General features: G+C 37.7%; 12 protein-coding genes and 1 non-coding gene across 19 annotated transcripts; 5 read left to right on the forward strand and 8 right to left on the reverse strand.

Annotated features, from left to right (window-relative positions):
- Positions 1 to 5,656: 5,656 nt before the first annotated feature.
- On the reverse strand, positions 5,657 to 13,386 carry LOC145779919 (uncharacterized). The gene is made up of 8 exons (XM_082591591.1): positions 13,293 to 13,386; positions 12,395 to 12,521; positions 10,914 to 11,082; positions 9,977 to 10,087; positions 9,299 to 9,391; positions 8,901 to 9,015; positions 8,382 to 8,465; positions 5,657 to 6,599 (listed from the first exon to the last, which is right to left on the reverse strand). The coding sequence occupies exons 1-8, from the start codon at positions 13,345 to 13,347 to the stop codon at positions 6,331 to 6,333; spliced, it is 1,023 nt and encodes a 340-aa protein (XP_082447717.1). The 5' UTR covers positions 13,348 to 13,386; the 3' UTR covers positions 5,657 to 6,330.
- On the forward strand, positions 11,911 to 11,993 carry Trnal-uaa (transfer RNA leucine (anticodon UAA)). The gene has a single exon. It is a non-coding gene; the product is annotated as a tRNA-Leu (tRNA).
- Positions 13,387 to 24,040: 10,654 nt separating the features above from the next.
- On the reverse strand, positions 24,041 to 38,247 carry LOC145779957 (uncharacterized). The gene is made up of 4 exons (XM_082591651.1): positions 36,569 to 38,247; positions 28,571 to 28,857; positions 28,356 to 28,487; positions 24,041 to 28,244 (listed from the first exon to the last, which is right to left on the reverse strand). The coding sequence occupies exons 1-4, from the start codon at positions 38,223 to 38,225 to the stop codon at positions 26,979 to 26,981; spliced, it is 3,342 nt and encodes a 1,113-aa protein (XP_082447777.1). The 5' UTR covers positions 38,226 to 38,247; the 3' UTR covers positions 24,041 to 26,978.
- Positions 38,248 to 74,982: 36,735 nt separating this feature from the next.
- On the reverse strand, positions 74,983 to 96,145 carry LOC145779920 (protein transport protein Sec31A-like). 4 transcript variants are annotated; one of them, XM_082591593.1, is made up of 28 exons: positions 95,922 to 96,145; positions 95,078 to 95,273; positions 94,267 to 94,401; positions 93,989 to 94,099; positions 93,286 to 93,408; positions 92,752 to 92,877; positions 92,316 to 92,489; positions 92,044 to 92,172; positions 91,854 to 91,943; positions 91,311 to 91,454; positions 90,653 to 90,727; positions 90,398 to 90,475; positions 89,853 to 90,006; positions 88,799 to 88,885; positions 86,431 to 86,609; positions 86,148 to 86,274; positions 83,130 to 83,269; positions 82,720 to 82,878; positions 82,160 to 82,310; positions 81,891 to 81,982; positions 81,712 to 81,796; positions 81,480 to 81,556; positions 81,147 to 81,344; positions 80,677 to 80,772; positions 78,934 to 79,167; positions 77,564 to 77,704; positions 77,310 to 77,381; positions 74,983 to 77,189 (listed from the first exon to the last, which is right to left on the reverse strand). In XM_082591593.1, exons 1-28 carry the CDS (start codon positions 96,125 to 96,127, stop codon positions 77,010 to 77,012), a joined length of 3,759 nt encoding a protein of 1,252 aa, XP_082447719.1. In that variant the 5' UTR covers positions 96,128 to 96,145; the 3' UTR covers positions 74,983 to 77,009. The 4 variants fall into 4 exon arrangements, with proteins under 4 accessions (XP_082447719.1, XP_082447718.1, XP_082447720.1 ...); XM_082591592.1 differs by having other exon boundaries at positions 81,712 to 81,799; XM_082591594.1 differs by lacking the exon at positions 88,799 to 88,885 and having other exon boundaries at positions 81,712 to 81,799.
- A 6,677-nt stretch (positions 96,146 to 102,822) lies between these two features.
- Positions 102,823 to 120,137, forward strand: LOC145779271 (uncharacterized). Of its 3 annotated transcripts, none has more exons than XM_082590810.1 (7): positions 102,823 to 103,034; positions 103,746 to 103,964; positions 105,085 to 105,249; positions 108,137 to 108,262; positions 108,872 to 108,959; positions 109,290 to 109,503; positions 120,005 to 120,137. In XM_082590810.1, exons 1-7 carry the CDS (start codon positions 102,945 to 102,947, stop codon positions 120,099 to 120,101), a joined length of 999 nt encoding a protein of 332 aa, XP_082446936.1. In that variant the 5' UTR covers positions 102,823 to 102,944; the 3' UTR covers positions 120,102 to 120,137. The 3 variants fall into 3 exon arrangements, with proteins under 3 accessions (XP_082446936.1, XP_082446937.1, XP_082446938.1); XM_082590811.1 differs by lacking the exon at positions 120,005 to 120,137 and adding an exon at positions 111,228 to 113,209; XM_082590812.1 differs by lacking the exon at positions 103,746 to 103,964.
- LOC145779270 (cyclin-I-like) lies at positions 112,000 to 125,079 on the reverse strand. Its single transcript, XM_082590809.1, has 9 exons — positions 124,894 to 125,079; positions 123,467 to 123,621; positions 120,765 to 120,896; positions 120,538 to 120,612; positions 119,610 to 119,750; positions 118,697 to 118,927; positions 116,965 to 117,108; positions 116,058 to 116,349; positions 112,000 to 115,658 (listed from the first exon to the last, which is right to left on the reverse strand). The coding sequence occupies exons 2-9, from the start codon at positions 123,587 to 123,589 to the stop codon at positions 115,528 to 115,530; spliced, it is 1,269 nt and encodes a 422-aa protein (XP_082446935.1). The 5' UTR covers positions 123,590 to 123,621; positions 124,894 to 125,079; the 3' UTR covers positions 112,000 to 115,527.
- A 7,361-nt stretch (positions 125,080 to 132,440) lies between these two features.
- On the reverse strand, positions 132,441 to 165,132 carry LOC145780148 (uncharacterized). Its single transcript, XM_082591859.1, has 30 exons — positions 164,880 to 165,132; positions 164,214 to 164,345; positions 162,369 to 162,517; positions 161,826 to 161,978; positions 160,297 to 160,471; positions 159,672 to 159,860; positions 158,983 to 159,116; positions 158,302 to 158,382; positions 157,785 to 157,944; positions 157,117 to 157,270; positions 156,397 to 156,626; positions 155,781 to 155,920; positions 155,327 to 155,432; positions 154,596 to 154,793; positions 152,245 to 152,334; positions 147,938 to 148,085; positions 147,110 to 147,427; positions 146,453 to 146,812; positions 145,889 to 146,008; positions 145,388 to 145,593; positions 144,881 to 144,988; positions 143,519 to 143,703; positions 142,958 to 143,151; positions 142,114 to 142,280; positions 141,518 to 141,944; positions 140,972 to 141,137; positions 140,531 to 140,753; positions 140,075 to 140,259; positions 139,591 to 139,742; positions 132,441 to 132,738 (listed from the first exon to the last, which is right to left on the reverse strand). Exons 1-30 carry the CDS (start codon positions 165,130 to 165,132, stop codon positions 132,441 to 132,443), a joined length of 5,601 nt encoding a protein of 1,866 aa, XP_082447985.1.
- Positions 165,133 to 170,988: 5,856 nt separating this feature from the next.
- On the reverse strand, positions 170,989 to 184,778 carry LOC145779831 (kelch-like protein 6). 2 transcript variants are annotated; one of them, XM_082591482.1, is made up of 12 exons: positions 184,012 to 184,778; positions 182,122 to 182,219; positions 181,660 to 181,775; positions 181,021 to 181,186; positions 180,306 to 180,464; positions 179,560 to 179,721; positions 179,238 to 179,414; positions 178,365 to 178,601; positions 176,433 to 176,596; positions 175,072 to 175,201; positions 173,746 to 173,964; positions 170,989 to 172,735 (listed from the first exon to the last, which is right to left on the reverse strand). In XM_082591482.1, the coding sequence occupies exons 1-12, from the start codon at positions 184,730 to 184,732 to the stop codon at positions 172,565 to 172,567; spliced, it is 2,520 nt and encodes an 839-aa protein (XP_082447608.1). In that variant the 5' UTR covers positions 184,733 to 184,778; the 3' UTR covers positions 170,989 to 172,564. The 2 variants fall into 2 exon arrangements, with proteins under 2 accessions (XP_082447608.1, XP_082447609.1); XM_082591483.1 differs by lacking the exon at positions 173,746 to 173,964.
- A 2,511-nt stretch (positions 184,779 to 187,289) lies between these two features.
- Positions 187,290 to 197,539, reverse strand: LOC145779262 (electron transfer flavoprotein-ubiquinone oxidoreductase, mitochondrial-like). Its single transcript, XM_082590801.1, has 12 exons — positions 197,404 to 197,539; positions 196,549 to 196,701; positions 195,875 to 196,033; positions 195,663 to 195,754; positions 195,246 to 195,350; positions 194,865 to 195,014; positions 193,734 to 193,877; positions 193,452 to 193,635; positions 192,957 to 193,085; positions 192,141 to 192,323; positions 188,961 to 189,182; positions 187,290 to 188,031 (listed from the first exon to the last, which is right to left on the reverse strand). The coding sequence occupies exons 2-12, from the start codon at positions 196,691 to 196,693 to the stop codon at positions 187,862 to 187,864; spliced, it is 1,683 nt and encodes a 560-aa protein (XP_082446927.1). The 5' UTR covers positions 196,694 to 196,701; positions 197,404 to 197,539; the 3' UTR covers positions 187,290 to 187,861.
- A 3,792-nt stretch (positions 197,540 to 201,331) lies between these two features.
- On the forward strand, positions 201,332 to 207,456 carry LOC145779293 (recQ-mediated genome instability protein 1-like). Its single transcript, XM_082590835.1, has 11 exons — positions 201,332 to 201,463; positions 201,545 to 201,678; positions 202,179 to 202,302; positions 202,695 to 202,817; positions 203,109 to 203,252; positions 203,725 to 203,788; positions 203,923 to 204,146; positions 204,720 to 204,858; positions 204,991 to 205,565; positions 206,014 to 206,190; positions 206,534 to 207,456. The coding sequence occupies exons 1-11, from the start codon at positions 201,350 to 201,352 to the stop codon at positions 206,741 to 206,743; spliced, it is 2,028 nt and encodes a 675-aa protein (XP_082446961.1). The 5' UTR covers positions 201,332 to 201,349; the 3' UTR covers positions 206,744 to 207,456.
- Positions 207,456 to 223,672, reverse strand: LOC145779292 (serine/threonine-protein kinase PLK4-like). The gene is made up of 14 exons (XM_082590834.1): positions 223,532 to 223,672; positions 218,541 to 218,966; positions 217,936 to 218,137; positions 213,829 to 213,925; positions 212,880 to 213,038; positions 211,065 to 212,618; positions 210,490 to 210,621; positions 210,151 to 210,261; positions 209,412 to 209,551; positions 209,015 to 209,130; positions 208,562 to 208,829; positions 208,050 to 208,348; positions 207,690 to 207,882; positions 207,456 to 207,596 (listed from the first exon to the last, which is right to left on the reverse strand). The coding sequence occupies exons 2-14, from the start codon at positions 218,887 to 218,889 to the stop codon at positions 207,485 to 207,487; spliced, it is 3,732 nt and encodes a 1,243-aa protein (XP_082446960.1). The 5' UTR covers positions 218,890 to 218,966; positions 223,532 to 223,672; the 3' UTR covers positions 207,456 to 207,484.
- Positions 223,673 to 245,954: 22,282 nt separating this feature from the next.
- Positions 245,955 to 264,819, forward strand: LOC145779277 (N-alpha-acetyltransferase 16, NatA auxiliary subunit-like). Its single transcript, XM_082590819.1, has 19 exons — positions 245,955 to 246,086; positions 247,831 to 247,915; positions 248,356 to 248,549; positions 248,689 to 248,757; positions 248,964 to 249,098; positions 249,423 to 249,570; positions 249,825 to 249,909; positions 250,308 to 250,438; positions 251,154 to 251,333; positions 252,124 to 252,290; positions 252,572 to 252,724; positions 253,039 to 253,167; positions 253,383 to 253,532; positions 259,754 to 259,932; positions 260,058 to 260,139; positions 260,394 to 260,607; positions 261,508 to 261,651; positions 261,949 to 262,046; positions 262,127 to 264,819. Exons 1-19 carry the CDS (start codon positions 246,030 to 246,032, stop codon positions 262,478 to 262,480), a joined length of 2,754 nt encoding a protein of 917 aa, XP_082446945.1. The 5' UTR covers positions 245,955 to 246,029; the 3' UTR covers positions 262,481 to 264,819.
- A 16,801-nt stretch (positions 264,820 to 281,620) lies between these two features.
- Positions 281,621 to 283,808, forward strand: LOC145780149 (uncharacterized). The gene has a single exon (XM_082591860.1). It carries the CDS (start codon positions 281,621 to 281,623, stop codon positions 283,175 to 283,177), a length of 1,557 nt encoding a protein of 518 aa, XP_082447986.1. The 3' UTR covers positions 283,178 to 283,808.
- Positions 283,809 to 288,358: the final 4,550 nt, after the last annotated feature.

Consider the following 288,358-nt stretch of genomic DNA (forward strand, 5'->3'; position numbering starts at 1 on the left):
AAAAGTTTAGTCTAGGTATAATATGCCTTTTTACCCACAATTTTCCTGAGAAATCTACATTTTTAAGCTTACATGTTTTACGCTCGGGAAAAAAATGCCCTTTTTCCCATCATTTACGCGCGAAAAGTGCCCTTTTTAACATAACTCTCGCGCTAAAAGTGCCCTTTTTTGAAAATTTGCCCACCTAGTCCCAATTTGTGAAAAGATGCTATGATATAGAGTATTACGTAGCCTTCACTGCGATCACAAATGCAACACAATAAGAAGCAACGAGAGAGCCTAGTTGTCGAGTCAGCTGCTATACTTATTTTAACATGCCATTAAGTGTCTTTTCCGAGACACAGCCGCAAACTCTGGAACGGTGTGGAACCGACGTCCTTTGCGAACATCGTGCAAACGTTTTCACCACTCAACCATGCAGTCGCTATACGGTACGTTACTATAAATTGTTTGTAGTTAATCAGAGTTTTATGATGTTATAAAGTTTACTAAAATTTTAGACAACAGTTAGTAGGCTAATAATTTAATTAAATAGTATTTGCCTAACCAAAATGTAGCCTATGGTATTGGGAATTCCACTTGCGCTGTAGCCCAATTTAAAATGAATGCGTGTGTGTTGCAAACTTGTGATGTGATTATTCCTATTTCGACAGAAAGTAATAATTGCCAAAAATGCATAGGCCTATGCTGTCTCATTCTGTATCAATATATTAGCTCCATAAGAATAAAAAAAGCCGAACCAAACACAAACATTAAGTGGCTAGAAACTTGGAGTGACCAAAAGCATAGGGTAAGCTAGGACAAAAACATCAAGTAGCTTAGGCCTAATAAAGGGAAATGCTGCACAAAATGAATATAAGTGTAGATTCTAAATGAAATGATAACATGTTTAGGCTACCTACTTTAGTTGTTAACTCAAATATTTTTGAAATACAATTTATCAATGCGAGGTTGTTTCGTTCAGTGGTCCCGAGCAGTAGGCTATAGTGCTGTGCCGGCGGTAGTTAGGACCATGGGCTAAGACTCTGTAGTAAATTCAATTTTTTTCTGAAAATAAATAACTGAATTGTAATACTCAGTCAAAAAAGTACTTTTAGTAGAAAATATGCGTCTAAAATGAGTGATTGTTCGATCAAAACGTTCAAAAACTGTACTTCACTACTACGATTCCAGTTCTTGAAATGGTTTGTTTTCAACGTCACGCTTCATTGGTTGGCTGCGGGAAAGGTCTATTGATCCTCAAAACGCTTCACAAGTGTTTTTACTATGTTTTTACCTTGGTTGACAGAACAAGTAGTGTTGCCAGATAAACCATAAAAATTGTGAAAAACAATAATGTTACCAGATGACCAAATCTGAACGAAAATTAATAATTTCTACAGTTTTGGTTTTATCTGGGTGGTACCATGCGGCAAAGTTCAAACAGTCAAAATTCTCCGCGCGGCACGGTGGTATTACCGCGTCGTGACCATACGGTAGGCTACTCTATTGCCAGTATTTTTTTTATTAGAAGTTGCTAACACTTTGGCTTTCATTCCGAGCAAAGGTGTAGCTAAGAAATGATAGACCTGTTTTTGTGTTTACTTACATTTGTGTTGCTTTCTAAACTGGTGAGAAAGTCTATTGAAGTGAACCACATTTCCATATCGGTGCAGTAAAAATATACACAATAGGCCTACTATAGGTCTGCTTGACGATAGAGGCCCAAAATTATTTCGGCCTCGGGGCCCACAAAGGGCTTAACACAGCACTGACCTTAGGGCTTAGGCTATGGTACGCTTAGTTGCTTACATTTCGGTTGTGGATTATAATGGTAAAGGACGAAGGGCCATTTTATTTTGCTCCTGCAACCTCTCCACTCGGGCTTTGAAGGTAAATCACAAGGGGCCTTATCCAAACAGGTTATTTGTGCGGATTAAATTGCCATGAATTTATTTGCTACACTTGTTTATTACAGTAATAGCCTAACTAACGTACAAAGAGCTTGATCAAAGATGTTATAGACAAAGCTCCGCACAAAAGATGCAATACCTCAACAATGTAAAACAAAGGAGCGATTCACATGGCATTCCTTATGACTCCATTACAGACACAACAAACGTCTGAAATTTGTATCAACTTCAGAGCTCTCTCACTTTCAAGGAAATTTCCTTATTTTAAGGAAATTCAGATCTATTTTGAACTTTTAAGGACTTTTAACACTCACTAACGCCATTGGCTGTTATTTTTGTACATTTTGCATGTAAATGATCGTGTATTATCATACTAGTGTTTTTTGTGAATCTAGTGTTTTTTTTTCAGTCAAATCTAGTACTTTTCGATAACAAGAGATTGGCAACATTGGCTGCACGAAACTAGCTCAATGTGACCATGTAAATTGAGAAAGAAATCAAATAAAAGGTAAATGAGAAATAATTGAGTAAAAAAAATTAAAAAAAAAGTCTTCAAAAACAAATTAAGAAGAAAAGTTATTAGGCCTACTGTAACAGTTTGCACAAAAAATGATAGCCACAAAAAGCAGTTTTGATGATATACTTTCAGTACAATATAACTAAAGATTTAAATTCAAACCAAACAATATAAAATTCAAAAAAAGCAGTAGCCACCCTCCCTACTAACCACCCTCCCTATACTAACAAGGCGGTCCATGGTTTATTGGACATCATCCTGATTCCTGCAACATTTACATTTCATGCGTAGGCTACTTCTGAACATTACAATAATACATGATATTGCTTTATCGTCTCGTTTTGTTCGTTAGTGCAATGAGAGAAGACGCACGTGCAAAGATATTCGGCTTGGTAAAACAAGCACGCACAATGCAGCTTTATTTTGCGATTTGTCTACCTGCAGCGATAAAGTTTTTCAGCCTGCAGAAGCCGTCGCAAGACAGCTCCAAAGCAAGAAGATCTCTGCTTCTTCAGCTTTGGAATCCACCATTCTCCGCAAACGGATGAACAATCTCAGAAAAGATGAATCCTTTTCCAAGCATATGAAAGCAGCGAACGTCTTTGCGTCTGCCAATAACCTAAAGACGCCAAAGGATCCTCGAGTGAGCAAAACTCCAACAAGATTTCGAAACACAGAGGAATCGGATGCTTTGTCGTCTGCGGGAGAAGGAGCGTGGAAACGGCATACATCGAAGCCCTTGATTTGGTTCAAGCTGAGCTTGATTGAATATTCAACCAGGCAGATCTGCTTATAGTAGCCAACAGAGAGAAGGTACGGTACTTTTGAGCTGTGCAAACGGTGAGAAAAGATGTGATACTGAGATCAGCTTACCCCATGCCATCAGAAAAGATCGCATAAAAACGGAACTTACCTTGCTCAGCGATGTTGTAAGTGGCAAAACCGCAAACTCCGTTCAAAAAGTTGCTGGGATACTATCGCAACTAAACCTTCAAACACTACATCTTTTCAAAGAAATGCAAAAATTCGTGGAGCTCTGCCTTTGCCTACCGGCTTCAGCTCCATCACCAGAACGCTCTTTTTCTGCTCTAAGATGCCTAAAAACGTGGTTGAGAAGATCAATGACACAAAAAGACTTATTCATCTTACGTTGATGCATGTCCACCAAAACATTTTGGACACTGTCGATGTCAAAGAACTCATGACACAGTTCATAGAGAAAACACCTGAGCGAAAAGCAATCTTCGGAAGTGTGTGAGAACTCATTTCCACTAACTGTCGTTTTCATATTACTTTCTAATTTGTTCGTTTTCATTTTAATTTCCTGAACAACTGCTGTTTTGCTGCTGTTCTTCATTTGTTACAATTTACAATGTGTGTGCTATGGCGTAAATGTTTACACAGGAGGGGGACTGAATGCTTTCTACCAGTCTTAAATGTTCGCCCATAAAAGGGGGGTCTGGGGGGCTTCGCCCCCCCAGAAGCTGATAACACTACGGCAGCTTCAGCCCCCCCCCCCTAGAGAAAAATAGTTCCTAGTTCCCGCGCCACTGTTAATGCTTATCGTGTTGAAGAAGGATGCTGCGTGTTCGTTGGACACCAAAAGCAACAAATAAACAGATTTTGGGCTAAATTAAACGGGTCATATCCATAAAAGCGAGAATAGTCAAGCAAAAACTTTCATATTTTGGCCACATAATTTTTCTGGTAAATCACTAGAAAAACTATGCTTTGTTTGGTCAGTGGAGAAAGAGGAAACAGCGTCCCCAAAAGTGGATTTAGGCTTGGAGGGACCCGATCCCGAGACAAAGTTCATAAGGGGACCCATTTCGGAATATGATGATCACATATTATTGTCAAATTCTGTTTTAGTGTTTGGTCGCTTGGTTGATGGCCATAGTCATAGGAGAATAGACCATTTTCGTTGTACGAACAAAGTTTTCCCAAACTTTTTCTTTGCAAATAGGCTACACTTTTTAATACAACTAATAATTTTCCAAAATAACTGGACATTTCCCCCCAAATTTGAGATGTTTACCAGGGGGTGTGACAAGGGCCATGTTAACCGCCCCCACACTCCCGACCGGGGGAGAGGCCATGGCTGAATCTAATTTAAATCCGGCCCTACCTAGTCAATTCTTTTTGCATCGTTTCAACGCTTAAAGACTGGTGTGAATAGGGACGGTACATTACGGGATGCGCAACTCCGTTGTTCCTTCAACATTAGAAGGGTCAATAGCAAATTTGACATTTTTTTTACGCTTTACTGCAGGCTTGCTTTCAACTAAAAACCTTAAATTACTTTAAAACCAACTTAACTCTTCTTATATAACCCATAAAAAGTAAAATATTTTGTAAATTAGAAAAAAACGTAACCCTTCTAGTGTTGCGGATAAGCCAAAAGCGGATGAAGTTTCGCATCCCTATGATTTACAATCCCTAGGTGTGAAACGGTCTGTTTCAGCCTGATGCTGCGGGTTCTCACAAGCTTTCGAAAGTCCAGGGCTTGTGGAGCCGGAATCGGTGGGATTTTGGGGTGTCCGGAGTCGGAGTTGTTGAAAAAAGGCCGACCCCAGCTGCATACAAAACGATAAATAAAATTTTTGTTTACATTTTTTTTTCAGAATATTGTCTCTTGTTTTCCGTATTGCACGCAAAAACTTGCCTGAAAATAGAAATGTTTGTTTTTGTCAGTTTTTGTGAAAGTCACCATTTCAATTTCGGTCACGACTTACTGTGGGTGAGACTAAATTTTAAAAAATCAAAAAAAAATCTTGCAACTCTCAAACATCTGGCAACACTGAAGGCGGAGTTTGCCATTTATAAATCGAAAAGTCGGAATCGTATATTTTTCGCCCAACTCCACAGTTCTGTATCGGAACACAATTCCCCTAGTTATGTGCTATGACGTCATGTGAATATAATTGAACATGGGATTCCATACCAAGCGCTTTCAAATGACGGCCGAACATCCAAGGTTTGATTTCTAGTCATGCTCATAAATTGTATTAATCGTTCTGCCGCTTTTATTTTTATTCCAAACTGTGCGTATTTGGCTGCCGACCAGAAGGGCAAGGTTTCATCACCTTTCTGTCTCCACAATCATCACAGGGATTCATCATACGTTAGTTGCGGTTTTATCTTCTGCAAATTTTTCCTACCTGTTTAGATTTGCATGAGTTTAGACCTGATAAACAACTCCAATATCAACACAAAAAGAAAAAAGAAAATTTTTTATGTCACTTACAATAAGAAATCACAAAGACGTAAATCTAAATTACACAGAAAAACTTCTTTTACAAATTCTTATACTGTAGAATTTTAGCACATTTTCTAAAAACAATTGAGACCAGGGGTGTGAAGACTTTGTGATAGCCGCCAAATACAGTTAGCAAAAATAAACCCCGCAAACTGGAACGTGTAGGGCAGGATCATTGTGAAGTTATTTTGGCCTGTAACCAATAAAATCACCGGGCCCATGGTAGCTTGACTAGTCGCTTCTAAAAACACAAAATAAAAAAGAAAAGAAGACACGTATCAAGGAAAGGAAAATTATCAACGCACTAGTAAATTCAATGGAAAAAGGGGTAGTTTTCCGCCAAAAAGCAGGCCGGGTTTGCTTTCGAAGAATGAATTGGACGCACAAACTGTAGCAAAAAGTGCGCAGTATTTTTTTTGAGTTCTTTGGCCCCTTAGAAAGGTTCCGAGCCTCTAAAATCATCTTGGGCTTGGAGTACCCAAAAAAATATTTCCTGAACCCTTGTCAAAGCTGTTGTTGAAGGAAGTGGACTGCATCAGTTTGTAGGCTGCACTTTGTAAGATTTGCAGCCCTGTTCTAGTCGCATTATCCTTGTTTGCAGGCCATAAGTTGCACACCCCTGGTTTAGAAAATAAAAACATTTCTGGCAATAAACTAATGCTTTAATGCACGTATGGTCTCAGGACATTTTTTCTTGTTTTTCCGCTATAATAATCTTGGATCATTTGCGGAGCGTATTTAGGAAATTGCGCGTACTCTTTAAACATTAAACTTTTTGATGTTGGTGTTGGAAGTTCTGGAACAACGGTTTGAGCTGCTTTTTCGACTTTTGTTTGATCTGCTCGTTTTCTTCCAAACACTTGTGACGTGGTCCGGGCGCTTGCGACAGGAGCCCCATCCCACGACAATGCCTTCAGCGAGTCGGGATATCCTACACAATCAAAACAAGACGTTTGAATCAATCAACAAAAAAATCTTGGTTGTCTGTTAAAAATGGAACTCAAGTAACTTTTTTGCTCAAAATGCTTGGTCCAAACCAAGGTTGACAACTAAAATTAATAAAAGATCCACTTTGAACAGTTCCAACATTTTTCAAATGTAGAGCAACCGGTGTCACAATGCCTGGGGATTAAATAACTACCTTGGTGGCCAACAATTTTCCGATGTCAAAACTATGTAATCACTTTTTGATAGTAGGCTAGCTAACTATTTCCAATATGATGAGTTTTAATGAGTTAGACCAGTGGTTTTCAACCAGGGTTCCGCGGAACCCTAAGGTTCCGCTAGTAAGCCTAGAGGTTCCGCAAGTTTACATTCAAATCGGAGAGTCTATTTTATTACAATATGCATATTGTTAAAATATAATCAAATATTGATCAGGTATGCCACTATTTATAAATTTGCTACACTTTAACACGTTCGCTGCAATTTTATCGAACAGTTTATCGAACGACAATTAATCGAACGACAGTTTATCGAAACGACAGTTTATCGAAACGACAGTTAATCGAACGACAGTTTATCGAACGGCAATTTATCGAACGACTGTTAATCGAAAACCTAACCCCGAACGTAAAACCTAACCCTAACCACTAACCCCCTAATCCCTAACTCCTAATCCCTAACCCCTAACCCCTAACCACTAACCCTAACCCCTAACCCTAACCTCAACCCCAACCCCTAGCCCCTAACCCCTAACCATTATCCCCTAGCCCCTAACCCTTAACCCCTAACCCCTGAGTATTCCATTGCATAAGTGCTTCGTCGTTCGATAAACTGTCGTTTCGATAAACTGTCGTTCGATGAACTGTCGTTTCGATAAACAGTCGTTTCGATGAACTGTCGTTTCGATGAATTGTCGTTCGATGAACTGTCTTTTGATAAACTGTCGTTCGATGAACTGTCGTTCGATAAATTGTCTTTCGATAAATTGTCGCGTCACGGGCAGAGTCCATGTTCAGGGCTGCAAGGTCACGTTTTACAAGTTCTTCCCAAGAAAGTTTTGGCCTACCTTGACCCGCTGTGCTGCGATGTTGACACATCTGACCTGTGAGATCCAGCTTGAGCTGCGCTCAACGTGACCAAGCTATCTCAGTCTGCTTAATTGGAGGACTTCATTGATGTCTTTTAATTTGAGCTTTGATAGAAGAGTCTCAAACTGGATGTTGTCTTCAGGCTTGACTAGGCAGGTCCATCTTACCATCGCTCTGTCATTTCATTACGTGGTAGGCGCTTGACGGTGCTTGCTAAAGTAGCCCACGTTTCAGAGCCATAGAGCATGACACTCCTCACACAACTGGAGTAAACTTGTCTTCTGGTTGCAGCAGGAAGTTGCTTGCTTGTGAGAACATGAGTATTTTAATTTAATTTTATTAATCAAATTATGTTTTTTGCATAAGGCAATTAAATTATTGAACAGGGGTTCCTCGAGCTTTTGAAATGCTTCATTGGGTTCCGTTCCACCAAAACGGTTGAAAACCACTGAGTTGAGATTATTATCGTTTTGAAAAAATTGGCGCAGCGGATAAGGCGTTGACTTTCCAATAATGCAAACCTGGTTCGACTCCCGGCTAAGCTGGTTGTTGAAAACACCGCACCACCCTATTCTAAGTGCCGATGGCTTAGTACAATGAGAGCTTTATCTTCTCATACCCGACACTTGAATCAAGTATAGAACCAACTTTACCTTTTATTCAGAATTTTATAAGTTTACCTCCGCAAGACTTCAATCCAGGCTTATTCAAATCTTTGATCGGAAGATATGGAAATGTCTCTTCCGATACAGATGACTTGGCACCTACACGAATAAACATTGTTTTTTCTTTGCTTTTTTGCATCAATTTTCCTCATTCAGATAAATAATTTTATGCTATCTAATAAAAAACAAATCTATACACATTTCCACTCTTAACAAGGCCATATGCTATCTGCAGGTGGCTTATGCCATGGGGTGCAAACGCCGGTGAAATGCACCTATTTTTGCGACATACTGAACATGTCCTTTTGTTCTCTCTCGCTCTCTCTTATGGTACTATTCGAAGCCAATCAACTGATTTGACTTTTTTTAGCCTAGGTTTTGATTTCACTTCTCAAGATATTTTACCACTCACAACAGGACGGACAGTCACTAATATGACGTGTAAACGTTAACACAAGATTTAGAAAAGTAGTAAAGAGCCATAAAAATTGATGCAAAGTAGCTAGCCTACTATAAAGAGAAATCAGTTTTTACCGGATAAATGTGGCTGATACTTGTTCTTTTTTGGTTTTATCACTGCATTGCTGAGTTCTTGTGCTCTATCAGCAGTCAATCGAGTGTTCCAGGGAATCACAGGAAACAACTTTGTCTAAAACCAACCATAGAAAATAAAGTAGAAAATCTTTCTAATCTAATAGCTTGCATTGAATACACTTGCTGTCAAAGTAAATTTGATAAATGATAATTAATATATGCAGTTTTTTATCCATAGTTTCTTTGAAGCAGACTAATTTTGCTTTTAAGCTTAATTGTAGCTAAAACGAGGATTTACTGCAACTAATTGCTAATGTCAACGTAGAAAACCATGCACTCTGCCTAACTTAGCTTGCAGATATTTTGTTTCTCGTTCCTAGTTTAGAAAATTTTTATACTTCTGTTTCATTTGTTTCTGGTTTGTTGAGTTCTGGTACTATCCCAGTGGCAGTCTCCACGGATTGTTGAAGAGGCTTGGCTCGATCAATTTCCTGAAACAGGAATAGCTACAAATCATTCAAAATCTTAAAACAGGAATAGTGTAGCTACATCACCAGCTCAGTGGCCGAGTGATTATCGCCTTCGGCTCCGGAGCTAGTAGATGTGAGATCGATTCCAGGTCGGGTTAAACCGAGGCTTTAAAAACGGCACTGATTGTATTCGTTCTTGCATAGCGCAGTGAGAATAAGTCGAGTAGCCTAATAATGCGATGACATCTTAAACCAGATATAAAAATTAAAAAGGATTCCTGTCGCTAAAAGACCATAGCAGTTGTAAAGCAACAACAAAAGAAACCATAACATTATTAGTATAGCCATAAAATCTTTATGGCTGGATTGAGTTCATAATAAACTGCAGGCATCAATATGAAAGGTGCCTGTTAACGTAAAATCAAACTCAGCTAATCAAAAACTCACAAAAACATTCCGTAATATTTCATGTAGAGATACAGTAAGTACAGTGATTGGAATAATGTAAATTCATTACTTTTGTTTATAATGGCAACTTACAAGTTTAATCAGGGAAAAAAGGAAACTTTATACTTAACTTAATTTCAAAAATTTGAAACTACATACGGATGATTCGTATCTTCTGTACACTCGATGTGTGTTGGATACGTATGGAGAATCCAAGGGTTTCCTATTAAACTCTTCCAATGTCATTCGAGTCCGAACCACCGGTACGCGCTGAAAAGAAGGAGCAATGTTTAAATAGTGTGCATCATGCTGACGGAGTAAATTCTTAAGAACAGTTACATCAATCGATTTGCTACCTATGCAGTTATGCACATATAGAAGGTCTCAACTTTTTCTAATGTAATATATAAAAATTAATTTACTCCCGTCGAGCATTTATCATGCAGTCGATTTTTTTAATTAATTTACCCCATTAAAGGTGGACTTTACTACTATACAATGTGGGAATAGCATTCAGCATTCTAAACCATATATAAAGTAAAAATATTTTTGTCGGTTACCGGTACTTGTATTGGTTTATGTCAAAGCCTTAGAACTTGTCGATCACGATCAGTGAAAGCCGGCCAATAAGACAATAAACTAGAGTTTTTTTTTTTATGAAGTGAAAATACCACGCTTAGGTTCAAATGGCACAAACCCAATTTTCTTACAGCTGCAACCAATGTATCCACAAAATATATGCAGATAACAGACTAATAATAACTATACTACATTACACTAAGCTTTTGTTGCATGCAATCAATAGTTTTTGGCTTACAGTATTTAACTTACTAACTGCTAAAATAGTTCCACAATCGCACCAGTATCAGAATAAAGTGCTTCAAACTAACTCAGACGCGCCTACAGCAAGCACGTACATAAACAGGACTTAATCCTGTAATAAATCAAATTATTCGTCAAAGTAAATTAAGTCAAAGCCAATAAACTAGATTGACTTGTTGGTTACTCGTTTTCAGATCTTCCTGAATGTGTGCCATAAGTTACGAGTCGTTTTTAATTTTAGATGAGCCTATTTATAATTTCATATATCTACCACCTGATTGAGCATGTGCTTGACATGAAATGCAACATTCGGATGGGGATTGTTTCTTCTGTTTATTGATGATGGTCGATATTTGCGAGAGGACAACGGCTTCAGCACAAATTCGGATTCGTACATGCTGAGGACTTTCTCGCCGTTTTTCGCCTTCGGACTGAAATGTTTCCTGAAATAAAACAGTGAAAACTTCGTATATTTGGAAAAAAAAGATGATACAAACCTTTGTGATCTCACAAGACTGACACTGGTCACAGTGTTCGATCACAACGACTATACATGTCCAGCAATAAAAAATAAGTTTAATTGGTAGTGCGTCTTGCAGTCATTAATTAATTTTTGCCATAACTATCCAGATCAATAACGTAATTATAAAAAAGATTTTAAGGGGGGGGGGAGCAACTGTTGGAGAGGGCAAATAGAGATGGGGAGGGAGAGAGAAACCTTTTATTTTGTCTGTTGCAAGAATAGAAAATATTTCAATGTTTGAAATAAAGAGTTTGTTCACAATATAGCAACGGAGTGCAGCCAAACATTTGTGAAACTTCGTTCAACATATCATACAATTGTCATTAACATTGTAATTAATACAGTACTGCAATAATATTAAAAAACCTTTTTTGAGGGGTAAGATAAAATTTTGGGGGAGCAATTGCTCCTCCACAATGTGTATGATGAATGATGTAATGTGTATGATGTACTATGGAAAAACTGTTATCTAAGAGGACATTTTTTGGAAAAAAAAAATAAAACATCAACTTTGCCGCTCAAATCTTGTCAGATGGCGCTGTGATTACACTGAGTGCCTTATTATTGACTTTATTTTCTACAATTCAGCATTCACAAGTTGTTAAACGGATATATTTTTTAGGATGACACCATGTGTCGTTTGTTCACGTGACACAGATGTATGTGACAATCTGGTGGATATCTTTCAAAACATAGGTCTTTTTGTAGTTTGAAAATCATTTGAGTTTCATCCCGTCATCATTCTGCAACTGGGTTGGCCGAGTGGTTAAGGCGTTGGACTTAAGTTCCAATGGACAGATGTCCGCGTGGGTTCGAACCCCACATCCAGTATTTTTTATTTTAACCGCAAATTTGTAAAGCTCTAATGCACTCCCCACAAATTCCTCTCAACTGTCATCAAACGAGCTAAGATCAATTAAAAAAAAGTTCAGAAAAGGCTGCATTATGAACGGAATACTGCACAATAGTCTGCCAGTGGAGCAGAGAAAACAAGATTTATAAGAAGGAAAAGACAAAAAAAACAACGACTCCATGATATTAACTCGAATGCCGGGTCAAAGTTACTCCTTTTGCTTTAAAGCCAAGAGAAGAGAAACTCCAGGCTCAAAAACTCGAACGTCAATTCAAAAGTAAAACAAATAAACGTGAAATCTACTATTATACAATGTTACAAACACAAAATCTAATACTTTACAATTTTAGCAATTGGTTTTGATAAAATAAAATCTTACCCAGATTGATTTCTGAAAGGATAGACTCTGGGAGGATATTGAGTATGAAGAACCCCATCAGTGATTCTGCGATGATTAGCAGACTCATCCACACTTCTGAACGGGTTAACATAGCCTGCCGCAGCAACTGGAAATTAAAACAATGACGCACATTATAGTAGATTACAAAAATAATTGAAGAAGTTGATAAGCTTTGTGACGATTTAATCAGAGAAGTTGATAAGTTTTGTGACGATTTAATCATAGAAGGTGATAAGTTTTGTGACGATTTAATCAGAGACTGATCGTTTTCAGACAAGGGTAGTGGCTTTGTTAAATATTTTTTCATTAATAATTCTTTTATTATATTTTATACCAGGCAGGCTCAACCGTTTTGCCATTGTGAGTCACATCTGTTCGCTGAATAGTTCTCTGCGCCTCAATGGCTAAAGACAAATAGCAGCGTTTAAAAATCGAACGATGTTCCGTTTGGTCGAAACAAAATGGTTGAAAATTTGTTCCCGAAAAAATAAATTGAAACAAAATCCTTCTTATCTTGCACAATCTTAAACTTGAATATTTGACCAAGGTCAGTGACTATCTCCACTTGCAGCAGATTGGATCAATGTATAAACGACCAATTGACTACCTAAGATAGAAACTCCACGATCGTACTACAAACTGTTAGATTCGTTACATCAGTCCAGGAGACGTCTATTCTACTCAACTTTTCAAATAAGAAACGGAAGCGAAAACAAGGCAGGAACAGGCATGCGCTGCCTTTAAAAGCCATTACAACGTGTTTCTAACATTTATTCAAGAGCCATTTTGGGGGGCCTATTTAGACGTATGTTAGCCAGAATCTGTGATCTATATTTTATACCTTTTCTGTCTTTAAAGTTTAAGAAATCCCTTTTACCTTGGTCAGCTGGTATGAGATGGTCTTCCTTTGTTACGCCGTCTGCTTCTGGCATTGTAATATAGTTTAGAAATCTATAGTTATCATCAGCCTTACACCTAAACAATAAACAACTTTTACAATTAATGAAATATGAACTGTGAGTGCATCCCTGTCTCAATTCTTAATCTTGAGAGCATTGATAGAAACTTCGTTATTATTTGCTTTTCAAAGCATTTGTGTTTAAATTTAAGCAGAAAATTTGTTGTATTCTTACCTGTAGTCTGTACCTATTTTATTTGGACGCATATGGATGGTGCCTTCTCGGTAAAATAACGTAATTCTACATTTTCTTGTTACTTATTGGTCCGATGCAATTCATCTAGCCGGCATTCGTTTCTCTTTCCTTGCACTCGCAATCTAGCATACGAATTACATTTTACATCATCTCATTTCTCTAATCATCCACAGTAGCCAACCAACATGCCACGCAAAACGGTGGCCACTTAAATATTGATTTGTTTGCTTTGAACTTACTTTTAGGCGTCATGTGATTGACGCTTGTATCACTATCAGCAACTACTGTAACTTTCTTTCATAGCAGTGAAACCCTTACCAAGAATTATATCTTTGAAAGATGTAGACAAGGTTTTAAATTCGCTTGGACTTGATTTCGAAAATCTACTGCACGCAAAGCTGAATTTATATTTTTTATTGCTTCAATAACTATATTTTCTTATCACTAATTCTTTTCAAAAACGGTGAGATAATTATGCAGAACGCGTAGATTCCTTGGTATGCATGCTTGCATCTTTTCTAAAACAAAATTAAACAATACTTCCGCAAAAAACTTACGATATCAACATTGATCTTCAATAAAACCAGTTAGATAAATTTTTCTTGTAGGCTACATACAGTTTTCAAAAAATTCAAATCTACTTCTCTAGTCTTATTTGAGGTCAGGTGAAAGACTCCGCATTCAGTTGTAAAAACCTCATTGTAATCACCGTCACGGCAAAATGCACCTCAATTCACAGAAGACAGTTATTTAAAAGGACTTTAAATCGCTTTTCTTTGTTGTCAGTTGATTTAAAGTAGAAAACTAGCGCGACGGGTGGCGAAAGCAACTTGTACCAGTCAATGTGAAGAATGTACCAGTCAACGTCGAAATATTGTTTGTCGACGTGAAACCGATGCAGAGTAGATATTTAGACTTTGATTATGCTTTAACATGACGCGAAGATACAATTAGACAAATTTTAATTGACTGACAAAGTTTTCGATTTGTCTTGTTGTTACCCACGCTTTTCTTTAATTTAATCAGGATGCCTTCTTGATAAAAACTTTAAGCACCAAATAGCTTTACTATTTAATACATTTTATGAAATCGATGAAACTCTATGACCTAGACAACGCGTGCGTGGGCAAAGTTTTAGCGCAGAAGTTCTCAGTCTTTTTATTTTCGTTTACCCACGGCGAACTAGAGAATACGGCCAGATATGCCACATTAAACAGGCCAGTTCTAACAGGCCGACTGCATTCAAATTGCATTTTAAGTTACAGTGGCCAAATGCACTGTTGGAACGTAACTATCGCTCAACAAATCACTGGGATGGTCAAAATGTTTGTTTTGGAACCATAACACTTCATATATAATACAATATATTAGATATAATAACTTGAATATAGTTTAAAACAAGATAAAAGTTCAGCAATACTGGATGACAAATGTTCTAGTTCGCCGTGTGTTGATGCAGATACAATTTGAAAATAAAACACCTTGCAAAATACACTACTATGTGAAAACTTTTTAACACTAAAAATTGTTGCAAAATTTATTTCCCCGACTAATGCGGCAGTTAGTCACTTTGTCCTACAAATCGCAATCACGTGATTGTCTGAGCAAACAATGCAGGAGCGCGCAGGCGCAGTTCTTTTGTTTTCGCAATTCAGTAGCATGTGTCATTGTCAGGGATGCCAGGGTGGAATTTTGAATTCCAAATTTCACAAATTTGGCATTTTTTTATGTTGTTTAGCATGAAAAAATCTTGTTTGGCATTTTTTCAAAATTATTTTTTCTGAAGAATACGGTACTCTCAGGAATGAAGATAGCTAGGTTGTGCAATAGCAGCAAGTGTAGGCTGAGCTTTGTTGCAGTTTTACCCATTTTTTACCGAATCCATTGCTTATTAATGAAGAAACCTTCGATTTTGCAGCGTTTTGCTAATTTGGCATTTTTTTAGGTCATTTGCCATTTTTTGACCAGTTGTTTGGCATTTTTTTCCATAGTGGACCTGGCAACTCTGGTCATTGTGACAAGAGGTGCACTCGTACAACAGTAGTGAGTAGCAAGGATGCCAGACCTTGGTTTTTCCACCTAGATCTGGGTTTTTTTGACCACATCTGGGTTTTAATTTTTTTTATTTCAAATTTAGGTAAATCTAGGTTTTTTTGGTTTTTAACTTTGTACAGAGCTTGCACGGTATTAAGGCACTGGGATCTTCGATAAATGGTCCACACTGCAACACAAGAATGATAAGGTAGCCTACTGGTAATGTTTTTTTGCTCAGCTACTGCAGTCAGTGAGGTAGCCTACAGGATGCTAAAGAAATGATTCAACTTTATGAAAATGTGGATGACTAAAAATTGGAGTAGTACAACTATTTGTGTTACTGAACATTTACTTATTGTGAATTTGAGTTATTCTTTTCAACATTATGTTCAAATGAAAAAGGCTAAGCAGGGTTTATTGCTAAGTACCAAGTTATCGTAGTTGTACACCAAGCAGTAAGCAGGCATGATGATTCTCCTCAGCCGCAGTCTACAACTCACACAGCAAAAAGTTTAGTTCAAAAGTCAAAACTAACCTTATTGGTTTTGTCTAGTCAGTTTTAGAAATTTTGGTTAAACACGCACTGAACCTTGCTAGCTAGACGCTTTACCATAAAGGTAATTTTGAACCAAAATCTTTGCTGTGAGCCCATATAGGCCTACCAAGCTCTTGTTTTTGTATATAGTTATATTACATATATATTAACTACCATACCAACATAAGCATGTATATTGTATAATTAAATCAAATATAGTTATTAATTACTATATTTGATTTAATTTGCTCTGCTTTGCTTTTTTGCTTAGCATTGAGCACTTTTTTGTAGTATTGATAGTTTTCATTGTTTTTTTTATTGTATAATTATATATATATAGGCTACGTGTTACTATTTGTAGCTTTCTGAGGCTTCTGTGTAATGATTTAAAAATGGTGCTGAAAGCGCACGCAGGTTTTTTTAACCGCTTTACTACATATTTTCTGGACCTGGGTTTTTTTTGCCTCATCTGGGTTTTTTTTAGCACACAATCTAAGTTTATTGGAAATTTGTCGCTGGCATCCTTGGTGAGTAGAAGCTAGTTAGCAGTTAAAAACTGAAGTTTTGCAAGTTTTGCTAGAAGTTTTAAAATTATGAATATGTACTGAAACTGGACTCGTTGAAAGCTAAGGCCTAATTGCTTTGATAGTTCAAAGTGCCTAGTTACTGGTGTGCATAAGTACAATACAATTTAGTGCAATTATCTTGCACTTAAAAAAACTGAAAATGTGCAAATTCAAAAATGGTGTCCATTCTCAGGAATGGATTGGGTAACATTGCAAAATCAAAACATAAAAAGGGTAGGCTAGTGTTAACAGTATGCAGTGGTGTCACTGAAATTTACAAAATACTTGTTTAGGATTAAGCCAATGAAAATGTGCAGTGTGATTCAGTCCGACCAGAACTCTGAGCTGACAGTACGCTACGGTACCTAGACAAATCAAGTAGTGAAATGATAGGGTGCTGGGATAAGCTTGAGATTGAGGAGTTTTCACTGGCAGTTGTACGGTTAGGCCTACCTAGTCTGACTGGGTCATAAAATTAAAAGCTTCTACTCTAGGTTTTCATAAAATCATCTTATGTTGTTAAGAAAATCCACAAAAAGTTTGGCTGTACTGTTTGTCATCTGCTGTTACAAGAATGCTCAACTGACTCCACATACTTCAATAATCTTTCCAGAGGAAATTTAACGATACCTTCCCCACAGTTATCAGATTTTGTCTGCAAAGCTTTTGGATTACTGGACCATTTTGAAGATTTCATACAAAGCCAACACTGTAAGTCAGTACGCCTGATTAGTTCTGCTATTTTACACCACATATTAAGTGTTAATTTTGCATGTGATTTGCATAATAAGAAAGTGTGCTTCTTCTTCTCTCGTATTGTCGCTATATGTCAGGGCATCCGTTGGTTAGCCACTGCCTGGTGTCGTCATCGATTTGGGGACGAAAGCAAGTACCTCCACGTGGTCGTCCCCGCAAGTACCTACTTTGGGAAACTAAACTTGTTACAACTGTCGCTATAAAAGTCATCATGCGAAAGAACAGAAAGTGTGCGATGTGATAATAAGCATCATTGTGAACGTATTTTTTAATAACAAGCACCGCCTTGTGGATGACAGTATTGTCAAAGATTCAATTGTAGGATTTAAGAAAAGGCAATGAACCAAAATGTAAAGGAGACCACTTCCAAAGTAATAATTTATTTGCTATTTGCTTTTTCATTAATGATTAAAAGTGTTTTTACCTTAGTGCAATTAGTGAAATATTAGTTGTTTTTTTATCTCACAAGTTGACTACATAATTTCAGGATAACAGTTTTTAGAATTTTACTCAAGTCCATGATTTGCGAGTTCTGTCAACGTAATTTTAAATCATACCAGCTTTTTACCAATCTTACTGATAGCTTTACTTTCTTGCATAGCTCATTGCAAATAGTATACTTATTATCTTTCCAACACTGTTGGAAAAGCACGTTGTTTTGTTTATTTCCATGATAACACTGTGTAGGAGCACTGTTGTTGAAACATTTTTGTAATTGCTAGGCCTTGCCATTGTACAGGTCAATATAGCTGTGATAGTTGAAACCACGTCGATTTGAAACCAGTATTAATATTTGAATAATTTCTTAACCAGAACCAAAATGTCACTCAACATTGCATTGCTAGAAAGTTATTGTTTTTTAATATGTATTTCTTGCCACTGTACAGGTCAATGTAACTGTGAAGTCGAAACCACACCGACTTGACTAATTTCTTGACCAGAATGCAAGTTATTCTGGTAAAACTCATGGTACAAATTCATACCAACCTCATAAAAGCATATGAGTTTTTTGCTATTAACCATTATATTTGTTGCCAGGAAAACACAGCGTCGGCCATGATTCATCTTTGTGTTTGTGTGATGATATGTCCAAATGGATTTTTTATTGTCATATTAAGTCACTTCGAAATTTCAGTTTAGCAATTAGAATGAACAATGAACATTGCTTTCAATCTTGTACTTAATACCAATTTTTCTTGTTAACTTCCTAAATAAATTTGATCTTGATGGTTATCAACGTACTAGCAATGTAGCTTTTGAGCATTGCATATAATTTGCATGTACTTTCATCGTAGGTACCTGGTACCAAATTTGGAATTGTATTGTAATGATATGTGAACCAGTATTAGATTAATCAGTATCTAACTAGATTTGGACACTACTGCCATGAGATTGCAACAATTTTTAGTGTTAAAAAGTTTTCACATAGTAGTGTATTTTGCAAGGTGTTTTATTTTCAAATTGTATCTGCATCAACATTAATGTAAATTTAAGATTTGGACGATGCTCCCGGCAGCTGCTGCCATACTCTAATTAGTGCATTAAGTATTATTATTGTGTTACAACGCCGTGGTTAAAATATGTGTTTATGTAATGCTATCTAAGTTTTGTTGTAAGTGATATAAAAAAAACAACCTGATAATACTACCATTAAGCAGTTAGCTTACCAAATTACCCAATTTGCAAACTCTAGTAGTTAGGAGTGCAGCATTAATACAGTTCTTTGCTAATAAGTGTTTTTGTTTTTCAGAAACATAGGATTGAGTACTGATTCGGCCTTTACCTGTTCAATGTTACTGTAAGTGTAAATGGATAAATATAATCAAGACTGGTTCAACAATCCCCAGTGAAGAGAAATTTGTCTGCGCAAGCTGAGAAACTTTAAAGAAATCGCAAATTTATGTTTGTTACTGCTTAGTGCTGTATTCTGCTATCATGACTGGACCTGAGTTTTCAAACTGTATGATGTCTTGAAAAAACTGATCTATGGAAGCAAACTATCACAGTGACAGAGGATGCCAATGCAAAAGTATTCAATGTCTATCTCAGACTCTGCATTCAGCACCCAATTTGGTATCTTGAACTCAAGATAATGCATCGTCAATATCATAATAAAATTAATACGGAAAACTGGCTTTCCCAGCAAGGGCTTTCGATAAACTGGAACAAATACTGTATATTACTTTAAAAGCGGTGTAATTTTGACTCTGTTATGACAAAGTAAAGGGAATAAAAGACTGGTCTCAACTTACGATATTTGAACATTTGTCATCCAGTATTGCTGAACTTTTATCTTGTTTTAAACTATATTCAAGTTATTATATCTAATATATTGTATTATATATGAAGTGTTATGGTTCCAAAACAAACATTTTGACCATCCCAGTGATTTGTTGAGCGATAGTTACGTTCCAACAGTGCATTTGGCCACTGTAACTTAAAATGCAATTTGAATGCAGTCGGCCTGTTAGAACTGGCCTGTTTAATGTGGCATATCTGGCCGTATTCTCTAGTTCGCCGTGGTTTACCCCTACGGTTTTTGTAAAGAAAATTAACTTCACCACTTATTTTCTGTCCAGAATTTACCATGTAGTATATTTTTCGTGATCTATTAAATTCATAGGAGTGGAAGGTCTGCGCGTCATGGATGATAAAACCAAAAACTGGTAGCTTTCCAGTGTAATCCGGGAACATCGTGAGTCTGGAGTGGTAAAATGGTAGACCCTCGGCCCCAGAGGCTCACACGACGACGACGACGAAATTCGTAGCCTAGATACATCAAATTTATCTGCAGAAGATAATTTTACCCCGGTTGAAACCATCGGTACAGCTCAAAATTGTTTGCTCCATTACTCTCTTATCATTTTGAAAACATTATTTTTGCTCCCTTTTTAAAAATGGTTAGGCTATTCCACGAAATCAATATAAGATTATATGGTTTGCAATTCAATGTGATGAATGAGCTTTGTGGCCATCACAAAGGTAACGAATATAGCATCAAATATACTTGGGTAGTAATTTAGTATTTTATCCCAGCAATCGCCTCTTTCGACTTTCAATTTTTGCCTCTTTAATCAATTTTTAATATATATCTATATCGACTGTCTATTTTTTGCCCCTATCAATCTAAAAATCGCCTTGTTTGAGAATCACTGTTCCATAGCATGTTATTTTATGACACTTTTGTAGAAACTACAACACGACAACTATCCCTTCAGTACTAGAAAAACCTACATGGAATAAGATATGCCATGGCGTGGTCTAAAGTTTTGTATTGTTTTTATTTGTTACTTTATTGATATAAAAACTTGACATTAGGTTTACAGTTGAGCTTTAACTCTTGCGTCTATCTTCAAAATCTAAATTGTAGCAGAGGCGTGATTGAAAACTGTTGTTCTAAACTTCACACAGCAATTCAAACAATTATTGTGAAACCTTAGAAATCAAGCAGCCACCGAACTTAGGCCTATTTCTATTCGTAATAAGTTCAGCCTGAGCGCTTCTAGCGGATTGACAACTTGAAAAAAAAATAGTAGAGGTGACACAACAGAGTTATTGAAAAATATTGGCTCTGTATCAGGAGCGTTAGAACAGGAAAGTTAGTCGACACATTAGCCTATTTGTATCAATTTGAAAAAAAAACTTCACAAAACAATTTCCGCTCCACATAACATGAGCCCTTCTTCGATAAAACATTGTTTCGAAAATATTTGAAATATTTTTTTTGTTCTTCTATGAACTGTCTTAATGAATTGTGTAAATTTTGCATTAAATTACCAACTTTGTTTATTTTTACCGTTTTTCTTTTCGTTTATTTATTTTGCTTTGTAAAATTTGTTAAATCGCAAGTGGGTAAATTTACCCATGCTAGATATCACGTCTTAAAAATGTTCAATCAAACATTTTTTCCACAGTAGCCTGAGCTATTAATATAAATTCTAGAACTTTTGATTTAATTTTTTTATTATTTAAATTGCCAACTAGTCAGAAACAAACGATGACATGGAAGCCAAAATATATTTGCATTCTTCATCTTATAGTTGCGTTTGAAGTGATTCCTATTTTACACATGATTTTATGCCTTTAGCTAAAAGCACATCATTGTAAATTTAAAAGATTTCTGAAGGTAACCTACTTTACTGAATTAAATAATATGAGGCGTTGTAGGCTACTGGTGCAAATTAAGCTAAACTATCACTAGATGTATACAGTGACAATCTTCTTTTATTCCGATTTCACTATTTTTTATTTTCCTGACTCAACTTCAACGGTCTTAGAGAAGTTATGCAAGATAGTTTCTGTTTATGTTTTGATCTTATTAGAAATGCGCGTGGGAAAACGGAAAGCGTTTGTCACCGTGTTATTTTCTGTAAGGTATTGGCAGAAAACACCTTAAGACAATCATTTTTGAATTTTCTCCCAACCACATTATGTCCTCACACGACTGCAAACCACAGCGTTCATAATAACAAAATTATTCATGGTAGTTTAGTTGTTGACCTCGTAAAATGCACTGATGAAAACTATACCATTTCAATCATTACCAGATCTCAATTGATATTCGTAGATCTGGGTTCAACTTTACATAGAGGTTTTGTCTACGAGCTAGTGGTTTACAGATAAGAATTAAGTAACCTAGTGAGGGCATCATTTTCTGTATAGGCTACAATTATATGTTTGAATCATAGAGAAATAAAACATAGTAACTTTAGCGGGTTTAGCATACTTTATTTCACACAAAATATAACATAAAATAAACTCAAACGTTTTCGACACGTACGTGTGTCCTCATCAGGAATTATATGTTTCACTCACTGAACTACGCTAGCCTTATGAGAAGATACTGCATTTTAATGAAGGTTCCTCGTGCGTTATACCCAGAGCTGTGGAGTCTAAGTCAGAAGAATTTTGGCGTGTCCGGAGTCGAAGTCGGAGTCGTTAAAAAAGGCCGACTCCAGCTCGATACAAAACGATAAACAATAAAATTTTTGTTTGCAATCTTTTTCCAAATATTGTTTTCTATTCTCCGTATTGAGCTATATAACTTCACCATAAAATAGAAGTGTTTTTTTGTTAATGTTTATGAAAGTTGCCGCTTCAATTTTATTTTGATTATAACCTAAAGTTAAAATAAATTGAAAGAAATTAAAAGGCCAAAAGTTTAAAACAATCTGGCAACCCTCTAAAATCTGGCAACACTGAAGCCGGAGTCGGCCAGTTATAAACTGAGAAGTCGGAGTTGTATGTTTTTTGCCCGACTCCACAGCCCTGGTGAGAGGGGAGTCCAGGGAGTACTTTTAGACCAGGGCCGAGATGATTTTAGGGGTTCAAACCTTTCCAAGGAGCCCGCAAACTTAAAAAAACACCGCTTAGTCTGGCTATGGTGCGTTTTTCTCAGAAGTGTCTTGATTTCTGGCCTGAGGATCTCGTTGGTACCAGTCCCAAGTTATCTCCTCAACGGCCCGGGTTTTGCGTACATGAAACCACTTATGCATGCTTTGTAAGTTTTTTGTCATTTGGTGTAGGCAAAGTATCACATGGTTGCTTCGTATTTATGAGTAAGCATAAACTACAAAAGAAAGGCTATTTTATTCTTCTAAAATGATTATGTTAGAATCATACACAGTTTTTCTCAAAACCTTTCTCAGGTTACAAGTCAAGAATTAACGACTTTGATGTCGTTTCGCATATGATTTTGTGAAGTTATTAACTGAGCTTTCTTTTGCGTCGTCATGTGAACTAGGTTACAGTCAACAACAGGTATGGGTATGGTATGCTAATATTGGTGTAAAATTCTTTTTATTTATGAGTTTTCAGAAAAAGTTTTAAATTGAAATAACATTTTAAAGCACGACGTCCATAGACAATCTCCCGGTTTTATTCATACCGGGCTGGATATTTCTATCCCTTATCCATGTTTTCATCACGAATTTTTATTTGTAGTCAATTTTTTGTAAATTAAAACCGGTAATCAGCTGATGCATAGTAGCATTTTGAAATTACTGAATGGCTGTGAGTTTACTGAAGCGAGCCAGTTAAGGAATCGGCAATTTTTATTAGAATGAAAGCTTTTGGTAGAGCAGAGGTGTTGCATCTCTACAAACAAACTGTTAGTTATTTGATACTTCTCTCAAGCAGTTAGAGGAAGAGCATAATGGAGGCTGTTAGATCAATTATTAGTTTTTACTTTTGTTAAAAGTCTTCTGTCTGCCAGTATTATTCGCTTCACAGTGGGTGCCGATATACACAACATAAGACTTTTCAAAGAATCTGAAAGGTTGAGAGAAAACACAAAATGGGTCACAAATCCCTCATTCTTGTCTCTGCAATTTGCTCAATGAAGTTGACCGTTTGTATTTAAATTCAAATACGAACATGGAACGTTAACAAACCCATTTTTGAACGTTTTTTTTATTACAGGTTTTGGATAGGTATAATAATGATACAGATTAACCGAGTTAGCAAATCAGTCTTTTACATTGATTCTGGAGACATTGTCAACGTGAAAAAATGATTTGCTGACTGGGAATCTTATTCTTTGTTGAACCCTTTCGAAACCAACTGATAAAGTAAACGGGTCATTCTTTGGCATCACGAATATAATCATCATATCCACTGCTAATATCCGTTCAATTAAAGCAAAGGGAAATCCGTTGAAAATACTGTATTATGAAAGCTATCACTATTTCAAAACACCAAACAACAGCGGTTTCTATTCTTCTTTTGTCATGTTTTATTCAGTTGATCTTTGCTAACGATACAGCACAACATAAAAGCAAAAAATCTGAACCATAGTGGATATGAAATGCCATCTCGGCATACCACCAATGATAAGCCTAGAAAACAACAGTAAGATCTGCATGACTTAATCTGGAACCTGTTCAAGTTTGCACGCCTTATAAGGAAATATGTGACGTGTTGTACTTGACAGCTCACAGCTCGACAAAACAATATTAAAAGCAATAAAGCTTCGTACCATTGAAAAGTACTGCAGTCTTTTGTGCAATGAAAAATTGAACAGACTCTCAACTTTGCTGTTAGGGCAACGTCGATTTTGCGAAGCGTATGCTTGCACACATACATAGTGTTGAATGCATTATAGGAAAGTGTAAAAGGGTCAACTTAAATGAAACAACAACAATGGTCGCAGGTTAAAACAATCCAGTACAGAATTGACGCCATTTCATCAAATTTGCGCTTTGAGATGTTGAACCTACATAACAGAACGTTAGTTTCTCGCACAGTGTATATGGTGTGTACAAAAAGGGTTTGGTATCGCAAGCAGAGACCTTCATAATTCTGTAATGTAGTGTTCTTTCTCACAGTGAATGTTTATGTCAGAAACCCAAGGGATGTTGACGTAACGAAGAATCTAAATCCATCTGTAAATAGTTGAAGGAGGAAGAATGGGTGTCTGCGTCAACCTAGCAGTGGTCGCACCCACCTCGTAGACTTGTGAGGCATAGGCAATTCACTAGAATATGTCTGACGTTATAGAATAAACAAGAAACGCAAAATGGATTTGAGTAACTATTTTCAGAACATAATTTATGAGCTGGAGATTTTAAATAAATAATGCACAATTATTTGTACAACAGCAATGGGTATTATTGAGTTGTAAGTATACAATAATCAAAATTCAGAGTTCATTTTCCAAAATAAATAAAAATGAAAAAAAGTACATTAGCGAAGGTTGCACTTTGATTAACTAAATTAGAACAGTTTATTAGTTGATCTCTTTCAAGTCGTGATAACCCAGACAGTAAATCAACCGCTTTTTACATTGATTCAACGTCTGCAGACGTTGAATCAATATAAAAAACGATTGAATTGCTGTCTGAGAACTAGCCAATTGAAGGAGTAAGCGCGTGAGGTGGGACCCAACTAGTAAGTTAATTTTTTCTGGCTCACTAACTGGGGACAGTGATGACAGACTACAGAAGAAAGTCAAAATGACGTCATGAATCAACAAGGTGCAATTGTGCACAAGCCAGTCATGACCCAGACAGCAAATCAATCACTTTTTTAAATTACTTACGTCTGCAGATGTTGAATCAATGTAAAAAAATGATTAATTAGCTGTGTGTAGACGAGAACCAGGTAGCAAACTTGGTGTTTTTGTTACCAAATCGACACGATGACACTGATTTTTGCGACAAGCAAGCGCGTCAAGGTACAGAAACAAAACCTCGGAAGAAATTAGAAGTGGCTTCTTTGAACAGCCACACGTGAAACAAAAGACCACAAAGCTAAACTGTTGACAGGAAAGAAAATTACAGTGCTGACTATGGTGGTGGTTGTGAGCTCATGGCAATGGCATGCAGCTTTCAAAAGCAGCCATTTCAACGGCTTGTTCTCAACTCCGTAGGTTGTATTTAACCGCTCAACGACTTTACATTAATTTGCTCTATATAAAAACCAAGAGTTAACGGTTGGTTAACCAAAAAGAGGAAAACCGCCCTTGAAAAACTGATCATAATACCTGAGCCTCACTTTTACCTGTGGTCAGAAACAACAAATTAACATCGGAAAAGATGGACGATAACTCTTCTTTCAGTTACCCTTGTATCGTCGACACAATTCTTTTGCAGCATTGCTGAAATTATTTACTGCCGATCCAACACACGTGTCGAAAAAATTGTCAAAAGTTATTAAAAATAATACAGAAAAGATTTCGATAACATAAGTGAGATGCACATAGAACAATTGATTTGAAGTTCGACATAATTTATATAAATATTAAGTATAGCGGCCATTGTATTATTTAAGGTTAAAGCATAAGAAAACATTCAGACTGTATTCATTTATACCTTCGCCAACACTTTATGCATGTGAATTTGATAGACGATGATGAGAGTTTTGCAATACCTAATGAGCTTACGAAGCAACTAATAGCACAAAACGTATATATCGTTATTAAATAAATATGATAATTCTTGCAGTAGCATTACTGTGAAGTCTTGCTGCCACAATAGCAAAGCAGAAATAAATAAAAGCAAATTTTATTGAGTCTTTCATGTGCAAGCTTGGCAAAATCGAATCCTTTTCCAAAGGATGCAATAGAACACTGGTATGACTTGAAATCACAATAGAACTGAAAAGCTTTCGAGGCAGTTTCGCATGATGAGTTTCTCATTCGCATGATGAGAAACGTAAGTTAAAGAACTCAAACTCTAGTCTCTCAAAAATTCTAATCGGTTAACCTTCAGCCTTGAGGAAGAGGCTTACCTTGAGCACAAACAGTTTTTTTTTGCTGCACAGTGCAGCATTAGCAGCTGATAAATATATAAGATTCACTCAAAGTCTAATTAAACGGCTGTATAGTACACATTCTTTTTCTTCCTACAAATTGTTAGGGGTTTTCATATCACATGTCAATATCAAAGCATGTGCAAAAGGCATCACTTCAGTGGCTCGCTACAGCTTGTGTTCACTCAAATAACTTAGACGGGCCAAGGGCAATATTCCACAAGCTGTTAAGTTGACACTGTTCTTGTTTCTTGTTAGGTTTCGTAAATTCAAGAACTGAGAGGAAAACACTGGCTTCTATTCCGTGACCCTTGAAACACAACAGATGGACGAGACTCGTGGCACAAGTCCGGTGCAGCAGGAAATTGGTAGCCACAAAATCTTGGCGGTGTAATGTTGCCGTATGGATGGAGTAACGCGCCATGAAGAAACCAGTAATTTGAAGGAAAGGAGGCTGCGGAACACTCAGAGTAAGATAAATTGTACGATTCCCTGTGCTGTACAAAAGCTGGACTTCTTGGCATTGAAGAAGCGAATTCACTTTGAGAAACAGAAGAGGCTGAACCTGCAGAAGAAATATATTGATATTGAGGTGAAGATTGAAGGAAATGCTGCTGCATTGGTGGCACATGCGACCGTGAGTCGACTTGCATATTCTGCGAATGCATCATATAAGAGTCTGGTAAAGAAACTGTAAGTTGAGAATTGTCGGTTAAACTGGCTTGGAAAAGTTCAGGCTCACAAGTAGTCAGTTCACGGCACAATTTTGATGGAACTGAAGAGTTGTTGCAATTGCATGGTTTGGAATAGGGTGGTAAGGGCACGCATTTCGCAGATGGAGTTGAATAACTCAAATGGGAATGATCTGCAAATAAAATTGGCTGAGACGACCTATCACACAATATGTTGCTTGAACATTGCGAAGTTATTGGAGAGAAACCGGCAAAACTACTGAGAGTAGGATCGTTGGACGGAGAAGTAACTGGTAAAGGAATGCACTGTCTTGGAATAAAAGTTTCCAAGTTCATATCTTTCACAGGAGACTTGGGGCTAACAAGCACAGTGGATGTTGAAGTATTAGAAACTGAGTCTTCAGACGATATGTATATGACAGATTTATCGGTCGGCGGCTCTGAAACGAAACTTTTACTACCTGTACTGAGATTAATAACGTCTGATTGGGTACTACTTTTGTTCTCAAAAGAAGGTGAAGAGCTATCAATAAGATCTTTTTCTTGCAACCACGGATGTTGTAGAATTTCTTCTAGGGTTGGTCTTTTATACTGGTCCTTCTGCAACATAGATTCGACCAGATTTCGGCATAATGGGCTTAAAACTCCTTCAGTACGGTTGAATTTCCATTGACATTTTACAATGTCTGCTTCTTTTGGAAAAGGCACTTCTGATTCCAGCATCGTGTAGAGAAGAACGCCTATAGACCACGCATCTACTCTTTTACCATAATACTTTTTCTCTTCAAACCACTCCGGAGGGTAGAATTCAGGTGTCCCAGCAAATTCGGAATAAACGTCTTCCTGAAACAAATATTAAAAATATGTAGAAAACGTTTACAAGAACGTGTAGCCAGTAGCTAAAATGACGTCACAACACTGCTCCAAACGTGAATGAAACATCGCACAACATACCTTCAGGTAAGTGCCGCAACCGAAGTCTATGACTTTCGTTTCGTGACTGTGCAAGTTCAGAAGGACGTTTTCATCTTTTATGTCTCTGTGCACTACACCATTGGCGTGGAAGTTATGGACAGCTTTGACAATCTGTAGAAAATGTTAACTGTGGTTACAAGCTTCCCGTACATCAAAGAGCACTCATCCAAGAAGATGAAGAAATTGTTGGTTACCTGCCGGAAGACTTTTTTTGCTAGATCTTCTTTCATTGCTCCATAATTGCTCAAATAGTCGAACAGATCAATGACAGGCTGTGGTCGCTCCATAACCAAGATGAAATATTTGCTGCGTTCGAACCAGTCGTACATTCGGATGACACCTTCATTGCCCCCACGAACAGCTCTCTGAAGAAGCTCAAACTCCAAAGGCACATTTCTTCCGTCCAGCGTCCCCCACCGACGCACTTTCTCCTTTGGGACCCGCTTGATGGCAACTTCGGCTAAATCAGATTTTCTCGTTCCTAGAACAAAAAGAAACTTTAAACTTAAGAAATCAAAGTGAGATGCAACATTGTGTAGATTTAATGAAGTAAATTGCACTCTGGATCACTTCTAAAAGTATTGGTATAATCCCGTTAAGTCATGGCACTTTGTACATAGGGCATAAAGCAAATAAGGTCATTCGCAATGGTTTATACATAGACTGCTATGGTTTATAACTCAGTAAGTCAGTCATGCGCTAGGTGGTGATTAGGAAAATGCCGTACGAGTGCAGTTTCTATATCGATCACTTTCTCATTGATTTAAGTCGTTCACAAGTGCGTCGCAGATCAATGAAGAGAATATCAGGCCATTTGCGGTTTGCGCAACCGTGCCCCGACGGTCACAGAACCAAACAACAATGAGTGCAGCTGCAAAAATCACCAAAACTTCAACGTGCGGGTTATGCATGCAGCACAGTAAAAGGTTTACTCCTACCGCTCGATTGCCATGAAGGGCAGCATGAATATTTTATGAGCTGAATATGCTTAGATTAAACACATCGTTAACAACAAAATCTTGAAAACAAGTCTTGCTGTTGATGTTATTTATTGAGAAGGAGCTAAACAACCACAGCATTTGTCATTACCTTGACCCAACAGCTTGCAATACTATCTCAAAATAATTAAAAAACCGTAACCTTGATAGATTCGGAAATGCACGCTTGGAGCATTTCAGCCGGTCTAGTATTTTTCCTCTTAATTTCAATATATTTATCTCGAGTGAATTTCAAAACACATCAATGCATTTCAAACACAAAACAAGACTACAAAAGTGTCATTGCAGTTTGAATACGGCCAGATTTGCGTCAGTGTCTGACAAAACTAAAATGTCCACTGCTAGTATGCCCTCCTGAATAAGAAACGTAAAATCATTGAAGTCATGCGCTTCGACACTACAATTTCATGCTATTTTTACGACGTCAATGTAAAAATAGAGGAAAACTGTAACACGATCTCTTGCTAGATTGCGCAAAAGTTGTATTTTTGTACGTTCCACTCAGCACGAGTCATTCTATTCTTGAACGTGAAAGGCAGACACAAATATGCAAAACCGAGTGAAATTAAAATTAAACCAAACAGCGATGTTCAAAGCTGTTTCTACGACGTCCTAGACGTCGTACCAAACATGGAAAGCTGGTCGCTCCCAAGCTATATCCTAACTAGTCATCATTGCCTTTTTCTGCATCATTTCAACGTTGTTAAATGTTGAATCAATTGCTAAGATCTACCTTCTACAACAGACAAAGATGTGAGTCAGTTTGGTGTCACAGATGTCACATGTAGAACTGGACTTATTTTACCATGCAATCGTAAGAAAAAAAAATCAGTTTCACAAAAACATGGTTTGGCGAAAATCTTACACTGTGAACTTTTCCTATCGTGGCGTTGATATAATTAATGTACATCAACCGCCATGATGTCAAAGCGTTTTACTTCTTTCCAAGTTTATATACAGTACCGGTATCAACATTGTGCTGTTCAGCACGTAGTCACAGCTTAAACTAAAACGGATGGATAGAGAATCTTGGTGCCCAGATGGTTGCTGTCATCGACGAAATGTGTTATTTTGTACGACAGCTTTTACAAAGCGATTTGTTTTGTCAAATGCAGACGTTGCCTGGCAGTTGAATATTTAGTTTTTTAACTGAACGAAAAGGCAGTAAGGTCAGTCTTCATGTCTACTTTAAGCATGCTGAAGTATTTTGTCAAAAGTGTTTTCGTTGGACGTCCGACACAACCTTTTCAACGTCAGAAAAACGCTCTCAAATTCGACCACACTGCCCTAAGCGATCAAATGTGCGAAGAATTGCATTGCTTGTGACTAAGATTTGAAATTTTGCAAATGTGGAAAGTTCAAATTATCGCCATAAAACGCCGTCAGTCGATGAATTGAAATTTACACAGTGCACAAAATCAATTTATGTTTTGGCGAGTATATCGTGGGAAACGAAATTTGTAGGCTAACTTTCACTACAATTCGTATTCCCTGAATATGATAAATATAAAGACAAAGAAGTATCATCAAAGCCACAGAGCTTAAATGTCAATTGCCTTCATGATATATGATGCTAATTCACATACCTACAACTTCTTGTTTACATTGGAAAGTAATTTACAATTCCATCTATGGATTCAAATCACTATCCATATTAAACAAACAACACTGGATAAAGTAGAAGCCCCATTTCGAATACTGGTCAGAGATCGTAAACTGTCTATATACACAACGGGTTAATCATGCACTTAGCATCTCGCTTTGCGGGCAAAGACACAGCGTACACCTGCTGATAGTTCTGAACGCCAAGAGACATTAGATAAGATTTATGAATAGATAAGGAATTTCTTTTTGATCAGCTGTCGCGGCAGTGGAGACAAAAGCGCGTCTTTCAAATTGTGGAAATACTTTCCTCAATCGTCCTAGCTGGTATAATGTCGCCAGACGTAACATAAATGTAAAATCTTCGAATGCGCTGTGTGAGTGTCAACTGGTATTGGGTCCATTTATTTGAAGTTGTAACGTAATTACAGCTACTCAAACTTAGCTATTTCGTCGCCTTTGTGCCAGCCCACCAAGAATGCGAGTTAAAAGATACTAGTCCTTGAGCCACTTTTTCACGTACATGAAACAAAATTTAGCAAGTCAAGCTATTGAGGTGGTGAGTCAGCCACGTCACACAACGCACGCAAAGGAACTAAACACAAAATTATCTGTTTCAAATGGAACTCAGCAAACAGAAATGTCTGAGCAGCAGATATCAGCAACTCGACTTCAGACAGAGGAAATGGTTGCTTTTCGTCTTTGCGGTGAAGGAAGTATTTTTTAAAAGTTTCAAAATTTCAAAAACAGGTCAATGAAGCCACAAATTCAGCGGCACTCTGTTGCAAAACATAGCAGCAAATATCTTTGCAGCAGTAGGTGTAATACAAAATAAACCTCTACAGTATAATAATACTCCTTAAAAACGCTTTAATTGCCCAACACATTGTAAGAAATTTCTCTTACATCATATAAAAATCTCAAGTAACTTATTCAAGCTTCACAGACGAAGGTTTTGAGCAGCTATTGAAAATTTGCTTCGATTAATAGGCAAACGTTTCTGCGTTGTATTAAGCTGCAGAATTGTCTAAATGGGATTCTGCGAGCGGTCTTGGCGAACACACTTGACCCTCTATAGTGGTCTAGTTCAACTCGGTTCGGAACGTACTTTGCTCCAAGCAAACTGCACGCAATGCATTCTAATTGCAACTGAAACTTGATTTAGGGTTTTGCTACTGAGGCGGCGTAAGAGAAAGGCCTTTTTTACAAACATTTGTCTTGCAGTGCAGCATTCAAACTTGCGATTCACTGAGGTAAATATCCGAACAGACCGATCTGACCTATTGATCTTGAAGGAACATTGTGCATTGCTGACCCCAAATGAGTGAAAGAAGTTTACTTCAAAGTCGAAGTTGAAAACTTTTTTTTTAAAGAAATGTGCTTTTGTGAGGCTTGGCGTCAAATCTTAGCTGCTGTGTATGCCTAAAAGTCTGTTTTAATCCCTCCAGTAACGTTTTTTTTTTTAGCTAGGACAGCTTGCAGGAAACCTGCAGACCTTTAATCAATGTAGGAAGGTCTAATTTTGCAAGCATGAAATAAAAAAATGCTATATTACTCTTCAAAATTTGCTTAAAAAGCTGTTACCTCTTGTTGTTCAAGTGCGTATTTTGTTAGACATTTATCATCATTTTATAATTATTATAATTTGAAATTAAATTCCACAATATGTTCAAAATCACAGCAACATTGGCATTATTCTAAACCCAATCTGTTGTAAATACTTACTTGTTGAATAAACTGTAGAAACAAAATTGAGTGTGTGTCTAGTTTTGTGAAGAGTGAGGAAATGTTTAAACTAAAATACACTTAAACACACATTATTTGCAGCGCCATAGCCCATACAAACCAGCTGCAAATAACCTTAACAGAAGTTTGTATGTGTTTAACCAGTCTAATAGCTGTCTGCTGCCGGGTTGAAAATTGCTGGGAGTTTAAACAAAAATAAATTCTTTTTGTTGTGAGGAGCTGCAAAACCGGCTGCTGTGTGACGAAAAGCAATCCAGTAAAACTGTGAAAAGGTTTCGATGATTTCACATTGATGCTACGTTCAGAGACTAAGAACTGTTGTAAAAAAATGAGAAATATTTAACCGAAAACGGGAATCGATTTGAAGCCCAGACTTCACCTGTCTTTGTTCGATGCGAACAATCCGGTCAACAAGAGCGCAAAAAATAATAAAGAAACATATGAGTGGAATTGTGGAGTGGCGTCCGGAGTTCGTTTATCAAGCGGTTGCCAGGCCCCGAAATCCATACAAAAATAAACCATTTTCAAAGTACTCGATATTCGTCTCAAACCGCAAAAAGAGTGCTGTATTTTAAGAAATTAATTAGTGACAAAGACATTCGTGCGCAATATCTTTTGTGTTTTGGTTTGCCAACCCAATCAGCATTACAAATTACTAATTGCCTTTGCAGAAAGAAACGTTAAAATCTCGCATCTTTAGGACAAGGACACAACTGACACATACTTGACAACTAACAAGAATCATTTCATTGAAATAACAATTTATACCTCATTTTTATTAGCATGGGACCTTCTAGAATTCGTGACCAGCATGATGTATTTCACAAACACACTTTTTTTCGGAGATATTGTGACACACATACTGGCTGTGTATTAAAGTTTCAACCATACTTCCAAAATCTTATAAATCGGTTCGTTTTTCGTGTCGCACCGCAAAGCAACCAACATAGTTATCGCGTATTGACCTGAATATTGAAATAGCTCTTCGTTGAAAATCGCGGCTGTATGATGCTCTAAGAAGCACTTTGATGATCGCAACAGCCTTTCCTTTAGAAAACACCCTATCGGAAAATATATTTCGACACATCTTACGTTACACAAACAATAGGTCACACAAAACCGACGTGAGAGATATCTCTTTCAGCTGCCGCATCGCGATTGCCGCAAGGTTATGCTAACCACGGCAAGGTCTCCGAGTGGAACTTTGATCGTTGCTCATAAAACTCGAATATCGGATTCCCGTCAGCAACAAATGGCCACTCAAAGCTAAATCATATGACGAATGGTTCGATGTCTTCATCTGCAGCGAATATTGTCCCACCGAGTGGGGGTAAATAGCTTGAAGAAAAGCAATTGCAAACATATTAAAAACTTATTAAAACACCCAAGGTTGTACGGGGACTCAAGGAAAGCAACATTTTGGGTTGTTTTTCTCCCTGCAGCACCAAGGTTAATTCGATTTCACTTCTGATATTCCGTAAAGCGCAACAATTTATAATGGTTCTGGCTAGACTAACATGCGGAAGTAAATAGCTGAAATTCTGCAAAACTTTCTCGCAATGCAAATTGAAACAGCAAGCTCATTAGTCGCCAATAAATATTGCGTTTTAAAAAGTAAAAGTAAACAGACACGTAAGCACGTCCCTTATTTACGACAAAATTACTTTCTCGAAATCTAATAAAAAAAACTCACTAAGTGAAATTGCGCGGTATTGTTGCTCAGATATTCAACATTTTAAAGTTTGGACAGTGGCACGATTATTTACATTTGCCTGAGAGAAGTCGTAGAAACGAAATGCAATGATTACTAATCTACACTCCACATCTGTTTTGCCTAGGTTCAGGTCAAATATTTTATATTGGGCATTTGTCTTCAGACATTTGCAGCCACTTGCCGCGTGAACGACCGGTTGGTGACGTTCACAGTTTCACTCGTTTTACGTTAAAATTAAAAGCCAGTGATTGGCTATCTAGAAAATCACTCCATTGTATATTAATTCAATGTCAGCAGACGTTAAACCGATGTAAAAATGGAATGATTTGCTGGATCCAGCAAAGATCCATCTATTAATCTCGTTAAGTCCTAGACGCTTGAATTGTGTTACCAATTACCATGTTCTTAGCGCACATTTTACCCAGTTGTCAAATTTCGCTTAGAAACATCGAAAACACCAAAATCAATTTGATGGGCTCAATCGTCTGGTAAGCATTCTGTTGTGTCAACAGCAATCAGCCCGTGTTCAAAACCAAACGGTCCTCGATATTTTATTACTTATTCACCAGACCGTTATAGCTAAATTCATTTTACTATAAGATGTTGGAGTAAATGTGATAGTACAGCTATTGCATCAAAAATTGAATACAGAGTTGAGAAGGAAGTCATGCCACTGGGTAGTGAATGTCAGGGATATGGATATCAAAGAAAAGTTTACAATTAGCAACTGAAACAACGGCTTGAATGGTTAGACTTGCGTAAACTGACGGATAACTTGTAACTTGTGCGATCAATGGCTGACTACCAGTTTCACGTTGCGATTAAAATTGAGTTGACAAAAAGTCTACGGTATGGCTTGGCAAACTTGCCCAAACAAGTCTCTTCTATGAAATTAGCACAGCCTTCAAATAGGCAACGTTGGTGGGATTTTTGTCAACAGACATTCCAGAGCCCACTGACTAGCCATGTAAAGTTAATTTGAAGTGACGCAAATATTCATGGAATGTGAAAAACGTACAGGCCAAATTACAAAAAGATTTCCTAATTTAATCGTAATATTTATCCAACTAAAATTTGCATCAACGTTTAACCTGTTTTTAGTATGAGCTCTGGACGATGTACAAGCACGAACAACACGAAATATAAAGTCACACTATGGCTTCAGTTGACCGCTTTGCACCTGCTGTGGGGTTCGTCGTAACAAGAGGCGAGGTAAATCAAAACAAAGAAAAATACCCACCGCCTCGTTGCTCTGAGGTATCAAGGAACCAGTTATTTTGTGGTTTGCGCAATGTTAAATATACCTGGGACGTGATAGCAATACAAAAGTAGCTTTTTCACATTTCCCAACGTTTTACCTCAGCTATAATAACCCATAGTACACAACATGCTGGTAGGTCTATGTCAACCGACCGTGTCATGATATAAGTAACACGCGGTGTGAGTAAAAGGTGAAATAAGTGGTGTTTGTTGAGAGAGTGGAGTTGCCACAAACTCAAGAAATAAAATTATTTACTTTTGAAAAAAATTCCGTTTTCGTACTTCATTTTATGGAACTATCACTAGCCCGCAGTAGTATGTGAGTACCTATCTAAAGGACTGTTTGATAAGCCATCAAAATATTTTAAGCTAAAGCGTAACATTAGAAGAGAGTTGGTAAGGTGTGGGCAGCTGCATCAACAAATTACAGTAAATGTCTTGATGTACTTAGCCCTGGTGGTTGAATCAAGCCCCTTCATCAACAACCAAAGTTAAAAGCAAAATCCTTGCGGACAGGTTTACAGCATCGAAAAAATCCCAGCAACCAATTTTCGCCTTCAGACAATGTTCTAAGTCACGTACCAGCTTTCATGAAGTTGAGTACAGTACGTTGAATTTTACAGAAAACAACGATTTTAATTATAATGCCATGATAATTTAACTTATTATATTTATTCGATATTAAACTTACATAGTTCATTTACATCAGTACGCAAAACGAAGAAATAGCTTAACTCATGGCCTTACGTTTTAAAAACCGGCCTCTAGAAAAAAGAAATGAATTGAGATACTGATTACCAAATGTAATTATGATGAAGCTAGGTTGTTAGAGGTACGTTCAACTATTGCGTTATAAATAACAATCTTCTTACCAGCAAATACAATTCCACCTCCACCAACTCCTATTTGACCTTTGATGTCGTAGTTTGCTTTGAAGGATGGAAGAGAGCGTCGAGAAGATGGGAGAGGTTTTGAAACGAAGCTCGGCTTCAGAGCATCTTGCTTTTCTTCATTTGCGATAGTTCCTATTGTTTCCGCATGAGCAGCAGGAGCTGAAGACGTTACAGAAGCTGTCAACTTATTTTCTTTGCGTTTTCTTTGGCTGCGAGTGAGGCATCGAGATGATGCTGAGTGAGAATTGTATGCGCTGGTAGCGACATTTGACGCGTCTAGCTTTTTGGTCATTCCACGAGTTTGAGTTTCAATGTTTTGTGGAATTGGTCGATTTACAGAGCTACGAAGAAAATATCCTTTGGAGCTGATGGAACTACTGGAAGCAAGAGAGTTTGAACAAAACGTATTCGGCTCAGCTATGACAGATGGGACACTTCCTAAATTCCTTTGGTCAGAAACTGTTTCATTTGTTTGAAGAGAACTGTTGACAACTCCAGAATGAGCAAAGTCATGTTGAATGGTGCAATTTAGCTTTTTTCGTCGACTTTTAGAGGACGATTTCGCCGGATGAATGGCGGAAGGCGATAAGAAAGGGTTGCCAAGTTCAGTAGGAAGCTTAACATTAGGACCAGGCTCATGTGATACAAAAATTACATCATCATCTTCAGTATTTTCATTCTTTGATCTTTTGCAGGATTGTACAGTCATCAGTTCGGTTGGACTCACGCTACCTGTGCTCAATCGATCATGTAGATCCACATGGCTCACAGCTGCTGTAACTTCGTTTGTGGATGAGTAACCAGAGCAGCGATGCAGTTCATCATCCGCTCGGCGTTTTCTGGAGAAGTTTCCAGTTAAAGAAGAGGTTGAAGAACGAGAAGATATTGAAGAAAATGTAGAAGGAGCAGACATTGCTAAATCTTTTTTGCTTGGGGAATGGCCAACAGTTGTATTTGTACAGCTGAAAGCCGGCGCCATTGTAGCAAGTTCATACTGGTATTGATAATTGAGAGCAGATCTGCAATAACTGCCGCCCAGCGACCCTGGTCTTGGAGATGGTGGAGATGAAGATATTGACATCTTGCTATCTCGCACCACAGAAGCAATTCCAGAAGCACCAGTCGCACTAAATCGAGTTTTATTTTTGACGTCACTGGCAGTGGTCAGGCAAGCAACATTAGACGGTTGAGGATGATGTCTTGCGTAAAATGCTTGACGACGATGGTAATTCCCGGATACGGCAGAACTTGGTTTTGGGTAATGTTTCATTTCACAAAATGTGGGAAGTGCATGGGGATTTACGGCATTAACTGGAGGCAAGACCCAGCTGTTCATGTTAATGCTTTTCTCCAAACAGTTTTCATTTATCCCATTCCTCGTGTTGTATGTCGTTTCGGATGAGCCTCCTTTCTCCAAAGCGAAACAGGTACTGCCGTTTTTGCCTACGCAGGTCACACACTCAGTAGCACCATTGTGCAACTCGGAAGTGTTTGAAACCAGAGGAGTGATAAACCCTGGCACAGGCGATGTAACTGCTTGTTGATTGAAAACAAACGGTCGAATAGTCTCGATTTGTGCGGGACTTTTCAGTGGGCTGAATGCATACTCGGTCAATGCATTTGCATCAGATGGCATAATGACAGATATCACACTTAACTGGTAAGGTTGAACCCAGACCTAAGTGCTGGAATCCGTAAGATTCCAGTTACTCTTTATACAAACAAACTTTTGTTTGTGTCATGCAAAAATCAACGCAGAAAGTTGCAGCTCCAAATGAGTTGTTCTTACTTTTAAGTTCTTATTTTTTAAACCTAAATAAAGAAAAATCAGTTTAACGTCTCCTGACGCCAATTCTACAAAGTTCTTGCTTTAAACATTTCCACAAACTAAAAATTAAATTTATTGGTTCAGAATGTTCTAGCCTACATTTCACAGAATCTATAACGTCTTTCTTCGATTCAAATGTCAACATTTCGAGATTATTAAACGCTATATGCTAATTTCACGTGAATAAAACTAAGTTAACACGTAATGAGCTAAAAATTGCATGTGTAGACTAAAGCGCTCCCCAACGTGTAATGGACGAAACAAGCCTTGCCTGATCATCAGACAAATCTTACAAATACGTTTTGATTCACTAATTCTTTCCGATATGCACCATAGTGTCATCAAGCATATGGGCTTACTGCCAATCTCTGCAGCAACTGTTCAAAGCAAAGCATCTGTAGTGTTTGCTCCGAATCAACGACCTTTCGTAGCAACAAATTACCTCAAAACTATTCTTCAGCGATAAATTACTTTAAATGCGTAAAGAATAATGTTTGTTTAAAAGCAAGCATCCTATTGCCTCTATTGTAGCCAACCAACGAATCAACACGAGAAAAAGATTGTAATATTTACATTGAAAAAAAAAAACAAATTAGACCTACATTTTTACTCTTCGGCCATTGAACTTGAATCTGCTAGGCTGTATGTTAACTTTTCGTATTTCTAGTTAAAGTATAGGCCTACATGGTAATGTCATATACTAACTACAACCTCATGTCTTGTCAGAACACGGAGTGCGTAGGTAAATTAAACGCTGATTGCTCTTTCTGACAAATCAAACTTTCAATAACTTTGCTTGAGTGAACATGTTTTATTAAAATACAAACTAAGCTGCTAAATGTTTTCGCTGAATACAGAAATTCACAGGCCCTCACGCGATTTAACGGTCTCCCAGCTACCCACAGTCGCGCTGGCAGCCGACTGACTAATTTCGTTCGAGCAATGGCTGTAATAGAGATGACGTCTCCAGAAAACGAAAAGGAAAAAAGGAGGCATGTCATTGTGATCTCACGCAGTGGTAGGTTGATGCGCAGGCTGCTTCTGGCCGAGAAAAACAAAGGAATCCTGCTGTGAAAGAACAGCACATATTACATCTACTGTGATAATAATCTTCAGTTTTGATTGACGGAAGACCGGGTTTTCGAAATGCTTTCGAAACCATCATCACGCTTCCACTACCAAATTTTTATCACTTTTGCAGCCGAAGGAATTTGTTGCATTGTCGACCATAAGCAGGCGTTTAGTCTTAAGCGTAATTGTTGTGGATTAGCAATCAACAGTCTGTTGGATTTTAGCCAGATATGAATTGAGAAAAGCTATGTGAAAGCACAAAAGAACATTTCTGCTTACAGCCTTACACCATCAACGCTGGCGGTTGTAAAAAACAACCATAAATTATTGTGCGTGGACCAAGCACCATGGTAAAATGGACCCAACCTAACTTTTCACATTGCCGGAAATAAAAAAATTTTCTTGTTACAATGCGTCTTGCGCTGATGAAACGCAAACAAGAATCATATTCATGCACCAAAGCATATGTTTTAGCCAGAAACAGGACCATACCGTTTTAAATGAATGACTTACAAGGGTTAAAATAAAACATAATAATTTACTCTTGTGGCCTTTAAACTAACAAGTGGAAAAAACAAAGCAAAACGGTATCAGCTTTGTGATAAGATCAAGCCTTACGCAGAAGGTAGCCTTTTCATTAATTTTTTGGCAGATAATTTTTCAAAACTCGCTCAAAATCTTGGAAATTTAGATGAAACAAGAAATGGATATTGAGCATTTTGTAATGCAACAACTGCATGAAAGCCTCACTGCTGTTGGACGCTATAAACTGCTCCGTCTGGCTGCATGTTATTCTGAAATGGCATTTAAAAAATCCACTTGCGTGGGAAAAGAAAAGTTTTGACAAAATATCTGGTCAAGCGAGACAGTTAAATGATAATTGTGAAAGGGCGTAGTCTATGATGACACAACGGCCAATATACTTCAATTTAAGTGTTTGGCCAGAAAGTCAAGCTTTGTTTTCTAACAAAATATGGAGAAAAATGTTGTTACAAATACAGTATATGAGTAGTGTGTAAATATGCATTTGAGAAAAAATAGACGAAATAAGAAATTCTGGGCTTACAAACCTTACTAATAAAACTACCATTATAAAAATATATATGCTAAATGGCATAAAAGATAGACTCAGTGAATAATAAATTACCATGGAGTAAATCGTGCAGCGGGTAAACATGATGTTTCTCATCACGAGCGAGGTGAGGTGGTATGTATCATTGGATTTTCCTAGACTGAGGCTACTGATTGGTTGGGAGATCATGCTAAATTATTGACAGTTTGCTTATGAAGGAAAAAAGTTGAATAGAGTCAACAACATCCTTTTGTCTAAATGTCATCTTTGGTTTGATCTGAAATAAGATGTTTTTTTCTTTAAAATCAACACGTTAGCCCAAACAACAAAATCCGTTATTTTTACATTGATTGATCGTCTGCAGACGTTGAATCAATATAAAAATAACAGAAAAATCCGTTATTTATTAACAGTTTTTTAGACAGCAAAATCCAAAAAGCTTATTCAGTGTTCACCTTATGGCGAAGAGGAAACAAATACTGTTATCTGGCACCAGGATTTAATGTCATGTCATTTTGTAATAAAACATTGAAAGAAATTCTATAAAACTGTTTTACGATAAAACATATGTTACAATGGGAAAAATTTGCAACATACGAAATGCCTTTTTATTTACGAAATACTGCATGTGGCTAATTCATGTAATATCAGTATTCAAAACAGCTTTCTGACAATGTTTATTCATGTTCAGTCAAAATTAAATATGGTATGAGACATTTCAAAGCCCAATTGATATTTTTTATAACCTGAATTTTATAAAGGCAAGTGATACACATAGTGTGTTTTAGTGTGGTACGTCCAAATCCAAACAGAAGTAGGCTATGACGTGTGGGTTTGTGTTAGAAACCAATTATTTTACAAAGACGATTAATGGTATTTTACGATCATACAAAATAATAATAAATCTGAACTGTTTTTAAAGCAAACGGGACTGCATCAGTGTTGTATCGGCATGCTTGTTTTTCTTCACATCAATTAATTGCAGTGTAAGTGGTTTTTCATTGCAAGTCCTTCAGCTAATGTCACGTATGCTTCCTTCTTTGAATGAAATGCTGCACAGCATTTGTGTGTTTCTTGGAAACACAAGTCACAAAATAACCTAGCCAACCAGCTTCAATATCCTGTTTACCAAATTAAAAAGACAACAATGAAAACCGGCTAAGTAAACAATGACTGAGAAGTAACAAGCACTGTCTTCCTTGATACTGTGCAAGTGAAACTTCCTCCAGGTTTGGAAGTGACCCGGTCACAACAAATAGCTTTGTTGAGATGGTCATAGCAAACAATTTCAAGACAGAGTTGCCAGATTTAAAGTACAAAAAAGTCAAGCATCACAAAAGTCCTGTCAAGTTGGAAATAAAAAAGCAAGTATGACCACCTTGCTTCACGACAAACACTGGTAGCGGCTGCAATAGAATGTCTCAGAAACAAAACTCCCTTTGTTTTGCAATTCAATTTTCCAGCCAGAAAACGCGTCCCTTTTTACACAAATTCAACGTCTGCAGATATTGTATCAACGTAAAAAAGTCTTCAACCACTAGCTGATGTAAGTTGTAAGGACAATGAATCAGTAGAAAAATAACAAGATGAAGCATATGCTGTAGTTCACTGAGGCATGATTGAAATTTTGTGCCAGAGGAGATCAATTATAACTGAAAGGGTCCACATATCATATCTTCAGCAAGCAAATCATGACGTACTTTGATGGTAAGTATATCCAATCTAACCTCCAGTTCTTTCACATTTACTGTAGCTTGGCAGAGAAGCGCTGGCCCACTGTGTTGCGACTATTACTACCTGGTGAAAACCGGCAACTTGAATACATGAAAACAAATAAATCTGATGATGATGCTCGAGTGTGACAAGCTTCGCTTCGCATATCTTTTTTTCTTGAAGATATGGTACTGACGGGAGGGATCACGAGAAGGTGCTTGTTCTTCCCCCCCAAATGATGTTGCTATTGGCTTTATCCTGTTTGTATCACGAACGACGTGGTGTGCCTATTTTGGTGCCCGAGTATTAGAGACATTTAAGAAATGCCTCACATCGTAAAAACAATGCGCGGGTTTCATAGAATGTGTTTGAAAACAGTTTGCAAATCGCTTAAACACAGAATGTAAATGAGCAGGTGACAACTGAGTCTACGATAACAAACGTCGTGTTATTGCTGAAATTGCATTACACTGTGTCATGTTATGAGGCCAAGCAACTGCGAGGCGGCAGATTCGACAGACACTGTTTAGATTAGAAAAAAATAACCTTCTTTCCTGAAACAAGCAAGCAAGAAGATAAAAATTCATACAGAAAAGAAGAAATCAATGCGTTTTTCACGCACCGGGAAATTTTGCTATTTTTCCACAATTTAATTTCTGTTGGTGATATGTTGGAATACAGAAATATTGAATCTTCGTGACCACCGAATGACATCACACGTAAAAGTAACTTCCATTTGACTAATTGGGTGTCTCACTCAATAACCGAAGCAAAGATAATTTATGATGAAAAAAGCATCGAAAAAGTTGATGCTCTCTGTTGAACATTGGCTGCGACACTGAGAGGATGACGGTTTAATGACGTAATCGCATACGTTACTTTAGCTGCAAAATTGAAAATTTTGCTTCGGAAAAAGGTTCAAAAGTTTTTCATTTGCTGATTTCATCTGGAGCTGAAAATAATCTGTTGTTTTAAAGTAAATGGATATTTGATAAAAGAAATGAGTAAAGCAATTAGCAAATGAAGTGACACACTCCATAAGCGTAAGCTGCTCGTAATTGAAATTACAGTCAGCTGATAAACGGTTAAATGGAGACAAACGGCAGACTAGCAGTTATCACCCGGAGACCTCCAAGCATGCAATCTAATTCCCAGCTTGTAAAATCTCTTTTGTTTTACATCGATTCAACGTCTTCAGACATTGAATCGAAAATACGAAACACAGAAAGTAAAAACAACATATTTTGCAAACTTGGATGTGGGAGTAAAAAGTTCATGCACAGTAGATTGGCTGACAAAAACATGTAGTTCATAAAAGCCTGTCAAAACGAATAAAATAAAGTCCTAAAATACATAGGTTTAACCAAACATTGGAAAAGTTTCAAAGGGAGATTAGGTTTTCTTTTCTGAGTTTGAAGTCGATTACAACAAAAAATTTCAGGGTGATGAGTTAAAACTAACCCTGATAATTTTTTTATGGGCAATTTTGTAAGAAAAAATTTTGTAGCAAAACTTCTCGCCTACAAAAGCTTCAAATTTTTTGTTGTTACATAACGTACGCTAGTTTACTCATGCAGCCAAATTTTGCACAATTCCCTTACGCAACCACTCAAATAGTAGTTGTCTGTTTTACACTGCTTTAATTACAGGCAACGACTTTTAAAATTTTTGACCAGTTTTTTAACCTTTAGCGATGCAATGCAGGACATATTTTGTTTGCTTGACTCATTCATATTTTTCATTTTTCTCCCAGAAAAACCGTTCCAGAGATACAACTTACGAGTGCATTGGACCATCACAGCACATTGAATGCATTTATCTTTCGCCATTTCAGTTTTTTGCTCGTTTCTGCATTTAGATACAGTGTGGTATCAAAGTGTAAAATAAACTTTCCCAAGCTTTTTTTTACTGTTTTTACGTTCAGAAGCATAAAAGAATAAAAGAAAAAACTGCCGACTACGCAAAAGAAGAAATTCACCGAAGGAGGCTACTGTCAACAGGTCAACTAAAATTGGAAAAAGGTTTTACACAAACATCAATAAGTTTAGCATCAAGATGGTTTTTACATTATTATTGCAAAATAAGTTTTGTAAACAGAGAACAAAATGACGAGAAAAATGCCCTGACTTACAATTGAGTGGATATGACGAAAAACCTAACCTCCATCTTTTGCAAGAAACTGCAAGGCAACCTGCAAACATGTAACTGCCAGTGCTGCAGCATCCACAGTACGTTTGTTTTTACCCACAAAGATGTTAAACTAACTAAAAGCTTTATTGTGCATTCACAAACCAACCTGTAATTTGAGAAAACAAATGCTTTTAGTGTTATTGATCAGTCGTGTTGACAGTTACAAAATTTACAACGTCGACTCCTTTAGTGTTCTTGTTTGGTTTTTCAACAGACAAAAAATCGAAAAACACATCGTCGCAACCAAATCGGAAACTTTCTAAAACTTTACGATTCTTAGAATCCGTTGACTTCAAAAACCCGAACCGTAACTTTGGCAAAATTACTTTTTATGAGCAATCTTCAACGACGTAGTTACTGCATACCCAGACAGCAAAATCCGTCATTTTTACATTGATTTAACGTCTGCAGACGTTAAACCAATATAAAAAATAATGGATTATTCTGTGTGGGATCTTGTAAATGTTTAAGCCCCTTAAAGTATCGTTGCTGTGTTAAAGTATGTAAATTGAACGGATATTATGGTGTAGTTCCAAAACTGCAGGTACAATCCTGTGAAAGAACAGCTTGCGTTGAGGTTGCTTTGTTGTTACTGGCGTCCATCTGTCACCATCAACAAATCAAAACATTAGAAATCATGAACTGCTAGAGTGCGTAGATCATGCGGTGGACATTACGTGGAGGACGCTATGACACGCTTGCTTGAAGTGTCACATATAACTGTGATTAGTTGTTCTTGTGCAGGTTATGACAGTAAAAGGAAGAATATTTGCTTGTAATCAAACCTGTGTCGCTCTACCTACATTGATTTACCATCACAAAACGATAAAGTGACATAAACGTGATGGCTTTTTGTTGCATAATGTTGCCACTGGAAATTTATAACTTTGCACTGGACATCCGTTACCAACAGGTACCTGGTATCAAGCATCGAATGTTTATGTTTCGGGTGATACGTAATGACCACTTCCGGTAGCAACAACGTTAGGTTACATAATTAACTTAGCGCAAAATTGACGAATTATTATGGTTGCTCTCACATAGCGGATAAGGAACGTTAAAACAACGGCTATGTTTTAGCGCAAGTATTACGTCATGAAACAAGCATGCACTGGTTGGGGCACGTATGAGAAAGTAACCGGCACGTCACAAAAACCTTCTTTATTAAAGTGAACATTTTCCAGAAATCAAGACATGATGAAGAAGCACACCATGCTAAAACGTAGCGGCTGCATGACATCGCCAAATAAATTTCTGGCCTTTAAACTTTTTATATCAGAAACCGAAATTTCAAATGTATTTTAAAAATATTTTATACAAGTGCAAAATTTTTGACTTTCTGCTGGTTTTGAAATAAAAAAAAGAACAACTTGAATTGATATGGATATTGTTTGTCCAAATCTTTTTCGTTCAAACAAGGATTTGCTTTCTCACACTTAGCAAACCTGTGAACTTAGCCTAGGTAGCTTAACCCTAAAATACAGAATCAAACAACTCTATTATTTTGTTCGAAATGATGACCCTTTTACCGCAGTGAAAAAGCACAAAGATGGCGTCAAAATAATCTGAATTGTTCGTTGGAGTAATTGTAAACCCTAATGAGTTTATCAGCTATCTGTTTAGTGTAACAGTAGAGTCATGAGTCTGGTTTCGCAAAAAGAATTACCGATCGTCTTCATTTTGCTTTTGCTGTCTGGGCAGTCACGGTTTAACATCGAGTTACAGACAGTGATTGTTAAAAAGTGTAAAGTCTATTTTCTTAAGAAAAGTACACAAGGGTTAGTGATTTGACAAATCGCCACCTTAAATATTGCCGAGCTGTCGATGGCAGTTCTACTTAACCTCAAGCCACGCGTGTTTGGAAATCTAAGCATGGCAGTGGCACGCACGAAAATACATTGCAGGCGCCAATGCATTTGACCTCTGGTAACCGCAAACAAATCAAGTTCGAAAGTGTTGAGCTGCGATCAAAAACGTGTTCCACTTTATGATATGGCACCAAATGTTACGATTGCACTGAAAAAGAAGAAATTAAGGTTTCCATAAGAAAGACTACACAAAAATGGCGTGCGGTGACCATTTCTTTGAGTGTCCACTTTTTTTAGAAAGTTTCAAACACATGCTTAATTTTCACAGTGACTCTTTGTATCATATCACATCAATTTATTTTGATATGATATGCTGTTGATGATACTGCTGAAAAAATGTGAACGGGTCATCGTACGCCGCTGCTACACGCTCGTACTAGGGAACATCTCGGTTCGCTCCGAATATGACCCAATCGCATTATTATACAATTTCAAGAAAAGGTCAAATTACCATTTTTAAAAACAAAGTGTGGTCATACAGTATTTCTTATTAATTCAACCACCCACTTGAGGTTTACACGTTGTGTAATTTTAAAGATGTCAGAGAAGGGTCAGAGGTTAAGTGAGAACTGAATGAACAAAAAAACTATTTTTCATCATTTAAAGTTTAAAGAATTCTCTCCTTGACGTCACAGGATACACCAAGTCAGCAAATCATTTTTTTTACATTCTGCAGACGTTGAATCAATGTTAAAAGGGACTGATTTGCTGGCTGGGGAAGCATCGTCAGTTCAAATGTTTTCATAAGCAAACCCCGTGTTTGGTGACGTGGGAAGCTGGTTGGAAAGTTATTTGACTCAAACCAACTAACTCTAAATCAAATGCGCATTGACAATCAATGTACCATTGGACAAATGAAACTTAAGTACCGGCAGAGACTCTCACTTCATATTTCACGTCCAGGTGACCCAAGTCGGTGCGTTTGAAATCCAAAGGTAGACAATGACATTGTGGAAAAAAAAGCTACATATTTCCCATTTTTGGTGATAGAGGAAGTAAGCAAGAAAACTCCATTTTTTACATGTTTTGTATCGATAAAAAACAAAACAGTCAACCGAGACAAAAGTCCAACAGAGAGTGTTGAATTTGCATTCATTAGGATGAACGCAAATTGGTCAGACAATCGTAAAATTCAATCACCCAACATTTGTGTATGAAAAAATCGACACTGCACAACAACTCAAGCTGCGCACTTCAAAAAAAAATAAAAATAAAATCTTGAGCTAACTTCATATCTCGTCTACACATCAGCTAAGCAAATCTGTCCTATTTCACAGTGAATCAGTGTGAAAATACTGATTTGTTAGCTAGGAGTGCGTAGATGTTAATTTATGACGCTATCACTTGTAGAAAAAGAGTGATCTATTTTAATGGACAATCTTGCAAAGCAGTTATTGGTTAGCAGTTGAGTGCGAAAAGTTGCACGAAAGGCTAACGTCGTGAAAACATTTGACAAAGTGGATTGGGTCAATCAAATTACCCACGAGGAAATTGCTTCGCTTGAGAAAAAAGTGGACAGCTAAGCAGAGCAACAGTCAACACACACTTTTTTCGTTCATGTAAAATAGAACGAGGTGTGACGTCAAACCAAAATAAAGTGAGTATGTCAGGCAGATGACAGTTTGATGACACGTTTATTATTGACAGAATACAAACAACGGACAAAATCATAGCAAGCACAGAAAAACTGTTGAAGAATATTTTTGATGCTAAAATTTACTCCTAAAAAGAAGCCGAGAAGCTGTTCAAATATCATTTTAAATGCAAAAGTGGTACCAGAACCGTCAGATTACGATACATGGGTTAATGACATGAATCCTACGGAATGGAGTGAAGAAAAGAAAATAGGGTTGTATGATATTTACACAACCCTAACCAGAGCCACCGAGAGGATAATTTGGACCTAGGTACCAATGACATTCCCAGGACCCTAAAACAACTTTAACAAGACACGCTTAAAAATACATTTCTTAAAAAAATTAAAGAGGTGAAATATCAATAAATTAATTATCGAGGAAAGGGGTAGTTTTTCTCAAAACGCAAAAGTTATCTCTAAAATGAAACAGCTTGATGCAAATGCTCTATAGAAAACAAGATATACAATGTTTTCTAAAATTTCCAGGGCCCTAAAATCATTTTGAGCTCGGGTCTAAAAGTAACCCCTAAGCCTATACCATACATTAGGCTACATGAAACCAAATTAAAACACATTCAAGAAAATATCGACTTTGGCAACTTTTCATCGTAATCAATAAAGGAATCATCAAATTAATTCATCGGGTAGAAGATGAAGCATTTTGTGTGTTAAACTTGTTAGAAAGTCCAATCTGTTGAGCTCCAAGCAACGAAGTTCGAAGAAATAGCTTGTACAGTATATCCCAGATACAAAACTTTATTAATCAATGTGCGATTGAATTCTGATAGCGTTAGATTGATGTAAATGCAACGAAACGTCATAGCTAGGATACAAATGCGCTTCTACATGCTACAACTGTTATTGTAGTTGGATAAGTATGTTTTGTGATGAAATCACTGCGCTGCTTGGCTGAAATTTGATCCGAACTTCTCAGCTGTTGGCACCGCAGAAGACAAGAACAGAAGTGCTTTGCTCACGCAGTCTAACTGCCCAAAGTGATATGATTGCTATGCTATTTCTGGTTTATAACTGATCTAACCTCTTCTCAAGTGCTGAATTATAAATGGTGTCAGCTAGAAGCAAGCGAGAAATCGCAAACTTCTTTTTGTTTTTTTGTACTTATTGTACTTTTTCCGTATTTATTATACACAGTAAAATATTCCATTTGGGAGCACCTTCACTTAGATAACCGCTTGGTTTTTTGCAGTGCCTCCATGGTGTAGCTTTCATATCTATAAAAGTAATATATTATATTTTCTGTTATTCGCACATTGAAATGAATGTGGAGCTATGCCGAAATAAACTTGATTGATTGACTAGCTATACACTGTAAAAATGCATATTGCACAGTCGCAGTCAGTGCAGTAGTTTACTGTACTTTGGTATCAAATAATCGAGTTATATTTACACGAGTCCCATACAATACATCTTTGAGTGTCAGCAATGTACCTCATTTTACTGAACATCTAAACATCTGAAATTTTCACTTCAAGGGCTGTTCTAACACAACACCAATAGATAGATTTTCGAAACTTTATATGATGCATTCAGTCAGATTTTCTCACAAAAGCCGAAACAATGTCATTAGAAGCAGTTAAAGGACCATGCCGGTAAATATTTTGCAAGTACGATTTTCATATAGTTTTTCAGTATTGTATTGTGTTGTAGGTCATGGGTGTATTCATTGCCAGATGTGAGCTGGTTGATTTCAACAGAGTTTCGACCTCTCCAATTTTCATACGCTTGACCACCAAGGTTTATTCTTGAAACATCAGCCAGTTGAGCCAGGCTTGGTTTTCTGTTTATCGACCGTTTTTATTTCAAAAAAATTAGTGAGTCTGTCGTCGGAGCACCGACAGTTTAAAGAATGGAATCAAAGCGCACTTACAGGAGATTGCATAAAGCAAAATGTGTAACAAACCTCAGAGCGTATTACTAGCAACCACATAGCGACATTTGCTGAAGAAAACATTTTGTCGTCATTTAACCAGACTAGTCCTACCAACAAACCTATTAATAGATAAGCAATTTTTAAAAGATTTTAAGGAGGGTTTAAGAATTTCAACTGGTATACGAGGTATTCCAAATTTTTGCTCCAGATTATTTTGTGGAGCGTTGACATTTGGCAGTTCAGTATCAAAAATACTATAATTAATAATAGTTTTGATTTGTCGCGTTTCAGGTGGTCAGATAATAAACTATGTCGCATTTTTAAAAGTAATTTTGAAAAGTGTCGGCTAATTGATTTTATTGCTGTGCTCGTACAGTAGGCCACATAAATTTAGCAATTTCAAAATTATACGAATCTTTTAATTTTAAGACATCAAGTTGCTCATAAAACGGTGACGTGTCAGTCCATCTGCTTTTTGCAACTGTATTGACCGGCTTATTTTACAAAATAAGCAAGCTTTCCAATACGTGTTTTGCAAGTAGGTTTCCTTAAGAAATTCAGTAGCATGACAGCAGCATGCGTTGCGCGCCTGTGCTAATTGAAGGATCAATTTTGCTATCTGGGTAATAAATAAAATGCGACCCTGAGATGATAACGTAACGCAATAATGGTTTTACGCTTAAGAGTTCCGAGATATACAGGATTTAGGAAGCGCACGCTTGGCTGACAACATTTCCTTAATTCATTTTGTCAAGTGAGAAGAATTACGACCAAAATTATTACGACCAAACATCCCGATGTAAAAATATCTAAATTTTAACGTAAGTTTTCATCGCCAGACGTTGAAATTCAAATGATAACCTTAGGGCAGCTTGTGTCTGATGATCAAGCCGGCAAAATGACAAAACGTATGACAGCCAGTTTATAGTTAACGTCAGAAACACATACACATGCAGATAAAGCTTTTGCGATAGGCTACTACCAATTTGGCCTCTGCACTTCGGGGGTAAGGCAGAGTTGTCACAAGCAATAGTCAACTGTCTCTCTATATGACATTCCAGTCACGCTTTATCAAAGCTGTTTCCTTATAATTTTTTTGGCTTCATTACAATTTGGCAACGGGGCATTGCTAAACGATTTTTTCTAAAAAGTAACAGCAATATTTAAACCAATAGGAAGTCAAGTTTTGTATAAGCCTAAGTGTTTCGCTGAACTTATAGTTTAGATTTTTGAGAACAGCTTATCATTGGCTATTGTCTGCATCCTTTTGATGTATCTTTGTAAAACAATATAAATTGGTAATGTTAACTACAAAACTTTTGCCGAGTGACCAAAAAGAAAAGCATAGAAGTAGTAGCTCATTAAATGCATTGTTGATGCAAAGGAAATCTATGCTAACACCATTTTTTACAAAGAAATATGGAAGAAATATGTTTTCAAGTAGCAGTTGGAAGGGTGTAGCCTATTTGCCATGGAGCGTTTCACCTGCCACTCTGTATATTACGCACCTCTCAGTAACCTAACCAAGTGAAAGTATAAATAATATGTAATTTAACGTGCATTAACAGTGAACCACAATCAATTCTTATGAGTCGTGCATATTCTTATAAAAATATACACATTACATAAGCATCCGTAGACTTCAAATGATAGCTTGTCTTGCGCAATTGGCTCATTCTGATTGCAAACCTAATGGGCTTATACAGCTGACAGCTTAAGGATGTGTTTGCTGTCTTACGTGCATTCAAAGCCGGACATCGTTTCGAAAAGGGAGTAAATTGTCATTATTCGTCATTTTAAAAAATTAATTCGGGATCTGACTGCAGTAATTCAGCGCATAAGCACCGGATATTCTTATGCTGATTGTTCCATCATGTGACCTGGCCTGAAGTACGGCGATACTGTAGGCTACATCGTTTTGAGTATAATAGTAAAAGCGGTAAAGTAAAAAATTTACCAGACAAATGCCGCCTCACCGATGATGATATGAAAGTCACACAGAGTTAAGGTAATTTCCGTTGTGTGGACATAACTTTGCTTCTTATTTGAACAAAAATCTAACTTTGCGGTAATTACCTTAGTTAACCCAAGGCAGTGCCTGCATCGCAGAAGCGTTTTTGGAACAAAACAAGTTTCTCTGAAAACCCAATGGATCACCACTTCTCTAACCCTAACATGAATGTGTCTTTGAATTGTTTTGGCAATACGCAGCTGCTTTCACTAATTCACTCGATTGGTGTTACCGTAATTTGCAAGGATGGGTCAGACACACTTGTCACAGAGTTGACAGCAAGCTTCAGTATAACTGTAGACCTGCATATTATGCTGGTAAATACTTTTGTGCTTTAACTTTAAGACAGCAGTCGTTCCTGAACATTGCTTCGTGCAAACAGAACCTATTTCAAAAACACTTTTCAACAAATTCATTGACGGAAGCATCATTTCCTGTCCTCACTTTGGGAAGGAAGCGTGATGAACCGGCACGTGTTGCTTTGTTTTTATTTTTCTATGACAACATATAGTTTATTCAGTTTCCTTTGCCCACCTTTTTTATCCTAATCATAAGCTGAACACATCAAGCTGAGCCTCACCTTTTCTTCTTGCTCATGAGGCAGCAATTCAGGCAACATCTCCCAATTGTTGCAACCAGAGTAATGTCTTCATATCAGGGTCATATCATGCCTCACCAACACACTTAATATCGCTTCACGTCTTATCAACATAACACTTGTCTATTCATATTATACATAGGATCTAATGAAGACTAAATGATCTAATGAATTTTGAAGACGATGTTAGGATCTAATGATATATTTTGCTTCCACAACTTTCTACCCTGTCTGAACCTGTAATGACCGTGCCAACACTTTTGCTTAGTAGCCTATCTTATATCGGTCTCTCGAGTAGCTAAATTTTAACGTTCGCTTGGTTTGTCGCTGCTACTATTTTATACACTTCTATTACAGTAGGCTATGACTAAACTGCCTAGGTCGCGCGGTCACTTTCGTGGGAGGTACGCCGTGGCAGATAACGAACATTTTATCAACTTTTCAACAAGTTAACCAGTCAACCAAGCGCATTTTGGGACACTGCGCTGCAGCGGGAACGCTCGCAAGTTTTACCATCTCAGCATCTAATTCATCAAACATCGCTACCGCCCATGATACATACTACTGTAGGAATATGGTATGGTAAGTAGTTTTGCTGTGATGGTCATAAATAAAACAAACTGAACAACTTGTGTTTGAATTGACAACAAAAGCTTTTTCTGTCAGACAATTCCAGTCGGTTGCAAAGTTACAAATTTACAGTATGCAACTGACTTTCGTCCATCAAGACGCTACAATTCAAATAAAAACAATACGCAATCACGAAGCAATGATAGGCATGCTTTTGCCATTACGAGTCTTCCATAGTGTTGGTCAATTAAATACTTCAGTGCGCCATAGCTCTCAGAGGGGCCGTAGGCATTTCTCTCCAGAGCAGCATACTGTTCAAAACCATGAGAAAAATTAAGGGCTATATTCGAAGAGCCACCACTTTGCAATCGTCAAATATTCAACCTACTCCAAATCGAACACTGTTACAATTAGTAAAATGGAAAATCCGCAGCTTTCTTTTAATTCAAAACATGCTCACCTACGTAAATGTAAGAAGAAAACAAACCGTTTCCCTCTCTATTTCTCAATAAAACAAAGAAATATTCAAGGTGTGCAAAAGAGCAGCAGAAACATTCTCCATCTAGCTTCTTCTTGCATTAGAAAGTACACTGCTAAAAGTTAAAAATAAACCCTGCTTTAGAAACAGTCTCTCAAAGTTAAAGGTTTAAAAATACTTTGACGAAATCTGGTATGCAATGTAGCGATCCAGAAACGAAGAAAACGTTTCAAGGCAGACAGGTGAGCTGACAACCTTGCTTGAGCGGTGAGCTGACAACCTTGCTTGAGCTTGAGCGCGGTAAGATTCTGACCAGTGAAGAGGCAAACCGGACTTCTGATATTTCAGTCTACCCACCATTTTTTGATTATTTTTATATTGGTTCAACGCCTGCAGACGTTGAATCAATGCAACAATCAATTTTACTAGCGTAATACCCTTGAAATTTATTACATAACATAATGCGCAAGAAATCCACAAAAGCCTACTTGGTTGACAAAATATGATTTGCATTGTCAACTGACTGGTAAGTCAAAAACATTAAATTGAAAACACACACCTAATTATTTTTGAGAAAGTCGACCGTTTTTCCCAGATTTATCTTCATAGCTCAGCGTTTGTTTCTAAAGTTTTTATTTTCTTATGAAGTGAATCGCACGCAATGCAGCTGTTGTTTCCAGACGCTGATTTTATAGCACGATATGAACCGCTGTACGCCACGCTATGACATCGCTTCAGCTTATTTCGCAGCATCGCTTCAGCTTATTTCGCAGCACAGAAGCCTACAGTGCAATCAATGCCACTTGCTTTGCTATTGTCTTCGCATTTTAGTGTCTCATAGCATAGCAGCAATAAAAAGATTATGTTTAAAATCCACCCATAATCTGCATTTGATACGAAAAATTTTAGGGTTGACATCTTGTAAAAAAAAAAAACGGATCAAATTGTACCGTCTTCGCCAGTTCTCAATTTGCCATTTTCCGTTTGAAGCAAGTAATCCTCGCTCAATCCAATCAATTGAAATAGCGGTAAGTTAAAACCCATTGTGAACTTATAAAACGGGTTGAATAATTTTAAACAGATTGGTCAGAGAAAGGTTACTACAGTAACATTTTTGCATAAAATGACAAATAGTTCACAACAAAAGATTAGACTAAAAGTAGAAAGTCAAATCCATACCAACACTTCACCTATTTAAACTGTTCTTGAAAATACACCAGTATCCTGGCGCTCTATTTCTCAAAAGTAACTTTAAAGAGTTGTTTTAATGAGGAAGTAGGCTAAAGCTCTTTTTCTGTTGGTGATACCACAAAACAGCTCAGGTCATGACCGGTCTGAACCTGCAGTTGCTAAGGAACTGGGAATAAAACTGTCTCTATGTGAAATAAAAACCGGAGTGAGCAGTTGACTAAGCAACGATTAAAATCACAAAACCTGCAAGCAGCTCATTTCATTCTGGATCGATTAGCCGGCTATCGGTGCACTACCAGATGGTTTTGTGTCATTAATGCAAATTGAATGAAAACCAGGCATGCCTAATTTGTTGTTTTACGTTAATGCAAAGAACACTAATGCAGCAATAACATCAAAGTAATCGATTGTTTGAATCAAATTCACCAACTTGTTGCTGCGGCAACTATTTGCTCGAGTGGATTTGTAATTGCTAGACTGCAACTTGCAAGCCGGAGCCAGTTAAGGAATTTTGCCCCCAATTTAGGGAAATTTAAAAGTGGTTGGGGACAAAATTTGGAGTTTGGGCTATTTCCGAGGTTGCCCCAATACAAATCACTACCGTAGGCAAATATAAGATTACTATCAAATACTATCCTTGTAGTATCCTGTTGTTGTTGTGAAAAAAATCCTCGAAAAGATTTTCGTTGTGGAAGAAGTAAAATTCTTCACTCAGCGAGACTTTATGGAAAACAAAAAAGACGATCAAAAATTGTTAAGAAATTCTGTTTACTTTTTTGTTTTGTGTGTCATTCACACTTCACAATCAATGTTAATTGACTTGACTGACGAAAAATCAAATTTGTCATACCATAAAGTACGAACGTGTAGTTCAAAAGTTCACAAACAGGGAGTCACGTGTCTGGAAGAATTGTTTTGAAATCGTAAAGGCGTAGCAAACTTACATTGACTTTTCTACTGAGATGAGAACGATGAGAACAAAAGTTTTTTTGTTAACTCACTGTTTTAAGAAAATATTTCCAATCTAATGCTTTTGGGTGTGTCAATGTAAGTCAAAATTTACGTCAAATATGTGGTCTTTTGCGTCTTCTGAAAACCTGTCGTTTTGAGTTTATGTCCAATATTAATGTGCGGCGAGTTTATGAAAGTTGGAGATCATTGCTGTACTTCCTTAACCCTTCTCAAAGATATACGCAACGTGGCATAATTACTGAGCTTGCAAAGGAAAAGCCACTGCAGGGTTAGTGTCGGCGTGATTTTCAGAAGATAAAACTAGCAGAAGGTGCTTCCTTGAATTACAGTAGGCCTACATCATATAATTTTTGTATTTTGAATAGTTAGCCCAACTAAATAAATTATGATTTGCTTATATCACGTTTAAATAAATATGTGTCGCCACAGTTAAAATTACATGGAAGTTTATTCTGAATGAACCCTTTTTAAAATAACTTGAAACGGAAGCATTACCTTGCATTAATTGGAAATAAAAATAGCACTGGCCGCAAATCAACAAGCAACAGAGAGCTGCATATTTTACTAATGATGCTACCGCTAGTTGAATTAAATTCGATGCCAACAAATCTGTAGAAATATGAAAAAACAAGATGAAATGTGCTGGTCACGCATGCTACTTCACTATCGGATACATGTAAGGTACCGGAAAAAAATGATCGCATCTGGACCAAACCAATGCTTTAAGTACCGAGTTGTAATTTTAAGATGTTTGCAATTTTACAATACTTTTAACGAGTAAATATCTTGAGATGAAGATCTCGTTTTTATGTTTCAACCAAAATAAGTTACATTGAAGTAAATTAATATCATGTCATTGATTTCTTTTTCCATATAAGATTGAAATATTCTATTACACCACTTTCATACACTGTACTAAATTTCTTAAATTTATAGGGCTTTATTTTAAAATCATCTTTGTCGACGTGTTGCAATATTTGCTATTCTGCAATTTGTGGCATGCCAAACTATTATTCCTGAATTGTTTGTCGATCTACCTTACCTATGTTTACACTTTGCAAGAAAACAAAGAACAAAATTAAACTACAATTGTTTTTAAACCGATTTCAATATGAGCGTCATCAACACAAGTGCAGTAATGCAATATCATTTCACTTGCCATCGTTAAAATCTTATTTAGTTAAGAAGTGATTAATTAAAGCCGGAGATAGACTTCCGACGTCTGGCCTCAAAGCAATAAGTTTCAAATCACATCGAACAGACTAAAGAACAAATTTGTGGCTTGCAATTTCACGTTTGCATTTGTTGAGCGTGCATGCGTACCGAGCATGCCTTCAGCATTTCACTATTGATGAATTACAACAGCATTGGTCACAGCCATATCAAACACCACAACCAAGGGCGTGGTGTAACGTGGCAACGTGGCGTAGCGAATCTAACTAGTGGCTTTGGTGAGGGGGTGACTTTAGTAATACTTAGTAGCCTACTGTAGTATGGTGAAGGATTTTTCATGCGAGGTGCAATCGTTTGGCGAAAAACTGAAAAACAAAAACAAAAGTAAGCAGAAAAAAGATGAAATGCATCCAACTGATGGAAAGCAATCAAGTAAAAGCGTGAATTGTAAAGTCTAACATTGTTTACCGCAAAAATAGCAAACAATTAAAGTGTGTAATGCACGGTAGCTATGCACGACAAGAGAAATAATAAAGGCGAATAAGTTAACTTTCTTAGGTTAGGGAAACTCTTCCTTTCAGAATTTGCCACTATGGAAAACGAAATCTAGTAAGTGAGGTTCACACCACACCTTTCATGTCTGACAATAATGTGAGGACATCGTAAATACGACATAAAAGTGAAAATGAGACCTGTCCCAAAAAAACCTTAGTAGTTCAAAAGCAGCAATAAATAAACCATAACACTATTACTATTATTAGTTCGGAATTCACACCTGCAGAGTGAGCATTCGTAGTTTTATTTGGATCAACCACCGAGTTTCAAATTTTTTCTGTAATCCTACGCTGCATGGCAAAAGCTCGTTCCATAGTAGCAATCAAATATCACAAAAGCAAACGAGATGTCAAATTAATACCACATTCATGAAAGTCTGTATAAGATTTGAGAAACTCCAGCTCTACAAATGTGACGTAAGATGTGACGCAATAAATGCAACGAACTTTTGACTAAAGATAAAACGCGCCAGGTCCAGGTATGTGGGTAAATAGTCAGGTGTGCTGAAAGTGTACATGATTAGGCGATCGACTGAATTCTTTTGAGAAATTAGGTTTGCTAAAATAAATAGACACACCCACAAAGTTTCTATCTACTGTTTTTCGTTACAACAACAACAAAATGATAATGCAGTAGCACCGCAACAAACAAAAACTGAAGAATTGCTTCTCACAAAACAATCAGTCCATGACCAAAGTTGCCTTTTACGTCGTTTTCACGTCGTCTTAAGTCTAAAACAGATGTTAAAAAGCGGCAACGTTGGCCGAGTCAACTTATCCATGCATTTGTTTTCAAACAGCAAAATTACATTGATAATTATCAATTGATTAATTATAATTAAGCATAACAGCTGTCCTTTAAAATATCCGTTAAATGCCTCACAATCTATTCAACTTAAATATTTGTTTGAAATTGGCCCTACTGATCAATGGTCATGCATTCCACGAATTTGAGTGGGTTTGCCTTGCACCAAATCTCTTTACACTATTGGTGTATGTTGGCAAACAAAAGTTGCCGTTTTTATATTCCCTTCCCAGCAAAATCCTAGAAACTTTAACAAAGATACACGCTGCAAATAATAATAAAAGGATAAAAATGGCAGAAAATTGCACATCCGTGAATTCAAAGACTTTAATCAACGTTTCTTTTGTGCTTCCTCAAATTACTTACGTGGGTTACCTTGAAATATTTTTATATGTTTACAATGACCTCCGAAAAGCTTCAATTTCCTTTTGGCAAACCGTTTTTGAACTAACTTGATTGTGCCTTGTACGACAATAACTAACGCACACTTGGTGCCTTTTAGGAAGTGTTGAAAGCAGAGTTGACAACAAAACTTCAAGTTGCAAAGTTTGCAGCAGCCAGCAGTTTGGAACAAACAGCCCACAAGACATTGTTTGCCTTTTGAACAGCTGAATGTCACGTGATTACAAAACGATCGATTTGCAGTCTGCAAAAGTAGACTTTTTCATTTTCACTTGCAAACAATTTTTGTTGGGTTTGTCGAAGCAGCAAAAAGCAGCAAAGGAATAAAAATAAGAGTGTGGTCTTTCTACATTCTTTTTTTGTGTTAGTTCAAACGTAAAGTGTAACAAAAAATAGAGATGGAAGCTCGTTGGTGACTTGATAAAAACCGCTCAGCAAGCTGGGAAACTTGATACGGTTTGTACTCTCATGCTAAATTTCAACGCAAACTATGATTCCAGACAAGAGTGTGCTCCAAGTCAGCTAGTCATTCACAAAAGCTTTCATAAAATCTAACAGAGAGGCGCCATGTTGCCTAAATCTTATCACAAGTCGCCTGTCAAAGCCGTATATCCTTATGTTGCAGATCACTTTGCTGATTCATCGGACATTTCAACGCGCCGTCGACAGGCTCTCACACTGCAAAGGTCACCAGCTAATCTATGGCCGCACGCCAGCCGCAATTTTACAAAATATTTCGCATTGTTGAATGTGTAGTTAACACACTTTGCGTCTAAAAAAACATTTAACTAATCCAGCATTGAAGAAACCATTAACGCCATGTTTTTAGACAAAAAAGTTGATAAACTTACAACAAATTGAGATAAATTCTGAAATATTCAAACCTAACGACAAACAAAACAATTTCAAAATAAAACGACATTGTATAAAAGTTGAAATAAGAACTACAGAATAAACGTCAGTAGGACACACAATCAGCATGAGAGAAAACCAGACAGCAAATCAACCATTTTACATTGATGCAACGTATGTAAAAAATGGTTGATTTGCTGTCTGGAAACTTAACAGCATTCACAACTAGTGTCTCTTCAACTTTGTTTATCAATTCAAATTTGGTGTGATCATTATGTATACGTGGGGTTCGCATGCCAATTAGCTTCCAATAATAACTTCTGTGCCAATTAAAGCATAAACTACAGCACAACCTTAACATGCACTTGTCCTACATTGGTTCTGAAATCACCATTAAGCAATGTAAATTGTGGAGCTGTTTGAAAGGTAGCTGCGTTGACCGTAGCCTACTGGCTACCCTATCCTTTAGTCTTTGTGAAGTCAACATGTTTGGAGCACGTATTAGTGCGATGCCGTAACTTGCTGCTTTCGAAATACAGTGATTCAGCGTTAATTGACATAAATTCAAAGTAGAAGCTCCACTGATTTGCATTCAACTCTTGGTTCCATTTGTCTTTTTTGTTTACTGCTAGAGAACAATCATAACCGAAAAAACACAAGCACGTACGAGCCGACGTTTCGAATTGCAACATTTTTGCACCATCTCTGCGTCTGGCAGTTAAAATGATGACACTGACGTCATCAAACCAGTTTCTCATCGAATCGTGGAGTCTGGGACGAGAAAGCGAGGATGAAATCCTGCGCAGTTCTCATTGAAAATAAAACTTCATACAAGTTATGTTTCATCACAGTCATTCAACTGTGAAGTCGTCGCACCAGGGCTTTAAAAAAAAATTGAGGCCACCAGAGTTTTAACAACACAAAACTTTATAGAAAAAAATGGTCAGAGCTGAGATTAAAGTCTGCACAAGGAAATAGTTTGGTAGGGGTCTGCAGGGCTTGCTTCTCAGAAAATGTTGACGTGTTTCACATTGTTTTAGTCGTTTTTTACGTATCTTGTAGCTCAATCGTTTTTTTTTCCTTTGAAAACGCACACTATGTATTTGATCATAGCCATCAAATCAAAATTACATTTCTGAAGGAGTCGTATGGTTTGGTTAAAATTGCAATTAAGCTTCACATAATCTTTGTTCTCATGACCACAGAAGAAGTTCAATGACTTTTTCTTAAAGAAATTTTGTATAATTTTCAGACACACTAGTTTTCCGACCCTCATCTCTGGCTAAAACCGCATTTTTAATTACAGCTATTTTCTTGTTTGTATTCACAGTGTAGTCGAGTATAAAACAACATATTGTTCTCACAGCTATGCTGTTACTGTAGATATTGTAAACCAAACGCATTTGCTTATTCAGGGATTACAACATTTTTTTATTTTAGCAATTTGTGTTTCCAAGACTGCAAGATATAAAAAAGTAATTGCTAAACTTTTCGATTTTCGTCTGATTATCTTCTTGTGTCCCTTTAGTTTACCCACCCAATGTTTCCCTGTTGGCAAGTGAGGCAAGTCTGAACAACAAATAAAACAAGATAACATGTAACATTTCTAGCAGTCAGCACAACAGGGTCATTAAAAACGCCGAGCTGTAGCTTTTTTCACAATCACCTTCGCCATTTCACAACAACGACCTTCTGTGCCATCTCCCACTTTAAGGTTTAAAGAATATGGTGTCTGGCGAAATCTTTCATTGTTTTCATTGTTTGACCATAGGTTACAGACAAAAATAACCGGAATCAGGACATTTGCTTTGAACTTTGGAAAATGTTTAATTAATTAAATCGCCATTTCTGATTAAGAAGAGTACAAATGATGTTGGAATAATATAAACCAAAACACTTGAAAGCAGACTTAAAAGATTCTTAAGTAATAAGAACGTCTTCAACAAAACACAGGTCCACATTTTAGTAGCCTCTTGGCATTAGAAAGTCACAATTCTACCAATTCTACGTAAATCGGTTGCAAAGTAAGTGCTGCGACTACATGGAGTTTTAAATAGCAAAACTGCTAAAGAATTGCTGACAGAAATCCCATAAATTTTGTGCTCATTTCTATTCGCGCTTGTGCGTTATAAGATTTCGTGTCAGAGCAAATTATCATACGTCTGACCAGCAAAGTCCTAAAATAAGAGGTTTTCGTCTGAGCAAGGTCAAAATAAAATAGTTTTCAGACGAAAACTAATTTAATTTATTCACGACATCAATCGGAGTGCATGAAATTGCACAAAGTTTCATAATGACTTTGCATGATGATTGATGAGTCTATAGTGGCTTATGATGACATAGTGAGAAACATATTTTTTCATATAACGCTGTACCAATGCAGAATCGTTGCTCTCAGAGCTTTGTGAGGCAAGCACTTTCAGTGCCGGCGAATAAAGACGCCTCCGAGTATATTTCAATCCTAAACCAATTAATTCAATGCTGAGTGGTAAGCAGGAACCAAATTCAGTATTATTTTTTACAAGGTTTCTTGTATGACCCCACAGGGCATTAAATCCAGATCTGGGAAGCCGTCGAGCAGGTTTATAGCTACTTAGTTGATTATTATCGTTAGACTTTATGAAATGGCACTGAATCTTGTTCCTGCTCGGTACTCAGCATTGAGATAATGGATTTTGGAAAATAGTGCATTCGATTACACTCCTCCCACTGTTGCGCCAGACCTAGCCTACTTTATGAAGCACTTAATTACAATATGCGCATATTTACGATGCATCCTAATGTAAAAACACGCAACTAAATTTTTGAAAATTCATAAAAAATAACCATTGTTATACAAGTTGCAACTTAATCATGGGTTACCAACAAAACAAATAGAAAAATACTTCCACAGATGTTACTAGCGCACTAGTATGAAAGCGTGGTGACTACATTATTTTAAAATCTAATAAGTTGCTGTTGCTGCATGTTTTGCATAGTTGCAGCGAACAAATCGCTTCAGTGCAAGCAGCGTTATCGCGTCAGCATGCAAATCCGCATGAAAGTTTACAAAGCGGCATTTCAATGCAGAATTAAGATTACTCTTGACCTGAAACTCAGATCAAGCGTCACTGCACAACAAATAGTGACATTTTTTGATCACATATTCAAAGTAACTGTGACCCGCCGTTAATGTTGGCCTGTAGGTCAAACAAATAGTTTTGTCGGCCAGGAAAGAACGTGTTACAAATGGTATTTGAAATTGCTTGCTGGAAATATTTATCACTTCTATTTTAATGCTGGTTTGAGTTGATGACGAAAGGCAATGATTTGTTTAGCTGAAATCTCCTGACCATATTTATGTATGTACACAAGTCTGTTGCATTAATCATCCTTGACAGACCACTTGAAGCGTCTAATCGGCAAACAAAAACGCTTTCAAGAATTGTTCATTCCATTGTTAGTTTATACCTATTAGTGCTAATTGGCTCAACGAAACATTTCATGTATTTGGTGAGGACAGAGATATCACAATATTATAACAGCTTTCTACATTTCAAAATTTACAACAAAGTGGTTCTTGTTGACACAACATCAACCAAAATTAGGTAAAACTTTCATTAGTTGTGACTGTGCTGTTTCTCCCAGCGGTTTACTTCGTGGAAAATACAATGCAAAAACGTCCCAAGAAAAAAATTAGCAACGATATTGTTAGCCTGTGTATGGCTTACGTGAGTCAATTTATTGCTAGACAAACAGTTGTATGTTAATTTCAGTGCATTTAATATACTACAATGCAGTATCCCAGTCAGTAAACCTTTGAAGATGTTGCATCAATGTAAAAAAAGGGCAGGTTTGCTGACTGAGATGGTCTTTTCTAAACTATATATATTTACGCCACGTTGAAATTACTATTATATGATAACTCTACCTTTTCAAGGCCGACTTGTGAGTGACTTCTGTCTAAATTAAACAAATTTATATAATACCCTTTTGAAATATTACTACATTTTTAGTATAGACTACTCGATAAAAGTACTACTGCAGGTTGCAGCATTATGACCTGTTTAAATAAAAAAAAATAAAAAAGCATTTAAACATCGTTATTTTCCAACTAAGGATAGGAAATGGCATCTTCTAAATATTCAGTCCTTCAGTAATTCATATATTTTCTATTAGTGTTAGGTTATTAATTTATATGGAACAACAACTTAATTGAGTTGAATAACATTATTCAATGTTCTTCAATCCAAATGTCCTTCAATCCAATTATGTTGTTGTCTAATGTCTATCGTCTGTCTATGGCATTCTAAAATTACTTCTCTCCCAAAGCTGTAGGCTACTAATTTGTAGAGCTGAACAATAATTGAGAAATTTTATGTAAAGAAGTGGGATTTAGAGAAAAACTTGTGGATATTATGGTTGCAACAAAAGTCCACTCTGTCAACAAAGCCATGGCGTGTTTTTTAAAAGTAAACAGGATCGCCAGATGAAAACCACTTGAGTAAATTGGTGGCCTCTAACAAATAGTAACCCACGTTTTGCTAAAGTTATCAAATGGGAAAAAAAACTTTCAGCTTTTCACTGGAGTAGCCTGTAGGCCTATGTCAACAAAACGATACAAAACCTAGGTGTACATTGGCTCCAGCCATGATTGGCATAGCCATAGCTCAGAGCCAATACATAAGTGTAGCTAAATCTGCACCTCTGGATACAATTTTGATGTATATGTCGTATTTTGACATGAAAATATAAAAGAGTGTCCAAGTTTTTATGTTTTGCATACTTGCCGGCATCGCTTTATCGGCATAACGTAGCAAGGTTACTTCCTGCTATGAATATCCTGTTAATTACCTTACGCCGCAATATAAACCTAGAACGCGCAGGCAATTACACTCATTATCTCATGTTTATCCAGTCAGAATATGTCCTTTTTTACACTGGGACGTTGAATCAAAGCAAAAAAAGGCAGTTACTCAATTACACACCAAGCGTTCTTGCTCAGCTCTATTTCAGTCAGCAATCTTTTGCCGGCTGGGATACAATCGGGTCAACAATTATTTTCACAGTCTTGTAGAATAGGACCAAAATGGTTTATTTCCAAATTTTAAAGACCCATTCTGCGTCTAAAATGCCTCAAATTGCTCTAACTCCTAACCAACAGCCATGATTTCTCATCCCGTCTTTCACGCAATGTCTTTCAATGCAAAGTGTTATTCAAACTGTTTCTCTTCATGTTACAAACGAAGTAAAAGATGTAATTTGTTTAACAGTAGGCCTACCAGAATCAATTGTTCAAATCTGAGCGTGCCGAATTGATTGGAAAGTTATCAAAGATACGGGTTAAATAATATTTCTGCGATTTAAAATCTTCAAATAACATCAAAATGGGATCATCGACCATTCATATGATCACATAGTGAAGTGCAAATAAGACAAAAATATGATCGTTTGAAGAATCTCAAAACTTTATGCTGTGTAAAGGTTCAAGGGCGACAATATATTTTGATAAAGTGTGGTGCCGGTAATGTTAGTCTCATAACTAGGGCGATTTTTTGTAACCTAAAAAATTCAAAAAAGTGGCTTTATTCAACGAAAACAAGAAAGCGAAAGAAAAAGCAGCAATTCAACATAAAAAACATTTAAATTAGCTTCAATTTGTGCTCAACACATATGTAATGTTTTACATTCTCTGGCAGAAAGTTTCTGTCAATCAAACACTTTAGCCGTTGCAGGGAAAACAAGTGGTTAAATATAGTTAACACAATTTGTTTCATCGAAAAATTAATTTACAAGTTTTCGGGAATAGGCTACACGCGATACGAACAAGCATGGGTTCGTGCAAACCTAAAATCCGTACCATAGTAGAAGATATTTTAAAAGTCTTGGCATTAGGCCTACATAGAATGTAAATTCATCTCTACAGTAGCAATGAAAGATAAATAAATAAGGAAATTAGGCAAAAAAGTATGCAAAATAAAGTGACCTAGCAAATGAAAAGTAACCTAAAAACACAAAATGTGACTTTTGGTAACTTTATAATTTCTTAAATATTGACCCCATAACCATGAATTTTTGGTTCTACATTTCTTTTGTTTATTGGTACAACCAAAAAAAAAAGTAACTTTAGTAACAAAAAATCGCCCTACTCATAACATATTAACTCAAAACGTCTGTCAAATGGCAGAACATATTTGTGGAGATTGTGAATTAGTGGTGCGATACTGACAAGCCCAGCCTCATGGGCGAAACACGGTGTCTATCGCTGTCACTTCTAGCCACAATCGGCTGCCGAGAAACATGTTTGTGGATAGTTAGTTTGTCATTTTATGATTGATGGTATGTTAAAGCCCATTGATTTCCAGTGCTAAGGCTGCGTGCGGACAAAAGTTGTGATTTATGTTCGTATTTGGTCTGTCGCACAGCTTTATTCTTATTTTGTGTCGACGTGACCTTCAAACACACGGACGTTTTGAAACGATTTGACAAATAGCCAATAATTAAACCATAATAGAAATAGTTTTTCTTCGTATACTGCAGCATCTAAAGCACTTATATTCATCAAAACTCAGCAATTATGAATGTCGACACGAAAACAAATGCGCCTACACTGAAGGATACCATCACGGCAGATTATACTCCAATTCAAAACGTGATTTAAAAAATTAATTTCGTGGTCTTCATGACAACTGGTCGTGATGTTGTTCTTCAGGTAATCGCCAAAGTTTTAAAAAACAGTCAAAATAGTGGCATGATACAAATAGATCAACAGACAGTCTTACTCTTGCTTGTAGCCTACGTGAACAGTAGTATGTAAATCGGAAAAAAGAACAAGCACTTTCACTACATAGGCTATATTGTATAAGTTGTGTAATACTGTATTGAAAACGCAGCAAAGTGCAAAGAAATATGGTACCACAGACATATAGCAGCACTGATCTAGACAGCAAAATCTGTCATTTTTACATTGTTATTTTTACAACATAAAGAAGACTGATTTGCTAACTGAGGTACAGCATTGAGTAACTTTACTCAGTGTCTCTTTGGTAAAGCAAAGTAAACTTTCTACAAAATCTCTATCAAAGAAATAATTAATCTAAAACAAATTGACCGAACTTTTCAACAGGATTACCGACAACTCTCCACGTTAACTGTATAGGCCAGTGGTTCTTAACCTTTACTAACCTGCCGAACCCTTACGCTAGTCTGCAAGCTTTCGTTGAACCCCAAATTTTCGCTGAGTTACAAAAACAAAAATCTACCACATTTAATAATAATAATACATTACTGAATAAATGAGACTTCTGTTGTCGTTTTTCTGAGACCAATAGTGAAATTCGAGGCTTTGTCTCGGAAACAGCAATTTTCATGTCATTTTCGCATGCAAACCGGTATCGTTTTTTTGCTTTAACATCCACCAGAATAGAAAACGCATGCTCGCATAAATAAGTGGTTACGAATGGCATGAGAACTTCAAGGGCAACTTACGTAATAAAAGAATAACTTTCTATTTGTTGGTTCAAAACTATTCAAGATTTGTTGTGTTAAGTTTCTTTTTTGCATCTCGCTTTCTTGAAGCTCGATAATGTTATCCAAGTATGGACTGTTAATATCTGCTGTTGAAGTATCATAACCAATTGGTTGACATATCCATGCTGGATATTACGTTTGTTCAGGAAAGTAGTTTTGAAATCAATTTTGCAACTTCTGCAAATGCTCAGTAAATACTGGCTTAAAGCCTCTGAACTTCTGCAACTTTGCCATTAGTTGCTGCATCGGAACTATACTTACTACCTCGTCCAGACGTAGAAAGTTAGCGAAGTTGTTATTTTCCAATCGCTGTCATCACAACTGGAAATTCCTCTGAAAAGCACTCATTCACTCTTCAGTTTTTATTACATTTTTACTACCTCCTTGCATTTGGTAATTCAACTGATTGAGAGCACCAAAGATGTCAGCCAAATAAGCCAAAGTTACTAGCCTACAATGTAAAAATGAACTGTTAGGCTAACTGGGTTCTTGGAACAAATCGAAGAGCTTCTGTGAATGTTTTTCTCCTAGTCAGCAAAAGTTCCCTTTTCTACACGATTTCAACGTTTAGCGACGTTAAAACGATGTAAAAACGGCAATTTCTGCTGATCGGGATAGCTAGGCTACGGTACCCGATAATTTCCTTTCAATCCAAGCTGTAGGCCACACATTTGGTTAGCCTTTTCATTCTGTTACTAAGCTTTGGCAAAAAAAATAAACCATGGTTTTTCAAATTAAAATATTTTGTTGATGTGAGCAAACATTTTCATTTAATAGTTCAAACCATGGTTCAAACATTTTTTGCTAAATTTCATTTTAATTTATTTTTCTTTGTCGGAATGCAAAAGAAACGATATTGTGGAATAAAATACAAAATTCTCTAAATAAACAGAAGGCGTCGTTGGATTTTCAAAAAATCGCCGAATAGGGCACTCGCCGAAACGGGCCATTCCGGCACTTCAGTGTGGTTCAAAAATATTCGCTGATATATATACCATTCAGTAGGGCGTGTGTTAATGTTGCAGAGGACGTTCACACCGAACCCCTGAAACAGCTTCGTCGAACCCCAGGGGTTCGATCGAACCCTGGTTAAGAACCACTGGTATAGGCTATATTTAATTTTAAATTGAAGATCTGAGTTTAAGAACTACCAAAATTACAACTGAAGTTTAAAATAAATGCAAAGTAGTATAGTTTAATGGTTTCCGTGTAAAATTTTTCAAAGCATATTTCCATGTACAAAATTATATCATAAACAGTGTTGTCTTTTTCTCTACCAACTCGTGTAACATTGTTTCAAACGTGGCTTGTTGCAGCTTTGCAAAACTTTGATGTCCTTCTTTTTAAAAAAACTCTCCTTTATGAGTTAGTAGTATGAACTCAAATCTTCAATTCCTAAATGTATTCTGAGGTGAGAAAGTTTGCTCTTAGCTAAGATCAGATACAATTACACACATATTTTTTTCTCTATCACATTTGCAAATAAAAATTCACTTGCTTAACTCAAATAAAGTTGGAATACATTTTTTTGCATTGTGGTTTGCGTTTGCATCTTGAGGCAACACACAAAATGCTCATTTGTGCTGAGAAAGCAACAACAACAACAACAAAAAAAACAACGTATTATCTTTTCAAGAGAAATTAATTGGAGCAAAAAGCAAACAAACGCGTCATGACAAATCGCTTAATTCCAGATGCTAATTAAATGGCCAACATTTTGACACACCCGTATATCACGTGACTCATCAAATCCTCATAACACCTTTCCGCACTTTATTGCCACCACTCGTTGATATTGTGTAGCCCACGTTTGCTGGCTGTAAAGTCGGACTGAAAACTCATGACTCCACACATGCCAAACTTTATCAGATTCCACAGCGCCAGCCTTATCGCGATCGAAAATTTAATTCTAAAGGAAGAAGATTAGTTCCACTATACTGGGTTGAATTTCAATTTAGACAGTTTGTCGTTCAATTTTTAATCATAATTCCACGCTCGAAACTGCGAATAATCAAACACATGTATTAGCCACCAAATACAAAAATAAAAACACAATGACACTATGAAACCTAGAGACAAAAGTCAAGATAAATTAAAGCGTCACGTGATATGACATTCAACGGTTGCTTGACAAACCGCGAGCTTGCTCTACTTCTTGTCAAACATAAAAACGCAAGCGGATTATCACTCCACTAAAGTGGTGTCCCTAGAGGGCCTAGATAAACAGAACCTAAATTGTTGCTGCACAATGCCACAGTTCAGTCCACATTGTTCTTTGTTGTGACCATCACAACAAAAAACATTAGGTGTGAAAAAAAAGTAGAAGCGTCAAAACGCAAACGTTATTATGAACCACAAAGACAAGTTTACGCCTTTTAAAAGTGGAAATTTTACAGTTGTGTGACTTGATTGCAATTATGTGATGTAGTTCTCGCCCCTTTCTACCATTCTGTGCAGACACAAAGCTAAACATTAAATAAAATTACTCAAAAACATTTTGTGATTCTAAACTAGGCGAAAATCTTTCATTCCATCAATAACAAAACTCAGTTTTTACATTAAATTAACAGTTCCTTGTGTCAAACCAAACCAAAATTAGTAGATTTTGTCAAGAAAGTTCTTTTTGTGGTATCGTAAACAATTTCGTGAGCTGCCAGTATTTCAATAGTAGGTTACTTTCCCTTTCACCATTAACGTTCTGAAACGCTTTGTTGGTTCCGAGGCCAAGGATGAAACCTCTACGATGCAAACATTTTACGTTTGTAATTGCCCTCAACGTTAGTTTTTGTTCTTTCTTCAAGTGGCATGTTGCGTCAGGAATGGCTGCAACACTCTTGCACATGTACGTGTATGGATATCTAGCGCCACTCACAGAAGTGTTGGTAGGCTACTCCCTGTTAACGACGACACGTGTGTACACTGGTCACTGACTAAAGGCCCATTTCTGTTTCTGCAGGAAAGGTATCGCACAAAGTTTCTTATAAAATCAACCAAAATCAACAGCAAACTATTACAATAAATCTCATTTCTACTTGAGTAGCCTAATGACAACCACATAAATCTCTCAGTGACACTTTAACTTCACATTGATTTGCATATGCACATCTGATCACGCAATACGAACAACAAAAGTTGAAAGCTTGGTTTTTATTTTAAACTTTGCGTGCACAATTGCAACTTTTGCACACTGGTGTGCTGCGGCACACACTTGAGGAAGCTCTGGACCATTGCATCAAAGCAACAATTTGTTTTTCGAACCAAAGGAAAATCATGGCTTTCGTTAACTTCGTACTTTTTGCCAAGGTCTACCATCTGTTGTCAACAAGTAGACTATTTTAAAAATATAGCTCAGTTTTTACAAGCTGTTTTTGTTAGCTCAGTTAAAACGGATAAATTAATTATTGTTGTGAGGACTGATAAGCTCAGTTCGTTTCCTGTCTAGCCTGCCAACAAAGCAGTATAAAAGTGGTTTCCATTAAAGATTAGACTGCCAGGCAGGCTACTTCTATATCGGCCTACATAGGCTACCGTTATTTCTAGATTGCTGTAGCCAATATACGAAAGCTAGAGCATTAAATGCAACAACCTTTTGAACTTTGCAAAGGTCGAGGAAAAGCTTCCTTGCTACGACTAGCCTAAATCATAACCTACAACTAGGCTTAACTGTACCGTAGGCTACAGCATGAATGTTCTCTATCTGCAACAACACAGAGTTCTTCAGCCCTTGGACTTGGACTGACGTAGACGGTGTGTTCTGCTATATTTACTCGTTTTTGATGCAGCCCATCTTGTTGCGGCCTGTTTGTCACTGTTTTGACTGAACTTTGACACTGCGCACAACGCAAAGAAATTTGGTCGTTTGTAGTCTGCAATCCCTGTCAACAACTGTTTCGATATTTAAGGTTCCAAGATTACAAACTTTTCTCTAATTTTCCAGCAAAAAGCAATGTGTATGCTCGAATTTGCGATGCTAGTGTTGAAAATCTGCAATGCGACTGATAGGCCTACCTAACCTACTTCACAGTAGACTAGGCTGAATACTGAATAGCTTTCGTAATCATTTGCATGTTGTACTGTAATATCTGCTGCATTTATAACAGGAAACGCTAAAGCGGTTCATTTCTTAAAGACAAAAGCTGTCAGGTCCGCTTCAATAAGAATCTGAATAAAGGCTTATTGATTGGGAATGGAACAACACCTAGGAAAGATCAGGGACCAGTGGGACAAAAGGAGCTATTTCTTTAAATAACTCAAATAATTTGAAAAACTATGTGTAGGCTACCAAACCATATTTTTTATAAAGCTCCACCTTTTACTCGCATCTTCAAAACATTCCAACAAAAAATAAATTAATATTTTGATGTTTATTTTTAAGTTTTAAATGCCGCACTAAAGTGTCCCACTTGTACCTAACTTAAGGGTGCAGTGGGACATTTCAGAAATACATTTAATGCAATAAGAAACTACAGTATTTGCAAATGCAAAATAGATTTTACATCCCTTTCATGAATGTATTTGTGTATTACAAGGCATTGTTTCGACACTTTGCATCAAAGAAATGTTGAAATAAATGGTTTTGATGGATTGACTCAACAAACCTCTCAAACGTACAAAACAAACATTACTGAAAACAAAACAGAATTCACAATGGAGTTGCTTAAATGTCCCATGACTGTCTTGAAGAGAAGGATTTGTTAACACCATCATATCATGTTATATATGTGTAGGCCTACGTTTATAGTGTCCCACAGCTCCTTGAACAAAATGTCCCATTGGTGTCTGAAACCCATTTTGAAATAGCCTACTTTTGCCTCTCAGTTCAAAACTTGAAAAAAAAGCTTTGCAGTTTTGGCTTAATGGAAGAGCAAGTTATAAACATTAACTTGAATCCAAAACTACTTCATACAAAGTTACTGTTGAACCAAAAATATGAAAGAAATCTTACCACTCTCGTTCAAGGAAATAAGTGAAAAAACTCTTTTTGATGTCATTTTTGAACTACAACAAATTTTGCCACCAAACTACGGTACGCTAAACAACATTGACCAGGATCTCGGTTTTACACGCAAAATTTCAGTCAATTACGTTCACCATGGTTCAAGACAATGTCAGTGTCTCACTGGTCACAAATCTCTCCTGCGAGCAGCCGGTGTTTGGTTTCATCATCCAAGACAAGCAAACCTTGCACTCCGTTACGTGACTTGAAGATGGTAGTCATTGATGATGTGGTCTGCGGTCTGTTCCTCACCACCACATTAACAGGAGGTAGAAGCCATTATTTTACTAAATGAAATCGACATAAAACCAAATGTTTACCAAAAACCTTCGTAAAGAAATTAAGAAAAAAAAGCTTTGCATCTATTTTTGTTTTATTCTGAACACACCCATGCGACCTGTTAGCCTAAGTTTTTGTACTTTAGAATAAAAGAATGTAAATCTGGCAAACTAGCTGAAATAGGCCTAGATAAGCATTTTAAAAGTTACGCATTTAGAACTTAGCCCATAAGCACTTCCAAGAGGTAGGATGATTGGCAAGAATAGGCTACTTTGGTTCATGGTACAAAACAATACTGTATAGCGACTAGAAATAAATTTATAATAGCTATATGCCTCCAAGAGGGTACCGTATTTACATAATCCGCCCTATAGGCTACAAAGCAAAGCTTGAGTTCTCTCCAAAACCAACTTTCCGTGGACTAATTAGCTTACCCTAAATAGGTGTATGCTCGTGTCATTGTTTATTTTATGCACCGTACTGAATTACTGATTAAAATCAATTTGCCTTTTGTGTAGTTGTTGCATTTAATCTACACCCACGACCTGCCAACTACGGTCTCCGCAAAATATGCTTATGCGGACGATCTGGCAATTCTCCACTCCACAAAGTCGTGGGAAAATCTAGAAGACACCTTGAGCCAGGACATGAAAACTCTCTCAGCCTATCTCCAGAACTGGCGACTGAAACTCAGCGAAACCAAAACTGTGGCAGCAGCTTTCCACCTCCATAATCGGGAAGCTGATCGTGAGCTACACGTCCAGAACAACGGAAAATCTCTGTCCTTCTGCCCCGAACCAAGATATCTTGGGGTGACACTGGACAGATCGCTCACATACCGCCACCATTTGGTGTCACTGCGCAAGAAACTCACATCCCGCGCTGCGCTACTCAAGCGCCTGGCAGGCTCTAGCTGGGGGGCGAGGGCTGACACTTTGCGTATAGCAGCCTTAGCCCTTGTCTACTCTTCAGCAGAGTACTTTGCACCTGTTTGGTGCCGCAGTGCTCAATGCCATAACATCGACACTGCCATAAACAGCGCCCTGCGCACAGTGACTGGATGCCTGCGTCCCACACCATTGGACAACCTCCCCATTCTCGCTGGCATCCAACCCGCTGAGCTTCGTCGCGAAGAAGCCACTCTGTCCCTCGGTCGACGGGCATTGGAGCCTAGCCACCTTCTCCACCACAAGATTTCTGCTCTCCCAAAAGAGCACCCCCGTTGACTGAAATCAAGACACCCATTCGTGCCAGCCGCTCAACTTCTTATCAACGAAGCTGATGTACAAGACATCTCTGCGGCTACTTGGGCGGACCATAAATGGAGTTCTGAATGGAAGTCAACCGCCACCAGACTCCATTCGTTCATCCCCGACGCCGACACACGCCCCATCGGTCTAACACTACCAAGACAGGCATGGGTGCGCCTCAACCGTCTCCGTACGGGCGTCGGGCTTTTCCGCTCAACCATGCACCAATGGGGAATGGCCTCTTCCTCCTGTGAATGTGGTGCCGAGGAACAGACCGCAGACCACATCATCAATGACTGCTCCATCTTCAAGCCACCTAACGGAGTGGAAGGTCTGCGTGTCATGGATGATGAAACCAAAGACTGGCTGCTCTCTAGTAGCCTTCCAGTGTAGTCCGGGAACATCGTGAATCTGGGGTGGTAAAAGGATAGACCCTCGGCCCCTGACGCTCACACGACGACAACAAAGTAAAAATTGCTTTAATTTTTATAATGACCGCGTTTTGTCGCTTCTACCTTTTTGTAGACCTCTGCTGGGCCTACATTATTTTTCGTTGTGACCTTCAGAAATAAAAACAAACTGAATCTTTGTACTGAGTAGGCTCTGTTGTGAGTGCAATACTGTACGATATCACGCTGTCTTGTTTTTCTTTGTTGTCTGTATCGGCAGGTTATGCCCCCAATAGCCTATGTCGGTTCTGATCCGGCACATAAGTCTTGCTAAGCGAAGCCACCATCCGAGGCCTTTTTTTTTCTTGCTTGTTACTTTTGTTTTAGAGATTTTTGTTTCAAATCAAAAAGAATTTCGTTTGATCGTTAACTCGAAAACTTTCGAAGCTACAAATGTGATGGTGGTCTGGCCTTGTTCTTCGAAAATATAACAATATTAGGCTACTCACATTGACGAAAGTTGAACAGAAACATTTCAAAACGAAACTTAATTTCGTTTCAACGAAAAAATGTTTTTGTCTTTTAAGAATTTGTTTTATTTTGAAAAAAAGCTTTTGAACAGCCATACTTTTTGTAAAATAACGGAAAGCGTTTTGTTGTGGTCAATCAGCACTTCAGCAGTTTCCCTTTTAACAAAAGTACGGAAACATTACAATTCTACTTCTGCACATGTTGCAAATGGGAATTGAATATTTGACCTTTGTTGTTAAGCTTCCTGGAGATGTGACGAAGAGCGTAATCCTCGACGTAGCCAGTTTGCTCGCATATTGGTAATGATTGATTGATTTGTGTATTTGGGATTGATTTTATTGAATTTGGTAGATGCTGCAATAGCTAGAATACAACACCTGATAGAAGTTATCTACATATCAAGCGTAGCTTGATATGTATAAAAAACCCTTTCTTGATAATAGAAGTAAGCTTGACCAAACCAAAAGGCTACGTCGTTGTTGTCTTTAAGCGACTACCAAAAGGCTTCAAGAAACAGACTTCTCGTCCAATAAAACGTAAATCATAGCACAACGACAAGTCACATATAGCCATTCCTCTTTCGTCTATTACAAGAAAATTGCACATATTGTGAAACACTCATGACGATAAGATGAGCTCATACCAAGTGGACATTTTTGTTACCAAACGCCGACACAGCTCAAATAGCGATCCAATGGAAAGGTGAAGATATGGGTAGATGCCGATGTTGAACATAAAATGTTAAAGTTTCACCAGTCAAGTTGTTGAAATCAATGCAGTAATTCGTGTTTCTTTAAAATCGATTCAAAACATGTATCAATCTGATTTCTTACCAAAAGACGTGTATAGATGTTAAGCACAAAAATGAGAAGGACTTTGCTACTGAAACCGCGTGACCTTTGAGTTAGACAGGTTTGCCTCGACCATGACCCAGCCACACCCCAGACAGTAAATCAGTCGTTTTTTACACTGATTCAACGTCTGCAGCCGTTGAGTCAATGTAAAAAATGACTGATTTTCTGTCTGGGACACCAAACTTTGTTAAAATATCCCGCCATTTTAACGTCCAAGTTGGCGTTGCAATGGAGAATTTTTAACATAAAAACACCATGAAAATGACGGCTTAGCACAACCAGTTATCATGCATTACTTAAACGTATTTTTAACGTCAAATTAGCGCAAGAATGAAATTGTGCGCAGCACATCTTGCAATGGCCAACACCCACGACTAATGATCTCATGTGAACAAAATAGCAACCGTCGAAAAAATATTCTTTCAATTTTATGATTGTCACTTTAAAACTATGACTTAAAATCGTTAGCATTGCCCATTGCCTGAAGTAATGAGCTAGGTACTTTCCCCTAGAGGGGTCAAGTTTTGAGTGTTGATCAGAGCTTCATGCAAAGCACAAAAACATAAGCAATTGGGTTTGCTAGTACAATACTGAAATTGCGGTCATATTTCATCAAATGTAAAAAGGGTTTTGTCTCAAATTTAATAAGTTTGTCTCATAACTTATGGTGGTGAGATGAACGGAATATACGCTTACCATGTGAGTTGAACATTAGTTGCAACTAAACTGCTGGCCACAGAGTAGGTTGGTTTCAGAATAAATCAATTTCTTTCGACACCGCACAAAGCTCCACAAAAAACAAGTCATTTTTACCTAAATATTAGCATACCATAGATATGGATCTCAGTGCATTTGAAGTTTCAAAATCGTTACAAGGGTACCTGGTCAGAGTTTTGAAAACTCCTCATGGTGATAAACTCACTTCACTTTCACGTTAAAACACAGAGCTCCGTGCCAGCTTAGAAAAGTTTCCATTTTTTTACATCGATTCAACGGCAACTTTGACCAGCTTGAGAATCTTAGCTGAGACCAAGCGAAAAATTATCTAATGTTGTTCTTGCACAATAGGACAATTCTGCAGAAAGTTCATGTTTCTGCTGCTTTAACAAACTATTTACATTTACACGCATTATATGTAATACCTGACGTAAATTACGTCTGCTGGGTGTTAAACAAAAAAAAAATCGTATATATACAGTTACCCAGCTAGCTCTAAATTGAGATGTTTTTTGCGTAAAATTAACGAGAAGCGACGCCAATCTATGTGAAAAACGACGCTTGTCCCGAATGCTTCAGCTACTCGATAAATACACAATCAAAATATAAAAGCAGCGAGATACTATCACGCCATTTGGCAGCTACATCAACATGGTTCCACCAAAAATGAACCAGCACAATATTAAACTAACGTCTTAACACATCGCATTGCTGGGTCTGATAATCTTCAATTATTAAAATCTTATAAAAATGTGCTTGAAACATACAAAGTTTTTTCTAATTCCAAAACATTTGTTATTGACTATAATCAAGATTTCGCCAAACTGGATCAGCCACAGACCAGCTTTATACCTTACAACTGAAATTATACTTTTGAAATATTTTGACTTATTGTCGTAAAACAACTGAAAACCAAGTTTCTTTTATTGTATTGGTGAGTGCGTTGATGGAGTGCTGGTGGCTTTCAAACAAAGTAACAACTGAGCAAAAACTGAGCGCCAACTCATCGACAAGTCGCTCTTAGATCTTCAGCTGCCCGGCGATTTGAATCATCGATTTCAAGCCAGGCATGAACGCCGAGATTTCGGAGAAGTTGGATTGGGATACGATGTGGGTGTGATAGCGTAAACCGGTGGCGTAATCACGCGCGCTTATGCTTTGCGCTACTTGATGCAAGCCGCTGATGATGCTGGGCGAGAGCTGGAATAACAAAACGCAAATTGTTTGTTAGTTATATTAAAAACAACGGGTTTGAAAATGTAGATCTGTATAGAATAGAATAACAAAGAATGTCTCAAAGTCAATTTTTCGTTAACTTACAGTATTGGCACGCAGTTTGTCGTACAAGAACTCCAGTCTTCGAGAGCACTCCTCCAACTTTCTTCTCAAATGCTAAAAACGTAAATATTTGCGATTAAATGATTGATTTTTTGCGATCTTTCGGTAATGACTTTTCGATGTCAACAAAAATATATCAGCAGGTATCAAATGCGAAAATCTTGATTCCGCTAGACAATTAGAATACTGCATTGCGTGTGAAGGCAAATAAACGACTTATCGTAGAACACTCTCACCGCATTATTCGTCCGTGAAAGGCATTTCTTAATCAGCTCATCAAACTGAGTCTGGAGGGCTTGATGTTCGGCGGGAATGGGTGCTTTCGGGACATCTTTGGGAGCAGCAGTGGGCACAGAAGGTGTAGGAGCAACGTTGTGCTGAATAAATAGAGTAAAATTCAATTTAATCCAACACCACTCTATTTCACAAATATTAACATTGCACGGGCTGTATTTTGCTTCAATACAAACGCAACACTTTAGTGTGATTTTACACACGTGAAATTAATATAGCCACAGCATATAGCTGATGACGTCAATCAGGCCAAAGCACGTTTGTAAAAGTTCTAAGGTTAAGTTCACAAGCCTTGCTACATCGAACGTCTTGTGAAAAAACGAGTTACGAATTCTTCAGCAATTACATCCCAAATTTACACAGAGTAAGCCTAACTAAAACGCACTACCTACAAGTTACGTCAAATACGTATATGATCATTTGACAACAAATGACATGTAACTTAACGAAGCTACACTTTGAAATGTAGAAAAACAAGCCCAGCTATGAACGTGTTTTCTGTAACCAAATTTTCTTTTACGACGTAGGGGGAAAAATTTACCAGAAACGGTACAGTGTTTCTACTGTTTCTCGTAAAAAATTATATCTTTTCCCAAAAGAAACATCGCTTGATGTTTTTTTACCGTAATGCAGAAGGCTTTCTTAACGACAGTCACTATCAAATGAGATTTTGATCCAATTCAATTGCGCATTACACTCACATAAAACTAAAAATTGAACACAAAAAAAGAAGTAACTTTTTGTGTAATGCCGTTCATTTCTAAATTACAACTAATTATGTCACTACTCGATTAAATACTCTACTGCTGTAAGACAGATTAATGTAAAAAAGAGATCAACACCATGGTGCTAAGCCAGCTACGTTCAAAGAACCTCATCACAACCAGCTAACATGTCATCAGATTCCTCGGTACATGTGGTCTCATGAGCTGACAACTGTTCATAAAAGTGTATCCAATGAATGGCTACGTAGCTACAGCCATTTACAAGAGCAAGCCTTATAGTTGAGGGAGGCCCACGGCCACAACTGACCAACTTCATTTCGGCAAGAAGATCTAGAAACTGGCATTGACTTGACACAGGTGATGAACGCAGCCAATAACATAGTAGGAAAACCGATGTGTGGTATTTGCTAAGTTTTCCTTCTTCTCAACTGGGACAAGAACGCCTGACTTTGAGTAAAGCACAAATGTGACCAGATTGTCTATCATCGCATGTAAATAAGGTCACACTGCAATTACAGTAGTTGGCAACTTTATAAAACTGATAAATTTTTTTATCAATAAATCAAAAAATAAAAAAGCCACCAAACCTGCATGCTTTGCATCATTGCGGGTTGCTGGGAGCTAACAGGAGATTGAAGAGGATTCGCTTGGTTCATGACTCCAATCATTGCTCCTGGAGGAGCAACGTTGTTCATGGCAGAATGCTGCATCATTTGTCCTGGAGGAGGAACGGCAGGATTCATGGAGTCAGGAGGAAGCTGGGCGGGTTGAGTGGGAGTCATGATGTGGAGGTTATCGGGAGCGAAAGGCTTTGGAGTCGGCTGGAGAAAACATGTGTTTGTTTATAAAGTTTCATTTTTGTAAATTCAACAAAAACTGTTATTTTTGTATGTTATTAGTAGGGAAAGTTTTTATCGACCTAAAAATTTTATATTTCTCTTTCGAGAAAAAAAGAAAAGAAATCGCTGGCAGGTGAAAACCTATAAACCCCGTCGGGCTTATAAGTTAACTATAAGATTTTAGGTCAATAAAATTTTTTCCTAAGTTTTATTTGAACAAGAATCTTAACTTAACTTAAAAACTTAAAAAAAAAAAGCAAAACACAAAGATTTTTTAATTAGTCACATCTATTGCTTCACAACACCGAACAAGTTTAAAAAATCAAAACATGGTTACGTCGCCATTCAACTCAAATCATGACCAATTCTTTCGCAATCACGTCGTCTCAACCTATGCAAGAATTAGTCGATAGACCAGATAATCATCAACCAGCCTTTCTGTTTAAAGATTTCTGAGAGCAAAATAGTTTGAAAATTGTTGAAATCTCAGTAATCTTGAAACACTGAATCAACGCAGGAGGCTCTTGGGTTATGAAGGTATAGGTAATAGGTATGTCTCCTAACTGTTTTTTTTTTCGGTCATTTATCGGTTATTGACCGATTTTTTAGCAAAATGTCTGAAAAAAATATAGTCAATTCGGTCGAAATGTCCGAAAAAATATATAGTCAATAGACTATACATGACCAAAAATGACTAAAAATGGCCGAAATAATTAAACTTGACCGAATTTTTTCAAGTCATTTCGGACAAATGACCGAAAAGTCTCAGCAAAAAAAAACACAGTCTATGAGAAATGTAATGTCAAGTCCTTGAGACAATGATCAACTATGATGGCAACACCTTTTGGAAGAGCTCGATCACAAAAAAAAATGATTCCAAGTGCAACATCATGAACTAAGAATCAAGATAATGTTGAAAAATTGCATTCCCGGAATTACATTGTAAATCACCAAAAGAATGTTGTTAATAAGTTTCCAGTTGGAAAAATTGAGCAAAAAGTAATTCGATTCACGATATATCTCATGTGAAGTTTTGTGATCATGAGTCAATTGTGAGTTAGAAAACGATTTCAAGAGCAAACGAAAACAATTAATTCAAAATCCAGATGACGAAAGTAGCACTTTGGTGTAGCAATCCCGTACATCTGCGACAACCTCTAACACATCTCTCGAGTCTTTCCCTGCCGATGACGGCATAACCAAACTAGCCATGCGTGACATAAATGAAGGCTGTGCAGAAGACTTGTCTACGTCGTTCTATAAAGAGTTAAGAGCTTGAAAACTGGATTCGCTTTAATAGGATTATAACCGAAGCCAGTTCTTGCAGTTTTAGAAACGATTAAATTATTTAAACTTTTAAGCAATGCTTCAGTGTTTTCGATTAGTCGATATTGTTTAAGTGTTTATATTCTCTAGCTCAAATGAAAACAGTTGTCAATTACTGAAGGTCAAATGTCAATTAAAACTACGCCAGCCGTGTGGAAAATAGACCTGGTATGTTGGAGCGTTCAGTAACTGAGGAGGAGGAGCTGTAGAATCCGGAACAAAATACGTTGGTGGTGCAGCAGCCGAGAACGCGGTAGCTGTCTGGAGGAGATTAAAGGAGATACATATGTGAAGAGGACACGTTGAATTGGTTAGAAGCTCGTGGGATCCGAAGCAATAGCATATGTACAAACCCCGAGTCTCGTTCATAAAAGTAACTTATCATGAACAGAAAGACAACAACTAAAACAAAAATATAAAATCTATAATCTTTTTCCACCACAGGCATAAACTGACTCGGTGTGACAGAGATTTGGTTGCAAGTTTAACGTGTATACTTGTTGCTTATAAAGATTTACTGACAAAGGCTTTGTGGCAAACCTGTTCCATGTGCTTATTTATTTGATATGCTTTGGCTGCTACACATATGTAACGTCAACTAGCTAAAGATAATAATTGCCACAAGTCATGCCCACCTTCTTTTTCTTTGAGATACGGTTGGGGTCCAACACTGGAGGGTCGTTCCATCCCCCGGCTTGATGCCTTTCGCCACTAGTGGGGGAGGGTGGAACAGGGGCAGTAGCAGGGGGTTGCATCACACTCGGTGCACTGGCAGTCTGGGGATTATACGGCTGCTGATGCATGGGAGCGACAGAGGGTTGTGATAGCGGTTGCTGAATGTTAAAAGATGATGTTAAATTTTTAATGGAAATACTTTGCAAATTCATCCTTTGCAAATCATCTAAGCAAATCATAAATAGCCTAAAGATTTTCTGTAAAATAAATAACTTTATGATGCAAAATCATACCATTGGTTGGGGGTTGAGTGAAGGTACAGACGCAACGGGTTGGGGTGTGAAGAGGTTGGCAGGTGCGCTTGGTTGAGCTGGGTAACAGAACATAGTTTAAAATCTCTTATGAAATGAACGCGTGATAGATGACATATATGCTCACTTGTGCCAACGCTTTTGCAAAAAAAGAAGACGAAGTCACATTCACCAACAAACGTTTTCTTATGTAACAAAAAGCAATGCAACCCACTGTAGTTTGCGGTTCGTTGCATGGACTGGCTTGCGTATGGATTGCTCCTCAGCCGACCTTGTGCAGGCTCCCTCATGTTGCTAGCCTGCTGTTGAGATAAAACATATCGTTTGTTCAGTCATTCCATAGTTTATGGAATGTTCGAGAAGAAAACGTAACTCGATTGTTGTGCTTCTTACCGTGAAAGTAGGTTGTTGTTGCTGCTGTTGCATCGGTTGGATCATTGAGGTTTGCTGGCCAAATCCGGAAGATAGTTGCTGGTTGTATGTTCCTGCAAAACAGAAACGTAAAGTAAAGTTTTGCCAAAGTGCTGCTGTTGGTGACTATTTTGCGGGAATTCTGAATCTCAAATACCAACATGACTTCAACAAGGGCTGCCAGGTGCTCAAGAGATAGTAAAGAAAATGACTCCCAATAAAACAATAAATCGCAAGAAGGTTCAGCTTACTTCTGTTTTGTTGCTGAGGTTGAACTTGAGCAGAAGGACGTTGGCCGAGTTGCAGACCCTCGCGTTGGAACGGAAAGAGAGGGGGCTGTTGCCCGGCAACGGCATCACCCTGGGAATGGAATAGTCGATCCCGGAGTATGAGGACGGAAGGCTGAACAGTTGGGTTAGAAAAATTTAGAATTTTCGTGTGGGTGCTTTTTGCACGTCTATCGTAGCTATGCTTTGTTTTGAGCGCTTTACAAAGCAGATGGTTTCAGTGTAATCACACGGAGGCACAGTCGAGCAGAATTTTATCCTAAAACCATTCGTCTAATGCTAAGTGCTAAAATGGGAACGAAATTGAGTACCAACTATATAAGGTATTTTGCTATGACTCGATAAGGTATGGAAGCAATGTCTATCAACTTCAACACGGCCATTCCACATCATCAGCAACCGAGCAGGTACGGTACACAGATGTAAATAAATATATAATCAAGTGAAAAAGTTATATAAAGCATGATAAGCGAATAGCATGATAATCCTCAAGCATAATAATCCTGAAAGTATCAGTCGTTTACCTTGTCGCATGTTCCGGGCAAGATTTCCATTGCAGCATTCAGTTGTCCTTGCGCTGCCAGGGTCGACGCGTATTTAGCCAGTTTGTCAGATGCAGCGTCACCTAGTGGCACGCGGTATTCCACGACGCGGAGTAATATCATCAACTTTTCAATAAGGTCCTGATACAATTTTTGGTTAAGTTAAAAATGTCTGTACAAATGTTGAAGACTTCAAGCAACAAGACAAAATGACACGTTGTCAAAAGATCAAAAAATTGACGACCTAGAACGTGACTTGTGGTGCGGTACTTTACTGTACTTTTGTGATGAAAACTGTTAAGACAAACAAAACGATAGCTCAAGTATGGGATACGCTGTTATATAAAAATTCAATTAAGAAGCGCGAGGGCCTTAGCTTGCTTTGTTTTTACCTGGGTGGTGGCCATGTCGTCTCCAGGTTGAATCTTGTCATAGCACGTTACCAACTTGTTGATGTTACCAGAGCAGATGTAGCACAAGCAGGCGTGAGCACGAGTGATGGCATTTTCTTCTAATCGTTCTCCCAACTCATCTGAAAGTGACAGAAAAATTGACAGGCACTGCCGATGCCGAGTTTCACATTGTACATACGTGGAATGAACACTTGCCAATTTTTGCACTGGAGAACTTTGTTTTCCTAAAAACAACCGTCCTCGCAACTTAACCGATAAAGTTAAATAAACTAATGGATTTTCAAACTGCACACCACATTACAGTATGTATCAATGTCCCGTATACCGACCACAAGATAGACATGTGGACCTAACAACGCTCGATGAATACACAATCCATTGGCTGCTGCGCCTGGATGTCACAACGTGATCTGTGGCGGCCTCAAACGCAAGAAGAAGAACTAATGGATGTAGGAGTTAAAAAGTAACAGCAGTTTAACTCTCCGCGTATGCAGAGCACTTCAAAGACAGATTTCCAGTTGGTGGCATCTGATAGACGGAATCGATGCAGGCAATAGCACTTGGTGTTTTAAAGTATATTCATTATTCAATTGTTCTTCTTCGTCGTATGAGCTGTTCTTCTGGACTATATGTTTGGGCATGATGTCATCAGCCACTCGACAGTCTCGTCATCCAGGGCCTTCAGTCCAGGCGCTCCATGTGGTGGTTGATGGATTGGGCAGTCATGGACGACATGATCTACTGTCTGGTCTGTGGCGCCACACTCGCATCCCGGTGAGGGAGCCAGGCCCCATTTGCACATGTCTGAACGAAAGCGACCGTCGCCGGTTCGTAGGCGGTTAAGCCGGACCCACGCAAGTCTTGCGAGGGACATTCCCGGAGGATGGGGATCGACGTCGGGTAGGAAATCACGGAGTCGGGAAGTGTTGTTTTGCCACTCCATGTTCCATGTGTAGTTCGTCCAGTGTGCCGCACTTATTCCAAGATCTTCAACGTTGTTCAGAAGCTGTCGTGCGGCGGGCACAGATGGGCGTCTTGATTTCAGTCGCTGCTGTCCTCCAGGTAGGCGCTGGAATGTACTGTGGAGGAGGTGGTCGGGGTCCAGTGCGCGACGAGCAAGGGAAATCATGGCTCCTTTACGGCGAAGCTCAGCAGGTTGGATGCCTGCAAGGATGGGAAGGCAATCCGTTGGAGTGGGACGCAGGCATCCAGTCACAGTGCGTAGTGCGTCATTGATGGCGGTGTCAATGTGGCGGGTGTGAGAGCTGCGGCACCACACTGGTGCGCAGTACTCAGCGGTAGAATGGACAAGGGCCAAGGTAGCTGTGCGAAGGGTTTTCGCATCAGCTCCCCAGCCGGAACCCGCCAGCCGCCTCAAAAGTGCAACGCGCGCAGATAGTTTTTTGCGCAGTGACTCCAGGTGTCGTCGGTACGTGAGTGACCTGTCCAGGGTTACGCCGAGGTAGGTGGGTTCGGCGCAGTAGGGTAGGTGTTCGTCATCGGTGGTAATGTTGATCTCACGTTTTGCTTCCTTGTTGTTTAGGTGGAAGGCCGCCGACACTGTCTTTGCCTTGCTGAGCTGTAGCTTCCATTTCTGGAGATATGTTGATATAGTTGACATGTCCTGGCTTAGGTTCCTCTCCATTGACTGCCAATCTCCGGCTGGATGCAGGAGAGCCAGATCGTCTGCATAAGCATACTTCCTGGAGATGGTGTCAGGCAGGTCATAGATGTGGGTGTTAAAGAGGAGGGGAGCCAGGACAGAGCCCTGTGGGACGCCGTTCCTGAGTCGACGTAGTCTACTTCGTCGGCCGCTACCGGTGGAAAGGGTAAAGCTGCGGTTTTGCACAAGTTCCATAATCATATGGACCATGTGCCTGTCAGGAAGGAGACGGAGTAGTTTGCAGGTAAGGCCGCTGTGCCATACAGTGTCGTAGGCAGCCGTGAGATCGACAAACACGGCGCCAGCCTTCTTTTTTGCCGAGAAGCTGTCCTCGATGTCTTGGGTCATCAGAGTGACCTGGTCTACAGTTGATCTTCCGTGGCGAAAGCCGGCTTGTTCCCGAGGGAGCTGAGGGTCTATTATCGGTTCGACACGGGCGTAGATAAGTCTTTCGAGTATCTTGAAGGGGATACAGAGCAGAGAGATGGGGCGATAGCTCTTCGGATCCCCTGGGGGCTTCTTCGGCTTTGGGACTGCAACCACTAGGGCTCTTCTCCAGATTTTTGGGATGCGCAGGTGACGCAAGCAGCAGGAAAGGAATTCTTTTAACCAGGACCTCATAGAGGGGGCAGCTTGGAGTATTAGTTCCGGGCATAGGTGGTCAAGGCCCGGGGATTTGCCTGGCTTTAGGTGCTGGAGGGCGGAGGCAAATTCTTCTGGGGTAAACTCACCAGAGATGTTGCCCTCGACAGGTGTTGGGACCTTCCAGAGGTTCGTCATTTCCTTGAGGACGGACTTGTCTGATTCACGGTCTCTCGTTCTGTGCACTCCATTTTTCACAAGTTGTGAGGCGATGGCATTTGCTGAAATGGGGCATTGGCGACGAGAGGCACGTGATCTGCCAGTGAGGTTGTTGAGTGTACTCCAAGCTGTGCGGCTGGAGTGCGTGAAGTCGATTGAGTCTATGGCTTCAAGTGGAAGTGGAAGTATTGTTCAAGTTGGAAGTATGCAAAACAGTCATGTTTCCAACAAGGCGATCTGTCATTGTTCGATAAACTGCTCCTTCACACCACGCCCAAAGGACAAGGATAGAAACGCTTTTATATCTTTATGCGATCTCCAAAAAATGTCGAAAAAAAAAAAAAAGAGAATTGAAGAACTTTAGAAATGACTAGGATTACATCTGAAAAGTGGGCAAATCAATAAAATAAATCCCAACAAAAAAATAATTACAAAGTCATTTTACTGTTGAGTCAGGGGGATGAGATTTGCACCTTTCAATAAAAACAAAAAAAAAACGCAGCAATTGTGCAATAAGTTGCCACAGCTCGTACCGGAATACTTGACAAGATCATCGGGAGATGCGTATGTTAGCAACGACGCAAGAGCTTCTTTCCAGTTTGTGAGGTCACAAGATCGCACAATATCGCTCCAGTCCTTCGTGACCACCGCTGAGAGAAGCTGAAGAGAAAACATGACAAAAACAATTAGGGACACAGCAAACCACTTTTATAGAGACAAAAAGAACGTCATGGAAAAGTTTTCTCAAAGAAAAAGACTGAGATTGCAATGTTTGCGCGTAATTTTACTCCATTTTTGAAAACAGAACTTATATACCCTGGAAATTTTCGACTCTGACGTGGCAAAGTATCGTTTCTGCGTCTTTTCCAACAGGGTCGGCCCTCCAGCAATTGCAACAACGATGGCTTCAGCCATGCGACCGCCATGCAGGCACAGGTCTACGGCTGCATCGTAATCCCCGATCAATAGAGCTTGGCTGATAAGGCTATCCAGGTCTAGGAAGAAAAATAAAACAGGGTAAGTTTTGGATATTACTAATTGCAGACATGAGCAATTAAGCATTCATTGATGATTTGGTATTTAAATTTCAAAATATTGGTGCACAGTAATCAAGAATCTAGGCTGGCAATTAAACAACTGGGCGAAAACCACTACAGCTTATGCTCTCTACACAAAAAGTTACCATCCCATGCAAAATCAGTTAATGAAGTCGGCTAATCAAAATGGCTATCACTTTTTTGTGACCTTGCAAGCTCGTAAAACTGACAAGTTAGCCAACTGAAATGGGCAGTCAAAGAGAATTGATCAAAAGGTGAAGCTGGCCGCTATAATAAAACTTTTCATGACGTATCGTATGTTCAAAGCTCTTGAAAAAACACATTTATTTTGATTATTTCCAGACAGCAAATCAGTCCTAGTAGCAATGTAAAAAACAACTCGTTTGCTGTCTGCGTAGTTTATGATTCGGATGAATGTTAATCATGTAAACTTTAAATGGTCTGAAACCCAGCCGGTAAAATCAAACTCGTCTAAGTTATACGCATCAGAGAACTGAATCAGATATGATACTCCAAATCGAGAATTATGGTAATGTTTCAAAATTGACAAATGATAAATCATATGAGACGTTTTGACTTCAGCTGATTTGCGTTTCAAAACTGCTGATCACGCATAATTTACCAAGCCTTGTTGATTGAAACCCACTATCTATCATATTATCATGTGTGCCATGGATCAGTGAGAAATACAAAAACCGCAGGGGTGGTTGATGCAGTATATTAATGCCATCCCTGGATCGTCAGTATACCAACAAAACCATTTATTGTCCCTCATTTGAGTTAGAGCTTTAACTGATCCAACTAGCAAATCAGCCTTTTTTATATTGATTCAACGTCTGCAGACGTTGTTGATGTCGTTTCCCCAAACAGCATACCACTTCCTTTTTACACTGATTCAACATCTGCAGACGTAAAATATCGACGTGAAAAAGGAATGAACTGCTGGCTGAATTTGTAGCAAAGCAACACATTGGAGACATTTCAGCGGATATGCATGTTCTGTTCAATACTACGGTGCCTACGCAGAAAAAGTGTTACGCAAATACATCGTGCAACACTCTTTTGTCGTGCGAGCGCTCTCACGATGAGAATTAGTGCTGATGAATCAACCAAACCTTTCGTTATTGAAGTTATCAAGGTAAGAAAATCATTCTTTTTTGAATCACAATTCAATGAATACGTGCAAAAAGGACCGCATTTATGTGAGCTATATACTGTTTTCTACACTGCAAAAAAATCATGCAGTTGTTTTTGTTATTTCAGTGTCACAAGATGTCATGAATGAGGTTTTGACAAAATTGTAAGTGAAAAAGTCAACTGCACACAGCATAAGCTACGAAACCAGAATTCAAACACACAGCTACAAAACAGATAACCGTTTATGAGTTTAAAAGCTACAGAAATCACGTACAGAAATCGTAAAGCAAAAAAATCAAAGTAATCACCGTACGATAAACTTCAAAGAAAAAAGTACAAATGAAACACGGTGTCTGATTGCAAATGTGATATGAAGAGACACTGCCGGCAAAAGTTGCTATTTTGCATTATTTTAACGTCCTTACGGCGTTGCAACAATTGGCTGGGGTGCTTCTTAGCTGAGACAATTACGTTTGAGTTCTATAGAATTGTTCAGAATCACATCGACAAAATCCGAAAAATCAAACATTTCCAACAAACAAGTGAATGGCACCAAAACCGTATCTGTCAGTTTTGCACAGCATTTATAGCGGATGTCGTAAAGTGAAAAAGTCAAACGACTTTAAAGGAAAGCTCTGCGTCTTGAAAGAAAAAAAAACAAGCTAAGACTATGCTGCACATTTGACTCTGGTGGTGAGCATTCCAATAACGAAATCTTTCGCTAAGTTGCGAAATGCGAACACACAAAGCGTGTCTGTGGTGGATAGACGATAAGACGACTAGACGTCCATACGAAGTGGAAAAGCAACGCTACAATCAAATTATTGAAAAGCCACTTCAAAGATTGCAAATGTTTTAAATCATTTCGTGCACTCTACAACCCTGAAGGAAAATTATCAAACATTTGCATCAATTCAACATTGTTGAGATGTCAATTGACGCTGAAGTAAGATACTTTTCACGAAAAAACAAGGCAAAAACTACTTCACCTCCTGCCAACAGGGACAGATTGGATCGCCGCCTGCCTTTAGCGTGGCCAGAAAAGCTACCTAGCGACAGACGATCGGGAGAAGAATCTGCTGTCAAAGATTAAACAAGCTTTGAGTGGACTGAGAGCGGGTGCAAAGTCCGCAAAGGTTTCATGTTTACCTCACACTCAATTAAGCTTTGATACTGCTCAAGATAACTCGCACTGCACATTTCACACGGCAGTGCAAAGCAGTCTTCAATAAGCAGAAAAAATTAAAAAGCTTCATCAGGGACAGCTGATCATTGTTTTTGCACAACTTGCTGTTTTTACATCATTCCAATGTCAAACAACGTAAAAACTGCAAAAAGTGCAAGACGCTGTCCGGTAGACCACCATACCTTTCACCATACATGATAATTTATAGGACAGCATTTGCACGGGTATAGAAGCTCATAGAAATAAAACACAATATGATATTCCATAATAATCAATTATTTCCATTCTCCAAAACAGTACAATATTTCAAGAATTATTGATATGACATATAATTAAGAAAAACTACATGTCATACAGCCACTGTGTTCTGACATCGTTTGAGATATACAACGAAAAGTTAAGTTTTTATCAATGTAATTGGAATAGGGCAATGCGTGGGCAATAGGTCTACTGTGAAGTAACTCGTTTCATTATCAAAATGTCTTTCAACTTAGCAAAGGTTTCGCTTGTTTACGTCCTGACGCTAGTCTCGTGACAAAGAAAACGATGAAGACCAACTTTTGCTAGCTTGACGACTTTCGTATAGCGAACGAGCGGTTCCGTTATAAAACAAACGTTTGTCGAAAGTAAAAGATCTTTGCTTGCTTCGTCTACAACCCAACATATTCCCAGATAGCAAAAGTTACACTTTCCACATCGTTTCCATGCATGAATACAATGTGGGAAAGGTAAAATTTGCCAACAGGGTTCTGACATCATGGAGTCTCTTCCACTTGCTGAAACCATGTTTTTACAGTTACACATAAGCGGATTCGACCGCCTCCAACATAAGATAACAAGCATATTTCATGTCTTACCCTTGTCAGTTGTAGGTATCAGCATAGGCTTAGCAATGTCGGGTTTCTGTGGAGAGGAGTCATTGGCGGCTGCTATCTGATCGAAAGCATCTAAGCAGTTGCTTGAGCTGCTGTTGCTGATGCTGGCGCTGAAAGTGCCGTCGCTTGGTTCACCCTGGAAGAAAACTCGTTTGTTTTGAACAGCTATGCACGGCAGGCGTTTGTGTCTGAAAGCGACGCCTCAGATTCAAAGTGCAATGTTCCACTGTTTTTTTTTTCTATAACACAGAGTTGTGGTGATAAATAAATCTGTAGCGGTTCCACACCAGCTCATTTCATAATATGTTACGCATCCTCACATTACCAACAACACTAGATCTTTTTTGAAATGACATTACTGAAAACAAAAAAAAGTGCAAAAACATCGATCTTTCTTTATCAATCTGTCCGTTTCAATGCTTGCTTAGTGTTAATGCGTTGACCGTCATATCTAACACGTACTCTATGCTGTTATGTGAAAGTCACAAGTATTAGGCGTTCGCGAAGACACGTAATGTACAATATACCTTTCCCGCCAGCGCTAAGTTGTCCATGTGGGTTGAAAGATTTCCATTCACAGCTTTTTGTCCGATCATCATGTTGAACTAAAAACGACAAAATATCATTGTTGAACACAAATAAAAAACGTCTTTTTCCACAAAAACAGAAAAACTTACAGCTGCTGTTATAGAACGTAGTCACCGTGAAAATGTTCACTGGTGACGTACAACTCGTTCGTTTAGTGAACTCGTTTTTCAACATTTAGCTGACGTGATACTTACCTTTGTTTTAAGTTCTGCTGAGTTGTAACCAAGCAATTGAAGATACTGCTTGCGTGGTTCAGAATCAAAGTTAACCTACAAACACAAAAGAAATGGTTAGAGAATTAGACTTGGTCAATGTGGCACACGGAAGGTCAACCGCGTCAGTTACAAACAAAGCTAGGTTGAAAGCACTGACTCAATCAATGAAGAACAGGCTTTAGCTCATAAGACCTTCTGTTTTTTTCATGAATTTTAGAAGTGTTTTCTAGCGATTATCCCCCAACGCACATTATCCCCATCGTATATTCAACGTGCTTTAGTCGCTTTTACACCAGGTAAAAACTACACAGTGATACTTGGTATGACAAATAAGACAAGAAAGTCAAAGCTTGTCACAGCAACCCTGGTAAAGATAAGTTTGTAAACAACTAAGAACTAAAAAGGTATATACAGTTAGTGCACACCAGTATTTACAGCAAGTGCTTAATATTCATGTATCTACAGTAGTATACTCATTGCAATACATGGTCGTTGGTCGCAATAGGAATTCACATTTGTACAAAAATATGATTCTAACTGGGACCAGTTAAGCTTTCAGGTCTGATGAAACAATAAGGTTTACTTCAATCACAATCAAAATTTAAATAACAAATTCTTTTTGTATCAAACAACACACTTTCAAAAAGTTCCAAAAGTCTTCTTCGAACTCATTTTTGGCGTTAGTAGCTTTCTCCTGACAATAGTCGGAACACTGAACGTTGCTATGCAGCGCCTCGCGGAGTTGTTTGGATCGAGTAAGTAGTTCCTCTTCTGTCATCACCTGGATGTTACATCATATTTATAACGTAAAAGAATTCATTTCGTTTTTTGAATTGATTAAACTACTTGTCTTTGCGGTGTAGCTTAAAAAACAACAACTTAGCAACACAACTTGAACCGGTTTTGTTTTAATTCTAATGCACTTGAGAATTGAAATCAAATTCCATACGAGAGAAATCAGAACGGTACTAGACATTGTTTGATCAAAGTTTGCAATAAAAAAAGACTCGAAAAAATGACCTTTTCATGTTGAGACCATTTGCAACCATTGTGTACCTCAAATAATGAAAGATCAGCATCTAAGTTTTCTGGTTCGGTAACTAGATAAAAATGGTGTCCACACCGTTGCTGAAACACTACAACTTGGCATGACGACATTAGTGAACTGTAGAAACTGTACCTGATTTATTGTGACGTTTCTTCGAATGGCGTGCTGCTGTTGGCCATCGGTAAGAGGCACATCTTCGAATACCACCAACTTGCCACCAAACTATTGAAATGAAACTCACATTAGATCATAGCCATGGTAAGAGACGTGTCATCTCTGGTGTCAAACGTCGTTTTACAACTCGAATACAGTATTAACTTACAGCAAAATTGGCGCCGCATGGCTTTCTCATCCACTTGGGGGGCTTTTTCAAGGGTGCACTCATTTTCTTTCCCACTTCCCTTTTTGGTTGTTGCACAGGAAAGGAGTCAGAGCCGAAAGCTTCAGCAACCTTGAAATAACAACACAACGTTATACACACCACACACTAGTAGTGATCAAATCAAGAAATTGCATAATAAAAAAGCAAAATACTTTGTTTGTGAAAACTCGAGCGCATTGCGTTACAATAGAATTAGGTGACAATTTTCTTACAGCACTTCGCTGCTTATCAATAGAACTTTCCTCCTCAACAACCGCTCCTCCTCCCATCATTGAATGAACAGAAATATGTCCATCAAAGGAACCAGTTGAAACAATGTTTGGGTTTCGGGGACACCACTGCACGTCAAAGCACCATTGAGCGTGCGTCTCAAGTTCATACACCACCTGAAAAATTGCACAGAGTAAACAAACAATACCTTACATTTATTTGCATGTAGGCTACAGTAGAATTCGCCTATAGTGATACTTGAAGGGACCTTCCAAAAAGTGTCAGTACACTAACATCCTAAGTCACTATAGCCGATATTCTTTTGCAGTTTAAAAACGGGTGTTAGCAACAGATGTCACTATAGAGAAATGTTACTATGGCCGAATTCTATTGTATTTTGATTCAATCGCTGTGTTTGGCCATTGTGGCAGCACTGACCTCCGGGGGAGAAGAGTTGGGATTCCAACAATACACTTGGTTGTCTTTTCCGCACGTCAGAAGCAGGTCGGGATCTTGAGAGCACCACGCCACTGAAACAACTCCTCGCTTGTGTTTCTCCATCACCTGAAACAAGTCGATATCGATTTCAAAGCGTTTTTCTGATAGAGGCAAGTTACTGCATTGAAATACAGTATGACCATAACCGCAACTTACTTCGGGGAAAACTGAACGTTAAAAAAGAGACCATTTTTTTCTGACGATAATACTTGAGATAGTAATTGTCTTTATACATCTTTCATCACAAAGCCGGTCTTGCTTCATGCAAGTCAAAAATTGGGATAACAGCTTCTAATCGATTGACATGAAGATAAAAGTGCTACAAATGCTTCGGATTAAAAAGCTGGAGCTAGAATTAGAGTAAAAATGACAGATTTTGCTGTCTGAGTTTGTCCAGTTTTGAAACGTATTTTAGCAACTATGTTGTACCGACATTGAGTTCAAGTTATTTCAGCTGAATGTTACAAAACGAACCTTCATAGGAGATGTGGCAAATCTTAAATCCCAAAGCTGAACAACAGGAATGTGATCATCCTCAGAAGCGAGAACAAGCTGAGTAGCCACTTCAGGATGCCAAGCCACATCACTGCATTGCATCTGGCGTATAAAACACGCATATGCTACAAACAACACTCAATGCATCTGACTTATTTTCAAAAAATTCTATACAGAATTTCATTTTTGAATCATCGCAATCCACGTGTAATTTACCAAGTTGAATAATGAATATTGTGCTATAAACGCAAAAAAAACATTTAAATGCTGGCAAGAAACATCGTACACATATATATGGAATGGAAAAATATTTACGTACCGTAATAAAAATATTTCTAATATTAGCTTTAACTACTATCCCTTTCCAGTTGTTAAAAACTGCTGATAGATTTCCTATCAGGTTTTGGACATACGGTACATTGAAATAAATATGGTTTAATACAAAAGATTTAAATATCTGTTCACCACAAAACAGGATTTATAACCTCCAAGTCCAAATACAACAAAACCAACACAACCGCAAAGCAAAACAGACTGTGGATAAACATATGTAAAGTGATAAAACCAAAGTTATTCTATTCATTGTCATGGATGGACACCAGGGTCAAATCTCTAGCACCTTTGTTAAGTTAAAAAAGTGTTTTTAGAGCAGAAATAATCTACTTTTTCTTGTTGGATTTACCCTTCCTGAAGGATCCTGAACTTTAATTATTGGTTCATTTTTGCGCAAATCCCACACCACACAGCAAGGTCCAGATGTCAAGGTGCTTGAAGATGCTAAGATGTGTTGCACCTGATTGTACAACAGCATAAAAGTAAAGTGGTTACAAAAACATGATCTAAAAATTTCCTGTATTATTATACTGGGTATTTAAACACCTTTGGAACACAGTGCATTATCAAGTATGAAATCGCTCAATGTGCTAATGTGAATTTATGCTGCAATTGTAATTTTCTTACTTGACGGTTCCATGCCACAGCACTGATAGCAGAAGTGGGCTGTGTCTTTTTTCCTGGGGTCATGGGATTGCCGGGATTCTTTAAATCCCATATAAAGATTTCACTGTCGCTTGCACCAGAAGCAAAAAGATTTTTCTAAAATAAATTTTTACAATTGACATGGTTGTCCAACATTAGGTCATAAACATACAAGATAAAGTAACTTCAATCGGAACTGAAGATCAGAACTGAAGATGCACTGAATAAGTGCGAAATATATTTTCTGTAACATCTACCGACAATTGATCCCTGTTGACAACTGATCCCTGTTACTGACAACTGATCCCTGTTACCTTAGCAATTGAGGTTTTAGCTTTCTAGATATGGAACAGGGATCGTTTCAGAATAAGACTAGGTCAGAAAGCGAGGCAGACTCTGACGCAGCTCAGCATCAGCCTAGAGCAGTTAGCTAACTTCAATCGGTTTAACATATTTTATTTATTTAATTTGCATGGTCAAATTTATCTTCTAATTCTCACTTTTATGTATACCAGATGCAAAGTTATTCCTGATAAGGACACAAGAAGCTTTCAAGAACTTTTGAAAGTTTATTTGAATTATGTTGTATTTTTTTTGTGCAATAAAAATAAAACATGTTAAAAACATTAAAGTTATTATACTTTGTTTTGTATGTCAATGGTACAACAAAGCGAACTCTCTACCAAAGCTTTATCATTAAGTGATTAAATAATGACAATGTGAAAGGTGGGATAATGCACTTCCTGCATCTAACAGCATAAAAATACAATAACTTTTTCTCTGCAAAATTTACCTGGAAAGCATTAAAATCCAAAGCGCGAACAGGGCCAGTGTGTTTAGATGTGGTCAATACCAGGCAATCCTCTTCTCCATTGACTATTTGATCTGGGTTGTATATTTCAATGCCCCCTTTATCGGTACCACATACAATAACGCCATTCTTCTGAGGAGAATCAGAATAGGTGCTTCCCCAAACAACTTTATGAAACCTTTAAAACAAGGATAAAGGTCAGAAAGTAGTGAAAGCAAACCTAGTTTTACAAGCAAACAATAAGTAATTTTTCTGTATTAAAATCACATCTAAGTATGCAAAATTAAAGAAATGATACAATAATCTAGGGTTCCTTAAGTGTGTGTAGCAACACAAAGTTGGGTCGCTAGTTTTTTTCCGATGGGTGTCCAAACCAGGCTTAAGAAATGAGCTGTATGTCATAAAGGGTTTTTCAGATCCAATAACAATGGTAACAGAACTCCTTCTTGTGTCTATTTTTTAATTTTGAGAGTATCAGAGCAAAGTAAATAGCTATCCAGTATCCAGACTAGTCACAGTGCCTGCACAAGCAGCTAATTTTACTCATTTAATATAAAAACGGGCTTTTTATAACTTCTCTCTTGACACTGTGCCTTGTATAGGCCTATAGCTTTCTGACTTGATATATTATTTAGTAACTCAAAGTTTTGAGTGCAATAACTTGAGCAGGGCTGCAAGTATTAAGAATCGAAAAATGGGTTGAGACAAAGAAGGTTTAAAATCCCTACGATTAATTTTACTACTTTTATCCATCCATTATTATTAAGCATTATATACACTTCATTATAAACACAAGTATACAAAGTATATTCCAAGCACAGCTTACCTATTGGTCACATCCACCTTTCCAGCAGATTTTGCAACCAAAGAAGGTTCAGTAATATCAATTGTAAATAATTCAAGACTGGCATTGGAACTGAATGTGGCATCTAACTGCTGTGCAGCAGTTCCTGCTGCTATGTAAATAGGATAGTTCTTTGCAGGACTCCAAGCATAGTTTGCAGTTACACGCACTTCTTTTATTTTCCCCATGTCAAAGCCTGAACTTAGATTATCTAAAACACATGGTTTAGTATATGCAGCAAATTATATTAACCATTTTCTTTTTGGGAATCAAAAACATGACTACCAGTTTCGAGACTGACACTCTAACAATTAAGTTGGATTGATATCCAAATATTATTAGATTATATAGGCTATACCATAAGTGTTCCAAACCAGTGCTTCCACTTCTGACAATTGATAAATCCTTTTTAATTTCCTTTTTTGTCCTGAAAAATCCCTTTTTCCTCAGTCGGAAATCTTTCAAAATTTCCTTTATAGATGAGGTTATTTTTAACGTTATTTAGGTTAAAAAAGGTGCTAATACAACTTTAAAGTTATTATAATATAATCTCAGTTAAAGCTATTTTAATCTCGATTTTATTCAGTAGCACCGGTATGTCGAAGCAACGTTGTTTTATTAGAACAGTAGGCTGCACAAAAGCAGCCCATATTTTACAATAACATGGTTTACTTCCTTTGTTCACTGTCCAGCCAAAAAACTGCTTGTCAGTTAGTCGGTTCTGGGACATTTACCACCTGGAGTCCTGGACATCATTTACCAATTACCACTCTCATCTTTCCTACCCGGACTCCTAACCTATCCCTAACAGCAAAAATGTACAGGTGGTAAATGTCCAGTTTTAACGAATTATCCATCCATTAACAAATTTATTTTTGTGTTTAGTTTAGTTTTCCCGTTGGTCTGACTGTGTACACTATCTATACATGTTGTATAGGCTACATAGCCTCTATTATTATGACACCATCAATTAGCATAGGCAAAAACTAACTTTTCTAAACATATCACTAGCACTAAAGATATCACTAGCCTAAGCTTATCATACCTAACTGTACGTCGAACCTCAGTGAACTTTGGTATTGCTACTCAACTTCAACTGTAAATCAACGGATTACCTAATTTTAACTCAAAGAATTGAGAACTAACTCTCTCACTACAGTCTGCAATCACGTCTAATTCCCAAAGTGGCGATAAAAGAAATCAAGCGATAGAAAGGCGAGGATGGGACAGGGAGTAAGAGGGGTTCCGGATGGCGAGTGACGATGGAAACCAGCTGATCATCGTTATTCCAGTCGTTTTTAGAACTTTTGAAAGGGAATATAAATAAAATTTTCTTCAAAATTGCTAAAAACAACAATTCCCTTTTTAAGACAAAAATTCCTTGTAAAATTGTTAAAAATCCCTAAAAAATCCTTTTTTTCTTCAAATCCCTTTTTTATCCTTCGAAGCGTTGAAAAATCCCGATTTCGGGATAAAATCCTTCAAAGTGGAAGCACTGTTCCAAACATCTAAGACAAGAGCTTGGGCTTGAAAATATCAGTAAGTTCATTGGTCAGCCACCACATCCAGTTCATTATGATTTATTGTACATTGCTGTCCGCCCCGTTAGCTCAGTGGTTACGCGCCTGGCTCAAGATCACGTGACGCAAGTTCGACTCTCGATGTGTGCGCTTGAGCAATGCACTTCAGGACTGTTCTTCATTCAGAGGCACCTAGTGAATGGAATAATTCCTTGGCAACAACACTTCAACAATCGGAAACTTCACTCTGCCAATCTCGATGCCTGCCAATCTCGGAAACTTCACTGGCCCTGCGTCAAGAGCCTCTACAAGTATGCAAAACTACCAGGAATAACCTATTACTTACGGCTTTGTCAGTCCGAGGATAATGATTCAAAACAAACTAACATTCAAATATAGCATTGATACAACTAAACAAGACAATTGTACCGTATGATATATGATATATCGGTATATTACTAATTACCACAGTAGTATGCCATGCATGCCAGTGGCATGCATGCCTTAATCAAATGATTGTTTATAATATTTTATGGAAACTTTTATTCACTTTATTGAACTTGATTATAGCATGCAGTGCATTCATATCTGTAGTGCACATTTTGATGCTCTGAAGCGGTGTCAAACCAACGTCCTTCAAACGTCGCACAGACGTTATTGCCACTAAAATTACATAAAAGTAGTGACTTCAATAAATGGTATACAAAAGTGTAAATCTTCCTGCAGAAATTGTCCAATAGATTAAATTTACGAGCCAATAGTGCTAAAGTTTTAAGCTACTGTATTTTGGTCTCAAGCACATCCTAACTTTCGCTTTTTGTCGGTTCTACCTTCTTCCGAACTTATGTTATGATTGGTATGTATTGTATTTTTTTCGCTGTGATAGTCAGTAATAACCACAAACTTCACTGAGAGTATGCAGAGTAACCATCAAAGTTTTGAAGTTGTTAACCAGACGTGGCATCTTTGTGAGCAACAGCAATTTCTAGAGTTTCCGTTTAGTTTTATCAGTTACAGAAAAACTGAAATTCTAGAAAGCAACATCGGTCGAGAAAACACACGAAACTACAATAAATTATTTATCCAACAGATGCAGAAATTTTTCTCCAATGGTGCACTATTTGAAACGCACCATGCTTCGCAAGTAGCAAGTTCCACTAAATATTGCAAAATTATAATGGAAGCTTGAAAATTCTTATTCTTTATTTTCTGTAAGTTTTTAGTATGCTGAAGGAGTGGTCGTACTGAAGGTTCTATCCAGAAATTGTTCTTGCAAATTTCCTTCACTAGGAGCGCTGAAAGACGGTAAATGCATGGCAATATACTCGAATACGATAGTTTAGTACGTAGTACGAGACGATTTAAACGAATTTGGTGGTTGGTTGATTTTGAATCTTTATCCTCGGACTGACAAAGTCTTGGTTAGTTCCTGGTAGTTTCGCATAGGCCTACTTGCAGAGGCTCTTGACGCATGGCCAGTTACCGAGATTGGCAGAGTGAAGTTTCCTATTGTTGAAGTGTTGTTGCCGGGGAATTATTCCATTCACTAGGTGCCTCTGAATGAAGAGCAGTCCTGAAATGCGTTGCTTAAGCGCAAACCCCGGGAGTCGAACTTGCGCCGTGTGATCTTGAGCCAGGCGCGTAACCACTGAGCTAACGGGGCGGGTAAACAGACAGCGGATTAAAGGTGCTAGGTGAGCAGTGTTAGCTAGAGTTAGAAATGGTAAGAAACGCAAACCTATAACAATTTATAGTAGGCTACAAAAAAAAAAAAAGTCAAAATAGAAGCGTTTGTTCTAGCTTTCACCGACAAAGCATTTCTGTTATCCTCCTGATTAGTAAATTTTATTTGAATTTTCAACTGTTTGCCTTTACTTAATCAAGCTAGGTCAAATTATAGTATTCGAAAGTTGCGTTTTTGCTAAAAATTGAAGAAAAGGAAAAGAAAAAAAGAAAAGAACATGGAAGACATGAACATTTTATCTACCGTAATTAATACCGTATGTAAATTTTCGTTCGTTTTGGTACAGTTATGCTGACAGTGACATCTATTAATTTTGTAGGCTAATTTTTGTTTCAAGTAATTTTGTTTCGATCCAGTTGTGCTGAAGAGTTCTAATGAACGAAAACCGGTTCCACGACATAAATTAAATTTTAAATTTTATTAAAATACTATTGTGAGTGTTTGCCTGGACAAATGAATTAAGGTTCAGACTTTAGGGAAAAAAGCTATTGATTTGTTTTCTTAGTAGGCTACAGTAATATTTTCAATGTTATAGAAATTAAGTTAACATTTTGTCGTGTCTACCTTTTTCCAGATCAGTGTTATTTTTGGCATATAAGCTAGGGTTGCCATACGTCAAGATTTTTCCTGACATGTCAGGAAATTTAGTGTTCAAATCTGCGTCAGGGAGAAATGTTAAAACGTTCCGGGATTTTGATACTCCAATTAAGCGCGTCAATTGATGCATTTCAAGTAGCCTATGTGAGTCTGTTAACTATGAATTTTTTTGCTTCTCCATTCAAGGTTCAATTGAGTTTCATTTATCGCACTTGTTCACTTTTGTTGTGCTTTACTGCTTTACACAGCGCGTCTTTGAGGGATCGTCAAACACACAATTATTGCGTTCCCATTTAATGTTTTTACTTAACACTTGCATATGCTGTAAGTTAATGTTACTGCAAGTGCTGTAAAGTCAAAAGAAAATTTTGTTGAAAAAGTTTAGATCTTGGGAAAAATATGCGAAGAAAAAGAGAGAGTAGACTAATATGTTCCTCTCCAAATGCCACTTTTGTAAATTTATCCTACATATCATATATTACTATATTATACATTAACTGTATATCTTATCATATATTACACCCGACTGGATAAGGATGATAATTACTATCTTTACTCTTCCATAAATAAGCTACTATACCATATTGCATAATTTAATATTTGCCAGATAAGAATATATCACTAAGTTACTACCAGCCTGCATCTAACTACTCCCTGATTATTATAAGCTATTATGTTTGTTCAGAGGATCGCTTGACATTTCGCAAGATTATTATTTAGGTTGGTTTGGAAAAGATGCTTGAAACAACTCAGACACTACATCCTTCATCGGCACTACCAAAGAATCTCCACCTCTCATTAGCGATACCAAAACACTCCATCCCTCATTGACGCTATAAAAGATGATTCAACTCTTATTAGAAATAGCCTACCAAAAACACGCTGCTATATCATCATGCTTCTTATGCTCTTGCATGCGCAGGAAATTAATTTAAAAAAACAAAGCTTTTTTAACTATTTTATCTTGATAGCCTAATGTGCTGCCATCTTATGTATTTGTTCTGCAATATATCAGCTACTTAATATCGTTGCTGCAAACACTTTATTTCTGTATGAAATTTGTAAATAGTCCTTGTTTTGATAGTCCGTTACGTAATTTTAATATGTGTGTGTAACTGCGTATATTGATTTAAGTTTTTGGCAGCCGATTGTAGCATCGAATAGACAGCGATAGACACGTGTTTCGCCCATGAGGCTGGGCTCATCAGTATCGCACCGTATTCTTAGCTACACCGTTCTGGTTAGCGAAGCGTTACTGCTGCTCGCTGTGCTAGTGAGTAATCAGCCTTGTGCTGATAGCCGGGAAGAACGCCTTTCTTCACACTGTGTATATTGAGTTAGTTTGTTTTGGTGATGTTGTTGGGTTCAGTCGTGTTCTCATTGCTTTAAGAATTGGCGCTCCAGTTGTTCCAGGAACGAGGAGGCGACTGATTCTCAACTAATTCATCAACTTATTTTAAAGTATCAGGTTTGGTGGCCGTGCTTAACTATATTTATTGATGCATATACCGCCATATTAGATCCTTTCATGCACGTCTTAAACCAGGAGCGTCCAACTCGTGGCCCGCGGGCCACATGTGGCCCGCGAGAAGGTTCTGAGTGGCCCACGTGATATTTTTCGAAATGACATATATTATATAATCAACTCAATCGCCAACGTAATTTATGGCGAACTTACATTCCGATAAATTGGCATTTATTGTTTGCTTTCTTTCTCTATTACTCTATAATCCCTAGTGCATGGGGTGCGCAACTGTTCAAGTTAATTTTATTGTATCACAATGCACAATTGCACATTGTTACGCATCACATTTTCCACATTGTTACGTCCACCCGTTTCCACAATCCACACAATAGTACTGGTGCTTCAAGAGTCAGTCAATTAGCAATATTTCTTGCTTTTAGCGAGAGAAGTTCAAAACTTTCTATTGCTAGAATTTTACAAAAAAGATTGTTTCTTAAGAAAAAGATCACAGGATTCATAGATTGGCAGTTTTCGTGACATCATTATTCGGCAGCACTTACTTGTGCGAGCAAGTTTTTCGTGGATGAACCTAGGGACAGCCGGACAATACATTACGGGACGCGCAACTCCGCTGTTCCGGCGACATCAGAAGGGTCAATTGCCAATTTGACAGTTTTTACGCTTTGCTGCTGGCTTGCTTTCAACTAAAAACCTTAAACCACTTTAAAACCAACTTCACTCTTCTTATCCTATAACCCATAAAATGTAAAAACACATTTCTAAGATTAGAATTTGGGTGAGAAGGGTTTTAATTAGAAATTATCAGACAGTCATTTATAGGATTACAAATTAGCAGTAAATACACAAGTGGCTCGCGCAACCATTCGTAAACTACATGTGGCCCTTTGGCCAAAAAGGTTGGACACCCCTGTCTTAAACCATTAAGGTTTTGCCACCTTTTCCTTTTGTTGGTTTTGTTACCGTATTTCTTTTTCCCAATATCATTTCTTTTGCATTCTGACAAAGAAAAATAAATTGAATTGAATTGAATTTATAAACTGCATAATTTTATTTAAACGTGTGACTGCTATTTTCATTTTTCATAAATGCTATTGATTAGCTGAAAAATGACATTTGGGGTAGTAAAATGCAACAATTCTTGTTTTTTTTGTGTTGTTTCTTATTTTTCTCCTGTCCTAAAAAGTGATAGCACCAATAGCCTAGGCTATGCTTTGGAAGTAGGCCTATCCTAAATTTATAGCCTATCATAATAAACATGTTTGGCACGCAAACATTTTTCAATGCGACTGCGACAAATTAGTCAGGCATTATGCATTATCAAATATGGCAACCTTAATATAGGCTATTGTTTTTCGTTGTGATGGTCAGAAACAACAACAAAGTGAACAAACTGAGCTGAGCATTATGGACTGAATTTTAAATCTTGCTTGTTTGAATTAAGTTTGCCTGTTTCATTTCAGTTACAAAACAATTAGGTTCTTTTGCATCATAGACAGCAAACTTGCTGTTTCAAGCAAGCTCATTTCATGTATGACAATGGCACTAATTACTTAAAAAGAAGTTTTGAAAAGATTTTCGTCAGAACGCAGCTGGGTTATTGTGACAGTGAAATTGAATTTTTCCTTGCTTGAACGAACTAGCGATTACAACAGAACACAATGACGAACGGAGAAACTATTATAGTGGCAGAAAAAATGAAGAAATTTCCTTTCATGCATAAAATTGACATGTATGGATCTCTTTTTTTGGTAAGTTTGGTTTGATTGATGAATCTTTATCCTCGGACTGGGAAAGCTTCTTTGATAACTTAATTCTAGCAATTTTGAATATTTATGAGACTTTGAACCACTGACGCAGGGCCGGTCACTGAGATTGACAGAGTAAAGTTTCGGATTGTTGAAGTGTAGTCGCGGAGGAATTATTTTTTTAACCGTCACGTTTTTGCACTCCACTATTTTGATTTGAGAATTGAATTGCTTTTTTGATATATGAATAGTTTCAAAAAAAGTCTTGATAGTCTATATTAATTTAGAATTCTTCAAGTAGCCTAATCATGTCTTTGGTGATCTTTGCGTTTTATCAGTTACTCAGGTTTGGTGGAAGCGCGTAGCCTAAAGACTAAAAAGTAAATTAAACCTTTTCAATGCAAGTCCAGTGTCATTTCAATGGACTCTCATGATATTTTCGTTAATGCAATAAGGTGTGACAAGTCTCATGTGGCCTGTGCAGCCAGATTACTGCATTGCCGGATAGCTAAAGTGCCATAAAAAGTCTAGATTTAGAACAAAAGGCCAGCTATTGAAGGATAGCCACGTCATTTCTTACACAGATGTAAAAAATAGTTTAAAAACGTTAATGTTATGCTAGTGCTAGATCTACCAATAAAAACGTTAATGTTATGCCACATCTACCACAATGTCAGTTGACTTTCAGAATTTTTTCTATACTTTTGTCTTCAGCTATGGATGTTTTGGGAGGTACCTTACATGATTAATGTCATAACCAGCGATCATGTCAATGTTTTTGTTCCGTTTGAGATGCTGATGCATGGACCAATAACGATCAACACTTCCGCCACGGGATTCACCGACAGATTGGTTTGCAATCCTCATTTTCAAACATTTCTTGGAAGTCCAGCTTACTTAACAGACGATTTTATGGGAAGCGTTTTGACAAAGGTTGACGATTGGCTACAGAACTTTGCTACCACACTAGCTTGCGCAATGATTTATCTTGCTAGTAGACTACCGTAAGCTATTTGTCATTATAAAGACCTCGAAAAAGGCTTTTCTTGATTCTTAAAGTCAGGTGTCTCATACAAGGAATGACACTTCCATTCATGCAGAACGAAAACGCACCATGGCAGCCTAATTACTTTCCAGGTGCGAAAGTATCCTCTGTCAAATTTTAGTATGGCTACTTTAATACTGGTACTGAAACTTTCAGAATATTTCATTCGACGAGACTCCACAAGAAATAGCCTATGCTTCGTATTTTTTCAATTTGGCTTGTGAAAGCTCCGGCCATTAGGCTAGGCTAGCTTTTCATGAATGCTTTCAGGATTAAAGTTTCAAGGAGGTTTTATCAAACTGAGATTGAAGATTCACACTGTCAACCAGAGATGTACGTATACGCCGCAAATTCTACACCGCAAACTTGTGGCGTACCCTTTTTGTTTGCGCTAACGCTTACGGCCACATTTTTTTGGATAGTTGTCGCTTGAGGCTACGCCGTAAAGTTTTTGCGGTTTTTTAGCGCATAGCCTACTTTTTAATGTCTTAGTTGTTGTTTGCATTTTTTTTATCAAACTTTGCAAATTTTGAATAAGTTGAAAGAATGTTTTCAATGGGCAAAGACATATTGAAACCAAAACGCAGCAAAATGTCAGATGAACACTTTCATGGAAAATTCAAAATGACATAGAACACTTTCAAAATGTCAGATTTCTTCGTGGAAATTCAAAATAAAACTTGTTTGTTTCGAGTGGTTTATACCTTGTGAATGTTTGGCACCTAGCAAACAAAATGACTTTACGCTAGTGTATGCGCTGACGCCGCCAACTTTTTTACAAGTTACGTTGACGGCTTGACGCATACGGCGTATGGTTTTTCGAACGTTTGCGTTTGCGCTGACGGCATCAATATTTTTTGTATGCGCGTACATCACTGCTGTCAACAATATTTACATTTTGAGATTTTGCTTATAAATCTTAAACATCGTTTTGATTTATAGGTATAAACTTTGTTCTGGATGGTGATAAGTTTTTGAACTAATGACTAATTTTGTGCAATTTTTCAGGCAAAATCAAAGGAATTTCTTGAGGTTCCAAAAGTAAAAAACACATTGCAAGATCTGTACAACACGACAAACAACACTCGAGTTTACATCGGAATTCGTTTGCAGCAAGCTTGCGAAGTGAACCCTACCAACTTCGAAGTTGAAGGCTGCATATCTTATGAAAAGGTAGGTCAATGCAAACATGATGTAATCCAGGGGCTCTATCCACTTTTAGAATTCGGAGGGGGGTGATTTTTGGACAGTGAGTTAAAATCATCATAGTCATTACAACTTCTGGGGGGCGTAGCCCCCCAGACTCTCCATTGCAGCATCAACTTCATTGATCATCTACATGCACAGGGTTTCCAAATGGTTTCACAAATTATGTTTCGGAAATGGCATTTTTGGGTAAGCATTTATTGACTTAGCCTATCTAAAATAAAAGTCTACTGTGTAAACGCCTGTCGCGAAGTTCAGGGTTACCACACCAAAATAGTGATAACAACCGAAATATTTTTTTTTCAAAATTCGATCAATAAAATATCACAAAACCTTTTCAAAGTCAGTGTGTGTGGGGGGGGGGGTGATTTTGCATTGCTCACCCCCCTTGGATAAAGCCCATGGTGTAACCACAATTAATCAGTAATTGTAACTGATAACAAGTATTTATTACTTTTGTGTTGGCTAACTGTGATTTTGTTTGTTGTCAAATAAGTCGTAGGCCTACTCAAACACCTTAACGCAAAGCATAGCTACGTGGCCTCCATGTTAGCTAAATCGTATTTCAATGTGTTGTTAAAGTGAATATTAGCATCGGATATTTCACTAGAAGAAATTAACCTAAACAAAAACTATACTAAATAATATTAACCATTGTTGATAAATTTTCAAAATTACATTCCACTTACCAGTAGGCTACATAGGGTATGATTAGCCTATGTTTAATTTATGAGTTGTTTAATTTTTTTCTATAAACAAACTAATGTTTTGCAAATGTTTTTTTTTTTCAATATGAGTTTGATGATACAACTAATTTAAATTCAAAGCGTTTCACAAGACGTCACTTAAACGATTTTGTGAATCTGGTTCAAATATAGGCATACGTAAGCTACGTTAAATATAGGCATACGTTTGTGAGACAGTCCTCTTCGTCGTATAAACCTTTCTTCGCCACTCCAAGAGTCAAGACTCTTTTACCAACCTTTAGTCAGACTTAAACTTGATGCCAAGGCAGGTATCGAGCAACTGTTAAGTTTCTTGATCGGTCGATTCACTCAGACCGAGCCAAGCGTGAGGCGAGGTGGATTGGAAAGTTGATGATGCGGTTTGCTTCATGGCGCACACTCTGATAAGTGAAGACGCTGACCTCCGTCTGATCGTGCACAGGGCCTCTGAGAGAAATTTTCACTAGGGGTACGAAGAGTCATTCCGGGCCCCCCTTTCACTCCGGGCCCCCTTTGTGCAAAAAGTGTGATGTTTGCTTAGGCGTATTGCCCACCACACAACATTTTACTGCAGAATTGGACATCTGTGCGCAATAATAGTATCAGGCTGCAATAAAACTATTATTTTGTGTTGTGCAATCATGTGATCTGACCCTCGCCAATTTGTGTATTCTGCATTGAATTCGTGTGTCAGTTGTTGATGGTGCTGTACTACTGTTGAGAGGTGTCGCTTATTGTACATCTTTAATGTAAAATTTGTAAATTCATTTTTTTATTTCTCTTAGATGTAGCTTATAATTATTTCTGAAGAGGACACTATGTGATGTCGAAAACGTTGGATTTAGTAGTTTTTTCATGTTGTTTTTTTGTGTGTTTAATGTTAAATCCGTTAACGTTACTGAGTGATACATGTATCTGGTACAAGCCAAGCTCTCTACCACGGCTCAAACATAACATTTTGTTAAAACATAATCAAGTTAATCATCTGACCAATCCTAACCTTTTTTCATTAACTTTTGCATTCACCACATGCCCAGCACTAGCAGAGGTGAACGAGAGAAGTCACTTTTTTTGACTCCGGCTCCCGTCCTGCTTCGAAAGTATTTTCCTGCTCCTGCTCTACTGTAACTCCGAAATTCATTTTGAAGTGAAATAAGCGTGAAACTACTTTTGTCAAATAGTTTTTAAAAAACAAAAAAACACCCGGGCTTTCACCTGGGTTTTTTTTCAAACCTGCTTTTGCTACACTATGCCCCTCCCCCCCCCCCAGGACAGGAGAATAACTAACTTTTATGATTTAATTTAGGGTGCTTTTAACAAAACATTTTTACACGTAAAGCATTAAATTACCACTTTATGCCCCTAATTTGCTCACAAAGCACTCGATTACCTTTCTGGACCTATTTACTAGATTACGGGCCCCCCAGGACTAAAGAATAACAACTTTTATGCTTGAAACCAGTCGTTTAGGATGGTTTTAACCAAACATTTTTGCGCGTAAACTATAAAACCACAATTTCGGGCCTCCCAACAAACACAGGCCTGGGCCCTCAAGGGTACGCCGTACCCTCCGTACCCCCCTCTCATAGGCCCTGATTGTGCATACTTGAGCGAAATACTTTGACTTCTGCAAGCTCTGTTAGTTGAAACTAAGTCATTTTGTCAAAGGTATTCCAGAAGGAAATAGGCGCCACAAGTTGGATATGAAGCTTTGGAGTTTTGTGGAGTCGTTTATTAATTGTCTACTTTGTGCTCAAGTGACGATTTATGCAGTTAGCGGCATTGATAGATCGATCTCCAGAGCTTATGAAACCTGGCTGTACAAATAGGTGTTTTGATTTCAGGCTCTTGGACTGCTAGTCTACAGATTTGCAGAGCAAAGTGGAAGAGTAGCCTATAACTACATTTGTCTAATTCATATTGTGCAACATACTAAAATGCTGTTTTTGGAGATAGTTTTTATATCATTGATTGTAACTATAAATTTCTTTAAAACCTTAATCACTGGGGGAGTAATGGGGCAGATTTGCACAATCTTCAAATTGGCCTTTTTCAGCCAGGTAGGCCTAGTAGCCTAGACAAAGCAATATTTTAGTTACAGTATGTGATAAAATATTGTGCTCTATCAGATATTTGATGAATGCCTGCAACAGAGCTGTGGAGATAAATTGTTTCTTTGCTGGTGGCAACCGTTGAATCGGATATCTGTCATTATTTACTGTCACGTCATTTCTTTCGTGCCTGGCTTCTTGGTGGTAAGTCTTCACTTATATTTTTCGCGTTTGTTTGTAAAGTGGCCTTTAAAACAGAGAGTCTTCTCTTCAAAAACTTTCTATTAAGGACTCGTCGTCGTGTCGTGTGAGCCTCTGAGGCCGAGGGTCTATCCTTTTACCACCCCAAATTCACGATGTTCCCGGACTACACTGAAAGGCTACTAGAGAGCAGCCAGTCTTTGGTTTCATCATCCATGGACGCGCAGAACTTCCACTCCGTTCGGTGGCTTGAAGATGGTACAGTCAATGATGATGTGGTATGTGGTCTGTTCCTCGCCACCACATTCACAGGAGGAGAAAGAGGCCTTTCCCCATTGATGCATGGTTGAGCGGAAAAGCCCGACGCCCGTACGGAGACGGTTGAGGCGCACCCATGCCTGTCGTGGTAGTGTCAGGCCGATGGGGCGTGTGTCGGCGTCGGGGATGAACGCATAGAGTCTGGTGGTGCTTGACTTCCTATTCAAATGCTATATGACGCCAAATGTGATCTTCCGCCAACCTGCATTACATTATCCTGTCGGCACTCCTCCTCCTCCCGAGAGCGTAACGTGATATTAGAACATTCTTATCATGAAGTTTTTCAATTTCCAGATGTGCTTGATAATGTTCGATCCTCCACCGGATGGATTTCGTTGGGTCGCCAAGCCTGGTTTTGTAGGAGCTTCTTATTGCGCTTCATGTAAGCCTCCTATTATATAATCTGCTGTTTTTCTGGTTCGCTTTGTTGAACACTGGTTGAAATGTTGCCACTTCTATGTGGCACAACATCAGTTGAATTTGCTGCAGTAAACAAGTATTGTGAATCGAAGCTTCAAGCGTTAGAAATATAATTTGACCATTCAAAGAGAAGGCAATATGAAGTACCACATAGAAGTGAAGGCTCAATAGTGAAGTGAACGCACAATATGAAGGCTACCAAAGAGAAATACCACGCGAACGATTTATCCATTTCGTGATAAAACTACATAAGCTATAATTTCTACTATTTCTATAATTGCTTCTTGTACAGCTGTCCTGGCATTTGTGTACGGGGTTTTAACTGGAGCCGAAATCCGAAAGTATTTTGACCAGCCAGAATTCTTCAACACCTTCAGTGACCCCACCGACGGTTACAAATACAACTATGGCAATGGGTTTGTCTTCTCATTGATTGGAGCCAGCATTAATTTCGTCTTCGGCTGCTTCTACTGCTACGTTGCTTTGTTTTCACCTTCTTACCCAAGGTATTGCGACAATAAGATATGCAGATAGTGAAATATATTAATTGATAAAGTTATTTCTCTATATTAATTGACATAACAGTAACACCATACCCTACCAGTAGCCGAGGCTAAAACACAAGGGCCGTAGGCCTACAGCAGGGCTACTCAACTAGCTGACCGTAGGCCGAATTTGGATCTTCTGGGTGTTGATCGTGGACCTCGGGCTTCTGGAAGAATAACCTCATTACCACGCTTCAGGGTCTCTTTAAACAGATTTCTACTTGGAGAAAGTCACTTTTTTTCTGTAATTATCATAGTAGGTGGGGGATTCGCCCCCGAGACCCCCAACACTTTGTCAAAAGTCCAAGTTGAGTAACATTTTATCTAAAAATGCTTCGGTACCGGTACCGATGAGTTAAATTTCATGGTTGCCTGTGAAACAACTTATTCATCAAACCGCTAAAAATGTTCAACTTATCAAACTGGATCTTTGTTAACATAAGTTGAGTTACCCTGTCCTACAGTCTAAAGTGGTTGTTATCCTTTCTACACTGCCGGACCGGCAAAGTGTAAAAATTTCTTTTGCGAACTGGTAACCAGCAGAGTATCGAAGGCACGATTATTTTAGGAAAGGAGCGCTAGAAAATTAAAAAGAAAACTGACGCAAAACTATGCTTAAATATTCGGTGTGGCGTACGCAAATATTTAGTGTGCGTGTGCTGGGAATAAGTTTATTTTAAAGTTGCTTTAATAAAATATTTTTAGATTGAAATTCAAAATGCTGGCTTGTACGCATTACGCAATGGCGAATCCAGAAAAAACTTTGGGAATCGCCAAAATTTAATTGACCAAAAATTCTCACCGAAATGAACAATGCAAATTTTCAGATTCAAATTTGTAGCCTACTTCTTGTTTTGGTCGCTTTTTGTGCATATGTGTTCCAATATTTTGTCTTTTTGTCCAAGACTCAAATTTTGCAGTTGACTAAATTCATCCTATTAAAATCTAGATTTCTGCAGAAGTAAGAGCCACAATGTTTGGTTTCAAAATTGAAATTACGTTTCAAATCAACAAGATTTTAATAACGCATCTTTGACGAAGGTTTCCGTTTTGTCTTGAATAATTAATCTTTCAGAAAAATTTCGAATATCCGTCTGCGGTGTTTTCACCTTACCACATAGAAGGTAGACCTATGCATGGCACATTTTACTTCATGCTTCTATAAACACTGAAATAGTTAAATTGTTGACTACTTGACTGAGCAATGGGTTTTACTTCGAAATTTTGTATTATTTTTTTAATTTTTGTAAGGCACAAAAATTCACACATTTTATAAAAGAGATCGTTTGTAAAAACGGGAAAAAAAACATGTTTTTGTCTTGATTTTGGGTTGGGCATGTGATCAAGTGCCCTTCCTAGATCTTCTACTGTTTGTGCGATCACTCTGAACTACACACGACTACAAATAAGATTGAAATACGCCTAACCTCACAGGAAAGCATTCGAAATGGCATAAAGTTATGCCTACATGATGAAAATGTCGAAACAACGAAACAAAAAAGTAATTAATCGAATAAACGGAACACGTGAAGCAAACTGTACGACGGACGGCACAAAAGTTGCCACGGACTGTTGGGAACCACTGGTCTAGACCGCTTTGGTTAGGACCGATGAGAGCATTTGATTTCTTTGTAAATAACTGACGTCGTTTGTGCGTGATTTTAATCGACAAACACACTTTGAAGGCACAAGTCGAGAATTCTGCAAAGAAGAGGATATTTTCAACAACAAATAACAAAACTCAAAGAAGACGCTGGGATTTCTACTTAGTAGCAGCAACTTTATTTTAAGCCATCTGCCATTGACTGACTTTGGAAGACTGGCTGAGTGGTAGTAGCTTCTCTAGTTTTTTGTAAACAAACTTTAAACAAATTTCTGGTTGGTTAACAGTTACCGTTATTATATTTACTCATTAATGAAATCTGATCTAAAACATGCATTCACTTAGATAAAATTTGAACCCGGCATTAAGTTTTGTTACATCTGGAAATTTTATTGTTCGCCTTGCTGTTTAGGCTACAAGCCAATTTTGAACGTCTTCATGTACTGTTAATGGTAGATCTTGTCCGTTCAGGTTTTATTTTGTTCAATCTTCTTAATCTTAGTACTCATCTGCGTTTCTGCACTAGCAACCATGGTAACAGATTCAGCTTAAGTACTGTAAATACGGGTTTCAAAAATTCCTGTTTTGAATTAGAAAAAGCAAATGTCTCACGTTCAGTTGTTGGATACAAGCTCGTCTGGGATGCATTTCATGTCAATCAGAAGGTCCATCATACGTTTCTCACACGAAATTCGGCTTCCCAGCTCCTCAAAGTTGCTATTTTATAACTATTTTACGAAACGATATCAAATTGTATGCTCAGTAGCTTCCTCTTTGTCATAAACCCAAAGACCACTGAACAACCAACTTATACGGTAGCCTATTTCATTCCTCATGAAGCACTCGCGAGAGTATCACAGTTTCAAAGAAAGTTTATTAGAATCAATCAAACAATATACTTACAACAAATCCGAAAACAAAAACATCACAATAAGAAAAAAATAGCAAGGTTGGAATAGAATCAGTACAACATCAAGTGTTTCAACATCGCAGTTCTCAGAGGTGTCATATACGACGTATTCCATCGCAAAGTGTTGCAACAGACATTACGACCATCAAGTCAACCTTTTTTGCATTGATTTAACGTATGCAGACGTAAGTTTCAATTTGCTGGTTAGAATGGAAAAAAAATGGAGCTTATGCATTGATTTAGTGCAAAAAAATAAACGACATTGACAACCGTAGCAGTTTCTTTTGCCTCATTTCCAGCAAATGGCGAAGTGATAAAATCATGGAATTAGTGATTCAATGGTGGGTATAGAAAAATGAATGAAATTGTCCGTAACCTCCACAGAACACAACATTGCAAAAGTGAACAACTCGTATGTACAAGATGGACCGAAGACTATTTACACAAAGGTCGCAAACATATGTTTGTTTTTAATAAAAAAACAAAGATTTTCTACAACAGCGATATGAAAGTTGACTTTTCGCTGTTTTGCCTGCTTCCACAACGCAAAAATAACTTTCAACATGGCTTCCTGGAGATGCAGCCTGATTCGTTATATTCTGCAGACTTTCGTTGTTTGAGTAATTTTCTAAAATTTATATTTTAACGTCTTTTTACTGCCTTTCCCAGTTGGCACAACGGGTTTTAACACAAGGATTTGACAACAATCTCATTGAAAGTTTTTTAACACTACATTTTCACATCTTATACTGCGCCACAAGGCAACAAAACCTGTTACATCATTCACCAGTGCAAAATTAGAAAAATTCAGTCAGACAGCAACAGCTGTGAAAATGTAACAAATCAAGCCGCATCTCCAGGCCGCCATGCCCTTGATAATGAATATAATACGCAAATATTATGTGAGCATTACTGGGAGTAGAGTAAAAGTAATACTGATTGGGTAACGATGTTTCTACGTATCATAATAGCAAAATAACGCATGCCAATCGTCTAATGATAAGCTAAATGTGAGTCCATATAGGTTAATTACAGAGAGTGACTGCTGCGAGCGAAAAAAGAGCCGGTGCTACCGTAAACATAATGTTGTGTTTTACGCAAAAACACGTAAATGATGAAACGAACGACATGCCTTAGCCACACACGCACACACAGGACGCACAAAAAGTTCGGGGACTGTTTTCAGGAACTGTTTTCGAAAAAATGTTGGAAAAATTAACTCAAATGATGCAACCCTCCTTGATGGCTAGTTATCTCGCCCAATTGACAAAGTTGGTTCTTTTTTTGCATTGGTTTAACGTCTATAGACGCAAAAACGTCTGTAACTGTGAAAAGATCAACTTTGGTAACTGGGAAGCTTGTTACGACGCAAATGCAACGTAAGCAATGCGTAAGCGGTTAGTAGAATAGAAGATAAAACGAAAAAAAAGAATTGCAACAGAATACATAACTGCAAACGTAATGTACATGCCCACGGTAAAAAGATATTCCGGGATAGTAGCTCTCCAAACATCACCAGCGCTAACATCGAATGTACGACGTTGATACATCACAAATACAACAGCTTGGATCAAGTGGTGTGACACCTCACGCAGTCGCGAAGCTATTGTAAAATCTGCTGTGAGCATTAATTCAAAGTCTCGAGCTAAGAATTAATGCACTGCTAGTAGGTGTCGCCCGCTTGGTGAAACGCACACCACTCGTTCCGTCAATCCGAATAACTGACCACATACATTTCTCACACAAGGTTAAGTAAAGCGGTTAAGGGTGTTGTGCAAAGCGTTACTGTTCATGTCTACCGCTGGCGGCTTTTCTATTACATTCATCACTACAAGCTTTACCTGCAAAAGCCATGTCATTTTTACATCGATGCAACGTCAATTTACGTTGTTTTCACGTAGAAATGAAGGTTTTTGCAAGATGGAAACGTTACTACAACCACACAAAAAGTCAAGCTGAGACGGGGGTTAGTAACTTAGTTTTACAAGCTAAACTAAAACAATTAATTGGTCGATTCAATGTCAAGTGACAAAAAATCGATATTATCCTTAGCCGGTGTTAGTATAAAGCTGACGCAATACTGTGGCAACAGCGCGAGTGCAAGGTGACATTGCGCCATTCGGTTGCTCTCGCTCACAGAGCATGAACAAACACACAGAGTGGGAAGGTCTCGCGTCTATCAGTCGCAGAACAGTTGAGAGATAGGCGACGATAACAGATTGATGTCCACACAACAGCCTAACGTTGTCGGTGAGCAAACAGCGCTGTATTGGTTTGTCAATAATCGCGTTAAAGATTTGAAAATCGTGACGTCGTTTCATCGTCATCAGACGGTACATTTACCAACGGGCAAGACAGAAGGTTCTGTCAAATTAATGACAAAACAGATGACACTGAGTTTTCAAGAAGACGGGCAGAAGAATTTGTTACTATTGTGAAGCGAAAGTCAAATACAGCAATTTGAAAGTGACAATGTCTAACACACATGCAAAATAAAGTGAAACGTCAACGTAACAAAATACACGTTTATGAAACACACGCACACACAAACACGACGCCAATTTTTGATGCCACACAAAGTGTTGTCTAAAATAAACCTGTCATTTTCTATTAAAGAATTCTTGAGTAAAACTTGAAAATGAACAACAAAACACAATACTAATGCCATGCAATAAAATATATATCCTCTGTATGTATAACAAAAAAAAGAACTGAACAAACTTAAAGATTTTACGGAACAATTTTAACACACAAAAAAACTCGTGAGTGGAACTGGCAAGAAAAAGAGTGTTTTTTATATTTACACCAAAAAGTATGGTACAGGCAAAAAAGACTGTAAGTCCATCTCGTCAAATTTCTCCAAGTAGTTTAGTGACAAACATGCACACACAGTGAATTTGAAATACAACCCCGAATCCCGTAGACAACTTCCAACCCAGTTGTCCGCAAATGACAAGTTTACGGAAAAACGGATCGTTTCCGCATGCCGACACGCGGAACCGATACCGGGCAGAAACTTGCCGGCAGACACGAAACAAATACCTAAACATTTTTTCGCGTTGTTCTAAAAATCTGTGAGAAATGCGCACTCGGTTCAGAGACAGCGTGGCATTCGACCAAACGAAAAGGTATTAAAAGATGAAATGAAAGAAAATAAACTGTGTAGTAAAACAAAGGCATTGAGAGAGACATGCATCCTACTTCACGTTTGCCAACGCCCACAAAACGATCATTCGCCAGTTTAACAACATCACACGACGTGGAGAACTGACGTGAAACGACAGAATTGCCGCTACGATGACAAGTATGAAGTTCTGATGGAAAAAGTATAGAAAATATATATTTTTTTTATATACAGTTACAGTATACATCTCATAAGAGAAACAAAGGCAAAGAATTTGTAAATCCATGCGCTGGGGGCCCGACTGCAGTTGGACGCATAGAAATCCGTGCGTGTTTCAACGAATCTTTCTCAGGTACGAATGCCTCTTTGTGAAGTGTGGTTGGAAGGTAATGCCGGCGACATAAACCCACACGAGGCCTGGAGACTGCACCGCCTTGACACCGCTGAAGCAGCACCGGCAGGTGGAGAGAGATCGCTGTCTGCAATTGTGAAACGTTTTAGATATCTGATTCAAAAAGTATCTGATGTTGTTGTTGCAGAAAGCAACTATTCAATAGGTTGTGGTGCTCAAACAGCACGCAAGCGCAAACTGTTGGAGTAAACAAAACAACCAACCCAATGATTTAACCAGTGGTGCGCGCAGTTGTGCAGTGCACATCAAGGACAGCTCTCTATTCAGTGGCACTCAGGCAGTGATTGAAATGGATCTTACCACACCCAAAATTTTAAACAAAATAACTTACCATTACCAAACGAGGTTACTGTTCCTACATCAACGGTTTATAGCTTCAAGTGAGAAACAGCCAGGATCAGTCTTATGAGGCTCATGGACAAAAGATAAAATAAAATGATTGTTCCAAAAGTATATAATATCGTACTTTGATGGTCCATGGCTTCACAACGCAAGTTCAGGCCACATTTGACGATCTCCGCGTATGTGAGTGGTCGAGATGGAGATACAGGAGCTTCTCTCTCTTCATCCTCTCCTTCCGAAGCAGTCAAGGTCTTATCCGAGTCGTACTCTTCTTCCACTTCCATCGCTCCCTCGACAATGTCCGAGTCCGCAGAAAGGTCCGGGTGAGGTTTTTTTGACCACACATCGACTTTGGCTTGAGACGCTGCAACAGCTTTTCGTTTCACGGCTCCGCTACTCGTGTGGGGAGTAATGACCTGTCCAAACACACAAAAACTTTAATATTTTGCATCACTTGTAAAACCATGACAGTGCTTACAAGTGCGAAGTCGATGGTGAAAGTTTAATCATGACAAGGATGACCAAACCTGCTTCACATTGCAGCTGGCTTAAAACAAACACATGATAATATATTATGCGTATTGTCGGCGAGCACTTTTACACACAGCTGTGTAACCGACTACCGAATTTGTGGAAGGATAAAATTTGTTTGCACTTGACAGATCCAGGGCCAATAACTCGTCACACGCCGCGCAAATAAACTGCGTTTCAAAGTTACAAACGTTCTAATCTGGCCTAATATATCGACGCATCTTCACAACGAAAATTCAAAAACCTGAAGAGGCACACCAGTGACACTTTTTAAGTGGCAATGGTGTGCGCTTAACAAGAGCATTAAGTACACAAAGTCGAGCAAAACCTTTTTCTATACTTCTTTGACGATTGCAACGATAACTCATCACTAGAAGATGTCAAAACAAGATGGGTTCGTATTAGCCTCAAAACAATAAACAAATCACAGATTCGGTGATCGACCACATATGTTCCACTTCGCCTCGGGCTTATTATATGCACATGATTATTATTCAAACCTTGGTGGACAGGTCTTTCGGTTGATGGGCGGATACAAGAGCATTCTTGAGGCAAACGTTCTTTCTGAAAACTCGGCCAGCATTTCGAGCTGGAAGATGAGCGGACAAGGCTTGACGACAACTCATCAGATCGTCAGTCTTCACCTGATAACAAAGCGGCGTCCATTAGTTTGTATAAATGTAATCATCACCGTGTTATGGACGCCAACTGCCTTTTATGCCAATACAATGGTCTAGGCTAGTACGTATCGTTACAATGAGATATTATTTAGCAAACTTTCGCAGCAGTAAAGATTTCAAATAATACGCCAAACGACTTTGATTACACGCGTTTGTGTACACGTACAAAGGGACTCCACTTTTGTATGTTCGGCTTCAAAAAACTAATTTTCCCGTAACTTATTGACTTTCGAAATTCAAAGACAGCAGAGAAGCACGGTACACAGCTTGATAGCTAGATTTTATTTTTAACTGATCGTTAGGCAATAGAGCTTTTCATTTGATGAATAGTTATATGAAAAAATATTGTTTTCAAATTTCTATTAAGCCACCTGAAACATCTGCGTCGCAAAACGGCCTAACAGTAAGCAGAAACAAAAGTGCAAAAAGTGTTATCAACCCCAGGTTGCTGCGAGTCATAGTTAAGACAGGAAGTGAGCATCCTATAAGCAGCTCAAAAGCCCTGGCACTGCTGCACTGCGTCACTCGAAAGAAGTGTTGCCATGAGCAAACATAAGGGGCTAAAACACAAATGCAAAAGCTGAACAGCACAAACTCTTCGCATTTCATGTGACCTCAGACAACCAACAAAAAGATTTTAAACTTCAAGTGCAACTTATCTTACATAACTGATGTAACATAAGATCGAGCCAATCTATGTTGGGGACTAGTGTCAGGGTTAGGGACCATCGAGAGAGCACTTTAAGCACTCCATCAATGGTCCTCGAAATCGGTTAATTAACGGTTTAGATGGAAGGCTGAATAACTGAACAAAATATTGATAAAAATCGTCCATGCGTTCCCCAACAATAGACAATATTACACTTGGCACGACATTGTTTCAACTTTTGTAATTTCAAACAATTGAAAGTCGATCGTCAGAGCGTTGGTATTCTTTTATCGACAATTCGATACAAAAGAACAAGATAAATATTGAAAGCAAACGACCAGTTGTGTGCAGAGCAGACAAAACAGCTACCAATAACTTAAGCACCGCCTTGAAAAATATCAGGAAGTTTAACTGAAACTGTGATGCGAAGGTGTTTGATCATTAAGCTTCTACCGCGGGTGATTGAAGACAACGAGAATTTATTTACAAGTATCCATCCATTCAATGTAAAAATAGCAAAAGGCCGGATATCATGACCCGAGCCAGTAAGTCGATCCTTCTTTAGGTTGACGGAACGTCTGCAGACGTGAAAAAAATGAAAGAACTTGTTTGCAGGCTGGGATATATTTGGACAGTTTCTAAGTTATATTCTACAAAGTGCCATCATTGACAAAGCATTGAAAGTTGTTTGCTTCATAGCACCTGCTGTGCGAGCAGCATCATTCTTTTAATTATATCACGCGTAATAATCGGCCCACCAACCGGCAGTTAAAGTAACAGGCAAGGTCTATCATTTGCGTCGACAACTAAAAAATAAACATGGGGTTGGCAAAAAAATGCGTTTGTGACAAATAACTACTTTTGACCACTTGTTCCCAGAGTAGATGTGAAAACGTGTCTGACCTTCGCAAGTGCTTGTAATTGCCCGGTGACATTCGTCCACTTCACAGGATCTTTTGTTATCGACTCAAGCTCAAAGGACACCAAGGCTAAGGACAGCGCTGCACTGGGAAACCTGGCCAGCCTGTAGCAAGACACCACTCGTATGAGTTGGTTGGTCAGCATCCCCATGTGATGAGGCAATGAAAGGGAAGAACTGAGATCGGTGAAATGTGCAAATGACAGCACCTGAAACTGAAAGATAAATAAAGCATGTTAACTTTGCCTCAACATAGGTAGTTCACAACTAAATGCATAGTCTAGTACTCCAGTTAGGCTTTAACAAACCGTTTATGCTTCGACGAGAATCAAACAACGTTTCGTACCAGAAATGTACACAATACAAAGAACAGACTCGTATCTCAGCATAAGTTTATCACCGACGACAACGTATGATGCATTTTGTTGTTAATAAACGTTTTAAACGTGAATTGACAGCAGGATGAGCCCAATCACTTTGTAAAACGGAAATTTACTCAAATTGAGAGCAGTCGGACATTGGAACGTGCGCAAAGCCTCGTTCAGTGCATGAAATTTCCTCGTCCTTAAATCGTATAAATGCTTTCATGGAAAAAGCAAAGATACGAGCTAAGAGGGAGAAATGGAAAGCTTTGATATAGGACAATCATTGAATGCAGACAATGGCGTTCTCTTAGCTAAATTAAATCTAAATGATTGGTGAATTTGATGCTCTACCAGATATTTAACAGAGAGAAAATCTTGTTTTGAATTTAGAGCGTTATTCTGCTTACAATTTGTGTTAACGGCCGCATGTCGACAACAATGGCTTTTATATTAAAGCACTTTACCATAACGTAAGCGCAGTTCGATTTTTAAAAGAGTTTTGTTATGGTATTTAATATTTCATTACACTTACAATGTTTAAGTAATCAAGGGGAGTGGATGAATTGATATCCCATGATAACTTTTCCAGTATGATCCTCTCCATTCTTAGGACGTCCTTCACACAACACCCACACTCGCTGTCCTTTACCAAGTCTCCTGTACAAGGCACCATCTGAAAAGGCAGATACATATTCAAGTTATAAATGTGAAACGTAACCTACTTACTGCGCACAACAAAAAGGTGTAAAACCTGCTGCTTTTGAAATAGGCACGTGAAATTGTTTCCAGTTTTTTGACATGTACTGTAGTTGTAACGATTATTCAAATGTCAGCTCAAGTTAATAACGATTCGAAAAAGTGTATGGAGTAGGCCAACGTCTATGAAAGCTGAATTTTGTTGAAAAATAAAGACTTTCAACTTTGCAGATTCAGTGACAGGATCAAGCAAATACGGTTGAGATTGCAGGAGGCAACGCGTCAGTCACAGCCCGTTAAGATTGAACGCCAACATAATAAATGCTGAACGGAAATGCATTACTTATCGTTGCGCGCAGGAGACCAGCAGCGTCATATCCTTTGACAAACTAATAACGAAATCATACAAGGTTCTTGACACCTTTAACAGAGCAGCAACAAATTCAATAGAACTGAACCTGTGTCTAACTGTAGGCGTGGTACAATAGGTGTATGGGAGTGTTTATTGACTTTCCAGACAAAGTGTCAATGCCTCTTGCTAACTTGGCTATACTTGCGGATTTTCTAACTGACACGCTGACAAGTTGAGGTTTAAAGTACTTAAGCTCAAAAATTATTTCTGTCACAAATAAGCTACCACTGCAAATCATACAAATCGGTCACCAGCTGGTATAATTTGCAATAAATAAGCTATAGTGTAGATAAAATATACATAAAACTATATATATAACTGAAGGAAGTCAAGAAGGAAAACTCAAACTTACGTCTTCTTCTTCAGCTATTTTACTTGCAAGATAAAAACTACTGATCGCAATGCACTTGAGGTATTTCGGTTGAGCCTGAAAGCATACAATGTAACAAGTGAAAACTGTGCAACATATTGATACTCCCACAGCCGATAATACCATATCGCACAATACCCGTCAATTAAATATCGAAATTAAAAATTTAAATAAAGGGAATAAATAAGCGACAGAATTCTTCATCGTACCTTCACAGATGTGATGAAGCGATCCAAAATGCTGGTTGCAAGGAAAAAGGTTTCAGGATGGAAATGAAAGAGAATGGTAAGTTGTGCAAACCAAGCCACCACATCGTCTCTGTCATCGGGACCGATGTCCTTCTGAAAAATATCACTACCATTTAAAGAAAAGATTTTTTTAAGATGACATACTTCGCAATGAATCTTCCCAGACAGAAAATCAGGCATTTTTTACAGCAAACGTTGAATCAGTGTAAAAAATGACTGATTTGCTGTCTGGATTAATGCAGTTTTGCACCTGTTGAGAAGTTCTTATTTCAAATAATTTTGGATAGCCTCGTATTCTTAGTTGATTTCTACGATTAATTTTTATGTTTTGCATTTGCTTGTGCTTTTCCAGATGCTGAAGAAGCCACTGGCAAAAGCTTATCAACTACACTAGAACCGCCAGGACTAGAACGCATTCAAAATAGTCGGGTGTTAGCATTTTTTAAGGTCTAATGAAAAACGAGTAAGAAGTATGTTTACGAAAGAGGACGAAATTTTCTCAATACCGGTGTGATATGCAATGAGCATTTCAGTGTGTGTCAGCATTTCAGCAAAATAAAGCATGTTACTGTGTTGATACCATCATGTTAAGCGTCTTCATGAATTGATTTTGCATCACCACACCCAGTTTTATAAATGAAAGAGGTTTGATATCAGTGAGTTAACCTAAAAATAACAAAAAAGGGGCAACAATGCGATTGAAGACGCGACGCTACATTCAAGACTTTAGTTTCTTTGTTAACATTGGTCAAGTACGCTCATTGGAGCGCGAACCTTTCCGAGGAAACCGAAGCCAGACGTCATAAAGAAGATAAACAAAACCTGTTCGCGACTGAGCGCGCAGTTGAAATTCTTGCTCAGTAAAACGCTGTGTTCGTCATGGATACACAGCACTCGGCGCGTATTTGTGAATTTGTATTTAAATGTCTTGCCGCCCAATCTTTAAAAAAGATAACCACATAGGAAATTTTTTTATGCAGCTTCGGCGCTTAGCAATCCCTTGTAAAAAATCCGACAACGAAAAAATAAACTAATTTTGTAAAGTGGCAGTTTAAACGTTTGAAACTTTGCCACAGAAATTTTTCGTATTTGCTTTTAAGTTGCAAAGCAAACAAACATACTTAAAACCAACAAGGATAAGGCTGCAATTGACTAGGCTATTAGCACTTTTACTCAAAGTAAAAGTGACTTGGGTAACCATGAAAAAACGGTCACTGCAAACCAGGTTTATTTTTTTTTGAAAAAGAAGCTTATGAATTATGTACATTTGAAGCCTAGTGAACAGTGACAATCTGTGGAAAAATTTCCAATGCTGTTGTAGCATGGATTGTGTATCATGCAAAATCTTATCTGTTTAATGCAATGTCAAATTTACATTGCTCTGCAAACAAGTTTAGAATATAGTTGCCAAATAACTGAACTGCATATTAATGGCATGGCAAACATTGCAATGGCGAAATCACAAATTAGTAAACACACATATCAGACTTGTATTGGACCTCTGCTTGCTGTGAATTATGCACAAAATTGCACATATGCACTTTTGTTCCTCATAAAAACTTATATTCAAACACATAATAAAGTTGACTGTGCAGTGTGCACCCTAATTAAATCATAGCTGTTTCTTCAAACAGAGGTTTATGCTTAGTCTTTTTAGATGTGCATAGGCCTGCTGCAGATCATGCAAATTAATAACACTATTTCTGCAATCTTTACTTTTTATATTAATGAAAATAATTTACAAATATTTTTATCAAAAAAGAAAAATACGGAAATTGAAGTATTCAAATATATGTTAGCAGAATGCATAAAAAAATTGACATAGCCAACTTAAAGACCATACTAGTAAAGTTTCTATGGAACAGACTGCTCAGAAATCTGTGTGCAGGAAGCACTTGATGCTCAATTTAATGTATAATTTCACTACTTGAAGATAACAATAGCTTCTGGATTATATTTAAAAGGTTCATACAACAGTTCAATCGCAACTCGCCCATTTACTTTTAAGCACAGATGTTCCCTTGTAGATGCCTATAGCTTGCATGGTTATAAAATATTCAACTAGAAGAGTTTCAAAGCCTATGAAAATGTGAGTGACATGTCTCAAAGTCATTTAAAGCAAGATCCAGTGAAACCTTGATGTAAATTTTTATATAAAATGTGACACTATGTTGTTCATTTGCCCTATTTTCAATATTTATCCACCCTATCCTGAAATTTAAACAATTAGCTTCATTCAAGATCCGATCTATATCGTATATCATATGTTATAGAAATACAAGATATGCACACAACAATGATTGAAGTTCACACCAAGCAAAGTGCTATTTTCCAACTAATCATTCCATTCTTTCTTTAACATCTTTACAAATGTTTTTCAACAGATGTGCAGCAAAAATTGACTTCAATAGACAAAGACATAGCTAAGTGCTTGACAGTATATTCAGCAAAACACCAATTTGAAAGTTTAAATCTTAACAGTAGCCTACCTGCCATTTTTATTTCATTAAACAGATGCAAGTGTAATTGAATGTGTATGTATTATGCAAATGGGTAGCTAAAAAAATTATACTTTGTGTCAAGTAATTGTGAAACAAACCAATTTACGCTCACATTTCATATGCTGTCACTTAAACAAATACAGTTGACAAATAAAAAAATACCATTGTTGCGTGTGGTGACAAGGATGCCAATTTCCATGATTCCTTTTCTCTATTTTGTGTATCATCAAGCACCCCAACTAACCGCTGCAGAGGCCATTCTTCTTTTACTCCCTTGGGCCACATACCCAACTCAAGGGATTTACAATCGGCAAACTCTGAAAAAAAATACTGACTGCTTTTATGTGCTGGATCTTATGACAGTCCTGTATATAAAAGAATAAGCTAAGGAACTACAGTATCCTAAAATCAACAATATTAGTAACTGAGATATAAAATTATACATACGTATCAGCACTTGGAAACAACAGCGAGTACTGTACTGTAACTGTAAAGTACTGTAAACTGTACAGACAAAACTGCTTTCATGTTGCATAAACTTCAGTGTTGACACTGATTATATGTACTATGCTACAGACACCCCAAGTATGAGTAAATGGTTACAGCACGGCAACCTATGCTATGTATGTATATGGGATAGCCACTCTTAAGTATACATCAGGCCTTGCCAACATGCACTGTTTGAAATTTGACAAGATTGACCTGCTTAGCAGTCAGAGTTGTTAGAGTAAGTTGTTAATCTTAGTAGTAGTAGTAGTTGGTAAATCTATTTGTTTGGTATATTTGGTTTCACTTTTGCCTTGCTTCAAATGCTCAAATATTTAAACTAATTTGATACTTGCACTGAAAATCCGAAAACCATCCGGTAACAGTGAAGGCTTTGTCATTTTCTTCAAGTGAAGTCAGAAGTTTTCTAGCTATCATGCTTTGGCTGTTAGGGCTCAAGTGACTACAATTTTAAAGCTTGCCAGATGTTTCGTCCTTGAGATCTTTCGTCCCGACGTCTCGGCCCTAGTTTGCTAGATGTTTCGTCCTTGAGATCTTTCGTCCCAACGCTTCGACCCTCAAGCGTTGGATTGTTCACCCACCAATATGCAACATAAGCTGAGTTGAGACCGTCGTGAGACAGGTTAGTTTTACCCTACTGATGAACGCTCGTCTCCCGATCAAGGGTTGCCGTGACAGCAACTCTGCTGAGCTAAGCGGCACATTTGATCGAGTTTGTGATGAAAATTACGGTACACCAGCAACAATGGCTTGCATGTTAACAAGGCCAGTGTATTCAGGTCATTATGGTTTGCAGAAGCACCTAAGCTTTTTGAAAAAGATTTCAATACAGTTGTAATAGCATAAATCTCACAACAGAGACACTTGGCACTTCACTGCCTCCAACCTTCTACAAGAGGAACTTAAAGATGATAATTGCATGGCAAAGCTTTAGATCTTACATTCATCCAAATACAGCTCTTACGTGGACTACCTTATTACTTTCATAACATGCACCAACACACATACAAAAATAACACAAAAATAGCGTTGAGATCATTAGCCTGTGGACTTTAAAATTGGTCTCAGACTGCATAGCTTACCTCTCCTCCACAGCAGCAGTTTGTTTCGTTTTGTTTTCTGAGTAGCGATCCATAGATTTCACCTTTAATGAAGCAATAGGCAGTCCATTGCGCAAATATAAAACAAAACTGATTTAAGCAATGCCGTGCATGTCTTAAAATATAGTATTAAAATAGAAAATACAAATCAAGGCAGCTTTCAAGTGACTAAATTGTTCGGTGAATGAACAAGCAAAATTGGCGAAACCAAACCTTTGTATGAATGACGTCACAAAGCAACATTTATATATTCATCCACGGAGTAAAACCTACTGGTCCTATTTATTGCCTTTTCAGGTCGAAACAATCAAAATCATGACAGCGAATGCAAGAATGTGTATTTTTATTCAATGTGCTCATCAAAAGATTAAAAAAAAGTTTTTATAAACATTTTAATATCAAGAAATGACCGACATTTCTCAGTGTCATTTAGGCCAATCAGCTGATCGAAAATATTGGAAAAAGGGCACATCTCTCTTTATTGCATCCAAGCCGTAATCAAGGTGAGAAAGGAAGTTGCGTTTCTAGATTGACCATTTTTATAGCAGAACGTTATTTTGGTTGGTTTGGTTGTGAATGTTTATCCTCGGACTGACAAAGCCTTGATTGGTTATTCCTGGTTGTTTCGCATACTTGTAGAGGCTCTTGACACAGGGCCAGTTACCGAGATTGGCAGAGTGAAGTTTTCGTTTGTTGAAGTGTTGTTGCCGGGGAATTATTCCATCCATTAGGTGCCGCTGAATGGAGAGCAGTCCTGAAATGCGTTGCTCAAGCGCACACCCCGAGAGTCGAACCGGCGCCGCGTGAACTTGAGCCGGGCGCGTAACCACCTTTTCGACTTCGCCTGCCGTATTTCCAACTAAACAAAAGTTCAATTTTATTAAATCAAAGTTTTTTAATCAAGGGAATAAGCAAATCGAATAATGTAAGTATAGTGCACAATCAATCAATTGTAGAAACGGTAGCTTAAATCGAAATAGGCCTATGCAAGTTGTATAGCCTCTTACACTGCTAAAGTGGCACAAGTTCCCCATACTGACAGGGAGACAACGAAACGACCATATGGTCTACTAGTAAATAGCAACCCTAAAGAAATGGTGACTCCAGCACTTGAGGAAAGCCCTCATATAAAAAAAAAATGAAAAAACAATGGCATAAAACAGTGCTTTTCAACGTGTGAGATGGTAGCCTACGCACTTGTTCGGATGAAAAATATTGTAATGCGAATGAAAATCATCCATAATTTTTACTTTTCGTTTTGTGCAATAATTCAAGTAAGCCGTATTGAAAGCAATAGCCATGTGTCTGATTCACTTATGGATGCGAATTCAGTTTTTACTCTTTTGAACGTGCTTCATTATAGGATTGCCAGTGCCGCGGCGAATGGTTTAACTTTAACCGGGTGAAAAAGCACACTGAATTTTGTGTCGGAGCTCTTGCTGACAACATTTTCAAAAGACGCAGTTATCTAAGCAAGTCAAGTCAATTTTTCTTTTTCTTTCTACAGCGCCATATATTAACAAACAAGCAGAGTAAATGTAATTGTCAAAACAATGCATTGTACAACTGTTGGTAAGATTATGGCGCAATCAGGGTGGTAGCGAAAGGCAGCTACCACTTCATAACAGTAACTCCACACATTCATGCACACATTAAGTAGGCTACGGTAGGCTACTTAAAGTTCTTGTGCTCAAAAGCGATTTAGTGCACTAGAAATCAGCAACTGGTCTGAAAATTTTAGAAATATTCAGTAGCCTAGTCATTGATGTACTTGGATGGTTGAATAAAAATGCTAATGTTTATAAGCTTACGGGTAGCCTACATCATACAATTTTTCGTTGTTGTTTAGGCTACTGACTGATTTGGATTCCTTCCCAGACTCTAAGGTTGAGAGTTCTTGAATTGCAATCAACTACCGTTTTTTTTAAAAAGATTAAACGCATTTCGCACAGCCCGTAGGGTTGTGCGAATCGACACTTAGGCCTACAGCTTATTCCTCGACATTCCACTTCTGGCAGATGGTTTCCTCAGATGTTTCCACACCATTCTGTCTTTCTCTGCTCTCCTCCAGGTGAGATGATAAGTTACCAATATTTTTTTCAATGTCATCCTGTCCAGGGACGCCGGAACGATTTTTGACTGGGGGGGGGGCAAGATTACGAAAAAAGGGCACTTTTTTTTACTTAAAGGCAATTTTTTTTTCAAGTTTTAAGATAAGATATAGATAATGCTAATCTATCAGCTCACTATGTAGGCTATTGAGTAATGATAGCCTACAAGCGTCCGGTATACAAAGAAGGGCATCAAGCTATGTTATAATGATGTAACCTACTGTCAAGCCTTAAAGCAGCCTGCGGCCATGGCCGCTAAGTAGTGCTTGAATGACCGCCGGTGCTACCTCCTCAATCGGCCAAGTTTGGGCGACGGTCTCTTCTAGCCAATTATTTAATTTCGCAATAGAATGATCGTGAATTAACTGTCGAAAACATGTAGTGTCAAAGAGTGACGCATAATCGCCACTGTTGCATTGTGCGGGGATATTTGTTATTGATGGAATATATTTGTAGGGTTTTGCTTTCTTTCTAGGGTTTTGCATCTGCGATCACCAGCTTGTTTGTAATTCTTGACGTTTATTTTAACAAAGTCTTAATCCGAAGTGCTAAATTACATCGGCTAGCAATATTGTCGTTTTTATGTCGATTCGATATTGTCGGACATTGAATCGTTGTTAAAAAGGAGAACTAGGTTAGTTGACATCCAAGGGGAAAACGTTTTTTGATCATATTTTGCAAAAATTATGCTTCTTTTAGTAATGTCCTTCACATCATTGAAATACTTATTTTATTACCTTGCCGTCATCGTCAACACATGTCGAGCGTTGTTTTTCGTTACTAAAAGGAATTCTCGAGGAGTGGTGAACTTCTTTAAAATCAGCCACATTGGAGACAGTCGTGCGAGTGTCGTTAGATGGTCGCGCAGTACTGGATTACAATCCCTATAAAGCAGTTATTGCGTGGTGCAACGATTCTATTGTAGGACGTCGCCCAGGCCCAGACTTAAACAACGCTAAGTGATCATTTTAGAATTGTTGCAAGTTTAATTCTATTTACTTGTGCTATCGTTATTTTTATTTTGTATTTTGGCCTCCAAGCACGCAGATTTGGCCGCCGAGAAGGAGCTCCCGAAAAAAAAACGAGTTTTAAGGCCTGTACTGTGTTGCAAAATTTTCTGCCGTAAATATTATTTTGAGGCAAAAATGAAAGATTATTATTAGGCTAAAAGCGAATAGCAGAAATTGTTATATTGCAAAATGTGCAGTTGCTTACATGACTTTAAAAGGGCACTATTGCCCCCCCTGCCCCCCCCCCCCCCCCGCTTCCGGCGTCCCTGATCCTGTCACCTTCTTTTCATATCTTTTGGTATCTATTCCGAGGCCATTTTGACCAACCAGTTGCCAGTGTTTCTTGCTGCATGTCCCGCCCATTTGTTGTGGTTTCAACTCAGTAGGCCTACCATCTTTAATAATATGTGTTTTGTATCTGATAACTTCATGTCTAATCTTCTTTTTTTTTATATTATGTTTAATATTATTCTTTCCATATTTCTTTGCGCTGCTGCTAGTTTTCTTGGTTCTGTTTTGCGAGTGACCACGCTTCTGCTCCACATGGTAATGTTGGCAATAGGCTATCTATATAGTTTACAAATTTTGAACAAATAAATTATATTGAAATTCTTCTGTGGTTGTAAAAGACAAATTAATTAAAACTCAACTTCAAACTAAAACTTGTTTATTTTCTCTTTCAAATTCTTTTCTCTTTTGCTTTGTCGAATCTCTGGTGCCCTCCATTCAAAATATTTTTCTAGATATGCTACTGCTGTAAAGTGTAGGCTCTAGAGTCCACTCTAGAAGATTCAAAAGAATATTGTTAGATGTTTCGTACGACAGACCTATTTTATTTTAATTATGTTTGGCACAAAGAACGGAAATGAAACAAAGAACAGAACAAAATATACAATAGCCCATGCTAGATCTAATAAAATCAACAGGACTCTGACAGTCTGACTAGTGACTACTGTACATGACTTCTACTTAGGTCGATAACCCCAGACATTAGATTTAACCAACCTTAATCTGGCCATGAACTATACCACGGTAAATTACTTATTTTGATTGTAGGATATGCAACGTCACTCAACTTGCAGTACAATGTCAATAAAACGTTGCAATAGCAATAAAAACTTTGTTTGGGGGTGGGGGCAAGATAAAACTTTGGACGAGCGATTGATCCCCATTCCCCAAGCCCTTTCCCTCGTAGCTACTTTTCTGCTCTACGGCTACTCGCTAAATCCGCCCCTGTTTGAAGAGCTTCTTATACTCATGAAACGTTGGCGCTTTGTCGCCATTGCTTGTTTCTAGACCCCATTTATGTTATGGCAAGCATCAGTTCCGCTCTCACCACTTAACAATTAGTCTTTTGGACATTAATTTAATATTTGAAGAAGATATAGTCATTTAGCCTATTAATGAAATTTGTTTGCGTCAGATAGTTTTTAGTTTTGTTGAGATGATTTGCTTACTACTCGTTGTCTTTTAATGCTCTTAGAAAAAAGCAAACATCTTTATCTTTCTTCATATATCAGTTTCAGATCAAATTCATTACTTCGGCACGACAACAGCATCGCACATCGACTTCACGGAAAACAATAAATTGTTATGATCAAGCAAGTGGTTTGTTGGCTGCAGAGCAAAGTGGTAAATATTTGGGTACAAGTCATTCTGTCTTGATGGAAATAAAATATGACGTAGGCGCAAACTGAAAATTTGATTTAATGTAGCCTACATAAATCCCATTGGAAATTTTAAATTTCAATGTAATTTCTGTTTTGAGATAATTTTAGTTTTTTTATGTTTAACTCAGTGACGGATCCAGGGGGTGAGATTGGGGTGATCGCCCCCCCGCCCTCCTAAAACACAGAAAAATAACTTTATTCAAGTTTGCAAGATTGGATTAACGTAGACCTACACTCAGTGCCGGTTTTAGGGTTTTTCGGGCCCTGTGCGGAATATGCTTTTGCGGGCCCCAATGACAATAATCCAATTCAGTGGCGTAGCTAGGTACTTTGAAAGGGGAGGGGCGGTGGTGGCGGCGTGATCGCCAAAGACGACAACCAGCGGTGGGGGGTCTGGGGGGCCTCCCCCAGATAATTTTGAAAAATTACTTTGAATTTGGGACATTCTGAGAGCATATTCAACAAAAATTTAGGTATGAATATTACTGTGAAATGGTGCTGTCCGGTGTCATAACAAAAGGATAAGATCATGCTTTCTTTAGCATTTTTCGGAAATAAAGCTATGTCTCTACAGTATGTTGAGTCTGGATGCAACCTATTTCGTCCCCTGAAATCGTGTAACAAAATTAAATTTCGACTCATTTCGTCCCCTGAAAAGATCGTGAAATTTTGAAATGTTTGCGGCAACTCCGATCAGCGATTTCGGCTATGTCGTTTTTTTTTTCTCGATCTTTTCAGGGTACGAAATATTCAGGCGACGAAATAGGTTGAATTCGTTGAGTCTCTATGTTTTCTTGTTGCGAATTCCTTTGCTGAATTCACTTGTTGAATTTTTCCTTTGAAAATGACAAAATTACTGCATTTTCTGAGTAAATTGCGGGCCCCCTAATTTGCGGGCCCTGTGCGATCGCACGGTTTGCACATCCCAAAGACCGGCACTGCCTACACTTTATTGCCCAAGCGTGGAAAACACACTTGAGCATTGCATTTGTATGTAGACCTACAAATGGCCAAGTGTGCTTCCAAGCTCCGAATGCCTCTTAGTTTTGTGTAGGCTAAAAGGGAAAGTGGTCTCGACCTGGGCTCTCACAAATGAAAACCAGAAAATCGAGACTCTCGACCTGGGTTGCCAGGTTGGCCTTTTGGGGCCAACTTTCAGAAATTTGGCCTTTTTGAAAGCCAGCTGGCTCCCAAATTTTGGGTTGGCTCTTTGGCCCTTTTTTGGCCTTTTTCAAAACCAGTTGGTTCCTTAAATTTTAGTTTGGCCCTTGTTTGGCCTTTTTCAAAGTATATGTAACAAATTTTTGCTTGTAAAATTTTAAAACTCGAATTTCCAGATTTTTTTGAAACGCTTGGTGTCCGAACTACGAATCCTTGTGAAATGAGAATAGATTAATCATTCACGTAATGTGGTGCTGTGAGAGCTGGTAGCCAGTGATTTTTTTGTCTTGTCTTCTGGAGAAGGTGGTAACCCAATAACACCAATATTGGTACCGGTACACTATTTTGTTTCAATTGTGTTTGTTGACCTTGATCCACGAAGATTAGGATTCCAAAAAAGTGGAAAGCAGGATATGAGAGCAGTAGGAAATATAATGGTAATTTAGTAGTAATTGGGAAAAAACTTTGGGTAAAAAGAGCTCCAGGTGCAGCAAAAGAATATTTCTGTAAGTTATGCCATTGCACTATTGTTCCAAAGGTCGCTAATTTAGAAAGGCATGATAAAACTGATAAGCACAAGGCTAAGGCTCCATCCGCACTCCGCAGGCCAAACAAATCTATTGTTTACTGCAACTACCAAACAAAATAACACGTTACAACTAGCACAAGAAAGAAATGTGAAATTTTTTGTTTACACAATAACTATTAAATAAGATATTACCTTACTTATTTTGTTTACAAGTGACATATTATATAGCTATATTGCTAAGAATGCGTTGCTAATTCAGTGAAATTGCTTCTTAGTAGGCTACTTGAAAATTGAGTTGGCCCTTTTTTTGGCCCCTTGTTTTAGAAGTTGGCTCTTTTTTGGCCTTTTTTGAACGTGCAGTTGGCTCCTTGCCAAATTTACATCTGGCCACCCTGCTCTCGACAACCGTAAAAAAAAGAGCGGCAACTGTGAGAACACTTAAAAGTCGTCTTCCCGCTTTTACTGTATAACCGTTGCGTTGTTTTCGCGCTTAGCTGTGCAGTCTCATACGTGCGCGCCTGAAAGATGGTCTGTCAGTTGTTGCGGCAATTCAGCAGTAAAAATTTACCAACATCCGATCAGTGGTTTGCTAAACTACCATTTGGGGCTTTGGCTACTGCCAACTGGGAGTAGGTCACACGCTAACTTTCGTTTTCTTTATCAAAATTAGAGTTGTTAAAAAATCCCGGTTTTTCTTGAAAATAAGTCATAATCTCAACAATGCATTTTCACTGTAAGCAGACAAGGTAGGCTATAAAATTTCAGAAAAAAATGTAGGCTAATATACCCTACTCCTACAAATGACTTGAATCAGAGATCAGGCTTTATTCGAGTTTCTATTGATAACTTCATCGACTAGAAAATTGTTCTCGAAAAGGTAACCGATCTTGATTAGCCTATTTGGCTGAGGCTACACTTTCTGGCTCAATCCTACTAAACATGTAAGCAGATTTTTGTTATTGTTCATTTGGCCTACATGAGCATTGAAGGACACAATAGAAATTAATCATATTACAATCAAAATAATGTAGCAAATAAACATTTATGCCTATTCATTGATACACACATAACACAGGTCCGAACCTACTCTAATATTGCGTAGTAATTTGGACAAATTTGCCAGTCGATTGAACCCAACATGGCGGACAGCTCTATCATTTTCTGAGCTTAAATTTGGAGACAATCTGACTGTTCCCTGCAGGTCTCTGTTGTCACGGAATGTCACAAGATTGTTTGTGATTCGCAAGCTGATGTGAGAATAAGGTTCAAAGATCCGCACTCCCGAAATCATATCATTTTGTCTCACCAAAGTTTCATTTCGGTACCGGTACAAGAGATTTATCTTCCTGTTAAATACATGTAAAGCAATGGTAATTTATCAACAATGATAGAAAAAGCATAACGTCGTTTTAAAAAGGCTAGATAGATGAGGAATCGGACTTCCAAATAGGAAAAGAAGAAAACCACTGACAATTTCGTTCCAACTTTATCTACGCAGCTATCGAGAATTCATCCACTAAAGCTTTAGCACCAGCAAAGTTATGAATACTGGTAGTTTTAAATCTAAAGGGTTGTACATTTAGAACACTTCTGGCTATACAAAAATGTTTTGGAAAGTATGTCGATATAGTCTCTAGCCTATGCGTAGATATGCACAATTTTCGCTTCACCTATTTTCAATGTAACCAGAGAGGGGCAAGATCACCAGTATTGGTGATCTTGAAGATCAAGATCACCAAGAATAGGTGATCTTGAAGATCAAAATCAAGATCACCAAACTATGTGATCTTGAAGATCAAGATCGTAATCTTGAAGATCAAGATCACTTTCAAGATCACTTTTTGTGTACTTAAAAAAAATCAAGTTTTTGATCAATGATGTTGCATAAAATAATTACTATAAGCCACCTGGGTAAAGGTATATAGTTAGTATTGCTAACTTTTACTTTTAACTACTCGAACGCTAGCCTAAGAATTGTAATCAGTTAGTGACTGTTGCTATTAGGCCTATTAATTGTTGACGTAGTTTGCGTAAAATCGCAACGTCACACCCAAGGCCGAGGTTAATTACAGTAGTACTGAAAAAGTCACAAAATTTGCAATTAGTTTTATACTTTTTGTTTATAATAAATAAACAAAAATAAATTTTGAACTGCACCATTTTTTACCAAATTTTTGTTTGGTCCGTGTGGGAGTTTTTATTCGTGTTACTAAGTAGTTTTAACTTTCACTGTATTATGTCAATGTTTATTGCACCATTTACCTATCTGGCAACCTTGATACTGTTGTCTGCTTTCAAAAACGTTCAGAGGTTTGCGGTCAGACAAACCACTTCATACTCAGACCCTAAACAAGTCTTGGTCTGGTTGATTTGCTGCAATAAACCACTTTACATGACCAAAGTCGGCTAGAGTCCAGATTTTTTAACACCGCCAATCTAGACTTTTGAAACATCTAAAATTGAGTCAAAGAAAGCAAACATTTCTTTAAAATTCATACATGAAAATTGTGAACAAAGTTAAATCATTTTTATTATAAGTCAACATAAAGTACCATACACGGAAGTTGACTTCTTTATTATGACCAACACAGAAAACTTCTCTCAATTTGAAATGGCAACACTGACCAGTGACCAGATTAGATGAACTTTAAATCGTCTTTAGTTGGACACATATCTTATTAACAGTAGCTTATTGTTAGTAGTTGCCACTAACTACTTTGTACAGTACGAGTTCTAAAAAAATGCCTCTTTCTAGTAAGTAAACTTCAATTTTAAAGTGATCTTGATCTTATTGTTCTTCAAGATCAAGATCACACAAAAAAAGTGATCTTAGATCAAAATCAAGATCACCAAAAAAAAAGCGATCTTCAAGATCAAGATCACTTGTGATCTTCAAGATCAAGATCACGCCCATCTCTGAATGTAACCTATGTTTCCACCTCAAACATACTGTAGATTAGGCCTACCATATATTGGTCGCCTAAATTTCCTAAAAAGAGGACACATTTTGCCAGCAAGAAAAATGCAAGTAGAATTTTACGCTTGAAGCATTTTTTACATCTTTTTGGATAATTTTAGGCCTATGCACTATGCCGCATTGCAACAACAACACACGCAAAAAATAATTTATTTGTTAGATTCAGCCCATAATTATTTTACAGTTTCCTTAACTTTATTCGGTAAGGAAGTTTCAGCTTTAACAAAATAATAAAATTGCTTGCATAAAAGGAAATTGTAGTACACAACCGCTAAGATGCTAAAAACGAACTGAACTAATTTAAAATAAAGTAAACAATACCACACCAAATCTATCTATCTATCTAGCTATCTATCTATCTATCTATCTATCTATCTATCTATCTATCTATCTATCTATCTATCTATCTATCTATCTATCTATCTATCTATCTATCTATCTATCTATCTATCTATCTATCTATCTATCTATCTATCTATCTATCTATCTATCTATCTATCTATCTATCTATCTATCTATCTATCTATCTATCTATCTATCTATCTACCTACCTACCTACCTACCTACCTACCTACCTACCTACCTACCTACCTACCTACCTACCTACCTACCTACCTACCTACCTACCTACCTACCTACCTACCTACCTACCTACCTACCTACCTACCTACCTACCTACCTACCTACCTACCTACCTACCTACCTACCTACCTACCTACCTACCTACCTACCTACCTACCTACCTACCTACCTACCTACCTACCTACCTACCTACCTACCTACCTACCTACCTACCTACCTACCTACCTACCTACCTACCTACCTACCTACCTACCTACCTACCTACCTACCTACCTACCTACCTACCTACCTACCTACCTACCTACCTACCTACCTACCTACCTACCTACCTACCTACCTACCTACCTACCTACCTACCTACCTACCTACCTACCTACCTACCTACCTACCTACCTACCTACCTACCTACCTACCTACCTATTTATATCTCCATTCATCCATCCGTCTATCTATCTATCTGTCTGTCTGTCTGTCTGTCTGTCTGTCTGTCTGTCTGTCTGTCTGTCTGTCTGTCTGTCTGTCTGTCTGTCTGTCTGTCTGTCTGTCTGTCTGTCTGTCTGTCTGTCTGTCTGTCTGTCTGTCTGTCTGTCTGTGTGTCTGTCTGTCTGTCTGTCTGTCTGTCTGTCTGTCTGTCTGTCTGTCTGTCTGTCTGTCTGTCTGTCTGTCTGTCTGTCTGTCTGTCTGTCTGTCTGTCTGTCTGTCTGTCTGTCTGTCTGTCTGTCTGTCTGTCTGTCTGTCTGTCTGTCTGTCTGTCTGTCTGTCTGTCTGTCTGTCTGTCTGTCTGTCTGTCTGTCTGTCTGTCTGTCTGTCTGTCTGTCTGTCTGTCTGTCTGTCTGTCTGTCTGTCTGTCTGTCTGTCTGTCTGTCTGTCTTTCTATCTATCTATCTATCTATCTATCTCTGTATCTATCTATAAAAATAAATATCAATCTATCTAATAAATCTATCTATCTGGCCTTTTAAAACCATTTCAACTAATTTACCCAGTAATTGTTACACAAGAATTGTCTCAATAATAATGTTGTTTAATCTGCAGAGACGATGCAGCATCACCTCTGCGTTCGTTGATAACAATACCACAACTTTTCAAGCTCTCATTCGTAAAAAATTATATCAGTTTGTAAACTGATCTTCCAATCAATGGATTTATGAAGTACATGCGAACAGACTGTTACTATCAATCTTTGTATTTGGTACATTACGACTCAGCCCTTCGGAGTTGAGTATCTGCTTTGTTTTTACTTTTTATGTTTGATTGTAATATGGAGCATCTTGAGTCTGATGCAAATAAACAAAAATAAATAAGATTTTTTTTTCTTCTTGGACAATTGTAGCCGCATCTTAGATAAAATGCGTTCTACATTTGCATCTACATAATGTGGAAGCATCCATATGATACAATTGCTTTTACAGTATAGGCTATGTTAAATGCACAATGCACTTTTGGACATTCTTTTCAATTCGCTTCACTTAAAAAAGTAGCCAAACTGTTGTTGGACGGTGCACGGTAATCAGCAACGTCTAGAACGGTCCAATTTAGGTTGTTGATTTTACTTCTACGCAGTGGCGCCGCCAGACCTTCAACATTGGGGGGCCAAAATATTGACAGTGCAAGACAGTAGCATAGTAAAAAATTTTGAAAGGGGGGGTGTTGACAGCCGGCGGGCGAAGCCCGATGGCGTGTTCGCCGAAGGCGACACTTAGCGGCGGGGGGTCTGGGGGGCCTCCCCCAGAAAATTTTGAAAAATTACTTTCAGTTTGGTGCATTCTGAGAGCATTTTCAACAAAATTGTGGGTATGAATATTTCTGTAAAATGGTGCTGTCCGGTGGCATAGCAAAAGGATAAGATCATGTTTTCTTTGGCATTTTTCGGAAATAAAGCTAAGTCTCTATGTTTTCTTGTTGCTAATTCCAGACTGAGATATTTGAATGTTTGGTATTGGCAAAACTCGCTCTTTTAATGCAGTTTCGTTTAAAATTAGGCAAAGTTTGTTTTAAAGACATAGGTTGATTGCTTTTTTTTGCGAGATTATTACAGTTTTATTATTTATCAATTTTCTCCTTGGTTGATTCAAAAAACGATCTTATTCCGGTAAGTCACTAACTTTTATGCTCTGAAGTCAACCCAAAGTTTAGAAAATGTAACGTCATAGAGGTCATACATCTTGATGAGTGTCAAACAAAAAGCTTTCAGACAATGAAGTTACTTTAGGCTATTTCTGATATATTCAAGTTTTGTATAACGAATGGCTGGTTAGATGTTAATCTAGATCGAACAAGCGATCTCAGCAGTTGCAGATGGCTTGCATCCTTGCACAGTTTGACGAGAAATTACATCATAGGCTAAAACTTTTCTTGTAAACAATGTATTAACATCCGTACATTCAATTTGAAAGGTTGAAACCCCCGAACTTCCCTCCCTTGGCTACGCCACTGGTGCAAGACATGCAAGACAGTGGTATATTATTTAATTTCTCTTGTTTTCTACCAGGGCTGGAAAAAATGTTTAGCTTCCCGGGAATCTGTTTTTTAGAGAAAAAATTTCCCGCGGCTTACAATCACGATAATGAGAACCTTATATTTTGCTGATCTCCGGAGCTGACGTAAACCTTAAAAGTCATGTCGACATATTCTTGATGCCCCCCTTATCGAAAATTGTTCTTTGTAATACCGCTTTGAAGGAGGATTACGACTATGAACACAAGAATAAATTTTAAACTTCATTTTGAATTGAAAAGACATGACGTAATGTCTTCCAACCTTAGTTATATATTTTTTCATTACGTAACGTCTTGTAGGAATAAATTGAAAATCAGTATGATCACTCAAAATAAAAGCAATGGGACCACGAATCCTCACTAAACCAATCAATCAATGGTCTTGTTGCACTGAAGATGACAACCTTATATTTTACTGATCTCCGGAGATGACGTAAACCTTAAGGCATAGATCTGTTGACTCAATGCAAACCCTTTGAAGGTTGGGGGGGGGCTGTCAATTCAACTTTTTTGTATCAACAGTTGTATCTCTAAAACCACTGAGGCTGCGACTACGAGATTTCTTGACTTTTCCTAACTTTTATTCACCTTTATTGAGCTGAAATTTTGAGCGAATAAAGGTTATAAATTAAAAGATATAAGGCATTTCTCAGCACATCCTCTGAAATATTTCATATTCTATTGTGAAACATTTTCCCACCAGCTGGATGAAAGTAATTAATTTGGCCCATGTCTCGTTAATCCTAACTGTTTCACAGCGTGAAGGGCATTGGCTGTATGTAAAATAATGTAAAAAAAAAATTAATCACAACATTACTGTGCACGTTCTTCATTATTCTACCAAAAAATAATGTGTAAACTCACGCTACAAATTACACTCATAAGTGACCTCAACATTTCAACGTATATCTCTAAAATTCACATAGTTTTAATTTTCGGATATGCTCAGCGTGAATAATTTTACAAAGTAAATCCCAAATTTTGAAACCGTGCCAAAATAACAGAGATATCACTCCTAAAGCATAAGAAGAATTGACAGCCCCCCCCCCCACAAACTGAGCAAGACTCCAGGAGCCCAACCTTCTAAGGGTTAAAAGTCATGTCGACTTATTCTTGATGCCCCCCTTATCGAAAATTGTTCTTTGTAGTGCCGCTTTGAAGGTGGATTACGACTATGAACAAAAGAATAAATTTTAAACTTCATATTTGTATTGAAAATACATGACGTAATGTCTTCCAACCTAATCACATTTTTTTCATTACGTAATATTTACCACCACCAAACCACTTTTGACGATCGAATTTGTTAATTTATTATTCGGTAAAATGTTTAGATGATGTCACGTCATTACGCCGATTTGAGATATAATTTCATTCATGACGTCGTATGGATGAAAAACTTTTACAAGTTTTATACTCTGCTGAGATTAAAGAAGAAACATAAATGATAAACATTGGAGAAATTGAGTCTCCTTTACAACTTAATAACTACTCAAAACTGCTGAAACAAAACGTTTTGTTTAAGTGAAAGAATCACTGCAAGCAACCAATGTCAAAATGCGCGCGGAAGAAGTCATGGGAGTGTGAGGTATCAAAAATTTAACAGGTTGTTATTTTTCTACATCAATGTGACGTTAGTTAAAACTTTAAAAAGTCTATATCTTTGCTTCTGTGGAAAATCTTTTTATCTACTGTACAATTTAGTCATCAAGGTTTTCCGTATTTTTTTTAAAGAGAGAGCTTTTACCTTCCCCCCTTTGCAACTTGAGTTGACTTACTTGAGGTTGGGATCCAAATATTAAAAAAATAATATTAATATGTATTAATAAAAAAATAAAAAATTTGAAAGATGATGCCCAAAACATTGGGGGGGGCAGCTGCCCCGCCTGCCCCCCCCTGCCGGCGCCACTGCTTCTACGGTGTAATAAATTGCGTGGTAACAATTAGTGACATCTGGGTAATAACATTTTTCTTGGTAAACCGAACCGATCTTTTTTCGAATTTTCCAATCAACTATAGCCTACCAGTAGGCTATAGGTTGTATTATATAGTGATCAGCATTGTTTTCATAAGGTATAAGAAAAGGTCCGTCGATGCACAATAATAACTTACCGACAAAAGCATCGCTTATTGCTGCTTACCTATAAGCCATTAACTCTGAATTAAATCCAGTAATTTCATGACTTATCGTTGAAGGCATAAACATTTCTCTTAGCCCATTCGCTGTTGCATTATTTCCAATATTCAAGTGATACTGAGTTGGCGAGCGCCCGTACCACAAATCTAAAGAAACCTGCAACAAGTCACATATTTGTTTATCTTCGTCAAAATTTGTCACACCAGATGCTTGACATCACCGTAAGTGAATTCTTCATCTAGCCAGCCCCTTGCATCGTTGGCTGCGTGTTACAATGTGTCTTATTTGGCCTGTTTATGCATGAGACTAAACATTCTTGTATGACGGTATCGAATCTGGAGTTTGTGTTGGCCCACGATAAGCTTGATTTCGTCAATTTACAAAGCTTTTACTAATATTAAAATAAATTAATTTACTGCAGTCTTAAAGATAAAATAAATTTAACAGGCAGTAACGTGATGTGATTTTACTGCTCTAAATGATCTTACCGAAGATGTGCTAGATATCGCAATCACTGCTCTGTAACGACATTGGCCAGACTGCGTTGATCTTGAAAGATATGGCGGTATGGCTAAAGTTACACGATTATCAGCTGTTCTAAACCCAAAAGTGTGACCTGTCTTTAAATCGATTACTTTATGGCATGGTATATTTTCGCAATCTCCAGATATGCCTGAAAGAGCAAATTTTGCATTAACTAACAATATAAACTGGTGTTTAGGATATACATTCAATTTGCACTACGTGATTGCAATATTAAATGATGCAAATTTGAAACATGCATCAAATAGCCTAATATTCAAACAAATGACATCACAAACCATCAGATTCTCCAAAAGTAAGCTTAACAGACCTGGATAAAAAAAAAAAGGAAATATAATCTACGACTCATGACTAGCTTTGGCAAAAAATAAAACAATTTTGATATTCCGCAACAAATTTACCTTCCCAAAAGCTATTTCCGTTCGGTAAGTATGTACAAGTGTATTTTCCACGTGTATTTTCTTTGTAGCCTTGAAGGCATCTTGTTGTACATACCGATTTTAGATTGTTCGAAGATGTACATCTGTATATGCCATTGCTTATCGTGGGTGGCGGTTCGGAGCATGTAGCTACTACGCAATACCAAGGCGAGGGTGGCTCCCACATAAACCGTTCTGTGCAAGTCTAGAAGATAGAAAGCACAAGATTGCGATAAAAATTTAAGACATTGCAGTGCTTGGCTTAACTTCATCGCCAGTTCTTCCGCATTTTATTGTAAGATTGTGGTGCGGTCGAAGATTATGTTCGATTCAAGCACTCACACAGTTGAAGTGGTTTGACAAACTGTGAGTAGGTGATAGCCTAAAACCTTTCCTTTTTGTGTGATATTTTTTTAAATTTACTTTTGTTCTTGGTCCACGAGCTACAAAGCCATCAGGACATATTGCAATACAAGTTGAATCAATTTCGTTTCCGTTAGAACAGTTTGATGAAAACTGAAAGGACGGACATTGTGATCTGACGCAGTTACCTGGAAGATTTGACCATAAACCACTTTTGCGACAAACACTGAAAAACAAATAAACGAGGTTATAATGTAGATTACACAATCCACAGCCTAATATTGTGAAGCATATCCCAGTAAGATGGCCAGTTAAACCTATAGTGTACGTACATTGTATAGCCTACTAGTGACGTAGCAAATGGTTTGCACAAAGGAAAAACACGAGTGAAGTGAGGCCTGGAAACAATATTGACAAAATTGACACCACTTTTAAAACATGGAAACAACTAGATGGCTCGATTTTTGTATTCCAACAGAGAAAATAAAGATGTTTGCACCGGAACATAGTAAAATTCATGGTTGGTCGATAGTGACTGGCTGTACGTCTTAACATTAGTAGTTAAAGTTGAAGAATACGTAGAAAAAACAAACGGTTCTAATATACCTTGATATAGCACCATGCATCTCATGTCCACTTAAACACTCAAATCTGCATGTTGATCCCACAAAGTTATTTCTGCTACAAAAGATACGGTGAAAGTTATACCGACCACTGGACGATTCGTGTGGTGATTGGAACCGCAAACTTTGCAAAGGAGAGTTAACAGAATCAGAATAATCTTTTGTCCTCTCTGGTTTTGCTTGAGTCAAATTCTCACATGTGATTACTTTACAACCCCATTTGTGGTCTTTTATAGACCAAGTTCCACTTTCTAAACATGTTCTTGTGCCTCTTCCTGTGTCGTCAGTAAATATTGGAATCATTCCGTTGGGACAAGCAAGTCTGCAAACTGTACCTGGCCGGCCGCCTTCTGTACATGTTGAGGTTGGATATGGGCCCAAGCTAAGCTCGTCTGGAGGGCAGAAGATTTCTGAAATCAATTAAGCTTAGTGTTTTGAAGATAAGACTAACTAAACTAGCATACCGTTGTAGTTTATCAAGAAAATCACTTTGTTTTTGCGACAGAAAACGAGCACTTTGTCCGGTGCGCCATCTTCATCACAATACATGGGCCAAACGTAGGCTACCCACGTACTTACCATTTTCACATGCATTCCCCGAATATCCAACGGAACAATTGCAAGTATATCCGTTTGGGTGATGAATACAGGTACCTCCGTTGTAACACTTTATGTTAGAACCAGACAAGCAATTATCAATCATAAATTCACATCGATTTCCAGTGTAGCCAGCTTTGCACAAGCACCTGAACCATTAACGAAATCATTTAAAAAAAATTCGGCAGCTAATCCACCTCGCTACTAGGCTATGCCACTTTCGCTGCTATACCACTTTCTCTTGGTCCAAACAAAGTTCAATAGAAAAAAAATTGCTATGCCACCTCTTATTCTCGCTACTATGCCACGTGAAGGAGCCGAATCAGTCCAAGCTGGGCAGGGAGATGTGCAAGAAATGGGGCATCGAAGTTATGCGAATCACGATGAATTCTCAGCAAGAAGGTTGCAATCGAGGCGACCATAAATGCTGAAGTTTCATCAAAACGCATGAAACAACTGAAGCCGGCTTACGGTCCGAAGCTCGATGACAGGGTGCCCATGTGGCTGAAGCAAGCAAAAGGACAGAATTTGCCTGTCGGCGGCAATCTGATAAAGGAGAAGGCCTTGAAACTGGCCTAGCTGATGCACATCCCAGACTTCATGGCGATCGGCAATTCCAAGAGACCTCGTTCCTTCAAGAACAAGGAGATCTTATGCTATTTGTTACTACGCCACTCTTGCTATTATACCACTTTCTCTCGGTCCGGACGGGTGGCATGCTAACGAGATTTGACTTATTGAAATTTAAAGCAACAACACAATAGACATTTCACATTTTGATGCAATCTATAAAGTAAGATCCACAACATATTGAACTACATGATACCTCAAACGAGCATGCCCTTCCATGCAAGTTCCTCCATGATGACAAGGGTTAGGATTACAATCATTAACGTTTTGTTCACAGTATTCACCCTCAAAGCCAGGCGTGCATGAGCACATGTAATTTCCATTTTGGTTAATGCAAACGCCGTTGTTTTGACACGATCTTGTTGGACATGGGTTCAATACGAGGTGTATCTATAAACGTTTCAAGCAAAGTATTTTTTACAGCATAAGCTACAATTCGGCGTCAAACATATTCTCATGATTCTACTTAGCTTTGTTTATTTTGTAATTGAAAGTCAATGGCTTGTTTCTTGCATTTTTCTTTCAAAGCTGTTTTAAATGTTATAATGTTAGATTACAGGCTAAAGCACTTGCAGTCGCAAGCCCAAGCATTAATTGAACTTCAGAGCAAATTTAAGTTTGTGCTATTCTTAAAAAAGTGGTGTTTTTGCACCATTTGTTATAAATAACACATTTGTTATAAATAATTTTTTATTTTTTTATTTTGTTAAATATTTGTATAAAGTTATAAATAACACTTGTTTACTCGCGTTGTTACCTCGCAGTTATCACCCCTATAACTTTCTTCACAAAGGCAGTGGTATCCTCCTTCTATGTCTACACATCTTCCACCATGTTGACAAGGGTTAAGGGAGCAATCATTTACATTTATTTCACACGAATTTCCTTCAAATCCGAATAAGCAATGGCAACGGCGGCCATTCATTGTGTCCTCACACTGACCTAAAATTGTATGTATCAATTAATTTATCATTTCGTATCATTATACTATAAGTGCAAGTGTGTTAAGGACAAGAGAGGAAGCGGAACAGAGACTGGAGACTTGGAAAGCAGCGATGAAGGATAGAGGTATGAAAATAAGTAGGCAAAAACAGGATACAGCAAAAGGATGTTGAAACAATTAAAAGAGTTCAAGTATCTTGGTTCGACAGTCCATGAAATCCGAACAAGTGACAGAGAGGTGACGAAAAGATGCCAGGCAGGATAGAGAGCATGAAAGAAAATAACAGGAATCATGTATGACAAAAAGGTGTTAGAAAAGCTCATGGGAAAACTTGATTAAGCGATGGTAACACTAGCAATGTTACATGATATGCAGACGTCGTAGCCTTGACAAAGACATGAAAAGAGAAAGCATGGGGCTGAAATGAAAATGCTTCGATAGTCTCTAGGATTGACAAAGCAGGTAAGAAATGAATTTACTAGAAAACAACTGCAAGGTGGAAAGATGAAATAAGCTGAGAGATACACGTCTCAGTTGGTTGAGACACGTTGTACGGAAAGATAAAGATTATGTCCCAGAAGAATGAGACAATTGGAAGTTGGGAAACGAAAGCGAGGTAGGCCGCAAAGACGATGGAGAGACTGCGTGGCAGAAGATCTTGAAATAGTAGAAGTGAAAAAAGAAAGTGCTGCTTACAGTACAGAGCATGTGGAAAACTGCAATCTACACTGGAAACCTCATTTGAAGTAGGAATAATGCCAGAAGGTGAAGAAGATTAGACTATTATACAGTAAGTTAATGTTAAGTAGGACGTCAAATTAAACTTGTAGTCTATTGATTGTAAGTACAGCTCACTACGAATGAAAATGGAAATAGCCATATAAAAATAGGCTAATAATAATTGCATTTACAATCCAGCATCCAGCATAGCAAAATCAGGTTTGTGAAATCGGAATTGGAAAGATTTTGTGGCGTCTCGAGTTTATAGGCAAGTTCAAGCTGTCATTACTGAGTTGGATATTTTGATTTAATTCTCAGCTCAAGTAAAACTAACTCTTTTAGGTGACATAGCTTATGTAACGTTCTATGACTAACAAAACTTACAAATTAGGCCTACGCCTACTGTTTACTAAAATAAAAGTTTTCAGGCCAGTATTAAATTTATCTGTGGCCTACCATTATTTTGGCATGGACTTGTTTCACAATTCCCGAAGTAATTTTCGCAGTTGCGTCCAATGTAACCTTGCAAGCATGTGCACATGTACCCACCCTCTTCGGGGACCTCTAAAATACAAGACATAGTCAATAAATGTGAAAGTAACCTATGAGTTGTTGGTTTACAAAACTAAATACCGTATTCAAAAACTAGTCTATTAGTTAAGCTCATCGTTTATTTTTGATTAAGTACGGTATTCAGCTATTCATATACCGCACACTCAGACAAGACTGAAGTTTGCAATATAGGCCGACAAAGCTCAATAAAGAATGATACAAAATTATTTGAGTTTTTGGTTATAAATAGAAAGCGACTTACTGTAGTCAGTGCTTAGCTCTGGCATTAAAAAACTCAAACTAAAGATGGAAGTATTTTTTCTGCCTTGATTCACTACCGTACAGTAACAATTCACTATATAGACCTACTAGCTAATAACTTATTAGAATTACATCCCAAACATATCTTACCACACCACGCCCTGTTTAGACATGGCTCGCTGGAGCATTCATCAAATCGAATCTCGCATCGATCTCCTGTCCAATGTGGGGGACAGATGCAGCGGAATATATTGTCGCCATCTTCGCACAACCCACCGCGTAGACACGGATTCGAAGAACATTCGTCATAGTTTCTTTCACAATTTCTCCCAACAAATCCATCCATACATTCACACCTGCAAAAAGAACAATCTTGAATCATTTCTCTTTTTTGCTCTTCGTGTTTAAAGCTGCTCTATTTTGCAAAATCTTGATTTCGCTCAGTTTACGATATTTTTTTTCTTATTCTGTACTAACAACTACAGCACATCATTTAACGTGTTTTTAAGCAGTTGTTCGAAAGGAGTGGGCCTTTAACTTAAATCAAGTGCATTAGCACCAATAAACAATGTGCTTTCACTAAAAATCCCTTTATGCTCACCATGTCTAGAAAACTACAAACTGTTTTAGCCATTGAATTTCAAACTATACCTGAAATCTGCGACAAGGTCGATGCATCTCCCTTCATTTTGACAAACATTTTCTGTGCATTCATTGATGTTATTCTCGCAGTTGTATCCATCGAAACCAGACCAGCATGTGCATTCGTACCTTAATAACAATAAGAAAATTAAGACGACAAGCTACAATTAGTCTTTGTATGAATTCACTAAAGGCTTTATTTTTAGAGAGATGCATAGCTTATGTTATTGACATCAATACGCATATTTTTGTAGTGATACCTATAAGCAAGGGATAATAAACAAGACCTACTGAGTGTTGTAATTGTCTTTTATGTTATTGCAATAACTGTTTTTAAAATCATAAACCAGAAAGAAGTACGAAAGAGAGCTTTTCATGAAACAGACTTAGGTTGTAGTTTAAAGGGTGATGATTCTTTACTTTTCCAAACCCAAGCAATGCTTGTGTATTATATTAGCTTACGTAATTAAACATTAAACTATAGTGCAAACAACTTCTCATACGAAAAAAGAAGAATCTCACTTAGTTTCAACAGGCAGTCAAAAGGTGGAACTGTAAAAGACAAAAACTTACTTTCGAAATCTATCGGTGCAATATCCATTAATGCACGGGGACGAATTGCATTCATTGGTCTCGAGTTCGCAAAATCTTCCTTCAAATCCATCAAAGCATTCACAGTGAGCACTATCCGCACGGTCTCTACATCTTCCATTCTCATTGCAGATATTGCCACCGATCAAACAAGCAGTGACGTCAGCACTGCATGTCTGTCCTGTGTATCCTGGTAGACAATCACACCGGAACCCAATATCTAACACCAGGCAAGTTCCATTGTTCCTGCACGGATTTGTACTGCACTCGTCGATGCCAATGCTACAATTAGTTCCTGTGAACCCATGGTTACAATGACATGTGCGTCCATTAACTTGGTTTCTGAAATGGTAACAAAATTTCTGCAAATGGTATGGAAGCTAATATGGAGTCAAACTTCAAAACGTGTGCTATGAAAGCAGTTGTCAAGTGAATTACGTAGAATAGCACATCTTTATGCCGTTTCATTGACAATTTTTATTGAGCCACGTACATTGTAGGAGCGAAAAGTTGTCTAATATACAAATTTCTTAAAACTTGCTTACAGTAATCTAAACGGTCTTATGAGCATATTATTTTGAGTGTTTTAAACTTCAAGCAAAAAGCTAATTGATGTTTTTTGTCTAAAAAGGAACTAACATGCACGTTCCGTTCCCACATGATGACGAAGAGCACTGAGAAGTGAGAAGTCCACAAGTAGTTCCTGCGTAACCTGGAGGACAGGAGCAACGGAATCGACCTGGAAGATCCTTGCATCTTCCTCCATTTTGACAAGGGTTCGAAGCACACTCGTTCTTGTCTATACGGCATTGTTTTCCTTCGAACCCTCTTATGCACAGACAGTGAAAATCTGCCACTTTGTCGAGACAGGTTCCTCTGTTCGAACACGGGCTCGACTCACATTCATCGATATCAATCTCACAATTGTCACCTTTGTATCCTTCCGCGCAATGGCAACTACAAAAAAATGCCATTTTTATTGAAAAGACACTTGTTTGAATGTTTTAATAGCGTGATGTTCAATAACATTTGAATGTTTTAATAGCGTGACAGTAGTTTAAGTCGGCTGCATAAACGAGTGGTGAAAGCCCTGGAACGGCACTTGAAAGGGCACCGGTTCGACACCGCTCAAAAGCATGCTGCTGTGTCTTTGGCAAGACACCAAAAGCATGTCTGAAGGTAGAAACGAAGATTGGCTTTCTCGTTTTCTCGCCCACTTAATCTAAATCTTAAACCACCTGGCGTAAGCCTTGAGACGACAAACTATATTTTAAATCGATTCAATATCAAAAAATCTAAAGTCTTGAAGAGTTGTTCATCAATTGAGTGAGTAGAAAGCGAAACATAAGTTTTAATTTACACCCATCACTGAAATCTGATGCCATCATTCGTTAACACATAGCGAAACAAAACAACCATGTTTAAGCTATTTCAGTGCACTTCCAAAAACTTCAATTATAGATTTACCTATGCTGGCTGGGTTCTGTTTGTAAACACGTTCCGTTATAAAGACATGGTTCGGAATCACACAGGAACAAGTAGGTTTGACAGCGTTCTCCTGTGTACCCATCAGTGCATAAACAGATGAAACCGTCCACTACGTCATAACAGCTCCCTATTTAAAACCCATAATAAAAATCGTATGCACTCAGTAAACAAACCTTGTTTTATTGGTTACTAGACAGCAAGTAGGCTAAGCAATACAAAAGCAATTATCTAAACACCAAAACAAGATGTAAGTGAAGCACTACCGGCAAGTGTAATTTTATCAAGCTACGCAAGACCAAGCTACAATTTAAGAGTTAGCCAATATAGATCATGATTGATTGGTTGTGGGAATCTTTATACTTGGAGTGAGAAAGCGTCTTTGAGAGTTTAATACCAGCTAATTCTCTTACTTGAAGAATCTTTGAACCACTGACGCACGCCCGGTCACCGAAATTGCCAGAAGGAAATTTCCGCTAGTTAAACTGTTGTTGTCTGTAAATTATTTTATCCACAAGGTGCCGCTGAATGGAGAGCTTTCCTGAAAGTGCATTGCTCAAGCACACACCCCGAGAGCCGAACCAGTGCTACTCGATTTTGTAATTTCTTCGTACACAAAGTCGGGCGTTGAATCAACTGAGCTTGAGCCATCTTAGGCAGAATAAAGTAGTTAGCCATGAGATACAATAGGCCCTACTGTAGTCTATTAGAATGTCATAAATATCCATTACTTTGTTTTTGTACTTCTGGCTTTAATGCAGTCTTAATATAAATAAAATGATATGACTATTACAAGGCTTGATTTTATCTAAGTTGGGTAGCCTACAGTAATGATTTTGTTGCGGCAGTTGCGAATATTCCTTAACCATACAAGATGTTGCGACCTTGCCAAAATCCTTGATTAAGTAAATCATTTTTTCTCGAACACGCTTTAATGTTTGCGTTTTGTCGCTTCTACCTTTTTTAGATTCTTGCTATGTTATGGCAAGTAATGTTGTTTTTTGCTTTAGTGGTCGGAAATAAGAAACATGAATGAACGAATATTTACTCTCAAAACCACATAGTCTACCGCTGTTCAACTTTAAAATTATATTTTTGCGTAGAAAATATTTGAATTTGAAAAACTAATCTTAATTAAAAAATCATAAATGAAGCACTGTGGTTATTACGGAAGACATTTTACCGCCATGCAGACAGTCGGCAGATAGGCAATCATCGATATTTGTATCACACATTTGTCCAGTGAATCTAGAAGTGCAATCACAAACGAATCTACTCAAGGTGTTTGAACAATTTCCATTCCGACATGGACGAGAATTGCACCAATCGATGGTTTCATCACAATTCTGTCCAGAGTATCCAGCAGCACATTCGCAAGCATAACCTAGCATCATCATTAGGGATATAAGTTGTCAGACGAAATGTAAAATTGCACTTTTAGAAGATTCTCAGAGCAGAAACCCCTTGGGCAAAGTGGAAAACACTAAATCGACTCCAAACCAATGTTGGCGTTACTTAATCTGCACTGATAAAATGGGGCTAGAAGACACTCCCAATTATATGTGTCTGTGGCTACCAGCGTAAACAGCTGATCATCTTCTTCCGTACCTGCAGCTTACCACCCAGTGATGCCGAAGTTAGTTGAGGATTGGGGGGGATAAACCAAAATTTTATCAAATTTTAGACGATTTTGAACATTGGTGGGGATACATACTTTTATACACTATTTTAGTGGTACTGGCATTAAGTTTATTAAACAATCACCGGACCTCGGTAAATTAGCTGCTAACAGCATAATATACAGACAAGAAATCATGGAGATAAAAGCCCTACCAGTGGTCTTGTGAAGGACTGCTGCAAGATTAAGAAACAAGCAAAGAAAAATTGGTACCTCCAGCGGGATTCGAATCTATGACCTTCCAATGAATAGGCCTACTTAGTTTTTCCAAAAAAAAACAGAAGTTATACTTTTCTTCTTGCCCTCTCCTTCACTAGAATCACTACACTTAGTGCACTCTTATATAGAACAAAGTCACTACTAGTCAGGAGACTGAAAACAATCGAAGCTACAGAAGAGCATCTGCAAATTTATGACAAAAATACTAACTTTCAAACACATCACAAGAACTTGTTACAACCGAACATTCTACTTACGGTAGTGCGCATTGAAAACTCATTAGCACTGTCATTTATGCTGATGTCATTAAGAATATTTTGGTGAATGCTGCAAACAATGCTAGCATTCAACCTTTCCTGTCCCAAAGTATTTCTCAGCCAGGTTTTCAATCTACGAAGATTGAAAAACGACCTCTCACAAGCAGCAGAGCTTACCGGGCAAATTAAGAGGATCTTAATCAGCTGGAGTATTTGAGAATAGAGAGGTTTTCTAACTCGGACAATGCCTGGTAAGCTCTTTTAGCATCGTACAGAGATTTTGCTCCTGTTGCCTTTATGAATGAATCAATTTCAGTTTGTTAACTCATCGATTGTCTATTCAGCTCTGGATAATTTTTGACCATTTCAGGAACTAGGCTAAACCGGTCTTGAAAATTGGTGCAAGTTCTTTATGGCTTACTTTGCCGAATCGGAATTCAGGCTACTTTCAAACCGTTCGGTCAGTTTAGAGATAACTCTGTCCATGAACTGATTGTAAAATATTTTATAATGCAGTTGAGTGTCTGCAGTAGCTGCCATTGAGCCTCCACCTAATCTTTCAGGGACTCTTCTTTGCCGTGGTGCTTGCAAAGGCGTGATAAAATTAGCAGCAAATTTTTCCGGAAGCGAAACTGCATTTTAGTAATTGTTCTCAAACTCCAAATCACGATATTTCTCTCGAGTGATTTTCAGGGTCTGAAATAGCTTTTCACAAGAGTCAATGTCAAGCTTTTCTCCTTTCTACGTGATACTAAATTGCTCTATAAGTGTCAAAGGCTTCAAAATCAGCACAAGTCCCAAATATGTTTCTGCAGTTTCTTTATTACTGCAGTGCCGTGGGCCAGTGGCCTAGTCAAACTCGTCCTTAATAAAATAATACCTTCAATGACTAGCGTCAAATCCAAGACAATTTAGAACTGTGGTCAAACATTAATAAAAGAAAAACAACAGCAATTCGAGATGCTTGCAAACAACTAAATCGAAGTACAACTTCATAGCAAATATTTTTTTTTCTGAATTATTGAGGGGGATGCTGCCAAAATATTGGGGGGGATATATCCCCCATCCCCCCTACTTCGGCACCACTGTTACCACCCAGTGCAGCAAGTGGGACCTTTGAATTTACAAATGGAGCAAGAGATTGCGTCATGCTCTGGCCTACGGCCGTGTGACACACGACGACGAAGAAAAATGAAAAGAAAAAGAAAAGGAAGAAGAAGAAAAAGAAAAGGAAGAAGTAGAAGAAAAAGGTGACTTATACAACTTTTTCGCAAAGAATGTGTGAATTAGTAGACTAATAATCAACTTCACAAGACTTGATATAAGAATACAGTTTGGGTAGAGAGGTAACTCTTTTAAACCATAAACAGACATAACTAAGCAACAACACTACATTTAACACTATAAAAACAATAAGAAGACATGATATAAGAAGACATGTAAAATTTATGAACCTAAAAGCAAGATCAAACAGGCACTTGCAATAAGCGTTTTTTCAGTCATCACGAGTTAATGAAAAAAATATTTGAAACAATTTTAAGATATTAACGTCTACCCTTTAAAGTACGTGTTAATTTGAAGAGAAGGAGACATTATTTATGGTCTCTGCACTAAAGGTCCTTCTTTAACAGAGACCATAAATAACAGAGACCATAAAAAATTGCACTAAAGGTCCTTCTTTAACAAACTAACACACGTTAAAATTATTTGGATTTGAACTTAATTTAATTAAATAAAATTAGGATCAAAAATATTTTTAACGTGTGTTAGTTTGCACTAAAAGTCCTTCTTTAACAGAGACCATAAATAATGTCTCCTTCTCTTCAAATTAACACGTACTTTAAAGGGTAGACGTTAATATCTTAAAATTGTTTCAAATATTTTTTTCACTATATTTAGATGCTTTAAGTATCTGCTTTACGTGGATCCCTTGTGGAGTTTATGCCCATTCAAGGTTAAAAAGTGTCGCAAACCCCCCTCTTTTTTAATTTGATCACGATTTAAGTTTGAAAGAAGGTTTTTGGCAACGATTTTCATATCAGTTTAAGCTATACCAGTTAGAGTTATATAAAACAGCGGAAATAATATAATACAGCGGTTTCTTCATTTCGAAATGAAGAAACGGAAACTCTTACCGTTTCGTTTCTCAATGCATGTTGCATTGTTTTTGCACTTGCTCGGATTACAACCATTGACGTTGTGTTCACAAAGAATGCCGATAAAACCTGCAATGCATCTTCAAATGGTTTAGATAACAACTACAAGAATAATGTGGCAGTGAAGAAATTTAAAAAAAAGAATGAAGCCACGAGGTCTGTTTTTACAGTCTACTTTTATCAAAGAAATAGTTTTGATCATTTTATTTCATCAACTTATAAATCATGGATTCAGTTCTCCATGTTAATTATACAATAGCTTAATTGATGGCATGGGCGTAACTGAATGGAATTTTAGTAAGCTTTTTAGCCGAAAGTTGCAGTAAAAACAAGAATTCCGTTTCCTTTTCCTTTCCGATACCCGTTGATTTTTATAGAAAAGATACGTTTTGTATTTATATTTCTCATCAACAGATAAGTAAGTGCTTTGGCTACACATTGTTTTTGCTGCTGACCAATGGATGCATCGTCGATTTACACTCATTTCAGTGCGAAATATGCAAAATACAACTGGCTTGTAATCACATAAACTTAGAAAATGTGTTTTGTAGATCATCTGGTGATTTATTGTCTGTGATACCATAATGCAAGATAGAAACGACTGCAAAGATCTATTAATACGGAACAATTTTATTGTACCGTCTCAATATATTGCACACACGATTTTCACAAAAATCGCCTTTGAAGTAGCCTACATCTTTTCTAATATTGCGAGTGGGTTGTTTCTAAAGGCAAAGACAAGACACAATTTTTAAAAGCATTTATTCTTTAAACAATATAAATTTCAACTCTCATCGCATTCATACGAAAATTGCTGAATAGCCGACAGTTTTGAAATTGATACTTAAGCGAAAAACTAAAGCTTGATATACAATTGAAAAAAAAAATTTAACATGTAAATCATTATGTAAAACTATATAATTATGCATAAAGGTCAATCGTCTGCATAATTTGATTGGTAATGGCACCATAGTCACACACATCACAACATTTTGTAGCCCAGATGTATTAGAAGTTCCATACTCTATTCCTGTAGACATTGCTAAGAGCGATTTTCTTAATTCTGAACAATGAAGGCAGTTTTTTCTGGTAGGTAGAGTTATATGAAAGAATTTTGACCTTTGATTGAATGAGAAAGAAGGTGAGAAAAAGGCCAATGTGACTGTAACTTTGGCTCCACTGCAATTTTTCAGCAATAACGTACTTTAGGTATAGCCTAACACTGCTTCTGTATAGTAGTGTACGTAGCTTACTGTGTTTACAATCGATTCAAAAACGGTAAAATGCTATCAATTAAGATTTTAACAACAATTGCAAGTAAGATTAACTAATTTAATGAAACCCATAACCCATGCACAAAATTGTCATGATAACAGTGTTTCAATATGTAACAAAGCACATTTCAAAATATATGGCAAGAAGAAATGAATAAATAAAATTAAATATTGTAAATAACTGAGTATACAGTGTTGTCAAAATTAAGAGGTGGTGGGCAAAAACATGCAAAACACGTTTGTGAATGCTATATAAAAATTATTTTTCAAGAAACAAAAGTGCTTTCATCAAATCTGAAAATGTATACGAAGGCAAAAAAAAATATTAACATGAAAAGAAAAACAATGTTATGAAATTACACAACAAAATACAGGTTACAGTAGGCCTACTATTTCCCTCCATAACATTATGCATTAGTAAAAGCTAACTTGCAATGAACTGTCGATAGATTGACACTTGCAGTTGCAGTAGTAGTTTTACGGAATGCAACAATTTGATTTTTTAAAAACAATAATGGTATGTTTTGCAAAAACAATATTGCTTGACACTATTAGAAATAAACAATGAACAGCTGCTACATTTAAGAGTGCAGTTGTGCAATGAAGCGTGCAGTTGAATCTTAAACTATATTATTCATTTTTGCTTTCGTATTTCTATAAATCTAAAACGACAGTATCCTACCGAAAACTTATATTATTCTATCTGTCACATAACTTTTACAATAGTAGTTCATTTATGTGTAGGTCTAATTTAATTGGATCTCTCCAATTAATTAACATCAAAACCAACATCAACCTTGGAAGACACAAATTAAAAATTAAAAACGTCCCAAATTTTTATGTTGGAAATATTTTCTCGTAGGCTTTAAATGTCATTGAAATTTCAAACTGTGTATCCAACCGCAAACCTAGCAACATATCGTACTTTGAAAGATTTTTTAAATCCTTTGCTTTGCTATGACAGTTCACAACCATGCACAGATATACACACAGCAGTCTACGAGTTACAGTTCAAGTCGTATGGCCAAGAATCTCGGCTATGATATGCTTATGTACCTGATATACATTCACAGGTAAAAGAATTGATTCCATCAAGACAAGCTGCGTCATTCTGGCAAGGGTTTGGCTCGCAATCGTTAATGTCTAATTCACACAATCTTCCAGTATAACCAGGATTGCATACGCAAGTAAAACCGTTCACTTCGTCCATACAGGTTCCATTGTGACAAGGGTTTGCTAGGCACTCATCAAGCTCTATGACAATTAATAGAAGTAGGGTCAATTGTTAAATGTTCAGAAACCTAATGGTCGTAACAGTGCAAAGTAAAGCATGTGTATAAGAGATGTATGACAAGTTGTTTAAACTTATGGAGAGAGTTTCTTTTTTTTCCAAGTTATGCGGCATTGTAAGTCTATAGGACATCGCTTCGATGAATTGACACCTCAGTTGTTTATTTCAACTGAACAAAGACAGAAGCTGCGATGTATTGAAGATACAATGTTTACAATAATATAAGAGACAACACAAACTAAAATAAACACACTTCAGCAACCACTAAACTACAGTATGTGTGTTCTTAGAAAGTATACGTGGCTTGAAAATTATTCTGTTTAAAAAATAATAGGTGCTTTCCAAAAGCAAACTAAGGTGTATACTTAATCACACTGCAAAACGTTTTGATAATTAATAAAATGGAGCTTAATCATTAGTCACCAAATATTATTCCATCTAAAGCATTACTTGGCTTGTTTAGTAAACAAATTTACTTCGTGGTCAACGTTATTACCTATGCATGCTATGGGACGATGTTCCCAACGTGATCGCAATTCATTGGGAGTTTGTCTCTGGAGGCATCTGTTTGTGCAGCCATGGTATCCATCCAAATATTTACTCTTCATCAAAAATGTCAAATTAACATTTAGTTTTTGTATACCAACCTTGAGTTCAGACAGACGTAAAAGATGCAACAAACAAAATGTTATTTTTATTCCAACCGCTTGTGCATGTCGGAGGCTATTTGAATAAGGTAAAAATGCCAGTACGATACGGTATTACAGAAAAATTGATTCCAACAAAATGAACAATGGCAAGAGATTAAATTATTGCCGAAATGCCAACATTTACAGCTACTGATGTCATCAATGCACAATTGCACATTCGCAGTAGACTACACTGTCGATTTAGTGGCAAAACTCAAAATGGCGAAAAGTTTCTTCTAAAATGTAGGTTAACACACTCACTTCACAATTTAGATGCGAACTGTCTTCAACTATGGCGTATCCATCTTCGCAAGATAAGACACAGATTGATCCAACATTGTTTCCGTCGGTACAACTTGTCCTCAGACCTGGACTTGAAGCAATATTAGGACAAGGTTTTGCTGTGAAAACAAAGGAATAGCATCAAAACCATTTCTATTTTCAACTCACTGTAGCCTATACTCTTTTGATTGCTGTTTTATGTGTAATGACGATTTTAAACTAGAACAAGTGAAAGTTTAAAATCCAAAAATATGACGAAGTAAAATCCAGCATTTTTGACTTTGTGACTGAAATTTTTGAGATTTCCAGTTCGGTTGGAGTTGGTATAGTGATTGCGAATTTTGTAATTATTGCAGCAATTTCTATGCCAATAGGCTATCTGCTATTAGAATTGGTTTTGATAAAAAAAATGTAAAACTGACTGTTCAAACTTGATGAAAATAAGATTGACTAGCAATTTTTAGCCTCAACGTTTTGAAAATTCTAAGATTTAACCGGAGATTTAATATTTTAATATTAGGACAAATGGTTCATTAATGAACTGTTCAAACGCAAATCTTTGTCAGTCAAATTCAAAATGATGTGTTGAGCCTACCTACACATTTCCACGTTGTTTGAGACCAATTCCCATCGTAGTTGCAATGTGCTGCAGGAATATTTTGAATCTCAAATCCCGAACAACAAGTAGCCGTACATACAGATCCAGCTTTGTTGGAATTCGAACAAGAAAGTGGATGGCAGTTACTTGGGTTTGAAAGCTCTTTCAAGGAGCAACTTGTATAAATCACGGATTGCTGAGCCTTGCATATTTTTTTCACGACGTCACTGTAAAATTATTACAAAACAAACTTCAAACAACTGGCAATATTAATAGTTGCTCTAAGGCCAAATTGGAAAAATGATCGAAGAAATATGATATTAAATTTATATCAAATAATGTTATAAGCAGTAAACATAAAGAGAGGCAAATGTTCTACATTTCAATGAAAACAAACAAATATCTTAAGTACCTACTGCTAATTTGCATTTATCGAATACTGGCGTTTGCACAAAAATCTTATCTCTTAACTTAATTTATTAAAGAGTTGATTTTGCTATACGCTAATATAGTAGCATCTCCATTCTCCAGCTTATTAAAACGTAACAATAATAATACTGTAATGTCAAATAACTTTGGATCTTTGCAATTTGCATTCTTTGAAAACCTTCAATTGCTTCTAATGGATTCAAGTTTTAAAAACGATAAAACTGTCACATTTTTGCTTTAATCATTCTAAATCTTTTAACATTCTCGGCAAATGAAGCAATTGTTTACCTCAACAAGCTCAACAACTCGACAAAATTGCCGATCGCCTTGTAGGAGTACAGAGTGTCAGGATCAGAAGCAATTGTATCAATCTGTGACTGGTTCGCGTTTCCCACGCCGATGGCAATTACTCGTGACATCTCATGAAGTCGCTTCGTCGGCTCTGAAAATTTGATATCATTACAGTTTCTACATTTATAACACATTTGACTAAACTCTGGAAAACTGAAACAGATAAGCCTACCATACTTTACAGTAGGCCTTTAGGCATAGTTGTTTTCAACCGTTTTTGTTGGCACTGTAGCCCAACTTTGAAGCTTCATAAGAATTGCTGATTAGCGTAATAGCTTTCTTCTTTTGCAATTAAACATAGGCCTACTGTTCGACCATCACGTAAGCCTTTTGTTTGTCTCCTACGGTAGCTTTAAACCAGCAATTAGTAGGCCTACGCTATACCAGACCTGGTCATCACTGGTCATGAGGGCCATACATGAGACCATACTGGGCCACTGACCAATGGCCATACATGAGGCACTGGGTAATTCAGAACGCAAAGTCGAACAGTTGATCTCAGAGTGATCTGGAAAAGTGCAATAATATTGCACAAACAGATATAGCCTACAATCATTTCCTGTAAAAGTGATAAGTTAATCAATAAGAAAATACCAATGACATACCATCAATAGGATCTGGTGCATTTCCGTCAGTAAAAACAATTGTTACATGAGGATGATTGGGTCTTCTTCCAGACTCTGGGCTGAACTTGTGCTTGAGAGCATAGTTCAATGCTCTGCGAGTTAAAGTGCCTCGACCACCATAATGAATATTCAATATCGCCTGGATTTATTAAAATGCATTAATCATTTATCTGGTAAAACTGCTAAAGTCATTGAAGTAGCAATTAACATTGTTGGCCTGATAAACTGTCTTTTTCTATTTTTATTTAACATTATGCTTCTTTATTTCAAAGTTTTATTTTTCTTCCTGTGAGTTAGGGACTATAATTGCAGTGCAATGTCTAGGCAACTAAACGCATGGCAGCAAGAGATTTAGTTTGAATAAGTTTGTTTTACAAGTTGAACTTTAGCATTAATGCAGTAGTACAAGGGAATAATAATAATGAAGTCAAAATAACATCAAATCACCTCTTTTATCACATGACAAACAGTCTTTAAACGCTAACAATGTACTTACTTTAAGAAGTGAAGTGCGGTCTCTGTGTGTGTTATAATCCCACATGTCATCCACGCGTCGGTTGTATCGCATTGCAGAGATCTGTTAGATTAAAAGCAACTAAATAGCTTCTTGTAAATTGATTAACAACACATCAAAAAAAACAACTACAGATCTATAAAGTCATTCTGCATTTTGCAGTTACTTAAGGTTGTTGATCACAAGATATCATCTTGTGTTGAACTCAGATAATCTGCCGTTGTTGTTGATGCATGTATTAAATATTTTCACGATTCGATTAAAATTTTTTACCTATTGTGCCACAGACTCATGAAAACTTTCCAGGCAATTAAATGACACTTATGAATAGACATATCGCCTCTGTCTAAACTTTAATAAGCAATATACGAGAAATAGTGAAGAAGAAAATAAGTTTGCTACCCGAATAGCCATTTGAGCTCTAAGTTTCTCTGTTTAAATTGATGAAAATTAACAGTAACGAAAAAAACGTAACTGCAAACAAGTGACAGAAACCGAATTGCTGCAACCGCTTTTCACAAATAAATAGCATAACAAATGAACATGGATGCTTTTGCAAGCTTTGTGCGAGTAGACTTAAGTATTCAGCATTCTTTATCTAGTCTTTAACACTCCGTTTGTCTGAAAATATTATTCTTTCAATCACGGGTTTCAAATTAGTACCTGGACGTCTTTTTCACCAATCTCAAATGTGTCCACGAGTCGCATTATAAAATCTTTTATGATTTCAAAGTTGAAATCTTCAATGCTAGAAGATGAATCGATGATGAGCAAGAGATCAAAGCTCCCGGAACAAGCTAAAAACATTTTTTTTACTTTGCATATGGTTCGTCCTTCAAACTTCAAAATGCCACTCACATCATATGCCACTCAAGTTCGTCCTGGCGGTATTTCACCGTACTTGCAATTAATTTAAACAAACTAAACATAATCCCTACCCAGTGGCGTACGTAGGGAAGGGGGCATTAGACCATGACTCCACCCTCCTCATTTTTTTAAAAGAATATCTTTGTGATTTAACGGATATAAGATGTTTATAAGTTATAAGATGTCCTTAGAAACAAGTGTTACTCATTGTCAAAAATCTTAAATAAGATCAAATGACTTCTCTCGTTACAAAATCCTACGTACGCTACTGTCTACGCCAGTAAACAATTAGCTGATTTTTGCTCATCAAAGGATAGGTTTACGGAAAACGTAGACCTGGAAGAAGAACAGAGTTGATGGACAATGTTCTCGATTGAAGAAGTGGACTAGACCGGGCGAAAAAAAGGTTGTTCTGGAAAAAAATGCTGACGACCTTCTTTAGCGCTATGGCCAGCTGAACTGAAACAGTTTCAGTGATTTTATACCTCCACATGTGGTTGGGTTTCCTGACCATGTAGGTCCCGCATCAGGCAGCAATTGACAATTTCGATTCGCACTTCCTTGAATTGTAAAGTGGCTGTTGTCATAACAAGTGAATTTGCATGATGAACCAATGTTATTGGAGTCGGTGCATGTAAGTGTGCCGTGCCTTGGCTTGATCAATGAAGGACACACTAGAAGACATCACAGAATTATAAAGAAAATTTGTGCCGACGCAGTGAATGAATTAATTGTTTATCAACTATGTCACTGTTTTCATATTTGACTTTAAACACAATTTGAATTTATCACTATGATAAATGAATAAAATTTGACGTGATCACAAAACTACAGTATATCACTGTATCAAAACTATATCAAATTATCACACAATACTTTAATTTGAATTTCAACGTTATACCTCGGTAAAAAAAGAACAGTAGCCTATAAGATGTGGACATTTTTTTGTAAACTATAGCTATCAGAAAGCCCGCTTCTTCAACTGGCCCTATTTTCCATTGAAGCAGAACACACGAAATGAAGTCGTATTTTTAAATAACAGGATTGCCTCGAAGTTTGCATATAACTCAAAAAATACAATTTTGTAATAGGCAGTACCGTGGCAAATACCTGTAATTTCATAAACAGCTTTAATTTCTCGTTGCAAGTCGTCGACTGTGCTGGGCAGTAGTGAAAAGTTGGCCAATTGATACACTCTCCAGTTATTGTCCAGTTTCCCATTTGCAATCACTTGTAATTCGGAAAGGCGATATTTACCAACCCCAACACAAAATATTGTCACGTTCTGAAGAATTTCATTGTTTTGATTAGACGTTGGAAAAGCGTTTTTCATATTTTTGTATTGCACTGTTTATTTGGTAAGTTAATCCATATTTCGTCATATTTCAAAATATTTTCTGTCTAAGGCCGAGTATATTGAATTTATTCATACAACTTTGGAGAAGGGTTTGCTTTGTTGCACCACAAACATATAAAACGAAGCACACAATTGGATCCAACATGAGTTTATTTACGTTAGCAAGATATAATTATTGCAAAGAGATATGTTGACCGTCTTCGGCACACCGCCTTCGATAGGGTGAGATAATTGCACACGATGAAAAAAATACCAGTTTGAAATTAAATTTTATTGTATCACTGAAACTGCAAACATTATTTTTAAACTAACCAGCACAACTCAAGATGAGACACAAATGTTCACCACTTGAGGCTACACAAGTCCGTTACCAACAGACACAGCTCACATGAGCTGTGACAGATTTCAGCAAAAACTTGATGATCTTAAACAGCAAAAACTTGATTGTATAATGATCTTGATTAGGCAAAAACATGAAAACGTCAAAAAGGATGTGCTACAAGCATACAATTACCAAGATTGAACTTTGGCAAGCAGAGCTTCAAGAATTCTTTATTTGGATAGGAACTCAAATTTTGATTCTACACGTGGTTTTAAATATTCTAGATCAAAATCAAAACGTTATGGTACACACTGTACAAGAGGTAATCAGGCAATCTGATCTTTTAATCGTATTTTCGTTTGTAATGGTGCTCCTAGCTCTTGTCCACAAATTTATGGTTGACACATTGACTGGGCTGTTGAGAAGATAATTTGGGTTCGGAACCAGTAAGATTATTTAAAAAAAGTATCTCTTTCTGTGTTGGCTTAAACAAACTCATGTTATATGTGTAAGCCTCCTTTCAATTTACCTTAAAAGGCTTAAAAATTATTATAACATAATAAAATATTTACTTATTGATTAAAAGATTAAAAATCATAGAAATAAATATAAAGAACATTTTCTTAAAAAAAAATGTTGTTTTCTCAAAGCAAGCTTTTTTCATACTAAATTTTGAAAAAGCAGAACTCAAACGAAAACAAAAGGTCTTTGTTTTGTGCCAAATTTAGGAATTGGAATCGTGGAGCTGGCCAATTGCAAATTACCGGCTTTTAGGAGGAAAAATAAAAATGGAAAAAAACAGTTTCCGTCCAACTTTAGATACTTTTAGATATTACTTCACCAAATTAATTTGTCACGAGTTTTCAAATAGAAGTCTTTATAATCCAAACTATGATTCCGTTAATTTTCATAAGTTCATGAAGGCCCATAGCTATCAAAATAGAAATGTCTTGTTATTACCTTTGCGTGGGCATACGCAGCTGCATTTGTGACGTCATCTTGTGACGCTCCGTCGGTCAAGAGGACAATAATTTTATTCGCTTTCGGCTTTGAAGATGCAAAATCCAGTTCGACTGTCTTTTGGATTGCTGCTCCGGTATATGTTGAGTAGCCCTTAAACCAATTCCATAAAACTTGTCCGGTCATTAAAGAAAATTTAAGAAATTGATCAAAAGTGTTCAGTTGTGCTGACGAGTTCTAATGAACGAAAACCAGTTCCACGACATAAATTAAACTTTATTGAAATACTATTGTAAGTGTTAGCCTGGTCAAATGTTTTAAGGTTCAGATTGTAGAGAAAAAAAGAAGCTATTGATTTGTTTTCTTTAAGAAATTGATTATTTAAAATATTTTTTGCTTTGTATATTTGCAAATAGAGTTTCTTGGAAAAATTTTCTGCGGCCCCATCTAAAGTAGAAAGGCCGTTTAGAAATAACTTTTTGGTAGGAAAAAATAGTACTCTGTAGTCTCTAAACAACGCAACAAATATTGTACACCACTTACCATGAGCTTAATCCGATTAACATGGCTGTCAAAACACAATTGACTTTGACATGCTCCAAGAGGCACTTCTGTCCTGATATACTTCTGTTGGTCCAACGGGATATGTCGGTACCAGTGAGAATATTGGACGACGCCGACCCTCACATGTTCTGAATATCACATTTTTGTATGTTTTTTTGCAGTGTTAACAAACGGACAAACAAAACAAATTAAAAAAATATTGTTGTATCTGGTACTTAAAGCTGCATGGACAATGTGATCAAATGGAGCTTAAAAGAATTGACAGCTTCAAAACAAGCTTATTAAATACAGCAGCGAATAAGTGCTGCAATAGCCTATTAATGTCAAATATCCCTGCCAAGGCTGTTGACTGCAATATTTCATAGAAAATGTCTTAAATACTGAATTATTAGATAACAGTTTTAGAAAACTCCCTTGTCACAATAAATATATTGTTCATTACAATTAATTTAATCAGCCAGGTTTGGAAGTTTGTATAATTTATTGATAAAGCTTTCGCCGCCGTGAAGGTGATTTCTTCTGTCTGAAAAATTGTTGTCTAAAAAAACAAGTGTCCTTCTGGTAACGTGCATGCTATGACCACAAACAAGTAGTGATCTCATCCGCCCACGTTGCTGCTGACAAGAACAATCAAACACAGTAGCCTTAGGTCTTACTTCGTATACTATACTGTAAACAGCTTTTAAAAAATGTTAAAGTTTTCACAAAGTTTTTAAATTAGCTATGCAATGTTATGGACAAAATCAGATGTAGCCTATCAGGACTTTGGTGTTTTACGGCTCTTGCAGGCCATCAAAAAAAACTAAAATATTTATTCCAATGTTAGAGTTCTTGTCAAAGTTCTTGAATAATTACGTTAGGTTACGATATGAACAGCTGTGATTTGAAACTATAACAATTGTTGTGATGTGAATTAACTATTCCTTGTTTGTTTAAAAAAGAGTTATAGTAGTTAACAGAGCCGTTAAAAGAATAATTTGGGCCAGAACTAATGAGATTTTTGGGCCCCGAATCATCATGACATTTAAAAGAAAAAAACACTGCATCCAAAGAATACGCTATAATTTCTTCATGTTTCCCGGACCCTAAAGTAACCCCGGGCTCGGGTCCAAAAGTACCCCTTAGACCCCTTGTCAACGCTCTTGGTAGTCTATCCCAATCCCAAAACACATCACTCCTACAGTTTAATCTGAAGCATACACAAGAGATTAATTAGAACAAATTTTAACGTTTAATAGATTCAATGAAGAAGTGTTGCCACAATTCATAAAAACGTCAATTTATCAAAAACGCTTATCAGTGCTTGTGCAATTGTGCATTTATCATCCTGTAGCACTAGCACAAGGATGTTTGTCATCAACCCCTCTGGTATACTATAATATGAGGCGTTATATAAGTGTCTGTTCTGGTTATCAATAAACGTTTAAAGCTCCAGGCAATATTGTTGCTTCTTTGGCAATATTGTTGTTTCTTTGCAATATTATCGAAAGCGTTCAAGCTAAAAAGCTTGAACGCTTTCAATTCACAAATTTTTGCTGTCATCAGTCCAATAACCCCTACAAGACTCCAATGCAAATAGTGATAAATCAAAGACTGAAATATCTCAAAAAATAGACTGAAGTCGGCGATAAATGGCACTTAAGGAGAACAGTTAGTCAAGAGTGGCATTCATGCTTTTGCTTTGAAATCACTTCCACCCGATAGAGTATTTTTTATTATGTGAAATTTACTGTGGAATTAAACTACATAGTGAAACAATGTAGGTTGTCTGGCGAACCTGGTACTGAACTTATAAACAAAAATAAAATAAGGTTTTCTACCAACCTTTTGTAATATCGAATCCTGCAGCAACCTGCTTTACCCAACGCTTGACCATAGCAAAGTCTGTAGATTGACGAAAGTTTACAGATCCGGATCCGTCCACTAGAAATACCAAATCCACTAATACCATGGAATCTGTGTATTTAGATAATGGTATAAATGTTGGAAGTTTGATTGCTGCCGATAAACAGCGTTTAATATAATTCTATGCCGCTGGATGCAACATTTTTTATGTCTAAAATGATCTAACTGTGCTAATACACAAAGCCCAGGTCATCTGTAGACTCTAAATCGGTGACGTAGCTAGAAAGAAAATGTTAGGGAGAAAAAGAAACTGTTGGGGGGGGGGTAAATATTTTAATATTCGAAATATAGTTTCTTTAAAAATATAGTTACTGAATACAGTACTTCAAAATATTTATGAAACGTCATTCAACATGTAATACAATGTCATTAAAACGTTGCAACAATAGTAAAAACCCATTTTTGGAGGCAAGATAAAATTTTGAGGAGGCGTTTGCTCTTCTAAGCCCCCCTTTCCATGGTTACATTTTTGGTCCAAATAGGCTACTTTTTAAGAAAAAATGAAATCAATTTATGGTTATCATGTTTGTTTTCGTTATGCTTTGAAAGCCCAAAACATTATATTTCTCTTTTTTTAGTTCTTACTGGCTTGAACAGATATCCACGTGGGTGTATCTGCAGAAGGCGACCAGTCGGTCCATTCTCCGGGGGTAGACAAAACAGTAGTTGTGGCTCCACTTTGGCGTGTGGTGGTTGGCTTTGGTTCATACGGTGGAGGAGTCGGTTCAGTGAAATGTCCGCTCTGACCCAAACTTTTGTTTGCTACTGCCAGATAAAGTATGAAGTACTTTACCCACTGCTTGCATTTCCTATGCAGATAAACGCTAGAGTGTTCCATGTTATCTTGTTTATTCGAATAGTGGTTTTTGATCAGTTTTGCTGCAAAAAAAGTAAAAGATTTTTTTTGCAGTTATAACTTGTCGTTTAAACTCAGTTTACTGGTAGCCTACAATACAAAAGTCGACACAAAGTCAGATCGAATGCAACAAAAAGGTTTGAATTGTTTGATTATTATTAATTATAAGTTACGCAAATGCACTGATGAAACAACAAATTTGGTGCAGTTGGGTCGTAGTAATACTTGTGATTGAACAAAGTGATAATATAATTATGTTACCGCAGCAATCAGTTTTATCAAACTGGACTATATCAATACATCAACAACCCTTTTTATTGGCCGCACGGGAAAGTTATTCGTGTTTGGATGACATTTTTCCTTTCATACACATGGCGTTTCTGATATAATTAGTAGTATTTGTTTGATATCAAAACACACGCATCAAGGAGAAAATCTTCTCGTGTTTAGCTACTGGCATTTTGCTCGACATGTCAAAGCATATTTGCAGATTAACACTCGGTATTTGAAGGTGTACTGAAAAACATTGATTACAGCTAAAGATCAAACAAATCAATAAACATGGAGCAATGGTACAGTAGGTCTATGCTATTTTATATTATGAAATAACTTCCTTGTTTCTTTCTTTTATTTGTTATGAATTCTGATACTTATTTGGCCCCTTTTTCATTTTTGTTAATCCTTTCCATTCTTATTGTAGTGACTCAAATTATGATTCTACATCTACAACTTGTATATGAAAGATCAAGTGGTTTTAAATCTAGCAAAAGTTCTGCAGGCTAATACTTAGAAAAGAATGCTGCAAAACAAAAGTATTTAGTCGACTATCCGAACATAAATAAGTGCATCAAAATTTGCACTAAAACACAACAAACTCTATATAAAGTGTTGGATATTTGTTGCAATTATTTACTTTTATGAGATGGCTTTCTACCTCTTGCCCGAATGACATACTCTTTCAGTGAGCACAATCTGTATTACATTTAACAACCTTAAATTTCCCATGCTTGTACAATTAAAAACAATTACCTAAACTTTTTTCGTTAGGAAAAAGTACTAGGCCTGCATAAATGACTTTTAAAACTTGAACCATTGCTCCGTAAAACAAATTTCACGATTCCGTGTGTCAGAGTATTTCTGCCTTGTTCTTAATAGTAGCCTATACTGGATCACGAAAGAACTGTGTTGATTAAATTATAAGATAAAATTTTAAAGCGTAAAAAACTGATAACTAAAGTAATAAAAGCATATATAAAAATCATACAAAAAATGTCTGTAAATCGTCCTTTGCTTTGAAGTCAATTGGGTTTATATACTGTATAAAAATGCTGCTGCTTTTTTCAGATGTTTTTAAAAATATCTATGGAGTCACAGACTGCCGTTAAACACGTGTACGGTACGTGCTTCCAAAAAAAAAAATTATGACCAATGTTATTTTATTACTGATTGAAAAAAAAATGCCGTTTGTTTACTAATTATTTCAAAGCGTTTTCTTTTAGAAAGTTTTTGATTGGCAAACTTTGACTCCACAGCCGTAAACTGAAATTCTTATTTGTGAGCAATCATAGATCGATGTCTTTGAGGTTAGAGTGGAAAGTGTTTCTGAGGGCACTGGTGACGCTGAATATATTCCCAACCAGAAAATCTTTTTAAATTGATTCAGAGTCTGCAGACGTTGACTAATCAAGTTAAAAAGGTTTTTTTTGCTGTATCGATATTCTGTCACGTAAACTAATATTACATGTCTCTCACCTAGCGTAAAGCCCTGCATATTGGCAACGGACAGTATTAGACTACTCTTTTCGGCGTTCATCTAAGAATAACCTGCTTTTAAAAAAAAATTTGAGCAACTCATATGAACAAATCGTTTTCTACTTCATGAGAACAAAAGTATTCTAATTTCTTTAACTTTTCCATCAAAATTGTATGTGTTTGCCCTGCCATCAAAATTTTATTTCCATATCCACTAGACCACTACATTATATGTCATTGGTTCTTAATTTGAGATTAATTTAGCTTTGATAGTTAACATCAACCTCAGTCTCAGACACAGCGTCTTTCCAAAACAAAGTGAGCACAGCTGACTCACCGACCGTCTCGTCTTTAGCTTAATTCTATTTTTTTTTTGCTTCTCTTATGGCATTATTATATTCTTGCATGTATTCAATTGGATATTTTATTTCCACAACGGATGCAAAGTATAGTGTGCCATATTATTAACACTGTTATTATTATGTTTACAGAAACAAATCACACGAAAGCAAAAAAAAAAAACTGTTCATAAATTTAGCTTTGATAAGACGTGCTTTAAAAAAATCAAACCTTTCTGCATGTATTCCATATTATCAGAGGTGGGCAATAGCGCGCTACCTTTGTAGCGCCGCTACTTTTTTGGTAAAAGTAGCGGTAGCGGCGCTACTTTTTAGTTGGAGTAACGTCTGCAGTAGCGGCGCTACTTTTTTCCAAAGTAGTGGTAGCCGGAGAGGCGCTACTTTTTGCCCACCTCTGCATATTATTATCAATATAGGCAACGTGTGTTACCGGTCCAACTGCATGAGTGACATTGTAAATCTAGAACCTTCAAATAAACGAATTAATATGATAAATATAATGTTTTTGCCCAAATAATAGTAACATACAAGTTAAACTTTCTTATCAGGCTTGTCTAGTTTAAAATACAAACTAACTGTGATGGGGTAACCAATCCACCACCACCGTTGATAATAGTCATTTTTAACAATGCCTTCCTTTTAACTTTTTGCCGTTAAAGGAAATCAACATTTTGACAGCGCTTATTGTTTGTCACGTTTTACTAATTGTTGACAAGAGATCAGGTTTTATCCTTTAAAGGCGAACAAACTTTTTTCTGTTTGCACTTTTCTTCCGAATGGAAATAGCTTGAAATATGAATTCTTTTCCATATTCTTTTATGGACTTTCGGAATTTTACTTTGAAAGTTATCGCTGCTGAAGCTACATTCCTCTGCAATAATTCTTGTTCATGTCGATTTCACGCAAATGGTTTCTATAAAAAGTTGATATTTTCTCAATAGCATATACTGACAAGCTAAGGATAAAATCACTATAAAAATATTTAACCAGAAACGTCTCTCTACCAATAACTGCAAAACTGAACAAATAAACTCCGGCAAAACGTTACCCACAAGAACTTTCCACATTCATGCGTGAAACAAATTTAAAATTTTCCCTGTCTTTAGTATGTTTGTTTTATAACATAGATGATGTAAACAAGCAAATGAAAAAGACAATGGCTTTTGATTGCCTACTAATCGCTGCAAACAAAGACTCTTGTGTCAAAGCACCTACGTTCCTAACCACTATTCTCATAACGAACTGAAGTGATAATTTTTAAAGCTTCTTTCAACCAAATGAGCTGACATAGTTGAACCGTTTTCTGGTAAGTCCCGATTTTTTTCACGTCATCCGTGACATCAGACAAAAACTACTGATTCTCTCAAACGTATATTGAAATTCCAAATTAAAGTTTTCTGTATAGAAATAATTGTAAAAGGCAAGTTTGAAGTACTTAATTTATCAAACTATTCGGATAAGACAAATTATCATTTTTTCGTATCGCAACTGTAACAATTAAAAAAATTACTTCCGAAATGTAAAAACCAGTTCGACCGTATATCAACACAACGACGGTAAGACCATTTTCTTCTTTTGAAAAGTGGCCAAAACAAAAATACTTGATAACAAAAGGAATTCGTCAAAAAAGAAGATTAATTTTTATTGCAAAAGCTTTTCTTCATCATGACTGACAGTTTTACCACAAATTAGACGTGTTACCGTGTAGGGTGCAAGTCACCTAATATTTCTCAACGTAACCTCTTTTCACATCCTACATGCAATTGTTCCTCACTTTGTACAGCCCATTTGCAATTGGTCGCACTACCCAACATTAGCCTATTGTTTTGCATAATTTTTTTACGAAAATATCTTATCGTGTTTTGTTCATTATCGTTAACTTCAACGTTAGTTTGGTTTAAATACAAGCACATCATAACGATTGAGCTTGAGACTCACGAATTTATGTGATAATGCTTCTGCATTAAGTTGTTAAAAAAAAGCAACCGCGTTTTTGAGGTGGCAATCAAGGCGATGCATTTTACTGCAATAAGCAATAACATGACGTGGTACAACAACGTGGTGATTTAAATCCTGCAGGCTCACTTGTTTGTTGCACTACTCTATGAAAAACTCTGTATTGCTTATTGAAGTAAGGCTTGGGGAGTTACAACCCTATAAGGCTTGATGTGAAGCTTATGGCATGTGACAAAACATTTTTCAAATGTAGCAAAACCGACAAAAGATATGAAGCATGTATAGTAACTGAAAACTAAGATTGGCTGGACTTGCTGGGTCATTTGGTGGTTCACGTGGTTGGCATCTTCACAATTTTTTCTGTGACGATAAATGACTACATGCCCCTGTTTTAGCCAGTAGATATTAGAAGACACTGCAAGTGCAACGTGAAGTAAATCCACTTTCACACGACGAGCTTTTCTTAGAAGGACGAAAAAAAATACGCTTTTTGCTTGCGCAAGAAAATACGTCTGTCGACGTTGAATCAACGCAATTAGTGACATGCCGTTTTACTATCGAGTTTTTTCTATTTCTCTGTGGTTTGTTAGTCTCAGTGAAAAGTGTTTAAACAAAAGTTGTTTATGAAGGAAAAAATGCAACGCCTACAAAGTTGTGTATTTAAACCAACAGTAAATCTATTTTCAAATCATATAATTTGATTTGCGAAAATGTGGCACCAACTTCATTTATTTCCGAGTCTATCTCAAAGCTAAGCGTCGTCGTTGCTTGTGTTGTGTCTGGATTACTACGTGTAATATCGTAATCTTGTTACACGCTAAATGCTGCACGCACCGCGCATTTAATAATACGATTTGTACAATTAACATATTGTAAGAAACTTTTAATTGAAAACTGCATATCTATGCTAAATAAGGTCATTTGACCAATTACGCGTCATTCAAATATTTTTGTTTGTATTATACACCATGTCGGTATTATTTTTATTTTATATGATACACAAACGAAAAGTTGGCTTTTGCAAACATATTGTCGTAGGCAGGGGCGGATTTAGCAGATGGGGGCTCGGGGTACCTGCACCCTCTGCCCCCCCTAAATCCGGACCTGGTCGTAGGTGAAACCAGTAGCGTTGGCAGGGAGGTCTAGGGGGCACCTTTAGACCCGAACCCGAGAGGATCCCAGGGGCCCGTAACCTTTCTAAGGGCCCCTAAACGTTAAAGGAATCATCGCGTATTCTTTGGACACAGCGCGTTTTTCTTAGATGTGTCTTGATTTGAGACCCGAAGGTCCCATTAGTCCCGAGCTCCAACTGTCCTCTCAATGGCCCTGGCTGTAACGAAATACGTTTGTGCTTGATATTTGTCGTTTTCAGGATATTTGCTTATGTTAATAATTGCTTGTTTAAGTTAATACCCTGAAGTTGGTTTGGTCCCATTGAAAAAGATCATTTCAGCTTCCGCTTTTGGCTTATACCTTTTTCACTCAAACAAATGGAACAATTTGCTGAATATTGTTTAAAGTAATTAAACGATCGTTGGCCCAAAAGTATTGTTTGGCAGCAAAGTTTATTACATGGTTTTAAATTGAACTAAATTTACGAATAGCTGTAAATGAAAGTCATGTAAGACATTTGTCTCGCATAAACAAAAACAATTATAAACAAACAACTTAAAAGCAAAACAATAGAGTTCTCTGAAAGATCTCCTGAAAACTTTTGCAAAATAACTCATTGAAATCATGATTCTCTATTTACAAATAAATGCTCGGAATTTCATTTGTGGCGCCCGAGAGCTAATATGAGCGCGCGTGTTAACTGCCGCGTCCGCTGCATATTTATCAAATAACATTGGCTTAATGAAGCTGTTCGATAGGGATTTAAGATCAAAAGTAAAGAGCTACCAATCTACAATGCATTGAAGGAAATCATTTGTAGCTGGAAATCCTAATTATTGTGGTTCTAATCTTTAAGCCGCAAATCTGTTAATACACTGTCACTATGACATTGCTCACTTTTTTCGAAATATGCAATGCATTTTTACTTTTTCTTTTCTTCAAAGATAAGTTTTTCCTTCAATCAATAGTTTTATTCAACAAAAACAAGAACAATACAAGTTTGAAACAAATCGTAAATAGACACAATCTTATAAGTTGTTAAAAGGTTCAGTTTTTGACAGTGAGGCAACAAAATAACTACACGGTCAAAAAGTAAGCCACCATTTTGGTATGACTTGTAATATGAAATTGTAAAACAATCAAACACACAACTTATTTTCCTTTCATCACTTTGAATTTTATGTCACTCCATGCAGCAACTATCTGAATTTTATTGTCATGTGAAACTTGTTTCGTATTGTTGTCCGAAAAATCACAAAAGCTGAGATTTTTTTACCTGCACCGATTTTAAAGCATCTTTTTAGCGTCATCACATGACAAACAACAAATTAAGAAGAAAATTTCGTAACGCCATCACTGTAGGCTTTGAAACAAATGTCCCTTACATAGCACATAACATAAATCCAGATCACCCATGCGTTTATAACTACACTATAGCCTACTGTCAATTGCTGAAGGTTGTTGTTAGGCTAACAAGCGTCAGTTTATAAGTTTTGTAATGACTCCTCAACAATTGAATGATATCTTTACAAAACTTGTTTTGCTTGAAGTCGAAATTCCAACTTCTTCTCTTGTGTCTGTTTCCTCACTACTTTCAACTGAAATTATTTTGTGCAGAATTGATCGCGCAAACAACATTTGATTCTTAGTCAACATAGCACTATTTAGCAAAAGGCCTACAGTACTGCAGTTGTTTTTGGTTATTCAAACAGAGATACAAATCCTTTTCTCCACTAAGAGATGGCAGTTGGCACATGCAGTTGCCACACGGCAGTAGTCACACTTACATGAAAGACGGAGTTGCAAAATCCTGCCATATTTTAACAAGTGGCATACGGTAACCTTTTTTTAGATGTTCACTTTTTTTAGAATGCTTCAAACACATGCTAGATTTACACAGTGACTCTTTATGTCATATCACATCCGTTTATTTTGATATGCTCTGAACAGCTGTTGAGCAAACTGCAAACCTAACGTCAGTTTAAAGCCTGTTGAAAAAAAGTGAACACCCAAAAAAAATGGTCGCCTTCGTACACCACTGGTTTTAACATCAAAAGTTCATGACGTTTACATCCACCATCTGTTATGTGTATTTAACTTCTGTTTAACTGCAGACAGTGCACACCGTTTCGGCCTTCCGGCCTCCTCAGTGCAGTAGGTACACTGGGTATGGCCACGGAACTTCTGTTTATGTGCGCATCGCACTATAAAAGACATCATGTAAACAATGGTAATTATTCTGATTTCACTCTCAGATGGTCGTATTTCTCCAACGTCACACATCCATGGTGTGACAAGCCACATGCCATGTTGCATTCGGAATGCACGGTGCCAGTATTTGTATCCAGGTAGCTAACGTTTGCTAAAGCGTTTCCTTTCTCATCTCTTCCACCAACAATGAAAATCTGAAAATAGTTACACTACATGTTACAAAAATTTATAAATCTCCTTTGAAAGTCCTATTAATTAGACCTCATTGCATGTCGTACTTCGAACTTTTCTTTCCCAAACTCGAGTTATGTCAATCAGTGGCGAATGGGCACAAGAATGTTAGCTCGGGGTGTCAAAGTTCCAACTAACCAAAAAGTAGTCGAAGAAAATGGGCAGTGTAAAAGTTGAGGTCCAAAAAAACTTTGTATTTTATTATATTTCCTATAGAAGTTGGAGGAAAAAGTTTTCATCAGCAATGAAGTTGTTTAAAATCACTTTTTAATGATGCCAGAAAAAGTTCAATAACTCATTTTATTGAAAATGTTTTATATAGCTACTACGACAGCTTAATCAGGAGAAGGCATGTATGGATTGAACGGAGTGAGACGTTAAACATACTGTATGACTTGTAACACTTGTTATAAAAGCTACATTTTTCTGCTTGCTATTTTTCAAACTGGTAGATTATTGCAACCACAATGTAATCAAACTTTGTCTGCGCTTTTCATGATATTGACGTAGAAGAAAAAAAATTGAAAATCTTTTTGAAGTGTCTCCTACCGCCCCTATATGACAATGCTTCTTTAATCCATTTTCACCGCAGCCAAAAATTTACATATTTTTGTTGAAATGACTTGAGCGGCCAACGTGTAATTTACTTTTGTTCTAAGTTGTCCTACGGTACAATTCCCTCACAATCAAAGATTTTGCAGCCCAACCTAAATCTCTTTGCTGCTGATGGCTTGAGAATTACTGCTCTATAATATATTGTACAGAGCCTAGTTTACCTTATCCCTTAGTTTTTACTGCAATAGATTAATGCGCCAGTTAGGTCAATACTCAATACAAAGTGATTAAGCGATGTATCTGCATGTTATTTCTCGTTTGTTTTGAAAGGACACGTGACCAAGTGCACTCCTGGATCAGCTACTGATGGAAATACTTTCTTTCGTATGTTTTAAAGCTTGTAAAAACATAACATTACCAAGTTATTGCAGATAGTGATGCCACTACTTGCTCTTTCACTCAGCATCGTACTTCCAATCGGACTCCACACTTTAGCTTCTGGATCAAAGCTGAAAATTGTTTTGAGAGTTCCCCCAACTACATATATAATTCCACGCAGTGACACGCTGTTGATACATTTGGCCGGTTCTGGCATTGGTGTGGAAAGAGCCCATGAGTTTGTCGATGGATCGTAAACCTATCAATTTAATGACATGTGATACAGCGTTAAAAATTACACAATTTTATGGTCTCCCTCAAGGCTCAACTGTCTGACCACGATCTCATGTGTGTGGCCTCTACGACGCTGCATTAATTTGATACATACATGAATGACGAGCCTAGTGATGTGCGAATTGAAGACATTCTCGGCCCTTTAAAAGTTTCTTACTTTGCACCGGAGTCAGGAAATGTTGTACATATGTGAGACAGTTTATCAACAATAAAAATAAGCAAACAGTACAACCATGGCCGTACGAGTGATATAAAATTCGAGATTAATAATTCATTTAACCCTATCTTAATACGAGCTGTTTTCGTACGCGGAAAGCACGTAACGGGCTATCTTAGCCCGTGCTAATTAATTGCTAATAACGGGAGCTATGAAAATCACAGAGCCAAAATATTTTACAAGATAATAGCCATGTGTATTGTGCGTATAGAAATTAAATTTTTATCCAACAAAATTATTGGAATAAAGTGTTTGAGATAAAAAGACGTCAGAAAGTCTGTTTTTAATCTACTTTTTCCGAATTAGCTTCAGAATTGAATTTTTTGAATTATTACATAAAGTAATGCTAAACTAAACAAAAAATTACTTTTGCTCATAAATATAAGGCATTTTTGGACGTTTTTACATTTCAAAGTAATTGCACTAACATTTATATTGCACTTACTTTAAATTATATAGGCCTATATCTAGCATTGCACAAGCCCCGTGTCGCTACAGATAGGGTTAAAATGAGCTGCACTTGAGAGACAACATGTACAAACCATAAAATTAGATTCTATTGACCAATACTGAAGTAGTTTACTTTATTCGGAATGTGTAGTGTATTTGCTACACGAGTTTTTATTGTTATTAGTTACAATTGATGTGTCGAATGATTGGGGACTAGTCTGTGAAATTAAAACTCTACAAACGACGAAATTCAAATAAAGCGATTATTGTAGACGAGTAAAGGGCTATTCATCCAACATGGCTTCAACAACGGAATAAGTTTGTAAAGAATATAAAATAATCTTGCCGCAGCGTGTGTTAGCTTGCAATAACACTGAGTTACTTCGAAATAATGAGAAAGCTTACCTGAACTTTTTCGGTCGACACTCGAATACTTGGGCCTCCCCCGATCACATAAATGCTTTCCAGGCATTCGCACACAGCGGCTGAGCTCACACCTTCCTTCAGAGGTTGCTGCTCGTACCATTGATTCTCTCTTTGCACAAAAATAATAGTTGCAATTGCAACTTTCAACGAAGTGTAACAGGCAGGAGAAGTGTGTAGGTCTATACCAGTGGTTCTTAACCTTTACTAACCTTCCGAACCCTTACGCTAATCTGCAAGCTTTCGTTGAACCCCAAATTTTCGCTGAGTCACAAAAACGAAAATCTACCACATTTAATAGTGATAGGCTACAATGCTACATTACTGTATCAATGAGATTTCTGTTGTTGTTTTTTTGTGACCAATAGTGAGATTCGAGGCTTTGCCTCGGAAACAGCAATTCTCATGTCATTTTCGCATGCAAGCCGGTTTCGTTTTTTTTTTTTTTTTTTGCTTTAACATCCACCAGAATAGAAAACGCATGCTTGCATAAATAAGTAGTTACGAATGGCATGAGAACTTCAAGAACAACCTTTGTCATAAGAAGATAACTTCCCATTTGTTTGCACCAAAACGTTTGAAAATTTGTTGTGTTGAAGTTGTTTTTGCATCTTGCTTTCTTAAAACGCGATAAGGTAATCGTAGTAGGCTATGGACTGTTTATATCTGCTGGTGTTGAAAAAAATTGAAAATAGAACTAAATTTCCTTAAACTAAGGAAATTTTCTCAATAACGAAAGCACTGCTTCTGCCGTTCCATACAAAAAGCAAGCGTGAAGAAATTCATCTTTTGAGAAAATGAAGTTTTTCTTACCGATTGTTTTTAGAATGTTAGGTAGAAATATATTTTTTTGCATTCTGCGTTACATGCAGATGGCATCATTACATCACGCGTCAAACACACAGATGTTTATTTACCATCATGTAAGCCGCAATCAAGTTTCGGCTGGACAATATATTCCAAACATATTCGCTGATATACCATTCAGTAAGCCGTGTGTTAATGTTTCAGAGGACGTTCGCACTGAACCCCTGAAACAGCTTCGTCGAACCCCAGGGGTTCGATCGAACCCTGGTTAAGTACCACTGGTCTATAGGCTACTGTTTGTCTTGGCCTAGGCATAAAATCAAAGTGCCCTATAAAAAGAAAGAGTTAGCAGAGTTTTATTTTTCAAATATTGTTTCGCTCCCAAGCACACATTTGCAAGCCGCAGAAAAACAGGGATTAACAATTTCTTCATGGTTGTGTTAACTTTTACAATCCTTAAAAATATTGGTTGTATGACTGCCTAGGCTTTGTTTTTTTGCATATTATTTTAAAAAATAAAATGAAGCGTTTTTCACCTTTCGCTATATTTTTCCAAGCTATCTACTCTCAGTAATCCATCGTAACCTCCAACAACGTATAATTCTCCCTTGCAAACTACCATACGATGGCGCCATCTACCGGTGTTCAACTCCGCCAGTTCAACCCATTGTCGCAGTGCCGTAATAAACATCCAGGCTTCCTACAAAGAAAATAGAATGTGTTATCACAATTGCTGTTTGCCTAAATGATGTGCTCTAATAACCTACAATAGTTTTTATGCATATGATTGTCTGATAATAATTTATAGAACTACTTCTTACAATATATCAGTTGTAGATTTGTGGTCAATTAAAATGTAACTTTTAAACCGGAATATGTTCAATGAGGGTTGAAGATCTTTTAGTCAAGTTAATCAACTTTTCACACATGCAACAACTACAAGAAATGTAATCATATGTACCGTATGTGGAACAGATTGGCATTCAAAGGTTAGCTGTACGGAGCTTTGCCAAACCACCAATTTTACATTACACAGCGTTGAATAAATTGACATTGGAGAAATTTTCAATGAATGATGTAGGCTACTATTATTAGTAGACCTATTAAATTAAATAAAATAATCTAATATAAGCCTACTCAATACTCATATATAAAATAATTTCAAAAATATGTATCAGCAATGTTGTGAAAGAAAAGCGAAGTGATTGTGATTACTATTAATATAAGGAAAGCTCACTACCTTAAATAATATTAAATATAACTAACGCATAATATATCATATTATAATATGTGATAATATAATAATGCATCACACATGCTAGACTCAGTGGCGTACCGTGGTTGATTTTACTAGGCATGCAATGGAGGGAGGGTCATAGTCAGTGTAGGGGGGTCTGGAAGCATGCTCCCCCAGGAAAATTTTGCAAATTTGCCTTAGGTTTTATAGCTTTTCTTGCAATCTGAGCTTTACTTAGCTGATAATTGTTCGAGCTGTTTTGCAAAAAATGAGGTTTGAAACACATCATGAATCCAATGTCTTAATTTTGTATGCCAATAATGCCATGTTAAACATTCATAACCAGTTAGGCTAAAGCTTTTGCAATGCAATACAACGAATACCAGTTTAAAGTTTAAACCAGACCAGCTGAAATAGGATTAGATTACCGACCACCCAACCGAAAGATCTCTGGTGCTCTGTGACATCGCCAATGCCGAAATCTGACTGAAATCTTTGATACAGTATCGGCCTAGAGTTACAGTATCTACAGTAGAAAGCCGCAAGGACTTAAACTATGAAGACCAAAAGAAAAAAGACCAATCAAGAAAGTAAAAAAGCCCAGTGGCCAGACAAAAATTGTCCGGCCAAACACTTTTCAAAAAAGTCAAATTTCTTAAATTTGGTTGTGAAAATGCCAATCTGGCAACTTTGTCTACAGATAGTAATTTTTGTTTTGCATGCAATTTCAAATCTGCATGCCTTTGTCGCCTTTGCGCAACAGTGTTGATAAAAGAACGGTGAATAGGCAAATTGTATTATCAGCGCATGTTGAGCTCTCCTCAGCATGCAGGGTTGCCAGGGTCAGCAAAGTTGCCAAAGTTTTAAAATCAAACAGCTGTTTCGAATATTGAAATCAAGAGAGCGAGGAGGTTCTGCTATTAACAGTTTCTATTTTTACGCATAAGTTCGTTGTCCCTGAAAGATTTCTGATTTCATCAGAATTGTAAGGCATGCAGTGCATGCCTTGCATGCATGGAGAATACGCCACTGATTGCTAGTATATGTTATGTAATAAACAGAATATTATATAATGACAATGGTATTTTATAAAACAGATATATAAATATAATAATATAATAGCATACAATATAATTTAATATAACTAACATATTTATACTTTCTTGCTATGAGATATACAGTAGCATTTGATATATTGTAAACCAATTTTGAGCATTTTGATTTCTGTTACCATTTTTGTTTCCTTTCCACCAGTCAAAACTATGTTTCCTTTCCAAGACGTGCATGCAAATTCTGTCCATTTGGTTGTCTTTGTTTCATTCCCTTTTGTTGTTTTAAAACTTTTGGTACTATTACTTCCATTGGGAAGTTGGCAGAGAACAGCTCTGGTTTTATGCTGGAAGTCCATTATTGATACGTCTGACAAAAATTCGTCATCTGTATTACATCCGCCCACTGTCACAAACACCTGTTTATAAAAAATGAGCTTGTAAACAGTTTCTTTTTTAAGGTTTAGTTTAAGTGACCGCTAAGTACGGTAGTTTTAAGAGACAGCAAGTGTTTCATTTGAATACCAAAAAATAGCCATATTTGCTTAAGACATATAGCGAGAAACAACCATTACTTTTCTATTGTAGTTGTATTTATTTTTCTCAGTCTTATAATGATAGCTAGGAACAACTTTTCTTTATTTGGTTATGCTTCTACAACTCATTTCCTGATATTTTTAAACCGGGTCTGATTTTTCCTTTGTAAGACCGAGTAAAAATCTGATTTCTAATTATGCCACGTTCAAACTACATCGCTGAAAAACACAACTTTGCTTGCAAAAGATAAAACAATCGAGTTGTCACGGTGATTTACACCTATATTAACAGAAGTAAGTTGAGAGAGAAACGTGAAACCCTTCTGTCAGGAATGTTGTGAGGTTAGTCATTAATATCTTAGGGACTCCTTTTAATTTTCCAAAATCAATGTGAGCATGGAATCTACTCTTGTATTACTCTGCTACTTTTCAAAGGAAAAAAAAAACTTACCATACGTTTTTTCAACTGGTAAATTTATTTATTGATTCACCATGCAGCGTTGTTGGCATATTTTTTACCTGGTGTGTGTTTAAGTTCTTCCTTGGAATGATTCTAGCACTTTCAACAGATACAGCAGACACACGATACAATCGTGCCTCCATTAAAAGATCGAAAACATCTGGATTATTTTGTATCAGAGGGTGTGTTTCAACCTCACGCACAAAATAAACTGGATCAAGTAGTGGAAGTTTTACCTAAATCAGAAACAGATCGTTTAATATTGTCAGTTTAGTGGTTTCTAGAATGACACAAGTTTTTGGTTTAGATAACAAGGAAGTTGTGATAACACAGAAATTTTAATGAATTTATGTTTTAGATGAAGCCGGCATTAAAACTTACGTGTTGCAATAGTTGTAACAAGTGTTTTTTTCTTTTTTCGACGGAAAATTCGCACCAGCTCATAACCACTTTAAAGATTTCTTCTTCGTCGCTGGTTTCAAGGTCATTTTTGCTGATTAGCGACTCAAGAAGAGCGGGGGACAAAGTGAGGTAGTCAGATTTCTGAAAATGCATAGAACGTTCTAACAAATGAAGAAAATCCCGCTAAATTGACATGTCATTCAAAAACAGGAGATGGTTTATCAAGTTACTAATTAGGCCTGAACAGTAAATTCCAGTTACCTTTTCCGCTCAAGCAAGGTCATTTGTAGTTTACAGACTGGGTTGAATATGATTGTTCGATTTGAAATCAACATCGTTCTCGCATTAAGTTAGCCACTGTTGTAAATGCGTATTTTCATGATTATTATGCTCATTATTGTGAATAGACATTCGACATTATTTTTTTACCACAAACCTCTTTGCTTTTCTTTCCACCTAGCGATATCTTTATGTCTAAATTGAAAGCACGCCCGATCATATATTGAAAACCTTTTTATAATATACAGTTGGTAGCCTACTTTAAATGGTAAATCGAAACTTGGCTTCTTTGCTTTCTCATCAATATAAACTAAATCGTCAACCATCAGGTCGGCTACAAGCTTGGGTGTAAAAAAGCGAGGGATATATTAAGCTGTTTGCAACATCCTAAGTAACAGAGTCTATGAAGAGTAGTAGGCCTACCAAGTTTACAAATGTCCGCTTACTGTTCGTAGTTCTTCAAAGCATGTTATACACTTTCGCCTTGCGAGCAACAGAAGATGGTTCAGATTGTGTCTGTGTGATAGTTCCATGATTCCCGGAGCATTTTCGATAGATAGCTCGCCTACGAAGTAATTGCAGCATGCCTCCATCACCCGAGTAAACTGTCAAAATAGTTCTTAGCAGTTAAGCGTTTGAGTGAAAGATCTTGCGATTACCCAGCCCACAAATCGGTCTTGTTTGCAGTGATTGAATGTCTGCTAACTTTGAAACGACATAAAAAGCGGGAACTTTAGCTGACTGGTTTGTTTTTTGCTATTCAAGATGCAACAGATTGAGTAGGCGTGCTTTCCGATGAAAAAATTTGGCCATCTTACTCTGGTTAGCGTTGCAGGCCTAAAACTGGAAATATTGTCTTTCCTTCCCGATACCGTACTCGATGACTTTGCTGAGTATAGTATCCCTTTGTTTGGTAGGCCTATTCTATATTTGATAATTGCACTTACGCATAGTATCAAAATAGATCTGGCGTGCAAATCGTCTTTTACAACAACATGTAGCATGGTTTTGCATTTTTGACAAAAATGATGGATAGCCTATTACACAACATTATGTATTATTAAAATGTGTAGTCTAATATCGTATACTGATGTTATTGAAATGTTATCATTAAAAATTATGTTAAAGTATTTTCGAAACCTAAAATTAATGTTAACGTACTTGAAGTAAACTAGCAGCTTCCAAAACGCTTTGCACTTGTTCACATTTAACTTGTAAATAAGAGGTGTATGCATATCTGATGAGTATTTTCATTACTTCTGCTGATACTTCTTGGATCTTCACCGATGACTGGTCTCTTTCGAGGTAAGGATTACAAAACATTGCTCTGAAAACCATATTAATGCATGTCACTTCCAGCTTATGACACCATTTCTTCAAATAACAAATTCAGTTGTCTGGAGGAACCTTTTGATTTTTTGAAAAGCTATTCTCCATTAAATTATAAAATGCAGACAAAGAACATAATAAATGAAAGAGCGGACTTAAAATATTTTAAATCATTTTATTACCGCACCATTAGCTGATTGTAACATATATTCTACATTCTACAGTAATCCATAATCTATCACAATTTATCATCTAATAAATTAGTGGAAAAAAGTAACAAAACTTATCCTATTGTGCTACTCGGAATCTAGGGGATCCTTTATCTTAGCCGACTCAAAGCATGGCGGACCCCATAAAAGTTTCTCAGATATTTTCACGTGTCCGCAAACCACAGTTTGAAAACAACATTTGTATAGCGTAGCCAGGTAGCTTAACTGGAAAAATTGTTTCTGCTTGATATGGAACACTTACTTAAAATACTGGCTGGCAGCAGCAAGAATCAAACGATGGCACTTCATCCTCCGCCCTTCAACTTCAATCGTTACATCAGCAAATTGTCCGTCTAAAGCTAATTCTCTGATAGAATCCTTTACAAAAAAATAAAAATGCATCAACAGCCAAATCTCTTCAGTGGGCTACTGCTATAGTTTTATTTGCAGTCAATCTACAATAGAGAAATGATTTTAGCGACAACATTTCTCGGTTTTTAATTTGCTTACTGGACTTATATAAAAACATGGCCAGCAGTTGGACCTTTCCAACAATGTTTTCCTCTTGACTTGAACCTTCTGTTACGCTGCTAGCCGCTGTTATGGATGTAACGAAAAGAGTGCTTGTGAAAGAAAAAGGAGACCACAGAAAGGAAGGTGTTAACTTACCCCCCATTAGAAAGGTAAGGCGTAACCTAGTGCAATATAAACCCGATCGTGTTACCTGCATTTGACTGGGAAAGTGTTGATCAGAAAATTGAAATCGCCCTGATGGTGTAGTTTTCGCCGTTTGTTCTGTTTTTGACTTTGCTCCTCCATACTCTATTGTAGAATGCACAACAGTAATGATTTAACGAAACCACAACACTTACAAAAATTATCAAAAATTGCAATTCTAGCTCTCTCAGTTGTAGACAAAACAAATCGATTACTAGTAGGCAGGTAGGCTAACAAAAATTGACAATACATTGGCAAAAAGCTGATGGTTTATTACAGGGGTGTGCAACGTGCGGCCCGCGGGCCAAATGCGGCCCGCGAAGAAAAATTGTGAGGCCCGTGAAGATGTGCCAATTTTGAATTGTGTGCGACCCGCGAAACGTGTTTATAATTTAGTTTAGTCTTGTACGTGTGAACAACTTATTGTGGAGTGGATTATTGTAGATTTCGCTCCTTCTGTTAATCATTTTAAAACTCCCACCGGCCACCACCAATCCATTGTATTTAATTATTTGGAACGTAAAATGTATGGTCATAAAAGGCATTGTGAACAAATTACGACTTTGCAAAGCTCACGTACAGACAGGAAATCTTTTCCACTTTTCAACTTTGAGAGACTATGGAATGCATCCTGAGAAGAAAACTGAAGTTGCAGACTAACTTGAAAAGTTGTTGTATGAATTTTTGGCTCGTTTCAAGGACTTCAATGACTTAAATCTCATGAACATTTGTTTGGTATATTCGCTTCGCCATTCAACACAGACATTGACAAAGCACCTGCTGATATCCAACTTGAACTGATTGATCTTCAAGAGAAAACGGATTTGAAAGTAAAGTATTTAGAAATGAATCTTGGTGATTTTTATCGAAAACATCTCAACTAAGATGTCTTCCCACATTTCAAAAAATCCATGGCTTCAAAAATGGCTCTTTTTGGCTCAACGTATTTGTGCGAACAATTTTTTTCTAAAATGGGCTTCGTGGAATCCCCCTATCGATCGGTTCTGACAAACGAACACTTTAAAAACGGATTTCGAATTGCGATTGCACTTCTATGAAAGTAAATTTGGAAAAAGTCATCGGGAAAAGAAACCAGCTGCAAATTTCGCACTGAACTCGTTTAAAGACGGTGTGACAATAAATTTGAATAGCAGTTTTCTTCAGAAATTTGTGCGTCTTAACTTATTATTTCTGCAAGGAGATAACCCCTAATAATGCCATAAAAATAACATGAATAACAAAAAAAATACTTTTTGTGCCTGCAACTACTAGAAATCATACGTTAAATAAACGTGCGGCCCGCGGTTTCACCCAGTTGTTAATATCTGGCCCCCCTGTAATAAAGGTTGCACACCCCTGGTTTATTACTCGCTAACACCGTTAAAAGAACTGGGTTTACAAATACTCAGCGCTAAAGGTGGGTATAATAAGTTAGTTTCTTTAGCTAGCCTATCCCTTTTATTTACTTGTTTGTTTGTCAGCCTCTGCACAACAATTGAAAAATCGTTGCTTCAACACCAATAGGCTAGCTGTGTCTTGACAATATAGTTACTCTACCCACTAGGTTAAACCAATACCATTCAGCACAACTATTGTATGTCATAAAACTAAAGTAGCATACAGATAAGCCGCGGCCAATTCTTTTAGCCTAAAACCTACAATTTGGGCGCGGGCCTCAGTTTGCAAACTACTGGTCTATGTAATATAGGCCACAAAGTCAATATTTTCAACAAAATAAAAATTTTAAGCTAGAAGCAGCAGTCTGTCCTTCAGTAAGTTGATCAATAGTTTGTGCCTCATGCTTTTAGAGAAATGCAGGTCTATTTACAACAGGCAGAGCTTAATTCAAGTTTACTAAAGTCGCTTTCTTTCACCGCAAGAAAGAAATTATTCTTACCTTGAACATGAACAGCTCCTGAATTCGATTGACAATCTGTTTCATCTTGAAAAGGGTATGACAGAGGTGCTTGTAGACTAGTGGATGTCCGAGCTTCACGTACATTTGGTTTTTCAAATAGCTCACTCATACCTACGTAAATGCACGATTGCTCATCCTCATCTTCTTTTGAAGGAGGAAGAGATTCAGTCTCATACTTATGTCTCGCAACATCAGTTCGACTATTTTCTTGCATCACTGAGGATCCAGTATGATATGAGTATGAAAGATCATTTTTATCATACACATTGTTACTAGAAGACTCGGAGCTCGACTGTTCCAAATGGTCTGCTACGTCAATTTCGCATGGAGACTCAGGTCTGCTGTTCGATACAGCACGTGGATTTTGTTGCAGCAGCGACTCCATATCTTCCGCTTCTTCAGATGAAGCTGCTGGAACTATACGGTTCGGAGAAGGTTTGGATTTTTCCGAGAGAGAGCTTGGTTCAGAAAAAGAATAATTTTTATTTTGAACCTTTTTTTTAATTTTTTTTATCGATATGTATGGTGACTTTTTGTGGTGGTTAGAGCCAGAAGGAGAACGGTCATCTTTGTTTAAAAAAAACTTCATCAATTCTTTTGAGTTTTCTCCCTTCTTTTTGAGACTGATTTTATTGAATTTCGAAGGTTGACCATGGCTTTCGGAGTCACCGAGGTTAGATGAACCATTAGGATGTTCCATAGAAAAATAAATGTACTTTCAGCAGCAAAAGTAAGGTTTAATTTTGTTTTTGTAGGTTTATCTGTAACAAATATAAGCTGGATTCATTGTTGTTAACAGTAGGTGATCAGTTAAGCTTTCCTACTTTTCTTTTATCACAAACCTTTTTCTTTGCAACATTAATAAAACAACAAGGATTAAACCAAATTAGCCTATACCTTTTTACATCTATAATAACCCTATTTCTGGGCTTTTCCGCTATGACTTTTCTAGTAGCTTAGAGAAACAGTAACAGACTGACAAAACTTGCGCAATAGGTGCAAACCGTGGCCATGGTGCAAATCTTTTCTTACTTTTATTGCAAATTAACACACATTTGTCCGAGATCAACCACTGTTTTTCCAACGTTTCTTGAAATGCTGGAGCCTCCGCTGCATTCTCTGTCTGCAGTATATAACGTGGTTCTTTACAAGGAAGCCTTATATTTCCGGTACGTAACAACATTATCATGCGTCATAAACAGAAGCTCGCAAGAAGTTTGGACGACCGTGCGCGGCCAATTAATTGTTGCATAGTAGCCTACGTTAAGGATATTTGTACTTTGTAAAAGTCTCGACTTTGATTACCGTACTGATGATATTGGAAGTCCATTTAAAATTGCCAGAATTCTTCGTAGCATACCAACTGTTGGAACAAGTAGCCTATGGTATCGTCTACAACTAAAATAATGTTTCAACTAGGCTAAAACAAAATTAAAGTGCCCCTGACAGGTTGGATCCAAGTATAGTAACTTTTTAAAGCATTTCCTAGCGCAGAATTACACTTAGCGAACTTTTTAATCTTAACCTCGTAGCTCGACTGGTTAGGGCGTAATTTAATCAAAAGACTGCTCCGCAGCGCCACCACAGGCGAAACTCCATATTTCACTGCTCTGGGATGACTTTGGTGGTATTACGTCATCCTAAGTGGACGTCGTTAGCAACGGATGAAACAAACGCTTTCTAGATGAAATTGATGGATCACAGTTTGGTCGGAGTTGGTACAAGCGGTTGCTTTTTTCGAAGATTTATTGTTTTTTGCAGTTTAATAAAACTGTACTGGATACGTTCCTACAAAACCTAAAATATACTTGAAGTGAAACATGAAGAAATCGTACGAATCATCATTCATATTTAATTCATCATCACTATTCAAAAATAAATAAAAGTTCTCTCTCTCTCTCTCTCATATTGTGCCTTCAGTTGGCCATTGAAATCCTGTGTAACGGCCATCTGGATCTGGAAAATTGTTTCGGATTCGCCAAACAATGCATGACGGCATCACAATCCGATTGTTGCTTCCGAGAGCATCACCTTGTAGTATACACTCCAACACATGCCTGTAGACATTTTTACTTGAGTGGTATTAACAAAATCATCTTCAGTGAAGTAAACATATATGACTAATTTTGTATGGCCCATCCCACTTTCGAACACTTGAAGAAAACTTTGACCATTTTCTTCTCAGTACCTTGTTTTGTGGGAAAAGAAAGACACGGTCTTTGTCACTGACAACGTCACATAAACAGCAATTTGTAGGCATTGCCTCAACCATAAATTAAAGGTACTGTTTGTGAGATACTGTTGTTACACTGCAAATGGCTATACCCAGATTAGGACAAATAAAAAAGTATGAAAATTGTAACCCTACGAAACTGCAATTTCAATTGAATTGAGATGCTGTTTGATAAAAGTAAACTCAACCTATTTGATCGAAACCTAATAGTAATAATAAGTTGACTTTTTCATTTCGGTAATTCTTAATTTGCACATGCTTTAGACCAACAGAGCCCCACACATTCACGTTTTGCAGTAGCCGTACCATACTTTACCAAGTCATCACAGAGAAAGAATGTATCCTTCCCGCTTACTGTGACGTCACAGTGGTGTTGCCGTTTTTATTTTCGCAATTGAATGAGTGCCAGATTCGCCGATGTCAACGAAAGTTTGCAAGCGTGTAACTTAGTAGCCTGTTGATATTTTTTACGACTTGCTGGTCAGGGAAGTTTGTTAGTGTCATCTTTTTGGTATCTTAGGTAAATTTAGCAAATTTATTTACCTGTCAGAGGCACTTTAAGTTGATCAGAAAGCAGAAGAAGTAAGTTTAAAGTCTGCACAGCAAAATATTGCTCTGAAGACAAGTCTCTTATGTTTCTATGTGTCAAAGACACGTTTCATCAATGGACGACAGTTTCTTCACTTCGGCTGCAGGTAATCTACCACATTATCCCAGTCCATCGATAAATAGTTTTGAGCTTTTAACAACTCTCCGAAACAGCCTACATGAACACTATTTTTTGATCTTGTTCGTTCGTCATATAAGCTACAACATAGCCATATAATGTATGAAATGGAGCAACTGTTTTGCCTCAAAAGCACATTTCTTGAACTGGTTTGTTAAAACTAGCTTATGGCGGATAACGTTTAAAATAGGAGTCGGGAAAGCCGCCTTTAACCGATCGAAATTTGCTGATATCCAACCTTTGCAATACTGGGAACAAAGGAAGGAAACCGTGCACTAACTAACCAACAGGACATACTGACCAAGCCATTTTATGTCTTTATTAAACGATCATAAAATAATTTTCAAAATAGAATAACCAAAAATAGGGTAATCGAAGAGCGTGAGGTATTAAAACACAAGAAAACAGCTCCCGCAGATTTAGCAAGTTTCCAGTACAAAACAAGGTTTCTATTTTAAAAACATGAAGTGGTGAGGTTGGCGCGCACCACGTCATAAGCCGAAAGAACGTTCAGTTAAAAAAGCATCAAAGCGGAGAAAGTTGAAGAACAAAATTAAGATCTACATCAATTAAAAGAATTAAAAAGCTAGGTAGCCTAATCAGAATGTCATTTTCACTACAGCAAAATCTTGCTGTCACACGTGAAGAGAATCTTTAGCAAACGAGAGATTTTCTATGGATTTTACCAAATCTGAAAGTATTATTTCCAAACCGTGTTATAAAATTTTTGCAAGATTTCTACCGTGCGCTCGTCTACAAATGCAGCAAGTCAGTTGCCATCGTCCACCAATGCAACTAGGTTTCACCAATTAACAAGCGCAAAAGTTCTCAACAAACAACGGTGCACGCTCGAATAGGCATCAACAGGATCACATGCCGTTGTAGGCTGGGCCGCCGCCACCCTCAGGACAAACCCAGTTAATGTTCTGGCTCGGATCTTTAATGTCGCACGTCTTGCAGTGGACGCAGTTTTGGGCGTTGATCTGAAGCTGCATTTCTCCCTCTTTACCACCCTCCAAAGGCACGTACTCGTATACACCTGACAAAAGATCTACTGTGAGCTGAAGAGCAAGACGTAAACAAATTAAAACAACTCCGCCCCGGTAGCTCAGTTGGTTAGCAAGTGACTTCGTGAACGAAGAAGCTTTAAAATCAAGTGACGCTAGTTCGACTCTCAGGGTGTGCGCTTGAGCAACGCATTCTAAGGACTGCTCTCCATTCAGCGGTACCAAATGGATGGAATAATTCCCCGCCAACAACACTTTAACAATCTAGAACCTCAGTCTGTCGATCTCGGTAACCAGCCCTGCGTCAAAAGCCTCTACAAGTCTACAAGCATGCGAAACTACCAGAAATAACCTATCAAGGCTTTGTCAGTCCGAGGATAAAGATTCAAAACCAAACCGATTACTTAAAATATTTCATTCGAAAGCATTTTAACAACAATAGTTGTTGCATAAATTTGTTCAATTCGAGGATCAGAGGTATGATCTAACAATCATAAAGAACTAGAACAAAACAGCACAGTTAACTATTTTTTTTTCTGTGAATAATAAAGTAGACGCTGGTGTCTCTTGATCTTTGTTTCGGCTTCTCGATGTATTGAGAATAAAAAATTACGCAAGGTCCTTCGTTTGGAAAGCAAGCAAACGATTGAACAAAGGGAGTAAATAAAATTAGCCAGGTTTGGAAACTTGTACAGGTACAGCATAATTTGTTGATAAAGCTTTCGCCACCATAAAGACGGCTTCTTCAGCATTTGGACAAGCACAACTAAACGAAAACACAAAAATTAATTAACCGATGAAATCAACTAAGAGCTCTGAGAAAATCATTTAAAATAAGAAGTTTTCATCAGTTGCTACGCTACATAAGATTCCTTGCAAAGGATATCATAGAACTGCTTAGAAACGCGGCCTTGTTATTTTTTTTGTGTCACTTACACCGGGCAAGAATATAAAAACTTGCCTGCAGGGCAAAATCTTTGTTCGGGTCCGTCAAACACAGCTAGGTTCCGGTTCACTGGTACTGCGTCATCACGCAACGTCAGATGAGCTGGTTGATCGTGTTCGTGATTGGTTCCGCTCAAAGCAACGGATGACAGGAGATCGAAGGAAACTTCGTTGTCGGGCTTCGGGTATTCTATCACCTTGCACTCAGCTGCCGGTTTCAACCGCTTGTAGTCAGCGCCTGGGGTGGTTTATAAATTCGAAAATTGTTGATTCTTTTTATATAAAAAAGTAAAGGTGGTCCCACGTAAGATTCCAAGTGTGGGGTATGAGAAGATGATTTTCATTGTACTAAGCCTTCGGTACTAACAAGAGTAAGGTGCAGTGTTGGGCGCGATAACTCATTTTTCAGTTAAGCGATAACGATAATAATCAATAAACGAAAAATGCCTAAAGCGATAACGATAAATCAAAAAAAGTTAAGCGATAACGATAAACGATAAATTATCGCCGATAATGTCCGATAACGATAGTTTTTTTTTTCTTGATTAGCGCTGCCCCATCCCATGCAGCACGAACTGTTTTCATCAACATGACGAAAAATCGAACATAATATACTGTAGTGTAAAGGGACAAAACTTTTTGTAAGTAATGCATAAATAGAATCGCAACAGCAGCAGTAGGTATCGAATCTTCAACCTCTTGATCCTGAATCAAACCACTGAGGTAACCGCCGTGCTTATAATTATACCTTCAGATACCAGTTGGATGCTTTTATCAATTGAGTTACACTGCCGCTTACGTGCAGTAGGCAAAATAATTAAATCAAATGAAAATACCATAAAAAATTCCAAACTTTGTATTTTGCTTTCTGCTTAAAGGTCTGTTTACAGCAAAGTCAGCAATAATTGAAAAAATTCCAAAAAACGCAAAATGCTTGAAAATTCATCAGTAATCTTAAGCGTTATTGGTAGTAAAAATGTGCATACTGTGAAATCCATCAAGCTTATCAAAGTAGTCGTGTTTGTGAACAAAAACATAATTATCGTAATTTACTGGTAATTTCAGATAATTTTTTTTGTTTTCTTTGTGAACACCATCATTAAAGCAATGGCAGAACGCTGAGTTGTTGAGATAAGAATTACAATATAGGCACTGTATTTGTGAGAATAAAAATATTTGATTGAGGTAGGCTATGTCGCATAGGTACAGTAAATGAGAAAGGTTATACTGTATTTAGCATAATTTTACCACGCAACTCGATGCGCCTATTGTCATACAAAAACTACTACAAGATGCAAAAAATGTGATGTCGGTCTGCATGTCAAATGCTTCAAGTGATATCATATTCCGCAATGACTTGTTTCAGTGATGTTGTGTTACTTTGCTAATTTTCATCTTCATATTTTTTGAACTTTCATTTCAATAAAATGCTCGATGACAATAATGACATGACAAGACATGAACAAGACATTTCCCATTTATCACTTTGAGCGATAAGTAAAATGTAATAACGCTTAAGGATTACGCACAAGAAACTTGTGAAATTTGATAACGGATTTGCCTAGCGTCTTATTATATAGGACTGCTTTTTTCTCAAAAAGTACAAACACAATTAGGAAAAAAATAATTGTGATATCTTTTTTAGGTCATAATTATGCAATATTTAAATTTTCCGAAAGTTGTTTTTTAAGTACTTTCACTTTCGGCACAAATGGGTTAAATTTTTAAGTTAAATGGCACTTACGCATTTGGTTATTATTTTTGGATTAAAGTTATATCGCCAAGCTAGAAAAAAATCGATCTTACAGTTTATAACCGATCTTGTGTTGTTATTGTGTGTGAATTTTGTCTGTTAAACTGAGTTTGTGACGTAACCGCACGTTTCAAGGCAAGTTCTTGCAATTTTAGTTAATCTACTCATATAAAGATTTAATGCGCTTAAAACAGTAAGTTTCATGTTTTGACCAGAGAGATTTTATTTTTTACGACAATTACTAAAAGCTAACACTTCCAACGAAAAAAGAAAGCACAAGAATAAAATAGTTGATCGTGAGGTGGCGCGAAAGACCATGTTTCCGATGTAAAAGCGGCCTCGTATTGCGACACTTTCACAAACCACTTGCCAATTTTTTTCGCTTCTCTTCAAAGGAATCTGTACCGCCTGTGCGCTTACATTTTAATTGTAAAATTCACTCGCGATTGCCGATTGTAGCAAAACAACAAGAACCTTGTTGCATGCATTTCATTGCATTGCAATTTGCAACTCTAAAAATGATTGTGTTGTCAGGTCCGTCGCTGCAGGGGGGGTGCCCCCTCCCCGGACAACGACCTGTGCACACACAGTTCAGGCACTGAAGAAGAACTGGTTTTAATTTTAGTTTCATTAAGTAGGTGGCTAGTAAAAATATTACTTTTCATGGTCTTTCCACTTGTATGTTGATCCGAAATAAAATTTATCGGCGATTAGATATCGGCGAAAATCAAATATTGCCTTTGACGATAACGATAACTGAAAAGATAATTGAGCGATAACGATAAGCGATAAAAATTTATCGCCGATAATTATCGCCGATAATGCCCATCACTGGTAAGGTGGCTAGTTATTTCTCTTGGCCGCCTTTCCTTCTGCAATTATGCCCACGCAATTTATTACACCCTAGGTAGAGGTGAACGGTGTTATCAACAAACAGCTTAAGCCGGGAGTCGAACCAGGTTTGCATTATTTGAAAGCCAACGCCTTATCCGCGGCGTCATCCCACCGTCTTTACCTGTTTATGTAACTGCTGTAAAAAAAGCAAAAAAAAACACGTAGTTTTATAATTTTGGCTGCTTTTGATTTAGCTACAGTGAAGCTTTGGTGACGAAGTGATTTTACTTTACCATAATATACATATGATAAACTACAAAACAATTTGGTTGAACAACGTAACTGTTTTACTGAGAGTTTTTTCATTTTTTAGAACAGTGTTGTTCAACTCAATTGTCCATCGTTTGTTTATATTGACAGTAAATAAGCAAACGGGTAACTTGGGATTGGGACAAACAAAATGTGTCACACTATTTTTTATGTATTTTGGAGAATACAGTATGTTCTGTCTGCCGAATATTTCATGTGCAGCCGAGCCGCAGGCAAAGCAAACCTACCTCGTTTCGCATTCGATTTAATCAGCACATCGTAAAATCTCCAGACACTCACCAAACCCTTTGAACGTCCACGGTTCCATGCCCCGTCCGAAGACGTAGAAGAGGCCTGTGTAAAGTATCCCTCCCCACATTCCAAGAAACGAGTGGAAAGAAGGGCGGACGTTTCTGACCGCTTTTAATTCTTTCCACAACCAACTTTCTCGCAGCTGCTGCTCATACTCGGGGACGTACAAACCTGAAAAAAACATGACTGTTGGTTTGTTGATATTTTCTTGAGCAAGACACAGGTTTTGTTGACAATCATTATAATAATTGAATACGTGAATTAAAAAAAGGCCCAACTCCACTTTTTGTGCTCTTCCCATTGCTTTCAGTGTCTTCTAAATGATTTCTAAAAAAACGGCCAATTTTTTCAAGCCTACACATGAAAAAAAAACCTTCAATATTCCCATGGATGGTAAGAAAGGCCCAACTCCAGCAATCAGGCTTCAACTTTTCCATAGTGTCTCTACAAAATATTCACCGAGTGAAATTTTCAGGCATAATATATCTTAGCGATATATCTAAGCATATAGGTGAAAAGGTGAAAAAGCACTGCTGTGCTTGCAACACCATTATTATTATTATTATATAATCATTATCGAAATTCCACCACAAAAGTAAATGATCAAAATGGTTAAAATGTATTTATGTCAAAAACAGCTTGTAGGAATTGGGCCCTTCTTGAATTCACGTATTCAATTGTTATCGGTCTGCGTTAAAGCTGTTTGGGATAAATCTGCATATGGCAGATACAATTTCGTAAGCTAAAGTAAAATCGAGTGTAAAACAAGTTATTTAAAGCCAACCGAGTTCAAATGAGCATTACCGGCGGTGTCAGATTTTCTGTTGTCATCGGTGAGCGCTTTGAACACAGACTCGGCCGCGACTATTCCACTCTTCATGGCTGTGTGGGTGCCTTTGATTTTTGGAACGTTCATGAAGCCAGGACTGCACCCTGGAAATCATAACGTTGCAAACTGAGCCACACTTGAACGTGCACATAATAGTGACAATCAATGCTAACAAGATTGAGTGAAAACATTGATCCTCAAACAGCGGAGGCGTAATTATCTCAGTCCGCCTACAAGTAGAAGTATTGGACCATTAACGCAGCGCTGATCACCGGAGCGGTCATTTTATACTTTCTCTTAAATCACAACTGCCAAATATTTTTCCAATAAATTGAAAGCGACCTTGACTCGACAGCAACAACAAAAATTATCGTTGCCAATGCTTTCTCACAACTTGTTCGCAAAGGAAAAGCAAACAGTCTAAGACTATGTGAAATGGGAATAATAAATCGAATTAAAAGCAGGCGCACCAATTAAGCAGCCGCCAGGGAATGCAAGTTTTGGAATGCTTTGAAATCCGCCTTCGTTCAATGCTCGGGCACCGTAGGATATTCTTGTTCCGCCTTCGAACGTAGGTCGGATTTTGGGATGTTGTTTGAAGCGTTGAAATTCTTTAAAAGGACTCAGGTAAGGATTAGTGTAGTCGAGTCCAACCTAACAAAACAACATCAAAAATTATAATTTTTTGTCAAAAATGAAAAAAATAAGCATCAATACAAAAATTTCTGACTAAGATATGATGAAGATCTTACAACAAATCCAACAGCGACCAGAGGTTCTCCTTCATCCAAGTGATAAATGAATGATCCTCCGTATGAGTCCTTATCCAGTGGCCATCCAACTGTGTGCTCCACGGTTCCAGGCTTCCACTTGGATTCCTCGATAGACCACACCTCCTGCATTACAACGTAAAACCATTAAAACCGGTTAGAGAAATAGTGATCGTGCGTTTACTCAATAGATTGCTGCAGAATAGGATAAGCTCACTTCCTGATCAGCGGTTAAACAATTAAGCATACAATGTTCCTTTGGAATACGTACAACATCGCATGTTCAGACGACATGTTTTCTAAAATCGTCCGAAGGTAAAAACGGAAGAACGAGATTGATGAGAAAGTATGAGAATCTTTTTGGATTGGGCACCAGCACATGACAAGCCGATGTGAAACTTAAAACAAGTAAGCTACATTTCTGCTAATCATAAAGCACACTGAAGTAAAAGTTGTTCGCAAAAGAGTTGTTAACAATTAACAAAACGTTTGCCAAATACACACCACACCTTTTCTACTCGGCTTTATCACACTTTAAAAGGGTTTTACCAGCAGAGCAATCAAGCTACAAAAATAACATTGAATACGAAGCAATTCGGTGGGAAGCTGACAGTGCCTTGAGTCACTGATTCTAATGGATCTGGGTTTGATTCTTGTTCAGGTTATGCCCAAGACTTTAAAAACGTTACCAACGGTTTTTCGTAAGCAGCGGAGACAAGTTTGGAAAATAAAGAGCGCACATCGTGGTACTGTATAATGACAACACGAAACCTACTCTGAACCCATGTTGGCCGGACCAAATCTACATTGGTGAAGTGGGGCTACAAGAAGGGTCGGATTACTTCAATTTACTTGGTCCTGTGACACTCGCATAACCTCAAACAATGAATCATCTACTTGTGTTACGACCCAGTGCAACAAGTGAGACTTTTCAGAATGTGCCAACTTGTAGACTATGCAATGTATGCATAAAATATAGAAGACTTGATGAATACAAGAATTGTGGATATGACCATATCAACGGTGAAAAATTCATAGCAGTCGATAAGAAATTCAGCATGTTGCAAAAGAATAAGCTGCTTATGAGTTTCATGTTATGAATTATCATCTCACCTTTATTCCGATTGCATAAGTTTGCGGGTCACAATTTTCTCGCAAATTAAATTGTTCATTGAGGTAAAGTTGCTTTGCAAGAGCACCGTGGCAGCCTTCTGAAAATATTGTCACTTTGGAGTGAAATTCCATTCCTCGTTCAAAATTGCTCTGCATTGACAAAATTTATGTTAAAATGCCCGAACAAGAAGCCACTAAAAATATTGGAATATATAAAATTTACACGGCCTGAATTATTTGCCAACCTTTGCTAATATCAGAATAAACTTAATAATAATAAAATTTAAAAAAAATATATAAAGCAAACCACAGGTGACATATGGTGCTCAAAAACGATAAACACGGATTTTAGGTTTGATGATTGTAAACTGTAGTCATTACCTTAGGAGATCCATCTTTATGAATTCCAACATCATTCGTAGCAATTCCTTTCACACTTCCATCATCATGATACAAAACTTCAGTGCACGCAAAACCAGGATATACCTGCATTAGAAAAAGGAATCACTCTCTAGTGCAAATATGATAAAATCTGATGCTAGTAGTAGTGCATAAGGCCTGTGTCATTTTACAATCAGGCTGTTTTCTGCAGACAACTCAGCTTCAATCTTGGTTCAATTCAGCTTCAATCAGCTTTGAAATTGGCCTTTTGAAAAAACATACTTGGTTTACTGTTTGCAAATAATAAGCTTATGGGTAAAACAAATATTTAAAATATTCCTTACATTGATTTCACTTGTAGGAAATGCAGTATGTTTTAACAATATTTTTCAGTCCTAAAACTTTCTCCTCATTTACCTCAACCTCTAGTTCTTCAGCTTGTTCTCCAAGCCACCTTACAAAATTGCCCAAACGTACAATGTAGTTCCCTGTATTATGCATTGGAAAACCTGCAATACACAAAATCTTATCATTAATATGACAAGCACAATTCACTAAAAAAAACTTTTTCAACCAGCAAGATGAATGTGATTTATACATACTAAGTCGAAACAAGTATCTGCTCTCACCTTTCATTATGGGTACTGGAATTCGATATTTTTTTGTCAAAATAGAAAATTTGTCATGAGTAACTGGAGTTTTTAATGGAGCACCACGATCTTTCCAGTCCGGAATCAACTCGTCCAGTGCATGTGGCTCTAAACATGCTCCAGACAGTGTATGTGCACCTAAAAAGTGCATGTAGAAATATGAAAATGGAAATGAAATATTGTCTATAATGCTAAGATTCCCACTTTTGCTTGCACCCAAGCATTGGCACAGTAGCATTAAGCTATGCACCAAACACTAAAATTTGAATATGTGAATTGTGAAGTTAAAAACCTTCTTTAATGCAATGAGAAGATAGTTATCAGAATCCAAGCAGTGTCACTCAGAAAAACGTAACTCCTCAAAAACAATTATTTGAGCTGCTCCAATTTGGATTTTGTTAATCATAGCTGCTTCTGGAGTAAGCTACTCTTATTAAAAATCTAAAAATACATATCCCCATCGTTGACCACAATGTGAAAGCTAGTAACTTCACAGTCTCACACATATCAAGCTTTCTCACCAGTTTCCAACCACATCCTTGGTCACTGAAGCATGATTTTAAGTTACAAACCTGTGAGTAAATTAACTGGAGAGGAAACAACACAATGTCAAAAAATAACAACCAAAAACATCAACACATTGACTGCCATACCGAGCTCTTGTGCTTTTTCGAATAGGCACACTCTTAATTCTTTGCCTTGTTCTTTGGCAAGCTGTTTAATTCTTATGGCACATGAAAGCCCAGCTGGTCCACCACCTACAATAATGACATCAGCTTCATCTGCATGGCGTTCCATATCCACATCTGTTGATAAAATTATTACGAGCATAGAAAGTACTTGTAAGAATCAAATGAGGTACGAGTCTTATAACTGTCACCTTAAACTTCAAAGGAAAAAGTGTTTCCTTTTAAGTAATTTTTTTAAGTTTTATGTAGTTAGGCTATATAACATATATCATGACTGATAGGTTTGAATTAACATCTTTGGATCTACCAAGCTTAAAATCATTCCAAATTAAATTTTCTTTTCATAAACATAATAAGATAAATAGTTCAGAAACATTTTGTTAATCTTAAATATTTCTGCTACTTTACCTTTTGTCAATAGATTTAGATACCTATTATGTTTTAACTCATTAAGTGCGATTGACACAAATATGAGGCATGCAAGATGTCACCAAAAGAAAAGGTACTTTTTGATATTAAAATGCATGATTTGGACATTCTTTAAGAGTTGCAAGTATATTTACTTCATTTATTATTCATACAGGTGGAAGATATTTTGACCCTTTAAACATCTTTGTTTAGAAACTTTGATAACTAAAAATGTAATTTTTTTGAGAAAACTTAAATAACATCATAAGCAACATCATTAATAGCACAAAATAACAGACAAAAAAGTAAATACACATTTAAAAATAACAAAACTGCCCAGCCTAATAGAAATAAACTTTGACAATTTCATAATTCATCAATACCATTATCAAGAATATTTATTGAACTAACCTGTCCATCTTTTATCTGTTTCTCTTGGGACAATGCTATGGTGAGTAGTTATTTTTGGTGCAGTTGAAGAATATCGCAGAAAAGCATTGTTGGAAAAACTTGATACATTCCAACCACTGCACAATTTACTGCACTGAAAAAGTGTGCGAACTCCTGCCATATCTTTAAAAGTAAACAATGTTTTATTATTTAAAGCCTACATCATAAAGTTGATAGTAGCTGACTAAATACATGCTCGTCGCTCGAGATATTTGACTATCATTTTGATTGTGCTGTTTAATATGCAACATATAATATGGTGTTAGTCACTCTGATACACGGCAACATAAGAACAAATAAACTAACTTATCTAAGCTATAACATCATTTTTTTATTGTTTGAAATATTAGCTATAAGTTGAATACTTTTAGTACAGGTACAAAAGTAAAGGAGGTGCCATACTTGATTCAAGCGTCGGGTATGAGAAGATAAAGTTTACATTGTACTAGGCCTTCGACTCTAAGGAGAGTAGGGTGGCCAGTTCCTTTCTCTTGGCTGTCTTTCTTGCAGCGATTATGCCCACCCAATTTATTACACCCTGCAGTGGCGTTGCCAGGAATTTTAAAAGCTTTTTTTTGGCGGCTGGCGAGCGAAGCTCGATGGCGTGTTCGCCTAAGACGATCCCCAGGGTCTGGGGGGCCTCCCCCAGAAAATTTTGAATTATTACTTTGAAATTGGTGCATTCTAAGAGCATTTTCAACAAAAATGTGGGTATTCAACAAAAATATGAATATTCTTGTAAAATGGTGCTGTTTGGTGGCATAGAAAAAGGATAAGATCATGTTTTCTTCGACATTTTTCGGAAATAAAGCTAAGTCTCTATGTTTTCTTGTTGTTAACTCCTGGCTGAAATATTTCAATGTTTGGTATTGGCAAAACTCGCTCTTTTTATGCAGATTTGTTTAAAATTAGGCAAACTTTGTTTTAGACATAAAGAGACTGAAAGCATCATCCTCAATATTGTGACATCACAGGCATGCCAAAAGGGGGGGGGGGTTGAAACTCCCAAACCCCCCTCTTGGCTACACCACTGAGTCACCTTGGGTAGAGGTGAGCAGTGTTATCAACAACCAGCTTAAACCGGGAGTCAAACCAGGTTTGTATAATTAGAAAGCTAATGCCATATCTGTTATGCTATCCCACAGGTAGAAGGAACCACTAAGGTGACCCATGTTTTTTAGAAAGTACCGTTAGTTAATTCACAGTAGCCCAGGTTAGTGACATTTTAAGGTTACCAATTTTTTAGCAGGCTTCACTTTTCTCGGCAGGCTTTAAAGTTTAAACACACACTAAGTTTATTCAATAGCTGTTAGCATAGCCTATCAAAATAAACTGAAGTGACTTGACTTAAAAAATCACTGTGGAAACCAATCACGTGTTTGAAACTTTTTAAAAATATACGGTAACACCCTAAAATTGTCATTGTACACTACTCCAGTCTAGGTATCACAGCATCCTGTTGGCCCACTCATTACAAGCTTACTGAAACAGCTGAACTGTTTTACATTTAGTAAGCTTGTCTTGATGATTGTGCAACATCTAAAACTTCCAATAGGCCTAATAATCATGTTTCATTTTGTGCTTATTGGGACAACTACACTACACTGCTATTACAGACCCAACACAACAGACAATTGGAAGCAGCAAAAAGACATGTAGCCAACGAGTCATCTACTCCCATTGTTTTCACCACGGCATTCTTGTTGTGACATAGCCGCGTGCTCGAACCGACGTCCTTTCGAGATTAGACCTTCTCACTGATAAATCACTTGGGCCACACAAAGTCACAAACTAACTCAAACAAATCAATTGTCAAATGTAGGCGATAAATTCGCTTTTTTTCACTCTTTATTCTGTGATTACAACTCAGAGTTGCCAAAAGCATTCAATCGAGATGTTTTAATCACCAAACAATGGAAATGTTTTAGATTTGTAAAAATGGGTTTTTATAAATTGTAAAAAAAACATAAACAAATAATTGTACCTTATCATTTCGTCTAAAAAGTTTATCTTTTTTGTAAACATGAAACAAATTTCTTATTCAATCATTGAGTTGAAAACAAAATTAATTTTCAAAAGCCTGCTTTTGCAATATTATTTGGCAACATGAATGTGTTTTGTTGATTCTTCTTGCATCATTCGTCATGCTCTGGTAACTCTCAAATTCGCTCAAAATTGGAATTCTGCATTCACCAACGTTTGAACTTTGGACTCTTGATTTTTATGCTACTTTTTATGGCACTACGGTAATTTTTTACGGTACTACGGTACTTCATTTTTTTTTTGACAGTAGGCTAAACAGTAATAGTATTGTTTTGTATTGATAGTTGTCAAAGGTTGGTAGTAGCGTGCTACTTTCTTGGTAGCGATAGCCGGAGCGCTGCTACATTTTTTATTAGTTGTTATTTTATTATCTTTATTAGTTGTTTACTGTACGTGATTGAAAGATGAATAAGCACTCTGCTTTACAACATCTCATACATTATTATTATTATTATTATTTTTGTTGAACTAGCGACTGCAGTAGCAGCGCTGCTTTTTTTGGTGCAGCGTTAGCAGCGAGGCGCTACATTTCTTTCAGTCGCACTCCTGCTACCTGCTACTTTCCAATTTAAAGTAAAAAACTGACTTGGTTTTGAAGATTTTTTATGAAAGAAAACTCGAAAAAAATCAAAACAGAAATCATTGGACTGTTGTGATGAACATCAAGCCATATTGATACCAACAAGAGTGACAACAACACAGTCACGACTCTAAGGATGGCTTTTCTGGTGTGTTGGTGCCATCACAGGAAATATTGGTAGGCTACTTGATGGAAAAGAACGTATGGAAAGAAAAGTCAATTGTGGAGGCCTTTTCAGATAGAAGCAAGCCCTGGAACTTTCCTAGTGTCGGTTTATAAATGTCTCTTTATTAAATACAACACCCCCCTTCCTTCCAGTGCTTCGGTGGAGATGTTTTTCTCCTTTGGAAAAGACGCTCTGAAGCCAAAGCGGGCAGGATTCAATAACTCACATTTTGAAATTCTCGGACTTTTAAAAGATGTGTAACAATAAATTTCACCTAGAACGTGTTTTTATAACGACTTTGAGATGGCGGTGTAAACAAATGGTATCATTCGTTTTCAAGGGCTTTTGGCGACAAAAAGTGCTTCCTGTGTCATTTGTTTTTAAATGACAAAAGTAGCTGGAGAAGTACGGTAATAGTGGGGAGCGTGCTACTTTTATCGATTGGTAGCGGTAGTGCATGCTACTTTTAAAGTAGCGAATGCCCACCTCTGATTGTTATGCATTGCACCAGGCCTAGTTGTGAGCAGTCAGTTCACCTCCCAGTTGATTTAAAACGCTGTGTTATTTCACTGCTTTATATGATTGATGGTCAACTCATTGGTCATGCTTGCCTTTTTGTAAGTTATAGCTGTGAAGAAAGAACAATGTTGTAGATATTTTTAAGAAGTCTAGCTGCACTTTGCCAAAAATAAACTGATCTACAATAACTAAAATTTGTGGAATAATCATAGTCAACCAGCAGATGATTATTGTTCACTGCAACACAATAATTGATTGGTGCAGTTTGACATAGTGTAAACTAAAAGCTTACTTTTACTAAGATTCTGACATAAACAGTTTTTTGCAATTTTAATCAGCTATATATCATATAGGTAACCCGTAAACTACCAGTAAATTAATTCCGTTTAATAAGTAATATATACAACAAGTTTTTATTGTAACATTATCAACCAAAGCTTTCCCCACACTTTTCTGTTACTTTGCTCTAGTAGATTTCAATGAAGTTAGATACTGTAGCAGAAATTTTTATTTTTCTGATATTTTTTTGTAGATAATTGCTCATACTGGTTTAAACAATAAGTAATTTTCTTTCTATTTTTAGCTTTAGTTGATAAAGCATGAGTGGTACAAACATTTCTAACAAAATATTTGTGTGGCTGCAAAACCAGCATGTAAAAGTTCCAGCGGAGTGGATTGAAGCGTGTTTAGATTGGCTGCAGGATGAAGGCCAGGTAACATTTCATGCTATTCATTGTGAAATTTTATCATTATTTTGTCTATTATAATCTAACTAACACTTACGACAACTTTAGATTCATGGCCAAGAAAACATTGCTCAAGCACAGCGACTTGTTTATGAACAATGGCTCTTGACTGATGTCAGCGAACTTACAAAACCTTCTTTTCCCCAAGAAATAACATCGGAAAAATACACTCTTACTGGAAGGTCAGCAAGAAGGGGTTGACTTGATAACTGAACTTGCAGACTATCATTGTTTTTGTTTTAAAGTCCCATTTTTTACTGTGCTACCATTTGCATATTAGTTGTACTTGTAGCATTCACACAACAAACAAAATAAAAAAATATTCTCTCACTCCACAGTGGTATTTCTGGGTTATGTGTAAACCTTTTCTTTGACATATATTTTTAAATTCCACTGTGGTTGCTAGTTGATGAAAATTAGCTGTGAGTTGCTAGCAATCTTTCAATTTATTACTGTATATCACAAAACATATGGCAGTTGAAGCACAATGAGAACTTAACACTTCACAATTGCATTAGATTTTATAGATTGAGAATGTTAATTTTATTAGATTGAGAATGAGAATGTTACTTTGTCTGGTTAGTGTTGTTTTCTTACCTTTTGATAAAACTTAATGCAAGTGGACATTTCAAATCATGGACTTTCAATATTGTTGCAAATTTAAAATTGTTGCAATTTTCAGTTATTGCGTGCAAGTGAATTCAGTAGTGGATGTTTCCCAACCTTTCTATGGACAGCTGATGCAGGTTCAAAATAAAGACAATCCGAATTCTAGAGTATCTGCAGAAACACAGATCACCCAGAAGGTGGTTTGATAACCTAGCATTTGTGTTGCTGGTGTATTTAAGTAGTGTTATGTTTAACTTAGCCAAAGTACCTGAGTAACTACAAATTTGTTTGTAAATGTGAAGTGGTTACTTCTGTGTTATGCAGTTTAATATTTTATTTCAAAATACTCTAATGTGGTTATATGTAGATATGTCGCAGAAGTCAATGTACACTGATATATTTCATTCTATTTGAATCAGTGTTGCGCTGGATGATTGTTAGGCCATCTAACATAAAACCTTAGGTAGCATGTGACTTAGCCAGTGCAGTTTTTCTGTAATTGTATTACCTCGGCTTGCTGTATTGAGCACTTTGTTTGCGATTGCTACAGTTCATCCTTGGAATAACTTATAATTTCTACATGTGATAGCCATGGGAAGCAAAACCATCAAGAATGCTCATGTTGAAGTTGACTGATGGGGTGACGGAGGTTTCGGGAATGGAATACAGAAACATTTCGAGTTTAAACGAAAACCTTCCACCTGGTTGCAAGGTAGGATGAAACTCTGCTTGCACTCAATAGTACGTTTTTTACTTTCAACATAGCTGTGTGGCATGAAACAGCTTAATCCGCTTTCTGGATTGTGCTTTATTTTGGTACCACAAACCTAAGTTGTTTCTGGTAGAACACAAGGGTCGACTTGCCTTCACTGAGCAACCTCAACATCGGGAGCTCCCACTTTTGCATGTAAGGCAACGTCAACCAACGGGTGTGAGGACTAGTCACCCACCCCCGCAGTTGTGCAATAAGACAAAAGTTGGTATTACTTTTTATTTTTAATAGATACGTATCAAGGGACCAGTGAACTGCCGACGTGGTGTTCTGATGCTTGCAGCAAGCAATGTCCAATTCCTTGGAGGAGAGATTGACGACATGAGGAGCGAGAATAATCGAGAAGCTATATTGTGCAAACGCTTAAATCGTCCTGTAAAGAGAAATTTTATACTCACTATCATATATGTGCTATGCTTTCAATTTGATGTTTCATAATATTCAATCATAAGCATTTCGATAAAGTACCTTTCTGCTTTGGTACGTGAATTCAAGCACCAGCGGAGAACTTAAAGGCCATTTATTCAACTTGGGCTTGAACCTTAATGTTTTTTATCGCCATACTTGGGCATTGAGTTTCGTACACACGTGCAGTGTCATCTATCCTAATATGTACTTTTAGTGTTCTCAGAGGCAGACTGTTTAGAGATAACAAGGCCATTTTATAAAGAGTAACATTATTAGTGTGATTGTGATGAAATGCGGGTTTTCGTTATATTTTTTCACATTTTTTCTGACTGGGATTGTGTTTTTCTGTGAAATCACTGTTTGTATGTGATCAAAATCACTCAATTTTTGTATTTGTGCTGTTTGCTGAAATGATTCAGTGTCTTCGCTTTTTATGCAGGTTACTTCGAGATCAACCAACCAATCGCAACAACCCACACCGTCCCTCAACAATAACGACAACAGTAAGATAAATTTGAAAACTCGACGACTAGTTTTTAGACAAGAATCACAAATCGTGGTCAAAACATGTGGATTTGGCGCACCAGTTGTCTTCTATTAAATAATTTTTTTTGGTCGCAAATTTGTTTTGCATTAGATTTCGATCTACCCGCTGACGTCATCAGCCAGCTTACTGACGACGACTTCACGACCGAGGCTGACTCTGGTTACGTCACTGGAGCTCCGAGTTTCACTTCTTCCAACAACACTAACTCCACTTCCCTGCTTCACGATCCATCCTCTGGTGGTGTGGACGAGATGGACGGTTTGAGCGACATGGACATGCTGCAGGAAATTGAAAGAGTCGAATCACAACAAACGGTTGGTTATTTTTGTTCGTTAATTCAGTAAAACTTGCTTGTTTTTGTAAAGTTTATGAATTTTATCGTTTGTGTGTAAAGCCGTGAGTTGTGTTTTTTGAACCAATCGAAATGAGTGACGGCAAATCTCCCATAATTTGTACAAACATCAAAGAAGCCGTGAGTATGAATTTACCATTTACTGAATAACAGTTTTAAACAGAATTCAAGGGGTAAGCGATGGAGATAAAGAGAAAAATTGTCCGCTTGTTAAGCTAAATCGAAAGCTGACACATACATTTTGCGTCAAAAATGCTGCATTACCATGAAAAATGTGGCCAGAATGCACACTAATCGAATGATGTGATGAACATTCCTCCCTTCATGAAAAATCAATAATTGAAAAATTTATCTTCGCTTTACCGCTAGTAATCTGTATTGGTTTGTTTCATGCTATTCATTTCACATTGTTATTAATTTTAATGATACGATTTGGTCCTGTTCTTTGTCTCTCGCCAGCTAATTGTGCAAGCAATACTATATTACGATTCAGCCTAAACAACCACATCTTAATCTTCTTGTGTTTGCTGTACAGCGGCAGATTACTTATCCCAGACGGGATGCACCTGTTACTGAGACCAATAACGTGGCTCCCCATCATCACAGAGATTTCATGGAAGTCGATGTAGGCGAAGATGAGGATGACTTTGTCTTGCAACAACTTATCTCTGCTGGTAAGGGAGCTTACAGTAGTTTTGTTTTTGAATGATTAACCACAGGATAATTTTGCAGCTTACATCGCATGGCTTGGTTCGTTGAAGAAATAAAGGTGTTTATTAATTACTTTTAGCTTTTTATTTTTCCAGATCATGCAAAAAGCAATTTGAAATCATCGTCTAAACCTCCTCGCAGCAACGTCATTTCAAAGCAACTCTCAATCGAAGACGCATTTAAACAAAACTTCAAGCCATTGGCATCCTCTTTGCAATCTTACGCAAACAGGCCTTTGCGTGGTGAAACAAAAACTATTGATTCGAATTTTTGCAACCAACCTGCAGTGAAAAATGAAGAAGGTTTTCAAACCCAAGTTTCTAATCAACCACCAGTAGCCGCAATTAAATCCGAATTTTCGTCCAGTAAAGAAAATAACGATGTTTTTTCAAAAAGAAACCGAACAGATCTTTTTTGCCGTCAAGCCCAGCCGGTTGCAATGGTTGAGAATTCTCAAGGAAACGCCTGTCCTTCGTTACTGTCACGGTTGAGTGGACCAGAAAAGCAGCCATTCATAGATCAACCTTTACCTTGCAAAGATGATGTCACCATTCAAACCAACTTCAGTGGTGTTAGCAACGATGTTACGAAAGAAATTTATAATAAATCTCTGAAACCGAAACAGCCCGACTACATTTGTCAAGCTAAAGTTTTAATGGCAAAGAAAATGGTAAATCTTAAAGTTAACGTGTTTATTGAAGTATTTTTTAAATGCAAAATTAGGGGGGTCAGCTCTTTAATTCTTTGTTTTTTTTTTATTAGAATTTATAGTGTTATCTGTTAGTAAAGTATTATAACTTCTTTTTTTGTGTAATTAACGATGAAGCATATTCAACTATTCATTTTAATTGTCGTCAAACATCTTTCATATTGTTGAATTTTTTATGTGTTTGTGACCGCCGTTGAAAATCACTGCACTTCCTAAATTTTCTCAAAAATATATTAAGTTTGTTTTTCGACCAAACGTATTTCGCTACCTACTTCTACTGTATGCCGAAGTTGGTGTTTCAGCAAAATAATCTTATGCTGTTGCGTTTTCGTTGTACAGCACACTACATAGCATATAATACTACAATAGTACATAGCCTACATTCTCACTTTCGACTCAATATTTTCAGATATCTTCTTTCTCCATCACTGTGAAGGCTTGTATCACGACGCTTCTCTCCAAGCTAAGTTGTGACCCTAAAACTGGTTGGAGTTTGAAAGCTCGTATATGCGATGGGACTGGAGTCTTAGACGTGCAGTTTTCTGATCAAGTTTTAACCAATTTGATTGGATTTTCTTCAAAAGAGGTGAAAAGTCCAATGTTATGTACTTTGACAACTTATCACGTGAGCAACCAAAAGGATCAAAATTTTTCTGTCATTTAAAGTTTATAAATTGTGCAGCGTACAAACTAAATTCCAGGCTGATATTATGAGCAGTTGGTTAAGTTTTTTTATAGCACACTTTTTGATAGTTTATTAAACGTGACGGCAAAAATCGATGCAATTTCTGTCCCAAAACGGTGACAGGCTGATACTCTATAATTTGCAACTCACGTAAAAAGCTTGGTCGCCCTATTAGGACTAGTGCAATTGGGAAATTTCCATTGTGCTGTGCGTAAATGATTCAGTGTTTTACGTATTTGCGTAGGCCGATGATATAAAGTCTTCGTACAATTCACTTCGACTGGTGGAACTACGCAGAGGAATGGAGAAGTGCCGAATGGAGATTATTGGCATGTGCAAGCTAATGAAAATACAAAGCGATTCCTCGTCTGAATCCGTGCCATGCGTTCAACAGCTTTTAGATGCTAATGAAACCTTTTGGTCCACCATCAAGCACAGGACTTCTCCAGTTTGAAATGGCTTTGAACCTCAGCTGTATTAGCAAATCTTTCGACGCTGTTACTCTTTTTACTCCCGTTCACAAAATGCTTTCCTTTTGCATTTCTTTAATAAAGCATGCGACAATAAATGAAGTTTTATGCGATGTCAGCAGTTAAACCTTTAAATAACGAGCAGCAATATATTTTTGTAAAAAAAAGAAAAAAATTACAATGGAATGCGCTAAAACGTAACTGGTGTTTCAAGTTCAAGAACAACAAATATAATGTGCTACATAGAAATTGTAAATAGTTTACACTAGGTAGCCTACATCAGTACTTATATGTTAAATCACAATTACACTACGTACTGCGATATTTATTGAAGAACTCTTTTCTAACCGACCAATAATATGTAGGAACTGTGGCGCAAACGACAAAAAGAGTCCACATCACACATGGAAAAACAATAGTAGCACTGTGATATGTTCGAACGAATGTCCCAGTCAGTAAAAGTTGCCGTTTTTAATCGTTTGACCGCCGAGGGGCGTTGAAAAGGGCAACTTTTGCTGGCTGGGGTGGGACTTCGACTTGAATTATTCCACAGTTCGTAAAGAAACGTAAACAATTTGCTTTCCAGTTCGATTGTTTATAATTATCTTTACCAGACCCCGGCTTCAAGCATACAATAAAAACAAACATTTTTTGGTATGCTAATTTTCGGCTTGAAGACTGAAGTGAAGATGCGTGTTTTCGATGAAATTTAACTCTATTCCTTTCTAGCTTGGTTTTAAAACGTCTTTCGCTGCTTTGACGAGCATCTCAACAATTGAAGGCAATTCTGCCAACTTGACTTTGACGTAATCGGGTAACCGTGCTGATTGGCCGAACCTAAAAATACATGGATGACATCACAGTTAAACGTCAATATTCTGCACAGCTTAACCGCAGTTCTCACAATTTTCACTTGATTAACTCACTTACTTTTGTCTTACGCCATCAGGATCGGCATACACAACAGACGTTGTTGATGATTGAACCAGAATTTGCGAATTGTCCTTGTAGATCACCCAAATATCCCCCGTGCTGAGGTGGGACGCTCTGCCAACCCCCGGGATATCGACTACCTTTGATACTTCTCGTTGGTCGATGAGAGGTGAGAATTTCATCTGGTCACCTATGTCAAATAAGGATTTTGAACCGGAAGAAATGCAAAAGTTATTCAATATCAAGACTATCCCGGTCAAACATTTATTATACTTGAACGTACAGCATATGATTATGGCAATCAAAAATTTTGATACTAAAGATGAATTCTCTTTTTTTACTAACATCTCAACTTACTAATGCTATTGCTCTTCGTGATATCTGCTTTCCTCGATGGATGAACCGCACTCTTTGATCTTACTGCTGTTGCACTGGAACGGTAAGAGAGCACTGATTCAGTGAAGCGTATCGAAGGAGCAACACTTGGGGAGGTCGTCCGAGCCACGGATGGAGAAGGCAAGCTCTCTGGAGTCCTGGGAGAGAGGCAACTCTCGCCGGATCTTGTATGTGTCGGCGTTTTCACCGCATCGGTTGTCTTTGACTGATGTAGCTTGGATGATCCTCCGGAGGAAGACGAGTAACTGGATGTTGGCCTCCTGAAGAGCATAATATAGAATTGTCATGATTTAAAGTGACCATTGTTCCAAAGTAGAAAATATTTGAAGTGAGGAATCACGGAAAAGTTAATTTTATACAAGATTTTTCCTTATTCTGACACATCGGCCTCGCATCTTGTTGTTGGCACCACTGCCTTCTACATACGCTAAACAAAAGAACAAATAATATAAAAGTAAGTCCCTTTACTGTACCTTGAAACAGTAATGGGGAAGTAGGAAACACGTCCATCAGATCTTTCTTCTGTGACAGATAAGGATGACTCTATGTCCAGTGATCTTTGCCTGGCATCGGCGGCATGCTCCAACATCTCTTTGATCTCAGGGGTCACTTTATCCAGCTCCGCGGGAGTCAAGTTATCTTGCAAGCGACCTTGAGAGAGCGCCTTGGCATCGAAGGTCACCGGCTTGCCCGATGCGTCAATTACTTGAGTTTTTCCTTTCGCTAATTGTATCTTTGCACCTTGATATATTGAAGAGGGTCAAGAAATGTTTGTTGAGCAGCAACAATCTGACAATGTCACAGGTAACTCAAAAAAAAAAACACAGTATACACAACGCTTAATGGAATAAATACACACATGAAACAACAGGTAACTGAAACCACAAGGAAATAGTTGTGACGTTAGTCTGGCGGCTTGAACTTACCATTATAAAAGCAAACTTCTAAGTCAGCGTCAGGATCGTTTTCCATCAACATGCACTTGGCTTTCTTTGTGAACAACGTCACTTTGGGCGTCTTAGATCGGACGAGCTGAACGAACCTGCGCGTCACAGTGACAAAGTTAGAGTTGCAAAGTGACAATTTTTCGAGTAATATCTAACTTGTTGCGTTCAAGTGACATTAGAAATACGTAAAATTAAATGACTTTTTTGGGTGGCTACATGATTCGGATCCAGACGGAAAATCGGTCGTTTTTTACACTGATTGTTGTCTGGAGAGTACTACTTTTTCTAAGTTTAATGTGCAAGGGAAATCCACATTTCCATCGACGACAGGGGGAAACGTGAAATGAAAGTAATTCTAAAGACGTTTGGTAGTTACCGTGCTAAGTATTTGTATTTATTGCAATATTTGTCTGGCAGAGTCAAATCGGTGTAGACTTGAGCATCATCAGGAACAGACGGAGGTTGGCGAGAGAGCAAGCAGGCAGCGTCGTCGCCTTTCCCAACCGGAGAGTAAACCTAAACAAGAAAGCGCAGTATTGAGACCAGTGATCACCAACTTTATCTCACTATGTCTTCGGAGTGTGACTGATTAGTCTTGTATTACTTCGACATTAGATTTCCCGGACATCAAAATCCGTTATTCTTACATCGATTTAACGTCTGCAACGTAAAAATGACGGATTTTGCTGTCCGGGAAATCAAGCCCGTTTACATCAATTCAACGGAGGTAGAGGTTAAATCAATGTAAAAAGACTGATTTTCTTACCTTGGTATTGCCTAAATAAAGTACAGATATGACCCAATCAATGTAAGTGTGCTTTAACTGTACAGTGTACACCTAAGTCCTCAAGTAAGTCTCTTGTCAAAGCGTGATGGTTTGCAAATTTCTACATGAAATTCTTCCACTTGTATAAGGGAGAAATTGAAATGACTTTTGTGGTTTGCTTAAAAACTTTCTGTTTTACTAATCATCACAAGTAATCTGACGTCTGAATTTTTTGTCTATCGCGTTTAGAAGCGTAGTTTTAATTATACAGTAGATGCGGTGTTATGTAAGTGATAGTAATATGATAATTTTGTGTCATTGAAAGAGTCGACAAGCTGCTGAAGATCACCTTGATAGATTTCCCTCCGTTTGAGACATGCAACACTTCGGTGACGCAATCCTTGCTGCTTTTACTATTCACTATTTCCAGGCAGACTTCCCCTGATTCCAAGATGCTAACCTGAACAACAAAGAAATTGAGGATGATCAGCATCCATGCATTAGAAAATTTTGAAAGGAATTTTATTAAAATCACTAAATGAGGGATTTTAGAAGAGAGTGGTGCGAAGGCTCCTACAAAGCGAAGATGGCTGAAGAGCGGAATCCTGTCGATGGGAAAAGCACAGTAAACCAAACATAACGAAGACAAATGCTCTGTTTACAATTTTAGACGCGCTACTGTTTTCACCATTGAGTTTTTAGCTTTCTGGCGGATCGCCCTGAGACGGCGCGAATTGATGGAAGGAAGAGATTTCCGCACTTTGTTCTGCGATGACGCGTTGGAGTGGTGGCTCCGTTCAGGTGAAGGCCGATGGTGCGTCTGCAATACCAAACCATGCTATTTTAAATACCGGAAAAGTATCAATTTGTAAATAGAAAACTTAGAGTCACAAACTCAAACATGAGCAACATGTGCTTGTGGTTTGAAACTTATAAAACAACGACACACTGACTCCAACACCATCCCGCATAGCACATGACGAGGGAACTGTGTTCCAAAAGCTAGTGCAATTCGCTATTACCACAGCGAACCCGCGGCATCAGGCTAAAACAACGATCATGCTGCAAAAGCGAAACTCGATCTACTGCATGCTTGTGGTTGTTGTGCGAAGGATAAGTGCAGTATTAGGTTATTGAACTTGATGAAAAGTTCACATTATTTTGAGAAATACTTCCTCTGAGTTTTATTTAACGATCATATATTTAAAAACCAGAGAAGTGAATAGAATCTTAAATAAATCATTGATACAAGTCATATTAAACCTGTTTGTGGTTCACGTATTCGTGACGGCGTGCTTCTGTTGCTTTTGCTGAAGATGAGTCGATTTGTTCATTGCAATCCAATGATTTTAAAGGAGGACGATTAAAACTTTTGGTGGTCACATCACAGCTCTTCTCATGACAACTGCATTCACTTGAAGTACATTTGGAACTTTGAACTGACTTAGGTTTGCGATGAGATAGAACGTGGTGAGAATCATACTGCTGCAAGTTGGTTTCTTGCCTCGAAACTGGTTTGGACCCGTTTTCTTTTCTACTGCTGGAACGGCCGCGAGAAAGACTGCTATTCGGAACGGCATTTTCGTTTCCATATCGTAAATTAGCATCGTTTTCTCCACGATTTTGATTCAAGGAATAATTGCTTTTGATGGAGTGCTGTTTCTCACATGCATCTCTGCTTCTGCACGCAGACGCGGATCTACTCAATCTTCTTCTTGATTCACGCTTGTCCACGCCTTCACATTGAGACAAGTTTTGCATTGAAGAAGAACGTTCGGAAAATTTATTTTCAAGACTTCGATGATATTCGTATGTTGACTGTATATCATCACTGGTGCCAGGCCGACGCTCGCTGCTTCTTCCACTACTTGACACGTGATACGACATCGATTCGGAGTTGTCTCGCACAGGAGGAGACGGCGGATGCCGTGGTCGATTGCATCCGCTCCGGGATGAGGATTTGTAGCATCCGGGTTCATATTTGGCTTCGTAGGGTTGGAAGCTTCCACCTGGAGGATAAAATAAGTCGTCGGGCTGCATGTTAGACGCATCCGGAAAATTGAAGGATCCGGTGTCGTCGCATCCATTGGAGTCCGTTGACGCATGATAGCGAGCATCGTGACGACGGGAGCTATTCATTGAACCACTGCTGACAGAATTGAACTGGTTGTGACTTGACTTCGAATGGCCCGCGTGGTTGTGGCTGCGCTCACTGCGGTGATTTTGACGGCCGCTTCGAAAAGACAACTTAGATGGAAGAAGATTAACATCCGCAGTGGATTCTCCTCTGTGCCGACACGAACCCGGTTTTGATCTTTCGTTGCTTTGTTCTTCTCTGTTCGTTTCATGTTTCCGACGATTCGACTCGTTGCTTGACTCGTACGCTCGCTGACGCCACATCGGCGGCCGATTGCCTGGCATGTCGTGTGCCCGAGAAGCCCTCAGAGCCTCACCGTGATCATCGCTTTGTGCTGATTGCGCCGATCTCAAATCCCGACTCCTGTTATCTTTGTAAGAGAACGGGGCATTTCCCAGCGCCTTCGCTTCAGTTTGGTTGCAATAGGTGTTCTCGTACGCCGTCGTGGCGTCCGTGTTCGAAGCAGGCTCGTGTTTATTCGGGTGAAGCGCAACAATTGGTCGAGTTCTTGGAGGTAGTCTTGACGCAGTCGATTCACCGATGGCAGCAGAGAAGTTCGATGGCTGGTGGCACGTATTGTGCAAGGTTCCTTGCCTGCTGTAGTTGTTTGTGAATTTGGTTGTCATGGTATCGCGGCCGCTATCCACAGATGCTTCTCGTCCCTTCCAAGCGTCAGGTTTCTGCCAAAAAAAATCAGCGTTGTCAAACGGAGGCAGATACTCCAAATTCACAAGCTTCAAGTTCAAAAGATATCAAAAACAAGAAGTCACTACAGCAGTTAAACATGTATGAAAATCTTCACGTTTAAATCAATTTTGATTATGTCACACATTAAGTTAAAAAGTTGTGATTAAACAATACCACAAAAAGTTAAGTTTTTCATTGATGTACTCTTCCTTGTTTAGTTAGCATCAACTCTATTAAATGTAATTGTATCATACCATGAATGAATGTTCTAGTACAGCTGAAAGTGTAATGCGATCACGTGGGTCTTGCTGCAACATGTTCTCAATCAAGTTTCTAGCTTCCGGAGATATATGGCTCGGAATGGTGTAGTTGCCCAATACAACTCTGTTCAAAGTGCTTTTTACAGCATCCGTCTAAAAAATATGCAATCATAGAGCTTCAGCTTGTAGCAAAACTGTTGGTTGAGACACCTTGAACAAATAGTTAGGGAATGTGTGGTAATGAAAGCTCGAAAAACAGCGGTGGTTGGAAATGCAAGAAACGTGGAACAAAAGAATAAAAAACAACATTATCATAATAAAAGCAGAGAGAGACTGTTCAGTGTTCACCAGGCATTTGATAATTAAAGTAACTTGCGTTCTTCTGGTGACTATTTACTAGGTTACCTCCTGATGTTAAAGAATTAAAGATGATAACTAGCTTTTTGTATTTCCGACGTTTCGTCAGTCAGCACGACTGACTTTATCAAGGTGGCTAAAACAGGTTAACACAACCTGTTCAGCAACGATGGCACAACACAAAAACATACTGATAAAATGACTAAAGTAAAGCAGCAAGAATCAGAGTTAAAACACGCAACAGGATGACTGCAGGTTAAACTGAATACAGTGAATGCCTAAAACCAGTAGGCTACTTTCCAACAGCGTAAATTTATCTACGTTTAGGACCACCGTCAAGAAACGTTATCATAATATACGAAATTTACCTATCGATAACACAACGAAAATGAAAATATAGGCGTCACTGCAAGCAACTCGGCGATCCTCATAATTCAAAATGATGTCTAGGCCTTTGCCAGCAAATGGAAAATTAGTAAGGTACGAAATGTTGCAACACTGATTCAAGGAATAATTCCATTTCTATTCGTGGTGGATTATATTGAAAGATCTGTCACTTTAATTGAATGTCAAAAACAAAACTTACATCAAAGGGCGGCGTCCCCACAAGAAAGGTGTAAAACATGCACCCAAGAGACCACACGTCCGATTCCAGTCCATGTGCACTTCGAGTTGCGATTTCCCTGCCAGAAAATTAAATCAGTTCATCAACTATCCCTGAGCGTCAAGGCTGCTGCAATATGCGTCAAATAAAAGTATAGTTTGTGACCACAACTGACAACTTGCAATCATTCCATAAACTGGAAATGAAAATACGCCGTCAAATAGCTGCAAACTGAAAACCAGTTGAGAGAGACGATGAGAGACGTTTAGAGACGATGAGAGAAAAATGATGAGAGAGACGTTGAGAGAAAAAAAAAAATGAGAGACGATCACCGATGAATACATTAAAACAAAAATCTATCAAACAGATCCACAGCAAGAGAACCTTCATAGAAAGCATTGCAACAACACACAAGAATCGGCAACTGAGACACAATCCCATTTGGAACGACAACTCACTATCAACAAAGCATGCGCAGATGCTGGTCATTCCGAAAAAACGTAACTTCGCCGAGCAAATTGCAATTCCTGCAAAAAATCATCACCTAACTTCTGTGACAACCAATGCATCGCAACGCTCTAGAGTCTAGAATCAAACATTCAAAATATTGTAGGCTAACGTACTGTATTTGCTTTGCCATCTGTTTAAAGGTCTTAGACTCTACAAGAAAACTTTAATTCCAAAGACATTACTCAAGCACTGTCATAAATTATGATTTACATAAATCTCAAAAATTCTTGTACAAGCTTACCACCCATGAACAGTTGAACACGACAATGGTTAGTCTGAAATGATGCCAAACATTGCAATTATTCTCAACACAATTCAATACTACAAAAGTGAAGAAAAAGATTATAGAGGTTCAAATAATTAATCAACAGACAATAGAAAATGTAAAACAGCAGCTCGATGAAAAACTTAGAGATGTAACGACAGAGATCTCAACTTACCGCTAGTCCTGACCTGTAGATACCTATGACACGTTACACTGACATGGAACACGGAACTCTTGCTCTATAAAACGTTAAATAACTTTTTGTCCGTTTAATATTTGTGCATTTAATCGAGAAAAGGAATGTGCGGATTGGCTTGAAAGAAACAAATGTCACTAAATCCTACACACGAAGACATTTTGCGTCAACACATCAATGCTGGACATACGACGACTCTACCTCTACCTATTCCGTGAATGAAAGGCACACGTCACACCAATTACCAACTCAAAGTTTCATACTTGTATATACAATAGAGCAAGATAAATGTCTGTCAAATTACAACAGGGCACTCAAAAATTGTCTTGCTCACATTTTGCTTCGCAGAAAAACAACATTTTAGGAATAAGACGATGACATCGGGTAATTGGAAGATCACTGCCACTAAATTTTAACTTGGTATTGCCATGAAGGAAAAAAATTAAACCGTTTACCGGTAATTGAAAACCTACTGTATAGCTAGCTATAGATAACTAAACAGAAAAATGGACATTAATATAAAAAAGCCGTTAAACGACAAACACAGAATTGGAAAACTTGCACAGGACCGGAAGATGAGAATGTTTGATTGATTGTGTATCGCGTTCGTTGAATCTTGAAGGTTGATCAAACAATTTGACCATCGGCCGTTGCAACGCACACCTTTATTTGGTCGGTAAACAAAAACACCAGCAGTGAAGATGTGATTGTGGAGACAGTTTGAAGCAGCGTTTGCTCAGAAATATTTCACACCTCCAAAGGGGATATTGTTAATAATAAAAGCATTTTCGTACTTTTGCCGAGATGACTGAGCGAATCATATCGATAAAACCAAGTAAGAAATAAACAAAACAACCAGGAACTTTTAAGATTAACACTCAGCCAAGCAGTGTCGGTCGCGTGTAGCTATAATCCCGCATCAAAACTTACCACAAGATAACCACATACATGTCTATCATACAGGAGAATAAAGCAAGTCCGTTAAATTCAAATTTTATGACGATAGAAATTCATAAAAGTTTGAGTGAATCTGCAAATAATCCACAGCAAGTATTATATACAGCTGCTTGCTTAATACCATTTTACTTCGTGCCTTTGTTAAAATCAGCATATTTTAGGAGTTTTATTCAATAACGGTTTCAATTAAATAGAGGATTTGTTTCTTGGACAACAGTGCAATAGAAGAAGGAAACTGAATGGTGAAATCCGTTTTCTTAACATGTTCCACTATTTTGGTATGTCCGAAATAACAATTCTGCGTCAGACACAACAAAGCATCAGCTTGGCCGCTGATATTTTATATTTTTAATCTTTTATCTATTTTCGCATGTGTAACAAAAAAGAACAAACGCCCGGGTAATGGGAAAGAGGCATATTAATATTTCACAAGGCAGTCAATGTGGATAAATTTGTACGTCTTTTGTCTGAAAACATGAGACAAAATAGAAATTAGCTTCGCCATGTTGATGCATCGCCGATTACGGAAGATGAACAACAATTGGGCGGTGAAACGTCAACAACAAATATGCTTGTATAAATAACATTTAAACCGTTGAAACATCCATTGACTTAACGCAAACTATCTGACATTGATAAAAAAAGGATTGAAGAGGCTCAAAACAAGCCCAGGCGATGTGCGAGTTCGCCCGCAGTTTAGTTAAAGTACCAGCCATTTATTTGTAGTGTTACGCATCAGGGTTAAATTCCTTAGCCAACGATCGGCGCGACACAATGGACTTGCGTAACAAAAGACACCACGCAATGCCTGGCTAAGCGAAAGAAGAGCGATTTACGAGGTTAAAAGAAAGATTGGTTTTGGTCTAATTAGAAATGATATTCCGCTAAGCCGGGTAAAGCATATGTCTGGGCAAGCCTATAGACGGATGGTAATGCATACCCTGACAAATAACGGCGCAAAATTCAAGTGAAAGCACGTGACCAATCGGTAATTTCACTCAAAGGGCTCACTACAATCTAAAAATCATCAAGCATGAAAACATATAAACTGTCATCCTAAAGTGAGGCTACAGTGTATAATATTCATATCAAAAACAATGAATATACGCACCAAGCAGAAATTTAACATATAATATATATAATAATCAATGTAAATTTTATAATGCACATAGAAATTATGAGGGGGCTTTCTGGTTTATTGATCAGGTAAGTGCAAAGTCATTGCTCATATTGAAAAAAAATATGGCTACAAAGTTACATCATCACGTCACAAAATTAAAGAAGCAAAAAATGTTTTACGTTTTGTTATGTCAGTGAATAACTGTTATCAAGTGAACACAAACGTCCACTTTTTTACATCGTTTCAACATCGTCAATCGCTTACCAAAAAAGTGCGATTAGCGAGCCGTATAATCACACATTTAAACTTTACGTCATAACACAACTTGTCTCTTTAATAAGAAAAGCTTCAAGTCCACTTCAGCATTTGCTGAAGTCAACGATGCCGCGTGTTTGACGGTTGGTAGAAAGTAAACATTGGGCAATGACAGCAGAAATATTGATCATTTCCATCATTCCATGTCAATATTATCGGTTAAGAAACTCGTTAAATTGTTCTTTTGGCATCAGAGAGGACAAAATTTCACTCAGCCGTCAAGATAGATGCATATTCGAATCTTACGTCATCAATTTTAAGTTGTATGAAAAACTACGGTTGTCAAATATTAAATACATCTTTCAATGGTCACTAATTATTCAAACTTTAATAACAACAATTAGCAGAACATTTGCTAAATACTGCCTATCCAATAAATGCATTTAGTTCAAATACAATCTTAAAAACACGCAACTTCGTGTTACTGTTAGACTTTCAATGCAGAAAAAGTTTCTCGTGTCAAGAAGTGCCAAAGTAACGGCTGCAAACAATTGAAAAAGATTTACAAAGACAAAAGACATGTTGACAATGCTTTTTTTTTACAAACACCTGTGACATTACTTCGTCATCATAACCATAACCCTTATAAACACAATAATTAAACTTTTAATTACAGTGATAAAGTTATTTAGGAAATCATCTAGTAAACCTCCTTTCACAACAAAAGTGTACATAGCCTAAACTTTTCAATGCAAACTGACCAAGCGAAAATAAACTTTGACTTACGGTGAAATAAAGTTTGGAGTACCACACATGGTAAAGTGTTTGTCCGTTGGAAGTGCAAGTTTCGTCGCAAGCCCAAAATCAGCTATCTTGATGTGACAGGTATCATCAAGAAGCATGTTGGCCAAAGTTAAATCTCTGTGCAATATTCCATGAGCATGCAGATACAGCATTCCTTCCACGATTTGAGCCATGAAATCTCGAACTAAATAAAGTTTTGCATTGAACTTTAAGAAACGAAAGTACATTTATGGCATCCATCATGAGAAGTACGAGCTATGTCAAAAATGGAATGACAACTACCAATACATACTTAATTGCTAAAATGTAAGTTTATAACAATTTGACAAAGCGAGTCTGGAATAAAGTAGTGACAGGAAAAATGAGAAAAAGAAGGCTAATGAAAACGTGGGATAACACAGTGAAAGATGGCATGAACAAAAGGAACGTGAAAATTGAAGATACCAACAATAGAGAGAGATGGGGGAGTCGCTGCAGACAACTGGTCAACCCTGATGTTTCGTGATAAAGACCAGGGTTCTTTGAAGCAAAATGAATGATGATGAAACAATTTGAACATGAGAGAGTGGTAAGACTATGTCGCATACCTTGTTCTTCTGAAAGCACGTTTCCCTGACTTTTAAGGTAACGATTTAATTCGCCTTTGAGACAAAGTTCCAGTATGAGATAAACATGATCAGCGTCTTCAAAACAATGATATAGCTCCAATATTGACGGGTGCTTGAGTTGCGCGTGTATCTCCACTTCACTCCGAACACGAGAAACCATTTCCGATTTCCGCATGCTTCGCTTGTCGATCATTTTAATGGCAACGTCACGTCTTGTGCGCTTGCATTTCGCTCGATAAACGCAAGCGAAAGCCCCGCGGCCTATCATGTTGAGCACATCGTAGTCGGCTATGGTGCTACCAAAGTTTGGTGACACAAATGCACACATTCTCCCAAGCGCGTCTTGCACAGAATACAAGACCTTCAAGATGTATCCGAGACGCGATACGCTTCTGGTTCGTTTATCTGCAAGTCAATGACAAAAATGCAAATCAGCATATTGATTGAACAATAAATATATGTACTTTTAAGAATAATAATAAATAGATGCTCATTCAAAACATGACTTTAGGTATAAATAGGGAAAGGTTTTCTAATAAGCTTACACAACATAGTTTTTGATTTAAATTTAAAATATACATAAAGATTAAAGAGTAGGCTTCATATTTTTAATCAAATTGGCTAATATAAAGTCAACTTATTACAATGAAGTCATGTTTCACAAAAATCAGCTGTTTTTTTTTTTTATTAATACTCTTAGTCTGTATTAGTGACAGTGGTATGGGAGTGCATGAATTGAAGGAGGCTGCGTGGGATCGAGAGATGAGGAAAAAGATGACATATAGAGTGACCGAGAGTCGTAAACGACTGAACGGATGAAGAAGACTCTTAGTCTTAGTCAGACTGCTAGCCTTGTACTGAATTGAAAAATCAATACCTATGATATACTTAACAACCTTTTTGGTTTAGTTTCTATGTTTTTCGTACAAATTGCTTCTTCATATCGCATTTAGGCTTTTTAAAGCAATTTTTTTGAAAACAAGTTGAAAAAAAAATTCTTCACAAAAATATCAACTGGAAGCGAAACAAAGACTGGGGTTTTTGACAAAATGCAATGCCGGCCAGTACTTCGTAATATTTTTGTTTTGAACGCCCGCTCAAAACTATGAATAATTGGCAAGTTATTTTGATTCTCAAAATTTCTTTTCTTAGAAATAAAATCAAAACAAAGAATCAAAATGAAATATTTCAACATATTTTCCATTAAAACAGCCTTAGTTGTAATAACAAGGTACAAAATTCTAGCCTTGTTAAGTGAAAGCATTTTGTAGTGAGTTGTTATGATAGTTTTAAGTTTTAACTAGTAACTATACATTTATTATTTGTGTGAAAAGCAAAAACTCAAGAAACATTACAGTGATTAGTCAAATTTTTATTAGGTCAATATAAAGTCATTTTTTACAATTTTAAGACTAGGTCAATAAAAGTGTGCCAGCTGGTAAATAAAGGAAACTCCAATGACACCTTTTCTCATTGACTGAAAGAACATCTAACTGCAACTTCAAAGTATAAAAAAGCCAACATACAGTAGTTTTCACGTCATAAACTCACTTGCTGTTGTGCAAGTATTGTATTTCATAAAACATACCTAATTTATTATCAAAACCACTGAAGAAGTTACGAATCGATACTAGCCACATATCACAACTCTTCCTATCATGTCCTTGAATTGGCAATGTGCAATCTCAGCAAAGAAATTCCTTACCACTATTATTAGCACAAACCAAAAATAATTTTCTAGCTAAATACTGTGCAAAATCTAAATGTTGGTAACAATACAGTACAAAATAGATTTTAGATACCTAAGGTATAAACATTATAAAAAACTGTTGATTATAACATTATGTAGAGTTTCAAACCTGCAGCTGCAGTAAACAACCAAGATATTGAAAGGAAAACCTTATAACATGTCATTGATACTGCTCAATTTATTTAAGTATTAACATTTGTAAAACCCATGACACTTTTACTATAAGCTGCAGCCTTTATTCCAGATGAAATAGAATATCTTAATTTCATTTTCAACTATTTTGATATTGCCTAACATAAATTAAAGTTTGATGAACAAAATAATTGTACACCTTTCTATTAAAAAAATTGTCAAAATCAAAAATTTGACATGTGTAAATAATATCTGAAACTACACCAACATGGAAAGATTTTATGTCCAATTGTCCATTGACAAAACAAAATTCAAATATATACTTCTTGTACAAATGTAAAATTTGCAATATGTTAGTTTGACTAACAAAACTCTTCATCTTGTTGAAACTAGCAACCTTGCATCTTAAATTGACCAGCCTGGTTGTTGGCTATGCAGGGTTCGATCTTAACGCTAGTCCGCTAGCCAATGGCTAGTAAAAATTTGCGCCGACAGGTAGAAATGTTGCAGTACTAGTCCGATTGGCTAGTGAAAATATTCGCCGGCGAAGAAGAGCTTGTTGTCACTGTGTAATTGTGTAATATTAATAAGACGTCCCCAAGCTTAAACATTTTTACAAACAATATTTTATTTGACTTTTATTTCGTTTTTATCCCTATTCTTTGGATTGCTACCTTGTCGTAGTTGAAGAGCTCGTGTGCCTCCGTGACCTAAAGAGTTATGCTGACCCAACAAGCCAGACAGGTCTGACGGTAGAGGCCTAACCAAACGCAATCCATCCAATAGTCCACTTCTTTTGACAGTGAACGAATATTATGTATTGTACCACCCTGGCGAGTGGCGTGTCATCTCGTACTACAGATGCACACAATGTAATATTACAACATAAATATTATAAATATTAAGCACACACCGCATGCCACATGTATTTTTTATGTTTTAAAATTGCATTGTTTGCGTCTGTAGTACGAGAAGGTGTTTTTGTGCGTATTGTTGCTCTCTTGTGCGTACTGAAATCTGAAAGCTTTTACTTTAGTTAGTTTCAGTTAAGCCAAAACACTTATCTTAATACAACATCAGACAAGCGAAAAGTCAGTAAACTGGTCGGACTAGTGAAAAATCGTGCGGGCTAGTGAAAACGGGGAGCAACTAGTCCGGTGGGCTAGTGAAAAAAAAAAAGTTAAGATCGACCCCTCCTATGGGTAGTTAATTTAGTCATAAAACTATAGTGACAATAGCCACATGCTTTTCCAGGCATAATCAAGTACATATGCTTTTTGAAGGCTTAGGCCTACCAAAGTAAAACAATTGCAGTGAGTTTATTGTTTATGACTTAAATAAATACGACATTTTTAAAGAAACGATTCTTTATCCTGTTTTACTTTTACCACATATATATATTTAATCACAGTGCCTATTCTTACCACACCATATATTGTGAATATAGAAATTGTCTATATAGCCTATATAGCTTCTAAATTCATGAGTTTTTTCAACTGAATCTGTAGCTCATACAATATGTAATGAGTTGGGTTAGTATTCTGAAGGGGTGGGTTTGATTCTGCTCGGAAGCGTTTTTTTTAAACTGCATTAAGCCTATAATTCGAACCGACTCATTCGTTACTACTTTTTGTGGTGAATTTTTAATTTGAGTAGCCTACAGCCCAACTTTTTATGTCTTTTTGAATATGAATAATAAAGGTAGAGTTTTTTTTTAGTTTTCTGGAATTTATGAATTCCTCTTGGGTAAGTTTTTGTTTGACATAAGGGGATGTGACCACGTTTGACAAACGAACTTGCATGTGATCTTTGCTTCGACTCACTACATTTTTGCTGCAAGTTAGTTAGGTAGCTGAAAAATTAATAGTATATATTGTTAAAAAAAATAGTTTCATCAAAGTTTAGTTCAGTTTGTTCTTATATCTGACCATCAGAATGAAAAACAATACTCTAGGCTAAGTATGCTAAACATAGCAGAGATCTAGAAAAAGGTAGAAGCGACAAAACTTGGACGTTATAACGAGCTTGATACCAAAACAAGACAATCAGATTTAAATATGGCCACGATCGCAACACCTAATAATATATAGTGTATAATTTGAGAGTTTTAATTATGTACGGTAATTTGTTTTGTTATATTGCTGCCGACTTGATATGTATATATGCATGCGCGAGTGCGACTTGATATTTCGCAAAAGATATGAAACTGACATATAGGCCTACAACACGCTTGAGCGCATACTGAGGTCAAATGTCATGCTCAAGTGAACGTGTGCAATGTGCCTATAGCCTCAGAGGCTATATTCACAATATATGGTAAATAGGAGCTGGTAGACAAGTTCCCCCCCCTCTCTTGGCAACTCAGGTTTGTACTACTTTTGAAATACTGGTACATCATTTTAAAACTTAAATAACATAACTTAATTGTAGTAACAGTGTTTAAAATCACAACATAATAGCTTTCTTTTTCATTCATGTTCTTTGTCATTTTTGAATGTTTATAATACAGTACCGTACTTACAATCAAATATAAATAAAAGAAAAAAAGGTTGTAAGAAGTAAGAAGTGAAATAAAGAATTGATTTAAATAAAGAATTGATTTAAACCAAGAATAAAAAAAAACTGTGTTACAATGTGACATCAGTTAGTCCATAACAATAATTGATAATTTACAAGTGTTAATTAATGACTTTAAGTTGGCTGATATAATGATTAATCTTAGGTGATTCAAAAAGCAGTACTGGTAAGATTAAATTATCATAGACCTACTGTTATAGCCTAGTAAATAAAAGGATGATTAATGCAACCAACTTGTTTGAGCTGATAAATTTAAACTCAACAATTTACTAAATACAATATTGCTTAATGGATGATCCTTCACAATTATGCTGTAATACATATATTTTCACCTACATTTATTCATTTCTGAATGTCACTACCTATGTTATTGTAGGCTATGTATCTTGACAAATACAATCTACCGTAGTAATTTTATTTAAGCATTTGAAATCATATAAATATGTTATAACAATTTCATCTATGCTCAACATACTTGCTACTCAGTACCAGTAACGTACCATGCACTAACCTCACAATGTGGAAACACATCCAGGTTCTTCAATAGAATAGAAAAAAATAATCATGCTTGCAAGTCCAGGCTTGTCTCCAGCTTGTATGTTCAGTTTACCACAGCATGGGATTGAAAATGTTTTATTTAATCACTTATTTATAACATAACCTTCAAAAAATGCACAATGTTTACTGCTTGAATAATTAATTGACGATAGACGCAAGACCCGAAGCTACAGTACAATGCAGAATAAAATCAGGTCATGCAAATGAGTAACCTGTCAGGAGAAAATAATAATCATGCTGAAAGCACCTTCCATTTCTTCAGAGAAGAGAGAATCGCGTAAGACAATTTTATAAAAAAGAGACTAGTGACATCCTCAAACAAAGCGGTGAAAAAGAGATAAAACCATAGACATCTTATTGGATAAAACCCTATTCATGTAGAATAGAACTTCTCTTTTGTTTTCTTTTGCTTGAAATGATTCCATTCATGATTTGAAATTGGAACCACTTTCGCTACATTTATTTTCACATTGGTTCATGATTTATCATTTAAGTACAACAGAAATAGTAAGGACAAAATACTTCCAAAAATATTGAAGGCCTGCCTTATCGTAGCTTGATGATTTTCTTCATAAATGATAGCATTATGTTGCTATATCAAATTCAAGACAATTGGCAATCTATTTATTTCCTATAGTTTCAGTGCAAATATTGTAGCCTATTGTAGAAGCAGAACATACCGGTACTCGACAAAGGGGTTAATTCTGCTTGGTTTGTTTTTATTTCTGGCCATCGCAACAAAAGCAATAGGCCTACATGCAGTAGTGCACGTAAGAGGGACATTGGGCTGTGCTCTCTGTTTTAAAAAATTCATTCAGTAATTTGAAGAAGTAGAGTCTGGCATTGATTACATTGATTAGTGCTGGAGCGAACATGTAGAGAATGATAGAGTAAATACACACTTTGGCAACAACAAAATGAAAAGATGACAAAACCAAAGGTTTAAAATATGCATCGATAAAACAGTGTTTGGAAAACACTATCTAAAAAATGCACAGCTACTAAACTTAGAAAAGAAAAAAGAAAACTTTAATTTTGTCGGGCGTAAAAATAGGCCTACTATCAACACTTGCATTGTGTAACAAGGACAATTGACTAATAGAACGCATCATCACTTCCCTGTCTCCCTGCCAATATGGGAACTTATGCCACCTTTGCAGAGATGTACGTATACGCCGTAGACTTGCGGCGTAGACTTTTTGTTTGCGCTAACGCTTACGGTGACATTTTTTTGGATAGTTGTCGCTTGAAGCAACGCCGTAAAGTTTTCGCGTTTTTTAGCGTATAACGTCAACCACTAGCGTACGCAGAGGGGGGGCATTGGGCCATGCCCCCCCCCCTCTTAAAAATGTTTTAGTAGTTAACGACGTAGATTAAGGCATTTAATATTTTTTGGATTGCACTGTCAAAGCAATTAACAATGTTGTTCAATAGACTAATCCAATACGAAATACATGGCCCAATCCACCTACCCCACCCCAGGTATGCCAATGTAGCATAGTGTTCTGTAAGCCTATTATAGTGAGAAAGAAATGGATAAAGTCTAAACTAAAACCATACTGGGATATCATGAAGACATCTGGGATATCAATGGCCCGTGGCGTAGCCAGGGGGGGTTTGGGGGTTACAACCCACCTTTGGCACGCGTGTGACGTCACGATACGGAGAATGATGCTTTCAGACTCTTTATGCTTGGAAATGATGCTTACAGTATAAAAAGACTTGCCTAATTTTAAACAAAATTGCATTAAAAGAGCGAGTTTTGCATACCAAACGTTCAACATCTCAGCCAGGAATTAACAACAAGAAAACATAGAGACTTATTAGCTTTATTTCCAAAAAATGCCGAAGAAAACATGATCTTATCCTTTTGCTATGCCACCTGACAGCACCATTTTACAGGAATATTCATACCCACATTTTTGTTGAAAATGCTCTCAGAATGCGTCAAATTCAAAGTAATTTTTTTAAATTCTCTGGGGGGGCCCCCCTGACCCCCCCGCCGCTGGGTGTCGTCTTAGGCAGAAACGCCGTCAGGCTTCGCCCGCCGGTCGTCAAAACCCCCCCTTTCAAAATTCCTGGCTACGCTACTGTCAATGCCCCCCCCCCCTTTGAGAAAATCCTGCGTACGCCACTGGCGTCAACGCATACTTTTTATGTCTTTTTTTCGCTACAACACGCCAATACCTTTCAGCGCTGCAGTTGAAAGAATGTTTTCAATGGGCAAAGACATATTGAAAGTAAAACGCAGCAAAATGTAAGATGAACACTTTCAGATGCTTGTGTTTCTTCGTGAAAATTCGCAATAAAACTTGTTTGTTTCGAGTGGTTTATACCGTGTGAATGTTTGGCACCTAACTTAGCAAACAAAATGAGTTTACGCTGGTGTATGGGCTGACGCTGACACCGCCAAATTTTTACAAGTTACGTTGACGCATACGGTGTATGGTTTTTCGAACGTTTGCGTTTACGCTGACGGAATCAATATTTTTGTATACGCGTACACCACTGCACTTTTACAGTGTGTAGGCTATACAACTTGCATATTTCGACCATATAGCCTACTGTTCCGGTTTCTGGCAAATAAACCATTGATTGATTGAAATTAAATTCAGTGATGTCCAGGGATCTGGCAATCTTGTTTTCGATGGTAATTGCAAGAGCAGAAAGCCTGTCATCTGTGATGGTTGAACGCAGGATATTCTTGATGAGTTTCACTCTGCTGAAGGTCCTTTCAGCACTGTCGATGGTAATTGGTGTGGTCGGTTAGAAGCATTCTGATGCAAATGCAAAGATTCGAATATATCTCCTGAAGCCTATTCTTGTACGTTAAAAAATGCTTGCCGTGACAAGTCCTCTCTCTTTCTCGATGACATAAATAAAACGATTCAATTCTATTCCTAGTTCGTTGGCATCAATGTCTCCCATTTTTCTTTTAAATTTTTTGCAGTGATTGTCCAGTTCCATTGTCCGCCCCGTGAGCTCAGTGGTTACGTGCCCGCTCAAGACCACGCGCCGCAAGTTCGACTCTCGGGGTGTGCGCTTGAGCAACGCATTTCAGGACTGCTCTCTATTCAGCGGCACCTAGGGAATGGAATAATTTCCTGGCATCAATACTTCAATAATCGGAAAACTTCACTCTGTTAATCTCGGTAACCGGCCCTACGTCAAGAGCCTATACAAGTATGCGAAACTACCAGGAATAACCTATCAAGGTTTTGTCAGTCCGAGGATAAAGATTCAAAACCAACCAACCCAATCATTTTCTCTGAGACACTTCTTCAGGCTGCTAGCATTGTGTAGAAACTCAAACAACTTGTACCACGCCACGAGTTGGTCAAAGCGCGAAGAAACAGAAGACATGGCTTGATCAGTGAGAAAAAATTGCGATTTGAATTTTTCTTCAGCAGAAAGACGACTCGAATCATCAGCACATTTGTAACCAAACATTCTCTTCCTACGTAGCACCATGTTTTTTGAAACACCTGCTCAATACCAATAAGCTCTGCTATTTCGCGTGCATTTGTGACCAGGTGGCTATATCCTGTATTTCGATAGTCTTCCAAAAACGTCGGCAGAGGGGCTCTCATTTCTTGCGGGGCCCCCTCCGATCGGAGGGCGGTTGCTACGCCTCTGCTGGGTAGAGGCAATTATCGTAAAGTTTCTTGTCCAGAGAAACAACAGCAAGTGCGGGTGGCTGGAGTCGAACATGCAGGCACTCGACTGCGAGCCCAACGCGCTAACCACTCAGCCACTGCTGCCGATTAATATCGTTCATTAAACTGAAACCACGTTCACACTCTGCTGTTGAACAAGGTAAAGTTGAAATAGGTGTCAAGAGAGGTAGCCACTTTAACAAGTCGAAATTCTGCCACTGCGAATGACTACAAAGCAACCGTCAACCAATCAGAACATGTTATAAGAGGCTACGGTCCAATTGTGATCCTTCTAGCGCTCATCCAGAGAGTTAATGCTTGTTTTGAACTTTATTTGGTAATTACAGAAGAAAAATAGCAATAGCAGTAGTGGGAATCGAACCAGCGTCAATGAAATTACTACTTTCTAGCCCTAACCCTAACCCCTAAGCCAACCAGCTGACAAAAAATCCATCACTTAATTTGCTTTCTATCATCTTCTTTTCGCCATTTTTTACGTCACTTAAACCGTAGCTTATGATTGGTTGGCGGTTTCATTCTAGTCAATTTCAGTGGCAGAATTTCGACTTGTTAAAGTGGCTACCGTACCGTCAAGAGAGGCTTCAAATTCCTGGGCACAATTTCAACTTTTTTACTAAACTCTCTCTCATTGGATTGACTGTATTTCATCAATGTCAAAGCGTCTACAAATTCTTCTCACCTCTTCTTCTCTATGACGCAAATTTCCTTTTATCATTTTTTCAGGTTGCAAATTAGCAGTATCAACCAGTAGCTGACCATTGTCAGTGTCGGCATTAGTGCAAAGTCTCATTTGCATTCTGCTAACAATGCTCTGAAGAAATTTATTCGGGTTAATTGGCACCATTTTAGAATTCTATATCAGAGGAATATTTCTGAACATTAAATTATCCTTCGCTGCTAAAGCCAACTGTGTTTTTTCTTGCGGATTTTCCTTGAAACTCTCATTAATTTGTATTGTCCTTTTTATTAAAAATTCGGCCCTAGGTGAAGTTGTACTTCGAGACTGAAGTTCAATTGTTAACATGGATAATTCTTGCAGAACATCACACATTAGGAATCAGTAAAGATAGCAATAGCATAGGCACTCTCTTTGGAAAACCAGAGAGTATACTATTAGTTGCTCGAAAAAGCAGAGGGTATACTGCGTATACTGCCGTATACCCTCGAATACAGCACTGGTTTTAACGTAGTGTGGATGAAGCGACGTTCTGCTGTGGTACATATTTCAATAAAAGCAGTCCCCTTTCATTTCATTCATTCGTAAGCTAACGACAAACCCACGTTGCACTTTGCACTCCCCACTGTTGAAATATGCCAACTCTTTTAGAAATTACCAATTATGCAAAAGGACTCCACAATTATGCGAAACGACTGGGATTTGTCTTTCAAAAATACTTTTTCATTTGAAATTTAAAGTTCCTACAATCAATCAAACCAATGATTATGAAATATCTGTAATTAACAAACGTAATATTAACCAATTTTATTGCAGTAAATTTTTTGTATTGTTATCTGCTCATCACAGGATTTTTTTGCTAATTACACTAAAAGAAATATTAGTTTGTAAAATATCTTTTTATTTCATCTGAGTCCTTTATAGTTTTGTTTCTCGGCAGCCGATTTGTAGCAAGAATTGACAGCGATAGACAGTTAGACACCGTGTTTCGCCCATGAGGCTGGGCTCGTCAGTATCGCACCACTAATTTTCGCTGTCAATTCTTGCTAAAAATCGGCTGCCGAGAAACATATTGTTGATTGGATGGTCTGAATGGCTAGCGTGGAAGCTACACCGTTATGGTTGGCGAATCGCAGCTGCTCGCTGTACTAGTGAGTGCTCAGCCTTGTGCTGATAGCCGGGAAGAACGCCCCCCTCTTCACCTTTATAGTTTTATTAGATTTTTATTAGTGTTGCCAGTTCAAACAATTCATTGTCTTTTTATATTTGATGATTCTTTGTACCAGTATGTTTGTTATTTTCAAGCTTTTTTTCTGGCCATTTCTACAACGTAAATGAAAATAAAAATGTATGTAAATTTGTTTTTTATTATTTGAGGTTATAGATTTGAAATGATTGTTGCATAAAATTGATTGAAACACAATCTTAAGTAAAGAAATAAACATCTAAATATATCAATTTAATTCATCAATTCAATTTCATTTTTCATTGCTGGCACGAAGGTGTAGATTTACTTAGTAATGTTTCAATTAAAAGTTAGTTCTCATGTTGTTTAGAAAAATTAATTGATTTAATTTTGTAAATTTGTTGCAAATTCCAAACGAAAAAAGACGTGCACCCAAAATGTTACCATTATTTAGAATTTCGAAAAGTGTTTTTTCACATACAATAATTGCATGTGCTCCTTTTTAAATTGTAAGGTACACTTTTAGAAACGCTTAGGTTTTTGTGCAGTGTGTATTTAGTATTTTTATCATGCCTTAGCCATTTTTAGTCATTTTTTGCAATTTTTAAGCTAAATCTGACTACAGTACCTTTCTCATTAAGACTTAGCAACGCTGGTTTTCTCCACCTTCCAGTTTCCACTTTTTAGACCACCTGTTTCTCAACTCTCAAGAAAAACTTGAGTCTGATTGCGGAAGAGGTGGGATTGATGAGTTATGTTTTTAATGTTAGTTGGATTTAGTTTACTTTCTAAACTTATAAGAAATAACTTAGCCAGCATCCAGAAAGAGACAGTAGTGACAAAAGTATAAATTAGTTTTTTGATAGCAATATCAGGTAGGCAATGGGATGGTGCAACGGATAAGGGGTTGGCTTTCCAATTATGCAAACCTGGTTCGACTATCGGCTTCAGCTGGTTGTTGAAAACACCGCTCACTACAGTAGGGGAGACCGGGGTATTACGAACCACGGGGTATTATGAACCAGGCTATTTTCTGGAAAACTGTTGGAAATCCTAAGATCTCATTTGCATATTTTACTCACAAGATCACCATGCTTTTTTTGGTACCATCATTTTTGGTCAGCACTTCTTTGTTCTCAGTAGAACTAGAAAAATGTAGTTTTAGAGATCAAAAGTAAATTCAGTTTTCCATTTTGGTAGGCCTGGCATGCTTAGTACAGGGACTCTAGAAATCTAGATTTTCATTCAGGGATAGGTTATATGTATAAAATACTGATGCAAACTAATTGTAAGCTTTATGTGATTTTGTTTTGTAAGGCAATAGCTTGAATAAGAACACTCTAGCCGGGGTATTATGAACCAGATGGTTTCTACCGCAAAAGTGAAAATTCACTTTCAAAAAGCCCCCATCTGGTGATGTGAAATATGTAGAAACTAGCCAAATCAAGCAGGTTCTTCCTTATCCCACCTACACAGAGCAGACAACCAGAACATTTGACTCAATCTAAATGTCTCAATCCTAATTCAGCTTTTCCTATTCAAATAATGCAAATAGTCAGACCTGAAAGGCAAAAAGTTCCTAAAAATCTTCTTAACCCCACTCTACTAATTTACGGGCTGATAATCCCTGCTTTGAAGCATTTTATGGAAAGTTGTTTATATTGGTGCATAATGCCCCGGCAAGGTTCATAATACCCCAGGCCATTTTTTTATGAAAAACTGTAATAATTCAAATTTTGGAGAAGTTAGTGAATTGTGCTTGTGATATGTTATACTGGTAGATAATGTTAAAAAGTATGCAACCTGAAAATTTCATAACTCTACTTCAATTAGGGGGCGAATGAGAGCATCCCGAATTTTTGTGGTTCATATTGCCCCGGTCTCCCCTACCTTCTCATGAAGACTTAGCAACTCTGGTTTTCTCCATCTTCTAGTTTCCACTTTTTAGACCACCTGTTTCTCAACTCTCAAGGAAAACTTGAGCTTGATTGCGAAAGAGGTGGGATTGATGAGTTGTGTTTTTTATGTTTTTAATTCCGTAAACTGTTGGTAACTTTATCATTGCTGTTATTCTCCGACCAAAAAAATAAAAAATGAATTGAAATTGAACCTCAACCCAGGGTGTAATAAATTGGGTGGGCATAATTGATGAAGTAAAGGCGGCCGAGAGAAAGGAACTGGCCACCCTACTCTCCTTAGTGCCGAAGGCTTAGTACAATGAGAACCTTACCTACGGTATCTTCTCATACCCGACACTTGAATCAAGTAGGCTATAGGACCCCCTTTACTTTTTATCAGGTACCGGTAGGCCTATACGGGTGCAACCTAGTTCGTACCTTGAACCATTCGTACAGTCAGTTCGTACTCTGAAAAGATCGAGAGAAAAAATTTAAAAAAGCCAAAGTCGCTGATCGCAGTTTAATAGCACAAAGCCAAAGTCGCTGATCGGAGTTTCCCCAAACAATTTGAAACAAACTCGAGGGTTAGCGGAAACTATGGTTAGCGGAAATTGCGAAACTGCGGGAAAATGTTTGTGGAAACTGCGATCAGCGAGGGTTAGGGTTAGAGCATAGATTACTCTATGGTTAGAGTTAGGGTAAGCGGAAACTGCAGAAAAATGTTTGCGGAAACTGTGATCAGCGAGGGTTAGAGCATAGATCACTCTATGGTTAGGGTAAAAGTTAACGGAAACTGCGGAAACTGCAATCAGCGAGGGTTAGGGTTAGAGGGATGCAACCTAGTTCGTACCCTGAACAGTTCGGACCCTCAGTTCGTACCCTAAAAAGATCGAAAGAAAAAATTAAAAAAAGCGGAAGTCGCTGATCGCAGTTTCCGCAAACATTTTAAAATTTTCCCCCTGAAAAGATCGAGAGAAAGATAGCACAAAGCCGAAGTCGCTGATCGCAGTTTCCGCTAACCTTAACCATAGGCTAATCTATGCTCTAACCCTAACCCTCGCTGATCGCAGTTTTCGCAAACCTTTTCCGTAGATTCCGCTAACCGCAGTTTCCGCTAACCTTTACCCTAACTCTAACCATAGATTAATCTATGCTCTAACCTTAACCCTCGCTGATCGCAGTTTCCGAAAACATTTTTCCGCAGTTTCCGCTAACCTTTACCCTAACCCTAACTATAGAGCAATCTACGCTCTAACCCTAACCCTCGCTTATCGCAGTTTCCGCAAACATTTTTCCGCAGTTTCCGCTAACCTTTACCCTAACTATAGAGCAATCTATGCTCTAACCCTAACCCTCGCTGATCGCAGTTTCCGCAAACATTTTTCAGCAGTTTTGCTAACCGCAGTTCCGGCTAACCCTAACTCTAATCATCGAGTAATCTATGCTCTGCTCTAACCCTCGCTGATCGCAGTTTCCGCAAATATTTTTCCGCAGTTTCGCGGTTTCCGCTAACCCTAACCCTCGAGTTTGTTTGCGGAAACTCCGATCAGCGACTTCGGCTTTTTTAATTTTTTCTCTCGATCTTTTCAGGGTACGAACTGAGGGTCCGAACTGTTCAGGGTACGAACTAGGTTGCACCCGGGTTAGAGCATAGATTACTCTATGGTTAGAGTTAGGGTAAGCGGAAACTGCTGTTAGCGGAAAACAGCGAAAAAATGTTTGCGGAAACTGAGATCAGCGAGGGTTAGAGCATAGATTACTCTATTATGGTTAGGGTAAAAGCGGAAACTGCAGAAAAATGTTTGCGGAAACTGCAATCAGCGAGGGTTAGGGTTAGAGCATAGATTACTCTATGGTTAGAAATTAGAATTAGGGTAAGGGGTAACGGAAACTGCGGAAAAAATTTTGTGGAAACTGCGATCAGCGAGGGTTAGGATTAGAGCATAGATTACTCTATGGTTAGGGTTAGCGGAAATTGCGGAAAAATGTTTGCGGAAACTGCGATCAGCGGACTTCAATTTTGAGCTATTTTTTCTCTCGATCTTTTCAGGGGGAAAATTTTAAAGTGATTGCGAAAACTGCGATCAGCAACTTCGGCTTTTTTTGTTTTTTTTTCTCGATCTTTTCAAGGTACGAACTGACGGTACGAACTGTTCATGGTACGAACTAGGTTGCATCCACGGCGGACATGTCCGCCGTGAATTTCGAGGCCTGCTATAGCGTTGAGGTTGCATATGAAGTGAATCTAGGTTGCTTTGTCAATTATTGTCAAAACATTGTCAATTATTTACAACAAAGACTAAAAAATAACAACACAGCCTTCAAAGGTACTGTAGTGACAATACAACTGCTCAAAACATTGTCAATATTTAAGTTTTTTAATCCTACAGCGTATAGGCCGGATGCAACCTAGTTCTAGGCTGTGTTGTTATTTTTTAGTCTTTGTTGTAAATAATTGACAATGTTTTGACAATAATTGACAATGCAACCTAGATTCACTTCATATGCAACCTCAACGCTATAGCAGGCCTCGAAATTCATGGCGGACATGTCCGCTGTCACAGCATGTGATGTCCGCGGGAAGTACCATCTAGATCGGTCATATTTGTCCGCCGAGAAATAACACAGGAACTAGCGATACAAATCGTCATTGCATAGCACGAACAATTGTTGCAAGAATATAATTTCCCGCGCATTCTAGCGCGCATCTAGAAAATGTGAATACTGTATCCCTTAGCTTCTATTCAAGCAGGAAAACTTTCGATTTTTACGTTGCTTCAACGATTGATAACATTGAATAAGCGTAACAAAGGCAAATTCTTTGCTAAAAATCAATGGGAATATCGGTACTTCTACTACAATCTACACTAATCCCACGCAACTTAGTTCAAGTTTTACGTCACAATGTCAGGCTTTAATCTTCGAGTTATATTGATAAGGAAAGGTTGGTTACAAAATTAGATTATATGAAAAGGCTACTACAGCAAGATGCAGCGAAATTTGTTCAGTTTTGGGATTACAGTAAGAAAGAAAAGGCCCAGGAAAAATTCACTTTCGCTCACATGACACACAAAAATACACCTAAAGAAAAAAGCATAATGAAACTTTGCACAGAAAAAATAGTGGCGTTAGTGTAGAAGTTTTTCGACTCGAGCATTGTGACGCAAGAAGCCACACGACCTCGTTCTGTGGAAGTTAATCAGTTATGCGGCTTAAGCAGCTACACGGCGCTTTGACTCTTCAAGCGCACGTTGGTCTGATGAAAGCCTTTCAGAGTGACTTCGCCGAAATTTTAAAAAGCCTTCTAATCTGTAGCTATAGTTCTTGAATGGCGAAGAATTATCAAGATAAAGTGATTAAACAAGACGATCGACGATAAAGCTGGTGTGTCCGCCGTGAGACTTAATTTGTCCGGCGAGATAGCTGCTCAGACCGGACAAGTTTGTCCGGCGTCAACAAAAACAAATTTCGAGGCCTGCTATAGCCAATATCAAGTTTGCCCAACATTTTTTGACCCAAAGCCTATTTCTCAAGTAACGAAGCTTCTCAAGGTTTACTACTGGATGAGCATTGTAAGTCACACAAGTTGTATTGAATATATAAAACTAAAAACACCATAAACTTAATACTACACTTTTTCTCGCCTTCTCTCAACAATAAAAAGCTGCATTTATAGCCTCTAAACTCAACAAATTTTGATATAAATGTCTGCTGCTTGTAACAGATTTATCCATCTCAGATCTAAAGGACTCTGATGGGTTTGCTACTATTCGACTAGTCCGATTTAGCTATTTCCCTATTCGGCTACAGTCCGATTCGACTAGTCCGATTCGGCTAGTTTCCTATTCGGCTACAGTTTTGAATTGTATTTTGTATTATATTCCACAATCATAGGCACCAACTTTTCATAAAACTTTGGGGGACGAGAAAGGTGATGACGTCATAACCATAACGCTATTTTACTCAATTAAAGTTAGTCTTTGATTAAGCTTAGTGTCTTGTTTATATTGACACCTCGGTTGCAAACCGAATTAATTAGAACCGCTGCTTGACACGATTAGTTTTACACATACAGTATGCCTAGTCATAAAAATTTTGATATGGTTAGCTCATAATTGGAAAAGTTGGAAAACATGCCGATTCATTTTCTTTTCGTGCGAGTGAATAACAACGATCAAGACTGTGAAGTTATCGAAATAAAACGCAAAAAATCATGATTTCAAGCAGAGTGGAAACCTGCTATCGGTTTTATTAACCTCGTATCGCACGTTTTGCTACGTTTTGCTAATTACTTACCTTCAAAGCGTTAACAATGGCAAAGTGTTTTTTCTTCTGTTATATCAAAAGTCTTTACAGTCTTTTATCGAATACCGTATATACTCGAGTATAAGTCGAGATGTTCGCAAGTGAGTTTCACCTTAAAAAGACAGGTTCAACCTATACACGGGAGAAGCTATTGTCTCCAGCTTGGTAGTTTTCAAAATGAGCGCATTTTTACTGCTGCAAAATCATTGTTGACATAGATTACGGAGTTTGAAATGGCGTCGAAAAGTAAAAGTTTTGAATACGTTTATTTCCAGTGATTCAAACTTAAAATTCAAATTTTTATGATTTCTTGTCAATTCTAAACTTTATGCACTTGTTGAGCAATATGCAAAGCTCACGAGACAAAACAGAAAGAGCTGTTTTAGAAATCGATTTTTTTATTTTGCGTGTAGGATATAGTCGTTCTTATTATGTAACATTCCATGATCGTTGAAGTCGATGTCAAACCTAAGCTGTCGCATAAAACAATGATGTCAGTTTAGCAAGGTGATAATAGCGGTAAGAGACGTTATTGCAGGCAATATCTGCGGCCAAGGCCATTAAACACCTTTTTTTTTATCAGGTTTCGATTTAATTCTCACACATTGCGAACAAAACAATGCGTTCTGTTGAATCATAATTGATCTCACAGCGGGAAGACCTCGTTGAAAATAGCGCGTCTAATTTAGCTGGTTTACTTAATATTGCAGTGAATAGTTACGTGACTATTCCAACAGCGTAAGTTACTCTATCATCTACTTTGAAATAGAGCTCGACCAATATCACTTTTTCAGGCCGATACCGATATTTATGAAATTTTTAAGCCGATACCGATATATATCAGCTACGAAAAGTTTGTTACAACCCAGGGCCTCGAAATTCGTTTTTGCTGACAGCGGACAAACGTGTCCGGTCTGAATTCTTCGCCATTTAAGAGCTATGGCTACGGTTTGTAAGGCTTTTTAAAATTTCGGCGAAGGCTTTCTTCAGACCAACGAGGTGCGCTTAAAGAGTCAAAGCGCCGTGTAGCTGCAATACGCCGCATAACTGATTAACTTCCACCGAACAAGGTCGTGTGGCTTGCGTCACAATGCTCTGGGCACGGGTCGGAAAACTTCTACAATGACGCTACTATTTTCTTCTGTGCAAAGTTTCACTATGATTTTTTCTTTGGGTTTATTTTGCATGTCATGTGAGCGAAAGTTAATTTTCCCTGGGCCTTTTCTTTCTTACTGTAATCCCAAAACTTGACAAATTTTGCTGCATCTTGCTGTGATAGCCTACTCGTATGATCTAATTTTGTAACAAATCTTGCCTTATCAATATCACTCGGAGATCAAAGCCAGACATTGTGACGTAAGACTTAAAATAAGTTGCGTGTGGTTAGTGTAGAAGTAGGCCTACACAGGTACTCGGAATGGCCCGTTTCGGTGAGTCCGATTCGGTGAGTCCGATTTGGTGAGTCCGATCCCTATTCAGTGATTTTTTTATTTTATTTTTTTTAATTATTGGGTACCGTAGCCTAATTATCATTGCCGTTTTAGGGTTAAGGGTTAGGGTTAGAGGTTAAGAACTCACCGAATCAGACTCACCGAATTGGACTCACCGAATAGTAGCAGACCCACCGGTACTCCCATCTTCTTAGCAAAAAATTCCCCTTTGTTACACTGATTCCATGTCATCAATCGTTGAAGCAACGTAAAACTCGAAAGTTTTCCTGCTTGAATGTAAGCCAAGGGATACAGTATTGACATTTTTTAGATGCGCGCACTAGAATGGGCGGGAAATCATATTCTCGAAACAATTGTTTGTGCTATGCAAGTACGTTTGAGCAACTTGTGTTTCTTCTAAAGGCATGTATGGCTGGTTTTGAGTTTGCTTTTGCTGGCCGATGTTTATCGGCGAAAAATAGCCGATACAATATATCGGCTGACCGATATATCGGTCGAGCTCTACTTTGAAATTTCCATACCGTATGAGAAAGCCATGCGATCAGCTGCTGTTTTGCAGGCAAGAGCAATGTAGCCTATTTTTCGCTTTCGACACTCTAAGTCTGTTTAAATGATCTAAATCTCTTTCGCGAAGTGTTTTATCTTTGAAACACCACTTGTAATAACCATTTTTGTTGCCCCTGGTTAGTGGTTAGGTCTAAACCCCACTCATCTAAAGCTTTGATAATTTCAACTATAAAAGAAACGATATTGTGGAATAAAATACAACATTCTCTGAATAAACAGAAGGCGTTGTTGGATTTGGAATTTTATAATAGTTGAGGATTCTAATATATTCTAAGTTTGCATACAGACGGTGACGTAGGATACATGTCGATTTTATGTGAGCAAACATTTCAATTTAATAGTTCAAACATTTTGCGCTAAATTTCATTTCAATTTATTTTTCTTTGTCGGAATGCAAAAGAAACAATATTGTGGAATAAAATACAAAATACAATTCAAAACTGTAGCCGAATAAGGAACTAGCCGCATCAAACTGTAGCCGAATTGGGAAATAGCCAAATCGGACTTGCCGAAACAGGCCATTTCGCGATTTGACACCGCCTAGAAGCGTTTTTTTTTAACTTTTATTGATAATAATGTGTTTTTGCTGTTTTCAGCTTTAACAGTATGTATATACAGATTGGTAAAACATTTTTAATTTAGCTTGAGTTGGAGAATTCCTCTTGTAGTTTTGAAAAAGTAGTTTTATCACATAATTATATTATTTAGGAGTTTTAGTTTTACCATTTTTTTTAATGCTGCCACTTTCATACGTTTATTAAAGCATAGATGACTTTACGACGTTTCGTACTTGGCACTATGATTGCGCAAAAAGATATAAAACCTACGTAGCAACATGACTGAGTGCTTAATTCAGGTCATCGTGTTGCTTGAATAAACTGGGGAATATAGCCTCAAAGACTCACAATCCTTCTGTTTACTTAAATATAGTCTCTGGCAAATACAAATAAGATCAATCAGAAAGGATATGTTGAATTTTATTCATGGTAAACTGTTCTTTGGTTTTCCAGATATCTGGTACCGTACCTCGGTAAGTGAAGTTGAAGGATCTGATGTAATACTATATCTACAGCATTGCATGGCATTCATATAGCCTGTTTATGCTATTTTTCTTAAATCTATGGTGCTATTATTGCGCATATTATTGTGGTGCACAATCATGTGACATGTGCAGTGCACAATTATATTATTGTGCACAACTGGGTTTTTTTTTCGCTGAGACTTTTCGGTCATTTGTCCGAAATGATTTGAAAAAATTCGGTCATTTTTTATTGATTTTGGTCATTTTTTCTGATGAAACTATTTCCTTTTTGGCCGAATTGACATTTTGACCAAATTGGCTATATATTTTTTCAGACATTTTGACCGAATTGACTATACTTTTTTCGGTCATTTTGCTAAAAAATTGGTCAATGACTGATAGATGACCGAACAAAAAACCCAGGTGCACAATCATGTGACAGATCATTCCATTGACAATTTCACTTTGAATTCTAGATGAGAAAAATGTGTGTGGCTGCAATATTTGCTAGTTATAATAAAGGCGAAAACAAAGAAGATCGTTTTGAATAGCATATGCTTTGAAGCAATTGGGTGGTAACTTGACGTGCAAAAAATCAATTTCTTTTGCACCAAAAAAAAAACAAAGTAAAATTCTCAGAAACTTTAAGTTTAGACTCTGAGGCTAAGTCAGGAATGAAATTTTGATTGACTTCTAATAATTTTTACATGAAATTTGAACCACAAAGAAGTTTTATTGGTTACAAATCTTTTTTTATTTTGATAAAAGAAAATCACCATTCAATAGTAAATCCAATCAAAAAGCAAAGCTTTGTTCTTGGCAATGTTGCCAGATGAAAAATTGTTGCTATCCCAAACTTGGGATAAAATTTTAAATCTGCACTATCAAAATCCTTTGATTGCATTATCATTTCACTGTTTTTTTGTTGTTTATACTTGTTACCATTCTTGTTTCAGTTATTGAGTTGCTGCTGTTCGGTTCAGAATTATTGTTTGTGATAGTGCATATATGAAGAGCTCAATTCCAAAACCGCTTAGGCGCCACTTTTACCAAAATTGAGTTTAGAGTGTCATTAGGTAGAGTATTACCATAGGTACCTACCTTCCATTCCTTTCTTTCCAAAATCTTTTCTATCTGCTTCAAATACGACTCTAAAAATTGCGTTTGTTTCCAAAACCACTTACGCGCCATGACTAGAGATGTAAAAAAACGTTTTTTTTGTTTTTAAAAAAAACGAGCTCGTTTTTTTTGTTTTTTATCGTTTTTTTTGTTTTTTATTCGTTTTTTTTGTTTTTTTTACCTATTTTGACATTAAATGTCACAATATGCAGCAATTAGGGTAAACTCATTGCAATAGCGTCTCTTTCAACAAAGAAGCAGTCTCATAACTCGTATAATTTACTTTAAATCAGACTATATGTCTGGTATAGGCCTATTTTTTCATTGCAATTTTGTAGATCCCAAGTCTCAACACACGAGCCATAAAGATTTCTCACTGTCTCAAATAGTAGTAACAGTGTCCTATGGTTGGCACATCTCAAGTATTGTCTGTAATTTGGTCGAGCCAGTTGTTAAATGCAGTACCACACTCGTGTACAGTTTCGAAGCCACCTGGGATTTTGGTTAATGGGCATGTTAAGACTAGGTGGTCAGTGTCCTGTTTTTCTACTTAACAAAGGCACTTTTGACCAGCACTCCACACCTTTTCCAGTACAACGCCAAGAGGTTGTTCCAGTTGATGTGCATTTGGTGTAAACTTGATGAAAATCACACAAGCGGTTCTCGAGTTATAAGTGAAGTAACCTTAGCCACTAGGTGGCTTCATAGATAAGGAGCAATAGAAAAATGGCAATATCTCAAGAACCGCTCAACATATTTGGATAATTTTTACCTCTACCCCATGTTTTCTGGGGTGGGCTATCTGTTTATGAACATTAAAACAAGTTTTGGCGACTACTTTTTCAGATAAAAAGAAATTAACCTCTTGTCGTTACGCACCAATAAAACCATGATGCGTAACTTTAAAAAAAAATTTTTTTTTTAATCGGGTAGAGGAAAGATTGATGAAAAGTTTGGCAAAAGCAGTGTTGTGCTAAAACCCCAACCTTTAGCCCAAATCACATTTAAATGTAGTGAAAGATGGAAGCATTTTGATGTTTTTTATTTTCCATGAAGAGGTTCAATACTCCTTTGTGATGTCATAGTCATGTTTGTTTTCCCTTAATCACACCATTGTGCTGTCATAGACATTTTTAAAAGAAGTATGGTTGCACTTATCCATCCAAATTGAACTACTGTAGTTTTCAGGACTTTGAGACTTTATCACTTTTCTGTTTTTGCCAAACTTTTTATCAATCTTTCCTCTGCCCAATAGAAAAAAAATTAAAGTTACGCATCATGGTTTTATTGGTGCGTAACGACAAAAGGTCAATTCTCCTTTTTGCTCCAGCGTAGTTCCCAAATAAAATAAGTTTTCATCTTTGATGTTTGTTTTGTATCTTTATCCTGCATTGCGGTAGCCTAATATGGGTAAAACTTTATTCTTGTCAGGAAAAGTATTATGAAGCATTTATTCACCATGTGAACACTGAGCAGTGCTGAAAAACTTCACTTTAAAGGGAAATTTTCTTCATGCATGGTTGGTAGTTACTAGCAATAGTTAACATGGGTGGTGGGCATTTGAAAGGAACATTAACCTAAACCTTTTCTGACAAATTCACTTACTTTTGACAGCTAAAAATATCAGTGATAAGATCTCTTGCATTATGTCACAAATGATCTGCAGGAAGCATCAATAACAAAGTGTCTAAGACCTTACAACACACGAAAAGAATACTTCTGTTTCAACATTTATAAAGCATATACATCGTTGTTAAGCTATCAGTTAAAAAACATATTTAAACAAGCTATTGGCAATAGCTTGCATTAGTAACTTACCACAAACAAGGTAATGTGTGTTCTGAATACTGCCATCTTGTTTTTGCCAAAATTTCGTCAACCCATTGAGTGTGTACAAAAATAACCAGTAGGCCTACCGGTATACTAACATCGTAGGCTACCTTCCATAAAGGGCACTTCCATAAAAGGAAAAATAAATTAACTCATCTACATTATGTCATGTATCAAATTGCATTAATTCAATGTTTGTCAGGTCTACTGCCACAAACATGCCTGAGAATGAAGAAGAAAGTGAAACAACGAAGGCTATAGGGCTATGCAAAAAACATATGCTGCTGCCAAGCAAACACACTTTGGAATTTCAGCACACCAATAAAACCAATTTTACTAGTTTAATGTTTTTCAAGAGCACTATAATGAAACTAAGCTGCAAATTGTAAAAAATTTGCAACTTTTCCAGAAAAATATGAAAAAAAACAAAAAAAACCAAAAAACGCGTGTTTTTTTTGGCCCAAGTTTTTTTTGAAAAAAAACACGTTTTTTTAAAAAAAAAACGGTTCGTTTTTTTTGCATTTACAACTCTAGCCATGACACTTTGTTTCCAAAATCATTTGTATCCACATTAACCAATCATATTAAGCCATTGTGTCACGTGACATATCGCTGATCGTTAAACCGTTTTTCTCATAACTTCGTGATAAGCAGCAGTGTTACCATTTGGCAAATTTCACTGCCAAATTCGAAAAATTTGGCAGAATTTCACGTTGTTTGGCAGTAAGATTTTGAGTTAGCAGAATTTTGGCAAATTTTTTTGGTGAGTTGGCAGTCAATTTGGTAGAATTCGAATGGTGTTTGGCAGTTTGAAGCATCCACTATCTGGCAACTTTGATAAACCGGAATGGCCCGTTTCGGCGAGTTCGATTCGGCGAGACCGATTCGGCTAGTCCGAATCGGTGAGTTCCCTATTTGGCGAGAGCCTTTTTCGGCGAGTGCCCTATTCGGCGAGTTTTTGAAATTTTTGAAAGGAAATTATCGGGTACCATAGCCTAATTATAATTGCTGTTTTTACATCGTTTTAACGGTTGCTAATCGTTGAAATCGTGCAGGAAGGAATAAAAATAAAACTAATTTCCTTTCAATCCAAGCTGTAGGCCACACATTTGTTGATCCAAACTAATCATTTTAATTATTCAAAAGTACTAACTTATAGACATAAACATGATTTATTTTTTTTGTAATGTTTTATTTTTTTTTTATTTTCCTTTCATATCTTAAATTTTTCTGAAGGTGTTGCGACTGTGCCAAATTTCTTTCAACTCAATAACTGACTTCGGTTACAAGCACGTTTTAATGTCCGCGTTTTAACGTTGACGTACGTATTGTTTTTGATATCATGATGAGAAATAAAAACAACTGTACTGACATGACAAATTCAAGCACGTTTTAACGTTCGCGTTTTGTCGCTTCTACCTTTGCTATATGATGATCAGAAATAAAAACAACTGAACTGACATGACGAATTTTAATTTAATAGGTCAAACATTTTATTTTTATTTATTTCTGCACGATTTCAACATTTAGCGACCGTTAAAACGATGTAAAAACGGCAATTATTATTAGGCTACGCTACGGTACCCGATAATTTTCTTTCAAAAATTTCAAAAACTTGCCGAATAGGGCACTCGCCGAAAAAGGCTTTCGCCGAATAGGGAACTTGCCGAATCGGACTAGCCGAGTCGGTCTCGCCGAATCGGACTAGCCGAGTCGGTCTCGCCGAATAGTAGCAGACCCACTGATAAACAGTGTTGTAAGCTTGTAGCCTACTGTTGCAGTTGCCAACGGTGCTTAGTAGCCTACTTGAGCTTTATAGTTGTGTTTTTGCTTTGTTTAAAATGGATTTGGATTGTGGTGATGAATTTGTGGTGGTCAACTTGGAAAATCCCAAAAAAAGAAAAAGAAATGAGGCTGAGTGGAAGAACTTCCTCCAACAAACAACGTCAAAGCGGTGAAAAAGCGAGATGTTCTTTAGCTTTTGCAGGCAATGGGGCAGAGTGGAAATACTCCAGTAGTAGATTTTTACTAGGCTGTATATGTGAAACAACTCGAAGTGAAGCAAATGAGAGTGACTGTGATGATGCCATCGAATTTCAATGAAGATAGGTGGTAAAAAATCACAAATGTGACATTTTTATTACGAAAAACTCTTTTTTTTTTTTTTTTGTGATTACTTTTGTTGGTTTGGTGAATAAACGAATTGGTTTCTTTCATTCTGGTACATTTTATTCTCCAGTATATTTCCAAAACCACTTACATCCACATTTCCAAGTTTATAAAAAGGCGATTCTAAGCAATCCAATATTCCTTAGATCTGGGAAAACGTCATGTCTCAATTCAGTAGGTAGTTATACATCGTCAGAAAGCAAAAGTGCATTACATTTACCAAGCGAAACTGTCATAAACGTTTTTCGTGGTTTTCTCGAAATCACCGAAAGTGGATGTAAGCGGTTTTGGAAATAAGCTCTTCATATATAGTCAAGTGGGGTAAAAAAAATTTTTTTTCAGAAAGGTTGTCCTAGATTTTTTAGCTTATCAAGTATGACCACTAAAGTTGGTCACAATATGCAGACCATGTATGTCTATCATTCCCCAATGAAATTTTTTAAATCCATTAACTGGTTTGGAAATTATGCCCAAAATACCTGAATTTTTTTTTACCCCAGCTTTGGGGTAAAAAAATTTTTTAATGGGGTGAAAAAAACACCTGTTAGTATAGCAGCTTCTTCTTCTTTATTATTATAATATTGATTTCATATGTTTTGCTATTGATTTCATATGTAATGTAAATGATTCTCCACCAGAGGAAAGAAGCTTTGTGTAACTCATATATCAAGGACCGTGAGAGATGCTGAACCCATACTCGAAACTGACCGGATGGGTCATGATGATGATGTAAACGATTTTGCCCACAATTTTTGTATGCACTTTTTATTAAAATACACATTGTGAAATCGCAAAGTCTCATTACTGTAATAAAAACAGCAGCAAGACAAAAAATTGTGTCTAGTATACTTATGCACGCCATCCTGAATTTTATCTGCAGCTCTGGTTTGAACATGCAAGTGGGCGATTAAATTTTGCGGATCGTGAATCCTAAAAAATCAACCAGCAGTTTGTGAATGAACATACAACTAAAAAACAACAGACAGGAAATAAAACAGCAGTTTGTGCATGTATGATTGTATGTGTTGTGCACTATCAATCAATGGATCACTCTGTACTCTCAATCTGCGCTATTGATCGACTAGCCCGCAACACTAACCTTAAGCTCGGACCCCCAACTCCAGAAAACATCAATTGATTGTGCATAACACATGCATACATTGGCACTGATGCATCCAGAAGTTTGTTTTTGTATTTTTTGGTGATATACTGCTTGGCAGTTGACATAACACCAATACAAAGCCAAAACATTCCATAAAATGCACTGTTTTTTTTTACCCCAAATCAACGAATTTTATTGGGGTAAAAAAAAACACCTCAATAATAATTTACACAAACATTTGGAGGCCCCAGTCTTTGTTGCATCTAGTAGCCTCACAACATAGTACTCACAATATAACATTAAAACATTCATACTACCTATCACTAAAATTTAGCAAAAACCTTTAATAAACTCCTCCGAACCTTTTTTTGCACCCTTTGCTGGCCATATTTACTCCATTTAACATAGCTCTTCTTTGTCAAATCCAATCTTTTTCCTCTACCCCTCAAAGTAATCTCCAAAGACCACTTAAACAGACACTAAAAAAGTTGAGTGAATATCTACTCATTTTAGATGTGAAATGGTAAGTGTTTTTTTTACCCCAATAACCCCACTATTTTTTTTACCCCACTTGACTATAGTTAAATTGAATTTTTAATTGTCAGTTTTATTTATTTTTCATGTATTTCAGATGTAATTATTGGGCCATTCCTGATCAGGATACAACAATATGTTGAAAACGTTAAGAAGTTTAGTTTATAAATTAAATGTTATTTTTGTATATTTTTTCACTATAACAAAATAATAAAAAATATGTTAAGCATAATGATATAATTTGTAGCCTAATGAATTAACAAGATGGATGGATTGGATTAACAAGGATTAAAATGGATTAACAGGTTATTTAATTTTGGCAGCTAAGTCACCAACATTTATTGCTAAAATCAGATAAACAACACATCTAGCTACAGGCTCGATAGATACAAATACAGTACAATGCTTTTTTTAAATCCAAGCAAAACTAGAAAGTTTCCCAGGCAAATGATGTCAACCAGAAGTAGGAACTGTAAGAATTTCAGATAAGGCAGTCTATTGAGTCAGGAGCATGTGCCCTTGTAACGGCAGATATTCTCTACGGCTGTATTAGGCGTTATGGAAAAGCATGGCATTACTGCAACTAAATATAGAGGGGAAAATAACAGCCAAAGTCTGTCTTTGAACACGGTTGAATGTGACTGCCAAAGCTACTGTCAGAAGTCAGTGAATGCAGCTCGACTTCCACTGTTTGCTGCATTGTTGCAAAACAATCAAGACCGAAAAAGTTTTATTTTCAGCATTGCATAGTTTATTAAATACTTTTAATAAAATTCTTTTTATCATATGTTTTTCAAGCAAATATTTAACACAGCCTAATAGCATTTTGCTTTTTCAGAAAGTGTTTTTGTGGCTTTACTAAATGTTTGAGTGAATCTGGTTTCTATAGTTAATATATATTTCAATAAAAAACAACATGCCAACTAGTCAACCCTTGCCACCAAAAGAAAAAGCTCTTTTCAACAGAATTTTGGTAAGCCTTCAATACTACTTCGCAACTGAGTAGTCACAAGTCTTCAAACACAAGTCATGTGATGCTTGTTGTGCTTTAGATCAGGCCTTCTGAAAGTATGGGTCGTGACCCTCTTTAGCGTCACCAAATTAAAAGTAGGCCTACCGTACATTGGGTACTGGGTAGTTTGCACTGTAAACAGTCCAACTAAAGAAAAATTAATTTATTAAGTCGGGTCTCAGAATAAAAAAAGTTTGTGAAGCCCTGCTTTAGATTACATTTTTTGACATACCGTTATTTATCTTTATCATGTTAATAACTTGCTAAATAGTTTAATTACTATACAGAAAAAGGTATTACTATATTCAACGTGTATTTCGTTTTTTTAAAGTATTATTGTATACCACATTTTTGATAGCTGAATAACAACCAATTTGCATGAGTCATTTAAAGACTTTGAAAGTATGTAATATTGTCGGGATTTTAAAGAGACTACCTCAGTCAGGGAGCAAGTTTTTTAGGCGCAGACAGTTAGGCGCCGGTCAAGTAGGCGCGCACACTGTGGCGTCAGGATATTTAGGTGCTGTGCACTGTGGTGCCCGTTCATTTATGTGCTATTCTTAGTAGAGTCTGCAGATTGTATCAGCTTGGCAGGTAGGGCAATGCTTTTCACACAAAGTGTTATATTGAACAGAAAAATATGTTGTCTTCTTAATGCGCTTGCATTTATTTGTTGTTAGTCATGGCTTCAGTGAGTGAAGCTACTTAAACCGGCAATGCCTTTCACACAAAATGCTATATTAAACAGAAAAATATATTGTTTTTTAATGCGCGTGTTCGGCATTTATTTGTTGTTAGTCCAGGTTTGCGTCAGCGAAATTGTTATCAATAAATTATTTAAGTTTTCGAACATGACTGATCAAGTTCACTTTTAGTTAAGTTAAATAATAACTACACTAGACATCAGTAAAAAATGTACCGTAGCCTATATTCAAGCGGGTGGTAGGCTTGAGTGAAGAGTAACTTAGTTTTCTGTCAAAACCTGCAATAGGTTTTGCCAAAGCTGAGCTGATACAATCTGCAAACTTTACTAGGAATAGCACCTAAATGAACGGGTGCCACAGTGCTCCTCACCTAAATATCCTGACACCACAGTGTGTGTGCCTATTTGACTGGCGCCTAACTGTCTGCGCCTAAAAGACGTGGACCCCTCAGTCAGCCCTGGTTTTTTTTTTTTTGCTGAGACTTTTCGGTCATTTGTCCGAAATGACTTGAAAAAATTCGGTCAATTTTATTTATTTCGGTCATTTTCGGTCATATATAGTCAATTAAATATATATGTTTTCGGACATTTTGACCAAATTGACTGTATTTTTTTCAGACATTTTGCTAAAAAATCGGTGAATGACCGATAAATGACCGAAAAAAAAACCCAGAGTTAGCCTGAGGATCAATTTTCACATGTTAATTGCTTGTGTCCATATTTGTACCATAACTTTATATACCATAACATACCATAACTTTAATATGCAGTAGAACCAAAACTGTTGGTTCATGTTTTTGAATGAAAAATGTGGCTGCGGCCAGTGGCTTTATGATCCTTAAAGAGACATCTAATATATCAAAGTTTTAATATCTTTATCCTCATTACATATTTACTAACCATATGTTTGTATACAAAAATGTTCTTAGGTAGCCTAGCTTAAGGTTTATTTTATGCAGAAATATATTTCACTTATTTTAAATTGTTCTCTGTATTTTACAGAAATGCTATGAACAAAAGCAATACAAAAATGGGTTAAAGTTTGCGAAGCAGATCTTGTCAAATCCAAAGTTTTCAGAGCATGGTGGTAAGTTGCTGTTTTATTGCACAATGCACATAAACAATTAAGCATGTTTTAAAATATAAATATTTCATGTGTGGTGTAATATATTTTACATTTTCAGTGGTACGCCTTAAAACTGGCTGTGTGAGAAATTACATATTGTAGTTAAAAATTTAATGCCAAATTATAAATAATAGAGTATGAATAGAATATAAAAATTTCAATCAACTGTGTGGAAGATGTATGGAAGACTTCATGCATTCCATATATGAAATCTTTCATGTCATCACAAGAACACTACATTCTACTACAGTATACCTTGCCTACTTCAATGCATGACATCTAAAATAAGAAAACAACAATTTTAATTAAAATACGATATATCAAAAGTATAACCTAAGGGTGCTGATTAGAGTGACGCACAATCGCACATTTTACAAGTAAGTATTTTTTGTTTTTCACAGAGACGCTTGCAATGAAAGGTTTGACCTTAAATTGCACAGGAAAAAAGGAAGAAGCATATGAACTTGTTAAGAAGGGTTTGAAAAATGATTTAAAATCCCATGTTTGTTGGCATGTGTATGGCTTACTGCAACGCTCAGACAAAAAATATGATGAGGCCATTAAGTGCTATCGCAATGCACTTCGTTGGGACAAGGTAAGCAGTAGGCTATGGTTTGTTATTTATGGCAACAAAAGTTGATCAGAGCTCTTGCAAAAACACTTCAAGCATTTTTTACTGCACAATGGCAGAAAAATGTGTGGTCGTTGAAATATTAAAATATCTTATTTTTCAGGAAAACTTGCACATACTACGAGATTTGTCAATGCTGCAAGTACACATGAGAGACTTAGAGGGATACAGGGTAACAGTATTCTTTTCTGATAAAATATTCGTTTTTTGTTTTGATTTAAGAAAAAAAGTTAGTTGTTACAATAGGCTTGTTGTACAATGTCCAATTGTACATATGGCATGTAGAAAAAGATTTTTATTTTTATTGTGTAATGTTGTAGCTTTGTTTTGTTGTAAATTGTCTAACTTACTATTTCTTTAATGGGCCTGGCCTGTTAGGATACTCGTTACACCTTGCTCCAACTTAAACCTGGACAACGTGCATCTTGGATTGGCTACGCTATTTCAAACCACTTGTTGAAAGAGTATATGATGGCTTTTAAAGTTCTTGAAGAGTTTGCTAAGACACAACAAGTAAGCTTTTATGGCTTGAAAACGGTTTACATTTTTTAGATAATAATCTACATTGAACGTGTTTGTAAACGTGTCTGTGAATGCTTTTTCGTGCTGCATCATGCTACGTTTCTACTTTGTTTGACTACTCAGCACTGCGCAGATAGCAAACTTGTTCCAATTGGACTAAACAACTGACCTTGTGGGAATTTAAAAAGTGAACTGAAATAACCTCACGGCTGATTTGGCACCAGATGCGAACGCAACAGCAACAGAAAGCCACGTCGAGACAATAATCAACAAAAATCTTTATGCTTGATTGTGATGGGACTTTTGTGATTTCAGTCACAGGATGTGCAGTACGAGCAGAGCGAGCTTCTGCTTTACCAAATCGAGATCTTACAGGAAGCTGGCCTCAATCAGCAGGCACTTGATCACCTAGAGGAGAATAAAGACAAGATTGTTGATCGGTTGACTTGGCTGGAAACGAAAGGTTAGTTGAACCAATGATGTGCTAGCATCCCGGCCAGCAAAACCCGTTTTTTTTACATTGATTCAACATTTGTAGACGTTGAATCAAACTAAAAAGAACATATTTTGAAGCTGATTTATCTCAAAATTGTTGCCCGTATACAACACCCAATGATACTAAAAAGCCAACTTATGCTTTTTTCACTTAAAAGAACTTTTATATATGTGTAATTTTAATAATTCAACATCACCCACTATCATATTTGCTTCTAACAGGTGACATATTTATCAAGCTCAATCGGTTGGCAGAAGCTGAGGAAATTTATACGGATTTATTGTACAGGAATCCAGAAAATCACAAGTGAGAAAAGTGTTTGCAGTTTGACATGGTGTTCAAATTGTAAGTGATCGCAGTGATTCTTTGCGGTCAGCAAACATATGAAGCGTCTGGTTTCCAAGAGTTTATCGCAATCAATTTACTCATTTGTACCACTTTTTATTGGTTCTATTTTTTGTTTGTTCTGATCTCCAAATTCTTGCAATTTCAAAGATGGTTGGATTAGCGAATTTCTAGTGTATTTATCAAGGTGTTTTGGTTAAATCTTCCTGTCGATTTCCAAAAAGTAAGCATCATTTCTTTATATACTATACTGCAAAGCATTTTTGTGGCATTGTTTTTAGCGCTTTCAGGTTAGAGATGAAAATTGTCGGTTTAGCTAGCGAAACTTAAATACTTAAATCTACATTGTTTGAATGAAGATATTACAAAAAAATGGAAGTTATCGTCAATCCTTCCACTGATGAGGAAAGGTTGCAGTTGTATGAAGCTGTAATAGACAAGTTTCCCAAAGCCGACTCTCCAAAGCTGTTGCCGTTAACCTTCACGTCTGGTAAGCTGATTTCCAGTCAGAAAACCGCCAGTTATTTACATTGATTCAACATCTGCATACGTTGACTGGCAGTGCGCCAATTGCGCATTTCCTTGCGCGATGTCCACCAGCGAGATTTTTTTTGATTACAGACATAAAAGCGTTATATTTTTGATGCAAAATATGTGCATTGCTTTACTTCACCGATCCTTCAAAATCATTACTTCACCAAGCTCTTGGTTTCTATGCATTTTCTATTTTATTTCTTTGTTTTTGTTTTACTTTGTTCAAAGAACTGCATTAAGAATCGTTGAGTGGACTGTTTACCAGAAAGAAAAAAAAAAACATTTAAAATTCTATCTTTGTTTTAGAATTAATGGTTTCATATCTGACTTTGTGATCAAAGAAAAACTCTTCGATGGATATCGCAATGATGGGTTTCGCCCTAACATGAAGCGCGCTACTGACTGTTCAGTGTCCACTGCTCATTTGATCAATGTAAAAAACGACTGATTTTCTGACTGAGTTGAATTGTTTTATTTATGAACTGGAAGTTTTAAAAAAAAATTTACAAATACAAAAAACTTTATTTATCACAATCATTGAATAACCATGTCGCCCCCTTTGAACAAACAGTTATGGTCGAAACCTTATGAAATAAAGATAAAGAAATATTTTTGTTCAAAGCGGAAAGTTCGAACAATACTGTGATTTTAAAATTCTTTTCACATGGCAGGATCTATCTTCAAGAAGCTTGTGGACAAGTTCATGCGATCTCAGTTAAAACGCGGCGTACCACCACTGTTTACGAGTTTAAAGCCACTATATTCCGATCAGGAAAAAGTAGATACCATGTGTCAACTTGTGGAAGGCTACATTGACTGCTTAGACAAGCATTCTATGTTTTCAGAAACAGGTAATGTGGATTTTTCAGTTAAAACTCTGTTAACAAGACAAATTTACTTTAAGCCTATGAACATGACCTACCAGAATATGAACTATCCCAGACAGCAAAAATGAGGGATTTTTGCTGTCTTGGATGTTTACTAACAACGCATGCTGTTACGTGATTTACTTTTATTGTGGTGATTGTTTTGTCTTTTCAATTATTGTTTTCGTAAAAGCTAACCCTTCATAACATTAATGCGTTACACCTGTGTCGCCTGCACCATCATCTTCACCTACCTTGGGGTTGGTCGGCGTTATAGTATACTCTGAGTCAATGGATGAAATTATCTTTTCCCACGCAGCTTCATTTTAGAATAAGTTTCTAACCATTTTTGATCTGCTAGCGCCATTTTTGGCAGACACAATGATAAAGAATCACAGTCCCTAATTATTTCTTAGTTGCATTTCAATTTTATTTCTGCATTTGCTTTAGAAATGTTTCTAACTTTCCATCAGATCAAATGGTTCCTGTCTTGTTGACTGTGCTTTGTGTTGTTTGTTTGTTTGTTTGTCGTATCCAGGCTTACACCCGGTGGTTGAAAATTTAGATTAAGTGGACGGGAAGGCAAGGAAGCCAATCTTCGTGTCCACCTTCAGGCGTGCCTTTAGGTGTCCTGCCAAAGACACAGCCGCATGCTCTTGAGCGGTGTCGAACCGGCGACCTTTCGATTGCCGTTCCAAAGCTCTCACTACTCGGCTATGCAGCCGACTGCTTTGTGTTGATTCGTTGATATAAAAATGTTGTCACCGATTTTCAGATTCTGAGAAGCAACCACCCACCACGCTTCTTTGGGCGAAATTTTTCTACGCTCAACATTTGGACGCGACAGAACAATATGAAAAGGCATTGACTGTACTGGACGACTCCTTGGCACATACTCCGACGCTGATTGAGCTGCATGAAGCCAAAGCTAAAGTTTTGAAGGTATGACTTAATGTCTCAGTTATCTCAAATGACAATTTTAAAAATCAACAGTTTTGCGTCATGTGACGAGAACGAGCGATTCCATTCCAATTAAGAGCAGAAAAAATGCCGTGCAATGTTTCCAGAGCCTAAACTTTAATTAGTAGTGGAGACCATTCTGTTTATGCGTGGCTGGACACAAGCCTTTTGTATTGTACGCTGTATGCAATATGCATTGACCTTGTTCATTGGGGCAACAGGGCTCGATGATTATTCGATAACTTGCGTTCATTTCCACATAGCATTTGGGCGATTATCCTGGCGCGGTGGCCAGTATAGACGAAGCCCAGTCCCTCGACACGGCTGACAGGTTCATCAACTGCAAGTGTGCCAGCTACATGATTCGCAACGACATGATTTCCGAAGCCGAAGAAACTGCAGCCAAATTTACACGAGTATGTCGAGTGCATGCGCCTGGTTATCATTTGTATCGGGATGAGACTGCTTCCTTTAATGCTGCTAATATGTTGTCTCATTGGTTGGTACGTGACCGCCACGTACGTGACCCAATTGAATTGAGTTTGTCTGCTTGAACTTTCGTTTGCACTTTCCGTAGTATTTTTAATATTTCTTGCGTTCAACAATGAATTGTTTTAATTAACTGGTGTACTACCATCCACTCTCCAACATTTATTGCAGTTTTGTAAAAAGCTTCATGTCATTGGAGCATCCTTGAATAACTTATCTATCAACTGGCATGGTTGTGCAGGAAAACGTGAGCGTGGAAGAATATCTGCGAGAGATGCAGTGCATGTGGTATGAAATGGAATGTGCGGCTGCTCACGCTAGGGCGAAGAGATACGGAGAAGCCTTGAGAAAGTGCCATGAAGTTGACAGGGTAACTCAATTTTTTTCCCTTGATGTAAAATTTAGAGTTTAACAGTTTAAAACATCGTCATTGAGTAGTTCGTTGTTGACGAAGTAGGGATGGCTCATTTGAAGTAACTTTTCATCAGAACTGTTCTGTTATTAGCTTCATTCCTATATCGGTTTAAGCATTCAGATACCAAGTTGTTTTTTTTACTTACAAGGATGCTTTGGTATTGTTTCCAGCACTTCACAGAGATTATTGAAGACCAGTTCGACTTTCATCAATACTGCATGCGTAAGATGACGTTACGTTCTTACGTTCACATGCTCAAGTTGGAGGACGTACTTCGCTCGCACCGGTTCTACTACCAAGCTGCTAGAATCGCTATCAAGGTATAGTAAAATACATTCAAATTCATACATGCAGTTGTGTATACATTCGGAAAAACTGACAGTTGAAAATGCATTTGGAATGTTATTTTAAATGATACATTTTCCAAATTGCAGCCATCATGTTTTGAGAAACTTGAGCATTAAGTAAATTGATTTATTTCTATCGTTTGCGCCAATTCATCAAATGGCCTTATAAAAATGTTGGTCTAGAATCTAGATGGCGGTGTTGGTCTTCCCGGCCATTGAGCGTGAACTCTGTAGCTACAAAGAACATTTTAGGGGTGGCAAAAACAAGTGTTGGGGACAAACGTCATTCAACATAAATTACAATGCTGTTAAAGCATTGCAATCATAGGCGCCGACTCCGGGGGGGCGGAGGGGCGGCGCCCCCCCGTGAATTTAGCTCGGGGTGGCTGCCCCCCCCCCGCACATTATTTAAAAAAAAATCCTAAATCAAATGTTTCTAAGTTCAGATTTGCGTTAGTTTGACCTTCATTGCGGATCGATCTCAATTAAAAGATCTACTTGTTGCAACAAGAGCGCTGCTCCTAAGATAACAAAAGAAACAGAAGTACGGTAGCTGATGAACGCCAGCATGGTGCCGTTGAAGCATAGTAACAATGATTGAAAAACGTTTTTCTTGCAGTTTTAGTGTCGATCGTCATGTTAATCACTTTATCTTGATAATAATTCTTCGCCATTTCAGAACTATAACTACGGTTTTAGAAGGTTTTTTAAAAAATCAGTAAAGTCACTCTGAAAGGCTTTCATCAGACCTGCGACTTGCGCTTGAAGAGTCAAAGCGCCATGTAGCCGGTCAATACGTCACATAACTAATCAACTTCCACCGAACGATGTCGTGTGGCTAATTGCGTCACAATGCTCTGGGCAGGAGTCGGAAAATTTCTACACCAACGCTACTATTTTCTGCTGTGCAAAGTTTCACAGGCTTTTTTCTTTAAGTTTATTTTTGCGTGTCGTGTGAGCGAAAGTGAATTTTTCTTGGGTCTTTTCTTTCTCACTGTAATACCAAAACTTAACAAATTTTGTTGCATCTTGCTGTAATAGTCTACTCGTATAATCTAATTTAGTAGCCAACCTTGCCGTATCAATATTACTCGGAGATCAAAGCCAGACATTGTGTCGTAAAACTTGAACTAAATTGCGCCTGATTAGTGTAGAAGTACCTGTACTCTAGGGTGTCACAGGCGCCCTCATGTGGCCAAAATCACCTGAACTTTTTTTCTGGTGTGACATTTCACATATTAAGGCACTTTGCAAAGTTTGATTGAGATTGGACAAAAATTGGATGTGCAGATTGAAAACGAAAGTCTAAACCGAAATACAGTAAAATTAGGGGATTTCCTAGTTTGAACATCAGTTTTTTTGCTATTTTTCATCTTTTTCTCAACATTGAAACAAGGTAAATTCAAGAATTAGGTTAGGAGACCAGTGCCAGTATGTCAAGATCTCAATTGAGGTCAAGCATGACAGCTCCGCGCCTGTTACATTGATTCACCATCTTGCAACATTGAATCAATATAGCTGGCTTGACCTCACTCAGGGTCTTGGAATAATGGCTTTAGTATTTCTTCTTCTGTTGAATCAGTGTTGCAGCGCCCAGGAAAGCTTAGTATTAAACCCATGCAAGTTGTGACTTAATCTGGGAGAATATAGCAGACAGCAAAGATAAGGCAGGTAGCCTACTGTAAGAAAGGGTTATGTTACCTTCGCTTCTTGCAGGAAAGGCTAATAATGTTGCAAAACCTGTGGTTGTATTGTTTTTTAGGTTATTCTATTAATGATGATTGATACGGTAGTGCTTTTACAAATCGGTCTGGTTAGTATTACATTAATGAACCGCCAGTCTCAGAATGTTGAAAAACAGTATCTTCTTCTTTCTACTATTCCAATGAAAGATGATCAGAAAATCAAGGGAAGTAAACTGCCAACTTATCATCAAGTGATTTTAAGCTTTCTTGCCTTTAAGCAGGAGCTTGAATCTCAAAATCCCACGAAAAGGAAAATCCAAATATCAGTAGATGCAGCAAATGAGACAGTGAAGGACATCTTAACGTTTTACTACAAAGCTAATATTCCAACAATTCATCCAAAAAAAATGGCTCAAAAAATTCAATCTTTTCGAGATGAAATGAGTCTTATCTTCAAAATTCAGATCAAATACTTCCATAGGAGTGATGGAAAGCAATCGGAAAGGATTAAGGAATTTAAAAAGAAACTTCAATTGACCTTTCCTTTCTGGCCTCGCGATGTAATGAAGAAAATGTCAATTGAGGAAGATAAAGAATTTTTGTGGAGCATGCAAACTACCAGAGAGGCGTCAATGGCAGGGAGAGACAATGCTTTGCGTAAGACGTTAAAACGAAAACATTCTAGAAAAGAAGCAGAAGTGCAAAGGAAAGAAAAAGAAATAAAACGTCAAGAGGCTGAATCCAGCAGCAAAAGTAACATTTCACTTTCTTCTAGCGATGATACCAGTGATGAAGTGACTGCAGTTAACACTGCCGAGCCTTCTACATCCACAGGAAGTAAAAGGAGTCACCGTCGAGTTGTAAAAACCGGTACCACAATATTTGTACCACACGACATTTCACGATCACCTGGTTTAGTGGCCACAAGTTTACTAAACAGAATAACACCAACTGCATTATCTGCAACGCTACACTCGTTAATCAAGAGTTGTTCTGGTGAAACTATTCGTGTAAACTTAAACCACATGACGGTTCAAAGGTATAGAGTTGAAACGATTTTCAATATTTCTGAAGCGGTTAAAAAAGGTTGGGTACCTCCTGAAGTTGGAACCATTCATTGGGATGGTAAAATGATGGAGTCACTAACAAACCTTAATAAGCAAGTTGATAGGCTTCCGATATTACTATCAGGTATTGGAGGCTCAAAACTGCTTGGTGTTCCTTATTTGCCTGCACAAACATCCGATCCAAAAGAAAAGCAAATAGCCAATGCAAGCATGGAATTGTTAAACAATTGGAACTGTACTGCATGTCTTGCTGCAATGGTGCTTGACACCACAAGTAGCAATACGGGCCACAAAACTGCGGCCTGTATCCAAATACAAGATCATCTTGGAAAAGGCCTACTTTGGGCAGCATGCAGGCATCATTGGGGAGATAATACTGACGCATGTTTTGGAAGAACTCAAAATAGAAAGCAGCAGTGGACCCAACATTTCCATATTTCAACGCTTTAAAAGCAATTTTCAAACTCTTTCTGACAGCGCATCAGGTTGTTTTCATACATCAAAATCGCACGAGGAAATTGATCTGCTTGCCAGCAAGCGGGAAGAATTGTCTGAGCTGATAAATCAGATGAAGCTCCATCCAGAATCATCCAAATTTTTAAGAAGCGACTACTTAGAACTTTTGAATTTGTGTCAATTGTATTTGAACATTGAGCCACCTACCAGTAAGGATATGTCTCTCTAAAGATCTGGAGCATTACACAGAGCCAGGTGGATGAGCAAACTTATATATTCACTGAAAATTGTGCTCTTACAAGACGAAATTCATAAATTGCCCCCAAAAAAAGGCCATCATGAAAGCATCTCAACTCGAAAAGTTAAAGAGGTTTCTACAATTTACAGTTTATTTCTATGTATCATGGTGGTTTACATCCCCCATTAGCTGTGATGCTCCGCTGAATGACCTACAATTATTACAAGCATTGTCTGCATACAGAGAAATTGATTCAACAGTTTCTCAATGCGCACTCAAAGCGTTTAAGAAACATTTGTGGTATTTAACAGAGGAAATGATTCCATTATCACTGTTTAGTGCCAATATTTCTAATGCTTACAAGGATGCAATTTCTCAGAAATTGCAACAACAACAGAACAATAATGGGATTTTCCTGAAAAGATTTGGAATTGGATTTGGAAAGCCAATATTTCCAGATGTCACTGAACTTAGTGAAAATACTTTCCTGCCTGATTTTGTCGGTCCCGATTCGTGAACTTTTTTCATCTCATGAAGATAAACTCCTCATTTCTTTCTAAGTCATCCGATGAGTGGCATGAAGAACAATCATATGTTGAGGCGAAAAAGAAAGTTGATGCTTTCAGAGTCGTTAATGATGCCGCTGAGCGAGGCGTCAAGTTGGCCCATGACTTCTTGTCAACTTCAAACCTTGAAGAACGCTACCAAAACATTCTCCAAGTAGTCGAAAATTATGCGAGGAAGGTATTACCTAATCAATGTACTCGACAACTACAGTCTGAGGGCACATGGTTTTTAACCATGTAATTGTCAAAGTACTGACTGAATAACTCCATAAAGTGTTGTCAGCTTACACAACGTTGCAATCAGCATTATTTGCAGCCTGTCAAAGCATACCAGTAGCCTATTATGCTGCATTTTACTTTGTAATTAGATACTAGATAGTTGTGTGTTATTAATTGCCATTTTACCTTTCCATTTCACTATTATTGCAAGCGTTAAAATAAATGTAGGCCTCCATAAATTTTACGCTATTGTGATTTTGTTGTTAAGTAGTGGATGTCTGGACTCTAAGCATTGTGCTTTGTGTTTATCTTTCTGTGTTACGTTTTTACTGACTATGTTTAGTGCGTAAAGATCCAAATTTTTGTTTTTGAGTCCAAGTTCCGTACAAACATAGCTGAGATTTTGATCTTCAAAGACCAAAAAGTTTTCAATAAACAAAAACGATTAGTTAATGATTTTCCTTTTGATTCTTCAAATGCTGTAGTAATTTCATCTCAATAGGCATTTTCTTTACATGGATCCTTTTTATAATGCATGAAACCTCATATTTTTAGGCATTTTTCATAAATTGTTGAACATATACAATTGACACATGGTCTGTACGATTGTAAATTAGTAAGTAAGTTCACCAGAAAGTGTTCGAAGTTCAAATACTCCGTAACTGAGAAGAAATGTCTGAGTTTTGATGATCTAGAGAGGATTTTACTATTGAAATTGTGCAAATTTACCTTTAAAAACTTTAAACTTAATCTGCACGTCCAAATTTTATCAAAACTTATTGAAATTTCTCACGTATGTTTTTTTTACCAAGTGTCACATATAAAAAAAAGTTCAGGTGTATCGGACGCAATTTTAATTTTTGAGGGGCGCCTGTGGCACCCTACTGTACTCCTATCGATTCTTAGCGAAGAATTCACCTTTGTTACGCTGATTCAATCATGTCATCAATTGTTGAAGCAACGTAAAAATCGAAAGTTTTCCTCCTTGAATGGAAGCTAAGGAATACAGTATTCACATTTTCTAGATGCGCGCTAGAATGCGCTGGAAAATATATTATCGCAACAATTGTTTGTGCTATGCTATGACGATTTGTATCGCTAGTTCCTGTGTTATTTCTTGGACAAATATGACCGATCTAGATGGTACTTCCCGCGGACATCACATGCTGTGAGGACATGTCCGCCGTAAATTTCGAGGCCTGAGCCTACATTATAAAGCTTGGCGATATACAATGGCAGATAGACGCAAACAAACATCAATGCTGACAAACAAACATCAGCATTTTGAATGTAAGCAATCGGTCGGCTAGAAAGTTTGCCCCCCTGGCAATTTTCAAAACTCGGCGCCTATGATTTGCAATAGTATTAAAGCATATTTTTGGGAAGAGCAAGGTAAAATTTTGGACGGGGGATTGCCCTCCCAACGCCACTTCCCTATTGCTACGTCCCTGTCTATAGCTGCGGCACTGGAGTTGTAAATGAAGCATATTTTCCGGTTTCAAATCTGCAGAACTTGCCTCGCCATGGGACGCAGTTTTCTGCCGGAATGGCCCGTTTCGGTGAGTCCGATTCGGTGAGTCTAATTCGGTGAGTCCGATTCCCTATTCAGTGATTTTTTGAATTTTTTTTTTAAATTATCGGGTACCGTAGCCTAACTATCATTGTCGTTTTAGGGTTAGGGGTTAGGAACTCACCGAATTGGACTCACCGAATAGTAGCAGACCCGTTTTATGCACATTGCTTCGACTTAGCTGTTTTGAATGAGCATTAAAAACGAACAATTAACTCAGTTAAATTCCGTAGTTCACATGGAGATCAGTTGGTTGTTCGCAGCACTGGAGCTGTTTATCTTTTTATGACTCTGCTCGTGCTCCACGCCCCTTGGACCATCTCCAGCTCACTGAACAACACACCAGTGCTAGCAACCCAGTTGAAAGTGCGACTAACAGTTCATGTTGCGAAGGTTTACATTCATCTCCACGATGAACCTTACAAACCTGGCGACCAAGAAACCAAGGAGGCGGAATCCAAACTGACTAACGCCGAGCTGAAGAAGTTGAAGAATAAGCGAAGAAGGCAGGAACTTAAAAAGGCCGCTGCTGAAGAGAAGAAACGTCAGGAAGAAAAGGCCCTGAAGCGAAAGTATGCATCTGCACAAATGCTGCTCTTGTCGCTTTCCTATTTTAAAACCTGAATGCATTACGAGTGCTTAAATTTTGATTTACATGTAATTGAAATCTTTTTAAGGTATGGTTTATATCCAACAGGCAAACTCAGAAAAATTCAAGAAACGAAGAGGAGAATGATTCTAAAAAAGAGGACGACTTGAAGCCGGAGAAGCTCCTGTCTGTACGTATTGCAGGAGACAATGTTTGTTTGCTTCATTGAATTTTCAACCTGGTTTTTATTCTGTCATGACTGTAGCCCACTCTCTATACAAACGTGCACTGTTCACAAACTTCCTTTTATCTGACTGAATTATTACAATATCATCATAGGTTTGTTTTGTTTTTTTCATTATTGTGTGGGATTGAGAATTTTTGTCTTGTCACTTCAGGTATCTTTACATCAACTTAGCAACCTTTTACGTTGTTTTATTGCAGGTATCGGATTCACTCGAACAAGCCTCGAAGTTTTTGGTTCCACTGGAGTTGCAGTGCTTCCAAAGATGCGACACCCATATTTTCGCTTTCCAAATCGCAGAAAGGCGTGGCAAGCTGCTTGTCATGCTGCGTTCGTTGTTGCGTGCGGAGAAGACCGCCAAGCCAGCAGACCAACCGGAGTTGCACTTATGTAAAGTTCTTTTCGCTAAAAAAGGTATCAAAGCAATGTTTGTACAATTTTTGTTTCAAATTAAACGTTGTTATTATTTTAGTGACGTTTATATAACTTTTAGAAATCAACTTCACTTCCTTTTTTCTTTCTGTTTATTATTGTGTGTCACAATGAGGTGTAGAAAATGAACAAAGCTATGATTTCGGCTTCATAGCCGTAGTGGGAGCCATGGTTTAACGTTCGAAAGACCACCGGTTCGACACCGCTCAAGAGCTTGTGGCTGTATCTTTAGCAAGACACTTAAAGGCCTGCCGCCGATTGCGGAAGCGCCCATCCGACTATAGCCTTTGATTTCTCTGATGATTATGAGCAACAAGCTACTCTAGAGGGAAATGGTTTACTGAACTGAATGAATTCAAGCCCGACTTTAGGTTGTATGAATTAACATTTGTGCAAGCACTCTTGAATAGATGTCTCTTCTGGAGAAATTTGTGCAAAGTTTATTTCAATACTCATAGACAGTGTTGTTAGATTTGGGGTGTACCGTACTGTATTTAACAAACGACTAAAAGTACCTCCTGAAATGGCATTTTAAAATGCTGTACAATTTAAAATTCCAATTGACTGATCTAATCATTGCCTTACAAACAACCAGGCAAGATTTAATGATGATAAAAACTTTTGGGTTTGGAAACTACTCTAAAGCCTGTGCACTGACGCTAATTCGTTTGCAACAATTGTCTTTGATTCCATGGATAAACTTCATTAGTAAAGATATTTAGAATTATGATAACGTGACCTATTAGTGGAGGATTGACTTGAGGGTGCAATCTTTGAGGGCAGCTGTTTTATTGCTTTTGGTGTTTAAGCATCCTGTGGCTTATCCAAATGCTTGCTGCACATCGCATTCAATGCATTGATATTAACTCCTGTCGCTCACAGTTCGAGAAGCCAACGGTGTGTCACCCCACGTCAATGACGTCATCACTGGGCATCTTCCGAAGCTGTTTGGTGAAAAAAGTGCCGAAGAATTCAATGAAAGTTTTTTCAATGAGAATTCCGATTCTCTTTCTCATGTATTTGCGGGTGAGATTTAGTCCATGAACTGTTGTCAGTTGCCTCATGCACATTGGAGAAATCTTATTGCTTGTCCCCAGACAGCAGAATCCATCATTTTACATTGATTCAACGTATGTTGATTGCAGACGGAGAATGTAAAAAGGACTGATTTTTACTATCTGGGTCGTAGGTGTCATATTTTGACGTTAATAACTTTTGTGTTGATTCGTAAAGGTTCAATACAAACAAGAATAACTGCAGCAGCTTTGTTCTATTTCATCTCGAAAGATCAGTGTGTAATTCTTATGACCATGTTTGTTCCAGGGTGTAAAGCGATGTACGCCTTGGACAGTAGAAGCAAAGAAAAAGCTCTAAAGCTATTATTAAACGTTTCTAAAGATTGCAAGAACAATTCGATCAAGGTAATCATTTCGATAGACTGTCTACGTGTATCCAACCTAAGTTTCATTATTTATTCTCAACTGATACCGTTTGTTTTTAGCTGTGTGAATCGATCATGGAATCGCTCAAGAGTAAGCTGTACTTCGGTTCTGTTTCGGAAAAAGAGGTCGAAGAATTTCGAAAAAAATGCAGAGAACTTTATCCTAGAGCTTCGTCGTTTCTTCTCGCAGACGAGTTGAAGCGAAAAAAGCCTGAGATGTCCGATTCTTCCGGGAAGCCTGTTAATGGCATATCTGAACATTCGGAAGAAGACATTATTGAATCGGGAGATGCTGACCATGTTAAGGTTAACAATGTCCAATCGGAAAGTTCCATTAACGTGAAAGAAAATCTAAAACACAAGAATCAGGAAACGTCTGCTTTGGTAGAAAACCACTGCTCGCACGGCGTGTAACGGAATCGGTCAGATGCTTCTACCAAATCATATACCCGAGCGGTTGAATGCACGTTTTTGCAAGCTACGCACATGCGCTGTGTGATCGTTGAAACGTTTTTTTTTCTCAGTAAATAGCATCTTTTTTGCGTGAAAACACATTTGACGACGCACGATCAACATAAAAAATGAATACCTTGCTACTCGTGTAGGTTTTAACACAAGACGGGATTGCGTATCACTGTTATGAGGACCAGCATGCATTGCATGACTCGCACATTGCTTCCGTTTTGTATGGAGGTTTTCGCATTTTCACTTTGATTTACTGTTTTACGAAGAAAAGTTTCTTCTTTGAAACGTGTGTTGTGGTTTTATCTTTAGGAAGCTAATATTGCAGGCTTCTTGTATGTAAATTTGCATTTTCTAGAAAACTGAACTTAAAATTTTTTAATCTCATATTCGAAACACCTAACCGTAAACTAATGATGGACAACTACATTTTGGGATTGTAGTAAGAATCGCTGTTAAAAATACTTGTACTGGGATGAAAGAATTGTTTACTGCATCCAGTGCTCTAGTGCCACTAAGGCATGGTCCATCGTCACTCCGTATCAACACTTGTCCTCAGACCGGCCTCACACCTACGAATGACAGCTTAACTGCACATATCAGCAGTCTTCTGGATTTGAAATGGACTTTAAGGTGTTTCTGTGTCGGACACTATTAGGCATTGGCTCCCAATCTTTTACTTTTGTTTTGTGTATGTGTGAAGTCTCAGTTTCGATTTTTATCACGGGTTACACATTGTTTTACGTCATTTCAATGTCTGACAACTTGATAAATTTCCAATATTATGGTTACATGGGCTTGTTTTGTCGTCACAAAGTTATGTGCAGTTTGTTTTTGTATGGCAATTAATAACAATCTAAATTAAAACATTGGATTACCGGATACTTTCAGTGGGTTAGAGCTGAAAACTGTTAAATAGTGTATTATCTGTTGGCTGTAACAATTGCCCAATTTTTGATAATTAGCTGATCTGTTTCAACAAACTAGAAAACACAACCATCCATGAGACACCTCAACCGTCATTGTGGTGAGTAATCAGTACTTAGTCTTGAAAATGCAGTCAATGCGTATGCTGGAAACGTGCTTCAACTCATACATGAGCGAACCACTTTTGTTACAAAAATTGTTATGTCAATATCAACGTATTGACTGAAGCAGCCACGTTGGTATTCATGTAACTTAAAGATGTTTTATTGCAAGGCATCCAAAACTTTGGCAACTTTGACCAAAATCGTTCATGCTTGGTTAATTAAATGTACTTTCTGTGCTTTTTTACTAATTTCAACCGATTTTGCTTCAATAACTTCTGCGAATGGTTACTTTGTCGTATAAATTATTAAAAGTTTGCTACCATGCTCTTAGTTGATGTATGCAGCTGATGAACTTTAATGTCGCTGTGTTTGCGTTCCCAAATAAGGGTAATATTTATAAAATTGTAGAAATGCTTTGTTCAATTATGACAATCTATACAAAGCACCACCTGGTCTTTCGTTGTACAAATGTTTGCAACTGAAAGGCAGCTCTGGTGCCTCAACAAATGCACTGGTTTAATACTTATTGGAGCGAAAATACTCCAACGTCCAAACTTTACTTAGGATATACAATACCCACTCTAGCCATCACGATCACGATTTAATCAAAACCTGGAACAAATTTGAATCTTGGTGTATCACTCTGCTAATTTGCATACCACGATAGTTCTGACATTATCACAACAATCTTATCCTTCAACGACTGTTCATTGATTAAATTGTCGGCTACATAACCGAGTGGTAAGAGCCCTGGAACAGCAATCGAAAGGGCGCCGGTTCGACACCGCTCAAGAGCATGCGACTGTGTCTCTGGCAAGACACTAAAAGGCGTGCCTGAAGGTGGACATGAAGATTGGTTTACTTGTCTTCCCGTCCTCTTAATCTAAATCTTCAACCACCGGGCGTAAGCCTGGATACGACAAACAAAACAAACATTGATTAAAATGCGATTTTTCTAAAATAATAGTATTTTCAGCTTGTTATGCTTATTCCGTTGCTACCCAGACAGCTAAGTCCGTCATTGTTGACGGGTTTTGTTGTCTGGATAAGAAATGATTAATTGACTCATAGAAATCTTGTTGGCCAACACGTCCAAAATGATTCGTCACTTTGCTGTTAGATACCCAAAAGCAGGCTTTGATATGATTTTCTATTTGTGAGCAAACTGTATGCAGCTTTATGTTGATGTGGTTCTTATAATTTGAGGTCAACGACCATGTTTTTTTTGATTTTCGTCTCAATAAACGAAGTAGTCACGGACTTTTTGGGTTGTGATGTTTAATTACAACATGACCACCATCTCGGTGGGAACAAAACGCAATGTGGATGATGATGTGTTTAACGTCCCACCAGTGACCATTTGTTATTGGTTCTCGAAAGATGTATCTACAGCAGAAAAGGGGTCCACATCTTTTAGGTGCAGATAATTAGGTGCGCACGCACACTGTGGCGTCAGGATATTTAGGTATTTAGCTTTGGAATTTGGTTAGAGCTGAGGCAGTTATCAGGCATGGAGGAACCATTGTAAAAGTAGATGGGCCCAGAAGTCAAAGCCCAATCCAACTTTTGGGGAGCTTCGCCCCCCAGACCCCCCATAAAATTGTTGCATTCCTAAAGTAATACAGTAGAACTCGGTTAATCCGGATCTTCGCCTAATCCAGATAAAACTGGAAGTACACATGATTTGTAATCTTTTTCTTGAGAAACAGCTTTGGATTATCCGGATTATTTAATCCGGATCTTCGCCTATTCCGGACAAAAGTTGCGCTTTCTCTATCGCTTTATCCGGATTTGCAAGACAGTTTTGCAATTTTATGCTAAAACTAAAACTTTGGCCGTAATTTTTTGTAAGTTTTCCATAGAAACTCGTCTTCGGTAACTGTTTTCAAAAGTTTTGAGTAACTACAGATTATTCCGACACGCATGTCTGAAGATGTAACTTTTGCCAGTGTGTTCTTGCGTTAGACGCAGAGTCTACAAATACATTCATTTTACATGCATACTGCATTTCAAAAGAACTCTATCACTGGGTTGCTAATGTGGTGATCGTGCGTCTCGGAATTGGCAGACGACCACACTAATGCGTTCAATTTCGGTGATTTTTACCGATACCCTTCTATCTAGGTAACGTCAGGCTTGATAGAACCGTCATCGGTTAATCCGGATCTTCGCCTAATCCGGATGGAATCACCGGTCAAATCGAATCCGGATTAACCGAGTTTTACTGTACTTGAATTTGTTTACACATTGTGTTTTCATATTTGCCTTTCGTGCCAACAAGCAAAATTTTTCCATTTTTATGCCCGTTTTGGCCAAAAAAAATACAAAATTGTTGAATTGCTCTTTATCAGCGCCTTACAAAATATGGTGATGTGTGGCATGAAACAGCTTAATCCGCTTTTGGGATTTTGCTATATTTCGGTACCTACCACAAACCTAAGTTGTTTCTGGTAGAACACAAGGGTCGACTTCGCTGAGCACCCCGACATCGGGAGCTCCCACTCTCGCATGTAAGGCAACGTCGACCAGCGAGTGTGAGGACTAGCGACCCTCTCCCGCACTGGTGACCCCCGACGCTCAGAACAACGCAGGGCACTCTACCTTTGCGTGTCTCGGGCAAACCCAGCTCTCAGACACTGGTGGGGTGTTATGTGGCACGAAACAGCTTAATCCGCTTTCGGAATTTTGTTATATTTCGGTACCACAAACTTAAGTTGTTTCTGGTAGAACACAAGGGTTGACCCTACAGGTTGACTTGCCTTTGCTTACCATATCTAGTACGGTTCCACAACACGTGGAAGCGGGCGGTGCTGATCTGCGCCCTGACATTGTCCTGCAGCGCCCTGACGGTGTCACGGTTGTATGTGACGTCACTTGCCCGTTCGACTACGGCGCGGATTCCCTTCGAAAAGCCGCCGACAGGAAACACGACAAGTACGGCGAGTTATGTGTAAACATATTGGAAGACAGGAAGCGCCCTTGCAGGGACGTCCTGTCACTTCCGTTCGTCGTAGGCTCCCTCGGGAGCTATGCTCCGTTGAGCTCTCGGGCTTTGGCGGCCCTGGGTGTTCCTGCTCGTGGGGTAGCAGAGGTGGCTAGAAAAGTGGCCTCCCTCTTAATCGAAGGTTCCCTCCGTGTCTGGAAAGCTTGGAACGCCGGGCTCACTCGTGGAGGGGCTACGTCATAGAAAAGACGATTCCAGCGATCAGAAGCTCAATTCCCCAACAACAGAAGCTCTGCAGTAAGCATCCGAGCGCGCAAGACAGCAAACCTCAAAACCCGCCAGTAATTGTGTGACGTCATAGTATGTTAAATCCATTGTTTCATTATCAATTTATCTGTAAACAATTGTCGTTTCATCAGCATGCTGCAGCTCAATGAAGAATACAATCATCATCAATAAAATAAAATAGCAATATATAAATTAAGTATATATTGCATATCGTGAATGGACTCATATCATCTATCAATGACGTAATATCATTAACAACACTGGATCTGTATTTTCATATTTTCAATATTTTAGAATATCACACACTAACTTACCTTCTCCCGATATGCTGCTCTTTCCCGCTCGGATCAACCTCGCGTTGCTTTTAACACATCGATAAACATGATTTCCCGATCAACTCGATGCAACCTCCAAAGTTTCATCCCACTATTCTATATTTTTCCTGGTAATGTAGCCTATTCATATCTACGCTTCGATCGCTAGTCCCCACGACCCATCTGGGCAAACCTGCCTCAACGTCTGGCCAGTGCACATCAGTGCTCGTTGGTTCAACGTCAGCACTTTTCCAGTAAGTAAAGCATACAAAATATTCCCACATAGGCTACCTTCTTTTTCTACACCAATTAATTGAAATTTTATATAATTTTCGTCTCCCACGAGTATTCAAATCGTCCTTGTAGCTAAGCTTCTCTTCCTCGTGGGAGACCCCAAAGTTTATCCGCTCTGCCTACTGGCAGACCGGGTATAGGAGTCAAACGTACCTGTGTTACGGTCACGTGATGGAGACGTGGGCGCTGCCTGGCTTTATAAAATTTCTGTCGCCCGGCCCGTCGTGAGCTGACCTTTTTGCGTTTGCAGAAAGCTAAGCCCGTCTCCCTGGCCCGTTCCGCCATTCTAACTTTTGCGGACAAGTCGCACAAAATTCTCGATTCACACTTTCCTTCCACAGGTACCTAGACTCCCCAGCCTGGCCCCCGCGACCTAAGCTGGTGGACTTCCTTCCGGGTGCATCGCCACCCCATAATCACGCCGCTCCCAGCCTCCACGGGGCGTGGCAGGCCGGTTCTATAAAGTCTTTGACCTAGCTATGTTTATTGCGTTCTTCTCGCCGTATCAATTATTTTGTACTCGTGCGTCGTTGATCAAAGTAAAACAGTTCATCATCTCGCATGTAAGGCAACGCCAACCACAGGGTGTGAGGTCTAGCAACCCTCCTCCGCAGACGTAGGCCTACACACAAATAAAAAGGCAACAATGCACTCACAGTTATAGGCCTACCACTTTTTAGAGTGAGTTTTCTTCGAGACTGGACGTCTAAAGACCGTTTGGTGAAAAACGATGTAATTTTCTTTATTTCAGTTGGCAGATAGATAGGCTACAAACAATTTAGTAGGCCTACTGCCTGTGCCATACTGTATTAATTTCAGCGATACCAAAAATCACTTCATTGATCTAAACAATGATATCATTGTTTCAAATAGGCTATAGAGACCATAGAGAATATATACTGTATATTGATCAATAGATTGCTCCAACAATCACACCCACACGTGCTTCTCATCAATAGTGGACTCAACAGAAAAGTTTGAAGAATGTGTTTCATAATTGAGCTATAATCAAACTAGTGTGTATAGAATGAGTGAAGACCTTTTTTTGCAACTCCGTCTCTGATTTGCCGTTTTCGCTCCCTTTTCAAAAAAATTTGGCTTTCAAAAGTGGGTGGGCCAGGCTAGGCCGGATTCAGATTTTGCCGCCCCTTCAAGAAAAAGCATGTGAAAATTAAATGCGTTTTTTTATCAGATTATAATCAAAATCAAAAATCGTAGTATAAAAGTACCGCCCCCAGACGTGCCGCCCGGGGCGGTCCGCCCCCCTCCCTCCCTCCCTAGCTACGCCACTGGCCCAGGCCCACAAGGCCTACGTGGTTCCTCCATGCCTAGCAGTTATTGTAAAGGTTTAGCAAGCATCCGAGAGTGATTGTACCGAAATATTTAACTTGTTCTGTTCGGATGCCATCTAATACGGAAGATTTATCTTTTTTAGAGATTCAATGCCCTTCTTCCGCTTTGCGCTATTGAAACAAAATAAATTGACTTGACAGCTAGGAAGTTTAAATTTTGAACCCTTGCGTTGGTAGGCACTTTAACATGCAGATATCCAATCCAGCACGAACTAATCAGAAGCCACGCTGTTCATGACGTCATCAAGGTTGCGTTTAGAAAGAACAAAGGAAAAACGCAAATTCTAGCTAAATTAAGTCATCGCTTTGCCATCGGTTGGCTTGGCGCAGAGGGTTAGGGCGGTGGTAGTCTAGTCATTTCATTGACGTGGGTTTGATTCTCACCACTGCTATAGCTCTTTTTTCTTCTGTAATTACCGAACAAAGTTCAAAGTGATGATCAAGTCTCTGGCTGAATGCTGAAATGGTCATAATTGGACAGACGACGTAACATCTGATTGGTTCGTGGTGGATTGGATATCTGCATGTTAAAGTGCCTTAAAGTGCCTTTAAAAGTGCCCTTGCGTTTGTGGCAACACTGAGATTGTGGTCAGGTCAAAGTTGATATTGGAAGAACACAGTTTTTCTGAATTTTTATCATCAGATGATTTGCTTTGGGGATCAATGATTTGCTTTTTATCATTAGAAGAAAAAAAATGTCTATGTTTAGTGCACTTGCAGTATGTGTTGAAAAAATATAATGTTAGAGAGATAAACATACATTACCGGTAGTTATTACAAATTCAGTTATTTCTCTCTAAAAACCTTAACAGCCCTTTTCACCTTATTATTTTTTATTGATAAATTTCAGTGTTCATTCAGATAAGCTATGAAGTGAAATGTGCTGTGAAAATACTATAGGCAGTGATGTACGCGCATACAAAAAATATTGACGCCGTCAGCGTAAACGCAAACGTTCGAAAAACCATACGCTGTATGCGTCAACGTAACTTGTAAAAAAAGTTGGCAGCGTCAGCGCATACACTACTGTAGCATAAACTCATTTTGTTTGCTAGGCGCCAAACATTCACACGGTATAAACCACTCGAAACAAACAAGTTTTATTTTGAATTTCCACGAAGAAACACAAGCATCTGAAAGTGTTCATCTGACATTTTGCTGCGTTTTGGTTTCAATATGTCTTTGCCCATTAAAAACATTCTTTCAACTTATACAAAATTTGGAAAGTTTGATAAAAAAAAAGGCAGTGGCTATTTGACCGGCTGCGGTCTTTGAATCTGAAACACTATTTGACCGGTCATGACGTCACTATATAGCAGGGCTTCCCGATTGGGGGTGCTCGCACCCCCTAGGGGTGCGAGTAGCTGTTGCTGGGGGTGCGAGAATCCACCGAGGAAGAAGAGCTATACCGTATATAGAGATGGATTTTGTTTAACGAGAGAGGTGGTGATTATCTCTCAGAGCATTCTATGTTGGCCTATACAGCACAATGCACAACAACAAGAAAATACCATCCGACAAGTTGCTGATAACAAAAAGGCTGTGGTCCGAACGTCACGTGATTGGTATCGGGATAATGCGATAATATGTCAAGGCAGAAATCAGTCAGCACTTGGAAAGCCTGAGAGAGTCATTTGACGGATATTTCTCCCCAGGAGATCTGAAAGAACCGGAAACTTGGATCATCAACCCCTTTGCCTTCAAATTAGAGAAGATGGGAGATGAGGATGAAGATAAGGAACATCTGATAGATATGCAAGTATGCCAATCGGCAAAGCTGCTTTATGAGTCCAGCTCACTCGAAACTTTCTGGTGCAGCATTCAAACTGGGTATCTAACTCTTGCTAAGAAAGCATTGCAAGTTTTGGTTCCATTTGCTGCCACTTGGCTGTGTGAATCGGGATTTTTATCTCTACTTTATATGAAGAATAAATACCGCAACGCCCTGAACCCCGAAAATGATCTGCGTATTGCATTGTCCCACAAGGTTCCACGTTTCGAACAGATAATTCCAAAGAAGAGCCAGAAGAAAAGTCAAAGATTTTGATTAACGCCATTATGTTCTCAGTTTGTGTTATTTCTTTATTTATTCGCTTTTGCATTTTATGTGATTGCGTTGTTGAAGGCTGCCCTTTTTTCTATTCGTTAGCCATATAAAGGCCGGTGAGCTGCTCTTCTGCGTTGCTTTCGTACGTATTTTGAATTTTTTTCTCAGAACCACTCCGCTTCGAAACAGGGGGTGCGAGATTGGCTTCATCAATCCCATGGGGTGTGGGGTGATAAACGAATCGGGAAGCCCTGCTATATAGGCACTTTTTTCTTTTTCTCTTTCAAAGCAAAAGACGAGAAGAGTGCCTATATAAGTTCTAAATTCGACAATCATGTTCAACTGATTCGGTGGCGTGTAGGATACGTCTCGGGCTAGTGTTCCAGAGTGAATGAGTTCGAAGCTACGCGGAAGCGTTCTTTTTTGTCAGTGGCTATTTGACCGGCTCCGGTCTTTGAATCTGAAACACTATTTGACTAAAACACTATATTAAATTCGACAATTATGTTCAACTGATTCGGTGGCGCGTAGGATAGTACCGTACGTCTCGGGCTGGTGTTCCACAGGGAATGAGTTCGATACTACGCGGAAACGGTCCCATGAATTACCCATAGGCACCATAAGTAGCATTGAATTACCTAGAAGTAACGTCGAATTACCCATAAGCCTGTATAGTGTAGTCTATAGCCGTCTATAGAAGCCTAGTAGTCGGCTGCATAGCCGAGTGGTGAGGAGCACTGGCTGGGCGTTCCAAAATATAGTTTGACACCGCTCAAGAGCAGGACACTTGAAGGCATGCCTAAAGGTGGAGTGGTTGTGGCGTGGCGGAGTGGTTTAGCCAAAGGGCTATTGAATATGGTGACATGGGTTTGATTCCCACCCTTGCCATTATTCTTTTTTTCTTTAATTATCAAGTTCAAAACAAGAATTAAGTCTCTAGCTGAGTGCGAGAACGATTGCTATGCTGCAGTCACCTGGTTCATAGGAAAAATCGTCTAATGTTAAAGTGTTTTATCGGAACAAAACACTCCATCTGCTGCAGCAAACTGCAGATTACACATAAGCGGACGGGAAGGCAAGGAAGCCAATCTTCGTGTCCACCTTTAGGCATGCCTTCAAGTGTCCTGCTCTTGAGCGGTGTCAAACTATATTTTGGAACGCCCAGCCAGTGCTCCTCACCACTCGGCTATGCAGCCGACTACTAGGCTTCTATAGACTACACTCTACACTATACAGGCTTATGGGTAATTCAACGTTACTTCTAGGTAATTCAATGCTACTTATGGTGCCTATGGGTAATTCGACGCGACTTATGGGGCTTATGGGTAATTCGACGCGACTTATGGGGCTTATGGGTAATGGGGCTTATGGGTAATTTGACGCGACTTATGGGTAATTCGACGCGACTTATGGGGCTTATGGGTAATTCGACGCCACTTATGGTGCTTATGGGTACTTATGGGGCTTATGGGTAATTCGTGGGACCCCGTGGAAACGTTTTATTTTCAAATTTTTTACTAAATTTTGACCCGAAGTGACTCAATGGATGCAACCTAGTTCGTACCCTGAACAGTTCGTACCCTGAAAAAATCGAGAGAAGAAATTAAAAAAAGCAGAAGTCGCTGATCGCAGTTTCCGCAAACATTTTAAAATTTCCCCCTGAAAAGAGCAAGAGAAAGATAGCACAAAACCGAAGTGGCTGATCACAGTTTCCGCTAACCCTCACCCTAACGCTAACCCTCGCTGATTGCAGTTTCCGCAAACACTTTTCTGCACTTTTTGCTAACCCTAACTCTAACCATAGACTAATCAATGCTCTAACCCTCGCTGATTGCAGTTTTCGCAAACATTTTTCCGTAGATTCCGCTAACCCTTACCTTAACCTTAGAGTAATCTAAGCTCTAACCCTAACCCTCGCTGATCGCAGTTTTTGCAAACATTTTTCTGCAGTTTCCGCTAACCTTTGCCCTAACTCTAACCATAGAGTAATCTATGCTCTAACCCTAACCCTCGCTGATCGCAGTTTCTGCAAACATTTTTCCGCAGTTTCCGCTTACCCTAACCCTCAAGTTGTTTGCGGAAACTCCGATCAGCGACTTCGGCTTTGTGCTATTAAACTGCAATCAGCGATTTTGGCTTTTTTTAATTTTTTTTCTCGATCTTTTCAGGGTACGAACTGAGGGTACAAACTGTTCAAGGTACAAACTAGGTTGCACCCTGACTCAATCGTTAGGCTGCTGCATTTTTGTGGTCAATTTTTAATTTGAGTAGCCTACAGCCCAATTTTTTATGTCTTTTCAACTATGAGTAATAAAGTTAGAGTTTTTTAATTTTCTTGAATTTGAGAATTTCTCTGGGTAATTTTCCGTTCATCATAAGAGGATGTGACCGTGTTTGCCGAACAACGCATTACATTTTTGCGACTTTGGCACGCATTACATTTTTGCGTCGTTCAGCAAACACGGTCACATCCTCTAACAGGCCTCGAAATTCACGGCGGACACGGCGGACATGTCCGCCGTCACAGCATGTGATGTCCGCGGGAAGTACCCTTTAGATCGGTCATATTTGTCCGCCGAGAAATAACACAGGAATTACCGATACAAATCGTCATTGCATAGCACGAACAATTGTTGCAAGAATATAATTTCCGCGCATCTAGAAAATGTGAATACTGTATCTCCTCGGAATGGCCCGTTTCGGCGAGTCCGATTCGGCGAGTCCGATTCGACTAGTCCGATTCGGCGAGTTCCCTATTCGGCGAGAGCCTTTTTCGGCGAGTGCCCTATTCGGCGAGTTTTTGAAATTTTTAAAATGAAATTATCGGGTACCGTAGCCTAACTACAATTGCCGTTTTTACATCGTTTTGACGTCGCTAAACGTTGAAATCGTGCAGAAAGTAATAAAAATAAAATGTTTGAACTATTAAATTAAAATTCGTCATGTCAGTTCAGTTGTTTTTATTTTTGACCATCATATCAAAACCAATACACGTCAACATAGCAAAGGTCGAGAAAAAGGTAGAAGCGACAAAACGCGAAGTTAAAACGTGCTTGTGACCGAAGTAAGTTATTGAGTTGAAAGAAATTTGGCACGGTCGCAACACCTTCAGAAAAATTTAAGATATGAAGGGAAAATAAACCAAACAATGTTACAAAAAACATCATGTTTATGTCTATAAGTTAGTACTTTTGAATAGTTAAAATGATTAGTTTGGATCAACAAATGTGTGACCCACAGCTTAGATTGAAAGGAAATTATCGGGTACCGTAGCCTAGTTATCCCGACTAGCAAAAATTTGTTCCTAGAACCCAGTTAGCCTAACAGTTCATTTTTACATTGTAGTAACAGAATAAAAAGGCTAACCAAATGTGTGGCCTATCGTTTTAACGTCGCTAAACGTTGAAATCGTGTAGAAAAGAGAACTTTGCTGACTAGGATACGTTGAAACTGAAAAACATTCACAGAAGCCCTACGATACGTTGCATTTTTAAGATAATGTATTCAGACGTTGAATCAATGTACAAATGAAATGTTATGCTAAATGGGTTCTTGGAACAATTCGAAAGGCTTCTGTGAATTTTTGCTGGTCGGGATAACTGGGCTACGGCACCCGATAATTTCCTTTCAATCCAAGCTGTAGGCGGCCTACAGTAAGCCACACATTTGGTTAGCCTTTTTATTCTGTTACTACAATGTAAAAATGAACTGTTAGGCTAACTGGGTTCTTGGAACAAATCGAAAGGCTTCTGTGAATGTTTCTCAGTTTCAAAGTATCCTAGTCAGCAAAAGCTCCCTTTTCTACACGATTTCAACGTTTAGCGACGTTAACACGATAGGCCACACATTTGGTTAGCCTTTTCATTCTGTTACTACAATGTAAAAATGAACTGTGTTCTTGGAACAAATTTTTGCTGGTCGAGATAACTAGGCTACGGTACCCGATAATTTCCTTTCAATCCAAGCTGTAGGCCACACATTTGTTGATCCAAACTAATCATTTTAACTATTCAAAAGTACTAACTTATAGACATAAACAAAATTTATTTTATTTTTTTTTGTAACATTTTCTTTATTTTATTTTCCCTTCATATCTTAAATTTTTCTGAAGGTGTTGCGACCGTGCCAAATTTCTTTCCATAGGCGCCGACTTTTCAAAAAACCTTGGGGGGCGAGAAAGGTGATGACGTCATAACCATAACGCTATTTTACTCAATTAAAATAGTCTTTAATTAAGCTTAGTGTCTTGTTTATATTAACAAATAGGTCCCAAACCGTATTTATTAGAAGCGCTGCTTGAAAGGATTAGTTTTACGCATGCAGTACGCCTAGTCGTAAAATTTTTGAAATTGTTAGCTCATAATTGGAACTGTTGGAAAACAAGCCGATTCATTTCCTTTTCGTGCGAGTGAATAACAACGATCAAGACAGTGAAGTTATCGAAATAAAACGCAAAAATCATGATCTCAAGCAGAGTGAAAACCCGCTATCAGTTTTATTAACCTCGTTTCGCTAATTACTTTCAAAGCGTTGACAACGGCGAAGCGTTTTCTCTTCTGTTTTTTATCGAAAGTCTTTATAGTCTTTTATTGAATACAGTAGGCTATACTCGAGTAAAGGTCGAGATGTTCCCACGTGATTTTCACCTCAAAAAGACAAGTTCAACTAACACGGGACAAGCTGTTGTCTCCAGCTCGGCAATTTTCAAAATGAACGCACTAAAAATCATTGTCGACGTAGATTACGGAGTGTGAAATCGCGTCGGCCTAAGTAAAACTTTTGAATACGTTTATTTGCAGTGATTTAAACTTAATTTTCAAATTCAATGATTTCTTGTCAATTCTAAACTTTATGCACTTGTTGAGCAATATGCAAAGCTCACGAGACAAAACAGAAAGAGATCAATTTTTTTATTTTTGCGTGTAGGATATAATCGTTCTTATTATAACGTAACATTCCATGATCGTTGAAGTCGATGTCAAACCTTAGAGGTCGCATAAAACAATGATGTCAGGTTAGCTAGGTGATAATAGCGGTAAGAGACGTCGTTAATGCAGGCAATATCTGCGACCAAGACCATTAAACACCTTTTCTTTTATCGGTTTTCGATTTAATTCTCACACATTGCGAAGAAAACAATGCGTTCTGTTGAATCATAATTGTCTCACAGCGGGAAGACCTCGTTGAAAATAGCGCGTCTAATTTAGCTGGTTTACTTAATATTGCAGTGAATAGTTACGTGACTATTCCAGCAGTGCAAGTTACTCTACCATCTACTTTGAAACTTCCATACCGTATGAGAAAGCCATGCGATCAGCTGCTGTTTTGCGGGCAAGAGCAACGTAGGCTTTTCTTGCTTTCGGCATTCTTTAAGTCCGTTTAAATTATCTAAATCTCTTTCACGAAGTGTTTTATCTTTGAAACACCACTTGTCATCACCATTTTTGTTGCCCTTCAACCATAAATTTACGGGGGGCGCCGCCCCCCGGAAGTCGGTGCGTATGTTTCTTTCAACTCAATAACTTACTTCGGTCACAAGCACGTTTCAACGTTCGTGTTTTGTCGCTTCTACCTTTTTCTACCCCTTTGCTATGTTGACGTGTATTGTTTTTCATATGATGGTCAGAAATAAAAACAACTAAACTGACATGACGAATTGTAATTTAATAGTTTAAACATTTTATTTTTATTCCTTTCTGCACGATTTCAACGTTTAGCGACGTTAAAACGATGTAAAAACGGCAATTGTAATTAGGCTACGGTATCCGATAATTTCCTTTCACAAATTTCAAAAACTCGCCGAATAGGGCACTCGCCGAAAAAGGCTCTCGTCGAATAGGGAACTCGCCGAATCGGACTAGTCGAATCGGACTCGCCGAATCGGACTCGCCGAATAGTAGCAGACCCGTATCTCCTAGCTTCCATTCAAAAAGGAAAACTTTCGATTTTTACGTTGCTTCAACGATTGATGACATTGAATCAGCATAACAAAGGCAAATTCTTCGCTAAGAATCGATGGGAATACCGGTACTTCTACTTCTACACTAATCACGCGCAACTTAGTTCAAGTCTTACGTCACAATGTCTGGCTTTGATCGAGTAATATTGATCCTGCAAGGTTGGTTACAAAATTAGATTATACGAGTAGGCTATATTACAGCAAGATGCAGCAAAATTTGTTAAGTTTTGGTATTACAGTAAGATAGAAAACGCCCAAGGAAAATTAAATTTCGCTCACAAGACACGCAAAAATAAACTTAAGAAAAAAGCCCAATGAAACTTTGCACTGCAGAAAATAGTGGCATTAGTGTAGAAGTTTTCCCGACTCGTGCCCAGAGCATTGTGACGCAATAAGCCACACGATCTCGTTCGGTGGAAGCTAATCAGATATGCGTCGTATTAAGCATCTACACGGCGCTTTGACTCTTCGAGCGCACATCGTTGGTCTGATAAAAGCCTTTCAGAGTGACTTCGCTGAAATTTCAAAAAGCCTTATCAACCGTAGCTATAGTCCTCAAAGGGCGAAGAATTATCAAGATAAAGTGATTAAGCATGACGATCGACGCTAAAACTGGTGTGTCCGCCGTGAGACTTAATTTGTCCGCCGAGATAGCTGCTCAGACCGGACACGTTTGTCCGCCGTCAACAAAAACGAATTTCGAGGCCTGCTCTAAGACGAACGGAAAATTATCCAGAGAAATTCTCAAATTCAAGAAAATTAAAAAACTCTAACTTTATTAGCCTACTCATAATTTGAAAAGACATAAAAAATTGAGCTGTAGGCTACTCAAATTAAAAATTGACCATAAAAATGCAGCAGCCTAACGATTGAGTCACTTCGGGTCAAAATTTAGTTAAAAGTTTAAAAAAAAACGCCTCCGCGTAGTATCAAACTCATTCCCTCTGGAACACCAGCCCGAGACGTAGGCTTATCCTACGCGCCACCGAATCAGTTGAACATAATTGTCGAATTTAGAACTTATATAGGCACTCTTCTCGTCTTTTGCTTTGAAAGAGAAAAAGAAAAAAGTGCCTATATAGTGACGTCATGACCGGTCAAATAGTGTTTTAGATTCAAAGACCCGAGCCGGTCAAATAGCCACTGCCAAAAAAAAATGCAAACAACAGCTTAGATATTAAAAAGTATGCGTTGATGCTATGCGCTAAAAAAATGTGAAAACTTTACGGCGTAGCCTCAAGCGACAACTATATGCCCCAAAAAATGTGGCCGCAAGCGTTAGCATAAACAAATAGTCTACGCCGCACATACGCGCTGACTTCCTGGGGGCCGGGAGGCGGCGCCCCCCATAAATTTATGGTTGAAGGGCAACAAAAATAGTTAATACAAGTGGTGTTTCAAAAATCAAAAATAAAACACTTTGCGAAAGATTTAGATCATTTAAACGGACTTAAAGAATGCCGAAAGCGAAATATAGCTTACGTTGCTCATGCCCGCAAAACAGCAGCTGATCGCATGGCTTTCTCATATGGTATGGAAATTTTAAAGTATAGCGGAGAGTAACTTACGCTGCTGGAGTAGTCACGTAACTATTCACTGCAATATTGAGTAAACCAGCTAAATTAGACACGCTATTTTCAACGAGGTCTTCCCGCTGTGAGATCAATTATGATTCAACAGAATGCATTGTTTTTTTCACGATGTGTGAGAATTAAATCGCAAGCCGATAAAAGCAAAGGTGTTTAACTTGGTCGCAGATATTGCTTGCATTAACAACGTCTCTTACCGCTATTGTCACCTTTAGAACTAACCTGACATCATTGTTTTATGCAGCCGCTAAGGTTTAACATCGACTTCCACCCAATCATGAAATGTTACGTAATTAGAACGATTATATCCTACACGCAAAAATAAAAAAATTGATCTCTTAAAACAGCTTTTTTCGCTGTTTTGTCTCGTGAGCTTTGTATACTGCTCAACAAGTGCATAAAGTTTAAAATTGATAAAAATCATTACATTTGAAAATTAAGTTTGAATCACTGCAAATAATCGTACAGTATTCAAAACTTTTAGTTCCACCGACGCCATTGCACACTCCGTAATCTACGTTGGCAATGATTTTGCCACAGCAAAAATGTGTTCATTTTGAAAACTGCCGAGCTTGTCCCGTGTATAAGTTGAATCTGTCTTTTTGAGGTGAAATTCACTTGCGAACATCTCGACCTATACTCGAGTATATACGGTATTCGATAAAAGACTATAAAGACTTTAGATAAAAAACATAAGAGAAAACACTTCGCCGTTGTTAACGCTTTGAAGGCAAGTAATTAGCAAAACAAAGCTAATAAAACTCATAGCAGATTTCCACTCTGTCTGAGATCATGATTTTTTTTGCGTTTTATTTCGTAATATATAACTTCACTGTCTCGATCGTTGTTATTCACTCGCACGAAAAGAAAATGAATCGGCTTGTTTTCCAGCTGTTCCAATTATGAGCTAACAATATCGAAATTTTTACGACTAGACGTAGGCTACTGCATGCGTAAAACTAATCGTTTCAAGTAGCAGTTCTAATAAATTCGGTTTGCGACCTAGGTGTCAATATAAACAAGACACTAAGCTTAATCAAAGACTATTTTAATTGAGTAAAATAGCGTTTTATGGTTATGACGCCATCACCTTTCACGCCCCCCAAGGTTTTTTGAAAAGTCGGCGCCTATGACGCCGCAAGTCTACGGCGTAGAATTTGCGGTGTATACGTACATCTCTGACTATAGGTGTTGGTGGATGCAACCTAATTTATACCATGAACAATTCATACCGTCAGTTCGTACCTTGAAAAGATCGAGAGAAAAAATTAAAAAAAGCCGAAGTCGCTGATCGCAGTTTCCGCAAACAAACAAACTGAAAAGATCGAGAGAAAAAATTTAAAAAAGCTGAAGTTGCTGATCGGAGTTTCCGCATACAAACAAACTGAAAAGATCAAGAGAAAAAAATTGAACAAAGCCGAAGTTGCTGATTGCAGTTTCCGTTTTTCCGCAAACATTTTAAAATTTCCGGTAATGATCCTACGAATTTGCCGAAGTCGCTGATCGCAGTTTCCGCAAACAAACAAAAACTCTTAGGATCATTATCGGAAATTTTAAAATGTTTGCGGAAGCTCCGATCAACCCTAACCCTTTTAAAATGTTTGCGGAAACTGCGATCATCGACTTCGGTAAACTTTTAGGATCATTACCAGAAATTTTAAAATGTTTGCGGAAAAACAGAAACTGCGATCAGCGACTTCGGCTTTGTTCTATGGAAAAACCTAGAACATCACACAACTAAGGCAAAAGAGAAACTTGAATTGAGTCCTGTCTTTGTCATGAGTTACCAAGGGGGGTGGGGGGACTTATATACCAGTCCCAGGTATACAAGTCCCCCCCACCCCCCTTGGTAACTCATGACAAAGACAGGACTCAATTCAATTTTCTCTTTCGCCTTAGTTGTGTGATGTTCTAGGCGTTACCTTGTTCTATAACTCTTAGGATCATTACCGGAAATTTTAAAATGTTTGCGGAAACTCCGATCAATCCTAACCCAACCCTAACCCTTTTAAAATGTATGCGGAAACTGCGATCAGCGACTTCAGCAAACTCTTAGGATTATTACCAGAAATTTAAAAATGTTTGCGGAAAAACGGAAACAGCGATCAGCGACACAGGCTTTGTTCAATTTTTTTCTCTCGATCTTTTCAGTTTGTTTGTTTGCGAAAGCTTCTATCAGCGACTTCGGCTTTTTTTAATTTTTTCTCTTGATCTTTTCAATTGTTCATGGTACTAATTAGGTTGCACCCGGTAAAGGTGGGGACACCTCAGATAGATTTTCGAAGTTCTAGCCTGCTGAAGTCAGCATCATGCCACCACATAATAACCTAAAAAGCAACAATAGTTGCTCCCAATAAGCATGCAGCTAACATGGTTTGTATCAACCACTTTTTTGTTTTTTTGGCAATTGTGCACTGTATACAACAGACTGAGTAGTGACTATCGATAATCAACAGACTGAGTCTCCTGCAAGTCAGCAGTTGTGGACTGAGCAAATGGCAGAGGTGGGCAATAGCATGCTACATTTTTTGGTAGCAGTAGTTTTTTTTAGCATTTTCAGTGCTGATTTATAACATCTTCATTAAATATACCTCCATTCCTTCTAGTACTGTGGTGGAAAGACTTTTCTCCACTGGAAAAGGCACGCTGAAGCAAAGCAGACAGGACTTGGCGACTCACATTTTGAAATGCTCATGTTTTTGAAAGATGTGTAACAACATATTTTACCTAAAATGTGCCTTCTATAACGGCATTGAAATGGCAGTTGTCACAAACCGGAAGTGCTTCTGTGTCAGTTTGAGACCAGAAGTAGTGGGAGAAGTAGCGCTAGCGCATGCTACTTTAGCTTGAGAAACAGGTAGCATGCTACTTTTAAAGTGGCGGATGCCCACTTCTGGTAAATGGTTGAGCAGGTCACAACTGAGCTAACAACATTTCAGCAAGTGGCTGAAATTGCAAAATGATGCAACTGAGCAAGCCAAGACTTGTCATGTCACAAGTCAGCAAATTCAGTTTAGCAAGGATGACCAAGCAAGTCCAGTGCTTGGTGACTTCTTCGCTGCCTTGGATACATTTACCAGTACCGTAGCTAAAATGTACTTGCTGAGTTGTCGCATGCCGAGTGGTCTGACGACCCAACAGGCTTTAGTTTTTTTTATTTGGTTTCAAGTTGAGTGATTGGTTTTGAAATATTTTTCTCACTCATTTAAGACTAATTCATCTTCTCAGCTAATTCTTATTTATTGCAATCAGCTGCCTACTCAAACTTTTCAACATGAATGAGCATGAAAATATTTCTGTAAAGCTTGAAGTTTCAGAAGTTTGTGAGCCATTCCATGCTAACAACCAAGATGGGACATCAGCCAGCAAACCTCCGAAAATTCGATATTTGCATAGTGGAAAACGTCGTGTTGAAGCAAACAAAAATAAAAAGTTTCATTGTAATATATGCAATGAAGCTTTCAAATGCAAGAAAACTTTGAATGTTCATCGACAAGTCCATATTGCAGAACGACCTTACAAGTGTAGTCTTTGTGAAAAGGATTTCAAATGCAAGTATGATTTGAAAATCCATCTGCGAACTCACACGGGTGAAAAACCCTATAAATGTGGTATGTGTGAAAAATCATTTTCTCAAATCGGCTATTTGAACACACATGAAAGAGTTCACACGGGTGAAAAACCATACCAATGTAATTCGTGTGACAAATCATTTTCCCAGATTAGTTCTTTGCAAACTCATGCAAGAATTCACACTGGCGAAAGACCATACAAATGTAATGTATGTGACAAGCAGTTTGCACATCTTGATAAGTTGAACACTCATAGAAGAATTCACTCAGATGAAAAATCTTATCAATGTGATATCTGTTACAAATTGTTTTCTTCGTCTGACGATTTAATGATTCATAAAAAAGATCACATTGTTAAAGAATTGTATAAATGTGACATATGTAACCAGTTGTTTTCAGATCGTGATATTTTAAACACTCACAAATCAGATCATGGCGATGAAAGACCCCGTAAATTCAGTTTAAGAAAGACATTGATTTCTAAATGTAAGCAAAGGGATGTGAATCAACATAAACATATTGCAGAAGAGCTTGAAGGCCCTGAATTCAATGAACTATTACTTGCTAACCAAGATAAGATGCCGGCCACTGCAAGCAACTCTCAGTCTATCAAGGAGTCTGATCAAGGTGATGTATTACATGCCAGTTTAGAAGTGTGGTCAAAGTATCACAAAGAAACAAGTTCACAAATAACCAGCAAAATGGAGGAAAATAAAAAATTTGAATGCAATATTTGTTATAAACGTTTCAAATATCAGAAAACTTTAAATATTCATCGTGTGAACCACACTGGAGAACTACCTTACAAGTGCAGCTTTTGCGCTAAGCATTTCCAGTTTCAGGCTCAATTGAAAATGCATCATCGAGTTCACACTGGCGAAAAACCCTTTAAATGCAATGAATGTTTTAGATCCTTTTCTCATCGTGGGCATTTGAATGCTCATGCACGAATTCACACTGGTGACAAACCGCATAAATGTGATTTGTGCAGCAAGTCGTTTACATGTCTTGGTAATTTAAACACTCATAAAAAAGTTCACACTGGTGAAAAACCATATCAATGTGACATATGTAACAAGACATTTTCACGTCTTGGTAATTTAAATACTCATAAAAGAGTTCATACTGGAGAAAAGCCTTATACATGTGATTTGTGTGAGAAGGTATTTGCACGTATTGATCACTTAAATACTCATAAAAAAATTCACATCGGTAAAAAAATTATACACACTAATATTGCAAAAGAAGCATTTAATTAAAAGTTTTACATTGACTAAATATACTCAGTAATTTGATACCTGTCAAAAATGCAATATAAATGCCAAAATTTAACAGAAAAAGATTACATTTTTTTAATATGACAGGTTTGTATAGTGTAATCTTTGATGTACTATGTGGTGCCATTGTGCTGATATCTGAATACAATAGTAATCCTGGTGAAGGGAGAATTTATGTGGCAGAATAGGCGGCCATGCTAAAATAACAGAGTTTACTGCTTTATAATATTTCCATCACTATTTTACCTTATTGGAAGTTACATATATTGTTTTTATTATTATTTGTGATTTATGCAGGACTGCTAAGTATCTGTGTTTAGGTTTGCAATAGTGCATTGTAATACTGTAAATGCAAAATGCATATAGTAACAGGGGCATAGGCGTCGAAATCGGGTGGGCGGCGCCCACCCTGCTGTGAAACGAAGGTGGGCAAAATATATTTCGCCCACCCTGTTTTCATGACACTTACGAAGTGTTCCTTACAATTATTTCCGTTTTTGTTAAACGCTGAATTATCCAACTAACTGCAGCGCAACTTCTTGCTTTACGTTATATCTCTCGCTAGGTATCCGACAGAATGAAGCAATTCCGCAACAACGCTGCGTTGAAAACATGCAGTACTCACTGCATTGTTGTTGCTACGGCAACTCCCACACGCTGGCAATTCCTGGTGAGAGAAAGCCACGTTTGATCTTTTCTCCGAATGGTCTCACTTTCTTTACGTCACAATTAAACTTCAGTTCGGGGTCAGCGTAAGGGAATATGAATATGACATCATAATGAACATGACAATAAAATAACCGATACAAACTAAAGACCTGCTGAAACAATCGCTTTTTACAAATCTTTTCTCACAAACTTGTTGCTGGGTATAAATTGGGGCACCGCGCTATGTTGTCATTTCATTATTGAAAAGTTAAACACGAAGCAAAGTCAAACATCTATTCGCGCATTCTTAAAACCAGCTTCCAAAAGGCGTCGAGATGATAACGCTGAAGAAGCCACGTCCAGCACGAATGAACGTATAGATGACATTGATGAAGAAAGCAGTGCTTCAAGGATGGACAGTGTTGAAGTCAATGTCTCATGCAATGCACCGGTAGTTGTAGAAGATAGCATGAGCCATGGATCGCTACGTGCTCCATTTGACGTTTGCATGCTGCCGGATCAGCTTCCGGCTCGGGAAGGTCGTGTGTGCCAAAGGAAGCTTTTTTCTGAATTCCAGTGGATGCGTCTTAATCCTGATGATACTTATTACTGTAGCTGCTGTTTGTGGGCCTCGGAAAACAATCGGTTATCTGCCGCAAACCAACAGAAGTTATACAGCAGCAATATCCGCACAGTCAGCAGTCACCTGTCCGAACATTTTGCAGCAAATCCGAAGACGTCACTTTAAAGATAACAGGTCACGAGTCACGCGCTTTTTAGGTCGCAAAGAAAAACATAAAAGTTTGTTTAGTTTAGCAGCGCTCATAAGATCGCAAGGCCCAAGAAAGCAAACATCAAGCCTATTAAAGCTTAGTTGCTGCAGCGACGCTAAACGAAATCTTTGTGAGAAAGACTAACCATTGTGAATTTTCGAACATACACATTCAATGAAATCTGTTTGAAAACTCTCGCCCACCCAAAATTCCTCTCTTCTAAGAAAAAATCGACGCCTATGAACAGGGGTAAAAATTGGACTTTTTTTTTATTTAAATCAGATTCTCTGGCCATGTGTAATTATTTCCACCTAACATTATCTTGTTATTGTATGTGGCACCACAGATGTTTTACCTATGTATTTACTTTATCTGTTTATATTTGTTTCATCATTCTAAAGTCACAGAAAGTTTTCTGAATGCTGATTGTGTTTTTGGTTTGCCTGACAAGCTGCAGCCTATGTTTACTGCAAGACAACTAAATAACATTTCAAGCTTGCTTATTATTGGCTAAAAGTGGCTGTCAGTGACCTTTGTGCATTTGCAGTTTGTGTATTATTTCGTTGTTTTGTTATGGATATGGACAGCTTTGTCTGACGCAAATAAATAATAATTAGGTATTATAACAGAAACAGAGGTTTGTTGCCTATTAGAGAGGTGGAAGAACATTAAAATGTATCTTTAAACAATTTTTTAACAAGTACCAATACTTAAAAAAATCTCAACAAATTTTTTGGCTGATTTGTTTACCTTAAATCAAACATCCTTGTATAATAATGCTGTATGCATTTTGTTATTGCATCTATGTGTACTGTTTGTTGTATACACATTGCACGTTGCATTTATTGTGTACTTTTTACCATGGCTTCTATACATTCATAATCAGACATGCATTGATATGTAATTAAGCATTTTTGAAACAATTGACTTCATATTACAGGTCACAATTTTCACGTTGTTTCATCATTCATTCAAATTTGGTTTTGTCCCCACTAGTGAGAATGGCCGATTTTTTTTCTTTTCACCATTGCCTTTACCAACTTTTTTTTATCTTATCCGTCCATCACATGTTCCAGTGTTCCTCCTTTTTCACTATAGGCTACTTTCTCTGTATTTTTCTGGACGTCTTCGCTTTTTCTTCCCATTCACCTTTAAAGTCAATGCCTTTCGAAAAAAACTCTGTTTCTCCTTAGTACATACCTGTAGCCTACCATCGTACTGCATTTGCCCATGCAAGATCTAAAGTCTCCCTCCTCGTTTTTACATCGCAAATTACTCTCACCATTGCCTTTTCTGTTCTCAAAATTGCCAGTTCACTCTCTCTTGACATCCATGTTGCGTTACCATGATCTCCTACAAGTCAGCAGTTGTGAACTGAGCAAGTGACAACTGAGCTTAGTGAGCTAGCAACATTTTAGCAAGTGACTGAAGTTAGTAAATGATGGAACTAAGAAAGCAATAACTGAGCAAGCCGAATCTTGTCATATCACAAGTCAGACAACATGCTGAGTTGTCGCATGCCGAGTGGTCCGACGACTGTACAAGGTGAAGGTTAAGGTAATAATCGTCAAGCCAAAGCCTCAAGCCAAACAAAAGAGCCGCATTAAAGAAGGGCTCACTAACTTCAACACCATTCGTCACATAACTAGGGAACATAGTAGCACACATACGCGCCGACTTCCGGGGGGCGGCGCCCCCCCGTAAATTTATGTTTGGGGGGCAACAAAAATGGCTATTACAAGTGGTGTTTCAAAGATAAAATACTTCGCAAAAGAGATTTAGATCATTTAAACGGACGCGAAACAGCAGCTGATCGCATGGCTTTCTCCGGAACGTGAATCACTAACTGAGATGCGCACGCAGTGGCGTAGCTAGGGAATGTGCCGCCCGGGGCGGATGCAGATTTTGCCGCCCCTTCAAGAAAAAGCAGGAAAAAGCATGTGAAAACAGGCCCGGATTTAGGGGGGCAGAAGGTGCAGGTGCCCCGGACCTCCCGACTTTTAAAGGGCCTCCTTCGTGGAAAAAAAATGTGATTTTGTGTTATTTTTTTGTTTCAGCCTTTGTAGTTTCTGCAAAATGCTGTGCAGTGCTGGATTAATGCTACTGTAGACGTCGAGGTGATTTTTCGCGCCGTAGGCGCAAAAACTTTTTTTGCGCGGGGGTCCCCCGATCTAAAAGTGCCCCGGGCCCCCCATCAGCTAAATCCGGCCCTGTGTGAAAATGAAATGCGTTTTTTTATCAGATTATAATCAAAATCAAAAATCGTAGTCTAAAAGTGCCGCCCCCCCCTCCCCCCCTAGCTACGCCACTGTGCGCACGGCACGCACGCTCACAGTCACACACTGCTTATCTCCCCACGCGTGAGGAGCAACTTCAACGTCAAAACGCGTGGTAGCGAAAAAGCGACTACGAGGTTGAATGAAAAAATATATATAGGCTACATCTCATCAATATACACTCATCTATATACAGATACACTCCTTTTATCTTTTTCTGTTACCGTATATACTCGAGTACAGTAGAACTCGGTTAATCCGGATCTTCTCCTAATCCGGATCTTCTCCTAATCCGGATGAAATTGGAAGTACAAATGATTTGTAATCTTTTTCTTAAGAAACAGCTTCGGATTATCCGGATTATTTAATCCGGATCTTCGCCTATTCCGGACAAAAGTTGCGCTTTCTCTATCGCTTTATCCGGATTTTCCAGACAGTTTTGCCATTTTATGCTAAAACGTAACGTGGCTTATTGCGAGCAATTTCTTATCTATTGTTCCGTTAATGTGACGCAATAAATTATTGCAGATTTCTTCTTTTCATGAACAGTAATCCCTCCTAACGCAAAATTCGTGCGCAAATGCCCAAACTCGTACTGTAACTTGAAAAGATGTCGGTGGAATTTTCGGCGGTATGTCGGTGTTGTTTTTCCAATAGAAGACTTTGTTTGATTTTTTGTAAGTTTTCCAAAGAAACTCGTCTTCCGTAACTGTTTTCAAAAGTTTTGAGTGACTACAGATTATTCCGACACGCATGTCTGAAGATGTAACTTTTGCCAGTGTGTTCTTGCGTTAGACGCAGAGTCTACAAATACAATCGTTTTACATGCATAGGCTACAGCATTTCAAAAGAATTCTATCGCTAATATAGTGATCGCGCGTCTCGGAATTGACAGATGACCACACTAATGCGTGCAATTTCGGTGATTTTTACCGATACCCTTCTATCTAGGTAACGTCAGGCTTGATAAAAACCGTCATCGGTTAATCCGGATCTTCGCCTAATCCGGATGGAATCACCGGTCAAATCGAATCCGGATTAACCGAGTTCTACTGTATATCGATTTCGTATATAAGTCGAACCCCTATTTTTGAGCTGAAATCCGTGCTATTTCCTTCTCCCGCGGATAAGTCGAATAGCTTATTCCGGACACTACCATTCGATGGTGCATCTAAGTATTGGCATTGACATACGGTGAGGAAATTTCAAGGTATAGCGGAGAGTAACTTACGCTGCTGGAATAGTCACGTAACTATTCAGGGCAATATTAAGTAAACCAGCTAAGTTAGACGTGGTATTTTCAACGAGGTCTTCCCGTTGTGAGATCAATTATGATTCAACAGAACGCATTGTTTTGTTCGCAATTGTGTGAGAATTAAATCGAAAACCGATAAAAGAAAAGGTCGCAGATATTGCCTGCACCAACGACGTCTCTTACCGCTATTATCACATAGCCAACCTGACAT

Source organism: Aplidium turbinatum, chromosome 11, assembly GCF_918807975.1.
Source record: "Aplidium turbinatum chromosome 11, kaAplTurb1.1, whole genome shotgun sequence".
NCBI lineage: Eukaryota > Metazoa > Chordata > Ascidiacea > Aplousobranchia > Polyclinidae > Aplidium > Aplidium turbinatum.

What these genes read in the sequence shown, in the direction of transcription:
- LOC145779919 (XM_082591591.1), bottom strand. Translation starts at nt 13,347, where the DNA reads ATGCCAGAAGCAGACGGCGTAACAAAGGAAGACCATCTCATACCAGCT. An exon ending in ACAGAAGATACGAATCATCC is followed by an intron (nt 9,392 to 9,976) that starts GTATGTAGTTTC and finishes TTCCTGTTTCAG; the next exon opens with GAAATTGATCGAGCCAAGCC. An exon ending in CAGAAACAAATGAAACAGAA is followed by an intron (nt 9,016 to 9,298) that starts GTATAAAAATTT and finishes GGTTGGTTTTAG; the next exon opens with ACAAAGTTGTTTCCTGTGAT.
- LOC145779957 (XM_082591651.1), bottom strand. Translation starts at nt 38,225, where the DNA reads ATGCCATCTGATGCAAATGCATTGACCGAGTATGCATTCAGCCCACTG. An exon ending in AGGTGGAATTGTATTTGCTG is followed by an intron (nt 28,858 to 36,568) that starts GTAAGAAGATTG and finishes TTTTTGTTCTAG; the next exon opens with GAACGAGAAAATCTGATTTA. An exon ending in GTTGCGGCACTTACCTGAAG is followed by an intron (nt 28,245 to 28,355) that starts GTATGTTGTGCG and finishes TATTTGTTTCAG; the next exon opens with GAAGACGTTTATTCCGAATT.
- LOC145779920 (XM_082591592.1), bottom strand. Translation starts at nt 96,127, where the DNA reads ATGGGGAAAATAAAAGAAGTGCGTGTAACTGCAAACTATGCTTGGAGT. An exon ending in TCTGTCCCTGTTGGCAGGAG is followed by an intron (nt 86,610 to 88,798) that starts GTGAAGTAGTTT and finishes TTTTCTTCCTAG; the next exon opens with ACCTGGATAGCCTTATCAGC. An exon ending in GTATCTCAAAGAAAAAGAAG is followed by an intron (nt 80,773 to 81,146) that starts GTGGGCATGACT and finishes AATCTCCTCCAG; the next exon opens with ACAGCTACCGCGTTCTCGGC.
- LOC145779271 (XM_082590810.1), top strand. Translation starts at nt 102,945, where the DNA reads ATGACGAACGGAGAAACTATTATAGTGGCAGAAAAAATGAAGAAATTT. An exon ending in TCGTGCCTGGCTTCTTGGTG is followed by an intron (nt 108,263 to 108,871) that starts GTAAGTCTTCAC and finishes TTCAATTTCCAG; the next exon opens with ATGTGCTTGATAATGTTCGA. An exon ending in TTTTCACCTTCTTACCCAAG is followed by an intron (nt 109,504 to 120,004) that starts GTATTGCGACAA and finishes TCAACTTTGCAG; the next exon opens with ATTCAGTGACAGGATCAAGC.
- LOC145779270 (XM_082590809.1), bottom strand. Translation starts at nt 123,589, where the DNA reads ATGTGGCCCAAGGGAGTAAAAGAAGAATGGCCTCTGCAGCGGTTAGTT. An exon ending in CCCTTGATTACTTAAACATT is followed by an intron (nt 118,928 to 119,609) that starts GTAAGTGTAATG and finishes TTTATCTTTCAG; the next exon opens with TTTCAGGTGCTGTCATTTGC. An exon ending in CGAAAGACCTGTCCACCAAG is followed by an intron (nt 116,350 to 116,964) that starts GTTTGAATAATA and finishes GTGTTTGGACAG; the next exon opens with GTCATTACTCCCCACACGAG.
- LOC145780148 (XM_082591859.1), bottom strand. Translation starts at nt 165,132, where the DNA reads ATGGAACACTCTAGCGTTTATCTGCATAGGAAATGCAAGCAGTGGGTA. An exon ending in ATAGGGGTGATAACTGCGAG is followed by an intron (nt 143,152 to 143,518) that starts GTAACAACGCGA and finishes AAACGTTTATAG; the next exon opens with ATACACCTCGTATTGAACCC. An exon ending in CTCGTGGACCAAGAACAAAA is followed by an intron (nt 140,754 to 140,971) that starts GTAAATTTAAAA and finishes TCTATCTTCTAG; the next exon opens with ACTTGCACAGAACGGTTTAT.
- LOC145779831 (XM_082591482.1), bottom strand. Translation starts at nt 184,732, where the DNA reads ATGGAACATCCTAATGGTTCATCTAACCTCGGTGACTCCGAAAGCCAT. An exon ending in TGTTACAACTATTGCAACAC is followed by an intron (nt 179,415 to 179,559) that starts GTAAGTTTTAAT and finishes TTTCTGATTTAG; the next exon opens with GTAAAACTTCCACTACTTGA. An exon ending in GTGGAAAGGAAACAAAAATG is followed by an intron (nt 176,597 to 178,364) that starts GTAACAGAAATC and finishes TTTTCTTTGTAG; the next exon opens with GAAGCCTGGATGTTTATTAC.
- LOC145779262 (XM_082590801.1), bottom strand. Translation starts at nt 196,693, where the DNA reads ATGGAACGCCATGCAGATGAAGCTGATGTCATTATTGTAGGTGGTGGA. An exon ending in CTTATGCAATCGGAATAAAG is followed by an intron (nt 193,878 to 194,864) that starts GTGAGATGATAA and finishes GTTGTAATGCAG; the next exon opens with GAGGTGTGGTCTATCGAGGA. An exon ending in GTGGACGTTCAAAGGGTTTG is followed by an intron (nt 189,183 to 192,140) that starts GTGAGTGTCTGG and finishes AAACCACCCCAG; the next exon opens with GCGCTGACTACAAGCGGTTG.
- LOC145779293 (XM_082590835.1), top strand. Translation starts at nt 201,350, where the DNA reads ATGAGTGGTACAAACATTTCTAACAAAATATTTGTGTGGCTGCAAAAC. An exon ending in GCAAACGCTTAAATCGTCCT is followed by an intron (nt 203,253 to 203,724) that starts GTAAAGAGAAAT and finishes CTTTTTATGCAG; the next exon opens with GTTACTTCGAGATCAACCAA. An exon ending in GAGTCGAATCACAACAAACG is followed by an intron (nt 204,147 to 204,719) that starts GTTGGTTATTTT and finishes TTTGCTGTACAG; the next exon opens with CGGCAGATTACTTATCCCAG.
- LOC145779292 (XM_082590834.1), bottom strand. Translation starts at nt 218,889, where the DNA reads ATGTGTGCATTTGTGTCACCAAACTTTGGTAGCACCATAGCCGACTAC. An exon ending in AATACGTGAACCACAAACAG is followed by an intron (nt 210,622 to 211,064) that starts GTTTAATATGAC and finishes TTGGTATTGCAG; the next exon opens with ACGCACCATCGGCCTTCACC. An exon ending in CACGAAGAGCAATAGCATTA is followed by an intron (nt 207,883 to 208,049) that starts GTAAGTTGAGAT and finishes TATTTGACATAG; the next exon opens with GTGACCAGATGAAATTCTCA.
- LOC145779277 (XM_082590819.1), top strand. Translation starts at nt 246,030, where the DNA reads ATGCCAACTAGTCAACCCTTGCCACCAAAAGAAAAAGCTCTTTTCAAC. An exon ending in GAAAAGGCCCTGAAGCGAAA is followed by an intron (nt 259,933 to 260,057) that starts GTATGCATCTGC and finishes TATATCCAACAG; the next exon opens with GCAAACTCAGAAAAATTCAA. An exon ending in GCAAGAACAATTCGATCAAG is followed by an intron (nt 262,047 to 262,126) that starts GTAATCATTTCG and finishes GTTTGTTTTTAG; the next exon opens with CTGTGTGAATCGATCATGGA.
- LOC145780149 (XM_082591860.1), top strand. Translation starts at nt 281,621, where the DNA reads ATGAATGAGCATGAAAATATTTCTGTAAAGCTTGAAGTTTCAGAAGTT.